This window comes from Bombina bombina, chromosome 2, assembly GCF_027579735.1.
Source record: "Bombina bombina isolate aBomBom1 chromosome 2, aBomBom1.pri, whole genome shotgun sequence".
NCBI classification, from domain to species: Eukaryota; Metazoa; Chordata; class Amphibia; order Anura; family Bombinatoridae; genus Bombina; species Bombina bombina.
Window position 1 is genome coordinate 1,271,150,136 of NC_069500.1, and position 288,358 is coordinate 1,271,438,493.

The following is a 288,358-nucleotide window of genomic DNA, read 5'->3' on the forward strand; positions in this document are numbered from 1 at the left end:
CATCGCCAGGGAACTCCTTGTTTCCCCCTGATGGTTGATATATGTAACAGTCGTCATGATGTCTGATTGAAACCTTATGAATTTGGCCTTTGCTAGTCAAGGCCAAGCCTTGAGAGCATTGAATATCGCTCTCAGTTCCATTATGTTTATCGGGAGAAGAGATTCTTCCCGAGACCATAGACCCTGAGCTTTCAGGGGTTCCCAGACCGCGCCCCAGCCCACCAGACTGGCGTCGGTCGTGACAATGACCTACTCTGGTCTGCGGAAGCTCATTCCCTGTGACAGGTTGTCCAGGGTCAGCCATCAACGGAGTGAATCTCTGGTTATTTGATCTACTTGTATCGTCGGAGACAAGTCTGTATAATCCCCATTCCACTGTCTGAGCATGCACAGGTGTAATGGTCTTAGATGAATTCGTGCAAAAGGAACTATGTCCCTTGCCGCAACCATCAAACCTATTACTTCCATGCACTGCGCTATGGAAGGAAGAAGAACAGAATGAAGTACCTGACAAGAGCTTAGAAGTTTTGATTTTCTGGCCTCTGTCAGAAAAACCTTCATTTCTAAGGAAACTATTATTGTTCCCAAGAAGGGAACTCTTGTTGATGGGGACAGAGAACTTTTTTCTATGTTCACTTTCCACCTGTGAGATCTGAGAAAAGCTAGGACAATGTCCGTATGAGCCCTTGCTTTTGACAGAGACGACACTTGAATCAGGATGTTGTCCAAGTAAGGTACTACTGCAATGCCCCTTGGTCTTAGCACCGCTAGAAGGGACCCTAGTACCTTTGTGAAAATCCTTGGAGCAGTGGCTAATCCGAATGGAAGTGCCACAAACTGGTAATGCTTGTCCAGAAAGGCGAACCTCAGGAACCGAAAATGTTCCTTGTGGATAGGAATACGTAGGTACGCATCCTTTAAATCCACCGTGGTCATGAATTGACCTTCCTGGATGGTAGGAAGGATCGTTCGAATGGTTTCCATTTTGAACGATGAAACCCTTAGAAACTTGTTTAGAATCTTGAGATCTAAAATTGGTCTGAATGTTCCCTCTTTTTTGGGAATTATGAACAGGTTGGAGTAAAAACCCATCCCTTGTTCTCCTAATGGAACAGGATGAATCACTCCCATGCTTAACAGGTCTTCTACACAGTGTAAGAATGCCTGTTCGAAGATAATTGAGACCTGTGGAACCTTCCCCTTGGGGGTAGTTCCCTGAATTCCAGGAGATAACCTTGAGAAACTATTTCTAGCGCCCAAGGATCCTGAACATCTCTTGCCCAAGCCTGAGCAAAGAGAGAAAGTCTGCCCCCCACCAGATCCTTCCCAGATCGGGGGCCAACACTTCATGCTGTTTTGGAAGCAGTGGCAGGTGACTTGGCCTGCTTACCCTTGTTCCAGCCTTGCATCGGCCTCCAGGCTGGCTTGGTTTGAGAAGTATTACCCTCTTGCTTAGAGGGTGTAGAATTTGAGGCTGGTCCGTTTCTGCGAAAGGGACGAAAATTTGGTTTATTTTTAGCCTTAAAAGACCTATCCAGAGGAAGGGCGTGGCCCTTTCCCCCAGTGATGTCTGAAATAATCTCTTTCAAGTCAGGGCCAAACAGTGTTTTACCCTTGAAAGGGATGTTAAGCAAAAGCGCTCTGCGCGCCACGATAGCAAACCCTGAATTATTCGCCGCTAATCTAGCTAATTGCAAAGCGGCATCTAAAATAAAAGAGTTAGCCAATTTAAAAGCTTGAACTCTGTCCAAAACCTCCTCGTACGAAGATTCTTTATTGAGCGACTTTTCTAGTTCTTCGAACCAGAAACACGCAGCTGTAGTGACAGGAACAATGCATTAAATTGGTTGTAGAAGGTAACCTTGCTGAACAAACATCTTTTTAAGCAAACCCTCTAACCTTAAATCCATAGGATCTTGAAAGCACAACTATCTTCTATAGGAATAGAAGTGCGTTTGTTTAGAGTAGAAACCGCCCCCTCGACCTTGGGGACTGTATGCCATAAGTCCTTTCTGGGGTCGACTATAGGAAATAATTTCTTAAATATAGGGGGAGGACAAAAGGTATGCCGGGCCTTTCCCACTCCTTATTTACTATGTCCGCCACCCGCTTGGGTATAGGAAAAACATCGGGGGGCACCGGAACCTCTAGGAACTTGTCCATCTTACCTAATTTCTCTGGAATGACCAAATTGTCACAATCATCCAGAGTAGATAATACCTCCTTAAGTAGTGCGTGGAGATGTTCTAATTTAAATTTAAAAGTTACAATATCAGGTTCTGCTTGTTGAGAAATTTTCCCTGAATCTGAAATTTCTCCCTCAGACAAAACCTCCCTCCTGGCCCCTTCAGATAGGTGTGAGGGTATGTCAGAACAGATATCATCAGCGTCCTCTTGCTCTTCAGTGTTTAAAACAGAGCAATCACGCTTTCTCTGATAAGTAGGCATTTTGGAAAAAATGCATGCAATAGAATTATCCATTACAGCCATTAAGTGTTGTATGGTAATAAGTATTGGCGCACTAGATGTACTAGGGGCCTCTTGTGTGGGCAAAACTGGTGTAGACACAGAAGGGGATGATGCAGTACCATGCTTACTCCCCTCATTAGAGGAATCATCTTGGGCAATATCATATCTATGGCATTATTATCCCTACTTTGTTTGGACATTATGACACAAATATATCACATATATTTAAAAGGGGAGACACATTGGCTTTCATACATATAGAACATCGTTATCTGATGGTTCAGACATGTTAAACAGGCTTAAACTTGTCAACAAAGCACAAAAAACGTTTTACAATAAAACCGTTACTGTCCCTTTAAATTTTAAACTGAACACACTTTATTACTGAATATGTGAAAAAGTATGAAGGAATTGTTCAAAATTCACCAAAAACAGAATTTATGTTTACCTGATAAATTACTTTCTCCAACGGTGTGTCCGGTCCACGGCGTCATCCTTACTTGTGGGATATTCTCCTCCCCAACAGGAAATGGCAAAGAGCCCAGCAAAGCTGGTCACATGATCCCTCCTAGGCTCCGCCTACCCCAGTCATTCGACCGACGTAAAGGAGGAATATTTGCATAGGAGAAACCATATGATACCGTGGTGACTGTAGTTAAAGAAAATAAATTATCAGACCTGATTAAAAAACCAGGGCGGGCCGTGGACCGGACACACCGTTGGAGAAAGTAATTTATCAGGTAAACATAAATTCTGTTTTCTCCAACATAGGTGTGTCCGGTCCACGGCGTCATCCTTACTTGTGGGAACCAATACCAAAGCTTTAGGACACGGATGAAGGGAGGGAGCAAATCAGGTCACCTAAATGGAAGGCACCACGGCTTGCAAAACCTTTCTCCCAAAAATAGCCTCAGAAGAAGCAAAAGTATCAAACTTGTAAAATTTTGTAAAAGTGTGCAGTGAAGACCAAGTCGCTGCCCGACATATCTGATCAACAGAAGCCTCGTTCTTGAAGGCCCATGTGGAAGCCACAGCCCTAGTGGAATGAGCTGTGATTCTTTCAGGAGGCTGCCGTCCGGCAGTCTCATAAGCCAATCTGATGATGCTTTTAATCCAAAAAGAGAGAGAGGTAGAAGTTGCTTTTTGACCTCTCCTTTTACCAGAATAAACAACAAACAAGGAAGATGTTTGTCTAAAATCCTTTGTAGCATCTAAATAGAATTTTAGAGCGCGAACAACATCCAAATTGTGCAACAAACGTTCCTTCTTTGAAACTGGATTCGGACACAAAGAAGGCACGACTATCTCCTGGTTAATGTTTTTGTTAGAAACAACTTTCGGAAGAAAACCAGGTTTAGTACGTAAAACCACCTTATCTGCATGGAACACCAGATAAGGAGGAGAACACTGCAGAGCAGATAATTCTGAAACTCTTCTAGCAGAAGAAATTGCAACCAAAAACAAAACTTTCCAAGATAATAACTTAATATCAACGGAATGTAAGGGTTCAAACGGAACCCCCTGAAGAACTGAAAGAACTAAGTTGAGACTCCAAGGAGGAGTCAAAGGTTTGTAAACAGGCTTGATTCTAACCAGAGCCTGAACAAAGGCTTGAACATCTGGCACAGCTGCCAACTTTTTGTGAAGTAACACAGACAAGGCAGAAATCTGTCCCTTCAAGGAACTTGCAGATAATCCTTTCTCCAATCCTTCTTGAAGAAAGGATAGAATCTTAGGAATTTTTACCTTGTCCCAAGGGAATCCTTTAGATTCACACCAACAGATATATTTTTTCCATATTTTGTGGTAAATTTTTCTAGTTACAGGCTTTCTGGCCTGAACAAGAGTATCAATAACAGAATCTGAGAACCCTCGCTTTGATAAGATCAAGCGTTCAATCTCCAAGCAGTCAGTTGGAGTGAGACCAGATTCGGATGTTCGAACGGACCTTGAACAAGAAGGTCTCGTCTCAAAGGTAGCTTCCATGGTGGAGCCGATGACATATTCACCAGATCTGCATACCAAGTCCTGCGTGGCCACGCAGGAGCTATCAAGATCACCGATGCCCTCTCCTGATTGATCCTGGCTACCAGCCTGGGGATGAGAGGAAACGGCGGGAATACATAAGCTAGTTTGAAGGTCCAAGGTGCTACTAGTGCATCTACTAGAGTCGCCTTGGGATCCCTGGATCTGGACCCGTAGCAAGGAACCTTGAAGTTCTGACGAGAGGCCATCAGATCCATGTCTGGAATGCCCCACAGTTGAGTAATTTGGGCAAAGATTTCCGGATGGAGTTCCCACTCCCCCGGATGTAATGTCTGACGACTCAGAAAATCCGCTTCCCAATTTTCCACTCCTGGGATGTGGATTGCAGACAGGTGGCAGGAGTGAGTCTCCGCCCATTGAATGATTTTGGTCACTTCTTCCATCGCCAGGGAACTCCTTGTTCCCCCCTGATGGTTGATGTACGCAACAGTCGTCATGTTGTCTGATTGAAACCGTATGAACTTGGCCTTTGCTAGCTGAGGCCAAGCCTTGAGAGCATTGAGTATCGCTCTCAGTTCCAGAATATTTATCGGTAGAAGAGATTCTTCCCGAGACCAAAGACCCTGAGCTTTCAGGGGTCCCCAGACCGCGCCCCAGCCCATCAGACTGGCGTCGGTCGTGACAATGACCCACTCTGGCCTGCGGAAGTTCATCCCTTGTGACAGGTTGTCCAGGGACAGCCACCAACGGAGTGAATCTCTGGTCCTCTGATTTACTTGTATCGTCGGAGACAAGTCTGTATAGTCCCCATTCCACTGACTGAGCATGCACAGTTGTAATGGTCTTAGATGAATGCGCGCAAAAGGAACTATGTCCATTGCCGCTACCATCAAACCTATTACTTCCATGCACTGCGCTATGGAAGGAAGAGGAACGGAATGAAGTATTTGACAAGAGTTTAGAAGTTTTGTTTTTCTGGCCTCTGTCAGAAAAATCCTCATTTCTAAGGAGTCTATTATTGTTCCCAAGAAGGGAACCCTTGTTGACGGAGATAGAGAACTCTTTTCTACGTTCACTTTCCATCCGTGAGATCTGAGAAAGGCCAGGACTATGTCCGTGTGAGCCTTTGCTTGAGGAAGGGACGACGCTTGAATCAGAATGTCGTCCAAGTAAGGTACTACTGCAATGCCCCTTGGTCTTAGAAGGGACCCTAGTACCTTTGTGAAAATCCTTGGAGCAGTGGCTAATCCGAAAGGAAGTGCCACGAACTGGTAATGCTTGTCCAGGAATGCGAACCTTAGGAACCGATGATGTTCCTTGTGGATAGGAATATGTAGGTACGCATCCTTTAAATCCACCGTGGACATGAATTGACCTTCCTGGATGGAAGGAAGAATTGTTCGAATGGTTTCCATTTTGAACGATGGAACCTTGAGAAACTTGTTTAGGATCTTGAGATCTAAGATTGGTCTGAACGTTCCCTCTTTTTTGGGAACTACGAACAGATTGGAGTAGAACCCCATCCCTTGTTCCCCTAATGGAACAGGATGAATCACTCCCATTTTTAACAGGTCTTCTACACAATGTAAGAATGCCTGTTTTTTTATGTGGTCTGAAGACAATTGAGACCTGTGGAACCTCCCCCTTGGGGGAAGCCCCTTGAATTCCAGAAGATAACCTTGGGAGACTATTTCTAGTGCCCAAGGATCCAGAACATCTCTTGCCCAAGCCTGAGCGAAGAGAGAGAGTCTGCCCCCCACCAGATCCGGTCCCGGATCGGGGGCCAACATTTCATGCTGTCTTGGTAGCAGTGGCAGGTTTCTTGGCCTGCTTTCCCTTGTTCCAGCCTTGCATTGGTCTCCAGGCTGGCTTGGCTTGAGAAGTATTACCCTCTTGCTTAGAGGACGTAGCACTTGGGGCTGGTCCGTTTCTACGAAAGGGACGAAAATTAGGTTTATTTTTGGCCTTGAAAGACCTATCCTGAGGAAGGGCGTGGCCCTTACCCCCAGTGATATCAGAGATAATCTCTTTCAAGTCAGGGCCAAACAGCGTTTTCCCCTTGAAAGGAATGTTAAGCAATTTGTTCTTGGAAGACGCATCCGCTGACCAAGATTTCAACCAAAGCGCTCTGCGCGCCACAATAGCAAACCCAGAATTTTTCGCCGCTAACCTAGCCAATTGCAAAGTGGCGTCTAGGGTGAAAGAATTAGCCAATTTGAGAGCACGGATTCTGTCCATAATCTCCTCATAAGGAGGAGAATCACTAGTGATCGCCTTTTCTAGCTCATCGAACCAGAAACACGCGGCTGTAGTGACAGGGACAATGCATGAAATTGGTTGTAGAAGGTAACCTTGCTGAACAAACATCTTTTTAAGCAAACCTTCTAATTTTTTATCCATAGGATCTTTGAAAGCACAACTATCTTCTATGGGTATAGTGGTGCGTTTGTTTAAAGTAGAAACCGCCCCCTCGACCTTGGGGACTGTCTGCCATAAGTCCTTTCTGGGGTCGACCATAGGAAACAATTTTTTAAATATGGGGGGAGGGACGAAAGGTATACCGGGCCTTTCCCATTCTTTATTTACAATGTCCGCCACCCGCTTGGGTATAGGAAAAGCTTCTGGGGGCCCCGGGACCTCTAGGAACTTGTCCATTTTACATAGTTTCTCTGGGATGATCAAATTCTCACAATCATCCAGAGTGGATAACACCTCCTTAAGCAGAGCGCGGAGATGTTCCAACTTAAATTTAAATGTAATCACATCAGGTTCATCTTGTTGAGAAATTTTCCCTGAATCTGAAATTTCTCCCTCAGACAAAACCTCCCTGGCCCCCTCAGACTGGTGTAGGGGCCCTTCAGAAACAATATCATCAGCGTCCTCATGCTCTTCAGTATTATCTAAAACAGAGCAGTCGCGCTTACGCTGATAAGTGGGCATTTTGGCTAAAATGTTTTTGATAGAATTATCCATTACAGCCGTTAATTGTTGCATAGTAAGGAGTATTGGCGCGCTAGATGTACTAGGGGCCTCCTGAGTGGGCAAGACTGGTGTAGACGAAGGAGGGGATGATGCAGTACCATGCTTACTCCCCTCACTTGAGGAATCATCTTGGGCATCATTTTCTCTAAATTTTGTGTCACATAAATCACATCTATTTAAATGAGAAGGAACCTTGGCTTCCCCACATTCAGAACACAGTCTATCTGGTAGTTCAGACATGTTAAACAGGCATAAACTTGATAACAAAGTACAAAAAACGTTTTAAAATAAAACCGTTACTGTCACTTTAAATTTTAAACTGAACACACTTTATTACTGCAATTGCGAAAAAGTATGAAGGAATTGTTCAAAATTCACCAAAATTTCACCACAGTGTCTTAAAGCCTTAAAAGTATTGCACACCAAATTTGGAAGCTTAAACCCTTAAAATAACGGAACCGGAGCCGTTTTTATCTTTAACCCCTTTACAGTCCCTGGTATCTGCTTTGCTGAGACCCAACCAAGCCCAAAGGGGAATACGATACCAAATGACGCCTTCAGAAAGTCTTTTCTATGTATCAGAGCTCCTCACACATGCGACTGCATGTCATGCTTCTCAAAAACAAGTGCGCAATACCGGCGCGAAAATGAGACTCTGCCTATGATTAGGGAAAGCCCCTAGAGAATAAGGTGTCCAAAACAGTGCCTGCCGATATTATTTTACAAAATACCCAGATTAAAATGATTCCTCAAGGCTAAATATGTTTATATATGAATCGATTTAGCCCAGAAAATGTCTACAGTCTTAAAAAGCCCTTGTGAAGCCCTTATTTATTGTCTGTAATAAAAATGGCTTACCGGATCCCATAGGGAAAATGACAGCTTCCAGCATTACATCGTCTTGTTAGAATGTGTCATACCTCAAGCAGTAAAATTCTGCTCACTGTTCCCTCAACTGAAGTTAATTCCTCTCAACAGTCCTGTGTGGAACAGCCATCGATTTTAGTAACGGTTGCTAAAATCATTTTCCTCTTACAAACAGAAATCTTCATCTCTTTTCTGTTTCAGAGTAAATAGTACATACCAGCACTATTTTAAAATAACAAACTCTTGATTGAATAATAAAAACTACAGTTAAACACTAAAAAACTCTAAGCCATCTCCGTGGAGATGTTGCCTGTACAACGGCAAAGAGAATGACTGGGGTAGGCGGAGCCTAGGAGGGATCATGTGACCAGCTTTGCTGGGCTCTTTGCCATTTCCTGTTGGGGAGGAGAATATCCCACAAGTAAGGATGACGCCGTGGACCGGACACACCTATGTTGGAGAAATTTCACCACAGTAACTTAAAGCCTTAAAAGTATTGCACACCAAATTTGAAAGCTTTAACCCTTAAAATAACGGAACCGGAGCCGTTTTTACATTTAACCCCTATACAGTCCCAGGTATCTGCTTTGCTGAGACCCAACCAAGCCCAGAGGGGAATACGATACCAAATGATGCCTTCTATAAGCTTTTTCAGTGGTTCTTAGCTCCTCACACATGCATCTGCATGCCATGCTTTCCAAAAACAACTGCGCATTAGAGGCGCGAAAATGAGGCTCTGTCTATGACTAGAAAAGGCCCCCAGTGAAAAAGGTGTCCAATACAGTGCCTGCCGTTTTTATTAAAACAATCCCCAAGATTTAACAACTATTAAAAGTAATAATCTGCCAAATATACTTAGTAAAGTAATCGTTTTAGCCCAGAAAAATGTCTACCAGTTTTTTAAGCCCTAATGAAGCCCTTTATTCTTTTACTTAAACTAAGAAAATGGCTTACCGGTTCCCATAGGGAAAATGACAGCTTCCAGCATTACCAAGTCTTGTTAGAAATGTGTCATACCTCAAGCAGCAAAGTCTGCCCACTGTTTCCCCCAACTGAAGTTACTTCATCTCAACAGTCCTGTGTGGAAACAGCCATCGATTTTAGTAACGGTTGCTAAAATCATTTTCCTCTTACAAACAGAAATCTTCATCTCTTTTCTGTTCCAGAGTAAATAGTACATACCAGCACTATTTTAAAATAACAAACTCTTGATTGAAGAACAAAAACTACATTTAAACACCAAAAAACTCTAAGCCATCTCCGTGGAGATGTTGCCTGTGCAACGGCAAAGAGAATGACTGGGGTAGGCGGAGCCTGGGAGGGACTATATGGCCAGCTTTGCTGGGCTCTTTGCCATTTCCTGTTGGGGAGGAGAATATCCCACAAGTAAGGATGACGCCGTGGACCGGACACACCTATGTTGGAGAAAAAAATCTTGATTGAAGTATCTTCTTTCAGACACCTAAACTTTACCACCTCCTTGCTTTTAACGTAGGCAAAGAGAATGACTGGGGTTGGAGGGAAGGGAGGTGATACTTAACAGCTTTGCTGTGGTGCTCTTTGCCTCCCCCTGCTGGCCAGGAGTGATATTCCCAATAGTAATTAGAGATGAACCGTGGACACACAATGTCATTAGAAAGAAAAGGTATTATCTATCTTTTAAAAAAATAAAAATTCTGGGGTAGACTGTCCCTCTAAATACTTTTCACATTCTGATTTACTACATACAAAGCAGGAGGGGGTTCATTACAATTGGCTTAAAGGGACATAAAACCCAATTTTTTTCTTTCATGATTCAGATGGAGAATACCATTTTAAACAACTTTCTAATGTACTTATATTATCTAATTAGCTTCATTCTCTTGATATTCTTTTCTGAAAAGCATATCTAGATAGGCTCAGTAGCTTCGAATTGGTGGCTGCACATAGATGGCTCATGTGATTGGCTCACCCATGTGAACTGCTATTTCTGTGACAAAAGATATCTAAAGAATGAAGCAAATTAGATAATAGAAGTAAATTGGAATGTTGTTTACAATTGTATTTTCTATCTGAATCATGAAATAATTTTGGGGGTTTAATGTCCCTTTAATAGTAAAACAATAAAACACCCTGTTTAGAAACTCACATCCCTCTCCATCCAGTTTTAAAAATTATTTTAGCAAACAGAAAATGCAGGAAATAAAAAATTAGCTTGTGCTTTCACTCAGAACATAAAGTGATTTAATCCTATTCTCAGGATTAAATCACTGAGGCAGGAAGCGATTTGTTAAAAATGTGGAGCTGGTAAGACAGCAAAAAACATAATTTAGGTAAGAACTTACCTGATAAATTAATTTCTTTCATATTAGCAAGAGTCCATGAGCTAGTGACGTATAGGATATACATTCCTACCAGGAGGGGCAAAGTTTCCCAAACCTCAAAATGCCTATAAATACACCCCTCACCACACCCACAAATCAGTTTAACGAATAGCCAAGAAGTGGGGTGATAAGAAAAAAGTGCAAAGCATAAATAAAAGGAATTGGAATAATTGTGCTTTATACAAAAAAATCATAACCACCACAAAAAAGGGTGGGCCTCATGGACTCTTGCTAATATGAAAGAAATGAATTTATCAGGTAAGTTCTTACATAAATTATGTTTTCTTTCATGTAATTAGCAAGAGTCCATGAGCTAGTGACGTATGGGATAATGACTACCCAAGATGTGGATCTTCCACGCAAGAGTCACTAGAGAGGGAGGGATAAAATAAAGACAGCCAATTCCGCTGAAAAAAATCCACACCCAAAAATAAAGTTTAAATCTTATAAAGAAAAAAACTGAAAATATAAGCAGAAGATTCAAACTGAAACAGCTGCCTGAAGTACTTTTCTACCAAAAACAGCTTCAGAAGAAGAAAACACATCAAAATGGTAGAATTTAGTAAAAGTATGCAAAGAAGACCAAGTTGCTGCTTTGCAAATCTGATCAACCGAAGCTTCATTCCTAAACGCCCAGGAAGTAGAAACTGACCTAGTAGAATGATCTGTAATCCTTTGAGGCGGAGTTCTACCCGACTCGACATAAGCATGATGAATTAAAGATTTCAACCAAGATGCCAAAGAAATGGCAGAGGCCTTCTGACCTTTCCTAGAACCGGAAAAGATAACAAATAGACTAGAAGTCTTTCGGAAATTCTTAGTAGCTTCAACATAATATTTCAAAGCTCTAACTACATCCAAAGAATGCAATGATTTCTCCTTAGATTTCTTAGGATTAGGACATAATGAAGGAACCACAATTTCTCTACCAATGTTGTTAGAATTCACAACCTTAGGTAAAAATTTAAAAGAAGTTTGCAACACCGTCTTATCCTGGTGAAAAATCAGAAAAGGAGACTCACAAGAAAGAGCAGATAATTCAGAAACTCTTCTGGCAGAAGAGATGGCCAAAAGGAACAAAACTTTCCAAGAAAGTAATTTAATGTCCAATGAATGCATAGGTTCAAACGGAGGAGCTTGAAGAGCCCCCAGAACCAAATTCAAACTCCAAGGAGGAGAAATTGACTTAATGACAGGTTTTATACGAACCAAAGAAAGTTTTGTGAAACAATCACTAGAGGGCGCTGTTAAATAAAATACATGATTAATACTTAAAACACCTATTACAAAAATTAGTAATATACAAGCACCATATGATATGGTATGTATCCTTGTGGGGACAATATATGGTTATTTGCTCCTTTTAACAATGATTTGTTAGATCCTTCCTAGATATTACATGTGTATATAAACAAGTAAAATATCCCTAAAAATATTAAAGCAGCACCTCTTAACACAAATATCATAAGCGCAAATGTGTATCAAACTAAGAACAAACCAATGTGTAAAAACACATAAGAGGGCGCTAGTATGTCTGGTGACACCGTGAAAAAACAAAAAACAACAAATATAATATACCTAGGTGTGGATGAATACTACAAACTGAATGCAATCAAAATATAATTATATAAGAATTGCTAATAATAATGATAATAATAGAAAGTGGCACCTCATTAAATTTGCATAGTGAAATAGTCCAAATTTTATCATAAATAGTCTAATGGATCACCAGAAGTCCACAACAAATTCCAACAAGTGGATTCGGTTTCCAAATGGCTGTAAGAATGATCCTCTCCTCCGATGTGAAATCAGTGATCTGTATAAATTACAAATAGAAAAGGACGACCATTGTGTGTATCGATAGTTCAAAAGACCCCACACATGCAGCCCACTCTAATCCAGGGTACTCACACTTTGGCTGAGCACACCAGTGTGCTTGTGGATACGATCTGGTTATCTGAGCCAACCAGCTTGCTCTTTCACAGGCAGCGTTCTCCTCGCAGCAGCTGTACACCAGCTGTACACCAGCAGACTTTTTGTAACTTCACGGCAGTATGGTAATGAGCACCTTGCTTGATAAGGAATGGCGGACAATGATTTAAAAACACAAAACTTCTTTAATCATTGGTATTATAAAAATCCTTCATATACAAGCAGGTGGAAAGTGTACACAGATTAAAAATTGCTACGCGTTTCTCAGCACTATCGGCTGTTTCCTCAGGCATAAAACAATACACATTTAAACCGGCTTTATAGTGCCGCTCATTACCATACCTCTAATCACTTTAAGGTGTGTGTATAAACGGACCAATGAGATCCTGTCTCATATGTGTCCACACCCAGCGATCATTCTACCTGTTCGTTAACCTTAATATATTAGTGCATATAAATATCAAAAATAAAATATCTCATAAATGCTAAAAAATCACATGTAGAACCCCATATTTATATATCTATTGGGATCGTTGTTATTTAATAGTTTTTCTAACCCATAGATTTATTTAGTTATATTATAACTGACTATGTAGTATTTTAGAATGACATGAATGGTTAATGCAGTCTGACAAATCCAATGGAGACTTCGCGGTCTTCCTTTAAATTGCATACAGTTCTCCAATGTGTCAAAAACAATTGTATATATATACTAAAAATTACCGTCATTATATTACTACCTACAGAGAGAATTTGCTCCTACTAGCCTTTTTGTGGGAACATATTCGCATATTCACTGACTAATTATGTTAAAGGGGCATATTTACTTAGAAGGTGCACAAACCTCTATATCTAACCCATATGTACTTGCTTTTATAGACCATTAGAGGGTGTTCTAATATAGTAATATATACAATAGAGAAGCAGTTGATGACCTATTAGATCTTAGATGTATACCTAATATAAAACAAACAAAACCAAACGGCATTATTTAAATGACTACCAAATTATTAGATTATTTGTTCTAAGCCACTATTATCTGTTAACCTATGTATGATGGATAAATACATGGTATCTTAGATTTTTCAAATTGCATCTATGATCCAATGAGACATATTTACAAAAACGTTTCCAATATGGTCTAATAAATTATATTTTAAACTTGTGACTATAATGAAAAGGTGTTATAGTGTCACTAATGATTATTTAAAAGTATGTTGAACAATTATTTGAATATACAATGTGACAGTTCAAAAACAGAATTTATGTTTACCTGATAAATTTCTTTCTCCAACGGTGTGTCCGGTCCACGGCGTCATCCTTACTTGTGGGATATTCTCTTCCCCAACAGGAAATGGCAAAGAGCCCAGCAAAGCTGGTCACATGATCCCTCCTAGGCTCCGCCTACCCCAGTCATTCGACCGACGTTAAGGAGGAATATTTGCATAGGAGAAACCATATGGTACCGTGGTGACTGTAGTTAAAGAAAATAAAATATCAGACCTGATTAAAAAAACCAGGGCGGGCCGTGGACCGGACACACCGTTGGAGAAAGAAATTTATCAGGTAAACATAAATTCTGTTTTCTCCAACATAGGTGTGTCCGGTCCACGGCGTCATCCTTACTTGTGGGAACCAATACCAAAGCTTTAGGACACGGATGAAGGGAGGGAGCAAATCAGGTCACCTAAATGGAAGGCACCACGGCTTGCAAAACCTTTCTCCCAAAAATAGCCTCAGAAGAAGCAAAAGTATCAAACTTGTAAAATTTGGTAAAAGTGTGCAGTGAAGACCAAGTCGCTGCCCTACATATCTGATCAACAGAAGCCTCGTTCTTGAAGGCCCATGTGGAAGCCACAGCCCTAGTGGAATGAGCTGTGATTCTTTCGGGAGGCTGCCGTCCGGCAGTCTCGTAAGCCAATCTGATGATGCTTTTAATCCAAAAAGAGAGAGAGGTAGAAGTTGCTTTTTGACCTCTCCTTTTACCTGAATAAACAACAAACAAGGAAGATGTTTGTCTAAAATCCTTTGTAGCATCTAAATAGAATTTTAGAGCGCGAACAACATCCAAATTGTGCAACAAACGTTCCTTCTTTGAAACTGGTTTTGGACACAGAGAAGGTACGATAATCTCCTGGTTAATGTTTTTGTTAGAAACAACTTTTGGAAGAAAACCAGGTTTAGTACGTAAAACCACCTTATCTGCATGGAACACCAGATAAGGAGGAGAACACTGCAGAGCAGATAATTCTGAGACTCTTCTAGCAGAAGAAATCGCAACTAAAAACAAAACTTTCCAAGATAATAACTTAATATCAACGGAATGTAAGGGTTCAAACGGAACCCCCTGAAGAACTGAAAGAACTAAATTGAGACTCCAAGGAGGAGTCAAAGGTTTGTAAACAGGCTTGATTCTAACCAGAGCCTGAACAAAGGCTTGAACATCTGGCACAGCTGCCAGCTTTTTGTGAAGTAATACCGACAAGGCAGAAATCTGTCCCTTCAGGGAACTTGCAGATAATCCTTTTTCCAATCCTTCTTGAAGGAAGGATAGAATCCTAGGAATCTTAACCTTGTCCCAAGGGAATCCTTTAGATTCACACCAACAGATATATTTTTTCCAAATTTTGTGGTAAATCTTTCTAGTCACAGGCTTTCTGGCCTGAACAAGAGTATCGATCACAGAATCTGAGAATCCTCGCTTCGATAAAATCAAGCGTTCAATCTCCAAGCAGTCAGCTGGAGTGAAACCAGATTCGGATGTTCGAACGGACCCTGAACAAGAAGGTCTCGTCTCAAAGGTAGCTTCCAAGGTGGAGCCGATGACATATTCACCAGATCTGCATACCAAGTCCTGCGTGGCCACGCAGGAGCTATCAAGATCACCGACGCCCTCTCCTGCTTGATCCTGGCTATCAGCCTGGGGATGAGAGGAAATGGCGGGAACACATAAGCTAGTTTGAAGGTCCAAGGTGCTACTAGTGCATCCACTAGAGCCGCCTTGGGATCCCTGGATCTGGCCCCGTAGCAAGGAACTTTGAAGTTCTGACGAGAGGCCATCAGATCCATGTCTGGAATGCCCCACAGGTGAGTGACTTGGGCAAAGATTTCCGGATGGAGTTCCCACTCCCCCGGATGCAATGTCTGACGACTCAGAAAATCCGCTTCCCAATTTTCCACTCCTGGGATGTGGATAGCAGACAGGTGGCAGGAGTGAGACTCCGCCCAAAGAATAATTTTGGTTACTTCTTCCATCGCTAGGGAACTCCTTGTTCCCCCCTGATGGTTGATGTACGCAACAGTCGTCATGTTGTCTGATTGAAACCGTATGAACCTGGTCCTCGCAAGCTGGGGCCAGGCCTGGAGCGCATTGAATATCGCTCTCAGTTCCAGAATATTTATCGGTAGAAGAGATTCTTCCCGAGACCAAAGACCCTGAGCTTTCAGGGATCCCCAGACCGCGCCCCAGCCTATCAGACTGGCGTCGGTCGTGACAATGACCCACTCTGGTCTGTGGAACATCATCCCTTGAGACAGATTGTCCAGGGACAGCCACCAACGGAGTGAGTCTCTGGTCCTCTGATTTACTTGTATCTTCGGAGACAAGTCTGTATAGTCCCCATTCCACTGACTGAGCATGCACAGTTGTAATGGTCTTAGATGAATGCGCGCAAAAGGAACTATGTCCATCGCCGCCACCATCAACCCGATCACTTCCATGCACTGAGCTATGGAAGGAAGAGGAACGGAATGAAGTATCCGACAAGAGTCCAGAAGCTTTGTTTTTCTGGCCTCTGTTAGAAAGATCCTCATTTCTAAGGAGTCTATAATTGTTCCCAAGAAGGGAACCCTTGTTGACGGGGATAGAGAACTCTTTTCCACGTTCACTTTCCAGCCGTGAGATCTGAGAAAGGCCAGGACAATGTCTGTGTGAGCCTTTGCTTGAGGAAGGGACGACGCTTGAATCAGAATGTCGTCCAGGTAAGGTACTACTGCAATGCCCCTTGGTCTTAGCACCGCTAGAAGGGACCCTAGTACCTTTGTGAAAATCCTTGGAGCAGTGGCTAATCCGAAAGGAAGCGCCACGAACTGGTAATGTTTGTCCAGGAATGCAAACCTTAGGAACCGATGATGTTCCTTGTGGATAGGAATATGTAGATACGCATCCTTTAAATCCACCGTGGTCATAAATTGACCTTCCTGGATGGAAGGAAGGATAGTTCGAATGGTTTCCATCTTGAACGATGGGACCTTGAGAAATTTGTTTAAGATCTTGAGATCTAGGATTGGTCTGAACGTTCCCTCTTTTTTGGGAACTATGAACAGATTGGAGTAGAACCCCATCCCTTGTTCTCTTAATGGAACAGGATGAATTACTCCCATTTTTAACAGGTCTTCTACACAATGTAAGAACGCCTGTCTTTTTATGTGGTCTGAAGACAACTGCGACTTGTGGAACCTCCCCCTTGGGGGAAGTCCCTTGAATTCCAGAAGATAACCCTGGGAGACTATTTCTAGCGCCCAAGGATCCAGAACATCTCTTGCCCAAGCCTGAGCGAAGAGAGAGAGTCTGCCCCCCACCAGATCCGGTCCCGGATCGGGGGCCAATATTTCATGCTGTCTTGGTAGCAGTGGCAGGTTTCTTGGCCTGCTTTCCCTTGTTCCAGCCTTGCATTGGTCTCCAAGCTGGCTTGGCCTGAGAAGTATTACCGCTCTTGCTTAGAGGACGTAGCACTTGGGGCTGGTCCGTTTCTACGAAAGGGACGAAAATTAGGTTTATTTTTGGCCTTGAAAGACCTATCCTGAGGAAGGGCGTGGCCCTTACCCCCAGTGATATCAGAGATAATCTCTTTCAAGTCAGGGCCAAACAGCGTTTTCCCCTTGAAAGGAATGTTAAGCAATTTGTTCTTGGAAGACGCATCCGCTGACCAAGATTTCAACCAAAGCGCTCTGCGCGCCACAATAGCAAACCCAGAATTTTTCGCCGCTAACCTAGCCAATTGCAAAGTGGCGTCTAGGGTGAAAGAATTAGCCAATTTGAGAGCACGGATTCTGTCCATAATCTCCTCATAAGGAGGAGAATCACTAGTGATCGCCTTTTCTAGCTCATCGAACCAGAAGCACGCGGCTGTAGTGACAGGGACAATGCATGAAATTGGTTGTAGAAGGTAACCTTGCTGAACAAACATCTTTTTAAGCAAACCTTCTAATTTTTTATCCATAGGATCTTTGAAAGCACAACTATCTTCTATGGGTATAGTGGTGCGTTTGTTTAAAGTAGAAACCGCCCCCTCGACCTTGGGGACTGTCTGCCATAAGTCCTTTCTGGGGTCGACCATAGGAAACAATTTTTTAAATATGGGGGGAGGGACGAAAGATATACCGGGCCTTTCCCATTCTTTATTTACAATGTCCGCCACCCGCTTGGGTATAGGAAAAGCTTCTGGGGGCCCCGGGACCTCTAGGAACTTGTCCATTTTACATAGTTTCTCTGGGATGATCAAATTCTCACAATCATCCAGAGTGGATAACACCTCCTTAAGCAGAGCGCGGAGATGTTCCAACTTAAATTTAAATGTAATCACATCAGGTTCAGCTTGTTGAGAAATTTTCCCTGAATCTGAAATTTCTCCCTCAGACAAAACCTCCCTGGCCCCCTCAGACTGGTGTAGGGGCCCTTCAGAAACAATATCATCAGCGTCCTCATGCTCTTCAGTATTATCTAAAACAGAGCAGTCGCGCTTACGCTGATAAGTGGGCATTTTGGCTAAAATGTTTTTGATAGAATTATCCATTACAGCCGTTAATTGTTGCATAGTAAGGAGTATTGGCGCGCTAGATGTACTAGGGGCCTCCTGAGTGGGCAAGACTGGCGTAGACGAAGGAGGGGATGATGCAGTACCATGCTTACTCCCCTCACTTGAGGAATCATCTTGGACATCATTTTCTCTAAATTTTGTGTCACATAAATCACATCTATTTAAATGAGAAGGAACCTTGGCTTCCCCACATTCAGAACACAGTCTATCTGGTAGTTCAGACATGTTAAACAGGCATAAACTTGATAACAAAGTACAAAAAACGTTTTAAAATAAAACCGTTACTGTCACTTTAAATTTTAAACTGAACACACTTTATTACTGCAATTGCGAAAAAGTATGAAGGAATTGTTCAAAATTCACCAAAATTTCACCACAGTGTCTTAAAGCCTTAAAAGTATTGCACACCAAATTTGGAAGCTTTAACCCTTAAAATAACGGAACCGGAGCCGTTTTTATCTTTAACCCCTTTACAGTCCCTGGTATCTGCTTTGCTGAGACCCAACCAAGCCCAAAGGGAAATACGATACCAAATGACGCCTTCAGAAAGTCTTTTCTATGTATCAGAGCTCCTCACACATGCGACTGCATGTCATGCTTCTCAAAAACAAGTGCGCAATACCGGCGCGAAAATGAGACTCTGCCTATGATTAGGGAAAGCCCCTAGAGAATAAGGTGTCCAAAACAGTGCCTGCCGATATTATTTTACAAAATACCCAGATTAAAATGATTCCTCAAGGCTAAATATGTTTATATATGAATCGATTTAGCCCAGAAAATGTCTACAGTCTTAAAAAGCCCTTGTGAAGCCCTTATTTACTGTCTGTAATAAAAATGGCTTACCGGATCCCATAGGGAAAATGACAGCTTCCAGCATTACATCGTCTTGTTAGAATGTGTCATACCTCAAGCAGCAAAATTCTGCTCACTGTTCCCTCAACTGAAGTTAATTCCTCTCAACAGTCCTGTGTGGAACAGCCATCGATTTTAGTAACGGTTGCTAAAATCATTTTCCTCTTACAAACAGAAATCTTCATCTCTTTTCTGTTTCAGAGTAAATAGTACATACCAGCACTATTTTAAAATAACAAACTCTTGATTGAATAATAAAAACTACAGTTAAACACTAAAAAACTCTAAGCCATCTCCGTGGAGATGTTGCCTGTACAACGGCAAAGAGAATGACTGGGGTAGGCGGAGCCTAGGAGGGATCATGTGACCAGCTTTGCTGGGCTCTTTGCCATTTCCTGTTGGGGAAGAGAATATCCCACAAGTAAGGATGACGCCGTGGACCGGACACACCTATGTTGGAGAAAGAAAGTCCGCCTCCCAGTTCTCTACTCCTGGGATATGGATAGCTGAGAGATGGCAAGAGTGAACCTCTGCCCATTGAATTATCTTGGAAACCTCCATCATTGCCAGGGGACTCCTTGTTCCCCCCCCTGATGGTTGATATAGGCTACAGTCGTGATATTGTCCGACTGAAATCTGATTAATCTGACCGCAACTAGTTGAGGCCAAGCCTGAAGAGCATTGAATATCGCTCTTAGCTCCAGAATGTTTATCGGTAGGAGGGCCTCCTCCTGAGTCCACGAACCCTGAGCCTTCAGGGAATTCCAGACTGTGCGCCCCAGCCCAGAAGGCTGGCATCTGTCGTCACTATAGTCCACTCTGGCCTGCGGAAACTCATTCCCCTGGACAGATGGACCCAAGATAACCATCAGAGAAGAGAATCCCTGATCTCTTGATCCAGATTTAGCAGAGGAGACAAATCTGTGTAGTCCCCATCCCACTGATTGAGCATGCAAAGTTGCAGTGGTCTGAGATGTAGGCGGGCAAACGGAACTATGTCCATTGCCGCTACCATTAGGCCGATAATTTCCATACACCGAGCTACTGACGGCCGAGAAGTGGAATGAAGAGCCCGGCAAGAAGTTAGAAGTTTTGATATCCTGACCTCAGTCAGAAAAATTTTAAAATCTACCGAATCTATCAGAGTTCCTAGGAAGGAAACTCTTGTGAGAGGAGAGAGTGAACTCTTTTCTCTATTCACCTTCCACCCGTGAGACCTCAGAAAAGCCAGAACAATGTCCATATGGGACTTGGCGATTTGAAAAGTCGACGCCTGGATCAGGATGTCGTCTAGGTAAGGAGACACCGCTATGCCCCGTGGCCTTAGAACCGCCAGTAGAGACCCTAGAACCTTCGTAAAGATTCTTGGCGCCGTGGCTAATCTGAAGGGAAGAGCCACAAATTGGTAATGCCTGTTTAGGAAGGCGAACCTGAGGAACGGATGATGATCTCTGTGAATCGGAATGTGGAGATAAGCATCCTTTAAGTCCACGGTAGTCATATATTGACCCTCCTGGATCATAGGGAGGATGGTTCGGATTGTCTATCTTGAAAGATGGGACCCTGAGAAATTTGTTTAGGATTTTGAGATCCAAGATTGGTCTGAACGTTCCCTCTTTTTTTGGGAACTATAAACAGGTTTGAATAGAAACCCTGCCCCTGTTCCTCCCTTGGAACTGGGTGGATCACTCCCATAACCAGTAGGTCTTGAACGCAACGTAAGAATGCCTCTCTCTTTATCTGGTTTGCAGATAGTTGTGAGAGGTGAAATCTCCCCTTTGGAGATGAACCTTTGAATTCCAGAAGATATCCCTGGGAAACAATCTCCAGTGCCCAGAGATCCTGGACGTCTCTTGCCCAAGCCTGAGCGAAGAGAGAAAGTCAGCGCCCTACTAGATCCGGTCCCGGATCGGGGGCTACTCCTTCAAGCTGTCTTAGAGGCAACAGCAGGTTTTTTGGCCTGCTTCCCCTTGTTCCAAACCTGGTTAGGTCTCCAGACTGGTTTGGACTGGGCGAAATTTCCCTCTTGTTTTGTATTAGAGGAAGCTGAAGCTGCGCCACTCTTGAAGTTTCGAAAGGAACGAAAATTATTCTGTTTGGTCCTAAACTTATTGGACCTATCCTGAGGAAGGGTGTGACCTTTTCCTCTAGTAATATCAGAAATGATCTCCTTCAGACCAAGCCCGAATAGGGTCTGTCCCTTGAAGGGGATGTTAAGAAGCTTAGACTTTGAAGTAACGTCTGCTGACCAGGACTTAAGCCATAGCGCCCTACGCGCCAGAATGGCAAAACCTGAATTCTTAGCCGTTAGCTTGGTTAAATGAAAAACGGCGTCAGAAATAAAGGAATTAGCTAACTTAAGAGCTTTAATCCTGTCTAAAATATCATCTAACGGGGTCTCCACCTGTAGAGCCTCCTCAAGAGACTCGAACCAAAAAGCTGCTGCAGCAGTAACTGGGGCAATGCATGCAAGAAGATGGAGAATAAAACCTTGATGTATAAACATTTTCTTAAGGAGACCCTCCAATTTTTTATCCATAGGATCTAGGAAAGCACAACTGTCCTCGACGGGGATAGTTGTACGCTTAGCTAGGGTAGAGACTGCTCCCTCCACCTTAGGGTCCGTCTGCCACGAGTCCTGTATGGCGGCATCTATGGGAAACATCTTTTTAAAAGCAGGAGGGGGAGAGAACGGCACACCTGGTCTATCCCATTCCTTAGTAATAATTTCCGAAAACCTCTTAGGGACTGGAAAAAATATCAGTGTAAACAGGCACTGCAAAGTATTTGTCCATCTTACACAATTTCTCTGGAACTACAATGGGTTCACAGTCGTCCAGAGTCGCTAAAACCTCCCTAAGCAATAAGCGGAGGTGTTCGAGCTTAAATTTAAACTCTGTCATTTCAGAATCAGACTGAAGCAACGCATTCCCTGAGCCTGAAATGTCACCCACAGATAGAAGCTCACCTGCCTCGGCTTCTGAGTATTGTGAGGGTATATCGGACACGGGCATTAAAGCGTCAGAAAGCTCTGTATTAGTTCTAGCCCCAGAGCTGTCTCACTTTCCTTGTAACCCTGGCAATTTGCACAATACCTCTGAGAGGGTAGCATTCACAACTGCCGCCATGTCCTGTAAGGTAAAAGAATTAGACGCGCTAGATGTACTTGGCGTCACTTGAGCGGGAGTTATAGGTTCTGACACATGGGGAGAGCTAGATGGCATAATCTCCCTTTTTTCAGTCAGAAAAACCTCTGGAGATAAATCTTTAAGCGCCATAATATGGTCTTTATAGTTTATAGAAATTTCAGTACATTTGGTACACATTCTAAGAGAGGGTTCCACAATGGCTTCCAAACATATTGAACAAGGAGTTTCCTCTATGTCAGACATGTTTAACAGACTAGTAATGAGACAAGCAAGCTTGGAAAACACTTTAATAAAGGTGAAACAGCAATTAAACAAATAAGTTACTGTGCCTTTAAGAGAAAAAAACTAGCACTTAAACTGCAAAACAGTGAAAAAATATAGTAAAGTCTTCGAAATTTTTACAGTGTGTGTAAGGGACTAAAGCAACATTGCACCCACTTGCAAATGGATGATTAACCCCTTAGCCCCCAAACCGGATTTAAAAAACGTCAACCACCGGTAAAAGACAGTTAAGCACCTTGCCACAGCCTGACAAAACGCCTGAACGTCTGGAACATCTGCCAGACGTTTGTGCAAAAGAATAGACAGAGCAGAGATCTGTCCCTTTAAGGAACTAGCTGATAATCCCTTTTCCAATCCTTCTTGGAGAAAAGATAAAATCCTAGGAATCCTGACCTTACTCCATGAGTAACCCTTGGATTCACACCAATGAAGATATTTACACCATATCTTATGATAGATTTTCCTGGTGAAAGGCTTTCGAGCCTGAATCAAGGTATCAATGACCGACTCGGAGAAACCACGTTTTGATAAAATCAAGCGTTCAATCTCCAAGCAGTCAGAAGCAGAGAAATTAGATTTGGATGTTTGAATGGACCTTGGAGTAGAAGGTCCTGCCTCAGCGGCAGAGTCCATGGTGGAAAGGATGACATGTCCACCAGATCTACATACCAAGTAATGCGTGGCCACGCAGGTGCTATCAAAATCACCAAAGCTCTCTCCTGCTTGATCTTGGTAATCAGACGAGGGAGGAGAGGAAATGGTGGAAACACATAAGCCAGGCTGAAGGACCAGGGCACTGCTAGAGCATCTATCAGTGCTGCCTGGGGATCCCTTGACCTGGACCCGTAACAAGGAAGCTTGGCGTTCTCACGAGACGCCATCAGATCCAGTTCTGGTTTGCCCCAAAGTTGAATCAGCTGGGCAAATACCTCCGGATGGAGTTCCCACTCCCCCGGATGAAAAGTCTGCCGACTTAGAAAATCCGCCTCCCAGTTCTCTACTCCTGGGATATGGATAGCTGAAAGATGGCAAGAGTGAGCCTCTGCCCATAGAATTATCTTGGAAACCTCCATCATTGCCAGGGGACTCCTTGTTCCCCCCTGATGGTTGATATAGGCTACAGTCGTGATGTTGTCCGACTGAAATCTGATGAACCTGACCGCAGCCAGCTGAGGCCATGCCTGAAGAGAATTGAATATTGCTCTCAATTCCAGAATGTTTATCGGGAGGAAGGCTTCCTCATGAGTCCACGAACCCTGAGCTTTCAGGGAGTTCCAGACCGCGCCCCAGCCCAGAAGGCTGGCATCTGTTGTCACTATAGTCCACTCTGGCCTGCGGAAGCTCATTCCCCTGGACAGATGGACCTGAGATAACCACCAGAGAAGAGAATCCCTGATCTCCTTATCCAGATTTAGCAGAGGAGACAAATCTGTGTAGTTCCCATTCCACTGATTGAGCATGCAAAGTTGCAGTGGTCTGAGATGTAGTCGGGCAAACGGAACTATGTCCATTGCCGCTACCATTAGGCCGATTACTTCCATACACTGAGCCACTGACGGCCGAGAAATGGAATGAAGAGCACGGCAGGAAGTTAGCAGCTTTGATATCCTGACCTCTGTCAGAAAATTTTTTATTTCTACTGAATCTATCAGAGTCCCTAGGAAGGAAACTCTTGTGAGAGGGGAGAGAGAACTCTTTTCTACGTTCACCTTCCACCCGTGAGACCTCAGAAAGGCCAGAACGATGTCCTTATGGGACTTGGCGATTTGAAGAGTCGACGCCTGGATCAAGATGTCGTCTAGGTAAGGAGCCACTGCTATGCCCCGCGGACTTAGGACCGCCAGTAGGGACCCCAGAACCTTTGCAAAGACTCTTGGCACCGTGGCTAACTCAAAGGGAAGAGCCACAAACTGGTAATGCCTGTCTAGGAAGGCGAACCTGAGGAACTGATGATGCTCTCTGTGAATCGGAATGTGGAGATAAGCATCCTTTAAGTCCACGGTAGTCATATATTGACCCTACTGGATCATAGGGAGGATGGTTCGGAATGTCTCCATTTTGAAGGATGGGACCCTGAGAAATTTGTTTAGGATCTAGAGATCCAAGATTGGTCTGAAAGTTCCCTCTTTTTTGGGAATTATAAACAGGTTTGAATAGAAACCCTGCCCCTGTTCCTCTCTTGGAACTGGGTGAATCACTCCCATAACCAGTAGGTCTAGAAGGCAACGTAAGAATGCCTCTCTCTTTATCTGGTTTGCAGATAGTTGTGAGAGATGAAACAATCTCTAGTGCCCAGGGATCCTGGACTTTTCTTGCCCAAGCCTGGGTGAAGAGAGAGTCTGCCCCCGACTAGATCCGGTCTCGGATCGGGGGCTACCCCTTCATGCTGTCTTAGAGGCAGCAGCAGGCTTTTTGGCCTGCTTCCCTTTGTTCCAAGTCTGGTTAGGTCTCCAGACTGGTTTGGACTGGGCGAAACTTCCCTCTTGTTTTGCATTAGAGGAAGCCGAAGCTGCGCCACCCTTGAAGTTTCGATAGGAACGAAAAACATAATTTATGTAAGAACTTACCTGATAAATTCATTTCTTTCATATTAGCAAGAGTCCATGAGCTAGTGACGTATGGGATATACATTCCTACCAGGAGGGGCAAAGTTTCCCAAACCTTAAAATGCCTATAAATACACCCCTCACCACACCCACAATTCAGTTTAACGAATAGCCAAGAAGTGGGGTGATAAGAAAAAAGTGCGAAAGCATATAAAATAAGGAATTGGAATAATTGTGCTTTATACAAAAAAAATCATAACCACCACAAAAAAGGGCGGGCCTCATGGACTCTTGCTAATATGAAAGAAATGAATTTATCAGGTAAGTTCTTACATAAATTATGTTTTCTTTCATGTAATTAGCAAGAGTCCATGAGCTAGTGACGTATGGGATAATGACTACCCAAGATGTGGATCTTTCCACACAAGAGTCACTAGAGAGGGAGGGATAAAATAAAGACAGCCAATTCCTGCTGAAAATAATCCACACCCAAAATAAAGTTTAATGAAAAACATAAGCAGAAGATTCAAACTGAAACCACTGCCTGAAGTACTTTTCTACCAAAAACTGCTTCAGAAGAAGAAAACACATCAAAATGGTAGAATTTAGAAAAAGTATGCAAAGAGGACCAAGTTGCTGCTCTGATCAATCGAAGCTTCATTCCTAAACGCCCAGGAAGTAGAAACTGAACTAGTAGAATGAACTGTAATCCTTAGAGGCGGAGTTTTACCCGACTCGACATAAGCATGATGAAATAAAGATTTCAACCAAGATGCCAAAGAAATGGCAGAAGCTTTCTGGCCTTTTCTAGAACCGGAAAAGATAACAAATAAACTAGAAGTCTTACGGAAAGACTTAGTAGCTTCAACATAATATTTCAAAGCTCTAACAACATCCAAAGAATGCAACGATTTCTCCCTAGAATTCTTAGGATTAGGACATAATGAAGGAACCACAAATTCTCTACTAATGTTGTTGGAATTCACAACTTTAGGTAAAAAAATCAAAAGAAGTTCGCAACACCGCCTTATCCTGATGAAAAATCAGAAAAGGAGACTCACAAGAAAGAGCAGATAATTCAGAAACTCTTCTGCCAAAAGGAACAAAACTTTCCAAGAAAGTAATTTAATGTCCAATGAATGCATAGGTTCAAACGGAGGAGCTTGAAGAGCCCCCAGAACCAAATTCAAACTCCAAAGAGGAGAAATTAACTTAATGACAGGTTTTATACGAACCAAAGCTTGTACAAAACAATGAATATCAGGAAGAATAGCAATCTTTCTATGAAAAAGAACAGAAAGAGCAGAGATTTGACCTTTCAAGGAACTTGCGGACAAACCCTTATCTAAAACATCCTGAAGAAACTGTAAAATTCTCGGTATTCTAAAAGAATGCCAAAAAATGAGAAAGACACCAAGAAATATAAGTCTTCCAGACTCTATAATATATCTCTCTAGATACAGATTTACGCGCCTGTAACATAGTATTAATCACAGAGTCAGAGAAACCTCTTTGACCAAGAATCAAGCGTTCAATATCCATACCTTTAAATTTAAGGATTTCAGATCCTGATGGAAAAAAGGACCTTGCGACAGAAGGTCTGGTCTTAACGGAAGAGTCCACGGTTGGCAAGAAGCCATCCGGACCAGATCCGCATACCAAAACCTGTGAGGCCATGCCGGAGCTACCAGCAGAACAAACGAGCATTCCTTCAGAATCTTGGAGATTACTCTTGGAAGAAAAACTAGAGGCGGAAAGATATAGGCAGGATGATACTTCCAAGGAAGTGAAAATGCATCCACTGCCTCCGCCCGAGGATCCCGGGATCCGGACAGATACCAGGGAAGTTTCTTGTTTAGATGAGAAGCCATCAGATCTATTTCTGGGAGTTCCCACATTTGAACAATCTGAGGAAATACCTCTGGGTGAAGAGACCATTCACATAAGTGCAACGTTTGGCGACTGAGATAATCCGCTTTCCAATTGTCCATACCTGGGATATGAACCGCAGAGATTAGACAGGAGCTGGATTCTGCCCAAACCAAAATTCGAGATACTTTTTTCATAGCCAGAGGACTGTGAGTCCCTCCTTGATGATTGATGTATGCCACAGTTGTGACATTGTCTATCTGAAAACAAATGAACAACTCTCTCTTCAGAAGAGGCCAAGACTGAAGAGCTCTGAAAATTGCACGGAGTTCCAAAATATTGATCGGAAATCTCACCTCCTGAGATTCCCAAACCCCTTGTGCCGTCAGATACCCCCACACAGCTCCCCAACCTGTAAGACTTGCATCTGATGAGATTATAGTCCAGGTCGGAAGAACAAAGAAGCCCCCTGAACCAAACGATGGTGATCTGTCCACCATGTCAGAGAGTGTCGTAAAATCGGTTTAAAGATATTAATTGAGATATCTTTGAGTAATCCCTGCACCATTGGTTCAGCATACAGAGCTGAAGAGGTCGCATGTGAAAACGAGGAAAGGAGATCGCATCTGATGCGGCAGTCCTAAGACCTAACATTTCCAAGCATAAGGCTACCAAAGGGAATGATTGTGACTGAAGGTTTGACAAGCTGATATCAATGTTAAACTTCTCTTGTCTGACAAGGACAGAGTCATAGACACTGAATCTATCTAGAAACCTAAAAAGGTTACCCTTGTCTGAGGAATCAATGAACTGATTGGTAAACTGATCCTCCAACCATGAACTTGAAGAAACAACACAAGTCGATTCGTATGAGATTCTTCGAAAATGAGAAGACTGAGCAAGTACCAAGATATCGTCCAAATAAGGAAATACCAAAACCCTGTTCTCTGATTACAGAAAGAAGGGCACCGAGAACCTTTGAAAAAAATTCTTGGAACTGAGGCTAGGCCAAACGGTAGAGCCACAAAACTGGTAATGCTTGTCTAAAAAGAGAATCTCAGACACTAAAAGTGATCTGGATGAATCGGAATATGCAGATACACATCCTGTAAATCTATTGTAGACATATAATGCCCTTGCTAAACAAAAGGCAGGATAGTTCTACAGAAACCATCTTGAATGTTGGTATCCTAACATAACGATTCAATAATGATAGATCCAGAACTGGTCTGAAGGAATTGACCTTCTTTGGTACAATAAAGAGATAAAATAAAACCCCAGCCCCTGTTCCAGAACTGGAACTGGCATAATTACTCCAGCCAACTCTAGATCTGAAACACATTTCAGAAATGCTGAGCCTTTGCTGTGTTAACTGGGACACGGGAAAAAGAAAAGAATCTCTAAGCAGGAGGCCTTAACTTGAAGCCAATTCTGTACCTTTCTGAAACAATGTTCTGAAACCAGAGATTGAGAACGGAATTGATCCAAATTTCTTTGAAGAAAACGTAATCTGCCCCATACCAGCTGAGCTGGAATAAGGGCCACACCTTCATAGGTACTTAGGAGCTGGCTATAGGTTTCTATAAGGCTTGGATATATTCCAAACTGGAAATAGTTTCCAAACTGATACCGCTCCTGAGGATGAAGGATCAGGCTTTTGTTCCTTGTTGTGAGGAAAGGAACGAAAATGATTATTTACCCTGGAAAGAAAGGGAAAGCAAAGTTGACTTAGAAGACATATCAGCATTCCAAGTTTAATCCATAAAGCTTTTCTAGCTAAAATAGCTAGAGACATATACCTGACATCAACTCTAATGATATCAAAAGATGGTATCACCAATAAAATTATTAGCATGTTATAGAATAATAATAATGCTATAAAATTATGATCTGTTACTTGTTGCGCTAAAGCTTCTAACCAAAAAGTTGAAGCTGCAGCAACATCCGCTAAAAATATAGCAGGTCTAAGAAGATTACCTGAACATAAGTAAGCTTTTCTTAGAAAGGATTCAATTTTCCTATCTAAAGGATCCTTAAATGAAGTACTATCTGCCGTAGGAATAGTAGTACATTAGCAGGAGTAGAGACAGCCCCATAACCTTAGGGATTTTTGTCCCAAAAAACTCTAATCTGTCAGATGGCACAGGATATAATTGCTTAAACGTCTAGAAGGAGTAAATAAATTACCCAAATTATTCCATTCCCTGGAAATTACTTCAGAAATAGCATCAGGGAGATAAAACACTTCTGGAATAACTACAGGAGATTTAAAAACCTTATTTAAACGTTTACATTTAGTATCAAGAGGACCAGAATCCTCTATTTCTAATGCAAATAATACTTCTTTAAGTAAAGAACGAATAAATTCCATCTTGAACAAATACAAAGATTTATCAGCATCAACCTCTGAGACAGAAACCTCTGAACCAGAAGAACCATTATCAGTATCAGAATGATGATGTTCATTTAAAAATTCATCTGAAAAAAGAGAAGTTTTAAAAGACTTTTATGTATACTAGAAGGAGAAATAACAGACATAGCCTTCTTAATGGATTTAAAAAAAATAAAATCTCTTATGTTATCAGGAACACTCTGAAAATTAGATGTTGACGGAACAGCAACAGGTAATGTAACAGTACTAAAGGAAATTTTATCTGCATTAATAAGTTTGACATGACATGCAATACAAACAACAGCTGGAGAAACAGATACCAAAAGTTTAAAGCAGATACACTTAGCTTGGTAGCTCCAGCACTGGGCAGTGATTTTCCTGAAGTATCTTCTGACTCAGTTGCAACGTGGAACATCTTGCAATATGTAAAAGAAAAAAACAACATATAAAGCAAAATTGATCAAATTCCTTAAATGACAGTTTCAGGAATGGGAAAAAAATGCCAGTGAACAAGCTTCTAGCAACCAGAAGCAATAAATAATGAGACTTAAATAATGTGGAGACAAAAATGACGCCCATATTTTTTAGCGCCAAAAAAGACGCCCACATTATTTGGCGCCTAAATGCTTTTGGCGCCAAAAATGACGCCACATCCGGAACGCCAATATTTTTGACGCAAAAAAACGTCAAAAAATGACGCAACTTCCGGCGACACGTATGACGCCGGAAACAGAAAAAAAAAAAAAAATTTGCGCCAAAAAAGTCCGCGCCAAGAATGACGCAATAAAATGAAGCATTTTCTGCCCCCGCGAGCCTAACAGCCCACAGGGAAAAAGTCAAATTTTTTAAGGTAAGAAAAAATGATTGAAACAAATGCATTTATCCCAAATATGAAACTGACTGTCTGAAAAATAAGGAATGTTGAACATTCTGAGTCAAGGCAAATAAATGTTTGAATACATATATTTAGAACTTTATAAACAAAGTGCCCAACCATAGCTTAGAGTGTCACAGAAAAACAGAATTTATGTTTACCTGATAAATTACTTTCTCCAACGGTGTGTCCGGTCCACGGCGTCATCCTTACTTGTGGGATATTCTCTTCCCCAACAGGAAATGGCAAAGAGCCCAGCAAAGCTGGTCACATGATCCCTCCTAGGCTCCGCCTACCCCAGTCATTCGACCGACGTTAAGGAGGAATATTTACATAGGAGAAACCATATGGTACCGTGGTGACTGTAGTTAAAGAAAATAAATTATCAGACCTGATTAAAAAACCAGGGCGGGCCGTGGACCGGACACACCGTTGGAGAAAGTAATTTATCAGGTAAACATAAATTCTGTTTTCTCCAACATAGGTGTGTCCGGTCCACGGCGTCATCCTTACTTGTGGGAACCAATACCAAAGCTTTAGGACACGGATGAAGGGAGGGAGCAAATCAGGTCACCTAAACGGAAGGCACCACGGCTTGCAAAACCTTTCTCCCAAAAATAGCCTCAGAAGAAGCAAAAGTATCAAACTTGTAAAATTTGGTAAAAGTGTGCAGTGAAGACCAAGTCGCTGCCCTACATATCTGATCAACAGAAGCCTCGTTCTTGAAGGCCCATGTGGAAGCCACAGCCCTAGTGGAATGAGCTGTGATTCTTTCGGGAGGCTGCCGTCCGGCAGTCTCGTAAGCCAATCTGATGATGCTTTTAATCCAAAAAGAGAGAGAGGTAGAAGTTGCTTTTTGACCTCTCCTTTTACCGGAATAAACAACAAACAAGGAAGATGTTTGTCTAAAATCCTTTGTAGCATCTAAATAGAATTTTAGAGCGCGAACAACATCCAAATTGTGCAACAAACGTTCCTTCTTTGAAACTGGTTTCGGACACAGAGAAGGTACGATAATCTCCTGGTTAATGTTTTTGTTAGAAACAACTTTTGGAAGAAAACCAGGTTTAGTACGTAAAACCACCTTATCTGCATGGAACACCAGATAAGGAGGAGAACACTGCAGAGCAGATAATTCTGAAACTCTTCTGGCAGAAGAAATTGCAACTAAAAACAAAACTTTCCAAGATAATAATTTAATATCAACGGAATGCAAGGGTTCAAACGGAACCCCCTGAAGAACTGAAAGAACTAAATTGAGACTCCAAGGAGGAGTCAAAGGTTTGTAAACAGGCTTAATTCTAACCAGAGCCTGAACAAAGGCTTGAACATCTGGCACAGCAGCCAGTTTTTTGTGAAGTAACACCGACAAGGCAGAAATCTGTCCCTTCAGGGAACTTGCAGATAATCCTTTTTCCAATCCTTCTTGAAGGAAGGATAGAATCCTAGGAATCTTAACCTTGTCCCAAGGGAATCCTTTAGATTCACACCAACAGATATATTTTTTCCAAATTTTGTGGTAAATCTTTCTAGTTACAGGCTTTCTGGCCTGAACAAGAGTATCGATAACAGAATCTGAGAATCCTCGCTTCGATAAAATCAAGCGTTCAATCTCCAAGCAGTCAGCTGGAGTGAAACCAGATTCGGATGTTCGAACGGACCCTGAACAAGAAGGTCTCGTCTCAAAGGTAGCTTCCAAGGTGGAGCCGATGACATATTCACCAGATCTGCATACCAAGTCCTGCGTGGCCACGCAGGAGCTATCAAGATCACCGACGCCCTCTCCTGATTGATCCTGGCTACCAGCCTGGGGATGAGAGGAAATGGCGGGAACACATAAGCTAGTTTGAAGGTCCAAGGTGCTACTAGTGCATCCACTAGAGCCGCCTTGGGATCCCTGGATCTGGACCCGTAGCAAGGAACTTTGAAGTTCTGACGAGAGGCCATCAGATCCATGTCTGGAATGCCCCACAGCTGAGTGACTTGGGCAAAGATTTCCGGATGAAGTTCCCACTCCCCCGGATGCAATGTCTGACGACTCAGAAAATCCGCTTCCCAATTTTCCACTCCTGGGATGTGGATAGCAGACAGGTGGCAGGAGTGAGACTCCGCCCATAGAATGATTTTGGTCACTTCTTCCATCGCTAGGGAACTCCTTGTTCCCCCCTGATGGTTGATGTACGCAACAGTTGTCATGTTGTCTGATTGAAACCGTATGAACTTGGCCCTCGCTAGCTGAGGCCAAGCCTTGAGAGCATTGAATATCGCTCTCAGTTCCAGAATATTTATCGGTAGAAGAGACTCTTCCCGAGACCAAAGACCCTGAGCTTTCAGGGATCCCCAGACCGCGCCCCAGCCCATCAGACTGGCGTCGGTCGTGACAATGACCCACTCTGGTCTGCGGAATGTCATCCCTTGTGACAGGTTGTCCAGGGACAGCCACCAACGGAGTGAGTCTCTGGTCCTCTGATTTACTTGTATCTTCGGAGACAAGTCTGTATAGTCCCCATTCCACTGACTGAGCATGCACAGTTGTAATGGTCTTAGATGAATGCGCGCAAAAGGAACTATGTCCATTGCCGCTACCATCAACCCGATCACTTCCATGCACTGAGCTATGGAAGGAAGAGGAACGGAATGAAGTATCCGACAAGAGTCTAGAAGTTTTGTTTTTCTGGCCTCTGTTAGAAAAATCCTCATTTCTAAGGAGTCTATAATTGTTCCCAAGAAGGGAACCCTTGTTGACGGGGATAGAGAACTCTTTTCCACGTTCACTTTCCATCCGTGAGATCTGAGAAAGGCCAGGACGATGTCCGTGTGAGCCTTTGCTTGAGGAAGGGACGACGCTTGAATCAGAATGTCGTCCAAGTAAGGTACTACAGCAATGCCCCTTGGTCTTAGCACAGCTAGAAGGGACCCTAGTACCTTTGTGAAAATCCTTGGAGCAGTGGCTAATCCGAAAGGAAGCGCCACGAACTGGTAATGTTTGTCCAGGAATGCGAACCTTAGGAACCGATGATGTTCCTTGTGGATAGGAATATGTAGATACGCATCCTTTAAATCCACCGTGGTCATGAATTGACCTTCCTGGATGGAAGGAAGAATAGTTCGAATGGTTTCCATCTTGAACGATGGAACCTTGAGAAACTTGTTTAAGATCTTGAGATCTAAGATTGGTCTGAACGTTCCCTCTTTTTTGGGAACTATGAACAGATTGGAGTAGAACCCCATCCCTTGTTCTCTTAATGGAACAGGATGAATCACTCCCATTTTTAACAGGTCTTCTACACAATGTAAGAATGCCTGTCTTTTTATGTGGTCTGAAGACAACTGAGACCTGTGGAACCTCCCCCTTGGGGGAAGTCCCTTGAATTCCAGAAGATAACCTTGGGAGACTATTTCTAGCGCCCAAGGATCCAGAACATCTCTTGCCCAAGCCTGAGCGAAGAGAGAGAGTCTGCCCCCCACCAGATCCGGTCCCGGATCGGGGGCCAACATTTCATGCAGTCTTGGTAGCAGTGGCAGGTTTCTTGGCCTGCTTTCCCTTGTTCCAGCCTTGCATTGGTCTCCAAGCTGGCTTGGCTTGAGAAGTATTACCCTCTTGCTTAGAGGACGTAGCACCTTGGGCTGGTCCGTTTCTACGAAAGGGACGAAAATTAGGTTTATTTTTTGCCTTGAAAGGCCGATCCTGAGGAAGGGCGTGGCCCTTACCCCCAGTGATATCAGAGATAATCTCTTTCAAGTCAGGGCCAAACAGCGTTTTCCCCTTGAAAGGAATGTTAAGTAGCTTGTTCTTGGAAGACGCATCAGCCGACCAAGATTTCAACCAAAGCGCTCTGCGCGCCACAACAGCAAACCCAGAATTCTTAGCCGCTAACCTAGCCAATTGCAAAGTGGCGTCTAGGGTGAAAGAATTAGCCAATTTGAGAGCATTGATTCTGTCCATAATCTCCTCATAAGGAGGAGAATCACTATCGCCTTTATCAGCTCATCGAACCAGAAACATGCGGCTGTAGCGACAGGGACAATGCATGAAATTGGTTGTAGAAGGTAACCCTGCTGAACAAACATCTTTTTAAGCAAACCTTCTAATTTTTTATCCATAGGATCTTTGAAAGCACAACTATCCTCTATGGGTATAGTGGTGCGTTTGTTTAAAGTGGAAACCGCTCCCTCGACCTTGGGGACTGTCTGCCATAAGTCCTTTCTGGGGTCGACCATAGGAAACAATTTTTTAAATATGGGGGGAGGGACGAAAGGAATACCGGGCCTTTCCCATTCTTTATTAACAATGTCCGCCACCCGCTTGGGTATAGGAAAAGCTTCTGGGAGCCCCGGCACCTCTAGGAACTTGTCCATTTTACATAGTTTCTCTGGGATGACCAACTTGTCACAATCATCCAGAGTGGATAATACCTCCTTAAGCAGAATGCGGAGATGTTCCAACTTAAATTTAAATGCAATCACATCAGGTTCAGCCTGTTGAGAAATGTTCCCTGAATCAGTAATTTCTCCCTCAGACAAAACCTCCCTGGCCCCATCAGACTGGGTTAGGGGCCCTTCAGAGATATTAATATCAGCGTCGTCATGCTCTTCAGTATCTAAAACAGAGCAGCCGCGCTTACGCTGACAAGTGTTCATTTTGGCTAAAATGTTTTTGACAGAATTATCCATTACAGCCGTTAATTGTTGCATAGTAAGGAGTATTGGCGCGCTAGATGTACTAGGGGCCTCCTGAGTGGGCAAGACTCGTGTAGACGAAGGAGGGAATGATGCAGTACCATGCTTACTCCCCTCACTTGAGGAATCATCTTGGGCATCATTGTCATTATCACATAAATCACATTTATTTAAATGAATAGGAATTCTGGCTTCCCCACATTCAGAACACAGTCTATCTGGTAGTTCAGACATGTTAAACAGGCATAAACTTGATAACAAAGTACAAAAACAGAATTTATGTTTACCTGATAAATTACTTTCTCCAACGGTGTGTCCGGTCCACGGCGTCATCCTTACTTGTGGGATATTCTCTTCCCCAACAGGAAATGGCAAAGAGCCCAGCAAAGCTGGTCACATGATCCCTCCTAGGCTCCGCCTACCCCAGTCATTCGACCGACGTTAAGGAGGAATATTTGCATAGGAGAAACCATATGGTACCGTGGTGACTGTATTTAAAGAAAATAAAATATCAGACCTGATTAAAAAAACCAGGGCGGGCCGTGGACCGGACACACCGTTGGAGAAAGTAATTTATCAGGTAAACATAAATTCTGTTTTCTCCAACATAGGTGTGTCCGGTCCACGGCGTCATCCTTACTTGTGGGAACCAATACCAAAGCTTTAGGACACGGATGAAGGGAGGGAGCAAATCAGGTCACCTAAATGGAAGGCACCACGGCTTGCAAAACCTTTCTCCCAAAAATAGCCTCAGAAGAAGCAAAAGTATCAAACTTGTAAAATTTGGTAAAAGTGTGCAGTGAAGACCAAGTCGCTGCCCTACATATCTGATCAACAGAAGCCTCGTTCTTGAAGGCCCATGTGGAAGCCACAGCCCTAGTGGAATGAGCTGTGATTCTTTCGGGAGGCTGCCGTCCTGCAGTCTCGTAAGCCAATCTGATGATGCTTTTAATCCAAAAGGAGAGAGAGGTAGAAGTTGCTTTTTTACCTCTCCTTTTACCGGAGTAAACAACAAACAAGGAAGATGTTTGTCTAAAATCCTTTGTAGCATCTAAATAGAATTTTAGAGCGCGAACAACATCCAAATTGTGCAACAAACGTTCCTTCTTTGAAACTGGTTTCGGACACAGAGAAGGTACGATAATCTCCTGGTTAATGTTTTTGTTAGAAACAACTTTTGGAAGAAAACCAGGTTTAGTACGTAAAACCACCTTATCTGCATGGAACACCAGATAAGGAGGAGAACACTGCAGAGCAGATAATTCTGAAACTCTTCTAGCAGAAGAAATTGCAACTAAAAACAAAACTTTCCAAGATAATAACTTAATATCAACGGAATGTAAGGGTTCAAACGGAACCCCCTGAAGAACTGAAAGAACTAAATTGAGACTCCAAGGAGGAGTCAAAGGTTTGTAAACAGGCTTAATTCTAACCAGAGCCTGAACAAAAGCTTGAACATCTGGCACAGCTGCCAGCTTTTTGTGAAGTAACACAGACAAGGCAGAAATCTGTCCCTTCAGGGAACTTGCAGATAATCCTTTTTCTAATCCGTCTTGAAGGAAGGATAAAATCTTAGGAATCTTAACCTTGTCCCAAGGGAATCCTTTAGATTCACACCAACAGATATATTTTTTCCAAATCTTGTGGTAAATCTTTCTAGTTACAGGCTTTCTGGCCTGAACAAGAGTATCAATAACAGAATCTGAGAATCCTCGCTTCGATAGAATCAAGCAGTCAGCTGGAGTGAAACCAGATTCGGATGTTCGAACGGACCCTGAACAAGAAGGTCTCGTCTCAAAGGTAGCTTCCAAGGTGGAGCCGATGACATATTCACCAGATCTGCATACCAAGTCCTGCGTGGCCACGCAGGAGCTATCAAGATCACCGACGCCCTCTCCTGATTGATCCTGGCTACCAGCCTGGGGATGAGAGGAAACGGCGGGAACACATAAGCTAGTTTGAAGGTCCAAGGTGCTACTAGTGCATCCACTAGAGCCGCCTTGGGATCCCTGGATCTGGACCCGTAGCAAGGAACTTTGCAGTTCTGACGAGAGGCCATTAGATCCATGTCTGGAATGCCCCACCGCTGGGTGACTTGGGCAAAGATTTCCGGATGGAGTTCCCACTCCCCCGGATGCAATGTCTGACGACTCAGAAAATCCGCTTCCCAATTTTCCACTCCTGGGATGTGGATAGCAGACAGGTGGCAGGAGTGAGACTCCGCCCATAGAATGATTTTGGTCACTTCTTCCATCGCTAGGGAACTCCTTGTTCCCCCCTGATGGTTGATGTACGCAACAGTCGTCATGTTGTCTGATTGAAACCGTATGAACTTGGTCCTCGCTAGCTGAGGCCAAGCCTTGAGAGCATTGAATATCGCTCTCAGCTCCAGAATATTTATCGGTAGAAGAGATTCTTCCCGAGACCAAAGACCCTGAGCTTTCAGGGATCCCCAGACCGCGCCCCAGCCCATCAGACTGGCGTCGGTCGTGACAATGACCCACTCTGGTCTGCGGAACGTCATCCCTTGTGACAGATTGTCCAGGGACAGCCACCAACGGAGTGAGTCTCTGGTCCTCTGATTTACTTGTATCTTCGGAGACAAGTCTGTATAGTCCCCATTCCACTGACTGAGCATGCACAGTTGTAATGGTCTTAGATGAATGCGCGCAAAAGGAACTATGTCCATTGCCGCTACCATCAACCCGATCACTTCCATGCACTGAGCTATGGAAGGAAGAGGAACGGAATGAAGTATCCGACAAGAGTCTAGAAGTTTTGTTTTTCTGGCCTCTGTTAGAAAGATCCTCATTTCTAAGGAGTCTATAATTGTTCCCAAGAAGGGAACCCTTGTTGACGGGGATAGAGAACTCTTTTCCACGTTCACTTTCCAGCCGTGAGATCTGAGAAAGGCCAGGACGATGTCCGTGTGAGCCTTTGCTTGAGGAAGGGACGACGCTTGAATCAGAATGTCGTCCAGGTAAGGTACTACTGCAATGCCCCTTGGTCTTAGCACCGCTAGAAGGGACCCTAGTACCTTTGTGAAAATCCTCGGAGCAGTGGCTAATCCGAAAGGAAGCGCCACGAACTGGTAATGTTTGTCCAGGAATGCGAACCTTAGGAACCGATGATGTTCCTTGTGGATAGGAATATGTAGATACGCATCCTTTAAATCCACCGTGGTCATGAATTGACCTTCCTGGATGGAAGGAAGAATAGTTCGAATGGTTTCCATCTTGAACGATGGAACCTTGAGAAACTTGTTTAAGATCTTGAGATCTAAGATTGGTCTGAACGTTCCCTCTTTTTTGGGAACTATGAACAGATTGGAGTAGAACCCCATCCCTTGTTCTCTTAGTGGAACAGGATGAATCACTCCCATTTTTAACAGGTCTTCTACACAATGTAAGAACGCCTGTCTTTTTATGTGGTCTGAAGACAACTGAGACCTGTGGAACCTCCCCCTTGGGGGAAGTCCCTTGAATTCCAGAAGATAACCCTGGGAGACTATTTCTAGCGCCCAAGGATCCAGAACACCTCTTGCCCAAGCGAAGAGAGAGAGTCTGCCCCCCACCAGATCCGGTCCCGGATCGGGGGCCAATATTTCATGCTGTCTTGGTAGCAGTGGCAGGTTTCTTGGCCTGCTTTCCCTTGTTCCAGCCTTGCATTGGTCTCCAAGCTGGCTTGGCTTGAGAAGTATTACCCTCTTGCTTAGAGGACGTAGCACTTTGGGCTGGTCCGTTTTTACGAAAGGGACGAAAATTAGGTCTATTTTTCGCCTTGAAAGGCCGATCCTGAGGAAGGGCGTGGCCCTTACCCCCAGTGATATCAGAGATAATCTCTTTCAAGTCAGGGCCAAACAGCGTTTTCCCCTTGAAAGGAATGTTTAGTAGCTTGTTCTTGGAAGACGCATCAGCCGACCAAGATTTCAACCAAAGCGCTCTGCGCGCCACAATAGCAAACCCAGAATTCTTAGCCGCTAACCTAGCCAATTGCAAAGTGGCGTCTAGGGTGAAAGAATTAGCCAATTTGAGAGCATTGATTCTGTCCATAATCTCCTCATAAGGAGGAGAATCACTATCGAGCGCCTTTATCAGCTCATCAAACCAGAAACATGCGGCTGTAGTGACAGGGACAATGCATGAAATTGGTTGTAGAAGGTAACCCTGCTGAACAAACATCTTTTTAAGCAAACCTTCTAATTTTTTATCCATAGGATCTTTGAAAGCACAACTATCCTCTATGGGTATAGTGGTGCGTTTGTTTAAAGTAGAAACCGCTCCCTCGACCTTGGGGACTGTCTGCCATAAGTCCTTTCTGGGGTCGACCATAGGAAACAATTTTTTAAATATGGGGGGAGGGACGAAAGGAATACCGGGCCTTTCCCATTCTTTATTAACAATGTCCGCCACCCGCTTGGGTATAGGAAAAGCTTCTGGGAGCCCCGGCACCTCTAGGAACTTGTCCATTTTACATAGTTTCTCTGGGATGACCAACTTTTCACAATCATCCAGAGTGGATAATACCTCCTTAAGCAGAATGCGGAGATGTTCCAACTTAAATTTAAATGCAATTACATCAGGTTCAGCCTGTTGAGAAATGTTCCCTGAATCAGTAATTTCTCCCTCAGACAAAACCTCCCTGGCCCCCTCAGATTGGGTTAGGGGCCCTTCAGAGATATTAATATCAGCGTCGTCATGCTCTTCAGTAACTAAAACAGAGCAGCCACGCTTACGCTGACAAGGGTTCATTTTGGCTAAAATGTTTTTGACAGAATTATCCATTACAGCCGTTAATTGTTGCATAGTAAGGAGTATTGGCGCGCTAGATGTACTAGGGGCCTCCTGAGTGGGCAAGACTCGTGTAGACGAAGGAGGGAATGATGCAGTACCATGCTTACTCCCCTCACTTGAGGAATCATCTTGGGCATCATTGTCATTATCACATAAATCACATTTATTTAAATGAACAGGAATTCTGGCTTCCCCACATTCAGAACACAGTCTATCTGGTAGTTCAGACATGTTAAACAGGCATAAACTTGATAATAAAGTACAAAAAACGTTTTAAAATAAAACCGTTACTGTCACTTTAATTTTTAAACTGAACACACTTTATTACTGCAATTGCGAAAAAACATGAAGGAATTGTACAAAATTCACCAAATTTTCACCACAGTGTCTTAAAGCCTTAAAAGTATTGCACACCAAATTTGGAAGCTTTAACCCTTAAAATAACGGAACCGGAGCCGTTTTAACACTTTAACCCCTTTACAGTCCCTGGTATCTGCTTTGCTGAGACCCAACCAAACCCAAAGGGGAATACGATACCAAATGACGCCTTCAAAGTCTTTTCTAAGTATCAGAGCTCCTCTCACATGCGACTGCATGCCATGCCTCTCAAAAACAAGTGCGCCACACCGGCGCGAAAATGAGGCTCTGCTTATGCTTTGGGAAAGCCCCTAAGAAATAAGGTGTCTAATACAGTGCCTGCCGATATTATAATATCAATATACCCAGATAAAATGATTCCTCAAGGCTAAATATGTGTTAATAATGAATCGATTTAGCCCAGAAAAGTCTACAGTCTTAATAAGCCCTTGTGAAGCCCTTATTTACCATCGTAATAAACATGGCTTACCGGATCCCATAGGGAAAATGACAGCTTCCAGCATTACATCGTCTTGTTAGAATGTGTCATACCTCAAGCAGCAAGAGACTGCACACTGTTCCCCCAACTGAAGTTAATTGCTCTCAACAGTCCTGTGTGGAACAGCCATGGATTTTAGTTACGGTTGCTAAAATCATTTTCCTCATACAAACAGAAATCTTCATCTCTTTTCTGTTTCTGAGTAAATAGTACATACCAGCACTATTTCAAAATAACAAACTCTTGATTGAATAATAAAAACTACAGTTAAACACTAAAAAACTCTAAGCCATCTCCGTGGAGATGTTGCCTGTACAACGGCAAAGAGAATGACTGGGGTAGGCGGAGCCTAGGAGGGATCATGTGACCAGCTTTGCTGGGCTCTTTGCCATTTCCTGTTGGGGAAGAGAATATCCCACAAGTAAGGATGACGCCGTGGACCGGACACACCTATGTTGGAGAAAACGTTTTAAAATAAAACCGTTACTGTCACTTTAAATTTTAAACTGAACACACTTTATTACTGCAATTGCGAAAAAACATGAAGGAATTGTGCAAAATTCACCAAATTTTCACCACAGTGTCTTAAAGCCTTAAAAGTATTGCACACCAAATTTGGAAGCTTTAACCCTTAAAATAACGGAACCGGAGCCGTTTTAAACTTTAACCCCTTTACAGTCCCTGGTATCTGCTTTGCTGAGACCCAACCAAGCCCAAAGGGGAATACGATACCAAATGACGCCTTCAGAAAGTCTTTTCTAAGTATCAGAGCTCCTCTCACATGCGACTGCATGCCATGCCTCTCAAAAACAAGTGCGCCACACCGGCGCGAAAATGAGGCTCTGCTTATGCTTTGGGAAAGCCCCTAAGGAATAAGGTGTCTAATACAGTGCCTGCCGATATTATTATATCAAAATACCCAGATAAAATGATTCCTCAAGGCTAAATATGTGTTAATAATGAATCGATTTAGCCCAGAAAAAGTCTACAGTCTTAATAAGCCCTTGTGAAGCCCTTATTTACGATCGTAATAAACATGGCTTACCGGATCCCATAGGGAAAATGACAGCTTCCAGCATTACATCGTCTTGTTAGAATGTGTCATACCTCAAGCAGCAAGAGACTGCACACTGTTCCCCCAACTGAAGTTAATTGCTCTCAACAGTCCTGTGTGGAACAGCCATGGATTTTAGTTACGGTTGCTAAAATCATTTTCCTCATACAAACAGAAATCTTCATCTCTTTTCTGTTTCTGAGTAAATAGTACATACCAGCACTATTTCAAAATAACAAACTCTTGATTGAATAATAAAAACTACAGTTAAACACTAAAAAACTCTAAGCCATCTCCGTGGAGATGTTGCCTGTACAACGGCAAAGAGAATGACTGGGGTAGGCGGAGCCTAGGAGGGATCATGTGACCAGCTTTGCTGGGCTCTTTGCCATTTCCTGTTGGGGAAGAGAATATCCCACAAGTAAGGATGATGCCGTGGACCGGACACACCTATGTTGGAGAAATAAGATTTACTTACCCCAGGACACTCATCTACATGTTTGTAGAAAGCCAAACCAGTACTGAAACGAGAATCAGCAGAGGTAATGGTATATATAAGAGTATATCGTCGATCTGAAAAGGGAGGTAAGAGATGAATCTCTACGACCGATAACAGAGAACCTATGAAATAGACCCCGTAGAAGGAGATCACTGCATTCAAATAGGCAATACTCTCCTCACATCCCTCTGACATTCACTGCACGCTGAGAGGAAAACCGGGCTCCAACTTGCTGCGGAGCGCATATCAACGTAGAATCTAGCACAAACTTACTTCATCACCTCCATCGGAGGCAAAGTTTGTAAAACTGAATTGTGGGTGTGGTGAGGGGTGTATTTATAGGCATTTTAAGGTTTGGGAAACTTTGCCCCTCCTGGTAGGAATGTATATCCCATACGTCACTAGCTCATGGACTCTTGCTAATTACATGAAAGAAATTATTCTGTTTGCTCCTTAATTTATTGGACCTGTCCTGAGGAAGGGCATGACCTTTTCCTACGGTAATGTCAGAGATGATCTCCTTCAGAATCGGAAAGAACAGAAAAGCATGCCAGGCACCAAAAAATAAGTAAAAATCGCACTTTATTAGTATTCCATTAAAAATATATAGTATTACAAAAAGAGAAATGTGGGGGGACCCCCAAACAAAACAGACTAACGCGTTTCGGCTAGGAGAGCCGTACTCATAGTCCATAAAACCACTAAGAATACACTGATTTAAATACCCAGTGTTCTATTTCTATTGGTTGGCCATCTAATTGAAATTTAAAATTTAAAATCTCCTTCAGCCCAGGCCCGAATAGGGTCTGTCCTTTGAAGGGGATGTTAAGAAGCTTAGACTTTGAAGTAACGTCTGCTGACCAGGACTTAAGCCATAGCGCCCTACGCGCCAGAATGGCAAAACCTGAATTCTTAGCCATTAGCTTGTTTAAATGAAAAACGGCGTCAGAAATAAAGGAATTAGCTAACTTAAGAGCTTTAATCCTGTCTAAGATATCATCTAACGGGGTCTCCACCTGTAGAGCCTCCTCAAGAGACTCGAACCAAAAAGCCGCTGCAGCAGTAACTGGAGCAATGCATGCAAGTGGCTGGAGAATAAAACCTTGATGAATAAAAATTTTCTTAAGGAGACCCTCCAATTTTTTATCCATAGGATCTAGGAAAGCACAACTGTCCTCGACAGGGATAGTTGTACGCTTAGCTAGGGTAGAAACAGCTCCCTCCACCTTAGGGACCGTCTGCCACGAGTCCTGTATGGCGACATCTATGGGAAACATCTTTTTAAAAGCAGGAGGGGGAGAGAACGGCACACCTGGTCTATCCCATTCCTTAGTAATAATTTCCGAAAACCTGTTAGGGACTGGAAAAACATCAGTGTAAACAGGCACTGCAAAGTATTTGTCCATTTTACACAATTTCTCTGGAACCACAATGGGGTCACAGTCATCCAGAGTCGCTAAAACCTCCCTGAGCAATAAGCGGAGGTGTTCAAGCTTAAATTTAAACGCTGTCATTTCAGAATCGGACTGAAGTAAAGCCTTCCCTGAATCTGAAATGTCACCCTCAGATAGAGACTCCCTTGCACCGGCTTCGGAGCCTAGTGAGGGTATATCGGAAACAGCTATTAAAGCGTCTGAAAGCTCTGTATTTGTTCTAGCCCCAGAGCTGTCTCGCTTTCCTTGTAACCCTGGCAGTTTGGACAATACCTCTGTGAGGGTAGAATTCATAACTGTCGCCATGTCCTGTAAGGTAAAAGAATTAGACGCGCTAGATGTACTTGGCGTCACTCGGCCGGGAGTTAAAGGTTCTGACACATGGGGAGAGCTAGATGGCATAACCTCCCTTTTTTTAGTCTGAGAATTCTCTGGTGATAAATCTTTAAAAGCCATAATATGGTCTTTATAGTTTATAGATACTTCAGTACATTTGGTACACATTCTAAGAGGGGGTTCCACAATGGCTTCTAAACATATTGAACAAGGAGTTTCCTCTATGTCAGAAATGTTTAACAGACTAGTAATGACACCAGCAAGCTTGGAAAACACTTTAATAAATGTGAAACGGCAATTAAACAAAAACGGTACTGTGCCTTTAAGAGAAAAAAACTAACACTTAAACTGCAAAACAGTGTTAAAATGTAGTAAGGACTTCGAAATTTTTACAGTGTGAGTAAGGGACTAAAGCAAAATTGCACCCACTTGCAAATGGATGATTAACCGCTTAGCCCCCAAACCGGATTTAAAAAACGTCAACCACCGGTAAAAGACAGTTAAGCACCTTGCCACAGCTCTACTGTGGCTCCTACCTGCCCTCAAACACGATTAGTGAAGAAATAAGCCCTCTATAGTGGCCCTCAGATGCAAGAGGACTCCTCTAGGGAAGCTGGATGTCTCAGTCTGAAAGAAACTGCGCCATTAAAGCGCGGAATTGGGCCCCTCCCACCCTGTACTCGATGTCAGAGAGGCCTTAAGGAAATACTCCTAGGAGTATCTGACTATGCCATGTGGAAAACTAGGCCCCAAATAAAGACTTATCACCCTCAGAGAAAAAAACGTCCCATTTATGAAACATGTAAACGTTTTGTCACTAATTTATATGAGTATTAACATGAGTATTACCCCACTTTGTAAGCATGATCCCAGTCGTTGCAAATCACTGCATCTAGCTTACCTCAATATACGCAAGGTCCTGTCAGCATTTTCTAGAACTTATCCTTTCTCTAGAAATAAAAGTACTGAACATACCTCAAAGCAGGTAATCTGCAGACCGTTTCCCCAACTGAAGTTATCCCATACTCTTCAGTTATGTGTGAGAACAGCAATGGACCTTAGTTACAAACCGCTAAGATCATCAACCTCCAGGCAGAACTCTTCTTCTAATTTCTGCCTGAGAGTAAAACAGTACAACGCCAGCACCATTTAAAAATAACAAACTCTTGATTGAAGGCAAAACTACACTAAATCACCACATATCTCTTTATACTTCCTATCTTGTCGAGAGTTGCAAAGAGAATGACTGGGGGTGGGGGTTAGGGGAGGAGCTATATAGACAGCTCTGCTGTGGGTGTCCTCTTTGCAAATTCCTGTTGGGAAGGAGAATATCCCACAAGTAATGGATGAACCCGTGTACTGGATACACCTTACAAGAGAAAATGGCACCCTTATACCCAAATGGCTGGGGCACTCACCACCTCCTATGACCCAGACAGTACAGAGATTTATGACTTCTCTCTGATAGACACCCGGTCAGGAAAAAGGGAATTAAAGTGAATGTCAATTTTTACCTTTTGTGTTATCTAGTTTTGTAGTCATTACTGATATTAAGTGTACCGCCGCTATAAATTTATAATAAAAAGTGTATTTTATTGTTTATTTTATATCTTGCATCTCGCTCATTCGCTTACCCGCTCCTCCCACTCATTGCTTCCTCATTTTCAACCAAATTACGTAAACAGCGGTCCCACCCGCTGTTTACGTATAGGCACGGCGCGCTCCCGTGACAATTTTACATTGTCAATTATAGGCACCAAAGACGAACGCATGCGCAATAAGGACATATTACGTAATGAGAAGAGGGTGGGTCCCCCTGTGGTTAGAGCCGTTATTGGCTATTGAGACATCAATCAAAAAGATGAGCAACAGAGCGCGAATGCCGGGCGGAGGACGGTTTAGCCGCAAATTGGTATAAATTTAGGGAAAATAAAGGTATACATTTAGAAAATTTAAAATTGATGAATGAAACTCAGGTTTTTAATTGGTATTTGACAGACTGCTGTTTAGAACGAAGGCTGAGTTTACATTCACTTTAATCACATGGTGCACAATGCAGGACCGTCCCTGCTATGAGAAAGTGTGCCAAGCTTAAAAGCTACATGGCTCTCAAAGTAAAAATGAAATCTGTATATTCCATAACAGCCTATGAGCTCATAACATCTCACACATAAAAGCAGCATAAAATCAAATAAACATATAACATTATTCCCCTGTTTAATAATCCCCCTAAGGAGATATTAACCCTTGATTCTATACAGATAAAAGGAGTCACACTGTGACCCTTTATTCTTGCGTTATCATACATGTATAAAATATGAAACGATTATTATTATTATTATTATTATTATTGGTTATTTGTAGAGCGCCAACAGATTCTGCAGCGCTATAAACAAAGGGGGAGTACAAAACAAAACAATTATAGGGTAGAGGGCCCTGCCAAGAGTTGCACTGTTGTAGTCAGCTCTTAAGAAGGTGATCTACAAACAGCTGGACTTTTAGGCTTACATGCTAAGGGGGTTCAGGGGATTGCAGTGGAGGAGAGGAACTGGTATTAGGAAAGGTTAGCGTAGGTTGTATGCGTCCCTGAACAGTAGAGTCTTTAGGGAGCACTTGAAGCTTTTAAAACTAGAAGAGAGTCTTGTGGAGCGAGGCAGCGAGTTCCACAAGATGGGAGCCAGTCTGGAGAAGTCCTGTAAACGGGAGTGTGATGAGGTGACAAGAGAGGAGGAGAGTAGGAGGTCATGAGCAGAGCGAAGGGGATGGGAGGGAGAGTATCTGGAGACAAGGTCTGAGATGTAGGGGGAAGCAGTGCAGTTGAGGGCTTTGTATGTAAGAGTGAGAGTTTTGTGTTTGATCCTAGAGGCAAGAGGAAGCCAGTGAAGGGATTGGCAGAGAGGCGCAGCAGATGAAGAGCGACGTGTAAGGAAGATGAGTCTGGCAGAGGCATTCATTATGGATTGTAAAGGAGCTAGGCGGCAGGTGGGGAGACCAGAGAGGACAGAGTTGCAGTAATCAAGGCGGGAAAGAATGAGAGAGTGGATTAAAATCTTAGTTGTGTCTTGTGTAAGGAAGTGTCTACGCCGTGGAACAGGAACACGGCCCTTCAAGTGTGACAGATGGTAGCATCGCTTCTGACATGGACTTGACAAGTAAGGAATGCAGCTGTGGACTCATTCCATATTAAGATGGAAAAGTACATGTTTTGTTATCAACTTACACCTTTAATTATGCTACCAATGTGACATTTGACACAAACGTCACAAACTTTTTAGGTGACCTAATAAACGCATGTTTTAATGTTCTTATAATATGGCGAGTGCTTATGTTATTTGGTTCTCTATAGATTGTGGATTACATAGCAACCGATGGCCGCAGATCTAAAGTGAGTGCACTGTGACTGCTTTGAAATAAATACATAGAGATATACATTTGGTTATAAAAATATTGAACGCTAAATGGTGCTAAGTCAAGATACAGATAGTCATTGTGCATGATTTATAAATATAAACCAAAATGAGATCAGTTTAACTCAATGATGGGACACCGGAAGCTGAAACAAACCTCTTTAGGAAAATGCAGACTAAAGAAATTATTTAGTTTCTGTATGTTCCTACACACAAATATACACCAAATATTGAGGAGTCAGGCAAGGTACAATTAAAATGATATATACAATAAATCAATTACTTGGTAGGTTAAGTAAAATTCAGAAACAAATTGGGTTTATTGCCTCGGAGTAGGTAAAATCATCACAGATGTCTACCATTTCCTCTTTGCATTCCTCTCCAGTTCCTGTGGCATCCCTTTATTACATACCCAAGGGAGGAACAACCACCGTGTGACTAAAACAGGCCAGAGAGAAAAAGTGGATCTTTGCAAACTAACTATCAAAAGGGACACTAAACCCTGTGAGATTGTTACTTGATGAATATGAAGGGGATGAGACAGAAGGCGCATAGAAATGTATCCAAGTAGTATCTACTAAAATCAAGGAGGAAATTAAAAAAAACAACAGCACAGAGGTCACACCTTACCTTTTTTCATTGCCATACGATTTCTGGGCAACTTTAGCATGGAGGATAAGTACAGTCTGATCTCCTCTTTCTTTTAAATAATTTCTCATTGCTTCCCTAAAATAAATGAAAAGGTAACCAGTTAAATTGCAGACATTGGATTTTTAGAGATCATAGCACTATTATCTGTATTTCCGTCAACAATAAGTCAAATAATTTAAGCGACAGTAAAGTCAAATTTTCAACAACAACAGAAAAAAACACTTTCCAATTTACTTCTATTATCAAATTTCCTTTGTTGAAGAGTAAAACTAGGTAGATATATGAGCTTGGGAAAGTATATGTATTTAGCATTGTATGGCAGCAGTGTTTGCAGAAATGTTTGTAGCAATTGTATATTGTTGCAAACTGCTGCTGTAGAGTGCTAAAGACACATTCTTGTGAAGTATTATAAGTGTACCCTTCAACAAGAGATAACAAAAGAACAAATCAAATTTTATAATATAAGTAAATTGCTAAATGTTATTTAAATGTATTGCTCTTTGAATCATTAAAGTTTAATTTTGACTTTACCTACTATCTTAGCATTATGTAATTCTTTATTTTAAAAAAAAAAAAAAAAAAAAAAAACTCATTGGAATTGTGGAATCTTTCGTAAAATGAGATTGCAGTGAGCTTTACAACATCTATCACATATACAAAAGCTTTGACACCCAAGCAAATCAAAAAATCGTATACAAGAAAGAGCTGAAATAACTTTATTCCAATATTCACTTCTCTTTATGCTGATGAGAAATTTCCTTAGCATGCAAGACATATTCAACGGGAGCTGCATCTGTATCAAGTTATTTTTTTAGATTTAACTTTTTAATGCATGTATTACATTCATAAATCACAAGGTGCTGCCATGATTAATTAAGAGAGAGCGAAGGTACCTTCTTGTACAAGTGTGACCACATGTATCTAAATTTAGAAGCCAGCAAGTCTGTGTATAGTTTAGCTAAGTTCCGCCATAATAGTTAAAATTTTAACTTTTGGATAGCAACTAATATGAATTGGGTGTGAAAAACATACAAACCAGAGATGTTGTATTTTACAGGTTTGTAAGATATATGAATATTTCACAAATAGTCTTTCATAAGACTATGGCACTAAATGTTGAAAAACCTCTAATGATAAAAATATTTAGACAGTTGTACGCACATACCTCAGTCTTATATAACTGTAGCTATACTGTGGGGAGGTGTTCTATACCTGAAAATATGTGATTGATTTTAGTAAAAGTAATGAAAAGAAGAGGAATAATTTATAGCACTCTATCAAATAAACTATAAGAGGGCTCTGTTAAAGAGAGATAGAGCAACTTTCCAATTTACAATTATCAAATTTTCTTTATTCTCTTGGTATCCTTTGTTAAGAGTAGCATTGCACTTCTGGGAGCTAGCTGAGCACATTGAGTGAACCAAGAGGCATATATTTGTGTAGTCACCAATAAGCAGCTAGCTCCCAGTAGTGCATTCCTTTTTCTGAGCCTACCTAGGTATTCTTTTTATTAAAAGATACTAGGAGAACAAAGCAGATTAGATAATAGAAGTATATTGGAAAGTTTTTTTAAAATTGCATGCTGAGTCATAAAAGTTTAAGCTTAACTTTACTGTACCTTTAAATTAAAGGGACATAACACCCAAATGTTTTCTAAATTTGCACAGACCTCTTGGTACTCTTTGTTGATAAAAGAAATCCATTGGAAAGTGGTTTAAAATTCAATGCTCTATCAGAATTTTGTTTCATACCTGTATCGCCTTGCCCAGCATACCCTGTTGACGTTGTACCTACGTTCAACCTTCTGACTCATGCTGAGGTCCCCACTGTCAGCTTTGACAGCAAAGAATGCAGCCAGAGGCACTAAGGAAGATCTGATTTTTTACTTTACCAAATGAAGGCTGATTGCAGATATATATCTAAACAAAAATAAATGCCCTAAAACTGCATACTGTCTGCCATTACCTAAGATGGTGAAAAGTGGTAGGGGTGAGGGAGGGAAGAGAGCTGTTTGGGAGAGATCAGGAATTAAAAACAAAATGTATGCTTACCTGATAAATTTATTTCTCTTGTGGTGTATCCAGTCCATGGATTCATCCATTACTTGTGGGATATTCTCCTTCCGAACAGGAAGCTCCAAAAGGATCACCCACAGCAGAGCTGTCTATATAGCTCCTCCCCTAACTGCCACCTCCCAGTCATTCGACCGAAGACAAGCAAGAGAAAGGAGAAACTATAGGGTGCAGTGGTGACTGCAGTTTAAAAATTAAAAAACACCTGCCTTAAAATGACAAGGCGGGCCGTGGACTGGATACACCACAAGAGAAATAAATTTATCAGGTAAACATACGTTTTGTTTTCTCTTGTAAGGTGTATCCAGTCCACGGATTCATCCATTACAGGTGGGATACCAATACCAAAGCTATAGGACACGGATGAAGGGAGGGACAAGGCAGGCGCTTAAACGGAAGGCACCACTGCCTGTAAGACCTTTCTCCCAAAAATAGCCTCCGAAGAAGCAAAAGTATCAAATTTGTAGAATTTAGAAAAAGTATGAAGCGAAGACCAAGTCGCCGCCTTACAAATCTGTTCAACAGAAGCCTCATTTTTAAAGGTCCATGTGGAAGCCACCGCTGTAGTGGAATGAGCTGTAATTCTTACAGGAGGCTGCTGGCCATCAGTCTCATAAGCTAAGCGGATTATACTTCTTAACCAAAAAGAAAGAGAAGTTGCTGAAGCCTTTTGGCCTCTCCTCTGTCCAGAGTAGACAACAAACAATGCAGATGTTTGACGAAAATCTTTAGTAGCTTGTAAATAAAACTTTAAAGCACGAACCACGTCAAGATTGTGTAATAGACGTTCCTTCTTTGAAGAAGGATTAGGACACAGTGACGGAACAACAATCTCTTGATTGATATTCTTATTGGATACCAACTTAGGAAGAAACCCAGGTTTGGTACGCAAAACTACCTTATCTGCATGGAAGATCAGATAAGGGGAATCACACTGCAAGGCAGATAACTCAAACTCTTCGAGCCAAAGAGATAGCTACCAAGAACAGAACTTTCCAAGATAAAAGCTTGATATCTATGGAATGCAGAGGTTCAAACGGAACCCCTTGAAGAACTTTAAGAACTAAATTTAAACTCCATGGCGGAGCAACAGGTTTAAACACAGGCTTGATTCTAACTAAAGCCTGACAAAACGCCTGAACGTCTGGAACATTCGCCAGACGTTTGTGCAAAAGAATAGACAGAGCAGAAATCTGTCCCTTTAAGGAACTAGCTGACAATCCCTTCTCCAATCCTTCTTGGAGAAAAGACAATATCCTGGGAATCCTGACTTTACTCCATGAGTAACCCTTGGATTCACACCAATGAAGATATTTACACCATATCTTATGATAGATTTTCCTGGTGACAGGCTTTTGAGCCTGAATTAAGGTATCAATGACCGACACGGAAAAACCACGTTTTGACAAAATCAAGCGTTCAATCTCCAAGCAGTCAGACGCAGAGAAATTAGATTTGGATGTTTGAAGGGACCTTGAAGTAGAAGGTCCTGTCTCAGCGGCAGAGTCCAAGGTGGAAAGGATGACATGTCGACCAGATCTGCGTACCAAGTCCTGCGTGGCCACGCAGGAGCTATCAAAATCACCAAAGCTCTCTCCTGCTTGATCTTGGCAATCAGACGAGGGAGCAGAGGAAACGGTGGAAACACATAAGCCAGGTTGAAAGACCAAGGTGCTGATAGAGCATCTATCAGCGCTGCCTTGGGATCCCTGGACCTGGATCTGTAACAAGGAAGCTTGGCGTTCTGACGAGACGCCATGAGATCCAGTTCTGGTTTGCCCCAAAGTTGAATCAACTGTGCAAACACCTCCGGATGGAGTTCCCACTCCCCCGGATGAAAAGTCTGTCGACTTAGAAAATCCGCCTCCCAGTTCTCTACTCCTGGGATATGGATAGCTGATAGATGGCAAGAGTGAACCTCTGCCCATAGAATTATTTTTGAAACCTCCAACATTGCTAGGGAACTCCTTGTTCCCCCTTGATGGTTGATGTAGGCTACAGTCATGATGTTGTACGACTGAAATCTGATGAACTTGACTGCAGCTAGCTGAGGCCAAGCCTGAAGAGCATTGAATATCGCTCTTAGTTCCAGAATGTTTATCGGAAGAAGTGTCTCCTTTTGAGTCCACAAGCCATGAGCCTTCAGGGAGTTCCAGACTGCACCCCAGAAGGCTGGCATCTGTCGTTACTATTGTCCAATCTGGCCTGCGGAAGTTCATACCCTTGGACAGATGGACCCGAGATAACCACCAGAGAAGAGAATCCCTGGTCTCTTGATCCAGATTTAGTAGAGGGGACAAATCTGTGTAATCCCCATTCCACTGACTGAGCATGCAGAGTTGCAGCGGTCTGAGATGTAGGCGGGCAAACGGCACTATGTCCATTGCCGCTACCATTAAGCCGATTACTTCCATACACTGAGCCACTGAAGGGCGAGAAGTAGAATAAAGAACACGGCAGGAGTTTAGAAGTTTTGACAACCTGGCCTCTGTCAGGTAAATCTTCATTTCTACAGAATCTATCAGAGTTCCTAGGAAGGAAACTCTTGTGAGAGGGGATAGAAAACTTTTTTCTTCGTTCACTTTCCACCCATGTGACCTCAGAAATGCCAGAACAATGTCTGTATGGGACCTGGCGATTTGTAAATTCGACGCCTGTATTAGAATGTCGTCTAGGTAAGGTGCTACTGCTATACCCCGCGGCCTTAGGACCGCTAGGAGTGACCCCAGAACCTTCGTAAAGATTCTTGGTGCCGTAGCTAACCCAAAGGAAAGAGCCACAAACTGGTAATGCCTGTCTAGGAAGGCGAACCTGAGAAACCGATGATGATCTCTGTGTATCAGAATGTGCAGAGAAGCATCCTTTAAGTCCACGGTAGTCATATATTGACCCTCCTGGATCATAGGTAGGATGGTTCGAATAGTCTCCATCTTGAAGGATGGGACCCTGAGAAATTTGTTTAGGATCTTGAGATCTAAGATTGGTCTGAAGGTTCCCTCTTTCCTGGGAACCACAAACAGATTTGAATAGAAGCCTTGCCCCTGTTCCTCCTTTGGAACTGGGTGGATCACTCCCATAACTAGGTGGTCTTGAACACAATGTAAGAATGCCTCTCTCTTTATCTGGTTTGCAGATAATTGTGAGAGATGAAATCTTCCTTTTGGGGAAGAAGCTTTGAAGTCCAGAAGATATCCCTGGGACACAATTTCCAACGCCTAAGGATCCTGGACATCTCTTGCCCAAACCTGGGCGAAGAGAGAAAGTCTGCCCCCTACTAGATCCGTTACCGGATCGGGGGATGATCTTTCATGCTGTCTTAGAGGCAGCAGCAGGTTTTTTTGGCCTGCTTTCCTTTGTTCCAAGCCTGGTTAGGTCTCCAGACGGGCTTGGACTGGGCAAAATTTCCCTCATGTTTTGTATTAGAGGAAGCTGAAGCTGCGCCACTCTTGAAGTTTCGAAAGGCACGAAAATTAGGCTGTTTGGTCTTTAATTTGTTGGACCTATCCTGAGGAAGGGCGTGACCTTTTCCTCCAGTAATATCAGAAATGATCTCCTTCAGTCCAGGCCCGAATAGTGTCTGCCCTTTGAAGGGAATGTTGAATAGCTTAGACTTTGAAGTAACGTCAGCTGACCAGAATTTAAGCCATAGCGCCCTACGCGCCTGAATAGCAAAACCTGAGTTCTTAGCCGTTAGTTTGGTTAAATGAAAAACGGCGTCAGAAACAAATGAATTGGCTAGCTTAAGGGCTTTAAGCTTGTCAAGGATATCATCCAATGGGGTTTCTACCTGTAGAGCCTCTTCTAAAGACTCAAACCAGAAGGCCGCAGCAGCAGTGACAGGGGCAATGCATGCAAGGGGCTGGAGAATAAAACCTTGTTGAATAAAAGTGTTCTTAAGGTAACCCTCTAATTTTTTGTCCATTGGGTCTAGAAAAGCACAACTGTCCTCGACAGGGATAGTTGTACGCTTCGCTAGAGTAGAGACTGCACCCTCCACCTTAGGGACCGTTTGCCACAAGTCCCGTGTAGCGGCATCTATGGGAAACCTCTTTTTAAAAACAGGAGTGGGAGAGAAATGTACACCTGGTCTATCCCATTCCTTAGTAATAATTTCTGAAAACCTCTTAGGGATTGGAGAAACATCAGTGTAAACAGGCACTGCGTAGTATTTATCCAATTTACACAATTTCTCTGGGACTACAATGGCGTCACAGTCATCCAGAGTTGCTAAAACCTCCCTGAGCAACATGCGGAGGTGTTCAAGCTTAAATTTAAATGTAGACATATCAGAATCAGGTTGAAGTGTCTTCCCTGAGTCAGAAAAATCACCCACAGATAGAAGCTCTCCTTCTTCGGCTTCTGCACATTGTGAGGGTATATCGGACATAGCTACTAAAGCGTCAGAGAGCTCTGTATTTTTTCTAGTCCCAGAGCTGTCTCGCTTTCCTTGTAACCCTGGCAGTTTGGACAATACTTCTGTAAGAGTATGATTCATAACTGCCGCCATGTCTTTGTAAAGTATACGCAATGGGCGCGCTAGATGTACTTGGCGCCTCTTGAGCGGGAGTTATAGGCTCTGACACGTGGGGAGAGTTAGACGGCATAACTTCCCCCTTGTCAATTTCCTCTGGTGATAAATCTTTTAAAGCCAGAATATGGTCTTTAAAATTTATAGTAAGATCAGTGCATTTGGTACACATTCTAAGAGGGGGTTCCACAATGGCTTCTAAACATAATGAACAAGGAGTTTCCTCTATGTCAGACATGTTTAACAGACTAGTAATGAGACCAGCAAGCTTTGAAAACACTTTAATGTGAAAAAGCAGAATATAAAAAAACGGTACTGTGCCTTTAAGGGAAAAAAACAAACACAAAAACTGCAAAACAGTGAAAAAAGCAGTTAAATATGAAATTTTTACAGTGTATATAAATAGACTAAAATAGCATTGCACCCACTTGCAAATGGATGATTAACCCCTCAGGTTCAAAAACGAAGCAAAAAAAACGGTAAAAAACATTATAACAGTCAAGCAAACTGCCACAGCTCTACTGTGGCTCCTACCTTCCCATAAAACGACTTTTTTAGGCACAAAAACCCTTTACAGAGGTCCAATACGTCAGGGGACTCCTTCAGGGAAGCTGGATGTCTCAGGATGAAATAAACAACTGCGCAATTAGAGCGTGAAAATAGGCCCCTCCCACGATGCATCTCAAAGTCAGAGGGCCTTAAAAAAACTATTCCTAGAAGTAAAATAACAGCCATGTGGAAAACTAGGCCCCAAATAAAGATTTATCACCTCAGTAAAAAAACGCTCCATATATATATATATATATACACACATACTAAGCCATAATAGAAAGTAATATGAAAATTACCCTTTACTGCAAGCATGATGCCAGTTGTTATTAAATCACTGCAATCAGGCTTACCTTAACTATATCAGGCACTGTCAGCTTTTTCTAGTTCTTATCCTCTAGAAGAAAATATACTGAACATACCTCAGGGCAATTAATTCTGCAGGCCGTTCTCCCAGCTGAAGTTTCCCCATACTCTTCAGTTATGTGTGAGAACAGCAGTGGACCTTAGTTACAACCTGCTAAGATCATCAAAAACCTCAGGCAAATTCTTCTTCTAATTTCTGCCTGAGGTAAAAAAACAGTACAACGCCGGCACCGTTTAAAAATAAACTTTTGATTGAAGATAAACTACACTAATTCACCACATCTCTCTAGCTACTTCCCTTGTCGAGAGCTGCAAGAGACTAACTGGAGGTGGCAGTTAGGGGAGAAGCTATATAGACAGCTCTGCTGTGGGTGATCCTCTTGCAGCTTCCTGTTGGAAGGAGAATATCCCACAAGTAATGGATGAATCCGTGGACTGGATACACCTTACAAGAGAAATATAAAATTATACAGGCTTTTTCTCATATAAAACTGAATCAGGCATCTATTAAGAGTGATCTTTAATTTTCTGCAATAGCTGACTGGTGCACATGCACTCACTTGATAGGCAGGTGTGTATGGCGCATGAGCAACAATTGCATCTCTAAATGATCAAAGATCAGCACCAGGAGACAAAAAAAAAAAAGTACAAATCTGGACAGATATAGAAGCAGACGATATACAATTACTCTGGAAAATGTGGGTTACATTGTGGCTAAGTAATGGTAGGTTACTGTCTAGCAGAACATTGTTAGACTGCCTACCCTAAATTTTTCTCCCCTTTAATTAGTGCTCCATTATCTATTTGAACTACTGGAGTGTATTCAATTATTTAAAAATAGTTTTGTTACTTTTATAACAGCATTTGAAATAGCTGATTTTGCTTTTGGTATCTCTACCTATACTGAAAGTTTCTATATTTAAGTATAGACTATAGAAAAGTTGTGTAAACATAGCTAGCAGAAAAAAAAAATACACTCCCAACAGGAGGTATGAGAAATAACAAAAACAGAATTTATGTTTACCTGATAAATTACTTTCTCCAACGGTGTGTCCGGTCCACGGCGTCATCCTTACTTGTGGGATATTCTCTTCCCCAACAGGAAATGGCAAAGAGCCCAGCAAAGCTGGTCACATGATCCCTCCTAGGCTCCGCCTACCCCAGTCATTCGACCGACGTGAAGGAGGAATATTTGCATAGGAGAAACCATATGATACCGTGGTGACTGTAGTTAAAGAAAATAAATTATCAGACCTGATTAAAAAACCAGGGCGGGCCGTGGACCGGACACACCGTTGGAGAAAGTAATTTATCAGGTAAACATAAATTCTGTTTTCTCCAACATAGGTGTGTCCGGTCCACGGCGTCATCCTTACTTGTGGGAACCAATACCAAAGCTTTAGGACACGGATGATGGGAGGGAGCAAATCAGGTCACCTAGATGGAAGGCACCACGGCTTGCAAAACCTTTCTCCCAAAAATAGCCTCAGAAGAAGCAAAAGTATCAAACTTGTAAAATTTGGTAAAAGTGTGCAGTGAAGACCAAGTCGCTGCCCTACATATCTGATCAACAGAAGCCTCGTTCTTGAAGGCCCATGTGGAAGCCACAGCCCTAGTGGAATGAGCTGTGATTCTTTCAGGAGGCTGCCGTCCGGCAGTCTCGTAAGCCAATCTGATGATGCTTTTAATCCAAAAAGAGAGAGAGGTAGAAGTTGCTTTTTGACCTCTCCTTTTACCGGAATAAACAACAAACAAGGAAGATGTTTGTCTAAAATCCTTTGTAGCATCTAAATAGAATTTTAGAGCGCGAACAACATCCAAATTGTGCAACAAACGTTCCTTCTTCGAAACTGGTTTCGGACACAGAGAAGGTACGATAATCTCCTGGTTAATGTTTTTGTTAGAAACAACTTTTGGAAGAAAACCAGGTTTAGTACGTAAAACCACCTTATCTGCATGGAACACCAGATAAGGAGGAGAACACTGCAGAGCAGATAATTCTGAAACTCTTCTAGCAGAAGAAATTGCAACCAAAAACAAAACTTTCCAAGATAATAACTTAATATCAACGGAATGTAAGGGTTCAAACGGAACCCCCTGAAGAACTGAAAGAACTAAGTTGAGACTCCAAGGAGGAGTCAAAGGTTTGTAAACAGGCTTGATTCTAACCAGAGCCTGAACAAAGGCTTGAACATCTGGCACAGCTGCCAGCTTTTTGTGAAGTAACACAGACAAGGCAGAAATCTGTCCCTTCAGGGAACTTGCAGATAATCCTTTTTCCAATCCTTCTTGAAGGAAGGATAGAATCTTAGGAATCTTAACCTTGTCCCAAGGGAATCCTTTAGATTCACACCAACAGATATATTTTTTCCAAATTTTGTGGTAAATCTTTCTAGTTACAGGCTTTCTGGCCTGAACAAGAGTATCGATAACAGAATCTGAGAACCCTCGCTTCGATAAGATCAAGCGTTCAATCTCCAAGCAGTCAGCTGGAGTGAGACCAGATTCGGATGTTCGAACGGACCTTGAACAAGAAGGTCTCGTCTCAAAGGTAGCTTCCATGGTGGAGCCGATGACATATTCACCAGATCTGCATACCAAGTCCTGCGTGGCCACGCAGGAGCTATCAAGATCACCGACGCCCTTTCCTGATTGATCCTGGCTACCAGCCTGGGGATGAGAGGAAACGGCGGGAATACATAAGCTAGTTTGAAGGTCCAAGGTGCTACTAGTGCATCCACTAGAGCCGCCTTGGGATCCCTGGATCTGGACCCGTAGCAAGGAACTTTGAAGTTCTGACGAGAGGCCATCAGATCCATGTCTGGAATGCCCCACAGTTGAGTGACTTGGGCAAAGATTTCCGGATGGAGTTCCCACTCCCCCGGATGTAATGTCTGACGACTCAGAAAATCCGCTTCCCAATTTTCCACTCCTGGGATGTGGATAGCAGACAGGTGGCAGGAGTGAGACTCCGCCCATAGAATGATTTTGGTCACTTCTTCCATCGCCAGGGAACTCCTTGTTCCCCCCTGATGGTTGATGTACGCAACAGTTGTCATGTTGTCTGATTGAAACCGTATGAACTTGGCCCTCGCTAGCTGAGGCCAAGCCTTGAGAGCATTGAATATCGCTCTCAGTTCCAGAATATTTATCGGTAGAAGAGATTCTTCCCGAGACCAAAGACCCTGAGCTTTCAGGGATCCCCAGACCGCGCCCCAGCCCATCAGACTGGCGTCGGTCGTGACAATGACCCACTCTGGTCTGCAGAAGGTCATCCCTTGTGACAGGTTGTCCAGGGACAGCCACCAACGGAGTGAGTCTCTGGTCCTCTGATTTACTTGTATCCTCGGAGACAAGTTTGTATAGTCCCCATTCCACTGACTGAGCATGCACAGTTGTAATGGTCTTAGATGAATGCGCGCAAAAGGAACTATGTCCATTGCCGCTACCATCAAACCTATCACTTCCATGCACTGCGCTATGGAAGGAAGAGGAACGGAATGAAGTATCCGACAAGAGTCTAGAAGTTTTGTTTTTCTGGCCTCTGTCAGAAAAATCCTCATTTCTAAGGAGTCTATTATTGTCCCCAAGAAGGGAACCCTTGTTGACGGAGATAGAGAACTCTTTTCCACGTTCACTTTCCATCCGTGAGATCTGAGAAAGGCCAGGACAATGTCCGTGTGAGCCTTTGCTTGAGGAAGGGACGACGCTTGAATCAGAATGTCGTCCAAGTAAGGTACTACAGCAATGCCCCTTGGTCTTAGCACAGCTAGAAGGGACCCTAGTACCTTTGTGAAAATCCTTGGAGCAGTGGCTAATCCGAAAGGAAGCGCCACGAACTGGTAATGCTTGTCCAGGAATGCGAACCTTAGGAACCGATGATGTTCCTTGTGGATAGGAATATGTAGATACGCATCCTTTAAATCCACCGTGGTCATGAATTGACCTTCCTGGATGGAAGGAAGAATTGTTCGAATGGTTTCCATTTTGAACGATGGAACCTTGAGAAACTAGTTTAAGATCTTGAGATCTAAGATTGGTCTGAACGTTCCCTCTTTTTTGGGAACTATGAACAGATTGGAGTAGAACCCCATCCCTTGTTCTCCTAATGGAACAGGATGAATCACTCCCATTTTTAACAGGTCTTCTACACAACGTAAGAATGCCTGTCTTTTTATGTGGTCTGAAGACAACTGAGACCTGTGGAACCTCCCCCTTGGGGGAAGCCCCTTGAATTCCAGAAGATAACCTTGGGAGACTATTTCTAGCGCCCAAGGATCCAGAACATCTCTTGCCCAAGCCCGAGCGAAGAGAGAGAGTCTGCCCCCCACCAGATCCGGTCCCGGATCGGGGGCCAACATTTCATGCTGTCTTGGTAGCAGTGGCAGGTTTCTTGGCCTGCTTTCCCTTGTTCCAGCCTTGCATTGGTCTCCAAGCTGGCTTGGCTTGAGAAGTATTACCCTCTTGCTTAGAGGACGTAGCACTTTGGGCTGGTCCGTTTCTACGAAAGGGACGAAAATTAGGTTTATTTTTGGCCTTGAAAGGCCGATCCTGAGGAAGGGCGTGGCCCTTACCCCCAGTGATATCAGAGATAATCTCTTTCAAGTCAGGGCCAAACAGCGTTTTCCCCTTGAAAGGAATGTTAAGTAGCTTGTTCTTGGAAGACGCATCAGCTGACCAAGATTTCAACCAAAGCGCTCTGCGCGCCACAATAGCAAACCCAGAATGCTTAGCCGCTAACCTAGCCAATTGCAAAGTGGCGTCTAGGGTGAAAGAATTAGCCAATTTGAGAGCATTGATTCTGTCCATAATCTCCTCATAAGGAGGAGAATCACTATCGACCGCCTTTACCAGCTCATCGAACCAGAAACACACGGCTGTAGCGACAGGGACAATGCATGAAATTGGTTGTAGAAGGTAACCCTGCTGAACAAACATCTTTTTAAGTAAACCTTCTAATTTTTTATCCATAGGATCTTTGAAAGCACAACTATCTTCTATGGGTATAGTGGTGCGTTTGTTTAAAGTGGAAACCGCTCCCTCGACCTTGGGGACTGTCTGCCATAAGTCCTTTCTGGGGTCGACCATAGGAAACAATTTTTTAAATATGGGGGGAGGGACGAAAGGAATACCGGGCCTTTCCCATTCTTTATTTACAATGTCCGCCACCCGCTTGGGTATAGGAAAAGCTTCTGGGAGCCCCGGGACCTCTAGGAACTTGTCCATTTTACATAGTTTCTCTGGGATGACCAACTTGTCACAATCATCCAGAGTGGATAATACCTCCTTAAGCAGAATGCGGAGATGTTCCAACTTAAATTTAAACGTAATCACATCAGGTTCAGCTTGTCGAGAAATGTTCCCTGAATCAGTAATTTCTCCCTCAGACAAAACCTCCCTGGCCCCATCAGACTGGTTTAGGGGCCCTTCAGAACCATTATTATCAGCGTCGTCATGCTCTTCAGTATCTAAAACAGAGCAGTCGCGCTTACGCTGATAAGTGTGCATTTTGGCTAAAATGTTTTTGACAGAATTATCCATTACAGCCGTTAATTGTTGCATAGTAAGGAGTATTGGCGCGCTAGATGTACTAGGGGCCTCCTGAGTGGGCAAGACTCGTGTAGACGAAGGAGGGAATGATGCAGTAGGAACTCTGGCTTCCCCACATTCAGAACACAGTCTATCTGGTAGTTCAGACATGTTAAACAGGCATAAACTTGATAAAGTACAAAAAACGTTTTAAAATAAAACCGTTACTGTCACTTTAAATTTTAAACTGAACACACTTTATTACTGCAATTGCGAAAAAATATGAAGGAATTGTTCAAAATTCACCAAAATTTCACCACAGTGTCTTAAAGCCTTAAAAGTATTGCACACCAAATTTGGAAGCTTTAACCCTTAAAATAACGGAACCGGAGCCGTTTTTAACTTTAACCCCTTTACAGTCCCTGGTGTCTGCTTTGCTGAGACCCAACCAAGCCCAAAGGGGAATACGATACCAAATGACGCCTTCAGAAAGTCTTTTCTATGTATCAGAGCTCCTCACACATGCGACTGCATGTCATGCCTCTCAAAAACAAGTGCGCAACACCGGCGCGAAAATGAGGCTCTGCCTATGATTTGGGAAAGCCCCTAAAGAGAAAGGTGTCTAAAAAAGTGCCTGCCGATATAATCTTATCAAAATACCCAGATTAAATGATTCCTCAAGGCTAAATATGTGTTAATAATGAATCGATTTAGCCCAGAAAAAGTCTACAGTCTTAATAAGCCCTTGTGAAGCCCTTATTTACAATCTTAATAAACATGGCTTACCGGATCCCATAGGGAAAATGACAGCTTCCAGCATTACATCGTCTTGTTAGAATGTGTCATACCTCAAGCAGCAAGAGACTGCTCACTGTTCCCCCAACTGAAGTTAATTCCTCTCAACAGTCCTGTGTGGAACAGCCATGGATTTTAGTAACGGTTGCTAAAATCATTTTCCTCATACAAACAGAAATCTTCATCTCTTTTCTGTTTCTGAGTAAATAGTACATACCAGCACTATTTTAAAATAACAAACTCTTGATTGAATAATAAAAACTACAGTTAAACACTAAAAAACTCTAAGCCATCTCCGTGGAGATGTTGCCTGTACAACGGCAAAGAGAATGACTGGGGTAGGCGGAGCCTAGGAGGGATCATGTGACCAGCTTTGCTGGGCTCTTTGCCATTTCCTGTTGGGGAAGAGAATATCCCACAAGTAAGGATGACGCCGTGGACCGGACACACCTATGTTGGAGAAATGTTGATTTTCAATCATTCTCTCTAAGTATTGGGCTTTGGTTCACAGACAGAGATAATAAAAAGAAGCATGAGTGTACAGCACTGGTTTTCAAACATGCACTCAGGCCTCCCTAACAAGCCAGATTTAGAGGATATCTGAACTAGAGCTTAGGTGAAATAATCAGTTTATTAGTAAACATGGTTATTTTACCTGCTCTCAACCAAGGTAATCCTGAAACTCTGGCCTGCTGGGGAGGCCTGAGGGCAGGTTTGAAAATCAGTGGTGTACAGAAAGTGAAAAAAAAAAATTATGCTTACCTGATAATGTTCTTTTCTTCTGACAGGAAGAGTCCACAGCTGCATTCATTACTTTTGGGAAATACAGAACCTGCCACCAGGAGGAGGCAAAGACACCCCAGCTAAAGGCTTAAATACCTCCCCCACTTCCCTCATCCCCCAGTCATTCTGCCAAGGGAACAAGGAACAGTAGGAGAAATATCAGGGTGAAAAAAAGGTGCCAGAAGAGCCAAAAACTACTCCCGCCTCATAGATAAAACGCAGGCGGGAGCTGCGGACTCTTCCCGTCAGAAGAAAAGAAAATTATCAGGTAAGCATAATTTATGTTTTTCTTCTTAAACGGGAAGAGTCCACAGCTGTATTCATTACTTTTGAGAAAATAATACCCAAGCTAGAGGACACTGAATGCAAACAAAGGGTGGGTACAAAAAAGGTGGCCCCTTCGAAAGGCACCCCAGCCTAAAATTACCAGACACCCTATAAATATATTAAACGACACAGGTAAAAAACCTGAAGCCCAGGTAACTGCACATCAATTACACAACCAGCAAAGCCGAGCTAAAGACCACTCAGCCCAAGAGTCTGTCGAGCACAAACAGCCTCCGAGGAGTCAGCCCCGCGGCTCACGACTCCCATGAAGAGTACCCGGCCGAAAACAAGGACCTCTACCTGCCCCCAAGAGGACGAACAGATTCCCAGAAGAAATCCAAAGGATCATACCACATGGCTCAAACATAGAACAACCCAAGGTTGTCTTACGATAGTAGCGCCCAGGGAGACAAACTCCCTAGAAACACAAGGACCTGAAAAAATCCATACTCAGGGAAAACACGTCCCAAAAAGGATTCAAGGATCACCCTCATATCCCTGACACAGCACCATAGCATAAAGTGCTCATGAAAACCATGAGTTCCCTGTTGCCTCGCATCAAGTCAAAACCTGCAGGCCAGGCAAGCACAGACAGCAGAAACAGGATAACTATCCCAGCAGTTAGCAAAGAGCTCTCCAAGAGGACACCAAACAATCTGAACAGGAACTCTCAATGACCAACTTCCAGGTAGGAAAGCTGACTCGGCCATCGTGGAACCCAAACCACCAAGAGGAGTTTTAAAGCTTGCCAGCACACATTCAAGGTGCAAATAGTTGCAGCTGGTTTCAAACTAGAAACCGTCCAAACACTCAACAGCCCTTAGAATACCTGGCTCCAAGGAGTGTCCCCTCTCAGCACCAGGCGCCGTTAGAAAAGAGGAGGACATCAAAAGTCCTCCCACCGCAGGGGAGGACAGACTCAAGAAGAAGACAGTCAATGCAGAGAGTAACAGATCCCCGACCTTCCCTCCAGGGTAATGGTCCCAGCCCAAAGACTAGTCAAGACCGAAGACAAGAGTCCCAGACCTCCGGAGAAAAAGGATAAATCTACGAGGAGCAAAACCCCCGAGTAGAACTCTGACCGCCACAAAAAAAATGTCATGCTACCGTGAGTCAGGACAGACCTCGAGCTCGGGTACGAGAGCACTTAGACTATTGTCTTCCATAAAGAGGAAAAATTCCCAACAGAAGAAATTCTTAGACCCCCAGCATCTAAATATCAGAATCCAACAAAGACAGGAACCTTACCAGGATTGAAAACCCCCAGCCTCCTGCTGCAGGAATGGTGGAACCAGTCACTGCTCCACATCTCCCTTTTCAGGATACTGAAAACGAAAGAAGGGAAAAAACCCTACAAGGCAAGAAAAACAAGGACCCACAGGTCGTCACAGATAGTGAGGTAACTCCAAATCAGGAGAACACACAAGCACCCATCCCTCACTCTAGGAGAGAAGGGAACCAAAGCCACGGAACCACCCTACCATAGAGGCAAAACCCCTCGGCCAATATGACCAACTCAATGGAGAGGACACCTGGAGTCTATAGGATCATCAAATGTGACAGAAAAATAGTAGGGATCCGTCAGAGAGACCTAGAACCTAAGCCTCAGACAGATAGGAATCACCCAAGAAGAACCCCGCCCCCTTCAAAGTGACACGCGGAACCAGAACACCTAAGGTGAGACCAAACCGCCCACACCCGATCCAGGGAGTGACATGGTCCTAGGCCAAAGTCTTCGAAAAACGAAATTGATCGAAGGATCTAACTTTGAGAGGAACACACCATCTAAAGTACATAGACTTGGCGACCTACCAACAGTCTCAAACCCAAGAGTCTGAAAGAACTCCTGACCAGTTTAAGATGCGGCACCCAGAGCTCCTGGGTCGCAAGGAAAAATCACGAAGACAAGCTTAACCACGTGAACACACGCTGGCAAGGTAACAACTAGCATCCAAAGATGGATGAGAATCCTGGACCTTCTGCTTGACATCCCAGTGAGCTAAACGTAGCCACTAAGCCCCAACGGAGCATTGAGGAAAAATGGTCATCTACCTGACCCCAGAAGGGCGACCGCCTGTAACCGACCTCTGATAAGCCCCAAGGCTAGATTTGCAACAAGGTCGCTGATAACACCCGAGTGTCTTAGACCATGGTCAGACCAAGGGTAGATCCCATATGAGAGAAAAAAAAAAACATTAACAGGGTAGAGCTGGAAGCCTCACAGCTCCCTACAGAAGGCAGGGAAACCTTGCACTTCACCTCCTAGAGTAACGCAACTCTGAGCAAAGGAAGGACATGCTCGTAATTCCAGACCAGATGACCCCCCCAAGACGGGAAGGAAGGAGCCTCCCCCACTGCAAAACATGTTATTAGGCTAAAGAGTCAGCATCCGGAAGAACCTCAAGTGAAGACGCAAATCGTTCACCACTCAGAAAACACTAGACCACAGAGGTCAAAACACATCTCACAAAAAAAAAAAAAAAAAAACACATCTCAACTCCAAAGGAATGGAAACTACTGTTCTGAGTCCCCAGGGACTTGTAAGAACCATGATGACATCTGCAAAGTCAGACTGGTATCCAGGCGAGTAGCCAGAAAAAGCCAACCTTAGATCAGGACTCACAACCCTCCCTTCGGAAGTGTATCTACACACTAGGCCTCATACTTCGAATTAGGATCCGAGCCCGGAGTCCATATCAATAAGCCAAGTGACATTCAGAATCCGACAGGATTAAATCAGCACCACGAGGGTGACATGAACCCAAGAACAGCAGAAAAGCGTCTGGCCAGTACCTGCCTGGTATAAGTACTGTCCAAGAAAATTCGACCCGAAGGTTCGATAAATTAACTAGAAAACATAATTCTGTTATTCAAAAGTGCGCAAGTGGAAGTGCCCAAGTGACCACAAAATCGCAAGTATCGGTTCCAGAGAAGAACGTTCTCAAAAATGGAAATCTATCAGACATGAGCTTAAGAAAAACAAATTAAACACATCCATCCGGATCAAAAATAAAAGGAAGGCAGCACCCGTCGGGTGAACGTCCAAGGTGAATGACAACACCAACGGAACCAGCCGATCAGAGGCCTCATTCACCCAAGCTCAGAACTGGAACCGAAACATAAATAAAAAATAAAATGGAGACGTTGAGGAAATTGGCTTCAACCCTAAACGTTGCATCCAGTTTGACATCCAGCATCTAAGGCCTCGGATCCCTCGGCCCACTAGGACTGGGATCCTCTAACATTGCCAAAACGTGTCTTAAAAGAACACTAAGACGTGCAAGCCTACAACAGAAGGCAAAATCATCCCTCGTCGGATCAACAAAAGACCCTGACCCCGAGGTAGGGGCCCCTGAAGCCTCAGAAGCCAACGCTTCCCCAGGAGGCCAAACTGAATCAGGCGATCCCACGGGCCCTGGTTAACAGAACACGGACAGTATCTTAGAAATATTTCACTTGGGAGATATAAATGAGCCAGCGCCAAAGAAACGGCCATGCAGAACCGTGCCGTAACCTCTTGAAGAAACAAGCCACCTTCTGGAGAAGGAGTAAAGGCCATAGGGACACCTGCTTGCGTAGCCAAAAAAGGGTCTGGGGCACGCACCCCACGGGACATGGAAACCTCGGATGTGGATGGCTCAATGCACTCTAAGCTCCCTGATCCGGGAGAAGAGAGTACTTCTAGCTCATGGGCATTGATTACCCGGGCCATTTCATGTCCATCACAAGACACATGCTACGCATCTGAGACATCCGTGTCCAAGATATCCGAATCCTCCATAATCTTGGGATTACAAAAAATAACTGGCACTCTTTTTACACCCACAATGGCTGAGGCACTCACCACCTCCTTTGAACCAGACAACCCACGAGCTAGACTCTCTCTGTCGCACACAGTCAGCCTACGGAAGTGAGAAACAACGTAATCGCACCCGTCACAAAGAGCACCGTACCAGTCACAAAAAAGGCGCGCAATTTCAAGAGATCGTGTCATTAAAATAAGGCTGTTATGTTCCGTAAAAGACTTAAGCCTAGGTATTGCTACACATTAGCAGATAGAACCATATAACAAACATGATAAAAGTCCCCCCTGTTCAATAACCCCCCTCAGGAGATATTAACAGATGATTCCTTATAAAGATAAAAGGACCCTACCTTGTTTCGTTAACATTACATTCACATATCGAAATAAAATGAAATGATCTTACCGGAATCTACACCGAGGAACAGGAACACGGCCCTTCTAGTGCGACAGATAGTAGCCTCACTTCTGATATAGACTTGAGTGAATAAAGGTAGGCAGCGAAACTCGTCAGCGCTGATTACCAAGGAGATGTTAATATGAGTCGGGATGGTTTTGCAGGAAAACTCTCTCTGCATTTCCGGACTCTAACTTTCATCCATGCTCTCACTGAGAGGCTGACAGGATTACTTAAAAACTCCAGTCCCATTGTGAAGAGTACTACCCTCCATAAGAGTATCTCAAACTTCTGACACTTCTCTGCCAACCTCCTGTGACAAAAGGCAAAGAATGACTGGGGGATGAGGGAAGTGGGGGAGGTATTTAAGCCATTGGCTGGGGTGTCGTTGCCTCCTCCTGGTGGCCAGGTTCTGTATTTCCAAAAAGTAATGAATGCAGCTGTGGACTCTTCCCGTTTAAGAAAATATGTAAATCTGATTTCCCTGTAAGTTCAACAAATTGTAATAGGATGTCATTTTAAAGAACAAAAACAGCTACTTCATATACAAAAATAAACATAAATAAGACAGTTCTTACATTTTATTCTCTGCAGCTGGTGTAAAAATAGGAAACACATTAAAGGGACACTAAACCCAATTGTATTTCTTTCATGATTCAGACAGAGCATGCAATTTTAAGCAACTTTCTAATTAATTCCTATTATCAATTTTTAATTGTTCTCTTGCGATATTTATTTAAAAAGCAGGAATAGGATAGGAGCCGGCCCATTTTTGGTTGTGAACCTAGGTTATGCTTGCTTATTGGTGGGTAAATGTAAGCCTCTAATAAGAAAGCGCTATCCATGGTGCTGAACTTAAAATGGGCTGGCTGCTAAGATTTACATTCCTGCTTTTAAAATAAAGATAGCAACAGAACAAAGAAAAATTGATAAAAGGAGTAAATTAGAAAGTTGCTTAAAATTTCATGCTTTATCTGAATCAGAAAGAAAAAAAATTGGGTTCAGTTTCCCTTTAAGGGAAAAACAATCTTAAAAGCTGAGAAAATGCACTGAGAAAAGAGGTGGCCAGCAGAGTAACAGAAATTTAGAAGTTTAAGGGTTATAAAGTATTTTAATATAACAATGTTTGTTGTGCAAAACTGGGGAATGGGATATAAAGGCATTATCAATCTTTTTAAACAAGAAAAAAAAAATCAAGTAGACTGTCCTTTTAACAAGGTGTTATGAGGTTTTCACAAACACTGTAGGAAATCATTTAATAAAAACAGTTGAACTCATCTTACCTTGTGAGGTGTTTGGGTGTTGGCCGCTCCCCAGGCTTCCTGAAAACAAACAAATTAGTTTTAGCAAACTGCAAACACAAAAACACCAATTTACATTAAAAACCTTTACAGTTTGTTATTGCAGATCAATGCATGTTACTGGAGGTGAAGTCGAACGGTGTTACATTTTCATTAGGCTTACACTTTTTGAAGTCACAAATAAATCAGAAATTACAATTGAAATAACTTTCCCAGGAAGTAAGCTGCCTTCCACAAAATTATCTGAATGTATTTTAAAAACACTCGGCATAAGGTAACTATAAAAAGGGAGGTTAGTTGTAAAAAAAACATAAATTATGCTTACCTGTTAATTTCATTTCCATCGAGGAATTAAGAACCTTGCCACCAGGAGAAGGCAAAGACACTGCAGCCAAAGGAGAAATATCAGGGTATAAATGGTGCCAGAAGATAATTAAATTTAGGTTCGCCCATCGGAGATGAGGGCGGGAGCAGTGGACTCTTCTCCCCTCAATAGAAATTAAATTATCAGATAAGCATAATTTATGTTTTCCATCTAAAGGAGAGGAGAGTCCACGGCTTCATTCTTTACTGTTGGGAACATATACCCAAGCTCTAAAAGACACTTAATGAAACCGGGACAGTAAAAGGCGGAACCTAATCTGAGGGCACCACAGCTTGCAAAACCTCTCTACCAAAAACAGCTCCCGCAGAAGCAAAAACGTCATATTTGTAAAACTTTGTAAAAGTGTGTAAGAAGGACCAAGTAGCCGCCTTACAAATTTGCTCCATAGATGCCTCATTCTTGAAGGCCCAAGACGAAGCCACAGCTCTAGTTGAATGAGCCGTGATCCTCTGAGGAGGCTTATGTCCCGCTGTCTCATAGGCCAAGCGAATCAAGCTCCTCAACCAAAAGGACAAAGAAGTAGAAGAGGCCATCTGCCCCTTGCGCTTCCCTGAATACACCACAAAAAGTGATATAGACTGTCTGAAATCCTTTGTAGCCTGAAGATAGAACTTCAAAGCACGAACCACATCCAGGTTATGAAGTAACCTTTTTGGAAGAAGAAGGGTTAGGGCACAAAGAAGGAACCACTATTTCCTGATTGATGTTATGGTTAGACACCAACTTGGGAAGAAACCCCAAACCAGTGCGAAGTACCGCATTATCCGTATAAAAAAAAAAAAAACAGATAAGGAGGCTCACATTGCAAGGCAGCTAGTTCAGATACTCTGCGTGCCCATGCAATGGCCAACAGGAAGAGAACTTTCCAAAACAGAATCTTAATGTCAATGGAATGCATAGGCTCAAACGGAACCGTCTGCAATACCTTAAGGACCAAGTTTAAGCTCCATGGGGGAGCAGACTGTCTAAAGACAGGCCTGATTCTAGACATAGCCTGAACAAAAGATTGGATGTCGGGGAGCTCAGCGAGTCTCCTATGCAACAAGACTGATAATGCCGAAATCTGTCTTTTTAAGGAACTGGCGGCAAGACCCTTCTCCAAACAGTCTTGGAGAAAGAATAGAATCCTGGATACCTTCACCTTATGCCAAGGATATCCATGCTTCTCACACCAGGACAAGTAAGTCCTCCACACCTTATGGTAGATGCGACGAGTGACTGGCTTCCTTGCCTGAACTAGAGTGTCGATCACACTTTGAGAAAAGCCTCTCTTGGCCAAGACTAGGCGTTTAATCTCCACGCAGTCAGCCTCAGAGAATCTAGATTTTGATGTTGAAAAGGGCCTTGTTCCAGCAGATCCTTGCGAAAGGGTAACCTCCACGGCGGAGAGGATGACATCCCCACTAGATCTGCAAACCACGTCCTCCGTAGCCACGATGGAGCAATCAGAATGGCCAAAGCTTGCTCCTGTTTGATGCGTGCCACTACACAAGGTAGAAGTGGTAACGGCTGAATCCCCAAGGCACCGCTAAGGCATCTATCAGCTCTGCCCGAGGATCCCTGGACCTCGACACATAACGGGGTAGCTTGCAATTTATCTCTGGCGTCCCCCACCTGAGAAAAATCTCTGCAAACACTTGTGAAGAGACCATTCCCCCGGATGGAAGGTTGCCTGCTGAGAAATTCCGCTTCCCACACCTGGGATGAGAATCCTCATAACCCCCCCCCCCCCCCCCGTTGGTTGATGTAAGCCACCGAGGTTATGTTGTCTATCTGGAATCTAATGAAGCTGAACGCCCCTAGAGGAGGCCATGCCTTCAGAGCATTGTAGATTGCTCGGAGTTCCAGAAGATTTATCGGGAGGAGAGACTCCTTCCGGGACCATTTTCCTTGTGCCATTCTGGCACCCCAAACAGCTCCCCATCCTGACAGACTCGCATTCGTGGTCACTATCTCCCAAGATGGTCTCAAGGAGGATGTCCCCATGGACAGCTGCTCCAGACAGATCCACCAAGAGAGGGAATTCCGAGTCCAAGCATCCATGGATATCTGCTGTGACAGTTCTGAATGATCGCCGTTCCACTATCTCAACATGCACATTTGAAAAGGTCTGAGATGGAACCTGGCGAATGAAATGACATCTTTGCTGGAAACCATGAGTTTGATCACCTCCATTCACTGAGCCACCGAGGGGCTTGAGGAGGACTTAAGGGCAAGACAAGATGACGCAATCTTCAGGCATCGATGGTCTGTAAAAAATATCTTCATGGACATAGAGTCTATTATCGTGCCCAGGAACTCCACCCTGTTGCTGGGAAACCGGGAACTCTTTCCCGAGTTGATCTTCCAACCGTGAGATTGGAGCAAAAGAAGAAGCGTCCTCAAATGATCCTCTGCGAGACTGAGCAACGGCGCCTGTACTAGGATGTCGTCCAGATAGCGCACCAAGGCAATGCCTCTGGATCTGGCCACCGCCAGAAGTGCCCCCAGAACCTTTGCAAAGACTCTTAGAGCCGTTGCTAGACCAAAGGGAAGTGCCACAAACTGGAAGTGTTGGTCCAGAAACGCAAATCTTAGGAACTGGAAGTGGTCCCTGTGAATTGGCCCATGAAGGTAAGCGTCTTTCAAGTCTATAGTCATGAACTGTCCCTCTTGAACTAGGGGCAGAATAGATTTGATAGTTTCCATTTTGAACGATGGAACACTCAAACTTGTTTAAGCACTTTAGGTAAAGAATCGGGAGGAACCTCCTTCTTTGGAACCACAAAAAGATTTGAATAGTACTATAGACCCTTCGCAGGTTCCTCTCGAACTTCCAGGGTAGCAAGCACTTGTTTCAGCAAAAAGCGCAAATTTTCCATCCTAAACCTAAAGTCAGGCTCCTCTGCAGCCGGAGGTTTAGAAGACAGGGACCCAGAAGGGACCTCCTCCCAAGTATCCGAGTGGGCCTCGTCATTGTATAAACGCCTCAGATATTTCCACAGGCGTAGACAATCCCTGGGTCGGGCCGCCAAGATATTTTTGCGCTTAGCAGAACGTGGTAAGGCATGGATCACTTTCGATAACGCCTTTTGCACTTGATCCGCAAAATCTGACAGCCAACGAATCTCTCCCACAGGAGTAATGGTTGGACCCTGGGACGCTGAATGTGCAATTGGAGATAGATGCAGGGAACGGGGAACCCTCAGAGGTGGACGGCTCATTAGTACTAGACATCTGTTTGCAGGCTGATCTACCCGAGCCTCCTCACAAACACAGGAATGAGACCTTGTTAAAGAGGGAGAACCCTCTAACGCGTCAGAGTCCTCCATAGCTTGCGCTGTTATTACGGACTAGATTAACTTAATAAGTAGGCACCTTTATAACCTCCAATGGCTGGGGCACTCACCACCTCCTATTACCCCGACAACAGAAACCGTTTTGTCTCCTGCGCCGCTGATCAACAGAGGAAGAGAGATAGCCACATCCGGTCACATGGAATGCCCGGCAGGAACACCCCTGCCTAAGGAGAAAGCACGCCAAAAAAAAGGCTGCGCCGTACTCCTGTAAGTCACCTGAAAGTTCCACACATTGTCAGAGCCTCATCTCACACGTAACGCAGCAATGACACAATAAACAGAATCATATATAACCCTGCCTGTTCAATAATCCCCTTTCCAGGGAATATTAACTATTGATTCTTAAAAGATAAAAAGGCATCACACTGTGACCCTGTCTTCCGTGTTATCATTATGTAATAAAAAATTAAACAATCCAACCAGAATCTATGCTGTGGAACAGGAACACGGCCCTTCAAGTGTCACAGGTTAGTAACCTCGCTCCTGACATAGACTTGAGTGTAGAAAGCAGGCAGCGAAACTCGTCAACACCGATTGCTTGTGGAGCTGTTAATATGAGTCGGGATTGTTTCGCAGAAAGACTCTCCCTGCATCTCTGGACTCTAACTTTCGCCCAGGCTTTCACTGAGAGGCTGACAGGACTACTTAAAACTCCAGTCCCAATGCGAAGAGTACTACCCTCCATAAGAGACTACTCCGATCTTCAGCACTTCTCTGCCATCCTCCTGGGGGATGAGGAGAGGTATTTAAGCCTTTGGCTGGGGTGTCTTTGCCGCCTCCTGGTGGCCAGGTTCTTAATTCCCAACAGTAATGAATGAAGCCGTGGAATCTCCTCCCCTTTAGATAGAAACCCTCAATAACACGAGAATGCAAAGCTAAATTTGAATGGCTTGTAAAAACAGAATTTATACTTACCGATAAATTTCTTTCATTCGGGATGATGAGAGTCCATAGGAGTCCACAACATGTGGGATACACCTCCCACCACCAGGAGAAGGTCAAGAACACCCATAGAGTTTTTAATTCCTCCCACCTCCTCTTCCCCACTAAGCTTATAGCCTAGCAGTTGAGAGAGACATAAAAAGGTAGGAAAGATCTGAAACAGGGTTAAGGAGTAGCAAATAAGAACTGTCGCCCATATAGTAAAAACAGAGGCGGGTCCTATAGACACTAATCATCCCGAAAGAAATTTATTTTTTAAGTATAAATTCTGTTTTCTTCGTAAGATGATGAGAGTCCATAGGTGTCCATAACATGTGGGATACAATAACCAAACTGAGAACCCATGTTAAGGATGGGCGGGACGAAAAGATAGCAGTTCCTATTTACAGGATACTGTGGCCCGAAGGACTTTCCTGCCAAAAGCAGCTTTGGAAGAAGCAAAAATATAAATGATAAAATTTAGAAAAAGTATGTAGGGAAGACGAAGTTGGCGCCATGCAAATCTGTTCCAACGAGGTGTCATTTTTAAAGGCCCAAAAAGTAGACACAGAGCTAGTAGAATGAGCAGTTACACTCTTTTTGGAGGCGGTTTTCCCGCAACCAAGTAAGCATTACGAAAAGTCTGCTTCAGCCATGATGCCAAGGCCACTGCTGTAGCCTTTTGACCCTTTCTGGGACCTGAATAGTGGACAAATAGGCTAGAAGTCAGACTAAAATATTTATTAGCCTGAAGATAATATTTTTAAGGCTCTGACCACATCCAAATTGTGTAGCAGGCATTCCTTAGAAATAGAAGGATTCGGACACTGCAAAGGAATAATAATTTCCTGATTAATAGTCTCTGAATACACTACCTTCAGAAGAAAAAAAGAAAAAAAACGTATTTAGTCCAGGTGACCGCTTTATCCTGATGAAATACTAAATAAATGGGTGAATGAAGATAGCGCCGATATTTCAGAAACTCTTCTTGCGGAAGAAATGGCTAGAAGAGAGAGAACCTTCTATGACAATAATGTTAGGTCCAGAGTATGCATAGGTTCAAAAGAGGGACCTTGCAAAACAGAAAGAACAAGATTCAAATTCCAAGGGGGCCTAATAAGGCAAATTCTCCCCAAGGCTTGAACAAAAGTTTGGTCATCAGGAAACTTAGCTTCTTATGAAACTAAGGTAAAAATATTTATCCAGTCCATCCTGAAGGAACTGAAGAATTCTAGGGATTCTAAAAGATTTCCAAGAGAAACTTCTAAAAGAACACCAAAGAAAGTGAGCTTTCCAAACCTTATAATTTTTTTTGCGTGACAGGCTGACTGGAACTGAATGAATGATTCCTTGTACTCTGATAACAGCTAAGAGTGCCCCTAATACCTTCGTGTAGATGCATGGGACTGTGGCCAAACCCGAAAGGGAGGGCAACAAATTGGTAATGTTTGTTGAGAAACACAAATCTTAGAAACTGGAAGTGGTCCTTTTAAATTGGGATGGGTATGTAAACATCCTTTAAATCTATGTTTCTCATAAATTGATCTTCCTGAACCAGGAGCAAAATCGTACGGACCGTTTCCACTTTGAAAGAAGGTATATGAACAAATTTGTTCAGAGTCTTTAAGTTCAAAATATGACGGTAGATGCCCTTCTTCTTTGGGACAATGAAGTGGTTGGAGAAGAAACCCTGTCACTGTTGTGAGTTGAGAACTGATTTGATCACTCCCATGTCCACATTGAACAAAGGCAGCCACCTTTACAGGATCCTTTGCAATGTGTGACAGATAAAAAAGTGTTCCCAAGGAGGTCTGGAGCGAAAGCCTATGCGATTACCCTGAGATATGATATTAAGAACCCAGAGATCCTGAATTGATAGATACTTGGCCTTCGGAAACTGAATCAATCTACCCCCTACCAGATGTTATTCTGGACAGGGGGCCGTCCCTTCAAGCAGATTTCTGATTGGAATTGGGCTTTTTGGTCTGTTTGTTCTTAGATCAAGATGATCCAGGCTTCTAGGAAGGCTTGGAGGATTCAGACTTCTGGTTGGAGAGGAACTTTTTTATCTCTCGGGGAGGGAAAAGAACGAAAACAATTTGTATATTTATACTTCCCCTTAGACTTATTGTCCTGAAGTAGAAAAGCCCCTTTTCCCCCAGGGACGGTTTTCATAATAGAATACAATTCGGATCCAAAAAGTATCTTTCCTTCAAAAGGGATAGACAATAACCGAATAACTATGTTATTAACTTATAAACCATAAAGTTATAATTATACAGAGGTTACACAAACATTTACCCAATATATGCAAATACATTGATTGTATTGATGCACCTGTATGACATCATGCACTGCCTAAACAGATTCTACACATATAAAGTGTGTGTGTATATGAAATGATATTATACGTTTGCCAGAGTATGATACGTAATTAGCATGTTCTGTCAGAACAGAAACTATTGCGTAAGTAAAGTTACATGTAACCAAGATTGATACAAACCGCCAAATATACTGCCATATATATTTTTTTTTTGGAGGTACACCACTATAATATAGTTGGCAAACCCGACAGACCAAAACTGTAATTAGATTTTCGGGCAGAACAACATTGTAAACAATGCTTGCAGAGAAGCACATAAAATTATTAATAAGTGATATACACAGAGACAGCCGAAACCCATGCACCTAAGAGTCTGAAGAAAACTGTGCGCATTGGTGGAAATAAAATCTTTAATGTACTGACAAAGCAGTAACTATGGAAGATGTTTGCATATGAAATTAAAGCTCTTCAATATACATATTAAAAAATGGCGGGTTTTTATTACAAACTGCCCTCTTGCGCTTACTACAGGAGAACCGGCAATAGTTATGTACAAATAAAATTGTTATCAGAAAACTAAATTATATAAATAATGCATTATTAGAACTAAAATTAAAATGAGTAAGAGGACCACCTCAAGTATCAAGCATACAAAATAAGGCAAAGCAACCCCCTCAAGTATAAGTCTGTGAGCTAACTTAGATTCTCTGGATATTTTATACATACCATACCATGTATGATATTATAGGAATAAGTTAAGGGGGATTTTGCATTTGAATTCCTGAAATTTTGGTGTTAAACATAGGTAAAGCGGTATGTGTAAAGGCTGAGAACCCCAACTATGTAGTATCTATAAAAGAAGAGTACTAGAGATAGTTTTTGGGCTGTGTATAGCATCCAAGTCACTTAACTGTACCGCAGAACCCCTCCACTGTATCTTACCAGCTTGGAAAGTCCTTTCGCCCACAGAATGGTGATCCAGTAAAGAGACTATCAAGGGCAAGTAAATATACTGCAGAGGATATTTGCGGATATACCAGTAACCCCTCAAGTGGAGGCTAAGGGACGGGGTCCCGTGACGTCTGAGGGCAATTATGGCAGAGGGTACTGACATGCCATAAAAGAGGTATTTCTTTACCCCTGCTTCACTAAAAATGTTGTAGAAATTGTCCTGAAGTCTTCACTGAGCAAAGATTGAAAAGGGGTACAGGGTCTCAATTTAGGTCTGAGCTCTCAAGTGATTGAAAAGAAAATAATAAAATCTTGTTTTCAGAACACCTCTCTCAAACCACTCTCTTCGGAGGCCAAGAACAAAGGGAGTGGGGAGAGGTGGTGGGAGGAATTGAAAGCTCTTATGAGGGTTCTTGATCTCCGCTTGGTAGCAGAAGGTGTATCGCACATGTTATGTACTCATCATCTTACAAAAGAAATACAGCATATGCACATTGAATGATTGTTTTACTTTGCAGGCTCAGAGATAGATGGTCACAAAGCTTGGCCTAAGAAAACTGGTCAGCACACAGGACTAGGGAGGACTGCATTAAATACATGTCAGAGTATTTGGTATTATACACAAAGTCTGGGTAAAAAAACACCAATACAGTAGCTCAGCAGCTTTACACATGGATGTGGCTATTTAACCCCATTGGATGCCTAAAAGTTGTCAGACATCAAAGGGCTTCATTTTACACTTAAATGCAAATACAGGTATACCCCGCTCATACAGCGGGTTAGGGACCGGAGCCCCGCTGTAAAGTGAAAACCGCCTTAAAGTGAAACAAGGGAGTTTTAGCTTTCTTTTCACTTGCCAGTATGTTTAAAAAACTTGAAAACATGTTTGAACTAACATATATTAGGGGTGCAATAGTTAAATGTTTAGTTTAACACTACCACAGCACAGTATTCAATTATTATTCAATAAATACTGCACCTGTAAAATAGTGACAATTACTGTAGTAAAATGTGCCAGACTATAACACTGAGACAAAGATTGCACTGTTAGGCTGTAAAAAGAGTGAACTTAGCATAACAAATTGGTGCCAGTCACCTTTCTTGCAATATCACAATGATTACAGCACTGTTTCCAAATTTTTGGAGGTTGAACTTCAGCTCCACAGAGCGCTGTATTAGCGAAGCGCTGTAAAGTGAAGCGCTGTAAAGTGAGGTATACCTGTATTGAGATGCCAACATCATAGCCATGAGACCTTGTTGGATGCCAGATTCCTGTGTTAACATTCAGTCACTGACTTAAAGGGATAGAGAGGTCAAAACTGAAATGTGCGTGAATGCACTTCAATATTAAATAGAAGCATTTTTGCAATATACTCCTGTTAGCATAAATGCTTTTAGTAAAATGTATTACGGTTTCAGTTGTATACGTGCATATGCCAAGTGTGAATAGGGGAATCAGGATTCAAACACCATGCTCACTCAAGAAGCTGGCTGTGGTTTGTATTGTGTTACTGAAGACAAATGACCCTACAAATACAGTAGATTTGCATAGTCAACAAATGCATGATACAAAGACAATGCATTAAGCACTTAGTCTGAACTTCAAATGAGTAGCAGATTTTTTTTTTTCTGACAAATTCAAAGTTATGTCTATTTACACTCCTCCTGCATCGTGTGACAGCCATAAGCCAATCACAGGAGGAGCTGGCAACTCAAAAAGTGTAAACACAAAAAGATTGTGCACATTTTGTTAATGGAAGTAAATTTAAACATTCTAGTCTTTTTAATTTTGACTTGAGTGTCCCTTTAATTTGTGTTGCTGACTCTCTTAGAAGGTGTGAATGCTGGTGCACTAGGCCAGTGTTTTTCAAACAGTGTGCCGTGGCACACTAGTGTGCCGTGAGAGATCCTCAGGTGTGCCACGGCAGACTGACAACAGTGTGACATTTTTTAAACTTTGCTTGTTTTTTACTCCCAGTGCAGGGGTAGTTTGTAGGAGGCATGGCATAGCAGCACAATACATACAGTATGTGTGTGTTTGTGTGTATGTGTATATATATATGCTGTATTAGGCTACAATGTGTGATTTTTTTAAAATTTTGGGATGGTGGTGTGCCACAGGATTTTTTAATGTAAAAAAGTGTGCCACAGCAAAAAAAAGGTTAAAAATCACTGCACTAGGCCATCACAGCAAATGTGTGTATGTCGCTGAAAAACAGTAATATCTATTACTAGAATATTTTTTTTGCTAAAGGAAGTATATTGCAAAAATATTTATTTTAAATGTAAATGCACATTTCAATTTTGACCTTTGTATCCCTTTAAAGGCTCTCTTAAAGGGACAGTTTACTCAAAAAATTTCTCCCCTTTAATTTGTTCCCAATGATCCACTTTACCTGCTGGAGTGTATTAAATTGTTTACAAGTAGCTCCTTTACCCTTATATTGGCATTTGAAATTGTTGATTTAGCATGTAGTATCCCCACCTATTCTGAAAGTTTGTGGCCGCGCGTACCAGCTATAGATAAGCTGTGTAAATACAACCAGCAGAAGAAATTACACTCCCAGAGTGATAAAGCAGAGATAAGGTAATAAAATGTTGATTTTCCATTGTTCTCTCAAAGCATTGGTGATTGTTTTAAGGACAGATATAAGATAAAGAAGCAGGTATATGTGCACAATGTGATACAGTAATGAGATCTGATTATACCTACAAGCTCAACCTATTTTATTAGGCTGTGGCTTCAAAACACAAAATCAGAGCTTTAATATACAGAAATAAACCTTAAAAAGCTAATTTTCATACATTTTTTACTCTGCATTTGGTAAAAAAAGCAATTGTAAACACATTAAGGGAAAAACTATTTTACCGTATACTGTCCCTTTAAGTTAGAGCATTTTATTAATGCACTGGAAAGTAATATAACACAGTTAAAGGGACAGTACACACCAAAACAAAAGTATACTAATAAAATCAAGCATTACATGATGATAAATTTTGTAATATACAAAACCTGTGCTGTGTATTTAGTGTTCTATTTATACATACATAGTATTCATTTCTAGCAGAGCTAGGGGTTTTCTCACACTCCCTAAATAGCTGCATACAATCAGGGAGTCACTGGCCGTCATGGCTGTCAAATGCAGGATGTGATCTATGTAATCTGAACATATGAGCTATGATACAGAAGTTTGAATTCCAAAAATCATAAGCTGTCCACTAATACTGTACTGCTGAGCTGTTTACTTCTCTATGCACCGGTTACCACGGCACTAGTGTATACACACAGAAGGAGCTGAAAAATGTAACTCTTAGCAAGGATCATATTTCACAGAGAAGAGAGTGAAGTGTTACATTTTCAGGTGTGTGTGGGTGTGTGCAGAAGCTTGCTACATTAGTGTTGTGGTAACCAGGTGCACAGGGAAAACAACAGCTCAGCAGTATAACCGTTCTGTCGAAATTTACTACCTGGATGTGCGCGTGTGCATGCGCACAATTACCTAATCATACTCCACAATGTATTTGGGGCTAGATTTATCAAGCCCCTGCGGCAGCAAGTTCTCACAAGAACTTGCTCGCCACGATTTATCAAGCAGCGGTCACCAGACCGCTGCTTCCCTAACATCTTCGCCACATCTATTGTGGCGAAATTCAATCTCCTCGGTCGAGTCCGACCGAGGAGATTGACAGCTCCTGCCCGCGCGTGATTGGCGCGGGCAGGGGGCGGGGGCGCTCGTGTGCAATGTTAATTACCTGCGGGTAATTGCGCCCCGCCACAGGCGAGTTGAGGCGTACAAGGGCGCGTATACGCGCCCCTGTACGCCTCAGGGTTGATAAATCTAGCCCTTAAAAAGAATGTGTGGAATGCGATTACGCAATTACAAGTATGTGCACATGGAAGAAGCAAATTTCGACAGAGGACTAAATTACTTCTGGCATTTGTTAATAAAGCGGCCATGTAGATTAGCATCTGCACAGTTAAAAATACTGGTAGGAAATTTGAACAGGGTAGTTTTATCTTTAATTACACAAGGTTTTTGACTGCTCAGCTGCGCACATCTAATTAAAATGAAAGTGTGTCTCCACCTGTACAACATAATGTGCATATTAAAAATTGTTGTACAGGTGGAGACGCTTTATTTTATTTGAATTAGATGTGTGTGGCTGAGCAGTCAAAACACAAATTATGCTTACCTGATAATTTAATTTCCTCCTGTATGAGGAGAGTCTACGGCGTCATTCTTACTGTTGGGAAATACTGAACCTAGCCACCAGGAGGAGGCAAAGACAACCTAGCCAAAGGCTTAAAGGGCCACTGTAAGTAAATATTTTCTATGCCTGTTACTAACTAACTACCCAAAATACGCTTTTTATCAATAGCATTTCATTAACATATCACTACCGTATATCAGAAATCTTGTCTGCAAATTTAATTGTTTTCCAAACCCACTCCGTGGGTATCCTTTGCTCTGTACCAATCCGCTTACAATACCTAGGTTTCAAAATGGCGCTTTAAACACAAAGTTATTGGTTTAAAGGGACATTCAACACTGCCCACAACATTAATCTATGTTTCAAAACTAAATAAAAAGATCAAGCTCCAAGGTGCCCCCTTTCTCTTACTTACCGCCTTCACTGTTGAATCGTCATTGTTATCTTCCAAATTGGTGTCCTAACATGTCTTCCTAACTCCACCCACTGTGACGTCTTCGCCTTCTTTCTGAAACTAGCAGCCAATGAGAGCCCATTCCCCGGACTGAAATCCAAGCGCGTTCACGGCCGTTAGCGCATGCGCAATAAACTAGGAACACTAAAAGCGGAACCAAAATAATCCAAGTTGTTTCCGTTCCGCTTATATTACGTAATGGAGTACTATAAGTAAGATAATCGGAAAGGGAAACAACTTGGGTTATTATGGTTCCGCTTTTAATGTTCCTATTGTATCGCGCATGCGCTAACGCCCGTGTACGCGCTGGAATTGAAGTAGGAGAAATGGGATATAACTGCCGGCTAGTTTGAAGAAGACGAGCTATACGTCACAGTGGGGGGAGTTAAGCAGCCATATTAGGAGACAAATTTTGAAGTTATCGATGAGGATTGAACAGTGAAGGCAGTAAGTAAGAGAAAGGGGGAACGTTGAAGCTTGCTCTTTATACTTAGTTTAGAAACATAGATTATTGTTGTGGGCAGTGTTGAATGTCCCTTTAAGTATTTTGAACACGCAGTGCTGAAAATAGTGGGCAGGATAACGTGACATCAGCGAATAAAAGATATAACTTTTAGAACATTATGAAACTTCGTTTTGGAGAAAATATAGGTCAGTAGGTTTTAATTAATGTTTATTAACTTTAACATGTTAGTTGTTTAGCTTAAAAATTATAACAGAAAGTAATCCTTTAAGAGGGACACTGAACTCAAACTTTTTCTTTCGTGATTCAGATAGAGCTTGCAATTTTAAACAACTTTCTAATTTACTCCTATTATCAAATTTTATTCATTCTCTTGGTATCTTTGTTTGAAAAGCAAGAATGTAAGTTTAGATGCCGGCCCATTTTTGGTGAATAACTTGGGTTGTTCTTGCTGATTGGTGGATGAATTCACCCACCAATAAACAAGTGCTGTCCAGAGGTCTGAACCAAAAATTAGATGGCTCCTTATCTTAGATGCCTTCTTTTTCAAATAAAGATAGCAAGAGAACAAAGAAAAATTGATAATAGGAGTAAATTAGAAAGTTGCTTAAAATAGCATGCTCTACCTGAACCACAAAAGAAAACAAATTTGGGTTCAGTGTCCCTTTAAATACTCCCCCTACTTCCCTCATATCCCAGTCATTCTGCCAAGGGAACAAAGGAACAGTAGGAGAAATATCAGGGTATAAATGGTGCCGGAAGATAAAAACTAATTTTGGTCTGCCCATCGGAGTATACGGCAGGGGCCGGGGACTCTCCTCATACAGAAGGAAATGAAATTATCAGGTAAGCATAATTTATGTTTTCCTTCTTAATATGAGGAGAGTCCACAGCATCATTCTTTACTGTTGGAAAAACTATACCCAAGCTCTAGAGGACACTGAATGATAACGGGAGGGGTAAAAAGAGGCGGACCCTAATCTGAGGGCACCAAAGCCTGTAAAACCTTTCTCCCAAAAGCTGCTTTGGCCGAAGCAAAAACGTCAAACTTGTAGAATTTTGAAAAAGCATGTGAGGACCAGGTAGCCGCCTTACAAATCTGATCTATAGAGGCCTCGTTCTTAAAAGCCCAAGAGGAAGCCACCGCTCTAGTGGAATGAGCCGTAATCCTTTGAGGAGGTCTAGGTCCTGCTGACTTGTAAGCTAAGCATATAACACGCCTCAACCAAAAAGATAAGGAAGTCGAAGAAGCCTTCAGACCCTTACGCTTCCCAGAGTAGATAACAAACATGGAAGAAGTTTGCCTAAAATCCTTGGTAGCTTGAAGATAAAACGTCAAAGCTCGAACAACATCCAGATTATGAAATAAACGTTCCTTCGAAGGAGGAGGATTAGGACACAAGGAAGGAACCACAATCTCCTGATTGATGTTACGATCAGACACCACCTTACGTAGAAAACCAAAGCGAGTACGTAGGACAGCCTTATCAGTGTGAAACACCAGATAAGGAGGCTCACACTGCAAAGCAGCTATTTCAGAAACTCTGCGTGCCAACGCAATAGTTAAAAGAAAAAGAACCTTCCAGAACAATAATTTAATGTCAACCGAATGCATAGGCTCACACGGAGCCCGTTGCAAAAACTTAAGAAAAAGATTCAAACTCCAAGGTGGAGCATTAGATCTAAACACAGATCTGATCCTAATCAGAGCCTTAACAAAGATTGCACGTCAGGAAGCTCTGCAAGCCTCTTGTGCAGCAAAACAGAAAGGGTCGAAATCTGTCCCCTCAGGGAACTGGCAGAAAGGCCTTTCTCGAGAGCCTCCTAGAGAAAGGAAAGTATCCTGGCAGCTTTAACCTTGTACCAGGCTAAACCACGCTCTTCACACCAGAATAAGTAAGTTCTCCACACCTTATGATAGATGCGACGAGTAACAGGCTTATGAGCCTGAATGAGAGTGTCAATAACCCTCTCAGAGAAATTTCTCTTGGCTAGGACTAAGCGTTCAATCTCCACGCAGTCAGCCTCAGAGAATCTAGATTTTGATGAACAAAGGACCCTGTTCCAGCAGATCCCTACAACAAGGTAACTTCCACGGAGGAGATGAGGACATCCCCACCAGGTCTGCAAACCACATTATTCGCGGCCACGATGGAGCAATCAGTATCACTGATGCCTGCTCCTGCTTGACGTAGGCCACTACACGAGGAAGAAGTGGTAACGGCGGAAAAATGTAAATTAGGTTGAACCTACAAGGCACTGATAATACATCTACTAGCTCCACTTGAGGTTCCTTGGAGCGCGACCCATATCTGGGTAGTTTGATATTGAGCAGGAACACCATGAGATCTATCTCCAGCGTCCCCCATTTGACGCAAATCTCGCAAACATCTCGGGATAGAGATATTATACCCCCGGATGAAAGGATTATCTGCTGAGGAAATCCGCCTCCCAGTTGTCCACACCCGGAATGTGAATCGCTGACAGCGTGCAGTTTTGGGGTCTCTGCCCACTCCAGAATCCGAGATGCTTCATTTATCAGAACGAAAGGAAGGAAAATTAGGACCTTGTCCCTTAGGCTTGTTCTTAACTTGCTGTAAAAAGGCACCCTTGCCTCCAGTAACCGTGGAGATAATTGAGTTCAGGCCAGGACCAAATAAAATCTTTCCCTTAAAGGGGAGGGAAAGAAGTCTGGTCAGCCAGAGAGCCCTATGGGCTTGAACAGAAAAACCTGAAGCCTTAGCATTCAGGCGAATAATTTGCATATTAGCATTACAAATAAAAGAATTAGCCACCCTTAAGGCCTTAATTCTTTCCTGGGTCACACCGAGGGGACCCTCGACCTCGATCAACTCAGATAAGGCATCACACCAGTAGATAGCCGCACCAGCAACAACAGCCGCTGCCAGTTGAAACAAATATGCCGTATGTTGAAACATCTTTTATCTTAAGAGAGTTTCTATCTTCTTATCCATGGCCTCTTTAAACGACGAACTATCCTCAAGCGGAATAGTAGTGCGTTTAGCAAGTGTGGAGATAGCACCATCCACCTTGGGAATGGAACCCCACAACTCCAATTGAGAGTCCGGGACCGGGAACAATTTCTTAAAGGAAGAAGGGGAAAATGAAGAATTAATCCTTTCCCATTCATTCTTAATAATGTTCGCCATCTTTACGGGAACCAAGAAAACATAATGTATGTAAGAACTTACCTGATAAATTCATTTCTTTCATATTAGCAAGAGTCCATGAGCTAGTGACGTATGGGATATACATTCCTACCAGGAGGGGCAAAGTTTCCCAAACCTCAAAATGCCTATAAATACACCCCTCACCACACCCACAAATCAGTTTAACGAATAGCCAAGAAGTGGGGTGATAAGAAAAAAGTGCGAAAGCATAAAAAATAAGGAATTGGAATAATTGTGCTTTATACAAAAAAATCATAACCACCACAAAAAAGGGTGGGCCTCATGGACTCTTGCTAATATGAAAGAAATGAATTTATCAGGTAAGTTCTTACATAAATTATGTTTTCTTTCATGTAATTAGCAAGAGTCCATGAGCTAGTGACGTATGGGATAATGAATACCCAAGATGTGGATCTTCCACGCAAGAGTCACTAGAGAGGGAGGGATAAAATAAAAACAGCCAATTCCGCTGAAAAATAATCCACACCCCAAAACAAAGTTTAAAACTTATAATGAAAAAAAAACTGAAATTATAAGCAGAGGAATCAAACTGAAACAGCTGCCTGAAGTACTTTTCTACCAAAGACTGCTTCAGAAGAAGAAAATACATCAAAATGGTAGAATTTAGTAAAAGTATGCAAAGAAGACCAAGTTGCTGCTTTGCAAATCTGATCAACCGAAGCTTCATTCCTAAATGCCCAGGAAGTAGAGACTGACCTAGTCGAATGAGCTGTAATCCTTTGAGGCGGAGTTCTACCTGACTCAACATAAGCATGATGAATCAAAGACTTTAACCAAGATGCCAAAGAAATGGCAGAAGCCTTCTGACCTTTCCTAGAACCAGAAAAGATAACAAATAGACTAGAAGTCTTTCGGAAATCTTTAGTAGCTTCAACATAATATTTCAAAGCTCTAACTACATCCAAAGAATGCAACAATCTTTCCTTAGAGTTCTTAGGATTAGAACACAATGAAGGAACCACAATTTCTCTACTAATGTTGTTAGAATTCACAACCTTAGGTAAAAATTTAAATGAAGTTCGCAACACCGCCTTATCCTGATGAAAAATCAGAAAAGGAGACTCACAAGAAAGAGCAGATAATTCAGAAACTCTTCTAGTAGAATAGATGGCCAAAAGAAACAAAACTTTCCAAGAAAGTAATTTAAAATCCAGTGAATGCATAGGTTCAAACGGAGGAGCTTGAAGAGCCCCCAGAACCAAATTCAAACTCCAAGGAGGAGAAATTAACTTAATGGCAGGTTTTATACGAAGAACACCAAGAAATGTAAGCCTTCAAGACTCGATAATATATCTTCCTAGACACAGATTTACGAGCCTGTAACATAGTATTAATTACGGAGTCAGAGAAACCTCTATGACTGAGAATTAAGCGTTCAATCTCCATACCTTCAAATTTAAGGATTTGAGATCCTGCTGAAAAAAAGGACCTTGCGATAGAAGGTCTGGTATTAACGGAAGAGTCCACGGTTGGCAAGTAGCCATCCGGACAAGATCCGCATACCAAAACCTGTGAGGCCATGCTGGAGCCACCAGCAGAACAAACGAACGCTCCTTTAGAATCTTGGAAATCACTCTTGCAAGAAGAACTAGAGACGGAAAGATATAAGCAGGATGATACTTCCAAGGAAGTGACAATGCATCCACTGCTTCCGCCTGAGGATCCCTGGATCTGGACAGATACCTGGGAAGCTTCTTGTTTAGATGAGAAGCCATCAGATCTATTTCTGGAAGTCCCCACATTTGAACAATCTGACGAAATACCTCTGGGTGAACAGACCATTCGCCCGGATGTAATGTTTGGCGACTGAGATAATCCGCTTCCCAATTGTCTATACCTGGGATATGAACCGCAGAAATTAGACAGGAGCTGGATTCCGCCCATACAAGTATTCAAGATACTTCTTTCATAGCCAGAGGACTGTGAGTCCCTCCTTGATGATTGACATATGCCACGGTTGTGACATTGTCCGTCTGAAAACAAATGAACGACTCTCTCTTTAGAAGAGGCCACGACTGAAGAGCTCTGAAAATCGCACGGAGTTCCCCCCAGGACACTCATCTACATGTAGTAGAAAGCCAAACCAGTACTGAAACGAGAATCAGCAGAGGTAATGGTATATATAAGAGTATATCGTCGATCTGAAAAGGGAGGTAAGAGATGAATCTCTACGACCGATAACAGAGAACCTATGAAATAGACCCCGTAGAAGGAGATCATTGAATTCAAATAGGCAATACTCTCTTCACATCCCTCTGACATTCACTGCACTCTGAGAGGAAAACCGGGCTCCAGCCTGCTGCGAAGCGCATATCAACGTAGAATCCAGCACAAACTTACTTCACCACCTCCATGGGAGGCAAAGTTTGTAAAACTGAATTGTGGGTGTGGTGAGGGGTGTATTTATAGGCATTTTGAGGTTTGGGAAACTTTGCCCCTCCTGGTAGGAATGTATATCCCATACGTCACTAGCTCATGGACTCTTGCTAATTACATGAAAGAAAGTCTGTGGTACAACCCTGTCCTCGTAAACCTTATCTTATTTAGTAATCAAAGGTTCCTCAGGCAATTTGGGCTCTGGAACCTCTAACATAGCCAAAACTTCCTTCAACAGAAAGCGTAAATGCTCAATCCTAAATCTAAAATCTAGTTCCTCAGCAACTGGAGGTCTAGAGGCAGCAGATTCCGATCCAGAAAGAGAGCCTTCATCATCGGATAATCTCGTATCAGATAAATCCAATAAACTAGTTGATGACGCCTGGAAAGGATGGCGATATTTGACCTTTCGCTTGCGCTTAGCAGGGCGAGGTAAAGCACTAAAGTCCGCAGACACTGCCGTTTGCAACTGCTCAGTAAAGTCTGGTGGTAAAAGCCCCCTCCAGATGGAGGATTAGGAGTGCTACAGGAAGCTGCATGTGTATTAGGAGATGACTGAAGGGTGCGCACCTCACGGGACGGAGACTCCTCAGAGGTGGACGGCTCAGTGGTATCAAACATATTAACCTTCTTTGACATGATTACTTTATCAAGGCATGTGGAACATAGTTGAGCGGGCGGGTATAGCGCGGCCTCCTCACAATATAGACAGGTTTTAGACTTCGGTAAAGAGGGAGTACCCTCTAACGCATCAGAATCCTCCATAGCTTGCCCTTACAAATCAGACTATTGATTAATAAGAAAAAACAGCACCTTTATAGCCCCAATGGCTCACCCCCTCCTATGACCCAGGCCAAACAGAGAAACCGCTTCTTCTCGGGTAAACCACGCGGTCAGGAAAGAGGAAATAAGTATGACCACACCCGGTCACGTGGTGCGCAATGCAGGACCGCACCTGCTATAATAGCAAAAAGTGCGCCAAGCCTTTCAGCTTCCAAAACGAAAGTAAAAACCATGTACGTTCCAACATCTGCCTGAGCCTCATCTCACACTTGTCGCAGCATAATAAAATGAACTTATGTGATTAATCCCCACTGTTCAATAATCCCCCTCCGGAGATATTAACCCTTTATTCCATACAGATAAAAGGAGCCACACTGTGACCCTGTCTTCTTGCATTATCATATGTGTTAAAAAAAATAAAACTCTCTTACCTTAATATAGCCATGGAACAGAAACACAGCCTCTCAAGTTTGACAGTCTAGTAGTAACACTGATTGCTTAGGAGATGTTAATAGGAGTCTGGATGCATTCGCAGAAAGACTCTCCCTGCATCTCCAGACTCTAACTTTCAACAATGCTCTCACTGAGAGGCTGACAAGACCACTTAAAAATCCAGTCTCATTTCGAAGGGTAGATACCCTTCATAAGGAACTACTCCGAATCTTCTGAAACTTCTCTGCCAACCTATTGTGACGAAAGGCAAAGAATGACTGAGATATAAGGGAAGTGGGGGGGGGGGGTATTTAAGCCTTTGGCTGGGGTGTATTTCCCAACAGTAAGGAATGATGCCGTGGACTCTCCTCATATTAAGAAGGAAACCTTGTGTAATAAAAGGAAAAGGAACATGAAAGTCACGGTTAAACTTTCATGATACAGATAAAGTATACAATTTTAAGATAAATTTATTTAGTTTGGTAGTTATCCTTTGTTGAAAAGCATACCTACGGCCCGGACTGGTGCATCTGCGTGGTGGGCTGGGGCTAGTTGCTTTAGTATTGCCCAGTTGGAGGGCTTATTGTTCGAGCATGATACAGGGCCATTCCTGCCCTGCCTATCACAACCTTGTTATGTCTATGGGCCAGGTCAGAGCTGATCCTGCCCACGCCCCATTTCTGTGAGACGTCTCCCACCCTGCAGCATTGCATCAAAATGACCCTCCTCGCAATGGCTGACTTTTTAGGCTGCTAAATGTCTCCCTGCAGTACTACCTCCCCTGCCTTAAAATGCACAAACCTATTTCTCCAACATAGGTGTGTCCGGTCCACGGCGTCATCCTTACTTGTGGGATATTCTCTTCCCCAACAGGAAATGGCAAAGAGCCCAGCAAAGCTGGTCACATGATCCCTCCTAGGCTCCGCCTACCCCAGTCATTCTCTTTGCCGTTGTACAGGCAACATCTCCACGGAGATGGCTTAGAGTTTTTTAGTGTTTAACAAAATTTGGAAAAAATATATCTGTTGGTGTGAATCTAAAGGATTCCCTTGGGACAAGGTTAAGATTCCTAGGATCCTATCCTTCCTTCAAGAAGGATTGGAAAAAGGATTATCTGCAAGTTCCCTGAAGGGACAGATTTCTGCCTTGTCGGTGTTACTTCACAAAAAACTGGCTGCTGTGCCAGATGTTCAAGCTTTTGTTCAGGCTCTGGTTAGAATTAAGCCTGTTTACAAACCTTTGACTCCTCCTTGGAGTCTCAATTTAGTTCTTTCAGTTCTTCAGGGGGTTCCGTTTGAACCCTTGCATTCCGTTGATATTAAATTATTATCTTGGAAAGTTTTGTTTTTAGTTGCAATTTCTTCTGCCAGAAGAGTTTCAGAATTATCTGCTCTGCAGTGTTCTCCTCCTTATCTGGTGTTCCATGCAGATAAGGTGGTTTTACGTTCTAAACCTGGTTTTCTTCCAAAAGTTGTTTCTAACAAAAACATTAACCAGGAGATTATCGTACCTTCTCTGTGTCCGAAACCAGTTTCAAAGAAGGAACGTTTGTTGCACAATTTGGATGTTGTTCGCGCTCTAAAATTCTATTTAGATGCTACAAAGGATTTTAGACAAACATCTTCCTTGTTTGTTGTTTATTCCGGTAAAAGGAGAGGTCAAAAAGCAACTTCTACCTCTCTCTCTTTTTGGATTAAAAGCATCATCAGATTGGCTTACGAGACTGCCGGACGGCAGCCTCCCGAAAGAATCACAGCTCATTCCACTAGGGCTGTGGCTTCCACATGGGCCTTCAAGAACGAGGCTTCTGTTGATCAGATATGTAGGGCAGCGACTTGGTCTTCACTGCACACTTTTACCAAATTTTACAAGTTTGATACTTTTGCTTCTTCTGAGGCTATTTTTGGGAGAAAGGTTTTGCAAGCCGTGGTGCCTTCCATTTAGGTGACCTGATTTGCTCCCTCCCTTCATCCGTGTCCTAAAGCTTTGGTATTGGTTCCCACAAGTAAGGATGACGCCGTGGACCGGACACACCTATGTTGGAGAAAACAGAATTTATGTTTACCTGATAAATTACTTTCTCCAACGGTGTGTCCGGTCCACGGCCCGCCCTGGTTTTTTAATCAGGTCTGATAATTTATTTTCTTTAACTACAGTCACCACGGTACCATATGGTTTCTCCTATGCAAATATTCCTCCTTAACGTCGGTCGAATGACTGGGGTAGGCGGAGCCTAGGAGGGATCATGTGACCAGCTTTGCTGGGCTCTTTGTCATTTCCTGTTGGGGAAGAGAATATCCCACAAGTAAGGATGACGCCGTGGACCGGACACACCGTTGGAGAAAGTAATTTATCAGGTAAACATAAATTCTGTTTTTTGGTTTCAGTCAGGTCCTGCATACCTAGCTATGGTCATGAGCAGCAAAGAACTAATGGGACTAGCTTGTGATTGGTGGTTACACACTAATTTGCAGAGGGTTAAAGGGACAGTATACACTAATATTGTCTCCCAATCCGTTTTACCTACTGGAGTGTATCAAAAAGTTTACAAATAGCTTGTTCTTGTCTATTGTTTAAGTTGTGGTTACACAAAAATCATGTAAACAATCAGATTTAGATAAAAACATAATTTATGTAAGAACTTACCTGATAAATTCATTTCTTTCATATTAGCAAGAGTCCATGAGCTAGTGACGTATGGGATATACATTCCTACCAGGAGGGGCAAAGTTTCCCAAACCTCAAAATGCCTATAAATACACCGCTCACCACACCCACAAATCAGTTTAACGAATAGCCAAGAAGTGGGGTGATAAGAAAAAAGTGCGAAAGCATAAAAAATAAGGAATTGGAATAATCATGCTTATACAAAAAAATCATAACCACCACAAAAAGGGCGGGCCTCATGGACTCTTGCTAATATGAAATAAATGAATTTATCAGGTAAGTTCTTACATAAATTATGTTTTCTTTCATGTAATTAGCAAGAGTCCATGAGCTAGTGACGTATGGGATAATGAATACCCAAGATGTGGATCTTCCATGCAAGAGTCACTAGAGAGAGAGGGATAAAATAAAGACAGCCAATTCCGCTGAAAAATAATCCACACCCAAAACAAAGTTTAAATCTTATAATGAAAAAAACTGAAATTATAAGCAGAAGAATCAAACTGAAACAGCTGCCTGAAGTACTTTTCTACCAAAAACTGCTTCAGAAGAAGAAAACACATCAAAATGGTAGAATTTAGTAAAAGTATGCAAAGAAGACCAAGTTGCTGCTTTGCAAATCTGATCAACCGAAGCTTCATTCTTAAATGCCCAGGAAGTAGAGACTGACCTAGTCGAATGAGCTGTAATCCTTTGAGGCGGAGTTCTACCCGACTCGACATAAGCATGATGAATCAAAGACTTTAACCAAGATGCCAAAGAAATGGCAGAAGCCTTCTGACCTTTCCTAGAACCAGAAAAGATAACAAATAGACTAGAAGTCTTTCGGAAATCTTTAGTAGCTTCAACATAATATTTCAAAGCTCTAACTACATCCAAAGAATGCAACAATCTTTCCTTAGAGTTCTTAGGATTAGGACACAATGAAGGAACCACAATTTCTCTACTAATGTTGTTAGAATTCACAACCTTAGGTAAAAATTTAAATGAAGTTCGCAACACCGCCTTATCCTGATGAAAAATCAGAAAAGGAGACTCACAAGAAAGAGCAGATAATTCAGAAACTCTCCTAGCAGAAGAAATGGCCAAAAGAAACAAAACTTTCCAAGAAAGTAATTTAATATCCAGTGAATGCATAGGTTAAAACGGAGGAGCTTGGGGCGGAGCCAGCAACCTATCATGGCAGACGTACTTGTTTGAGCTCCGTATTTATCTAACTGAAAAGGCCTTCTATATGAGTCGTGTTATACTTATTTTTGCCTTTTTTTATATATAAGAGACTGTTCTTAATCTCTAAGGAGAGCTTTGACCTGACCCTGTCCCGGATCGATAACTCTAACACCAAGTCAGATGAAATACAGCTGCCTGCGCCATTGAGGCCTACTGTGTCTACTAAACCCAGATTGGTGACCCTATCAGGCTTAAGAGGGACAGCGTGTGAGCGATATATCTCGACAGAACCATGGAGCCGAACGCTATATGGGAGGAGGATCTCAAGCGAATGGTGGACTACCGGTTTGAATGCCTAACACAGAGCCTTACAACATGGGTGGCTGAGGTGACGCAGATCTCGGACTCCGACATCACTCAGAAGCCGGTGGGGGTGGATTCACCTGAGCCCCTACAAGGTGAACAGAATGGACCGCTTCTCTCTACGGCAGTAGTATGTGCTGAACGATCAGCTAACAGGGGGCTACTTGCTCTAACAGGGCACCACTTTGTACCTATCCCACCTCCTGCAGTGATCTTGGGAGGTTCCCTTCAGGCAACGATGCCAGGTGGTGCTGCAGCTGCGATGAGACATGGAAGGCTGGTGGCCACCCTCTCCAGGAAGCACTCTGTTGTAATGTTTTTCAATCTGCCCAGCACTTCATCGGCGAACAACAATAAAGTTGAAGTTGAGGAAACACAGTTAACTAAAATTCTGACACATCGGAAGCTCCATAGAGAATGGATTTTAAAACTCCTCAGACTCGGAGTTGGTTAGGTAATTCTAGTCTGAAAGAGGACTCTGCACAAAGTTCATTTCAGCTTGCTCACGCTACTAAGAAGTTCAAATAGTTCAGTTATTATTGAATGTCCAGTGATGTTTTATATATGGTCAATTGGTTCTGGGTTTTTTTTTTTTTTTCTCTATCTACTTTATCTTTAATTGTTTGCATTCTCCAATATCGTTTAAGCCTTCTTTGCTGATCTGGGACAAAGTGGACTGAATTTTTTCAAAACTCTATTAGTCCTCTATGGGCTTATGAAAGTGAATTAAACCTTTATTATTGGTATTTGGTTACCAGTGGGAACTCTTATTAAAGGGACAATGGGGTTACTCTCTAAGTGTGGGCTACGAGTGAACAAAAGCTACCTATTTTTCACAACTATATTTTGGTTTAAATAAGCAGCTCATATTCGTGTTTATGATAATTTGTTTGTCTGTTTCATTGTGTTTTCTCCAAGGATACTTAGATCTGCTATATCTATATTTGATTTGTATTACACTATACAGACCTAGATCGCTTGAGTTATATATTTAAAGACAAGTTATAAGGCAGAATTTGGCTTTAAACGAATATTCCTAGATAAAGATGCAATAGCCATTTTCCACCACCAGAGGGGAGTCATGGTTTAATTTCAACCTGTTCACCACAATGTTTTGGGTTCAATATTCTTTAGAAGACAGGAGTTGGATACAAACATTAACCCCTGGCCATGTATGGACTCACTGTACACACATATACTGAGCCTCATGTTATTGATATATGCCATACTACCTCCCATTTCTCACACTTATATCACACCCAATTAATGTCTGCTCTGATATTCTAATAGAAATACAACAGAGTTACTGGCCTCAGATATTGAGGGCTAAAACAATTTCTGTTATTCCTTTCTAACCTTTAATTAAAGAGCATGATCTGTAATATTGCCATTTGTTAAGGGTGGTCTTACACCTTACATTATATTTATCTTACCACCTCCCCCCCACACACATATAATAAACCTCCTTATTTAGGAGGGCTACTCATGCGGCTAATCTCTTTCTTGTGCCGCAACCTCACTACAGTTTTTATTAATACTAACCCTTGCAGTATGTCTTGATGTTCATTTTGTTCTATTATATCTACCGTAGCAGGACTGATTGGGTATTCAGAGCAATATATTTACTTATCTCATCATATCCTTTATACAGTAAACTGATACTTTCATTTTTGCTATCACTTCAAATGTCTATTACTCTACTATTCTAAGTTTACAGGTTCAAATGTGATAATTTGATTTCTTAATCTTGGCTTATGTGGAAAATGACAACTAAGAAAAAAGAAAAAGGGGTTCCAGTCTCTACTATTAGAATGTCCATATTGGGAATTTTTTCCTGTATCTATAGAGACTCTGTTAAAATGGAATACATTATTCATGCTTGTTATAATGATATGAAATTCCATATAAATTGTATTGTTTCAGCAAAACCTCAATAAATCAAATTTAAAAAAAAAAAAAAAAAAAAACGGAGGAGCTTGAAGAGCCCCCAGAACCAAATTCAAACTCCAAGGAGGAGAAATTGACTTAATAACAGGTTTTATACGAACCAAAGCCTGTACAAAACAATGAATATCAGGAAGACTAGCGATCTTTCTGTGAAAAAGAACCGAAACAGCAGAGATTTGTCCTTTCAAGGAACTTGCAGACAAACCTTTATCCAAACCATCCTGAAGAAACTGTAAAATTCTAGGAATTCTAAAAGAATGCCAAGAAAAATGATGAGAAGAACACCAAGAAATGTAAGTCTTCCAGACTCGATAATATATCTTCCTAGATACAGATTTACGAGCCTGTAACATAGTATTAATTACGGAGTCAGAGAAACCTCTATGACTGAGAATCAAGCGTTCAATCTCCATACCTTCAAATTTAAGGATTTGAGATCCTGATGGAAAAAAGGACCTTGCGATAGAAGGTCTGGTCTTAACGGAAGAGTCCACGGTTGGCAAGTAGCCATCCGGATAAGATCCGCATACCAAAACCTGTGAGGCCATGCTGGAGCCACCAGCAGAAACAAACGAACGCTCCTTTATAATCTTGGAAATCACTCTTGGAAGAAGAACTAGAGGCGGAAAGATATAAGCAGGATGATACTTCCAAGGAAGTGACAATGCATCCACTGCTTCCGCCTGAGGATCCCTGGATCTGGACAGATACCTGGGAAGCTTCTTGTTTAGATGAGAAGCCATCAGATCTATTTCTGGAAGTCCCCACATTTGAACAATCTGAAGAAATACCTCTGGGTGAAGAGACCATTCGCCCGGATGTAACGTTTGGGATATGAACCGCAGAAATTAGACAGGAGCTGGATTCTGCCCATACAAGTATTCGAGATACTTCTTTCATAGCCAGAGGACTGTGAGTCCCTCCTTAATGATTGACATATGCCACGGTTGTGACATTGTCCGTCTGGAAACAAATGAATGACTTTCTCTTTAGAAGAGGCCACGACTGAAGAGCTCTGAAAGAGCTCCAAAATGTTGATTGGTAATCTCGCCTCCTGAGATTCCCAAACCCCTTGTGCTGTCAGAGACTCCCATACAGCTCCCCAACCTGTCAGACTTGCATCTGTTGAGATCACAGTCCAGGTCGGAAGAACAAAAGAAGCCCCCTGAACTAAACGATGGTGGTCTGTCCACCACGTCAGAGAGTGACATACAATCGGTTTTAAAGATATTAATTGAGATATCTTTGTATAATCCCTGCACCACTAGTTCAGCATACAGAGCTGAAGAGGTCGCATGTGAAAACGAGCAAAGGGGATCGCATCCGATGCAGCAGTCATAAGACCTAGAATTTCCATGCATAAGGCTACCGAAGGGAATGATTGAGACTGAAGGTTTCGACAAGCTGAAACCAATTTCAGACGTCTCTTGTCCATCAGAGACAGAGTCATGGACACTGAATCTATCTAAAAACCTAAAAAGGTTACCCTTGTCTGAGGAATCAACGAACTCTTTGGTAAATTGATCCTCCAACCATGTTCTCGAAGAAACGATACAAGTCGATTCGTATGAGATTCTGCTAAATGTGAAGACTGAGCAAGTACCAAGATATTGTCCAAATAAGGAAATACCACAATACCCTGTTCTCTGATTACAGATAGAAGGGCACCGAGAACCTTTGTAAAAATCCTTGGAGCTGTTGCTAGGCCAAACGGCAGAGCCACAAACTGGTAATGCTTGTCTAGGAAAGAGAATCTCAGAAACTGATAGTGATCTGGATGAATCGGAATATGCAGATATGCATCTTGTAAATCTATTGTGGACATATAATGCCCTTGCTGAACAAAAGGCAGAATAGTCCTTATAGTTACCATTTTGAATGTTGGTATCCTTAAATAACGATTCAATATTTTTAGATCCAGAACTGGTCTGAAGGAATTCTCCTTCTTTGGTAAAATTAAGAGATTTGAGTAAAACCCCAGCCCCTGTTCCAGAACTGGAACTGGCATAATTACTCCAGCCAACTCTAGATCTGAAACACATTTCAGAAATGCTTGAGCCTTCACTGGATTTATTGGGACACGGGAAAGAAAAAATCTTCTTGCAGGAGGCCTTATCTTGAAGCCTATTCTGTACCCTTGTGAAACAATGTTCTGAATCCAAAGATTGTGAATCGAATTGATCCAAATTTCTTTGAAAAATCGTAATCTGCCCCCAACCAGCTGGGCTGGAATGAGGGCCGCACCTTCATGTGGACTTGGGAGCTGGCTTTGGCTTTCTAAAAGGCTTGGATTTATTCCAGACTGGAGATGGTTTCCAAACTGATACCGCTCCTGTAGGGGAAGGATCAGGCTTTTGTTCCTTATTGTGACGAAAGGAACGAAAACTATTAGCAGACCTAAATTTACCTTTAGATTTTTTATCCTGTGGTAAAAAAGTTCCTTTCCCCCCAGTAACAGTTGAAATAATAGAATCCAACTGTGAACCAAACAATTTATTACCCTGGAAAGAAAGGGAAAGCAAAGTTGACTTAGAAGACATATCAGCATTCCAAGTTTTAAGCCATAAAGCTCTTCTAGCTAAAATAGCTAAAGACATATACCTGACATCAACTCTAATGATATCAAAGATGGCATCACAAATAAAATTATTAGCATGTTGAAGAAGATTAACAATGCTATGAGTATTATGATCTGTTACTTGTTGTGCTAAAGCTTCCAACCAGAAAGTTGAAGCTGCAGCAACATCCGCCAAAGATATAGCAGGTCTAAGAAGATTACCTGAACATAAGTAAGCTTTTCTTAGAAAGGATTCAAATTTCCTATCTAAAGGATCCTTAAAGGAAGTACTATCTGCCGTAGGAATAGTAGTACGTTTAGCAAGAGTAGAGATAGCCCCATCAACCTTAGGGATTTTGTCCCAAAACTCTAATCTGTCAGATGGCACAGGATATAATTGCTTAAACTGTTTAGAAGGAGTAAATGAATTACCCAAATTATTCCATTCCCTGGAAATTACTTCAGAAATAGCATCAGGGTCGGGAAAAACTTCTGGAATAACTACAGGAGGTTTAAAAACCGTATTCAAACGTTTAGATTTAGTATCAAGAGGACCAGATTCCTCTATTTCTAATGCAATTAAGACTTCTTTAAGCAAAGAACGAATAAATTCCATTTTAAATAAATATGAAGATTTGTCAGTATCAACCTCTGAAACAGAATCCTCTGAACCAGAAGAATCATTATCAGAATCAGAATGATGATGTTCATTTAAAAATTCATCTGAAAAATTAGAAGTTTTAAAAGACCTTTTACGTTTACTAGAAGGAGGAATAACAGACATAGCCTTCTTAATAGATTTAGAAACAAAATCTCTTATGTTAACAGGAACACCCTGAATATTAGATGTTGATGGAACAGCAACAGGTAATGGAACATTACTAAAGGAAATATTATCTGCATTAACAAGTTTGTCATGACATTCATTACAAACAACAGCCGGAGGAACAGTTACCACAAGTTTACAACAAATACACTTAACTTTGGTAGATCCAGCATCAGGCAGCAATTTTCCAGAAGTATCTTCTGATTCAGGGTCAATCTGAGACATCTTGCAATATGTAATAGAAAAAACAACATATAAAGCAAAATTGATCCAATTCCTTAAAAGACAGTTTCAGGAATGGGAAAAAATGCCAATGAACAAGCTTCTAGCAACCAGAAGCAAATAAATAATGAGACTTAAATAATGTGGAGACAATAATGACGCCCATATTTTTTTAGCGTCAAAAAAGGCGCCCACATTATTTGGCGCCTAAATGCTTTAAGCACCAAAAATGACGCCACATCCGGTGACGCAGACATTTTTGGCGCAAAAACGTCAAACAAATGACACAACTTCCGGCGACAAGTATGACGCCGGAAATGACAAAGAAAATGTTTGCGCCAAAAAAGTCCGCGCCAAGAATGACGCAATAAAAAGAAGCATTTTCAGCCCCCGCGAGCCTAACAGCCCACAGGAAAAAAAGTCAAATTTTAAGGTAAGAGAAATTGATTATTCAAATGCATTATCCCAAATAATGAAACTGACTGTCTGAAATAAGGAATGTTGAACATCCTGAATCAAGGCAAATAAATGTTTAAACACATATATTTAGAACTTTATTTAAAAGTGCCCAACCATAGCTTAGAGTGTCACAAAAATAAGACTTACTTACCCCAGGACACTCATCTACATGTAGTAGAAAGCCAAACCAGTACTGAAACGAGAATCAGTAGAGGTAATGGTATATGTAAGAGTATATCGTCGATCTGAAAAGTGAGGTAAGAGATGAATCTCTACGACCGATAACAGAGAACCTATGAAATAGACCCCGTAGAAGGAGATCATTGAATTCAAATAGGCAATACTCTCTTCACATCCCTCTGACATTCACTGCACACTGAGAGGAAAACCGGGCTCCAGCCTGCTGTGAAGCGCATATCAACGAAGAATCTAGCACAAACTTACTTCACCACTTCCATGGGAGGCAAAGTTTGTAAAACTGATTTGTGGGTGTGGTGAGGGGTGTATTTATAGGCATTTTGAGGTTTGGGAAACTTTGCCCCTCCTGGTAGGAATGTATATCCCATACGTCACTAGCTCATGGACTCTTGCTAATTACATGAAAGAAATAATGCTTGCAGTTGGGGACTGTGAGAGGTTCTAAAATGTTCATTTTCCATTGTTCTCTCTAAATATCGGCCCTTGAGTAAACAGTAAAAAAAAAAAAGATGAAAAAAATAATAGATATAAAAAGTAAAGAGGTCTGTCAGCTCAACCTATTTCATTGGGTTGTGGTTTCAATTAGCAGGATGTTATTTCAGATACAAAATTATACCCAAAGGTGCAATTTAATTTTATACTATGCAGCTGGTATAACAAGTCATTGTAAACACCTTAAAGGGACATAAAACCCAAATTTTGTCTTTCATAGTTCAGATAGAGTATTCAAGTTTAAACAACTTTCCAATTTACTTTTATCTAATATTCCTCGTTTTTTGTTATCCTTTGTTGAAATGCGGAAAGGTAAGCTCAGGAGCGTGCATGTGTCTGCAGTATAATATGGCAGCAGTTGTGCAACAATGTTATTCATTATCAAGAACACTAGATGGCAGCGCTATTTATTGTCATGTAGTGCTGCAGCCATGTGCACGCTACTTATCTACATATCTCTTCAACAAAGAACATTAGAACAAAGCAAATTTGATAATGGAAGAAAATTGGAAACTTTTTTTAAAATTGTATTCGCTATATGAATCAAGAAAGAAAAATGTTGGGCTTCATCTTATATTTTATGTACCAATTATTTCCATTGCAAACATTTGACACATTTTACAGGAGATGGCAGTATGAGCCAAAAACAAAATGTCTTAAGAAAAATAAAAAGGAAAGACAGGTTTACTGGACTTAACTAAGGAAACTTCGGGGATTTATTTTATAGAACTGTAATGTTCCCAAGAAACTTTTTTAATGGCATCTTCCTGTATATGAACAGTGTATAGTAATATGTTCTCCCCTTTATGGTATCCCCAGTGATCTATAATACCTCCTGGAGTGTATTCAATTGTTAGCAAATAGCTCCTTTACCTTTCTTTTGTCATTTGAAATAACAGATTTTCCCTGCTGTATCCTCACCTATACAGAAAATGGTTCTGGTTTGTAAAGGTTTGTAAACAAGAAACTAAAACACAAAAATATGATTGACAGGTATTACAATGTTCAAATTGCTCTCTGTGTTTGTGTAAACAGAGATAAGGGTGGATGCTCTCCCTAAAAGCTCAGACCATTTGAATTGGTTGTGGTTTCAAATAGCAAAAACAGCTATTCCATGTTGAAAAATAAACCAAAAGGAACAGTTTATTATATTACATTATATACTCTGCAGCTGACATAACAAGCCACTTTAAAATCATTAAAAGGGACAGTGTACTGTAAAATAGTGTTTCCATTAAAGGACCACTAAACAGTAGAATAACACAATAAATGCATAATAAAAAGACAATGAAAAAGCACTTGGTTTGAATTTTAAATGTCAGTTACAGTTTCCTTCCTAATGTGTCATGTGACAGCCATAAGCCAAATCACAAATGCATATAAACATAGCCTTTGAATCTTGCACATGCTCAATTAGGGGCTGGTGCCTCTGAAAGTGGGCATATCTGTGCACATGTATACAAAATAATTGAATGGGAGCGTCTTTCCTGAATCAGAAATCTCTCCCTCAGATAACAAATCCCTTACCCCTACTTCAGAACATTGTGAGGGTATATCGGATACGGCTACTAAAGCGTCAGACGGCTCAGCATTTGTTCTTAACCCAGAGCTGACACGCTTTCCTTGTAAACCAGGCAGTTTAGAGAAAACCTCTGTGAGGGTTTTATTCATAACTGTGGCCATGTCTTGTAAAGTAAATGAATTAATGCACTAGAGGTACTTGGCATCACTTGTGCGGGCGTTACTGGTTGTGACACTTGGGGAGAGCTAGATGCTAAACCCTCATTTCCTTCTAACTGAGAATCATCTATTGCAATATTTTTAAGTGCTAAAATATGCTCTTTATAATTTATAGACATATCAGTGCAAGTGGGACACATTCTAAGAGGGGGTTCCACAATGGCTTCTAAACACATAGAACAAGGATTCTCCTTGGTGTCAGACATGTTAAACAGGCTAGTAATGTAACAAGCAAGCTTGGAAAACACTTTAATCAAAGTAAATAACACTTTAAACAAAAACGGTACTGTGCCTTTAAGAGAAAAAAAGCTGCACAAACTCTGCAAAACAGTGTAAAAAAGCAGTAAACACAACCAAATTTTTACAGTAGCATCATAAAGCCTTAGTAACTTTGCACAACTATGCAAATAAACAATTAACCCCTTAATGTAAAAACTGGATTGAAAAAACTTCAAAACCGGTAAAATAAAGTTCAGCACCTTGCCACAGCTCTGCTGTGACGCCTACCTGCCCTTTAGGAACGATTTGTGGGGAAAAAAACCTCTTTACAGCCCTCAAATACAGCAGGAATCTCTGGAGAAGTAGCTGGATGCTTCTGAGGTAAATAAACTGTGCAACTGAAAATAGGCCCCTCCCACCTCACTCGATGTTATGGGGCCTAAAAAACACGAGTGTTTCTTAAACTAGCCATGTGGGTTAATAACCCTTAAACAAGCCACAAAGACCCCTTAAAGTCCCTCAAAAAACGTTTTATTTGTAACTAAACCAAAACGTTTTTTCCTATTAGTGTCACCAGTAACTATGAGCCCTTTATGCAAGCTTGGATTCCTCTTTTACTGAATACAGCTTACCTTTCCCTCATGGGGATATTGCCAGCCTTTTCTAGAAACAACACAGTCTGTCTAGAAAAAAATAGACTGAACATTCCTTAATGCAGTTTAGCCTGCAAACTGTTCCCCCAACTGAAGTTTTCCTGTACTCTTCAGCCATTGTGAGAACAGCAGTGGATCTTAGTTACAAAATGCTACGATCATCATCCTCCTTGCAGAAATCTTCATCCCTTTTCTGCCAGAGAGTAAATAGCACACACCGGTACCATTTAAAATAAACTTTTGATTGAGAAAATAAAAACTAACATTTTTGTCACCACACTCACTTTACCCTTCCTAGCAGTTAAGCAGGCAGAGAGAATGACTGGGGGTGGAGCTATATAGACAGCTCTGCTGTGGGTGCTCTCTCTGCCACTTCCTGTAGGGAAGGAGAATATCCCACAAGTATGGATGAATCCGTGAACTCGATACATCTTACAAGAGAAAAAACATAATTTATGCTTACCTGATAAATTTATTTCTCTTGTGGTGTATCCAGTCCACGGATCATCCATTACTTGTGGGATATTCTCATTCCCAACAGGAAGTTGCAAGAGGACACCCACAGCAGAGCTGTCTATATAGCTCCTCCCCTAACTGTCATATCCAGTCATTCGACCGAAAACAAGCAGAGAAAGGAGAAACCATAGGGTGCAGTGGTGACTGTAGTTTAATATTAAAAAATACCTGCCTTAAAATGACAGGGTGGGTCATGGACTGGATACACCACAAGAGAAATAAATTTATCAGGTAAGCATAAATTATGTTTTCTCTTGTAAGGTGTATCCAGTCCACGGATCATCCATTACTTGTGGGATACCAATACCAAAGCTAAAGTACACGGCTGAAGGGAGGGACAAGGCAGGTACTTAAACGGAAGGTACCACTGCCTGTAAAACCTTTCTCCCAAAAATAGCTTCCGACGAAGCAAAAGTATAAAATTTGTAGAATTTTGAAAAAGTATGAAGCGAAAACCAAGTCGCCGCCTTGCAAATCTGTTCAACAGAAGCCTCATTTTTAAAGGCCCATGTGGAAGCCACAGCTCCAGTAGAATGAGCTGTAATCCTTTCTGGAGGCTGCTGGCCAGCAGTCTCATAGGCTAAGCGGATTATGCTTTTTAGAAAAAAAACAAAATTTATGTTTACCTGATAAATTTCTTTCTCCTACGGTGTGTCCGGTCCACGGCTTCATCCTTACTTGTGGGAATATTCTCTTCCCTAACAGGAAATGGCAAAGAGAGCACAGCAAAAGCTGCCCATATAGCTCCCCCTCTGGCTCCGCCCCCCAGTCATTCGACCGACGGTTAGGAGAAAAAGGAGAAACAATAGGGTGCCGTGGCGACTGTAGTGTGCAGAAACAAAAAAAAAATTAAACCTGACTAAAAGCCAGGGCGGGCCGTGGACCAGACACACCGTAGGAGAAAGAAATTTATCAGGTAAGCATAAATTCTGTTTTCTCCTACATTGGTGTGTCCGGTCCACGGCTTCATCCTTACTTGTGGGAACCAATACCAAAGCTTTAGGACACGGATGAAGGGAGGGAACAAGACAGGTTACCTAAACGGAAGGCACCACGGCTTGCAAAACCTTTCTCCCAAAAACAGCCTCCGAAGAAGCATATGTATCGAATTTGTAAAATTTGGCAAAAGAATGCAGAGAAGACCAAGTCGCTGCCTTACAGATCTGATCAACAGAAGCCTCGTTCTTGAAGGCCCATGTGGAAGCCACAGCTCTAGTAGAGTGAGCTGTAATTCGTTCAGGAGGCTGCCGTCCAGCAGTCTCATAAGCCAATCGGATGATGCTTTTCAGCCAAAAAGAAAGAGGTAGCAGTAGCTTTCTGACCTCTCCTCTTACCAGAATAAACGACAAACAAGGAAAAAGTCTGTCTGAAATCCTTTGTTGCTTCTAAATAGAATTTTAAAGCACGGACCACATCTAAGTTGTGTAACAAACGTTCCTTCTTCGAAACTGGATTCGGACACAGAGAAGGAACAACTATTTTCTGGTTAATATTCCTGTTGGAAACCACTTTTGGAAGAAAACCAGGCTTGGTACGCAAAACAACCTTATCTGTATGGAATACCAGATAGGGTAAAGTACACTGCAAAGCAGACAATCCAGAAACTCTTCTAGCAGAAGAAATAGCAACCAAAAACAGAACTTTCCAAGATAGTAACTTAATATCTATGGAATGTAAAGGTTCAAACGGAACCCCTTCAAGAACTGACAGAACTAAGTTTAGACTCCATGGAGGAGTCATGGGTCTGTAGACAGGCTTGATTCTGACTAAGGCCTGTACAAATGCCTGTACATCTGGCACTGCTGCCAGACGTTTGTGCAACAAAACAGACAGAGCAGATATCTGCCCTTTTAGAGAACTCGCTGACAATCCTTTATCCAAACCTTCTTGGAGAAAAGAAAGTATCCTAGGAATTTTAATTTTACTCCAAGAGAATCCCTTGGATTCGCACCAACAGAAATATTTTTTCCATATCTTATGATAAATTTTCCTAGTCACAGGCTTTCTGGCTTGGACCAGAGTATCTATAACTGAATCTGAAAACCCACGCTTAGATAAAATCAAGCGTTCAATTTCCAAGCAGTCAGTTGCAGAGAGACTAGATTTGGATGTTCGAATGGACCTTGTACTAGAAGATCCCGTCTCAAAGGTAGCTTCCATGGTGGAGCCGATGACATATTCACCAGGTCTGCATACCAAGTCCTGCGTGGCCACGCATGAGCTATCAGAATCACCGAGGCCTCCTCCTGTTTGATCCTGACTACAAGCCTGGGAAGGAGAGGGAACGGTGGAAACACATAAGCTAGGTTGAACGACCAAGGCGCCACCAATGCATCCACTAGTGTCGCCTTGGGATCCCTGGATCTGGACCCGTAGCGAGGAACCTTGAAATTCTGACGAGACGCCATCAGATCCATATCTGGAGTGCCCCATAGTTGAGTTAACTGGGCAAAAACCTCCGGGTGGAGTTCCCACTCCCACGGATGGAAAGTCTGACTCCTCAGATAATCCGCCTCCCAGTTGTCTACTCCTGGGATGTGAATTGCAGATAGGTGGCAGGAGTGATCCTCCGCCCATTTGATGATCTTGGATACCTCTCTCATCGCCAAGGAACTCTTTGTTCCCCCCTGATGATTGATGTACGCTACAGTCGTCATGTTGTCCGACTGAAATCTTATGAATCTGGCCTTCGCTAGGTGAGGCCAGGCCAGGAGCGCATTGAATATCGCTCTCAGTTCCAAAATGTTTATCGGGAGAAGAGACTCTTCCCGAGACCATAGACCCTGAGCTTTCAGGGAGTCCCAGACCGCGCCCCAGCCTAAGAGACTGGCGTCGGTCGTGACGATGACCCACTCTGGTCTGCGGAAACTCATTCCCTGAGACAGGTGATCCTGAGTCAACCACCAGTGGAGTGAGTCTCTGGTTACCTGGTCTACTTGAATCTGGGGAGACAAATCTGCATAATCCCCATTCCACTGTTTGAGCATGCACAGTTGTAATGGTCTTAGATGAATTTGAGCAAAAGGAACCACGTCCATTGCTGCAACCATTAATCCTATTACCTCCATGCACTGAGCTATGGAAGGCTGAGGAATAGATTGAAGAACTTGACAAGCGTTTAGAAGCTTTAATTTTCTGACCTCCATCAGGAAAATCTTCATTTCTACAGAATCTATTATTGTTCCCAGAAAGGGAACCCTTGTGGACGGGGACAGGGAACTTTTTGCTACGTTCACCTTCCACCCGTGAGACCTGAGAAAGGCTAAAACAATGTCTGTATGAGCCCTTGCTTTGGAAAGAGACGACGCTTGGATTAGGATGTCGTCTAGGTAAGGTGCTACAACAATGCCCCTCGGCCTTAGAACCGCTAGAAGGGACCCTAGCACCTTTGTGAAAATTCTGGGAGCAGTGGCTAAACCGAATGGAAGAGCCACGAACTGGTAATGTTTGTCCAGGAAGGCGAACCTCAGGAACTGATGATGATCCTTGTGGATAGGAATATGCAGGTACGCATCCTTTAGGTCCACGGGAGTCATATATTGACCCTCCTGGATTGTTGGTAAGATCGTACGAATGGTTTCCATTTTGAATGATGGAACTCTGAGGAATTTGTTTAGAATTTTTAAATCCAGAATTGGCCTGAAAGTTCCCTCTTTTTTGGGAACTACAAACAGGTTTGAGTAAAAACCCAGACCTTGTTCCACTGCTGGAACTGGGTGTATCACTCCCATCTTTAATAGGTCTCCTACGCAATGTAAGAATGCCTGTCTCTTTATCTGGTCTGAAGATAAGCGAGACATGTGGAACCTTCCCCTTGGAGGGAGTTCCTTGAACTCTAGAAGATACCCCTGAGAGACTATTTCTAGTGCCCATGGATCCGGAACATCTCTTGCCCAAGCCTGAGCAAAGAGAGAAAGTCTGCCCCCTACTAGATCCGGTCCCGGATCGGGGGCTACCCCTTCATGCAGTCTTGGTAGCAGCAGCAGGCTTCTTGGCCTGTTTGCCCTTGTTCCAGCCTTGCATTGGTTTCCACGCTGGTTTAGGCTGGGAAGCGTTACCCTCTTGTCTAGAGGCTGCAGAGTTAGGAGATGGTCCGTTCCTGAAATTGCGAAAGGAACGAAAATTAGATTTGTTTTTAGCCTTGAAAGGCCTATCCTGTGGGAGGGCATGGCCCTTTCCCCCAGTGATGTCTGAAATGATCTCCTTCAATTCTGGCCCGAAAAGGGTCTTACCTTTGAAAGGAATATTAAGCAGTTTTGTCTTGGACGACACATCTGCCGACCAAGATTTTAGCCAAAGCGCTCTGCGCGCCACTATTGCAAAACCTGAATTTTTCGCGGCTAATTTAGCCAATTGAAAAGCGGCATCTAAAATAAAGGAATTAGCCGACTTTAGTGCGTGAATTCTGTCCATGACTTCCTCATATGGAGTCTCCTTATGGAGCGAATTTTCTAGTTCCTCGAACCAAAAAGACGCCGCCGTGGTGACAGGAATAATGCACGAAATTGGTTGGAGAAGGAAACCTTGCTGAACAAATATCTTTTTAAACAATCCTTCCAATTTTTTATCCATAGGATCTTTGAAAGCACAACTGTCCTCAATTGGAATAGTTGTGCGCTTGGCCAACGTAGAAACTGCCCCCTCCACCTTAGGGACTGTTTGCCATGCGTCCCTTCTGGGGTCGACAATGGGGAACATTTTCTTAAATATAGGAGGTGGGACAAAAGGTATACCTGGCTTCTCCCACTCCTTGGTCACTATGTCCGCCACCCTCTTGGGTATCGGAAAGGCATCAGCGTGCACAGGGACCTCTAGGAATTTGTCCATTTTGCACAATTTCTCTGGAATCACCAAAGAGTCACAATCATCAAGTGTAGTTAGCACCTCCTTAAGCAGGGCGCGGAGATGTTCTAACTTAAATTTAAAAGCCACGATATCAGGTTCTGCCTGCTGAGAAACTTTTCCTGAATCAGAAATTTCTCCCTCAGACAGACCCTCCCTCACTGCCAATTCAGATTGATGTGAGGGTATAACAGATAAATTATCGTCAGCGCCAACTTGCTCATCCTCTGTATTTAAAACTGAGCAATCACGCTTTCTGGGAAATGCTGACAGTTTGGATAAAAGATTTGCTATAGAATTATCCATTACTGCAGTTAATTGCTGCATAGTAACAAGCATTGGCGCGCTAGATGTACTAGGTGTCGCCTGCGCGGGCAAAACTGGTGTTGACACAGAAGGAGAGGATGATGAACTATCCCCACTACCTTCATTTGAAGAATCATCTTGGGCAAACTTATTAAATGTGACAGTACTGTCCTTACTTTGTTTGGACGCTATGGCACAATTTGAACATACATTTAAAGGGGGAACCACCTTGGCCTCCATACACACAGAACATATGCTATCTCAGTGCTTGACAAATCTGTTTAAAAATTAGGAGTCGGTAAGAATATTTAGGAGCCAAGCATATTTTTAGGAGCCTGACAGTTGGGATTGTACACAGATATATGGAGAATAATCCAAAAAGTTAGGAGCCAGGGGTAAAATTCTAGGAGCCAGTGGCTCCCAGGCTCCTGGGTTTGTCGAGCCCTGTGCTATCTGAAGGTATAGACATGTTAGACAGACTTTGGCAGGCTATTAATGCAATAAAATCGTTTTTAAACAAAACCGTTACTGTCTCTTTAAATAATAAACAGAGCACACTTTATTTTTGAATGCTTGAAAAACTATGAAGGAAATATCCGATTTTTACAAAATTTACACCCTAGTGTCTTAATGCTTTGAACGTATTGCACACCAAATTCTCTAACCCCTTAAATGAGCAAACCGGAGCTAATTGTTTAATTTACCAGTTTGAACCCACTACAGTCCCTGCCACAGCCTTTGCTGCAGCTTTTACCTTCCTTGGGGGTTATTCACCACAGAAATAAGCCTTCTAGAAATCGTTTTTATGGCCACAGGACCCTCTCACATGAAGCTGCATGCATTGCTTCCAAAAGTAACTGCGCAACTGAGGCGCGAAAATGAGGCCTCCTCCCTCTGCATACCAGAGTGAAGGGGCCTTCCTGACTAAATTAGCTGTCTAACCAACTGCCAGGCGAAATAAAAACGTTCCCAAAAGTGTTTCATATCACAAAAACACTCCAAAAGTCAAATAAATATTATATAAATCAATCGATTTAGCCCACCATAGTGTCAACCAGTATAGAGCCCATTTATAAGCCTTCATTCTGTTATGAGTCTAAGAAAATGGCTTACCGGTCCCAAGAGGGAAAATGACAGTCTTCTAGCATTACTATGTCTTGTTAGAAAAGAGACTAGTCATACCTGGAGCAGAAAAGTCTGCAAACTGTTCCCCCCAACTGAAGTTCTCTGGTTTCAACCGTCCTGCGTGGGAACAGCAATGGATTTTAGTTACTGTTGCTAAAATCATACTCCTCTTTTAACAGAACTCTTCATCACTTTCTGTTGTAGAGTAAATAGTACAAACCGGTACTATTTTAAAATAACAAACTCTTGATAGAAGAAATAAAAACTACAACTAACACCACATACTCTTTACCATCCCCGTGGAGATGCTAATTGTTCAGAGCGGCAAAGAGAATGACTGGGGGCGGAGCCAGAGGGGGAGCTATATGGGCAGCTTTTGCTGTGCTCTTTGCCATTTCCTTCTAGGGAAGAGAATATTCCCACAAGTAAGGATGAAGCCGTGGACCGGACACACCAATGTAGGAGAAAGAGAGGTTGCCGAAGCCTTTTGACCTCTCCTCTGTCCAGAGTAGACAACAAACAAAGCAGATGTTTGACGAAAATCTTTAGTAGCTTGTAAGTAAAACTTTAAAGCACAAACCACGTCCAGATTGTGTAATAGACGTTCCTTCTTTGAAGAATAAGGATTAGGACACAAAGACGGAACAACAATCTCTTGATTGATATTCTTATAAGATACCACCTTAGGTAGAAACCCAGGTTTGGTACGCAGAACTACCTTATCTGCATGGAAGATCAGATAAGGAGAATCACATTGTAAGGCAGATAACTCTGAAACTCTACGAGCCGAGGAAATAGCTACAAAAAAAGAACTTTCCAAGATAAAAGTTTGATATCTATGGAATGAAGAGGTTCAAACTGAACCCCCTGAAGAACTTTAAGAACCAAATTTAAACTCCATGGTGGAGCAACAGGTTTAAACACAGGCTTGATTCTAACTAAAGCCTGACAAAATGCCTGAAAGTCTGGGACATCCGCCAGACGCTTGTGCAAAAGAATAGATAGCGCAGTAATCTGTCCCTTTAAGGAACTAGCTGACAATCCTTTCTCCAATCCCTCTTGGAGAAAAGATATCCTTGGAATCCTGACCTTACTCCATGAGTAACCCTTGGATTCACACCAATAAAGATATTTACGTCATATCTTATGATAGATTTTCCTGGTGACAGGCTTTCGTGCCTGAATTAAGGTATCAATGACTGACTCGGAGAAACCACGCTTTGATAAAGTCAAGCGTTCAATCTCCAGGCAGTCAGCCTCAGAGAAATTAGATTTGGATGGTTGAAAGGACCTTGAAGTAGAAGGTCCTGTCTCAGCGGCAGAGTCCATGGTGGAAAGGATGACATGTCCACCAGATCTGCATACCAAGTCCTGCGTGGCCACGCAGGCGCCATCAAGATCACTGATGCTCTCTCCTGCTTGATTTTGGCAATCAGACGAGGGAGCAGAGGAAACGGTGGGAACACATAAGCCAGGTTGAAGGACCAAGGCGCTGCTAGAGCATCTATCAGCGTTGCCTTGGGGTCCCTGGACCTGGATCTGTAACAAGGAAGCTTGGCGTTCTGGCGAGACGCCATGAGATCCAGTTCTGGTTTGCCCCAACGAAGAACCAATTGTGCAAACACCTCCGGATGGAGTTCTCACTCCCCCGGATGAAAAGTCTGTCGACTTAGAAAATCCGCCTCCCAGTTCTCTACACCTGGGATATAGATAGCTGATAGGTGGCAAGAGTGAATCTCTGCCCAGTAAATTATCTTTGAGACTTCTAACATCGCTAGGGAACTCCTTGTTCCCCCTTGATGGTTGATGTAAGCCACAGTCGTGATGTTGTCCGACTGAAATCTGATGAACCTCATTGTCGCTAGATGAGGCCAAGCCTGAAGAGCATTGAATATCGCTCTTAGTTCCAGAATGTTTATTGGAAGGAGTGACTCCTCCTGAGTCCACGATCCCTGAGCCTTCAGGGAGTTCCAGACTGCACCCCAACCTAGAAGGCTGGCATCTGTCGTTACAATTGTCCAATCTGGCCTGCGAAAGGTCATACCTTTGGACAGATGGACCCGAGATAGCTACCAGAGAAGAGAATCCCTGATCTCTTGATCCAGATTTAGTAGAGGGGACAAATCTTTGTAATCCCCATTCCACTGACAGAGCATGCAGAGTTGCAGCGGTCTGAGATGTAGGCGTGCAAACGGCACTATGTCCATTGCCGCTACCATTAAGCCGATTACTTCCATGCACTGAGCCACCGAAGGGCGAGGAATGGAATAAAGAACACGGCAGGAGTTTAGAAGTTTTGATAACCTGGACTCTGTCAGGTAAATTTTAATTTCTACAGAATCTATCAGAGTCCCTAGGAAGGAAACTCTTGTAAGGGGGGATAGAGAACTCTTTTCCTCGTTCACCTTCCACCCATGCGACCTCAGAAATGCCAACACTATGTCCGTATGAGACTTAGCAATTTGGAAGTGTGACGCCTGAATCAGGATGTCGTCTAAATAAGGGGCCACTGCTATGCCCAACGACCGCCATAAGCGACCCCAGAACCTTCGTAAAAATTCTTGGGGCTGTAGCTAACCCAAAGGGAAGAGCTACAAACTGGTAATGCCTGTCTAGAAAGGCAAACCTGAGAAACCGATGATCTTTGTGTATCGGAATGTGAAGATAAGCATCCTTTAAATCCACTGGATCATAGGTAGGATGGTACGAATAGTCTCCATCTTGAATGATGGAACTCTGAGGAATTTGTTTAAGATCTTTAGATCCAAAATTGGTCTGAAGGTTCCCTCTTTTTTGGGAACCACAAACAGATTTGAGTAAAATCCCTGTCCCTGTTCCTCCTTTGGAACTGGATGGATCACTCCCATAACTAGGAGGTCTTGTACACAATGTAAGAATGCCTCTCTCTTTATCTGGTTTGCAGATAATTGTGAAAGGTGAAATCTCTCGGCATAACTTCCCCCTCGTCAGATTCCGCTGGTGATACATTTTTTAAAGACAGAATAACATAATTTATGCTTACCTGATAAATTTATTTCTCTTGTAGTGTAGTCAGTCCACGGGTCATCCATTACTTATGGGATTATATCTCTTCCCCAACAGGAAGTTGCAAGAGGATCACCCAAGCAGAGCTGCTATATAGCTCCTCCCCTCACATGTCATATCCAGTCATTCGACCGAAACAAGACGAGAAAGGAGAAACCATAGGGTGCAGTGGTGACTGGGGTTTAATTAAAATTTAGATCTGCCTTAAAAGACAGGGCGGGCCGTGGACTGACTACACTACAAGAGAAATAAATTTATCAGGTAAGCATAAATTATGTTTTCTCTTGTTAAGTGTAGTCAGTCCACGGGTCATCCATTACTTATGGGATACCAATACCAAAGCTAAAGTACACGGATGAAGGGAGGGACAAGGCAGGAACTTTAAACGGAAGGAACCACTGCCTGAAGCACCTTTCTCCCAAAAATAGCCTCCGAAGAAGCAAAAGTGTCAAATATGTAAAATTTTGAAAAAGTGTGAAGTGAAGACCAAGTTGCAGCCTTGCAAATCTGTTCAACAGAGGCCTCATTCTTAAAGGCCCAGATGGAAGCCACAGCTCTAGTAGAATGAGCTGTAATTCTTTCAAGAGGCTGCTGTCCAGCAGTCTCATAGGCTAAACGTATTATGCTACGAAGCCAAAAAGAGAGAGAGGTAGCTGAAGCCTTTTGACCTCTCCTCTGTCCAGAGTAAACGACAAACAGGGAAGAAGTTTGACGAAAATCCTTAGTTGCCTGCAAATAGAACTTCAGGGCACGGACTACGTCCAGATTATGCAAAAGTCGTTCCTTCTTTGAAGGGTTAGGACACAATGATGGAACAACAATCTCTTGATTGAAATTCCTGTTAGAAACTACCTTAGGTAAGAACCCAGGTTTAGTACGCAGAACTACCTTGTCTGAATGAAAAATCAGATAAGGAGAATCACAATGTAAGGCAGATAACTCAGAGACTCTTCGAGCCGAGGAAATAGCCATCAAAAACAGAACTTTCCAAGATAACAGCTTGATATCAATGGAATGAAGGGGTTTAAATGGAACGCCTTGCAGAACGTTAAGAACTAAGTTTAAGCGGAGCAACAGACTTAAACACAGGCTTAATCCTAGCCAAAGCCCGACAAAAAGCCTAAACGTCTGGAACTTCTGCCAGACGTTTGTGTAGAAGAATAGACAGAGCAGAAATCTGTCCCTTTAACGAACTAGCAGATAAGCCCTTTTCTAAACCCTCTTGTAGAAAAGACAATATCCTAGGAATCCTAACCTTACTCCATGAGTAACTCTTGGATTCGCACCAATATAAATATTTACGCCATATCTTATGGTAAATTCTTCTGGTAACAGGCTTCCTAGCCTGTATTAAGGTATCAATAACCGACTCCGAGAAGCCACGCTTTGATAGAATCAAGCGTTCAATCTCCATGCAGTCAGCCTCAGAGAAATTAGATTTGGATGGTTGAAAGGACCCTGAATTAGAAGGTCCTGCCTCAGAGGCAGAGACCATGGTGGACAAGACGACATCTCCACTAGTTCTGCATACCAGGTCCTGCGCGGCCACGCAGGCGCTATCAGAATCACCGATGCTCTCTCCTGTTTGATCTTGGCAATCAGACGAGGAAGCATCGGAAATGGTGGAAACACATAAGCCATGTTGAAGACCCAAGGTGCTGTCAGAGCATCTATCAGCACCGCTCCCGGGTCCCTGGACCTGGATCCGTAACAAGGAAGCTTGGCGCTCTGGCGAGACGCCATCAGATCCAGATCTGGTTTGCCCCAACGATGAATCAGTTGAGCGAAGACCTCCGGATGAAGTTCCCACTCCCCCGGATGTAAAGTCTTGCGACTTAGAAAGTCCGCCTCCCAGTTCTCCACGCCTAGGATGTAGATCGCTGACAGGTGGCAAGAATGAGACTCTGCCCAGCGAATTATCTTTGAGACTTCTAACATCGCTAGGGAACTCCTGGTTCCCCCTTGATGGTTGATGTAAGCCACAGTCGTGATGTTGTCCGACTGAAATCTGATGAACCTCAGTGTTGCTAACTGAGGCCAAGCTAGAAGAGCATTGAATATTGCTCTCAACTCCAGAATATTTATTGGGAGGAGTTTCTCCTCCTGAGTCCATAATCCCTGAGCCTTCAGGGAGTTCCAGACTGCGCCCCAACCTAGAAGGCTGGCATCTGTTGTTACAATCGTCCAATCTGGCCTGCGAAAGGTCATCCCCTTGGACAGATGGACCCGAGAAAGCGACCAGAGAAGAGAATCTCTGGTCTCTTGATCCAGATTTAGTAGGGGGGACAAATCTGAGTAATCCCCATTCCACTGACTTGGCATGCACAATTGCAGCGGTCTGAGATGCAGGCGTGCAAATGGTACTATGTCCATTGCCGCTACCATTAAACCGATTACTTCCATGCACTGAGCTACTGACGGGTGTGGAATGGAATGAAGGGCACGGCAAGCATTTAGAAGTTTTGATAACTTGGCCTCCGTCAGGTAAATTCTCATCTCTACAGAATCTATAAGAGTCCCTAGGAAGGGAACCCTTGTAAGTGGTAATAGAGAACTCTTTTCCACGTTCACCTTCCACCCATGCGACCTCAGAAATGCCAGAACTATCTCTGTATGAGACTTGGCAGCTTGAAAACTTGACGCTTGTATCAGAATGTCGTCTAGGTACAGAGCCACCGCTATGCCTCGCGGTCTTAGTACCGCCAGAAGTGAGCCCAGAACCTTTGTAAAGATTCTTGGAGCCGTAGCTAACCCGAAGGGAAGAGCTACAAACTGGTAATGCCTGTCTAGAAAGGCAAATCTTAGGTACCGATAATGATCCTTGTGAATCGGTATGTGAAGGTAGGAATCTTTTAAGTCCACTGTGGTCATGTACTGACCCTCTTGGATCATGGGTAGGATGGTTCGAATAGTTTCCATTTTGAATGATGGAACTCTTAGGAATTTGTTTAGGATTTTTAAGTCCAAGATTGGTCTGAAGGTTCCCTCTTTCTTGGGAACCACAAATAGATTTGAATAGAATCCTTGCCCGTGTTCCGTCCGCGGAACTGGGTGGATCACCCCCATTAGTAAGAGGTCTTGTACACAGCGTAGAAACGCCTCTTCTTTATTTGGTTTGCTGATAACCTTGAAAGATTAAATCTCCCTTGTGGAGGAGAAGCTTTGAAGTCCAGAAGATATCCCTGAGATATGATCTCCAACGCCCAGGGATCCTGAACATCTCTTGCCCAAGCCTGGGCGAAAAGAGAAAGTCTGCCCCCCACTAGATCCGTTTCCGGATAGGAGGCCCTCTCTTCATGCTGTCTTAGGGGCAGCAGCAGGTTTTCTGGCCTGCTTGCCCTTGTTCCAGGACTGGTTAGTTTTCCAGCCCTGTCTGTAACGAGCAACAGCTCCTTCCTGTTTTGGAGCGGAGGAAGTTGATGCTGCTCCTGCCTTGAGGTTACGAAAGGCACGAAAATTAGACTGTTTGGCCTTTCATTTGGCCCTGTCCTGAGGCAGAGCATGGCCCTTACCTCCCGTAATGTCAGCGATAATTTCTTTCAAACCGGGCCCGAATAAGGTCTGCCCTTTGAAAGGAATATTAAGCAATTTAGATTTAGAAGTCACGTCAGCTGACCAGGATTTAAGCCATAGCGCTCTGCGCGCTTGGATGGCGAATCCGGAGTTCTTAGCCGTAAGTTTGGTTAAATGTACGACGGCATCAGAAACAAATGCGTTAGCTAGCTTAAGTGCTTTAAGCTTGCTGTGCGAATGGCCTCTTCCAGAGACTCAAACCAGAATGCCGCTGCAGCAGTGACAGGCGCAATGCATGCAAGGGGCTGTAAGATAAAATCTTGTTGAACAAACATTTTCTTAAGGTAACCCTCTAATTTCTTATCCATTGGATCTGAAAAGGCACAACTATCCTCCACCGGGATAGTGGTACGCTTAGCCAAAGTAGAAACTGCTCCCTCCACCTTAGGGACCGTCTGCCATAAGTGCCGTGTGGTGGCGTCTATTGGAAACATTTTCCTGAATATAGGAGGGGGGGGAAAAGGCACACCGGGTCTATCCCACTCCTTGCTAATAATTTCTGTAAGCCTCTTAGGTATAGGAAAAACGTCAGTACACACCGGTACCGCATAGTATCTATCCAGCCTACATAATTTCTCTGGAATTGCAACCGTGTTACAATCATTCAGAGCCGCTAATACCTCCCCTAGCAATACACGGAGGTTCTCAAGCTTAAATTTAAAATTAGAAATCTCTGAATCCAGTCTCCCTGGATCAGATCCGTCACCCACAGAATGAAGCTCTCCGTCCTCATGTTCTGCAAATTGTGACGCAGTATCGGACATGGCTCTCCCATCATCAGCGCGCTCTGTCCTTAACCCAGAGCAATCGCGCTTGCCTCTTAATTCTGGCAATTTAGATAATACTTCTGTCATAACAGTAGCCATGTCTTGCAAAGTGATTTGTATGGGCCTCTCTGATGTACTTGGCGCCACAATATCACGCACCTCCTGAGCGGGAGGCGAAGGTACTGACACGTGAGGAGAGTTAGTCGGCATAACTTCCCCCTCGTTGTCTGGTGATAATTTCTTTACATGAAAAGATTGACTTTTATATAAAGTGACATCAATGCATTTAGTACACAAATTTCTATGGGGCTCCACATTGGCCTTCAAACATAATGAACAAAGAGATTCATCTGTGTCAGACATTTTTAAACAGACTAGCAATGAGACTAGCAAGCTTGGAAAATACTTTCAAATAAATTTACAAGCAATATAAAAAACGCTACTGCGCCTTTAAGAAGCACAAAAAGCTGTCACAGTTGAAACAACAATGAACCAAATTAGTTATAGCAACCAAATTTTCACAGTAAATGTATTAATACCCAAAAACGGATAACAATCTAATAATTAACGTTTTTATCACAGTCAAACACACTGTCACAGGTCTGCTGTGACTGATTACCTCCCTCAAAATGAATTTTGAAGACCCCTGAGCTCTCTAGAGACGTCCTGGATCATGGAGGATGAAGTAGGAAGATTGTGACTGAATTTTTACTGCGCAAAAAAGCGCTAAAATAGGCCCCTCCCACTCATATTACAACAGTGGGGAAGCTCAGTTAACTGTTTCTATGCAGAAAACAAAGATAGCCATGTGGTAAAATCATGCCCCAATAAGTTTTATCACCAAGTACCTCACAAAAAACGATTAACATGCTAGTAAACGTTTTGAACATACATTTTAAAAACTATGAAGTGTTATTAATAAGCCTGCTACCAGTCACTTTTACTGCAGTTAAGGCTCATACATTACTTCAGTATTAACAGTATTTTCTGAGTCAAATTCCATTCCCTAGAAAAATACTTCAGTGTACACAAACTCATCAGCCTAATACCAGTCGCTATCACTGCATTTAAGGCTGAACTTACGTTACATTGGTATTAGCAGTATTTTCTCAGTCAATTCCATTCCTCAGAAAAATAATTTACTGCACATACCTCGTTTGCAGGGGGGCCCTGCATGCTATTCCCCTTTTCTGAAGTTACCTCACTCCTCAGAATGTATGAGAACAGCCAGTGGATCTTAGTTACGTCTGCTAAGATCATAGAAAACGCAGGCAGATTCTTCTTCTAATGCTGCCTGAGAACAAACAGCACACTCCGGTGCCATTTAAAATAGCAAACTTTTGATTGAAGAAATAAACTAAGTTTAAAAACACCACAGACCTCTCACAACGACCTATCTTTAGTTAGGTTGCAAGAGAATGACTGGATATGACATGTGAGGGGAGGAGCTATATAGCAGCTCTGCTTGGGTGATCCTCTTGCAACTTCCTGTTGGGGAAGAGATATAATCCCATAAGTAATGGATGACCCGTGGACTGACTACACTTAACAAGAGAAATTATCTTTATTGCTTAAAGTGAAATCAGTACATTTGGTACACATTCTAAGAGGGGGCTCCACAATGGATTTAAACATAATGAACAAGGAGTTTCCTCTATGTCAGACATGTTTATACAGACTAGCAATGAGACTAGCAAGCTTGGAAAACACTTTAAATCAAGTTAACAAGCAAATATAATAAACGGTACTGTGCCTTTAAGAGAAACAAATTGTCAGAATTTGAAAAACAGTGAAAAAAGGCAGTAAATCAAACAAAATTTTTACAGTGTGTATAAAAAGCTAACAGAGCATTGCACCCACTTGCAAATGGATGATTAACCCCTTAGTTCAAAAACCGGATCAAAAAAACGATAGACGTTTTTTTACCAGTCACACCGAACTGCCACAGCCTTGCTGTGGGCCTACCTTCTCTCTTACTACCTCCATGTTTGTTGAGAGTTGCAAGAGAATGACTGGATATGTCAGTTAGGGGAGGAGCTATATAGACAGCTCTGCTGTGGGTGTCCTCTTGCAACTTCCTGTTGGGAATGAGAATATCCCACAAGTAATGGATGATCCGTGGACTGGATACACCTTACAAGAGAAAGGGTTTATTTTTATGAGATGTTAGGGAAGAGATCTATCTAATGCAAACTTGCATAGTTCCAAAAACACACTCTTAAAACAAAGAGAAAGTAAATTACAAGGGGACATGGCAGTCAAAACGGCCATATATGAGTGCATTTCAGTTTTGCATTGAAGCATTTTTTTTCAATACACTTGTAGCAGCAAAAATGTCTAGAAAAAGCTATAACCGCTACTGTGCACGAGAAACATTCACATATGCTCTGCTTGTCTGTGCATAGTAAAAGCTCTCTAATTCTACATCTATACATAGTCCCACTCACTTTTAATTTTAGTATAAGACAATTACCTTGTTCTAAAAATATATATAAAAAAATACATAAAACAAGGTCTATGCTATGGATCTGAGTATATTAAAGGGATGTGATACTCCAAAACATTCTCTGTTCTGTATAAGAGAGAAGCTTTCAGAATGTTATGGTGCTTTGCTTTTTGAAAAATGGTTATTCCTGTACTGAATAAACCCCCTCTGTGGGGAGTTCTCCCAACCCTCCCATGAGCAGTCTCAGGACTTAGTTTTTTACAGTTGTGCATTATGCACATTTCACCATAAACAGCTTTTACGTAAACATGTTAAAATATTTTTTTTGCATAGAACAGGTTAACTGCTGCTCTTTCATACACACATGTAACATGCCCCATAATTATCAAAAAAAAAAAGACACGCTCCAATTCATGACATTTTAGATCATCGACCCTGCACTACACTGTTAAACCCCCGCAAAGGGGTTAAATACACAGAAGTACCGCTTGGGAACCGCAGAACCTGCCGCTGATCCCCTCAGAAGTTACACATCGGAGCCTTGCAACTAAACGCTGCTTATTGGATCAGCTGTGGTTTCCGCTCTGAACCATCCGTGTTCTGGGGGTTCCAAGCAGTACTTCTGTGTGTTTAACCCCTTTGCAGAGTTAAACTCATAGTAGTGCAGGATCCATAGTCAAATTACATGTTAAAACAAATAAGAGCATGTAATATTTTAACTATTATGGGACTTTAAAAATTATTTAATTAAATTGACACAAGGCACATATATATTTTCACTTATTTGTGTAAAGAGCATGTCATTTAGTTCCAAATTTCATATTTCAATTTATTTTTGAGAGACTAGTATTAAAATAAAAACATAAACTAAGAACACATCAGTAATACACTGTATTAACTGCTTCCTTCACTAAAAAGGTTTTTTTAATAGTGAGCTCATGATCATAGTACTGAGTATTTTGTAAATAAACGGATAGAAAGGTCAAAAACAAAATGTGGGAGGGTACATTTCAATTTGAAAGAGAAGCATGTTTGCAATATAGTTCCATTAACAAAAATGCGTCATGAATGTGTCATTTTGACTTTACTGCCCATTTAATATTTCCTTCAATTCTAGACAGGGCCAGGTGGTCACTCACACACATATACATACACACAAATCCTATAAGTGGACTGCACTCTCTATCTGGAGAGGGTGCACCTATCCCAAAGCCACTAGCAAAACTCACTGCCCTGGGTACTCACAGGCAACTGTTGCAATCAGTGGCTCAGGCAATTAACACCAGAAAAGCTTGGGTATGAGAGATCACACAAAAATATCAAACATAGAAGTCAGCACTCACTTGGATGCATACAGCTAGGCTATAAACACAGAAGTGAAGAGTTTGTTAAGTTTGTTAAAGTATTTTGTGAAATGAAGATTAGCCCAGGAAATACTACAGAGTCTTCTTACATATATATATATATATATATATATATATATATATATATATATATATATATATATATATATATATATATATATATATATATATATATTCAATGTAAATATTTGCATAGGAAATTAGCACATCTAGGCAAGTATCCCCGCTTGCTTTTCCCCAGAAATAACTCATATACAATGTTACCAATGCACAAGAGAATTCTGGGTAAGTTATGCAAATTAGATATGCAAATGTTTTTTGCTTCAAAATAATACTGTTTTAACACAGCTATCCTTTTAACAGGATTATTACAGCAAACCAGAAATCACTCACTAGACAGCCTGTTTCGTATTGTTTGGAACTCATCAGTAGAAGATAGATTTCTGGTTGCTGCATTGGTAAAGCTTTTTTCAAGGTTAAACCAAAATTCATTAAAATTATGAGGGGAGATAAAAAGCTGAAATTAAAATCCTCCATGTCTCAAAATTAAATCAATGTAAATATTTGCATAGGAAATTAGCACATCTAGGCAAGTATTCCCGCTTGCTTTTCCCCAGAAATAGCTCATATACAATGTTACCAATGCATAACTAACCCAGAATTATCTCCCCCCATAATTTTAATGAATTTGGGATATGTGTGTGTGTGTGTCTATGTATATATATATATACTGTACTATGTATATATATTGTACTCCAGCCTATTGTAATGGCCCTTCCTGGCTACATTAGAGATAGTGCCCACTTACTCCTCCAATTGGAGAAGATACATTGGCAACCCACTTTCCAATGGCTGACCATCGACGTGACAGCTCTATACTCGAGCATACCCCACAAAAAAGGCCTGGAGGCCTTGGGAAATATGCTAAGACGGTACACTGACTTCTCTGACAACTTTATAGAATTTGTAGTGTCTACAGCTAATTTTTTACTGACCCACAACTACTTTGTCTCTGGGGGGGAATTCTACTTACAAAACTGCGGCACAGCCATGGGGGCCAAATTTGCCCCGGCCTATGCTAACTTATACATGGGTTGGCTGGAAATTAACACCATTTATGCAGATGACTTCCCCCTCAGAGACAATGTAGTAGTGTACGGCCGTTTCATAGACGACCTAATAATTGTCTGGAACCCCATTAATCAAAGAGAAGCCCAATATTTAGTTGACTTACTAAACACCAACCCCTTTAACTTGAGCTTCACATATAATGTCCACCCTAGATCTATTGTCTATCTAGACTTACAGCTGACCATAGATACTAACAACAACATTGTATCCTCTATCTACAGGAAGGCACTAGCACGTAACACAATACTGAGGGCAGATTCATGCCATGTAAAACATACTATAAGAGGCATACCGAAGGGCCAATATATAAGAGCCCGGAGGAATTGCTCTAATTTTTTACAGTACCAAGAACAAGCTGATCAAATCACTGCCCGGCTTGTGGAGAGAGGATACAATAAGACCACTCTGGCAAAAACAGCAAAAGAGGTTGGAAAACTAGACAGACGTACACTATTTGCCAATACAAATAGGAAAAATAAAAATAAATGCACCAGTGATAGACAGAACACACTGACTAGAGAAATTGTCTTCTCCACCCAGTATAGCAGACAGTATGATGAAATTTGTAAAATAATACATAAATATTTGCCCATTCTACAAAGTGATCACAAACTTAAAGACATAACTAGACAGCAAATAAAATGTGTAGCCAAAAGAGCTCCCACAGTAGGAGATAAAGTAAGAAAAAGCTTTACCTCAAAACCTCAACACAACACAAACTGGTTAACTTCACATCCAGGCTTTTTCAAGTGTGGACGAATATGTAAACGCTGCAATTATACCCAGAAGAGAGATCAGTTTACATCTTCAAATACAGGCAGGATTTTCCCAATCAAACAAAGAATAGATTGTACTAGTCAATTTGTAATTTATTTAATTACATGCCAACAGTGTCTCCTACAATATGTAGGCCTTACCACACGTCCCCTTAAGGACCGCATTAGACAACATCTATTATCACTTGATGAGGAAGTCCCCAGAACACCTGTAGCCAAGCATTTTCGAACACATGGCATACACATCAAACATTTATTCTCATTCTTAGGTATTGATCACATAGGAAAGGATATTAGAGGAGGTGACAGAATCAGTAAACTGCAGAGGAAAGAAGCCTTTTGGATCTTTACCTTCCAGACAAAAAGCCCAAAAGGCATGAATATGAGGCAAGACCTGGACCTATTCATAGATTAATTTACAAGTCCTCCGCCAACTGCCACCAAAATAAAATAAAATAATATTTTCTGTACAGAGCATTTCATCCTCTCCCTACCTAGTATTGTAGGCAAATCCCATTGCCCCTTGGCACATATAAAAATAAAATAACAAACAACAACCAATGAGTGTTCATCGGTTTTATATATAAAAAAAAAATAATAAAAAAAATTAAAAAAAATATAAAGTGTTTTATTTTAAAAAGATTTTTATAGATACATAGGTTTATTCTAGGCTACATCACTCATTAAAATGATTTTATCATTTGATTATCATCAGTCCACTAAATTCTTTATAACATCATTGCACTCTTTTGTGACTCCCTCCCCCAATAGCAACTATTCTTGTATATAAATTTCAAATTATATATATTGGACCTATAGGATGTCACCACCATCATAGGCCCAACAGGTGTGCGAAACACATATTTGGGTAACCACCTGGGTACCATAAAGATAGGATCACCTAGGATTGAGTTCAACAGGCAATTTACAAGTATTCACTATATATATGCCAAACGAATGTTGTCCCCAATAAACACTTACCCACATCACACACCCCTCTACATCTATTGATGCCATCTCGCTATCACCTAGGAACTCAACTTCCAACTAGACTCTTTTGTACAGGATAGTTGAAACCTGTAGCAATTACTTTGCTACCTAGGATAGCAGGAACACTATATCTCACATTTCCCGAATTACTACACCTACCACGTCCAGCAATGTAGCCACCATGTCAAATTTTCAATTAAATTGTAATTAACAACCAGCACATATAGGTGGCAACTAAATAAATAAACAAATAAATAAACAAATAAATACTTATCATAAACCTAAAACATATAATAACAACTGCTTGACCATGGATAGTGTGAAACAACAGGCATTAGCAAGAAAAGCCCCTTTGTTCCCAAATAATAGAGTTGCTATCTTTACCCTTTTCAATCTGCATCTTTATTCTTATTTTCATTCTTATCTTTTGTGCCCAACTACAAGTTTTCTATATATAATGTGAGTTTTGATAATAGTTCTTCTTCCTACACCCCTAGAGTATAATCCTGTTAATCACTGTGGTGATTGTTGAACTCAGTTGTGCTTACATCTTTATGCACAGCATAACTACTAAAAAGTTAAACTTTAGTATTTAGTTCCTAGTAATATGTCACCATTCCCTAACCTAATTATAATACACACACAACCACGTTATTTTTTGATTACATGCACAGCCTACCAAATCACTGTTTAACAACACTTTTTTCTTTAGAGAGTTTCACATTTAAGATTTTCTTTTTTTGCACCAAACACCTGCACACTATGTTTATTCACACAATATCAATTAGGCTTTGCTTACACACTATTGGCTAACACCAGTATTTAACCTGATAGCAGGTGAACACCACTAGATCTCTGATGAAGCGCATGTGAGCATGCGGGAAACGCGTCAGATCCAGCCCTGCAAACTGTGACTGTGTCTTTCACTTGACTGTTCATTAAACTAACCACTTTGGAAATAGAGTCTGCAGTTCCTCGTCTTTCTTTCTTCTAATACTGTGTGTGTGTGTGTGTGTGTGTGTGTGTGTGTGTGTGTGTGTGTGTGTGTGTGTGTGTGTGTGTATGTATGTATGTGTGTATATATATATATATATATATATATATATATATATATATATATATCTCAAATTCATTAAAATATGCAACCATAATTTTAGTTTTTTTAGTTTTACTTCCCTCCACCTAAAAGTTTTAGTTTGTTTTTCAATCAAGTTGTACAGTTTATAGGTCACATTAAAAAGGTGGAAATAGTTCTGAAATGATTTATCTTTGGCTCATTTTTTTACATCACAGAAACCTGACATTTTAACAGGGGTGTGTAGACTTTTTATATCCACTGTATGTGTGTATATGTGTATATATATATGTATATAGATAGATAGATAGATAGATAGATAGATAGATAGATAGATAGATAGATAGATAGATAGGATACAAGGTGTTAAAAGATATCCTTCATTTAAAATACCGGTGAGTGCCTGCTTCTTTTTGTTGTGTATGCTTTGCCTGCTGCAGCACCCCAGTCAAATACTTGTGAGTGCCATACTCTGCCTGGAATTATAAATATATATATATTTATTTGATAGATATATAGACATATAGACACAAACATACACAGCAATAACAGAGCTTATTATCACTGCTTATCTACTTTCGGTCCTTTGAATTTCTGCAAGTTCAGGCATAGGCTGTGGTAAGAGTATCAGATTTATAAACACGCTACAGTAAAGTGGTTATGACTCTTTTGTAAGTGGGACACAGAGGTTAAGAAAATATATAAATGGGTTAACATATAATCATTTGAGAGGTGACAAAGATCAAGAAAAACGTTGTATGACATTTCATTAACCTACTCAGACAGCTTGTGAATATAATGTAGGGTTTTCTTTTTGCCAAAGTCAAAGCTGAATAAAGCAATTTAACCCCTTAATATCAGAGGACGTACGCCATATGTCCTCAGAAAAAATACAGTTATTATATAGACGTATGGCGAACGTCCTCGGTTTGGAAAGCAGCTGGAAGCGATCCTGATTGCTTCCAGCTGCTTTCCGGTTATTGCAGGATGCCTCGATATCGAGGCATCCTGCAATAACAATTTGTACCCCTCCGGTGCAGAGAGAGCCACTCTGTGGCCCTCTATATACCGGACATCGATGGCCGCATTCGTTGGTGGGTGGGAGCTGCAGTGGGAGGCGGATGGGCGGCCATCGATGGGTTCTAAGACACAGAGGGGGGCGGGATCGAGGGCGGGACAGTCAGGCGCGCACACGAGAGCGCTGCACGGGGGGGCGTGCACGGGGAGGGAGCGGGTGGGAATCGCTACACTACAGAAAATTATCAAGTATAAGTGGGAGGAAGGGGGGGAAGAAATGCCCCAAAAAAGTAATCTAAGGGATCTGGGAGGGGGTGGGGGTTGGTCTTGGGCTACACTACAGAAAAAAATAAAATAAATAAAAAAAAGAAACTATATATTGTAAACTGGGTACTGGCAGACAGCTGCCAGTACCCAAGATGGCTGCCAAGAAGGTAGAGGGGAAGGTTAGAGAGCTGTTGGGGGGGGGGGGGGCAGGGAGGTTTGGGGGCTAAGGGGATCCTACACAGCAGCATATGTAAATATGCAAAGGGGGAAAAAAGAAAAAAAGGATGGCTTTTATTTTAGTACTGGCAGACTTTCTGCCAGTACTTAAGATGGTGGGAACAATTGTGGGGTGGGGGAGGTAAGAGAGCTGTTTGGGAGGGATCAGGAGGGAGTGATGTGTCAGGTGGGAGGCTGAGCTCTACACTAAAGGTAAAATTAACCCTACAAGCTACCTAATTAACCCCTTCACTGCTAGCCACAATACACGTGCGATGCGCAGCGACATTTAGCGGCCTTCTAAATACCAAAAAGCAACGCCGAAGCCATATATGTCTGCTATTTCTGAACAAAGGAGATCCCAGAGAAGCATTTACAAACATTTGTGCCATAATTATACAAGCTGTTTGTAAATGATTTCAGTGAGAAACCTAAAATTTGGAAAAATTTAACGTTTTTATTTTTTATTTTATCGCATTTGGCGGAGAAATGGTGGTATGAAATATACCAAAATGGGCCTAGATCAATACTTTGGGTTGTCTACTACATTACATTAAAGCTAAAATTACCCCAAAAAGCTCCCTACATGCTCCCTAATTAACCCCTTCACTGCTGGGCATAATACACGTGTGGTGCGCAATGGCATTTTGCGGCCTTCTAATTACTAAAAAGCAACTCCAAAGCCATATATGTCTGCTATTTCTGAACAAAGGGGATCCCAGAGAAAAATTTACAACCATTTATGCCATAATTGTACAAGCTGTTTGTAAATAATTTCAGTGAGAAACCTAAAGTTTGAAAAGAAAAAAAAAAAAAAGTGAAAAAGTGAACTTTTTTTTTATTTGATCGCATTTGGCGGTGAAATGGTGGCATGAAATATACCAAAATTGGCCTAGATCAATACTTTGGGATGTCTTCTAAAAAAAAATATACACATGTCATGGGATATTCAGGGATTCCTGAAAGATAGCGCTAATTTAAAATAAAAAAGTGGTTTGGAAATAGCAAAGTGCTAATTGTATTTATAGCCCTATAACTTGCAAAAAAAAGCAAAGAACATGTAAACATTGGGTATTTCTAAACTCTGGACAAAATTTAGAAACTATTTAGCATGGGTGTTTTTTGGTGGTTGTAGATGTGCAACAGATTTTGGGGGTCAAAGTTAGAAAGTGTTTTTTCCATTTTTTCCTCATATTTTATAATTTTTTTTATAGTAAATTATAAGATATGATGAAAATAATGGTATCTTTATAAAGTCCATTTAATGGCGAGAAAAACGGTATATAAATATGTGTGGGTACAGTAAAAGAGTAAGAGGAAAATTACAGCTAAACACAAACACCGCAAAAATGTAAAAATAGCCTTGGTTTCAAACAGACAGAAAATGGAAAAGTGCTGTGGTCATTAAGGGGTTTAAAATGAACAGGCTCTCTGGCCCTCAGACTATAACAGGACTCAATCATTACCATTAGTTGTGCATCTCAAAATAATAAATACAAAAACAATGCAGATTTCTTTATTTCCAGTCTGACCCTAATGGGAAGGTAATATGTCACTGCCATAAACCAAACAATACAAATATGGATGCAGGAAAAGGATTAAAGAACCATTAAATACAGCAGAAATGCAAACTCAACATAATAAAACAATACAAAGCTCTCAAATGAGTCATTGTTCTGACAAATTTCAAAGTTAGTTCAATTTTATTTCCCTCTGCACCATGAGACAGCCATCAGCCAATCACAAAAACAAAATTTATGCTTACCTGATAAATTATTTCTCTTGTGGTGTATCCAGTCCACGGATTCATCCATTACTTGTGGGATATTCTCCTTCCCAACAGGAAGCTGCAAGAGGATCACCCACAGCAGAGCTGTCTATATAGCTCCTCCCCTAACTGCCACTACCAGTCATTCGACCAAAGACAAGCAAGAGAAAGGAGAAACTATAGGGTGCAGTGGTGACTGTAGTTTAAAAATAAAAAACACCTGCCTTAAAATGACAGGGCGGGCCGTGGACTGGATACACCACAAGAGAAATACATTCATCAGGTAAGCATAAATTTTGTTTTCTCTTGTAAGGTGTATCCAGTCCACGGATTCATCCATTACTTGTGGGATACCAATACCAAAGCTATATGACACGGATGAAGGGAGGGACAAGGCAGGCGCTTAAAGGGACAGTATACTGTAAAATAGTTTTTCCCTTAATGTGTTTACAATTGCTTTTTTTACCATCTGCAGAGTAAAAAATGTATGAAAATTAGATTTTTAAGGCTTATCTGTGTATATTAAAGCTCTGATTTTGTGTTTTGAAGCCACAGCCTAATAAAATAGGTTGAGCTTGTAGGTATAATCAGATCTCATTACTGTATCACATTGTGCACATATACCTGCTTCTTTATCTTATATCTGTCCTTAAAACAATCACCAATATTTTGAGAGAACAATGGAAAATCAACATTTTATTACCTTATCTCTGCTTTATCACACTGGGAGTGTAATTTCTTCTGCTGGCTGTGTTTACAAAGCTCATCTATAGCTGGTACGCGCGGCCACAAACTATCAGAATAGGTGGGGATACCACATCCTAAATTAACAATTTCAAATGCCAATATAAGGGTAAAGGAGCTACTTGTAAACAATTTAATACACTCCAGCAGGTAAAGTGGATCATTGGGAACAAATTAAAGGGGAGAAAATTTTTGAGTAAACTGTCCCTTTAAACGGAAGGCACCACTGCCTGTATGACCTTTCTCCCAAAAATAGTCTCCGAAGAAGCAAAAGTATCAAATTTGGAGAATTTAGAAAAAGTATGAAGCGAAGACCAAGTCGCCGCCTTACAAATCTGTTCAACAGAAGCCTCATTTTTAAAAGCCCATGTGGAAGCCACCGCTCTAGTGGAATGAGCTGTAATTCTTTCAGGAGGCTGCTGGCCAGCAGTCTCATAAGCTAAGCGGATTATACTTCTTAACCAAAAAGAAAGATAAGTTGCTGAAGCCTTTTGGCCTCTCCTCTGTCCAGAGTAGACAACAAACAATGCAGATGTTTGACGAAAATCCTTAGTAGCTTGTAAATAAAACTTTAAAGCACGAACCACGTCAAGATTGTGTAATAGACGTTCCTTCTTTGAAGAAGGATTAGGACACAGTGACGGAACAACAATCTCCTGATTGATATTCTTATTAGATACCACCTTAGGAAGAAACCCAGGTTTGGTACGCAAAACTACCTTATCTGCATGGAAGATCAGATAAGGGGAATCACACTCTAAGGCAGATAACTCTGAAACTCTTCGAGCCGAAGAGATAGCTACCAAAAACAGAACTTTCCAAGATAAAAGCTTGATATCTATGGAATGCAGAAGTTCAAACGGAACCCCTTGAAGAACTTTAAGAACTAAATTTAAACTCCATGGCGGAGCAAGAGGTTTAAACACAGGCTTGATTCTAACTAAAGCCTAACAAAACGCCTGAACGTCTGGAACATCCGCCAGACGCTTGTGCAAAAGAATAGACAGAGCAGAAATCTGTCCCTTTAAAGGAACTAGCTGACAATCCCTTCTCCAATCCTTCTTGGAGAAAAGACAATATCCTGGGAATCCTGACTTTACTCCATGAGCAACCCTTGGATTCACACCAATGAAGATATTTACACCATATCTTATGATAGATTTAGATGGTTGAAAGAACCCTGAAGTAAAAGGTCCTGCCTCAGCTGCAGAGTCCATGGTGGAAGGGATGACATGTCCACGAGATCTGCATACCAAGTCCTGCGTGGCAATGCAGGTGCTATCAAAATCACCGAAGCTCTCTCCTGCTTGATCTTGGCAATCAGACGAGGGAGCAGAGGAAACGGTGGAAACACATAAGCCAGGTTGAAGGACCAAGGCGATGCTAGAGCATCTATCAGTGCTGCCTTGGGATCCCTGGACCTGGATCCGTATCAAGGAAGCTTGGCGTTCTGACGAGACGCCATGAGATCCAGTTCTGGTTTGCCCCAAAGTTGAATCAACTGTGCAAACACCTCCGGATGGAGTTCCCACTCCCCCGGATGAAAAGTCTGCCGACTTAGAAAATCCGCCTCCCAGTTCTCTACTCCTGGGATATGGATAGCTGATAGATGGCAAGAGTGAACCTCTGCCAATAGAATTATCTTTGAAACCTCCAACATTGCTAGGGAACTCCTTGTTCCCCCTTGATGGTTGATGTAGGCTACAGTCGTGATATTGTCCGACTGAAATCTGATGAACCTGACCGCAGCAAGCTGAGGCCAAGCCTGAAGAGCATTGAATATCGCTCTTAGTTCCAGAATGTTTATCGGAAGGAGTGCCTCCTCCTGAGTCCACGAGCCCTGAGCCTTCAGGGAGTTCCAGACTGCACCCCAGCCCAGAAGGCTGGCATCTGTCGTTACTATTGTCCAATCTGGCCTGCGGAAGGTCATACCCTTGGACAGATGGACCCGAGATAGCCACCAGAGAAGAGAATCCCTGGTCTCTTGATCCAGTAGAGGGGACAAATCTGTGTAATCCCCATTCCACTGACTGAGCATGCAGAGTTGCAGCGGTCTGAGATGTAGGCGGGCAAACGGCACTATGTCCATTGCCGCTATCATTAAGCTATCATTAAGCCGATTACAAACTGGTAATGCCTGTCTAGGAAGGCGAACCTGAGAAACCGATGATCTCTGTGTCTCGGAATGTGAAGATAAGCATCCTTTAAGTCCACGGTAGTCATATTTTGACCCTCCTGGATCATAGGTAGGATGGTTTGAATAGTCTCCATCTTGAAGGATGGGACCCTGAGAAATTTGTTTAGGATCTTGAGATCTAAGATTGGTCTGAAAGTTCCCTCTTTCTTGGGAACTACAAACACATTTGAAAAGAAGCCTTGCCCCTGTTCCTCCTTTGGAACTGGGTGGATCACTCCCATAACTAGGAGGGTCTTGAACACAATGTAAGAATGCCTCTCTCTTTATCTGGTTTGCAGATAATTGTGAGAGATGAAATCTTCCTTTTGGGGAAGAAGCTTTTAAGTCCAGAAGATATCCCTGGGACACAATTTCCAACGCCCAGGGATCCTGGACATCTCTTGCCCAAGCCTGGGCGAAGAGAGAAAGTCTGCCCCCTACTAGATCTGTTTCCGGATCGGGGCTGACGCTTCATGCTGTTTTAGAGGCAGCAGCAGGTTTTTTGGCCTGCTGTCCTTTGTTCCAAGCCTGGTTAGGTCTCCAGACCGGCTTGGACTGGGCAAAAATTCCCTCTTGTTTTGTATTAGAGGAAGTTGAAGCTGCGCCACTCTTGAAGTTTCGAAAGGAACGAAAATTAGTCTGTTTGGTCCTTAATTTGTTGGACCTATCCTGAGGAAGGGCGTGACCTTTTCCTCCAGTAATATCAGAAATAATCTCCTTCAGTCCAGGCCCGAATAGGGTCTGCCCCTTGAAGTGAATGTTGAGAAGCTTAGACTTTGAAGTAACGTCAGCTGACCAGGATTTGAGCCATAGCGCCCTACGCGCCTGAATAGCAAAACCTGAGTTTTTAGCCGTTAGCTTGGTTAAATGAACAACGGCGTCAGAAACAAATGAATTGGCTAGCTTAAGAGCTTTAAGCTTGTCAAGGATATCATCCAATGGGGTTTCTACCTGTAGAGCCTCTTCTAGAGACTCAAACCAGAAGGCCGCAGCAGCAGTGACAGGGGCAATGCATGCAAGGGGCTGAAGAATAAAACCTTTTGTTGACTAAAAATTTTCTTAAGGTAACCCTCTAATTTTTTGTCCATTGGATCTAGAAAAGCACAACTGTCCTCGACAGGGATAGATGTACGCTTTGCTAGGGTAGAGACTGCTCCCTCCACCTTAGGGACCGTTTGCCACAAGGTCCGTGTAGCGGCATCTATAGGAAACATCTTTTTAAAAACAGGAGGGGAGAGAACGGCACACCTGGTCTATCCCATTCCTTAGTAATAATTTCTGAAAACCTCTTAGGTATTGGAAAAACATCAGTGTAAACAGGCACTGTATAGTATTTATCCAATTTACACAATTTCTCTGGGACTACAATGGCGTCACAGTCATCCAGAGTTGCTAAAACCTCCCTGAGCAACATGCGGAGGTGTTCAAGCTTAAATTTAAATGTAGACATATCAGAATCAGGTTGAAGTGTCTTCCCCGAGTCAGAAAAATCACCCACAGATAGCTCTCCTGGTTCGGCTTCTGCACATTGTGAGGGTATATCAGACATAGCTATTAAAGCGTCAGAGAGCTCTGTATTTGTTCTAGCCCCAGAGCTGTCTCGATTTCCTTGTAACCCTGGCAGTTTGGACAATACCTCTGTAAGGGTATGATTCATAACTGCCGCCATGTCTTGTAAAGTATACGCAATGGGCGCGCTAGATGTACTTGGCGTCCCTTCAGCGGGAGTTATAGGCTCTGACACATGGGGAGAGTTAGTCGGCATAACTTCCCCCTTGTCAATTTCCTCTGGTGATAAATCTTTTAAAGCCAGAATATGGTCTTTAAAATTTATAGTAAGATCAGTGCATTTGGTACACATTCTAAGAGGGGGTTCCACAATGGCTTCTAAACATAATGAACAAGGAGTTTCCTCTATGTCAGACATGTTTAAGAGACCAGCAAGCTTGGAAAACACTTTAATTAATGTGAAAAAGCAGAATATAAAAAACGGTACTGTGCCTTTAAGGGAAAAAAACAAACACAAAAACTGCAAAACCGTGAAAAAAACCAGTTAACTCTACGAAATTTTTACAGTGTGTATAATAGACTAAAATAGCATTGCACCCACTTGCAAATGGATGATTAACCACTCAGGCTCAAAAACGAAGCAGAAAAACGGTAAAACCGTTATAACAGTCACAAGCAAACTGTCACAGCTCTACTGTGGCTCCTACCTGCCCATAAAACGACTTTTGTAGGCACAAAAATCCTTTACAGAGGTCCAATATGTCAGGGGACTCCTTCAGGGAAGCTGGATGTCTCAGAATGTAAAAACTACTGCGCAATTAGAGCACGAAAATAGGCCCCTCCCACCATGCACTCAAAGTGAAAGGGCCATTATAACTACTCCTAGGAGAAATCTAGTCAGCCATGTGGAAAACTAGGCCCCAAATAAAGATTTATCACCCTCAGTAAAAAACGTTTTTTATATATCATGCAAACGTTTTACATACTAAGTAATAAGAGCAAGTAACATGAATATTACCCTTTACTGCAAGCATGATGCCAGTCGTTTGTTAAATCACTGTAATCAGGCTTACCTTAAATATATCAGGCACTGTCAGCATTTTCTAGACCTTATCTCTCTAAAAAAAAATATACTGAACATACCTCAGAGCAGTTAATTCTGCAGGCCGTTCCCCCAGCTGAAGTTTTCCCATACTCTTCAGTTATGTGTGAGAACAGCAGTGGACCTTAGTTACAACCTGCTAAGATCATCAAAAACCTCAGGCAAAACTCTTCTTCTAATTTCTGCCTGAGGTAAAAACAGTACTACGCCGGTACCGTTTAAAAATAACAAACTTTTGATTGAAGATAAACTACACTAATTCACCACATCTCTCTTGATACTTCCTTTCTTGTCGAGAGCTGCAAGAGAATGACTGGTAGTAGAAGTTAGGGGAGGAGCTATATAGACAGCTCTGCTGTGGGTGATCCTCTTGCAGCTTCCTGTTGGGAAGGAGAATATCCCACAAGTAATGGATGAATCCGTGGACTGGATACACCTTACAAGAGAAATGTATACACCGAGCTCTTGCACATGTTCAGGAGGAGCTAGTGCCTCAGAAAGTGTGCATATATAAAAAGATTGTGCACATTTTGATAATTGAAGCGAATCGGAAAATGGTTTTAAAACCGCATGCTCTATCCAAACCATTACAGTTTAATTTTGACTTCAGTGTTCCTTTAAGACAAAGCATATGCAATAGCCAATATAACAACACAGGTACTACCCACTTTATTAAAAACTTAATTGAATATGCAGAATCCAAAAAAAGCCAGAAACAGAATAGAGGGGCCCAGTCCTAATAGGATAAATGATAATCCACTTTCTGATGTCATTCAAGCTCTTATTACCTATGGCTGTATTCAGCAACGGAATAAAAATAAAATATAAAAAGGTGCACAAGGAAGCACATTTACTGGGGTGAATATGTGGATATGAAATAAAAAGAGATTCCCCAGTCCTCTTTGAATGGTAGTGAAAACTTCATACTTATATAATATTTCAATATTGATGAATGGAGAGGTTTAACAATAATTGCAATTAAAATCATGTGTTGTAAACACTTCAGTAGAAAATCATGCAAGCAGTCAGACAAAAAGTACAAGATGCAAACGTTCAAGATTTTTTTGCCAAAAAAAAAAGGAAGCATTTGTCAATTTTATTTTTATCTTTTTGCTTTTCTTTACAATATCATTTCCTTTCTTCTTAAGTGGCTAAAAGTCACATTGGTCTTGCATGACCCATCACAGAAACTACTTTGTATTTTTACTGACATGAAAGAATGTTTAAATCAGAAAACATTAATATTCATTTAGTTACCCACGCGTCTAAAAATCCTAGTAAAAAAGCTTTAACAGCTTATACATTTCCCCCCATTGTAACACTTTTTCTTTTGGATCTCATAAAACTATATTGTCTGTTATCTGTCACTAAGAAGGCCATTATATCTCCCCTTTTTTCCCAAAATGCACAAATGTCTAATAATCTTTTTAAAAAGTATCTTAAGTGCCCATGGAGGTAGATTTTTAAGAATTTAAAGGGACATTTAAAAGAAACATTAAACTGATTTAACTTCATAATATAGATGATGAATTCAAGTTTATTTGCATATACATAGAATGAGTTTAGAAGAAAAAAGTTAGTAAGTGCTACAATTGCAGCCCATGAAACCAAGCATTAGGGTTGTACTCCAGAGGTCAGGGGAAAGCAAATTCGCCAGCATTCCATAACATTTGAAAAGGCAAACAAACATAAGACATTGAGGTGAAGAGAGAACATTGGGAGCTTAGGAGTGTGCATTTGTCTTTAGCAGTATATGGCATCAGTCCCTGCAACTATATATAGCATTGTTATAAACAACCTAGCAAACAATGCTGCCACATGGTTAAAGACACGTGCACACTCTTTAACAAAGGTTACCAAGAGAACTAAATAAAATAATATAAGTAGATTTGGAAGTAGTTTAAAATGGCATGCCCTATCCAATCCATTTAAGTTTAATTCTGACTTTAGGCAGTGGGAAATATTGAATATTAACGTATCATTATTATTGTGGACTACACTTTTCTATATACCCTCCTCAGTTACCATAAACAGAATGCAATGGCAATTTGCTTTTCAGCATATAAAGCAGACTTCACAAGTCACCTGAGTCTGTACTAGTTTTAGCTGCAGAGAGTGGAGTTTTAATAAATGTAGAGACGTGTGGTCCAAATATATTATAAGTTGGTTTACAGCAATGGAGCTGTGGATCCACTTTATCCTACTTAGCACAGGACTGGTACATTCAAATTTCACACACCAACGCAGCACCTAAACTAATGAAGAAATGCTCTCTCTGCTACATAGACAACTGAATTTGTTAAAAACAACAAGGGAAGTGTGGTCTGTGGCCTTAGGGCCATAAAAATATCCTGATGCATGTGGTAAGAAGCTTTTTGCACCAAAATATAGAACAAATCCTGTAAAAAGTGGTGTCTCAGTATGGTGATATTTATTATATAAATACTTTACTATTATTTTGTATTAAAAAAAAAATATACACACATAAATATATTTTTTTTATTTTTTTTTATATTATATACACACACATATACATACATCTATATCTGTATTCTCCCCAGGAACTTTTTAGCGGGTGCACCACCTGACTGATTTTAAAATTGTAGCCAATATTACGCTAAAATGATGTTGTGGCAAACACTTGTGAAATGTTTACAATGACATAACCACAGCCAGACTGTTTTCTGAAGCACATAAATATGACAATTTCAATATAATTGAGTCGGGTTTAAAAGGAAACAGACTGGAGACCACGAGGAACATATTAAAACACTAATATATATGATATATTTAGTAAAAAAACGTATACAGTATATTGCACTTTACATTCTATAAAAGAAAATGAAAACCACACTGTGAGCACAAAATGTTTTACATCTAGATGGCAACACTTACTAACAACTTATAATCACTTTACTTCTAGAAACCTGAAGTTGTTACTGATTTGCAGTAAAAACAAAATGGTTAACACAGTCGAGAGATTTTCCTACCTGAAACCATTTGTCACCAAGCTATGGAGCCTCCAATCCATAACAACTATCTGACAGTCTTGCCTCCAATTCAATTGTGAAGGTCAGATTTCAAACAGTTTAGCTGCATTTGTGAAGCAAGAGCACTAACCACATATTGTAGGTGGAAGCATTTCCTCTTTACTGAGAACCAGGGCAACTACACAGAAAAAAAAAAAACGGAGACGAAAGCAGAAAGGTCAGCTACTATAGGTTTGTAGAGGGGACTATAGCCACTACACATGGTATCAGATGTCACTGGATATTTACAGGTGTGTGTGTGTATATATAGATATAGAGAGAGAGAGAAAGATAGATAGATAGAGAGATATATAAAGAGAGAGGATAGAGAGAGGATAGAGAGAGAGGATAGAGAGAGAGGATAGAGAGAGAGGATAGAGAGAGAGGATAGAGAGAGAGGATAGAGAGAAGAGAGAGAGAGAAGAGAGAGAGAGAGAAGAGAGAGAGAAGAGAGAGAGAAGAGAGAGAGAAGAGAGAGAGAAGAGAGAGAGAAGAGAGAGAGAAGAGAGAGAGAAGAGAGAGAAGAGAGAGAGAGAGAGAGAGAGAGAGAGAGAGAGAGAGAGAGAGAGAAGATAGAGAATAGAGAATAGAGAGAGGATAGAGATGAGATAGAGAGAGAGAGAGAGAGAGAGAGAGAGAGAGAGAGAGAAAGAGAAAGAGAAAGAGAAAGAGAAAGAGAAAGAGAAAGAGAAAGAGAAAGAGAAAGAGAAAGAGAAAGAGAAAGAGAAAGAGAAAGAGAAAGAGAAAGAGAAAGAGAAAGAGAAAGAGAAAGAGAAAGAGAAAGAGAAAGAGAAAGAGAAAGAGAAAGAGAGAGAGAGAGAGAGAAAGAGAGAGAGAGAGAGAGAGAGAGAAAGAGAAAGAGAAAGAGAAAGAGAAAGAGAAAGAGAAAGAGAAAGAGAAAGAGAAAGAGAAAGAGAAAGAGAAAGAGAAAGAGAAAGAGAAAGAGAAAGAGAGAGAGAGAGAGAGAGAGAGAGAGATAATAACTAATTGTTTAGTTTATTTAACAAATCTAGACAAGTCAAAAGGCTTGCTTTTCCCACAGAAAACCTCTGGATACATTGTTCACCATGCAGCAAAGGATTCTGGGTAAGATATGCAAATGAGGTTCACAATCACTCATAGTACTATAGATAGATAAAAATTAAGACCATTGCAAAATTATCGGTTTTGCTGGTTTTACTGTTTATAGGTATGCGTTTCAGTAAAATTAACATTTTTGTTTTATTCTATAAACTATTGACAACATTTCTATCAAATTTCAAATAAAAAATATTGTAATTTAGAGCATTCATTTACAGAAAATGACAACTGGTCAAAATATCAAAAAGACGTAGTGTTTTCAGACTTCAAATAATGCAAAGAAAACAAGTTCATATTCCTTTTTAAACCACATAATATTAACGTTATAACTTAGCAAGAGTTCAGTAATCAATATTTGGTGGAATAACCCTGATTTTTAATCACAGCTTTCATGCGTCTTGGCATGCTCTCCACCTGTCTTACACATTGTCTTAATCAAGTGGTCCTCCATTCACACCTTGATTGACCTGGCTGTGTGGCATAGAGCATTGTCCTGAAAAAACAATCCTCAGAGTTGTCAGAGCAGAAGGAACACATTTTCTTTCAGGATAACTTTGTAAGTGGCTCGATTCATGTGTCCCTCACAAAGATAAATGTGTCTGATTCCAGCTGTGCTGAAGCATCCCCAGATCAAGGTGTGGAAGACGGACCGCCAGATCAAGACCCTGTTATGGCCAGTCCAATCTCCAGAACCGAACCCCATTGAAAACCTCAGGAATGTGAGAAGAGAAAGATGGATGGTCACAAGCTATCAAAAAAAGCCGAGCTGCATTAATTTTTGCGCTAGGAGTGGCATAGAGTCACCCAACAACAATGTTAAAGACTGGTGAAGAGCTTGTCATGACACATGAAAGCTGTGATTGAAAATCAGGGTTATTCCACCAAATACGGATTTGTGAACTCTTGCCAAGTTAAAACATTAGATTGTGTTTTTAAAAAACTAAATATGAACTTTTTTTTTTGCAGTATTCAATGTCTGAAAACACTATGGTTTTTTTTTATTTATTTTGACCAGTTGTCATTTTCTGTAAATAAATGCTCTAAATGACAATATAAACTGAATGTAGCTTGCTCCCGCTCTGGTCTGGTAACGGGAGCACGCTACATTCAGTTTAATGGTGCGTTGGGGCCGGCTGTGACTAGACAGTGTCCCTGCGATACGCTTATGCAAATTAAGACCCGCTCAGTAGAGTCAGCAGCGGCGGTCAGTAAAATTGCATTTTGAAATATATTATCTCTGCAATCTTGTTTTATAAACTTGGCGCTAAGCTAATGTTATATAATTCTGTACTATGTGCAGAATTATATAAAATTTGTTCGTAGGTTTACTGTCCCTTTAACACTGATTTTTTTTTTACTTCATGCACACATTTATGTAAGTACCTCTATAGGTGAATGTTAGCCAATGCAGTGCTAAACTGTGATATCAGCAACCTTTAATATCCCTTTTAGATTACAGAACTAATAAGTAAAAGTTACTTAGAAAGCTATTTACTGCAGCATATCAAAAAGACAGAACAAAAATTATTTATTGAACATAAAAATATGGCTACAAAAAGACCCGTTTACCACATCTCAAAAACGGCTGTATTTCCATTAAAAAAAAATATATATATATAATAAAAAGTTTAAAATAAATATGAAAATATTTTATAATCAATAGTTTATATATTTATTTTAATTGTGAGTATTAAAAACCTCTATATCTCCGATTTCAATTAATTCTACTCTAATATCATGCAAGTGATTCATTGCATACATCCGTGTACACCATAATGTTGCCACAAAACACAGCCTTGTTACTCAGAAAATATTAAAGAAACACCAAAGGGTGATTTGTGGCGTTTGATGCAATTACATAGGAACATGGAGATGTATGTACAAAGCAAATACATTGGTTCACCTCAATATCAAGACTATTTGTCACATGCTGCTGGACGGTGGAATAGCAGTAAATCACAATATTTACCCATGTCTCAGTTTCTAATCAGCCAATCGTTTTGCTCTGACGTCAATTGACATTTTCCGGAGACAAGTGATCTTGACAACCAGATCAACAAAAGAGCCAAACTAGAGCAAGCACTGATGAACGGTGCAGGTAGTCAAACATGTTTTACTTTATTTTCATTAAAAAAAGAAGCCTGTGTAAAAACACCATTTGATAATTAAAGTGCAATATTTTCTTAATATAGTGAGACATTAAACTCCAATGTCTAATGAATAGGAAAGAGACCTAAGAAATGCTCTGTGTTCGTTATATGCAAACAAATCAGTGTTTTACCCAGGACCTTTTTATTGGTAGCACCACCCGGCTGATTTTACTGAGCACCCGGCTAAAATTTTAGCCAATATTAAGCTAAAATTAGCTAATATTAACATTTTTCGATGTTTATTGCACAAATCATCATTAAATAAATTTATGTTAAATTCTGCATTTAATTTGTGTTTTGGATAGCATAAAAAGTTCTATTAGAAAGTATTAAATTCCCCCCACCCAGTTACTTTATAATGACACTTGGCTGGAAATAAATGTTTGTGTACAACACGGATAGTGCAATAATAAAATGCTCTTTGCCTTTAACCCTTTTAGAGGGGTTAAAACACATAGTTAAATTAATCTAAAGAGTATAAATGCACAACTGGGAAGTAGTTCAACACAACTGCCAAGTCAACGTCAAATGCATAAATATGTACCCACCAATTACCAGTTAGCTCCCAGTAGTGCTTTGCTGCTCCTGATCCTAAGCATAATTTGCAAATAAGGATACCAAGAGTATAAAGTAAATTGAAAGGTCTCTTATAATTGCATGCTGTATCTGAACTATGAGCGTTTCATTTTCTTTTTTCAGGTCAGATGTGTGAAATTAGTACGGAGTGCATATTTGTGCACAACTCATTTCTAGGGACTAAGTGCACGCTAAATGTTGAGTATATCTCGTCTCCTGGCTAATATGGTAACTCTCATTAACAGCGTCCAAAAAGATTAAAGGGATACTAAACCCACATTTTTTTCTTTCATGATTCAGACAGAGCATGCAATTTTAAGCAACTTTCTAATTTACTCCGATAATCAATGTTTCTTCGTTTTCTTGCTACCTTTATTTAAAAAGCAGGAATGTAAAGCTTAGGAGCTGGCGTATTTTAGGTTCAGCACCCTGGATAGCGCTTGTTTATTGGTGACTACATTCAGCCAACCAATAAGCAAGTCTAACCCAGGTTCTGAAACAAAAACGGGCAGGTTCCCAAGCTTTACATTCCTGCTTTTTAAATAAAGATAGCAAGAGAACAAAGAAAAATTTATAATAGGAGTAAATTAGAAAGTTGCTTAAAATTGCATGCTCTATCTGAATCATGAAAGAAAAATTTGGGTTTAGAGTCCCTTTAAGCGAAGTAATATTTGCTACAATTTAAAATACAAAATATAAATAAATCTATTCAGTGTCCCATTAAAAAACATTTTATTAGGATTCCCCTTTTTCCATGGACCCAACCATTACTTGCAGCCCAGAAGCCAACCAGAGAGTGAATATGAAGTTAAGCTTTGTAAATAAAATGCCACATTCATCACACATCACAGGTGTGACTCCATACATGCAATCATGTGCACATTATAGAGACTGTAGATACATTATATACTATTACTTCCTCAGTGTTGAGTTTTTCATTGATGCCCCAAAGCAGAATTTGTAGAATATATTTTGTAATCCTGAGCAGCACTCAAAATGTCCTTCAGCCACCACTATTTTATCCTTATTAGACTGACAGGGCATGCAGCCAATCAGAAGCAAAGAGCCCATGCACCTGTAAGGCAGCTGGTAAAGAATGCAGGCTTAACTTTTCTGTTTGGCCGTACCACCTTACCAGTCAAGGATGGAAAAGGTTGTTGTGGTGGTTAGGCGACTGGTGCAGGATGTTAAATTTGATTACGATAATATATTAAACAAATTTCACAATGGAGTACTGATGAAAAAAAGCACACACATCTAGTTGTTGCTACTTTTCAGGCTTGTAAGCCAAAAAAAAAAAACGATCAAGAAATTTAAAAAAAAAAAACATAATTTGGAGAATTAGTGTCTGTTTATATGGCAAGGTTCACAAAACTAGAAGTCCCATTATCATGCTTAAATAAAGTAAATGAAGACCTTTTGCAGGCAAACTATAGTATGCCTTTCTAAATCAATGCAGTTATATATCAACTTTGCAGCAAATAATAAAAAAGCCAAAAACCTCAAATTGGTTGAACAAGCAAATCCTTTGCAGAAACAATCCACACACGTGAGCACCAGCAGTTGTTGATCAATATGCAGAAACAACAGAATAGCTTTTTTTTTTTTTTTTTTTTTTTTTTAACTGTATACCATGATCACCTTATCCACAGAATATATAAAAACTCTTGGATAGTCTGATAATGGTGGTATCAGCCATGCCATGAGAACCTGTAAAAAGCATAATGGAAATGATAACTCTGCTAAAACCGAGAGGAAAACATCTGATCTGGTTTAGCCGATTCATTGGTGAAAATGAATGTAAAAAAAATGAAACCCTATACTTAGCCATTGTAAAAAAAATAAAAAAATAAGCATAACTAAAAAATTATTCAAGCAAATATTCAGACTGGTCAACCGATCATTACGCTGAGGCTCAAAAGTGTAAGGAAAGCCATGGATCTTACCAAGGGATTCTCAAACTGAATGCCTGAGAAAATCATAGAAACTTCCACTTTTTGCCAAAACACTGCTACAAGGTATAAATACAGAATTCCTATAAGAATTGCCAAGGGAAACAGATGATCTATACACAGGGATTTTATTAATAAAGTCAGGCAGAACATTCTGAAAAGAAGCAATAACAGATTGAGAAATCAATCTTTGAAGAAATAGCCTTAAGTAAGCCAGGAAAAGAGTACCCCCGAGGGTTATCCTCAGACTCCTAAAAAAGGAAACCATCCAATTTAAATACATTCCCTTAATATAACACAAAAATTCCAAAAGAACTAAATTTTAAGCAGCTTTTTTGTTTTACATTTACGAATGCAGCCAGTACAATCCTTAGCCCTATGAGGTTTGTTTGTTATAGTGTCTTCCTCATCGACCATATATCTTCAAACCCAAAATATTGTGAAACAAATCTTAGCAATCCTAAATGTACAGTGGCTACAGGGGTGAGAAGAGATATTGTGGCAGGAAAAGAAAACATCAAAATTGATACAGTAACAGAGAGCAATACTCCTTATATGCTACTCCCAGAATGTCAGTCCAAATGCAGTAACATTTGCATTTGGTAATGCATGACTGTCACATGCAGACATATTCGCAACAAAAAAAAAAGATTAAAACTGAAAACAACCATACTACAGCAAATCATTGCTTAAGTGCAATGGTCCTTGAGGAATCCAATTCAATCTTTATTGGGAATTCCAATCAGGACCAACCTCAAAGACAACAAAAAACAGATAAAGCTATAACAAAATAGTGAAACGAGCGTCGGAGTTGTCATTGGGTGAATCACAAGGAAGGGTCTGCACTACATGACAGAAGTATCTTGGACACTGTGTGGATTACAAGTGTTTTACAATAGACTTTCCCACATTGCAGGTGTTCAGTAGCTGTTTTTGCTTGCTGTAATTTCCTAAATGATTTATATACCTTTTTTCACTTTCTGCAATGCGATTTTTCTTAGTGAAAATTTTTCTGAGAGGTCATTTTGCTAAAAGCACCAGCTCAATTGCAACGTGTTGATTAACTAGCGAATAAAGCTATTTTAAAGTTTTTGATAATATATTTCGGCAGTTGAAAATTGCATTGCAAATTAACTGCAAAGGAAAAAAAAACACAATTTATGCTTACCTGATAAATTTATTTCTCTTGTGGTGTATCCAGTCCACAGATCATCCATTATTTGTGGGATATTCTCATTCCCAACAGGAAGTTGCAAGAGGACACCCACAGCAGAGCTGTAATATAGCTCCTCCCCTAACTGTCATAGCCAGTCATTCGACCGAAAACAAGCAGAGAAAGGAGGAACCATAGGGTGTAGTGGTTACTGTAGTTTAAATTTAAAAATTACCTGCCTTAAAATGACAGGGTGGGCCGTGGACTGGATACACCACAAGAGAAATAAATTTATCAGGTAAGCATAAATTGTGTTTTCTCTTGTTAAGTGTATCCAGTCCACGGATCATCCATTATTTGTGGGATACCAATACCAAAGCTAAAGTACACGGATGAAGGGAGGGACAAGGCAGGAACTTAAATGGAAGGAACCACTGCCTGTAAAACCTCTCTCCCAAATATAGCCTCCGAAGAAGCAAAAGTATCAAATTTGTAAAATTTTGAAAAAGTATGAAGCGAAGACCAAGTCGCTGCCTTGCAAATCTGTTCAACAGAAGCCTCATTTTTAAAGGCCCAAGTGGAAGCCACAGCTCTAGTGGAATGAGCTGTAATCCTTTCAGGAGGCTGCTGTCCAGCAGTCTCATAGGCTAAGCGGATTAAGCTTCTTAGCCAAAAAGAAAAAGAGGTTGCCAAAGCCTTTTGACCTCTCCTCTGTCCAGAGTAGACAACAAACAAAGCAGATGTTTGACGAAAATCTTTAGTAGCTTGTAAGTAAAACTTTAAAGCACAGACCACGTCCAGATTGTGTAACACAAGGATGGAACCACAATCTCTTGATTGATATTCTTGTTAGATACCACCTTAGGTAAGAACCCAGGTTTGGTACGCAGGACTACCTTATCCGTATGAAAAATCAGATAAGGAGAATCACATTGTAAGGCAGATAGCTCAGAGACTCTACGAGCCGAGGAAATAGCTACCAAAAAAAAAAAGAAAAAAAAAAGAACTTTCCAAGATAAAAGCTTGATATCTATGGAATGAAGAGGTTCAAACGGAACTCCTTGAAGAACCTTAAGAACCAAGTTTAAGCTCCATGGTGGAGCAACAGGTTTAAACACAGATCAAATTGGGTGGATTAGTGCGCGCTAAAGGAAGGTATTGCTAAACACTACTCTAAAGATACAATCTCTGTATGTATCAAATACAAGTTAATAACCAAATAGTGAAGCCAAAGCTTCAAGATAGAGAAAGTGCGCTAACAAGCTGAAAGTATACACACCATATAAGGAATTGAAGTGAAAATTTAATAAACATATAGAATAAGATACACAAATATATACACTAAAAATAGGGACGTCTCCCTGTAATGTAAATACAACTAGGAAAAAATCCTAATGAAAAAACAGGTTAAAACCTATAAATGATGAATAATGCAGATACTAATTGATAATCTATGACATAAAAAAGATATAGCATAAAAATGATAATTAAAAGATATGGCATAACAGTGATATAAAATAAAATAAAACTTAAAAGACAAGCACCAAGTTCATATGTATCAACACAGTGCAGGTGGCCGTATGCAAATGAATGCCGATATTGGAACAGTGGAAAGAAAATAACGGCTTGTACCACAAATAGATACAGTTTACTGTACCGTAAGTCAAGAGAGTGTTCAGAGGGTGTTACCGAGGAGAAGAAATCCTTCGGTCAAGGCTTGGACCGCGGCTGCAGTAACTGCCGTTCCTGGAGATAGAAGTGTGCAAACCTCTGCACATGTGAGTCGGCGTCTGACGTCACAGGCTTCTCATCGGCTCCTCTCAGGGTGTTACTCGCTGCTCCAGCAGCGTAAAGGAAAAGCAGCTGATTGCTGTGTCCTGGTGGGAACTTTCTGTGAAGGCAGACTTGGCTGTAGGTAGGTATGTTTAATGATCCAATACATGACTTACGGTACAGTAAACTGTATCTATTTGTGGTACAAGCCGTTATTTTCTTTCCACTGTTCCAATATCGGCATTCATTTGCATACGGCCACCTGCACTGTGTTGATACATATGAACTTGGTGCTTGTCTTTTAAGTTTTATTTTATGATATCACTGTTATGCCATATCTTTTAATTATCATTTTTATGCTATATCTTTTTTATGTCATAGATTATCAATTAGTATCTGCATTATTCATCATTTATAGGTTTTAACCTGTTTTTTCATTAGGATTTTTTCCTAGTTGTATTTACATTACAGGGAGACGTCCCTATTTTTAGTGTATATATTTGTGTATCTTATTCTATATGTTTATTAAATTTTCACTTCAATTCCTTATATGGTGTGTATACTTTCAGCTTGTTAGCGCACTTTCTCTATCTTGAAGCTTTGGCTTCACTATTAGGTTTAAACACAGGCTTGATTCAAACTAAAGCCTGACAAAATGCCTGAACGTCTGGAACATCTGCAAGACGCTAGTGCAAAAGAATAGACAGAGCAAAAATCTGTCCCTTTAAGAAACTAGCTGACAATCCTTTTTCCAAACCTTCTTGGAGAAAAGATAAAATCCTGACCTTACTCCATGAGTAACCCTTGGATTCACACCAATAAAGATATCTACGCCATACCTTATGGTAAATTTTCCTGGTGACAGGCTTTCGTGCCTGTATTAAGGTATCAATAACTGACTCGGAGAAGCCACGCTTTGATAAAATCAAGCATTCAATCTCCAGGCAGTCAGCCTCAGAGAAATTAGATTTGTATGGTTGAAAGGACCCTGAAGTAGAAGGTCCTGTCTCAGAGGCAGAGACCATGGTGGAAAGGATGACATGTCCACTAGATCTGCATAACAGGTCCTGCGTCGCCACGCAGGTGCTATCAGAATCACTGATGCTCTCTCCTGCTTGATCTTGGCAATCAGTCGAGGGAGCAGAGGAAACGGTGGAAACACATAAGCCAGGTTGAAAGACCAGGGCGCTGCTAGAGTATCTATTAGTGTCGCCTTGGGATCCCTGGACCTGGATCCGTAACACGGAAGCTTGGCGTTCTGGCAAGACGCCATGAGATCCAGTTCTGGTTTGCCCCAACGGAGAATCAGTTGTGCAAATACCTCCGGATGGAGTTCCCACTCTCCCGGATGAAAAGTCTGATGACTTAGAAAATCCGCCTCCCAGTGCTCTACACCTGGGATATGGATAGCTGATAGGTGGCAAGAGTGAATCTCTGCCCAGTGAATTATTTTTGAAACTTCTAACATCTCTAGGGAACTTCTTGTTCCCCCTCGATGGTTGATGTAAGCTACAGTCGTGATGTTGACCGACTGAAATCTGATGTACCTCAGAGTTGCTAACTGAGGCCAAACCTGAAGAGCCTTGAATATCGCTCTTAGTTCCAGAATATTTATTGGAAGGAGAGACTCCTCCTGAGTCCACGATCCCTGAGCCTTCAGGGAGTTCCAGACTGCACCCCAACCTAGAAGGCTGGCATTTGCTGTTACAATAGTCCAATCTGGCCTGCGAAGGTCATACCTTTGGACAGATGGACCCGAGATAGCCACCAGGGAAGAGGATCCCTGGTCTCTTGGTCCAGATTCAGTTGAGGGGCCAAATCTGTGTAATCCCCGCTCCACTGACTGAGCCTGCATAGTTGCAGCGGTCTGAGATGTAAGATGTAATGCAAACGGCACTATGTCCATTGCCGCTACCATTAAGCCGATTACTTCCATACACTGAGCCAACAAAGGGCGCGGAATGGAATGAAGAACCCAACAGGAATTTAGAAGCTTTGATAACCTGGACTCCGTCAAGGTAAATTTTCATTTCTACAGAATCTATCAGAGTCCCTAGAAAGGAAACTCTTGTGAGAACACTTTCCTTGTTCACTTTCCACCCATGCGACCTCAGAAATGCCAGTACTACATCCGTATGAGACTTGGCAATTTGGAAGTTTGACGCCTGTATCAGGATGTCGTCTAAATAAGGGGCTACTGCTATGCCCCGCGGCCTTAGGACCGCCAAAAGCGACCCTAGAACCTTTGTAAAGATTCTTGGGGCTGTAGCTAATCCAAAGGGAGGAGCTACATCTGGTAATGCCTGTCTTGAAAGGCAAACCTGAGAAACCGATGATGATCTTTGCGTATCGGAATGTGAAGATAAGCATCCTTTAGATCCACTGTAGTCATATATTGACCCTCCTGGATCAGTGGTAGGATGGTATGAATAGTTTCCATCTTGAACGACGGAATTCGTTTAAGATCTTTAGATCCAAAATCGGTCTGAAGGTTCCCTCTTTTTTGGGAACCACAGATTTGAGTAAAACCCCTGTTCCTGTTCCTCCTTTGGAACTGGATGGATCACTCCCATAACTAGGAGGTCTCGTACACAGTGTAAGAATGCCTCACTCTTTATCTGGTTTGTAGATAATTGTGAAAGGTGATATCTCCCTTTTGGGGGGGAAGCTTTGAAGTCCAGAAGATATCCCTGGGATATAATTTCCAACGCCCAGGGATCCTGAACATCTCTTGCCCACGCCTGGGCGAAGAGTGAAAGTCTGCCCCCTACTAGATCCGTTACCAGATAGGGTGTCTTTGTTCCTTCATGCTGTCTTAGAGGCAGCAGCAGGCTTTTTGACCTGCTTACCTTTTTTCCAGGTCTGGTTTGGTCTCCAGACCGTCTTGGATTGAGCAAAAGTTCCCTCTTGTTTATTATTAGAGGAAGTTGATGCCGCACCTGCCTTGAAGTTTCGAAAGGCACGAAAATTAGACTGTTTGGCCCTAGATTTGGACCTGTCCTGAGGAAGGGCACAACCTTTTCCTCCCGTGATATCAGCAATAATCTCCTTCAAACCAGGCCCGAATAGGGTCTGCCCCTTGAAGGGAATGTTAAGTAGCTTAGATTTTAAAGTCACGTCAGCTGACCATGATTTAAGCCATAGCGCTCTGCGCGCCTGTATAGCAAAACCAGAATTCTTAGCCGTTAGTTTATTCAAATGAACAATGGCATCAGAAATAAAATAATTGGCTAGCTTAAGTGCTCTAAGTTTGCCAAGTATGTCATCCAATAGAGTCTCTACCTGTAAAGCCTCTTCCAGAGACTCAAACCAGTACGCCGCAGCAGCAGTGACAGGGGCAATGCATGCAATGGGCTGTAGGATAAAACCTTGTTGAATAAATATTTTCTTAAGGTAACCTAATTTTTTATCCATTGGCTCTAAAAAAGCACAACAGGGATAGTAGTACGCTTTGCTAGAGTAGAAAATGCTCCCTCCACCTTAGGGACTGTCTGCCATAAGTCCCGTGTGGTGGCGTCTATTGGAAAACATTTTTCTAAAAATAGGAGGGGAAGAGAACGGCACACCTGGTCTATCCCATTCCTTATTAATAATTTCTGTAAACCTTTTAGGTATTGGAAAAACATCAGTACACACCAGCACTGCAAAGCATTTATCCAGTCTACAAAATTTCTCTGGCACTGCAATGGTATCACAGTCATTCAGAGCAGCTAAAACCACGTGGAGGTGTTCAAGCTTAAATTTAAATGTAGAAATATTAGAATCAGGTATCTTTCCTGAGTCATTAACATCACCCACTGACTGAAGCTCTCCTTCCTCAGCTTCTGCATATTGTGAGGCAGTATCAGACATGGTTCTTAAAGCGTCAGTATGCTCTGCATTTTATCTCACCCCAGAGCTATCTCGCTAACCTCTAAGTTCAGGTAGTCTGGCTAATACCGCTGACAGTGTATTATCCATGACTGCCGCCATGTCTTGTAAAGTAAACGCTATGGGCGCCCTAGATGTACTTGGCGCCATTTGAGCGTGAGTCCCTTGGGCGGGAGTCAAAGGGTCTGACACGTGGGGAGAGTTAGTCGGCATAACTTTCCCCTCGTCAGATTCCTCTGGTGATAATTTTTTTAAAAACAGAATATGATCTTTATTGCATAAAATGAAATCAGTACATTTGGTACACATTCTAAGAGGGGGTTCCACCATGGCTTTTAAACATAATGAACAAGGAGTTTCTTCTATGTCAGACATGTTTATACAGACTAGCAATGAGACTAGCAAGCTTGGAAAACACTTTAAAACAGAATTTATGTTTACCTGATAAATTACTTTCTCCAACGGTGTGTCCGGTCCACGGCGTCATCCTTACTTGTGGGATATTCTCTTCCCCAACAGGAAATGGCAAAGAGCCCAGCAAAGCTGGTCACATGATCCCTCCTAGGCTCCGCCTACCCCAGTCATTCGACCGACGTAAAGGAGGAATATTTGCATAGGAGAAACCATATGATACCGTGGTGACTGTAGTTAAAGAAAATAAATTATCAGACCTGATTAAAAAACCAGGGCGGGCCGTGGACCGGACACACCGTTGGAGAAAGTAATTTATCAGGTAAACATAAATTCTGTTTTCTCCAACATAGGTGTGTCCGGTCCACGGCGTCATCCTTACTTGTGGGAACCAATACCAAAGCTTTAGGACACGGATGAAGGGAGGGAGCAAATCAGGTCACCTAAATGGAAGGCACCACGGTTTGCAAAACCTTTCTCCCAAAAATAGCCTCAGAAGAAGCAAAAGTATCAAACTTGTAAAATTTGGTAAAAGTGTGCAGTGAAGACCAAGTCGCTGCCCTACATAACTGATCAACAGAAGCCTCGTTCTTGAAGGCCCATGTGGAAGCCACAGCCCTAGTGGAATGAGCTGTGATTCTTTCAGGAGGCTGCCGTCCGGCAGTCTCATAAGCCAATCTGATGATGCTTTTAATCCAAAAAGAGAGAGAGGTAGAAGTTGCTTTTTGACCTCTCCTTTTACCAGAATAAACAACAAACAAGGAAGATGTTTGTCTAAAATCCTTTGTAGCATCTAAATAGAATTTTAGAGCGCGAACAACATCCAAATTGTGCAACAAACGTTCCTTCTTTGAAACTGGATTCGGACACAAAGAAGGCACGACTATCTCCTGGTTAATGTTTTTGTTAGAAACAACTTTCGGAAGAAAACCAGGTTTAGTACGTAAAACCACCTTATCTGCATGGAAAACCAGATAAGGAGGAGAACACTGCAGAGCAGATAATTCTGAAACTCTTCTAGCAGAAGAAATTGCAACCAAAAACAAAACTTTCCAAGATAATAACTTAATATCAACGGAATGCAAGGGTTCAAACGGAACCCCCTGAAGAACTGAAAGAACAAAGTTGAGACTCCCAGGAGGAGTCAAAGGTTTGTAAACAGGCTTGATTCTAACCAGAGCCTGAACAAAGGCTTGAACATCTGGCACAGCTGCCAGCTTTTTGTGAAGTAACACAGACAAGGCAGAAATCTGTCCCTTCAAGGAACTTGCCGATAATCCTTTCTCCAATCCTTCTTGAAGAAAGGATAGAATCTTAGGAATCTTTACCTTGTTCCAAGGGAATCCTTTAGATTCACACCAACAGATATATTTTCTGGCCTGAACAAGAGTATCAATAACAGAATCTGAGAACCCTCGTTTTGATAAGATCAAGCGTTCAATCTCCAAGCAGTCAGCTGGAGTGAGACCAGATTCGGATGTTCGAACGGACCTTGAACAAGAAGGTCTCGTTTCAAAGGTAGCTTCCATGGTGGAGCCGATGACATATTCACCAGATCTGCATACCAAGTCCTGCGTGGCCACGCAGGAGCTATCAAGATCACCGACGCCCTCTCCTGATTGATCCTGGCTACCAGCCTGGGGATGAGAGGAAACGGCGGGAATACATAAGCTAGTTTGAAGGTCCAAGGTGCTACTAGTGCATCTACTAGAGTCGCCTTGGGATCCCTGGATCTGGACCCGTAGCAAGGAACCTTGAAGTTCTGACGAGAGGCCATCAGATCCATGTCTGGAATGCCCCACAATTGAGTAATTTGGGCAAAGATTTCCGGATGGAGTTCCCACTCCCCCGGATGTAATGTCTGACGACTCAGAAAATCCGCTTCCCAATTTTCCACTCCTGGAATGTGGATTGCAGACAGGTGGCAGGAGTGAGTCTCCGCCCATTGAATGATTTTGGTCACTTCTTCCATCGCCAGGGAACTCCTTGTTCCCCCCTGATGGTTGATGTACGCAACAGTCGTCATGTTGTCTGATTGAAACCGTATGAACTTGGCCTTTGCTAGCTGAGGCCAAGCCTTGAGAGCATTGAATATCGCTCTCAGTTCCAGAATATTTATCGGTAGAAGAGATTCTTCCCGAGACCAAAGACCCTGAGCTTTCAGGGGTCCCCAGACCGCGCCCCAGCCCATCAGACTGGCGTCGGTCGTGACAATGACCCACTCTGGTCTGCGGAAGGTCATCCCTTGTGACAGGTTGTCCAGGGACAGCCACCAACGGAGTGAGTCTCTGGTCCTCTGATTTACTTGAATCGTCGGAGACAAGTCTGTATAGTCCCCATTCCACTGACTGAGCATGCACAGTTGTAATGGTCTTAGATGAATGCGCGCAAAAGGAACTATGTCCATTGCCGCTACCATCAAACCTATTACTTCCATGCACTGCGCTATGGAAGGAAGAGGAACGGAATGAAGTGTTTGACAAGAGTTTAGAAGTTTTGTTTTTCTGGCCTCTGTCAGAAAAATCCTCATTTCTAAGGAGTCTATTATTGTTCCCAAGAAGGGAACCCTTGTTGACGGAGATAGAGAACTCTTTTCTACGTTCACTTTCCATCCGTGAGATCTGAGAAAGGCCAGGACTATGTCCGTGTGAGCCTTTGCTTGAGGAAGGGACGACGCTTGAATCAGAATGTCGTCCAAGTAAGGTACTACTGCAATGCCCCTTGGTCTTAGTACCGCCAGAAGGGACCCTAGTACCTTTGTGAAAATCCTTGGAGCAGTGGCTAATCCGAAAGGAAGTGCCACGAACTGGTAATGCTTGTCCAGGAATGCGAACCTTAGGAACCGATGATGTTCCTTGTGGATAGGAATATGTAGATACGCATCCTTTAAATCCACCGTGGTCATGAATTGACCTTCCTGGATGGAAGGAAGAATTGTTCGAATAGTTTCCATTTTGAACGATGGAACCTTGAGAAACTTGTTTAGGATCTTGAGATCCAAGATTGGTCTGAACGTTCCCTCTTTTTTGGGAACTACGAACAGATTGGAGTAGAACCCCATCCCTTGTTCTCCTAATGGAACAGGATAAATCACTCCCATTTTTAACAGGTCTTCTACACAATGTAAGAATGCCTGTCTCTTTATGTGGTCTGAAGACAATTGAGACCTGTGGAACCTCCCCCTTGGGGGAGGCCCCTTGAATTCCAGAAGATAACCTTGGGAGACTATTTCTAGTGCCCAAGGATCCAGAACATCTCTTGCCCAAGCCTGAGCGAAGAGAGAGAGTCTGCCCCCCACCAGATCCGGTCCCGGATCGGGGGCCAACATTTCATGCTGTCTTGGTAGCAGTGGCAGGCTTCTTGGCCTGCTTTCCCTTGTTCCAGCCTTGCATTGGTCTCCAGGCTGGCTTGGCTTGAGAAGTATTACCCTCTTGCTTAGAGGACGTAGCACTTGGGGCTGGTCCGTTTCTACGAAAGGGACGAAAATTAGGTTTATTTTTGGCCTTGAAAGACCTATCCTGAGGAAGGGCGTGGCCCTTACCCCCAGTGATATCAGAGATAATCTCTTTCAAGTCAGGGCCAAACAGCGTTTTCCCCTTGAAAGGAATGTTAAGCAATTTGTTCTTGGAAGACGCATCCGCTGACCAAGATTTCAACCAAAGCGCTCTGCGCGCCACAATAGCAAACCCAGAATTTTTCGCCGCTAACCTAGCCAATTGCAAAGTGGCGTCTAGGGTGAAAGAATTAGCCAATTTGAGAGCACGGATTCTGTCCATAATCTCCTCATAAGGAGGAGAATCACTATCGATCGCCTTTTCTAGCTCATCGAACCAGAAACACGCAGCTGTAGTGACAGGGACAATGCATGAAATTGGTTGTAGAAGGTAACCTTGCTGAACAAACATCTTTTTAAGCAAACCTTCTAATTTTTTATCCATAGGATCTTTGAAAGCACAACTATCTTCTATGGGTATAGTGGTGCGTTTGTTTAAAGTAGAAACCGCCCCCTCGACCTTGGGGACTGTCTGCCATAAGTCCTTTCTGGGGTCGACCATGGGAAACAATTTTTTAAATATGGGGGGAGGGACGAAAGGTATACCGGGCCTTTCCCATTCTTTATTTACAATGTCCGCCACCCGCTTGGGTATAGGAAAAGCTTCTGGGGGCCCCGGGACCTCTAGGAACTTGTCCATTTTACATAGTTTCTCTGGGATGATCAAATTCTCACAATCATCCAGAGTGGATAACACCTCCTTAAGCAGAGCGCGGAGATGTTCCAACTTAAATTTAAATGTAATCACATCGGGTTCAGCTTGTTGAGAAATTTTCCCTGAATCTGAAATTTCTCCCTCAGACAAAACCTCCCTGGCCCCCTCAGACTGGTGTAGGGGCATATCAGAACCATTATCCTCAGCGTCCTCATGCTCTTCAGTATCTAAAACAGAGCAGTCGCGCTTACGCTGATAAGTGGGCATTTTGGCTAAAATGTTTTTGATAGAATTATCCATTACAGCCGTTAATTGTTGCATAGTAAGGAGTATTGGCGCGCTAGATGTAATAGGGGCCTCCTGAGTGGGCAAGACTGGTGTAGACGAAGGAGGGAATGATGCAGTACCATGCTTACTCCCCTCACTTGAGGAATCATCTTGGGCATCATTTTCAGTGTCACATAAATCACATCTATTTAAATGAGAAGGAACCTTGGCTTCCCCTCAGAACACAGTCTATCTGGTAGTTCAGACATGTTAAACAGGCATAAACTTGATAACAAAGTACAAAAAACGTTTTAAAATAAAACCGTTACTGTCACTTTCAATTTTAAACTGAACACACTTTATTACTGCAATTGCGAAAAAGTATGAAGGAATTGTTCAAAATTCACCAAAATTTCACCACAGTGTCTTAAAGCCTTAAAAGTATTGCACACCAAATTTGGAAGCTTTAACCCTTAAAATAACGGAACCTGAGCCGTTTTTATCTTTAACCCCTTTACAGTCCCTGGTATCTGCTTTGCTGAGACCCAACCAAGCCCAAAGGGGAATACGATACCAAATGACGCCTTCAGAAAGTCTTTTTTATGTATCAGAGCTCCTCACACATGCGACTGCATGTCATGCTTCTCAAAAACAAGTGCGCAATACCGGCGCGAAAATGAGGCTCTGCCTATGATTAGGGAAAGCCCCTAGAGAATAAGGTGTCTAAAACAGTGCCTGCCGATATTATTTTACAAAAATACCCATATTAAATGATTCCTCAAGGCTAAATATGTTATATATGAATCGATTTAGCCCAGAAAATGTCTACAGTCTTAACAAGCCCTTGTGAAGCCCTTATTTACTCTGTAATAAAAATGGCTTACCGGATCCCATAGGGAAAATGACAGCTTCCAGCATTACATCGTCTTGTTAGAATGTGTCATACCTCAAGCAGCAAAAGTCTGCTCACTGTTCCCCCAACTGAAGTTAATTCCTCTCAACAGTCCTGTGTGGAACAGCCATCGATTTTAGTAACGGTTGCTAAAATCATTTTCCTCTTACAAACAGAAATCTTCATCTCTTTTCTGTTTCAGAGTAAATAGTACATACCAGCACTATTTTAAAATAACAAACTCTTGATTGAATAATAAAAACTACAGTTAAACACTAAAAAACTCTAAGCCATCTCCGTGGAGATGTTGCCTGTACAACGGCAAAGAGAATGACTGGGGTAGGCGGAGCCTAGGAGGGATCATGTGACCAGCTTTGCTGGGCTCTTTGCCATTTCCTGTTGGGGAAGAGAATATCCCACAAGTAAGGATGACGCCGTGGACCGGACACACCTATGTTGGAGAAATCAAGTTAACAAGCAAATATAAAAAACGGTACTGTGCCTTTAAGAGAAACAAATTTTGTCAGAATTTGAAAAACAGTGAAAAAAATGCAGTAAATCAAACGAAATTTTTACAGTGTATGTAATAGGCTAGCAGAGCATTGCATCCACTTGCAAATGGATGATTAACCCCTTAGTTCAAAAAACGGATCAAAAAATGAAATAGACAGGTTTTTTTTTTTTTGGTTTTTTTTTTTTTAAACAGTCACAACCAACTGCCACAGCAAGCTGTGGTCCTACCTTCCCCAATAAACGACTTTGGAAAGCCTTTGAGCCCTTTAGAGATGTCCTATAGCATACAGGGGACTCCTGAGGGAAGCTGGATGTCACAGTTTGTAATTTTAACTGCACCAACTGTAACTTTTATACTATAACAGTGGAAAGCCTCAGTAAAACTGTTTCTAGTCAAAATTTAAGCCAGCCATGTGGAAAAAACTAGGCCCCAATAAAGTTTTATCACCAATGCATATATAAAAACGATTAAACATGCCAGCAAACGTTTATATTGCAATATCATAAGGGTATTACCCCTGGGAGTAAGCATGATACCAGTCGTTATTAAATCACTGTATTCAGGCTTAACTTACATTAATCCGGTATCAGCAGCATTTTCTAGTGTTTTCCATCTCTAGAAAAAATTATAACTGCACATACCTGATAGCAGAATAAACTGCACGCCATTCTCTCGCTGAAGTTACCTCATCTGTGTAATCCCCTCAGACATATGTGAGAATAGCAATGGATCTTATAGAAACATAGAAACATAGAAACATAGAAACATAGAATTTGACGGTAGATAAGAACCAAAAAGGCCCATCAAGTCTACCCATATTACATGTTACTTTTTCCTTAGGATAGCCTTATGCATGTCCCAGGCATTTTTAAATTCCTTTACAGTCTTTGTGTTTACCACCTCAAATGGAAGTTTATTCCATGAATCCACCACCCTTTCTGTAAAAAAATGCTTCCTCAAATTTCTCCTGAATCTACTACCCTCTAACTTTAGATTGTGACCCCTTGTTTTGGCATTTATTTTTTTGTGAAAAATGCTTTCAGCTTCTATTTTATTAAGTCCCTTCATATATTTGAAGGTTTCTATCATGTCACCTCTTTCCCTTCTATCCTCTAAACTATACATATTTAGATCATAGAGTCTTTCTTTGTATGTTTTATATTTTAGACCATGTACCATTTTAGTAGCCCTCCTTTGGACAGCTTCTAGTTTATTTATATCTGTCTTAAGATATGGTCTCCAGAACTGTACACAGTATTCCATATTTGGTCTAACTAATGATCTGTAAAGTGGCATAAGAACCTTGCTATTTCTGCTAATAAAACCTCTTCCAATGCAACCAAGCATTTGACTGGCCTTGCTGGCTGCACTGCGGCATTGTGTACCAAATTTTAAATCATCTGAAATAATAATTCCCAAATCCCTTTCTTCTTTAATTACAGTCAGTAATGTACCATTGAGACTATAATTGGCCTTTGGGTTTTTGGATCCTGTATGCATAATTTTGCTCTTGGTAATATTAAATTTCAGATCCCATTTATTTGACCAGTCCTCTAGTTTATTAATATCACAGTTCATTTGATCAACTCCTCCTGGAACATCTACCCTGTTACAAATTTTTGTATCATCAGCAAACAAGCAAACCTTCCCCTTAAGCCCACTTCCAATATCACTTATGAACATGTTAAACAAAACAGGCCCAAGAACTGACCCTTGGGGAACACCACTAGTAACTGATGCCTCATTTGAATGTACTCCATTAATTGAAACTCTCTGTCGTCTATCTTTAAGCCAGCATTCTACCCACTTAACAATCTTAGCATCTATTCCAAGGCAATACATTTTGTGAATAAGTTTGTTGTGTGGGACGGTGTCAAATGCTTTGCTAAAGTCTAGATATGCAACATCTACGGCTCCTCCCTGGTCTATTATTTTAGTTACATGGTCAAAGAAATCAATTAGATTAGTCAGGCATGATCTTCCAGCAGTGAAACCATGCTGTCCTTTGTCTTCTAAGTTGTTTGTCTGAATGAAAGATACAAGTCTTTCCTTTAAAAGAGTTTCCATTAATTTCCCTGCAATTGAGGTCAAACTGACTGGCCTATAGTTAGCAGAATCTTCCCTACTACCCTTTTTATGAAGAGGGACTACATTGGCAATTTTCCAGTCTTTTGGAACAACTCCTGTTAGAAGTGACTGATTAAATAAATCAGCTAATGGAGTAGCTATTACGGATCGAAGTTCTTTTAGAACTCTTGGATGAATATTATCTGGACCCACAGCCTTATTAACTTTTATTTTTGATAAAGCCCTTGAAACCTCTTCCTCTGTAAAAAGAAAAGTACTACTCACATTATTATTTACAGTAACATCCCTTAATAGAATCTCACTATCTTTACCATCTGTTGTAAAGACTGAACAAAAGTAATCATTTAAACAGTTTGCTATTTGTTTATCTTCTTCCAATACTCTATCCTCATTCTTGAGTCTAACTATCCCTCTGTTAGTTTTTCTCTTTTCACTAATATATCTAAAGAAGGTTTTGTCACCGTTTTTTACAGATTGTGCTATTTTCTCTTCTGCATCAGCTTTAGCCTTTCTGATTAACTGCTTTGTCATCTTTTGATGGGTTCTCCATTTTTCTTTATCCTCTTCTGAGCCAGTGAGTTTGAATTTTTTATAGACTGTCTTTTTTGTCTTAACTGCATGTGCTACTTCTCTTGAAAACCATATTGGTTTTCTTTTTCTTTTACTTTTACAAACAAGCCTAATACAGTGTTTAGTTGCATCTAGAATAGCATTTTTAAAATATCCCCACTGTTCTTGTACTCCTGTAATCTGTGCCATCCCTTTTAGGGATTCATCTAGGTACCTGCCCATGTAAGAAAAATCAGTTGATCTAAAGTCTAAGACTTTTGTTTTACTATGGTTGCTTAGTACCTTTGCCTGAATATTAAACCATACAGACTGATGATCACTAGAGCCTAAGTTCTCACCCACAGACACCTCAGATACTATATCACTGTTTGTAAGTACTAAATCTAATATAGTTCCTTTTCGTGTTGGTTCTTTTACTAGTTGCTCAAGAGATTCCCCTTGTAAAGATTCCAGGATATATTTACTTCTAGTTGATTTGGCAACAGGTACTTCCCAGTCTACATCAGGCATATTAAAGTCCCCCACTACAATAACATTGCCCTTCATTGTAATTTTGGCTATTTCATCAATTAATAAATTGTCTGATGCTTCATCCTGTAATGGTGGTCTATATACTACTCCTATTCTAAACACCTGTTTCCCTTCAGTTTCTATAGTTACCCAAACACTTTCTACATTGTCATTTTTTTCTACAATTTCAGTTACTTTAATATTGTCTTTCACGTACAAAGCAACTCCGCCCCCTTTTTTACCTACTCTATTTTTTTTAAACAAGATGTAACCAGGTATGACTGTTTCCCAGTCGTGAGAGTCATTGTACCATGTCTCTGTTATAGCTACTAAATCCAATTTATCTTGAATCATTATTGCAGTAAGTGTAGGTAATTTACTTACTAAACTGCGAGCATTTGTGCACATTGCACGTAGAATATTTTTAGAATTCTCAAATCCTTTTGCATGGTTAATACAACCCCTGCCTACATTATTCAAAGTCTTATTCCTTAAAGTAATGTTTTTTTTCTTAAATAAACAAGAATCTAAAATTTGGTTGACTGTCTTGGCATGTTCTGGGGGACAGATGGGTATATTAACTCTGTCCCCCTTCATTAGTTTAAATTGCTACTAATAAAGTTTTTAAATTCTTTACTCAATACTCCTGTCCCTTTAATATCCAGATGCAAACCGTCCTTCTTATACAAGCTGCTATCAAGCCAAACAGGGCTTTGATGGCTAACAAAACCATATCTTCTCTCCCTACACCACCTCTCTAACCAAGAGTTAAATTCTATAATACGCTGCATTCTTCCTTCTTCCTGTCCATACACAGGTAAAACAGCAGAAAAGGACACAGATGCAGCCACATGATCTAAACAACTTCCTAGTTTAAAAAACTCATTTTGCACAGCAACAACATCATTTCTAGCCAGATCATTTGTACCTAGGTGAACAATAACATCTAACTCACTGTCTTTTCTAGCTGCTTTAACAATTCTTGAAATACGATCTAAATCTCTGTGAGCAGTAGAACCTGGAAGACATCTAACCTCTCTCAAATTACCATTATCATCATCTATCTGTACATTTCTTAAAATGGAGTCACCTATTAACAAGGTCTTACAGAAATTAACCTTTGCAGATCTTACCTTGGATTTCTTGTTTGCAGATTCAGACACCAGAAACTCAGACCTCCCTGTTACACTGTCAGAAGTACTAGCAGTTGTGCTCTCTTCTTCACAGATGCCAGCAGTAATAGCAGCATAAGAGTTTTTCAAAGGCAGAGGATGAGGAGTATGCCTTTGTTCTACTGTTCTTACCCTTCCTGTGCCAACAGTTGTCCATCTCTTTTTTCTTAGTCTCTGAGGTAGAGGTGCAGCTTCCTTACGAGGCTGTTTTGAGCAAACAGACATGTTATTTATTGTATCTTTAAGATAAGCTATTTCTTTCCATAAGAGAGAAAACTGCTTACACACTGGGCAGCCTCTGAATCTCCAGAATACTGCACGATCAAACAGGGCAAGGCATCCATTGCACTGAATCTGAGACATGTTTAAATAAATATGTAGATACTCTATCAAATTACTACAATATTTAACCTCTTCACTGACTAACTCTGAATAACTCCTGAAATAACTCTTGCACTTAATGCAATCCTTATATAAATGAGATCCTTATTTCAGTGAGATCCACAGAGCTACATTAGCAGAGCTAATAGAGAACCCTTTAAATAGATCCTAGAAACTAAGGGTGGGGTTCTCTCCTAATTGCCTACCAATTGAAAACACACAATTGTTGTCCAAATACAAAAGCCCCTATTGTAGAAAATGCTAAGTGACTTTACCTTATAACTATACAGTTGCAGAATTCAAATCTAATTCACAAGATGAATGCTTGTGAATATTCTGCTCCCTGTAGATTAAGACAACAACAGTTAACAGAATGAAATAAAGTGCTTAAAAAAAAGTAGTCTATTAAATTAAACTTTTAAAACAATCAACAAAGTCAATGGAATATGCAATATACCTAATGAAATAACTCTTGCACTTAATGCAATCCTTATATAAATGAGATCCTTATTTCAGTGAGATCCACAGAGCTACATTAGCAGAGCTAATAGAGAACCCTTTAAATAGATCCTAGAAACTAAGGGTGGGGTTCTCTCCTAATTGCCTACCAATTGAAAACACACAATTGTTGTCCAAATACAAAAGCCCCTATTGTAGAAAATGCTAAGTGACTTTACCTTATAACTATACAGTTGCAGAATTCAAATCTAATTCACAAGATGAATGCTTGTGAATATTCTGCTCCCTGTAGATTAAGACAACAACAGTTAACAGAATGAAATAAAGTGCTTAAAAAAAAGTAGTCTATTAAATTAAACTTTTAAAACAATCAACAAAGTCAATGGAATATGCAATATACCTAATGAAATAACTCTTGCACTTAATGCAATCCTTATATAAATGAGATCCTTATTTCAGTGAGATCCACAGAGCTACATTAGCAGAGCTAATAGAGAACCCTTTAAATAGATCCTAGAAACTAAGGGTGGGGTTCTCTCCTAATTGCCTACCAATTGAAAACACACAATTGTTGTCCAAATACAAAAGCCCCTATTGTAGAAAATGCTAAGTGACTTTACCTTATAACTATACAGTTGCAGAATTCAAATCTAATTCACAAGATGAATGCTTGTGAATATTCTGCTCCCTGTAGATTAAGACAACAACAGTTAACAGAATGAAATAAAGTGCTTAAAAAAAAGTAGTCTATTAAATTAAACTTTTAAAACAATCAACAAAGTCAATGGAATATGCAATATACCTAATGAAATAACTCTTGCACTTAATGCAATCCTTATATAAATGAGATCCTTATTTCAGTGAGATCCACAGAGCTACATTAGCAGAGCTAATAGAGAACCCTTTAAATAGATCCTAGAAACTAAGGGTGGGGTTCTCTCCTAATTGCCTACCAATTGAAAACACACAATTGTTGTCCAAATACAAAAGCCCCTATTGTAGAAAATGCTAAGTGACTTTACCTTATAACTATACAGTTGCAGAATTCAAATCTAATTCACAAGATGAATGCTTGTGAATATTCTGCTCCCTTATAACTATACAGTTGCAGAATTCAAATCTAATTCACAAGATGAATGCTTGTGAATATTCTGCTCCCTTATAACTATACAGTTGCAGAATTCAAATCTAATTCACAAGATGAATGCTTGTGAATATTCTGCTCCCTGTAGATTAAGACAACAACAGTTAACAGAATGAAATAAAGTGCTTAATAAAAAGTAGTCTATTAAATTAAACTTTTAAAACAATCAACAAAGTCAATGGAATATGCAATATACCTAATGAAATAACTCTTGCACTTAATGCAATCCTTATATAAATGAGATCCTTATTTCAGTGAGATCCACAGAGCTACATTAGCAGAGCTAATAGAGAACCCTTTAAATAGATCCTAGAAACTAAGGGTGGGGTTCTCTCCTAATTGCCTACCAATTGAAAACACACAATTGTTGTCCAAATACAAAAGCCCCTATTGTAGAAAATGCTAAGTGACTTTACCTTATAACTATACAGTTGCAGAATTCAAATCTAATTCACAAGATGAATGCTTGTGAATATTCTGCTCCCTGTAGATTAAGACAACAACAGTTAACAGAATGAAATAAAGTGCTTAAAAAAAAGTAGTCTATTAAATTAAACTTTTAAAACAATCAACAAAGTCAATGGAATATGCAATATACCTAATGAAATAACTCTTGCACTTAATGCAATCCTTATATAAATGAGATCCTTATTTCAGTGAGATCCACAGAGCTACATTAGCAGAGCTAATAGAGAACCCTTTAAATAGATCCTAGAAACTAAGGGTGGGGTTCTCTCCTAATTGCCTTAGTTACAACCTGCTAAGATCATAGAAACCTCAGGCAGATTCTTCTTCTATTTACTGCCTGAGATAAAATAGCACAACTCCGGTACTATTTAAAAATAACAAACTTTTGATTGAAGAAAATAAACTAACTATATTTAACCACTCTCTCCTACAACATCCTAGCTCTCTTGCAACTTCCTGTTGGGAATGAGAATATCCCACAAGTAATGGATGATCCGTGGACTGGATACACCTTACAAGAGAAAGGTACATTGCTCACAAGAACGTCTAACATTCAGGAGTCAAAGCTATACAGACTGGGAAAGGCTAGGGGGCAGGGTTGAAAAAATCCCAGAGAGCCAATCATCAATCAGAAACATTGCCACTTGCAACACTGCTTTGTATTTGATTGCTTTTTTCAAACAGTACTGTGCTCTGGCTGCACTGTGTTAAGGGAAATTTACAGAATGCAGCCACAGAAAAGTTCTATTTGATGAGAACAGCCTGATGTGCAAAAGTGCTAACAGTATGCATCTTGTTCTTTCTGCAGCCATGCTGCATTTTCTGCCGATGACACTATTATTGGTTTGGTATAAACACATTTTTCATTCCTATATATCTATATACACATATACACACACCCACACACTAGTACTAAAACCCGTGTACATGGGCCATTTTTTTGCAGCACAGCGGTCCCACCCCTTGCTCTCTCTCCCCTCTTTTACTCTCTTTTGCCGTCTCTCTCCCCCCTCTCTCTCTTGCCGTCTCTCTCCCCCCTCTCTCTCTTGCCGTCTCTCTCCCCCCCTCTCTCTCTTGCCGTCTCTCTCCCCCCTCTCTCTTTTGCCGTCTCTCTCCCCCTCTCTCTTTTGCCGTCTCTCTCCCCCCTCTCTCTTTTGCCGTCTCTCTCCCCCCTCTCTCTTTTGCCGTCTCTCTCCCCCCTCTCTCTTTTGCCGTCTCTCTCCCCCTCTCTCTTCTGCCATCTCTCTCCCCCCTCTCTCTTCTGCCGTCTCTCTCCCCCCCTCTCTATCCCCTCTCTTCTGCTCTCTCTATCCGTCTCTCGGCAGCCCCAGCCCTGCCCGTGCCACGCCTGGCCCTGTCCGTGTCGCGCCCACTCCACCACACGACACCAGGTCAGTTGGAAGGCCAGGTGCGTTTGTCCTTGCGCGCAGTCTCTACTGCGCATGACAGCTTCGGACAAACACACTTGGCCTTTTATTATATAGGAGAGATATAGATATTCACTTGCGTTTTTTTGTTTGCACATTTGGTTACATTTTTAAACAACAAAAGTATGTGGTGGCAAATGCTAACTAATAAACTCAAAGTCCAGTGTCCTACACAGTGATCAGCAGAAGTGCAAGCCCATTAACATACATAAAAAGATTGAAAAAATAGCATGAACAGCTGGATTCTCCCTTAAAGGGGCAGTAAACTTAGAAAATAATGTTATATAATTCTGCACATAGTGCAGAATTATATAACATTATATTAGTGCTAGCTTTATGTAACATAATATTGCTGCTGAAAAAAAAAAAAAAGAGGGTTTTTCAGACCTGCCCTCTGTGCTCTACTGAGCGGGTCTGGATTTCCGTCTGAGCGCATCTGTGCAGATGTACAGAATTATATAACATTTTCTAGGTTTACTGTCCCTTTAAAATGCTCAATGCCAACTTTCCCTGGGAAGTGTTGAAACAGGGTGGACTCCATGAGAGGGATAATGTATGTCACCAAGGTTAGTGCATAGCAGGGGCCTCATGCTGCTAAACTGCATTTAAAGGAAAGCCGAGACATATTTAAAATTATTTTAGCACTAGTGAAACATTGCAATGTTTTTCTAAAGCCAACTGAAAAGTGGAAGTGGACTGTCTGACTTTGTACATGGTAGTCAAGGTTTTAAATTTTCCCTTCCTCCTACACATGCTGACAAATCATGTTAGGATATTCAACCAAGTTTCAGGTCCTTTAAAGTGAATGTAAATTTAGATGAACCCGTTTTTTTAATAAGGGCACTTAAATTCATCAAAATTGACATTTCAATCATTTTCTTCAAATACTTAGCTTTTAATCCCGTCGCAAGCCATCTTCGCGGGTCCAAAATGACGAATCCGGCTTTCTCCAATCAGGACGTTGCCTCAGGCCAAGATTCCCCAAGGAAGCTGTGATTGGAGGAAGCCAGATTCGTCATTTCTAACGTATGAAGAGGCTTTTGACGGCTGGTGCCATTGCTGGAGCGGCTGTGAAGATTAAAAGGTAAGTATTTGAAGAAAACTAGTGAAACGTAAATTTTGATGAATTAAATTGCCCTTGTTTTTAATAGGATTGTTAAAAACCGGGCACCGATTCATCTAAATTTACATTCACTTTAACTGTTAAGTCATCTATAGCACTGCCCACTTCTCCAGTTTAGTAGGATACATACACATTTGTATTTGCTCAGAGAAATGAAGCTCTAGGAAAGATGACAGGGGACAAAATAAAAACAAAGTTACAGTAATTATCCATGCAATAACATTACAGCTACAAAAAGAATAGAACACCTTAGTTTGCACCTTGGATTCCCTACTATCAATTTAGGGGTCTTCTGATAAGTTTTTATAGTAAGGAGATAATACCCTACAAACCAGGATCAATACTATTGTTATGATAATTACCTGTCTACACCACCAATTATTTGAAAAAAAAAAATGCCTAAAATAAGAGCTTTTAAAACCTTATATAGAGTTGAAAGCAAACGTTTCAGCACCTCTTACAAAATGTATACACATGCCAGGTTAGGTTTTATTTTCTGCTGGTTTAATTCCGCAAATAATTGTTCATTATTTATATGCAGAAATGTGTAAAGTTTAAGTTTGTTCATATTAGAGGTTGTGTTTACATCTTTAAAAACATAGAAAAATCAACATTTTATTTGGTCAGTTATGCCCAAATTTCTGCATACAACCATATATATTGCACATGGAGCAGCTAAGGGGGGCTATGATTTTGTTCAATATGTTTATAGTTTAGTCAGGTCACTTTTTACAAGGTGATCTAATACAGTGATTTTTAACCTTTTGTTTGCCATCAATCCAGATTGGAATGCATAGAAAGAACTGTTTGCAGAAAAATGCAAGTGAAGTCTGTGTTGTATGATTATTTTATTAGGTTTATAATGCTGTTTAGCAAATGTTTTGTTCATTTAACTTAGTTTAATTATATATTCTGTGTTGTGTAATTATTTTATTAGGTTTATAATGCTGTTTAGCATTTAAAGTCTTCATTTCAAAGCTTTAAAAATGATGTTTTAGGTGTTACTTATGACAATTTTGAGAGGGGCGTGGAACCTCTCCCCCTCACTTCCCATTGACTTACATTATAAACTGGGTTTCAATTTACAACGGTTTCGATTTACAACCATTCCTTCTGGAACCTAACCCCGGCGTAAACTGAGGGCTACCTATATATATATATATATATATATATATATATATATATATATATATATATATATATATATATATATATATATATATATATATATACTGTTTTAGGCTACACATAAACACACACATACTGTATGTATTGTGCTGTTATGCCATGCCTCCTACAAACTAATCCTGCACTGGGAGTAAAAAACAAGCAAAGTTTAAAAAATATGTCACACTGTTGTAAGTCTGCCGTGGCACACCTGAGGATCTCTCACGGCACACTAGTGTGCCACGGCACACTGGTTGAAAAACACTGATCTAATAGATAGTAAAGAGGAGCTTTCCCATTTGGATATTGGGGTGGTAGGGTCAGAACACGGTAAATACAGTAAATTAGCTAACTAGAGGAACATTAAAGCAGTCATGGAGAAAGCTCTCTTTTATATGATTTGTGTTGTGTGTACAGGGGCATGCTGTCTTCAGGGGGAAATAATATTCTTTGGTGTCCATAAACCCAAGTACATTGAACACATTGACAATCACCTACCAATTATATGGAGGTCTCAACCCTATATTTTTGGTTAACAGGGTAGGTAAAGGCTATAATAAAACCACCTTCGACTATAAAGAAAATCCATATATCCTTTTTTGCCCTCGGCAAGAGCCCCTTTTCACCAAAGTCCAAAGCAAAAGTCTCTCTTATAGGGCACTTTCCCATTGTTTTGTCTGCTTTACATTTGCACTTTTGTCATTTATGCATGACTTTTACCATAAGTTACTATTGAAACAGTAAGCACTGGTAAAACAATATTTTAGATAGAGTTTGCATGCAGGAAATTAAAGTTATTTGATTCCAATGAAACTTACAGCACATTACTTGCAGTCCCAGCAAAAATATTTGGTATCTTCTTAATGAGTGAAATGATTTAGTTGTTAAACCACTAATAAGTATTACAAATTACTTCTCTCTCCCTGTTGTATCTTGCTTCCTGACCCAAGAAAATTAGGTCATATTAGATGTCAGATGTCAGCACACAACAAACTGCAGAACAAAAATGACATCTGCAACAACACAATTTTGAAATATTTGCCAGTTTAATATGGAATTTGAAATGTTTTATTAACGGATTACTAAACCCAATTTTTTACTTTCATGATTCAGATACAGCATGCAATTTTAATCAACTTTCTATTTTACTCCTATTATCAATTTTTCTTTGTTCTCTGGCAATCTTTATTTTGAAAAAGCAGGAATGTAAGCTTAGCAGCCGGACCATTTTTGATTCAGCACCCTGGATAGAGCTTGCTGATTGGTAGCTACATTTAGCTACCAGTAAGCAAGCGGAACCCAGATGCTGAACCAAAAATTGGCCGGCTCCTAAGCTTACATTCTTGCTTTTCAAATAAAGATAGCAAGAAAAATTGGGTTTAGTAGCCCTTTAATCAGCTTGCAAGCAGATTATTAAAGTTAGCATGTGTGACTTATACATATAACAGCAGGTTACACACACACAAAATCCTTTTAGAATTAAAAAGTTGAAAATGTATATGATATGTTAGGCAGCCGGACACTGCCCACAGAAATTGGAAATTCTACAGCAGTCTATTGAAGCTGGCCAATAAAACCGCCCATGCAAATGAGCAGCTGGGTATGCACAGAAGCAGATCCCAGTACTAATCACTATGACACAGCAGGGAGCTGTTCATGTGACATCAAACATGTCTGGCTCCTAGACTTTAAACAAAACTTCTGCATTAACCCAACAAACACAGTTGCTTAAAAATACTACAAAAGTTTACTACTGAGTGTGTGTTTGTATATTTGTCCCCAATTAAATATATTCAAAAACCAACTTTTGTTCACTTTTTTTTGTTTTTAATCACACACACAAATGCAATAAGATTTTCAGACTTCTAGGAAAAGACAAATCCCAGGTGCCAAAAACAAATTGTTTCTGAATTGTTACTCCTGGCTCCAAACTTGAATTATTCTATACATCTATACATAAAATCTTTTACAAAGAAGCACAAAAAAGGGGTCTGGTTCCTTAAAGGGGTATGAAACCCAAAAAGGTCTGGTTCCTTAAAGGGATATGAATTGTTGTTTCACAATTCAGGTGGCACATACAATTCTTAACTTTCCAATTTACTTCCATTAGAAAATTTGCTTCATTCTCTTGGTACACATTGTTGAAAAGCATATCTAGGTAGGCTCAGGAGAAGCAGTTCACTACACTACTGGGAGCCAGCTGCCGATTGATGGAATGCAGATATGTCTCTTGTCATTGGGTCATCCAATGTGTTCAGCTAGCTCTCAGTAGTGCATTGCTGCTTCTTCAACAAGACAGAAAACAATTAGACATTAAACACTAATAAATGCTGATATTATAATGTATTCTAAGCAATGACTAACCTGAGTATGTAGACATCTTTTATTATATTAGCTGTTTAAATATTGTACATAATAGGCACTACAATAGTGTAACCTAGATTTCCCTTATCTCTTCTGTGGAGGACAATGAGGTACATATATGTGATTAAAAAGTGCAAACAATGGCTGTGTGGAATACAACAATGTTAAAGGGATTTTTAACTGTGAGATAAACTATCAGCTTCTTCTAGTATAACTAGGTTAAAACATGGCGGCACCCATGAAGCAATAAATATTAAAAATGTTCACCTATTTAATCAATATTTAAACTGCAAAAAATTACATCATCTACTTACAGAGGCAGGGATGCGCACTGGGCAGGTGGATTTTCCCCACATTTAGCCCTGCTGCGGGCTAGCAGTGCAAAGCACCCGACCAACGCGTTTAAACATAAATGTCTAACTAGGGTAGCATGAACGGAACTAACCATAAGTATCCGCAAACAAATAATGCTAAATGATTTTCATAACCTAGTGCTATCCATGACACGAGGAACTGTTTGGGGTTGTGAATCTGAGCTACGTCCATATAACGAGTTTATGTGCAGACAATAGCTGTTGCTGGTCTACAATATCTGGGCTAGGCCGAGCCTGGTATCTACATACGACAGTATGCTGTAGCCTGAGGTACTGTATTAATTAGCTGCGGGCTAGCAGTGCACCGGACCCGGCCAACGAGTTACAGACTGAGAGCCTGACAACCAGAGGTGCCGACTGCCTCCTTCATAAAGGCCAAGGATATCGGGAAATTTCCAGGTGGGCGGGGGCATCAGGGACCAGTGCTAGCGAAGCCGTCTTAGGGCGCGTGCTGGAATTTTACTTACCCAGGAGCGGCTCAGGAAGCTAACTTTTGGGAGCGCTGGAAGTTTACTTTTTGTTTAATATATTGCAGATTCTGCAATATATTAAATAAATAGTATTCCCTCCCCTGTAGTCCGAGATCATTATTTTTGTAATTAATAAATTCATTTGTAAACATTATTACACCACACCTAGATTTATTGCAGTTACCACTCCCCTTGCAAATAATTAACTATACTAATAAGTCTTATTTTTAACCAAAATATGTATAATCAAAATATGTAATTAGCCCTCAGCCCACAATAAAAAGAATTGTGGCAATAACTCTAGTCAAAACTACATGTATTAAAGGGATATTCCAGCCAAAATTTGAAACCACATGGATGCATTTCGGTATTGAACAGAAGCAATTTTGCAATATACGTGCATTAGCAAAAATGCTTCTAATAAAAGCTATAGCCGTTTCAAAAGTGTATTTAAGTATGCACCGTGCACCAGCATCTTAAACACAGCACTTGCTCAGAGAGCCTAAGGTACTTGTACCATCTGGTAAAGACTCCATTGCTGACACGATACAAGCCCCACTGATGCTCTGTGCAGCTGTATTATTTAAAATGTGGGTGCACTGACAATATCTAGCTATGCTTCACATGCACGTGCAGAGAAAAATGTCAACACTAAAACAGTGATAACTTTTAGTAGAAACATTTTTGCTAATACATGTATATTGCAAATATGTTTCTATTCAAAGATGTAATTAATCCATGTGCATTTAAATGTTGACTGGAATGTCCCTTTAAGCATTGCATGTAAGTAATGTGCATGTTCATTCTAACAATGCCAGAATGTTATACATTTTTCAGTTGACAATTAGATTTTCTGATGGCTTACAGGCTTGTTTACCTGTAATATGTTAGTCACTATAAAAGTGCATTCTGCATAAGGCTACAACAGCATTGTGAATGATAATTGATTTGGTCTGCCCCTCTGTCTGGTGCAGACCATACTAATCGCTCCCCTCCTGGATCTAGCTCTCAGTGTGAGTTGATCAGAGGTGCAGATCAATTGCTCCCCCACTAGAGTATCAGGGAGGAAATACTTTTTATTTAATATATAGCAGGTTCTGAAATATATTAAATAAAAAGTAACCTGCAAATTTCCAATAAATTAAAATTTAAAGGGATTTTTTTTCTTTTATTCCTGTTTTATACAGTTCAACTACCTTTTCCTGCAGATCCTTTAACAATTCTTTTGCTTTCCCCAATGACTCAGAATCTAGAATCGTCAGTGCAGCACTGGATGAAAGATGCAAGGGTCTGTCAGGAGTCCAGAAACTCATTGACCTTTTATATACACACATGAATCACAGGTGAGGATGGTTACCTGTAATAGCCATTCAAACCCCTTTGTGTCAACTTGTATGCATGTTATCAGGCCAAAAATCACCAGGGTATGTAAACTTTTGATCAGGGTCATTTGGGTAGTTTCTGTTGTCATTATGATTTAAAAAGAGTAAACATAGTTGATTGATAATAAATGGCTTTAGCCAAACACGAACCATGAGTGAAAGAAAAGTTTTTGTGTTATTCATATTCTCTGAAAAATGGCCCAGAAATCATATATCCTGCCAGGGTATGTAAACGTATGAGCACAACTGTGCATGTGTATGTATATATGTATATATATATATATATATATATATATATATATATATATATATATATATATATATATATATATATATCAGTTTTGCTATGTGTACAATTTATATGAGTTTTAATATGTGTGTGTCTGTATGATTTTGCGATTATCTGTGTGCAAGAATTTGATTATATGTGTTTGAATCTGCGAGTGAATGAATTTGTGATTGTGGGTATCTGTATGTGGTTTTATCTGTGAATGTGTGTATGAATCTGTGTTTGTGATTGAATCTGTAAATTTGTGAGAAACACCATTCATACTGACATTACACACAGAAAAAAGAGAAATCACATTCATTGATATAATGCTCACACACACACACACAAACACTAATATTACACATACAGTAACATTAACAAATACTAACATCTCACACACACACAAATACATATGGACAATGCAAACAAAAATAATTGTATTGTTATTACTATAAAAATTAGCTCCTTATGGTGATCCCCTAGGCAGAACATAAAGTGATCTGAGATGTCATCGCAGAAAATGCAGCATGTCGGCAGAAAGAACAGGACACATGCAGGAACTGTTACTGCTTTAACCTTGAAGCGCTGCTGCACATCAGGCTGATCTCTTCAAAAAGAGCTATGCTCTGGTAGCAGTGTGTAAATTTTCCTTAACAGCGCATCAATAGCAAAGTGCAGTTTGAAGTGAAAAGTCAAATATGCAGTATTGGCTGGCTCTCAGCCCCCTAACTTTTCCCAGTCTGCAAAGGTGAGTGAGATTCTTATGAGCAATGCACCTTTTTATTACTACATTTCTATGTTAGATCAAGAGAAAAGAAAAATGTATTCAAGATACATTTTACAATCAATTTTTTTTTTCTGCAGCTAATTTGCAATCCAATTTTAAACTGTTGCAATATATCATAAAACTTTAATATTTGCTTTATTCTCCAGTTAATTAACACATTGCAACTGAACTGGTGCTTTAGTGTTACTGCCTAATTAAAAATTGAATTTTATTTTAAAATAACCTGCAGAAAAATGTTCCATTAAAAAAAATCTCATCACAGAAAGTGAATTAAAGTTCTGCCTCTGGGTTGGTGATTATATGCAGATGAGCTGCAGATCGGTTTTGCACAGTAAGAGGTTAGTTTTTTTTGTTTAACCTCCTCATGACAGTGATTTACAAAATACATAACTGTCACTAAGGGTCTCATTCACTGCAGGCGCACATTGTATGCCGCATGTCTAACCAGAGGACCCCTTTTAGCTTTTTGTTTTAAAAAAATAAGAAATAGTGTACAATAAGTATTAGGCCCAGCCCAGAAAATATTGAAATCCTAGGCATGTGTTCCCCAGATCAGGACAAATTGATTAATTTATTCAGTATTTCTCTAAAGCACACAATTTGCAGAATTAAATAAAGCTATATTAATAAGTTTGTCTTGGGTTTTTATTACACAATAAACATTTTATATTAAAATCTAGAAGTATTTATATTTTATGTATTTCATATATAAATATTGTATATAGATTTTAAATTCAAACTTGTAATACAATCTATTTCATTGATGCTGGTGGTTTCCTTTTAAAAAAAGCTAAAAGTATTTTTCCTTTCACAACCCACTGAGAATCACCTGTCAACTAAAAGTAAAAAAAAAGTACAGTCTAGTCTGCAGTGTGGGTGAGCAGGGGACTTTTCATGTGTAGGATGGCAATCCTTCCTTATGTTTTTCAGCTGTTACTCTCTTTAGGAAGACACAAATAAAAAACGAAGAAAAAAATGTATTGAATGGTAGAAGTCTCCATTTCCATTTTAATTTGCACAACAATGAAAAAGAATGTGACACGTCCTGATCAGTGCAAGCTTAGATCACTACTGTTACAGCTACCTAGGTTTGTGCCAGGACTTCAGGACTGTGCCAGGCTGTCGGCATAGCGAAGACTCTAATTATCAAGATACAGAACAGCAGCTGCTAATGCTTTACTTGTTGGTAGACAGTGTCATTGCTTTTAAAATGATTGCCAAACATATCACCAACACTAAGCGCAGCAAGATAATATCTGCAGCAAACATATATGAGCAACAAAAGGGAACTCCAGACTTTAAATCATAAAATGAAATAGTGCTATTCCAACATATTAAAGGGGACTTTTAAGCTTAATTCCCCATGAAATGTTAAATTATGCACAGTGAAAAGTTTTGCAATGCGCTTGTTATTTGCCTGCTTTTCCTGCAATTTAACTCAAACTTGTTTTTTCCACTCCCCACAGAAAAGCTGTAGTTCCATACAATGCAGAAGCCTGACCATGAAACAAAGCAAACGTTGTTTGCAGATTTTTTTTTTTTTTTTTTTTTACAATATAGCAATTTTGGTGCATACAGAAAAAATGACTTTGAAAGGGGTGCTAAACATTCAACCTTTACTAATAAATAGCCAAGCTATCTAAATCATACAAATTCCATTAAAATGAAACCTAATGATTTTACATAGAGATGCCTGGATATGCTATGCTTTCCACCAGTGAGGCGTATTAACACCGTTGGTTCTTAGTTTTACCAAATTGGGAAAAACAACATTTCAGTAATACATTAATAACTTTATGTGAATATAAAGATATACATAGAGATTAGTGAAGTTCAAATGTTGTTTTGCAAATCATGTGATACCAATCCTATACCCCCACCCCCTACCACTATGAAAAGGCTTGTCTGCCCCTTTAACATTGTATATTTCATTAATTCTGTATAAAGAAGAACCTCTCACTGATCATCATCTAATTTGCAGCACAGTATCTGTGCATGTACAAGATGCTAAATATTACATAGTTATTTGGTGTAGTTATCTCTGACAACCTTGCCTGGGGGCGGTAAGAGGTTGGGAATGACTAGATTGCCGACACCCAGTACAACAGAAGTGAAAGGGGGCTAAGGCACAAAAACGGATTCTATTTTAGGTAGCAGCATAGATCAGCGTGTATATAACCGACCATCAAAAAGTCCCTTTGCAATCCTCATTTTTCATTGGCTTTCACATCATTGCAAGCTGTAAGGGAAGAGTTCCTTTAACTAAACCTAACAAGAGTGGAATTTTTTATTATTATTTTACATTTAAGTACTAGAATTGAAACCGAGAAAACATTTAGCATTTAAGAAATCCCTCAGTGACATGAAACTGAAAATGTTTTTGAAAACTGGCAATATAATACAGAAGCATAGAAACATAGAAACATAGATATTGACGGCAGATAAGAGCCATAGGCCCAGCAAGTCTGCCCCACCTTACCTAACAGTATAAACTTATCTAGTTCGTAGGATAGCCCTATGCTTGTCCCATGCATTTTTAAAGTCCCCCACAGTGTTTGTTGCTACTACCTCTTGAGGAAGTTTATTCCATAAATCAATCACTCTTTCTGTAAAGAAGTGCTTCCTCAAATTACTCCTGAATCTACTACCCTTTAGCTTGAGCTCATGACCCCTTGTTCTTGAATTTTCCATTTTATGTAAAATACCCACAGCCTCAGTTTTACTAAACCCTTTAATGTACTTGAAAGTTGCTATCATATCACCTCTTTCCCTTCTCTCCTCTAAGCTATACATATTTAGGTCATTGAGCCTATCCTGGTAAGTTTTATTTTTTAGACCATGTACCATTTTGGTAGCCCTCCTTTGCACAGATTCAAGTTTGTTAATATCCTTCTGAAGATATGGCCTCCAGAACTGCACACAATACTCAAGATGAGGCCTAACTAATGATCTATAAAGTGGCATAAGAACCTTACTATTTCTGCTGCAAATACCTCTACCAATACATCCAAGCATTCTGCTAGCCTTACTCGCTGCCTTACTACATTGTTTACTAAGTTTTAAATCATCTGAAATAATAATTCCCAAGTCCTCTTCCTCGTCTGTAACAGTCAGTAAAGTGTCATTGAGTCTGTAATTAACATTTGGATTTTTCTTCCCTAAATGCATTATTTTACACTTTGCTGTGTTAAACTTTAGATCCCAGTCGTTTGTCCAATCCTCCAATTGTTGTATATCACTTCTCATTTTGTCTACCCCCCCTGGAACATCCACTCTGTTGCAAATTTTTGTATCATCTGCAAAGAGACATACTTTCCCCTGTAGCCCTTTGCCGATATCGCAGATAAATATGTTAAACAAAACAGGCCCCAGAACTGACCCCTGAGGAACACCACTAGTAACAGCCCCCTCTGCTGAATGAACTCCATTTACTAAGACACTTTGTTTTCTGTCCTTAAGCCAGCATTCCACCCAGTTCACAATTTTTGAATCTAGACCAAGGAGATATAGTTTGTGAATAAGTTTATTGTGTGGGACGGTGTCAAATGCTTTGCTGAAATCTAGATATGCTACATCAACTGCTCCTCCCTTGTCTAATACTTTTGTTACATAATCAAAGAAGTCAATTAGATTAGTCTGACATGATCTCCCTGAAGTAAAACCATGCTGATTTTGGTCCTCTAAATTGTTTGTCTTTATGTAAGTCATAATTCTTTCCTTTAAGAGGCTTTCCATTAATTTCCCTACTACTGAAGTTAAACTAACTGGCCTGTAGTTGCCAGATTCTTCTCTACTGCCCTTTTTATGAAGAGGTATTACATTTGCTATTCTCCAATCATCTGGGACAGCTCCTGTTAATAGTGACTGATTAAACAGATCAGTTAATGGGACAGTTAGCACTGAACGAAGTTCTTTTAAAACCCTTGGATGAATATTATCAGGACCCACTGCCTTTGTAACATTTATTTTTGATAATGCTAACAAAACCTCATCCTCTGTAAAAAGATTACTGTTAAGCTTGTTTCTATTTTGCATAGCATCCCTTAATGTAGACATTGTATCTTCACAATCTTTAGTGAAAACAGAACAGAAGTAATCATTGAGACAGTCTGCAATCTGCTTATCTCCTTCTATTATTCTACCATCAACTGATTTCAATTTTACTATTCCTACCTTATTTTTTCTTCTTTCACAGTTTTGCTGTGTTATTATTTAACTCCAAGAGAGACTCCTCTAGTAAACCACTGGAGCCAATATGAGAGCACCGTCAAATGAAATCCAAAATGTTTTTTCAATATTCAGACAGAGCGTACCATTTAAAACAACTTTCCAATTTACTTATATTATCTAGTTTATCTGTTTAGTTCTCTTGGTATCCTTTAATGAAAAGTATACCTAGGTAGGATCAGAAGTTTGGAGCTAGCTGCCGATTGGTGGCTGCACATATGTCTATTGTGATTTGCTTACTGAAGTGTTCAAGCCAGCTCCCAGTAGCGCATAGATGCCCCTTTAATAAAAAAAATACCAAGAGAATGAAGCAAAATTGATAACAGAAGTAAATTGGAAAGTGGTTTAAAATGTTGAGTTAAATCCACCAAACAATATTCTAGCTGGCTTTTATGTTTATTGTTCTCCTCAACCAATGTAGAAAAAATAGAAGTAAACACTTTAGGGAAAACTGTGTTACTGTCTTTCAATAAACCCTCCCTGCATATGCCCAGCATAACAATGTCATCTTGTCTCTATAGCTTTAAGTCAGGTGGATGGTCACAAAAAAAAAAAAAATGCTAAATAACTTGCTTTGCCAAATTCAATAAAAATTTCAAATTAATCATTGAAAGAAAAAAGCTCAGAAAGCTGTAGAGTTAAAGTTGCATAATGCATAGCAAAATTGAGACTGATAGTTAAAGGGACAGTTCACCCAAAAACTTTCTCCCCTTTAAATTATTCCCAATGATCCTTTTTACCTGCTAGAGTGTATTAAATTGGTTGCAAGTAGCTCCTTTACTCATATTTCAGCATTTGAAATAGCTGATTTAGCTTGTGGTTTCCCAACCTATACTGAAAGTTTTGATACTGGCGTATACGCTATTGACAAGCCTAAATAAACACAACCAGCAGAAGAGATTACACCCTCAGTGGGATGCAGGATAGTTAAGTAATAAAATGATAATTTTCCATTGTTCTCTCTATTTATTGAGCTTTGGTGTTCCAGACAAATATAAGATAAGGAAGCAAGTCTGTCTACATAAAAGTGATAACATAATGAGATCTGATATTACCTGAAGCTCAACCCATTGTAATAGGCTGTGGTTTCAAAGCACAAAACCAGCTACTTCAGATACACAAATACACCTGAAAATGCAATTTCTCAAATATTTTATACTCTGCAGTTGGTATAACAAGTCATTTAAAATACATTTATGGAAAAACTATTTTACAGTGTACTGTCCCTTTAACCTCACCTCTTTTTTTTTGTCTCAAATTACACCTAAAACCAAAGCCTAGCAACATTCTATTGTGAGAATGAAGCAAATGTTAACACCGGTCAATGTCATTTATCAATCCATATCAAGAAATGCTGTTAAACTAAAACTTGCATTTACAATCACAAACCTCAGATGAACATAAGGTCTGAACTCAGCCACAACTCAAACCTGATTTTTTCTTCTCACCATTAGTTATACTAATAAAATGTACAGTCTCAGTTGGCAAGCTTACAAGAAAGATGGATGATACAAAGGACTGAAGTGGAAACAAACTGTAATTACAATTACATTTTCAAAAAGAATGGTAAGAAAAACAAGTAGCCATTTTTAGTGGTAGTAGATCTCTTTGTTATTCCACATAATTTGTTTGGAAATCCGTAAAGGGTTATAAAACCGAACATTTTCTTTTGTGATTCATACAGAGCATACAATTAAAAAAAAAAAAAAGTTTACAATTTACTTCTATCATCAAATTTGCTTTGCTCCCATAGTATTAAAGGGACAGTCTAGTCCAAAATAAACTTTCATGATTCAGATAGAGCATGTAGTTTTAAACAACTTTCCAATTTAGTTTTATCACCAATTTTGCTTTGTTCTCTTGGTATTCTTAGTTGAAAACTTAACCTAGGAGGTTCATATGCTAATTTCTTAGACCTTGAAGGCCACCTCTTTTCAGAATGCATTTTAACAGTTTTTCACCACTAGAGGGTGTTAGTTCATGTGTTTCATATAGATAACACTGTGCTCATGCACGTGAAGTTATCTGGGAGCAGGCACTGATTGGCTAAACTGCAAGTCTGTCAAAATAACCGATATAAAGGGGCAGTTTGCAGAAGCTTAGATTATAGATAATCACAGAGGTTAAAAGTACATTAATATAACTGTGTTGGTTATGCAAAACTGGGGAATGGGTAATAAAGGGATTATCTATCTTTTAAAACAATAGCAATTCTGGTGTAGACTGTCCCTTTAACTGCATGTAATAGACACTTGTATAAAGAATAATATGCACAGATACCGATTTAAAAATCTAGTATAAAACCTTTTACAAACTTACTTAGAAGCTCTCAGTTTAGCACTGTTGATGAGGTTAGGCTGGGACACCCAGTGAAAGGGACTGGGAAAACATGAAAAGCAGACACTCCCCCCTCCCCGAATATGAAAAGGCCCATTACACAACCAGGAGTCTGTAGACATCAGTATACATCTAAAACTTTGGGGCTTGGTTAGGAGTCTGAAAATCAGCAAAATATTATTAAAAAAATAAGCAAAAACTATACATTTAAAAAAAAAAAAAAAAACACTCCTAGATAGGCTATATAAATGAATCATCTACAAAACATTTATGCAAACAAAAATCTAGTGTACAATGTCCCTTTAATGTGCAGTACCCACTGTAAATTAGGTTTACAAACCTTGATATACATAACATACTTATAAAACCTTTCCTCATTATGTAATATCTATAAGATGTCTAATGCACAAGATTTGATGTGATTTAAAAAGGGACAGAATGAAAGTTACAAAACAAATAATCCAGAAACAGGTTTTAAATTTGCCAGCAATACAAAAATACAAAAGCATCCTTCTCAAAATATACTGCTAAAAATACATTTATGCTAAATTATGCAATTAACTTGTGCTTTGAATAGCAGAAAATTATATATTAGAAAATATTACACTTCCCCCACCAGGATACTTCATAATGCCATCCGGCTGGCAAAATTATTTGTGGAGAACACTGTCTGGTTCCTTAATATTCTTACTGGCTCCTAAATGTTAAAGGGACAGTAAAGTAAAATGTAATGTAAAATGTAAAATGCATGTAATTTTAAACAACTTTCCAATTTACTTTTATTACCAATTTTGCTTTGTTCTCTTGGTATTCTTAGTTGAAAGCTAAATCTAGGAGGTTCATGTACTAATTTCTTAGACCTTGAAGACTGCCTCTAATCGGAAAGCATTTTGACAGTTTTTCACCACTAGAAGGCGTTAGTTCATGTGTTTCATATAGATAACATTGAGCTCCAGCACGTGAAGCTCCTAAGAGCAAGCACTGATTGGCTAAAAATGCATGTCTGTCAAAAGAACTGAAATAAGGGGGCAGTTTGCAGAGGCATAGATACAAGGTAATCACAGAGGTAAAAAGTGTTGTTTATGCAAAATTGGGGAATGTGTAATAAAGGGATTATCTACCTTTTTAAACAACAAAAATTCTGGCGTTTACTGTCCCTTTAAACAGATTTGCTGACCCCTGTCACATGACAAAAAGCACTCCCCTAGGCAAAACAAGCAGGTGATGAGCTGATGAGTGTACATGCAGCTCATATAAAAGGTATTAGTTACTACCTGTTAATACTTCCCCCTTTAAGAGATATATATATAGATAGATAGATAGATAGATAGATAGATAGATAGATAGATAGATAGATAGATAGATAGATAGATAGATAGAGAAACACACATGCATTTGAGAATTTAAAAATCAAATGTTTGTGTGTAGTTAAAACAACGTATATAATTCCATTATTATTTGCATGTAATTTTAATCTGTGGGGTTTTCAATTTCTGAGTTTTTAGAAAGTAATGAGTACTACCACGTAACTTCATTTAAAAACCTATTCTCATATCTCCCTGCTTAGGCTGGTTATTAAGTCCATAGAGATTTGTTATATTCCACATGGCCATTGTTTGAGAATGTTCGCTAAATTAGAAAAGTAGGTTTCAACTTTGCAGCACCTATTGATTTATAGAAACTAAAACTTTAGGACTTATTTTTTCAACATTAGAACAACTATTATTAAAAAAAAAAAAAAAACGCATCTGAATATTATCCCAGGCTAATCTTTGCTTTTAATACATCATTCTATCTAGCAATTAGTGTCTAATGTCCTTGAAATTACACTGCTTATCCAGTACACTTTATACAACAAGACACTGATGGCATCACTGCGACCATTACAGTAATTACTAATACTTCAGTTATTACTAACAGCATTATGTACACACATGTACACACATTATGTACACACATTTCAAATCAAAGAGTAAACGGGTATTAGAAAGGTAGCAGACAGTTCATAGCAACTATTGTTTTACCTATGGTTGGCAACTCCAGCTACCGTATTTTGCCCAACAGGGCAAAATGATTATGCAGTGAGAGAAAAGCAAGCGGTGGGGGGCAATCGTTCCAAACAACCTATCTGGTATGTAATAACTACCAACTTAGAAAAGAAATGAATACCACAAAAGGAAATTGTTTTTTTTTTTTTTAAATTTAATAATCTTATTCTAAAAAAACTTCCATTCTGTCAAACATTACAATCATACCGTATTTCCCAATGCCTAGAGTTAAGTACAGCTAGCCCTCAGTTTACGCCGGGGTTAGGTTCCAGAAGGAATGGTTGTAAATCGAAACAGTTGTAAATTGAAACCCAGTTTATAATGTAAGTCAATGGGAAGTGAGGGAGATAGGTTCCAGGCCCCTCTCAAAATTGTCATAAGTAACACCTAATACATTATTATTAAAGCTTTGAAATGAAGACTTTAAATGCTAAACAGCATTATAAACCTAATAAAATAATCACACAACACAGAATATATAATTAAACTAAGTTAAATGAACAAAAACATTTGCTAAACAGCATTATAAACCTAATAAAATAATCACACAACACAGACTTCACTTGCATTTTTCTGCAAACAGTTCTTTCTATGCATTCCAATCTGGACTGATTTATAGACAGGAAGATCTTGTTCCTTTGAAATCTGCTCAATAGCTCAGGTCTGGTTAAACTGATTAATTTCAGCTGGCTTGGATTTGCTGCAACACAAGCGGACAGCTCCACCTACTGGCGATTTTAATCAATGCACTGCTTCTCAATGCTTTTCAATAGCAGTCACATGACTGGAAAAAAAAGGTTGTTATTCTGAAACGGTGTAAATTGAACCGTTGTAAACCGAGGGCCACCTGTACTAATCAACACCCCACAGAGCTAATATCAGTGCATTGCAAAGTGTATAGAAAGAGTATGTTGTGGCTGTATATCCCCAGTAGGGCTGGGCGATACGCGTGGGGGAAAATAATTGTGATTTTAAAAAAAAAAAAAAAAAAAAAAATGCAATTGAGATTTAATCACGATTTTATTAAAAATTACTATAACACCTTCATTTTTATTTAACACTACAGAATCTTACTGTACATGTATCTCAATGCCAATACACTCTTGGAGCATAAAAATACAAACCACAAAATAGTTAAAATAAAATTAGCTAGTGCTACCTGTGCTGTGGTTACATAGATAGTAGAAAGTCCGTTTATTTAACAGTGCATGTTCCTCAATATCCAATACACTCTTGGAGCATAAAAATACAAACCACAAAAGAAGTTAAAAAAAAAAAGTCAGTAAGGCACTATAAAGTATTTGTACAAAACTCACTTTATTGCTCACAACTTTGAGCTGTCCCACCCCCACACCACTCCCAGATGACTCCCACACACTCTTCAATCTCTTCCAAAATGGCCGTTTCACAGGCATTCTCAGGTCCGCCCACTGGTCCACCTCTCATCCTCCCTCTCCGCCTCCGTTTTTAGGACAATCTGATGATTTATTTATTTATTAAAAATTGCGTACTCTCGCAGTTTTTTAATTGCAGTTTAAAACCGCATCCGAAATTAATCGTGCAGCCATAATCCCCAGTAATCTTGACTCCAACGCCAATTTTAAAAAGACAGTCCATTCCAGAATTTGTATGGTTTAAAGATAGGTAATCTCTTTATTACCTATTCCCCAGTTTTGCATAAACAGCACGGTTATATTAATGTACTTTTCACCTCTCCGATTACCCTGTATCTAGGCCCCTGCAGACCGCCCCCTTATATCAGTTATTTTAGCCAATCAGTGCCCCCTCATAAGTAACTCCACAGGAGTGAGCACAATGGTATCTATATGCCACACATGAACTAATGCCCTCTAGCTGTGAAAAACTGTGAAAATTAATTTATACAAGAGGCAGCCTTCAAGAGCTTAGAAATTAGCATATGAGCCTAGCTAGGTTTAGCTTTCTACTAAGAATAACAAAAGAACAAAGCAAATTTATAGACAAAAGTGAATTGGAAAGTTGTTTAAAATTGCATGCCCTATCTGAATCATGAAAGTTGAATTTTAAACTAGAATGTCTCTTTAAACAACTTTCCAATTAATTTCTATTATCAAATGTATTTCATTTTCTTGATATCCTTTGTCCAAGGAGCAGGAATGCACTGAAATCAAGGTGAGCGAATAACAAGAGGCATATACGTGCAGCCACCAATCAGCAGCTAGCTCCTAGTAGTGAATTGCTGCTACCGAGCCTACATAGGTATGCTTTTAAACAAAGGATACCAAAAGAACAAAGCAAATTAGATAACAGACTGTAAATTGTAAAACTGAAAGTACATGCTCTATCTAAATCATAAAACTTTAATTTTAACTTTATTGTCCATTTAAAGTAAGTCTGACATGGATTGACTTGACCTTTGTGAAAAGTACAATTGAAAGAGGCTACTCCTAGGAGGTAACTCGCCATAGAACAAGCTACTAGACTTGAACCTTCATCTGTGCTCTCCTGCTGTCACCAGTTTACAATTAAATCATAAATGACTCAGCCACCACAAGGAGAAAATTGAGGATGCATCAGTTCTACCAGGAAATAGGAAGATCTAAGGGCTAGATTTATTAAAGCCCTACGGCTGCAAGTTCTCACAAGAACTTGCTCGCCGTCATTTATCAAGCAGCGGTCACCAGACCACCGCTTCCCTAACCTCTTCGCCACCTCTAAGGTGGCGAAATTCAATCTAGTCAGACCAAGGAGATTGACAGCTCCTGCCCGCGCGTGATTGGCTGTGCGCGGGATTGGTGAATACCTGCGGGTAATTTCGCCCCGCCACAGGCGATATAAGGCGTACAGGGGCGCGTATACGCGCCCCTGGCCGCCTCAGCTTTAATAAATCTAGCCTTAAGTTTTAAAAATGTTCCCTGAAATCCAAGCACCCCTTTCAAATAAGCATTTGTCTATGAATATTACACTGCCTACACCAAGCTGCTTTGTAATGCCTCCTGGCTGGCAAATTTGTGTGTGTACACACGATTATTTTACAATTAACTTTTTTGCAAAGTATATTGCAAAATTAATAGTAAAGCATATCAAATTGTACTAAAAAGTAATTTTTTTTTTAAAAAAAAAGGACAATACACAAAGTACCCCCCCCCCCCGTTGAAAGCAGTTAAATAAAACATTTTGCACTGACGCTCAATATACACTTACTAAAGCATTTCAAGATGTCTGGAAACTGCTCAAGTTTAAAGAATATCAGTGATTTGCCAAGTTCCCACCACTATTAGAATGCACTGTCAAAATTTCCTTTGTCTGTTATCATGTGTACAATTACAATGTGCAGATAACACAAAGAAAGTTCATCAGCTGGGTTATCCCACATATTTGGCCTAAATCTACTAGAGTCCTAAAATATATTTTTGTATAAAAAAAAAAAAATATTAAAATGTTACACCAAATATCAGCATAAAAAGGGCAAACACATTGTTTTGTGTGATTATATAATAAATAAATTGTAGATTTGCTTCATTAGTCTACTGGACAAAGACGGGTGACACAAAAGTCAAAATTAAATGTACATGGTTCAGATAGAGGGCACAATTTTAAACAACTTTCAAATGTTCTCCTATTATCTAAATGGACAATCTCTATGTGCATTTTCAGAGGCCTACTGAGCATGTGCAAGAATTCACAGATTATCCGTGTATGCATTTTGTTATTGGATGATGGCTGTCACATGATCCAGGGGGAAGTAAAATACAAACCAACTTTGAAATTTGCCAGAAAAAAAAACAAAGTGTTTCTTCATCTTTCTATTATGCATTTATTGATTATGCAATTCTGTGTTTAGTGGTCCTTTAAATAGAAAAACAAAATCACACAACAGTTAAAAGGGACAGTCTAGTCCAGAACAAACTTTCGTTATTCAGATAGGGCATGTAATTTTAACCCCTTAACGACACACGTACAGGGTACATCATACAAAAACTGGTCTTTAAAGACCAACGACGTACCCTGCACGTTGTCAGGGGTTTCAAGCGTCTGGAAGCGATCAGGATTGCTTCCAGCCGCTTTCAAGGTATTGAGGCATCACTGCAATAATTTTTTTGGTACACCGATACAGAGAGAGCCCTCTCTGCATCGGCCAGCGATTGCGTTGATTGTTGGTGGGTGGGAGTTGTTGTGGGGAGGCGGGTGGGCGGCCCAACGCTAGGGAACTTCCTTCCGGCCAGCTGTTGTTAATGTCGGGTGCGCACGCGTGCTCCCGTGATCTAGCCACACACAAAAATAAAAGTGGTGGGAGAGAGTGCAGGGAGAGGGTGGGGATACTTTTTAAAAGTGAGCTGGGAGGGGGTAGGGTATGGAGGGGGGCAGCTACACTATTGCCAGTACCCAAAATGGTGGCGAATAGTTAGTGGGGGGGAGGGGAGCCTACAAAGCAGAATATGATTTTTTTTTAAAACTTATTTTAGTACTGGCAGACTTTCTGCCAGTACTTAAGATGGCAGGGACCATTGTGGGGTGGGGGAGGGAAGAGAGCTGTTTGGGAGGGATCAGGGGGTGGGATGTGTCAGGTGGGAGTCTGATCTCTACACTAAAGCTTAAGTTAACCCTTCAAACTCCCTACAAGCTACCTAATTAACCCTGTCACTGCTGGGCATAATACAAGTGTGGTGCGCAGCAGCATTTAGCAGCCTTCTAATTACCAAAAAACAATGCCAAAGCCATATAGGTGTGCTTTTTCTGAACAAAGGTGATCCCAGAGAGGCATTTACAACCATTTGTGCCATAATTGCACAAGCTGTTTGTAAATAATTTCAGTAAGAAACCCAAAGTTATTGAAAAAGTGAACCATTTTTTTTTTTATTTGATCGCATTTGGCGGTGAAATGGTGGCCAAAATGGGCATAGATCATTACTTTGGTTTATATATATATATATATATATATATATATATATATATACACACACACATCAAGGGATATTCAGGGATTCCTGACAGATATCAGTGTTCCAATGTAACTATAGCTAAATTTGGGGGGGAAATGACCTTGTCCTTAAGGGGTTAAACAATTTTCAAATTTACATCTATCACCAATTTTCTTTGTTCTCTTGGTATTCTTAGTTGAAAGCTTAGCCTAGGAGGTTCATATGCTAATATATAAGCCATTGAAGGCTGCCTCTCACCTCAGGGCATCTTGACAGTTTTTCACCACTTGAGGGTGTTAGTTCATGTGTTTCATATAGATCACACTGTGCTCACGCACGTGGAGCTCCTAGGAGCCAGCACTGAATGGCTAAAATGCAAGTATGTAAAAAGCACTGAGATAAGGGGACAGTCTGCAGAGGCTTAGATACAAGGTAATCACAGAGGTAAAAAGTATATTAATATAATGGTGTTGGTTATGCAAAACTAGGGAATGGGTAATAAAGGGATTATCTATATTTTAAAACAAATATTCTGGTGTAGAAAGTCCCTTTAAACAGAGTATAATTATATATCAACTTTGACATTTGTTGTTTGGAAGGGGGGGGGGGAAACACAACCTTTTTGATAACCAATTTAAGGAACTTAAAGGGACAGTATTTGAGCTGCAACAACTAATCGATTATGAAGTTGTCAACTAATCTCATTATCGATTAGTTGGTTTGCACACAGCACCAGCTGCTTCACGCCAATGAACTCCTTCACATTGTATTGTGTTTTATGGTTATTTCCTTAGCCTAAAGGACATCTACAGATGTTTACTTTTCACTTTTTTAGGATAGTATAAAGTTTCTTTTTAAGTTTACAGCTAACCTTATAGCTGGTTATTTACCATTGCATATAGAATTTTAAGATACTTCTTTGTTAGAATGAAGTCCAGGCTTACTTTATTGAGAAGCCCCTTGCCAAGGAGGGCAACACTTTGCTTTGGTAGAGAGCTAACAATGATAAATATCCCACATTGGTAAAATTGGCAAAAAACCTACTTATGCATCTCAGGCACCTCAACACCATCTGAGTGCCTCTTCTCTGCAGCAGGCAATATAGCTTGTAAAAAAGAGCCAGCCTCAGTCAGAAGCATGTGGAAATGTTGATATTTTAAAACTAAGTTTATGAAAGAATGAATAACAGAAGGTTATAAACAGTGATAGTCTACCTCATTCTACCTCTTCAAAAAGTTTGTATTGTTTTACTTAATTATAAAAAATGTGCTCTGCTGCTTAAAAATTGGACAAACAGTTGTGTTAAAGTAAAGTTTTAGCCTGAAGGTTTATATTTGTAATACTCAGTATGAATTTTATTTTAAATACAGGAAAAAATTGTTTTTTTTTATCCGATTAATCAAAAAATAATCAGTCAATGAATTATGAAAATAATCGTTAGTTGCAGCTCTAGACAGTATACAGTAAAATTGTTCTCCCTTAATGTATTTCCAACGACTAATACCATTTATAGGTTTATTTGTGGATATTAAATTTCTGGTTTTGTACTTTGAAACCACAACCTATTGAAATGGGTAGAGAGCTTGCAGGTAAAATGAGATCTCATTATGTTATCACCTTGTGTACACACACTTGCTTCCTTATATTGTGTGTCTGTAAACCAAACCCCAATACTTAGAGAGAACAATGGGATATTAGTATTTTTTTAGTTATTTATTATACCCACACCAGGAGTGGTGTTCTGTTGGTTGTGTTTACATTGCCTGCCAATAACTTGGACTTAAGTCCAAAAACTTTCAGTAAAGGTGGGGATACCACAGGCTAAATCAGATATTTCAAATGCCGAAATAAGGATAAACAAGCTACTTGAAATAATTCAATACACTCCTGCAGGTAAAATAGATTATGAAAAAACTAGAGGAGAAAATTTTTGGTTAAACAGTCCCTTTAATGAAAAAGCCAGCAAAATAATTTTGATCTTGAAATGTACACCCAGTTAATTACTCTAATGTATGTTTTCCCATTACCAAACGAACACACAATTGTAACAAAATGTTTAATTGGTTGAAATAAATAAATCAGTGCACCAATATTCAAACACCATACCCACTTAATGATTCAGCTGTGGCTTGTATGACACAAATTAAAGGGACAGTCTACATGAAAATGTTTATGGTTTAAAAAAAACAGATAAAAGATCCCTTTATTACCCATTCCCCAGTTTTGCATAACCAACACTTATTTATATTAACACACTTTTTACCTGTGATTACCTTGTATCTAAGCCTCTGCAGACTGCCCCCTTATCTCAGTTCTTTTGACAGATTTACATTTTAGCCAGTGCTGACTCAAATAACTCCAAAAGCACTGTCTAGCTGTGAAAAACTGTCAAAATGCACTGATGTGACCTTCAAGGGCTTACAAATTAGCATATGCAGGTTTAGCTTTCAACAAAGAATCCCAAGAGAACAAAGAAAATCATTTACAAATAAAGATAGCAAGAGAATGAAGAAAAATTAATAGGGGTAAATTGGAAAGTTGTTTAAAATTGCATGCTCTATCTGAAACATGAAAGTTTAATTTTGACTAGATTATCCTAAGTCTTTACAGACGCAATACACACAACCGCCAGCTCTCTCAGTTGGCAAACGCTGTGTTCAAGCGGGTGCCGTCAGCTTCGGAAATTGAGCCAGAAAGAGGGGTCTATTCGCTGCATCACAGACTCCGGTGTAAGCAAAAGTGTTGACCTTTTATTGGTGCCTTTTCATTGGTTCCTTATCTCGTTCCAGCTTGACCTGAAAATCCTATTTTGACAAGATATTCCCTCTGACGACCAATTAGATTTATGCAACTTCTTATTTCTTCAGAAAGATTTATATGAGATGTTTGTTTTTCTAGTTATTGTTGCAAATTGTATACTACACTTGTAACAGCGTCTGATCAACGCATTTGCCACTTTGTATTCGCTACTTTGTAATTTAAATATTTTATTATGTTCACTTAAGATATTGTTATTAAATTTATGCAGAGTTTGCACACTTTTTAATTTGTGTCACTATCACATTTATTGGTTGCATCTTATATTTGCACATTATTTATACTTAAGTTAGCTTATTTATCACACTATTTTAAGCTTTTTTTAGCGCCTATGATACCGGAATTTTTTGGCTTCTTTTAGAGACCAAATCATTAATTTGATTCACCATCAATAACATTTAACATTACAATCTAAAGGTGTTCACTAAACCTCTAAACATAGGTAGTGCTGCATTGCAATTAAATTCTTTAATCTGACAGAAAAGCAAATAAGCATATTAAAAGCATTGCTGCATTCATTTAAAAGGGATAGTAAAGTACAAATTAAACTTTAATGATTCAGATAGGGCTTGTCATTTTAATCAACTTTATTTACTTTTATCATCAAATTTGCTTTGTTCTCTTGTTATTCTTAAATGAATGCTACACCTAGGTAGGCTCATATGCTAATTTCTAAGCCCTTTAAGGCCACCTCTTATCTGGATGCATTTGATAGGTTTTTTTCACAGCTAGAGGACGTTCGTTCATGCGTTTCATATAGATAACATTGTGATCATGCACGTGGAGTTATTTAAGAGTCAGCACTATTGCCTGAAATGCAAGTCTGCCAAAAGATCTGAGATAAGGAGGCAGTCAGCAGAAGCTTAGATACAAGGTAATTACAGAGGTAAAAAGTATATTTCTATTAACAGTGTTAGTTATACAAAACTGGGAAATAGTAATTATCTATCTTTTTTAAACAATAACATTTTTGGCGTTTACTATCCCTTAAAGTTAATGATAAACTAAACATGAACTGTAGATTTATGAATAATGGATTCTGGCAATAAACTTGCAAATCCCCACAGTTCTACTGGCGGAATGAGATACCTCCAAAAACTTCAAAAGGTTTTATGCAGGACAGGAACAATCTTTATTTAAAGTAAATACAAATATAACGCCAAATGCAACAAATTACCCTAAAGGGTCACTAAAGACCCAATTAAACTTTCATGATTTAGATAGAGCATGCAATTCTAAGCAACTTTCTAATTTACTTATATTATCAATTTTTATTCCTTCTCTTTGTATCTTTATTTGAAAAGCATGATTGTATGTTTAAAGGGACATGAAACCCAAATTTTTTCTTTCACTATTCAGATAGAGAATACAATTTAAACAACTTTCAAATATCTAATTTAATTCTCTTGGTATCATTTGTTGAAGGAGCAGCAATGCACTAATTGTTTCTAACTGAACACATGGGTGAGCCAATCACAACAGATATATATGCCACCAATCAACAGCTAGAATCTAGGTTCTCTGCTGCTCCTGAGCTTGCCACGATAAACCTTTCAGAAAAGGATAACAAGAGAAAGAAGCAAATTAAATAGAAGTAAATTGAAAACGTGTTTAAAATTGTATTCTCTATCTGAATCATGAATTAAAAATTTTGGGTTTCATGTCCCTTTAGGAACCAGCCCATGGTTTAGAACCTAGGTTGCACTTGCTTATTGTTGGCTAAATGGCAGGCTCCTTAGAATACATTCCTACTTTTTCAAATAAAGATACAAAGAACGAAGAAAATTTGATAATAGGAGTAATTTAGAAAGTTGCTTAAAATTGCATGCTCTATCTAAATCATGAAAGAAACAATTTAGGTTTACTATCCCTTTAAAGAACTATTTAGCATGGTCCGGATTAGATCAGTTTGGCCGTTGAAAAATTACTGCAACCAACAAGCACTTGAAAAATTTTTGAGGTATGCTAATTTATTGCAAGACTACTAAATGTATTGTGATTACAAGGTGCTTTATGCCACTTTAATATATGCTACCAATCCTGTCACTTTATCAATAAAAAAAATCCTTAAAATGTCAACCGTTGTATAATAATCCACAGCCCATTGAACATGGGAGTACATCAAGGCAAGTACCAGCATCATGCAACACTGCTGGTCTAAACGGGGGGGGGGGGGGGGGGACACTATACAAAGAATTAGGTACATTTTACAGGCAATGTATATTAAGAACTGGAAACTAATAAACACAGCAATACACTGAATAAATAGATCGGTGAGGGCGATACAATATACAAAGATAACACTGATTCGCAAATTGTAAGAGGCAAAATTGCTCTTGTGGGATAGTAGAGGGAAAAAAATGCACTGTAGGTCTAACTTTCTAGGCCCCAAATATCTTGTAAGCCATCTACTAAAGTCCAACATTCACAAATATATATATATATATATATATATATATATATATATATATATATATACACACACACACACAAATAGCCAAATCACAAATACACGGGACCATAACTGAAGCCCAAAAACAAGACTGAGATAATTTCTACGGAATTCTAAGATTCAGGGAATGTTCTAGGGGATATATATATATATATATAAATAAAAATCATAGAAATACGAGCGCACTCGCCGGGTCTTAATAAAATTTTATTTATTTAAAGTGACGTTTCGGGGTTGTTAGCCCCGTCCTCAGACCATTACAAAAGTTAAAGTACAAAGCAAACTTTTATACATTACCCTCCACCATCACCACATACTACCGGAAGTGCCGCCGGCGTCCTGCATCACTTCCGGTAGTATGTGGTGATGGTGGAGGGTAATGTATAAAAGTTTGCTTTGTACTTTAACTTTTGTAATGGTCTGAGGACGGGGCTAACAACCCCGAAACGTCACTTTAAATAAATAACATTTTATTAAGACCCGGCGAGTGCGCTCCTATTTCTATGATTTACATGTATTTTTGTTGAATGCACCCCGGGCAATTTATAACTTTGAAAGTGTGTGCAGTGCCCTATGGACATTGTGTATATATATAATTATAATAAAACACACACACATATATATATATATATATATATACACACACAGTGGGGGAAACATATAGCTGAAGAGATCTTTAGAAGTAAATGTGAAGAGGGTGAGATTTATGAGCATCACTTTGCTGTAGCCACAAAATTAAGTAGCAATAGTAGCCACACAAAAAAATAAGATTTCTGAAGGTCCCTACATTCAGAGTATTTTCCCCATGGGGGTGGGGGTTAAATCTGAAACTCCTACATATACCATGTAAACATCTGAAAAACACCAGTACTGTATACAGTGTGGGTGTCAGGAAGTCCCCGTATACACAGAGCAAATATCTTCATAAGTTCCATATATACACAGAGGTGATAATCTGGAGGACATCACACATAAGGAGAGATCGTCTGGAAAAATGTTTTTTTATTATATATATATATATATATATACACACACACCTACATACACATAGATACAAATCTTTAAAGAGGTGAGATATGCATGTATGTAAGTTCACAATGATGCAAAACAAATAAGTGTATTTCAGTAGATTTCACACACATGTACTGATGATCTCACGCAACGTTGACACAAACACATGGGTTATATATTATACATACAGGGGAAACCTCATACAGGTTAGGGAGGGTATGAAGTAGCAGTACCGGTAAGGGGTACACATATCCCCATTTTATAGAGCAACCAAGACAGCGCGGAGTTTACATAAAGCCTCGGGTACATGAAGAGGCTACAGAGAGCACCCACAGCCTCTCCGCTACCCGGATCAAATACTCCCATCTGAGGACGCATTACCCCCCCAACCCACAGGAGCACTAACCCAACTACCCCCTCCTTGCACCCACTCCTCCAGCTCCCCTACGAACCGCCCCGACTCCCAGACTTACCCTCTCACAACAGGCGCCATCTTCCACAAACTCTCGCCAAAACTCCAAACCTCGCGAGAACGCGCTGCTACGCTAGCCACGCCCACACTCAGAAACACGCCCATTTCACTCTAAAAACATAACCATTTGTATTTCAAACTGGCTGTTTCTAAACCAGCCACGCCCCTTAACAGTGAGCCAGTCACGTCTACTCCTTACTGTGCGAGGATAGCTACATTGTTGGTTATATACAACGTGTGACAGTGTAGGTGACACCAACGAATATACGCAGCATATCATTCGCATAGTTATGTTACATAAGTGCACAGTATGGTGATTTTATGTGAAATTCTATTATAATATTGATAATTTCTCAAATCATATACATTTGGAATTACATGATTGTGTGTATATAAACTCGTGAAAACAAACTGTGCCCAGGTTATAAACTGCTTTCAGTAATACAGTTTACACATTGCGAACGTCACATTTAACATGTTAGTTAGTTGCCAAATAGCAGACAACAAAAATGCAAGTCTGACTATAACCGTTCCTTTATTGGATTTGTGCAGGCAACACTGGAGCCCCAGAAGCAGTCAGTCAGCAGGAAACTCCCCGGTGTTGGAAGTGGGAGGAGAACTGCAGGATTTCTCACTCCCTCCCCCGTCTCAATCTCAGACACAACAGGCGTGGGAATTTTGCTACATCTCGCGAGAACAGCCTATTTAGCCTAAGTGTAAGTAAAGTCTCGCGAGGCTAGCTTTAGACAAAAAGATTTGTCCTCAGAATTGCTGGGGCTAGGATAAGGAAGGCTATAGCTTAGTGATAGTGACAGTGTGCGGAGAGAACGCAGATGTAAAGCTGAGGCGGCGTTCGGTTATGGGCTGCATCTTATTCTACGTGCAGCAGATTCTGTTTTCACAAAATCATTGTCTTCATGCATTAAATCCTTTACTTTATTTCACGGATAATTCCCAGAACCCCCTGTAGTAGCGAATGGCTTCATTTAAAGTTCGCCGAACATTGTATTTTAATAAAAAGTGTTACTAATTCGTTTTGAGGTGTATGTTACTTGAATATAGTAAAATTCCACCCACCATTTCCCTTATTTGGAGGAGGTAATCTCATCTTTAGGACCCCATATGTCCGCAAGGGCTACAGAGCAGCTTACACTGCTTTGTACATGGAGCCCTTAGTCTAAAGACAACAAGGCTAGTCACGGACATAAATCCAATTAGGCATAGATATGTAACAGAGTTAGCCTTCAGAAGCCAACAGGGTGCATTTCATGTTTTGAGAATTAGAAATTGCTCAATTTTTATAGCTAAATTACATATAAAGGGGCAAAGTAAATAATGAAAATATATTGTAAAGTTGTTTCATTATGTGTAACTAAACATGTTATATAAACATTTTAAGGTGTTTACTGTCCCTGTAACTGGTTGGCTCTGAGCTTGAGCCACAGAAATGAGGTCACACTGCTGACACGGCTAAAAGGTCATTGTTCTGAGCTGAAGTCTTATGAAGAAATAAAGCAAACAGGGGCTTCTCCTTCAGGACCATGGGACTGACATGAGGTCCTATAATGGACATGTGACTGAGAAGCAGACATTTATAAATATACCCAACAGGGATTTCAAGGGCCATATATCCCCAGACATCTCTAAAATAAACATTTCAGCTTAGGAAAAATGAGTTTTAACCATGTAAAAACATTTTATATATTACTGATGTTCTAGAACAGTGGTGGCTAACCATGAAACCCCAGATGTTTTGGAACTACATTTCCCATGATGCTTAGGAACTCTGCAGTCTAGTTGAGCATCCGAGAAAAATATATGTTTCTATATGCAGAACCTATCCACTGCATTGATTGCTTGCTAATTTTTACTATGTATAGATACAAACTTATTTTTATTTCTCCCTTAAACTTCATTTTTTTTAAAAAACTGTTTAGCTGCTATACTATTGAAAACCTCAATGACCCATTATTTAAAAAGCTGGACAAGCTAGTTTGTCAGTAGATTTCAGTTTTGAATAGATTTTTTGCAATACCCAAAAAAATGTTTTCTGTAAAAGTTATCACTGTGATGACTCAATTAGTTTGGTACAAACCACTCTGCCTCTCTGAGCTGACATGCTGTTTAGAATGCTGTGGCAGAGCATTTATAGAAATTCTCCACATAAGAGGAGGTCAAATCATCACACACACAAACATTTTTTTTTATTTAATTTGACATTCATTAAGGGGGTTGTTCAGAATTTGTTAATCAAGATCAATTTTTTCACAATTTCCTTTGGGGAACATTTTCAGGATAACAGCTTACAGAAAGGTCAAAATGGAAATGTGCATTAACGCATTTCAATTTTAAATATAAGTATTTTTGCAATATACCACATTAGCATAAACTATTCTACTAAAAGGTATTACTATTTCAGCAGCATATTCATATATGCTATGTCTGACTCAAGGATCAGGGTTCAAACACGCTGCCTGCTCAGAGGGCTGCCGTGTGCTGCATCACTGAAGACTTTACATGTGTCATACAAACTAGTGCTAATTCTCAGAGAAGGTGCAGTGTTTGAATGCCAGTGCATGGGGCACTCACAGCATGTGTACACATGCCACGGATAAACATTTTTGTTAATAGAAGTATATTGCAAAATGCTTGTTTTTCAAATTGAAGTACACCCACACACACATTTCAGTTTAGTCCATTGTATAGTTTTAAATAAAGTTAAAGTAATAGCTTGTGCTACTGTCACATGACATTTTTTAATGGGGTCAAGTTTTCAAGAACAAAAGTGAAGCTTACTTACTGGCTGACACAAGGACTGATAAGTAGATTGGCAAGTCTTTATTGAATAGTGTAAATTGGATTTTTTTTCTTCTCTAAACAGTGAATATTTAAACTTTAACGCTTTTTCTGCCAGAAAACCTTTTCCCACAAACAACTGAACTAATTTATTTTGTTGCATGCCTTTGTTCGTTCATGTTTTCATTTTTTAAACAAAAGCAACAAATATGGAACTTTTTTTTTTTTTCCTTCGAAAATAAATGCACATATCTACTGCACTTCAGTTGTGGCTGGAATGCCCCTTTAATTTTTTAAATGTGCATCGGAAAACATAAAATGCTTTTCTTTAACTGAATAAACAACTGTAATTGGTGAAAATAAGAAACAATTAAAATATATTTAATATGTTTTTGATAAATTTAAAGGTATAATAAATTAATTTTCAATAAAAGGTTTAATTATGCAAAGTTACATTTGTTATGATGCATTTTCATTATTTCCATTCATTATTATTACTTTTCCTTTAATTGAAACTGAACATTTATATTTCCCCCCTACCGCTACAAAGGCTGGAATGCATTTCATGGAATTCACAACCGTAACCACTTACATGCTACACAATTAATGCTTGATATGGGCATGACCTTATTGATATTTGTCCATAAATGGCCTTCGCAAAAGAATAGATTTAATTAACAGTATAACTGTGTTAAATATTTTTAAAATGTTTATTTTTATATTTGCATGTTTTGCTGCTTTCACATTTCCTTACAAACCTACCAACATTTCCTTAAAGGGACAGTCAAGTCCAAAAAAACTTTCATGATTTAAATCGGAAATGTAATTTTAAACAACTTTCCAATGTACTTTTATCACCAAATTTGCTTTGTTCTCTTGGTGTTCTTAGTTGAAAGCTAAACCTAGGAGGTTCATATGCTAATTTATTAGACCTTGAAGACTGCCTCTAATCTGAATGCATTTTGACCACTAGAGGGCATTAGTTCATGTGTTTCATATAGATAACATTGAGCTCATGCACGTGAAGTTACCCTGGAGTGAGCACTGATTGGCTAAAAAGCAAGTCTGTCAAAAGAACTGAAATAAGGGGGCAGTTTGCAGAGGCTTAGATACAAGGTAATCACAGAGGTAAAAAGTGTATTTATATAACTGTGTTGGTTATGCAAAACTGGGGAATTGGTAATAAAGGGATTATCTTTCTTTTTAAACTACAATTCTGGTGTTGACTGTCCCTTTAAAGGGATATAAAACAGTGCTCCTTTAGTAGAAAAAAAAAATTAAATCAAAATAAACAGATTGTGTTAAAAACAGCAAATAACTGAGGGCTTGTTTCTATTGAGCCGTAATTAGGTTTGCATGAGGTCGCAAACCGATAAATATGGTGTCGGAAGCAATTTATTTTATCGACTGCTTCTGATGGCGTTTTATACCTCAATATCATTAGTCAGGCCCAGCTGCTGAAAATATTTTTGCGTCCCATAGAAAGTATTAGAAGCTGTTAAGGATAACTTATACCAGGGTTCCAATTAAAGTGCAAACCTTTTGTACACTGTCGAAACATTGAAAAAAATTACAACCAGCTCAACTAGGAGTAAAAGAGAAAAAATGAGCTTTTTGAGACCTATTTCCCACTGAAAATTTAAAACCTGCAAATAATGCAAGTGTTTCAATGTAGAAAAAATTGAAATATGTAATATTTATTGTTGTAATAATAATAAAGGTTTTAAGAGCAGTGACAAAATGAATCCCCTGAAAATCAACTGTATGTGTTCCCTTCTGTTTGGTGCATAAGAGTTTATCCCTGGGAGTGGACTCCACAACCTTTCTGGCTCTGAGAATGTCATGATTGGGATATTTCCTGTGTCTTAATCTTTTACTGAGCTCATTAGCTTCCCTTTTGAAATCTGAGGGGTTAGAACAGTTCCTCTTTAATCTCGTAAACTGCCCCTTGGTTATGGCAATTGGCAAATCTAATCTGTTTGGGGTGGCAACTATTGCCATGTAAAAGGGTGTTCCCCGTTATCGTCTTATGGTAGACACTAGTAGTTACTTTCTCATCCTTTACTCCTTTTAACGTCAAATCCAGGAAATCAATCTCCAATGGATTAGTATCAAAGGTGAGGCTCAGGCCCACGTCATTTGAATTCAAATAATCTACAAAACTTCTGATTTCATCAGTGCCTCCCGTCCAAATGAATAGGAGGTCATCAATGTACCTGTAGTATAATTTGATGTTACTCCTGAACGGATTACTATCCCCAAAGATGCGGTCAAGCTCCCACCAGCCTAGGTATAAATTGGCATATGATGGGGCGAACTTAGCACCCATAGCTGTGCCACATCTCTGGAGATAGCAATCCCCTTCAAATTTAAAAAAGTTGTGAGTGAGGAGGAATTTTACAATTCTCACAACATAGGCCTGAAATTCATCCGAGAAATTAGAAAAATTCTGCAAAAAGAAGGAAACCACCTGGATGCCCTTCTCATGCGGAATGGACGAGTAAAGTGCCACTGCGTCAACAGTGAGCCAAGTATAACCTAAGTCCCATTCAACATTTTGGATAATATTGATGACATGTTTTGTATCTCTTATATATGAAGCCAGTTCCACAACCAAGGGCTGGAGTATAGATTCTATCCACTGTATTTATTTATTATTGTCCCATGTATAGAAATAGTTGCACTTATGTTATGGAAATATCAGTATGTATTTACATATAAAAATATATGCAAGCACAAATCTACAAAATTCAAACTAGAGCTTTTGCCTAGGGCAGCTATGCATATCACATATATTAATAAATTGGAAAAAATAATTATAATAAAAAATAGTATTTGCTTATAATAATAAAAAAATATATATACTGTATATATATATATATTTAAATTTAAATATATTTTAAATACGTGTATCTTTGTTTTTTTTTCTCTTTACAGGTGATCACAGGTAAGGAGCGCAGATGTTGGACATAAACTTGTAAGGTTGGGTTACCATAGCAACTAATTGATTTTCAAGAAATCCTATGTCGGACGGAAGCGTTAACACAACATTAACTTACACCTACACAAAAAGAGCGACTGCACGCAATGCGCAAAATATTTCAATGTAAAGATGGTACATTTTTTACGGCTCAATGGAAGCGAGACCTTACTTGTTTTCTTGTGAAATAAGCAATTAGAGATTTACAGTGTAGCCACTGCCTACAGTTAGATAAACAAGCAGACATTGCAGAACTTAGTTTTGTCATAAGAAGTATTCTACTGAACATGGGCAATAAACTGATTGCAGCTAGATTAGATATATCCTAGCAACACTTGAAAGGAAAATGGCTACTCTGCTTCCCTGTAGAGATCCCAGCCTTCTTGTGGGTCTGTAGCAGGAAGTAAAAGACCCTTTCACAAATAACGTTAATAAATAAAAGGTAAAACCCTTGTTAAATAATGAAAAATACATATTGCAAATTTATTTTTTTAAGTATAAACCACTGCTTAGAGCTTTTTTTTATTATAACAATGAAACAAACTGTTTTATATCCCTTTAATGCTTTTGGAACGGGGAGGTTAAGGAACTGATGGTGAGGCCACCGCAGGAGGGGTGAGGCCTACATATGGTTTGTGGGTATTGCTGGGCATGTTATAGGAGGTAAAGGGCTTGTCCTTATCTGACCTTGGGCAGTTTTTTACAACAAGGACATCTGCCCCACCTGAGAAGCTGCAGGGTAGAAGCAGCCCATATCTCCCAAGATGTGACAATCCTTCAGGATCGGAGATGGTTGGATGTCTGCTTTAATTTGTATAGCTTTGAGGGGTAATGTTAAGTATATTCATAATTTTAAAACACTGAGGGTGAAAGCAATTTTGACAAAAATGGACATTATACAAACAAGGGGTCATAATTTTAAGTAGGAGGTTAGCAGGTCGAGGAGTAATTAGCAGATTTTTTTTTTTTTACATAAAGTTTGGTTAATTAAGAGACTAGAATACAACATAGGTGGCAAGGACAAATACTGTTAGGGAATTTGAAAATGACTGGTATATTCATAAGGCTATCTTAATGGGATTTTAAACCCAATTGTTTTCTTTCATGATTCAGATAGAGCATGCAATTTTAAGCAACTGTCTAATTTACTCCTATTATCAATTTTTCTTTGTTCTCTTGGTATCTTTATTTGAAAAGCAGGAATATAAGCTTAGGAGCTGGCCCATTTTTGGCCAGAACCTGGGTAGCGCTTGCTTATTGGTGGCTAAATGTAGCCACCAATCAGCAAGCGTTACCCAGGGTAGCTCAGTTTATTGATCATTGGCTACAGCCTCGTGTTTGGTCACTGGAAACTGTTGTTAGCGATACACTGCAGTTTTTACAGATTTTGAAAAGCATTAAGAAATCTGTGACTGAAACAATGATTCTGGTTACACTCGATCTGTCCAGTTTGTACACAAATATTCCTATTAAGGAAGGCATAAGGATTGTGGGTGAAATTATTCAAAACAATAAGTTGTATAAGGTCCCTGATACCCAATATTTGCTTGAGCTCCTTAATTTTGTTTTGACTAGGAACTATTTTAAATTTGAGAAAGATTTCTATTTACAGAAACTTGGGATGACAATGGGGTCGAACGTGGTCCCTTCATATCCTAATATGTTTATGTATGACTATGGGATTAAATATATTTTGGGGGATGAGATGTACTCTCCCCTGATCACTGCATATTGTCGTTATATAGACAATCTGTTTTTTGTTTGTAAGGGGATGATGGAACTACTAACAATCAGCTAGATTACAAGTTTTGCGTTGTGGCTTGTAACGCTGAAAATATGGTATTTTCAGCGTTAAAACAGCACCACAGGATGGCTGCACCTCACTGACGAGGCCCAAAGGAGGCCGAAACGATCGTCTGGGGTTGTCATGTTCCTTGTTCAGAGGAGAATTGCCTGGTATTTCGGGGCTGGACTGACCATGTCGGCGGGATCAGACTGATATACTACAGGAAAGTTTTGGGCAGAAAGAAGCTACTACCAGGTGGCAACCGGGCCATAGAACAAGCTATTGATGCTGCTGTTCGTTCCTGGCAGACTGCTTCTCATTCTGTTTTGCATATGTAAATATGACCCTGGGGATAGTCTCCCTAAGGGTGATGGGGGAAACCAGACGTGGACTCCTTGCCCAATGTGCTTAAAGGGATATGGCTGCACCTCTAAGATTAAAAAAAAACAAAACAAAAAAAACAGCACCACAGCCATTTCAAGTCTTTTAGCCTGTACCGTAACGTCAGTCCCGCAAACGTAAAAATTATGTATTTTCATGGGATTCCCATAGCGTCGGTATTACAAGTTTTGCGGTGAGGCTAAAAAGTAAGCGTTACAGCCTAAAACCACAAGATCCGTAATCAGTAGTCATGAGTAGTTATGAGTAGTCATCAGTAGTTATGAGTTTTACGCTACAAAGCTGTAATATAAAAATCATAACTAAACTGCTACAAAATACACTAAACACCCATAAACTAAACCTATTAACCCCTAAACCGAGGCCCTCCCGCTTTGCAAACACTATAATAAATTTATTAACCCCTAATCTGCCGCTCCCGATATCGCCACCACAAAAAAATGTATTAACCCCTATTCCGCCACTCCCCGACATTGTCACCACTATACTAAAGTTATTAACCCCTAAACCGCCGCCCTCCTGCATCAAAAACACTATTTAAATATTATTATTAACCCCTAATCTGCCATCCGCCCACACCGCCGCTATAATAAATCTATTAAACCCTAAACGTCAAGCCCTCCACTAAGAAATATACTAAAATAAACTATTAACCCCTAAACTGAAAGCCCCCCCACAACTAAATAAACTGATTTAAACTAGTAACCCCTAAATCTAATGACCACCTAACTTTATATTAAAATTACACTTTCCCTATCTTAAATGAAATTAAAACTTACTTGTGGAGATTGAGCTAGGAGTATGGTTTCCTGTTGGGGGTGGAGCTATTCACGCTGGTTGTGATCCTCCATAGCGGATGCTCGTTTGCAGTCTCCGCGTTTTCATCTCCCCCGCTATCAGCCCCGAGGCCCTACGCATCTCCAGGGCTTGAGAGGGCATTGAGCTGATCAACGGCTCCAGCTGTGGAAACCAAAGGATTGCGGTGTAAACCACCAAAGTCGTAGGAGGGATACAGACAGCACTTGGGCCTCAAGTGGTATAGCCGATATCGGATCCCGTGGTTAAGCGAGTACAAGCTAAAGGCACAGGCACCAGTATTGGGTGCAAACTACCATACCCGCTGGTAGAGAGGGGTTGCTGACACTCGCAGGGATCCAGGCGTCACCCCCTGTCTCGTGGGGTGAGAATTTGCCTGCTGGAAGACAGACCTACACGTGAAGAGCCTGGAAATTAGCGTGAGGACCCAGACCTAATTATCTGCACGCAGTGCACATTTTGAGGCAGTGGGGCCTGTAATAGTGCCTTTTTGGAAACTTTTTTCTCTTTATGAAGTAACAATTGCTGAAATATATAGTTGCTCTGCGTCAACTATTTAATAGCTCACTTATTCATGAAACTGGTAACTATTCTGGGAACGTTTTATTAAAGGGACACTGTACCCAATTTTTTTCTTTTGTGATTCAGATAGAGCATGCAATTTTAAGCAACTTTCTAATTTACTTCTGTTATCAATTTTTCTTCGTTCTCTTGATATCTTTATTTGAAAAAGAAGGCATCTAAGCTGAGGAGCCAGCAAATTTGTGGTTCAGAACCATGGACAGCATTTGTTTATTGGTGCTGCCCAATCAGCAAGGACAACCCAGGTTGTTCACCAAAAATGGGCCGGCATCTAAACTTAAATTCTTGCTTTTCAAATAAACATACCAAGAGAATTAAGAAAATTTGATAATAGGAGTACATTAGAAAGTTGCTTAAAATTGCATGCTCTATCTGAATCACAAAAGAAAAAATTTGGGTAGAGTGTCCCTTTAAGCTCTGCATCATTGCATTTTGGTTACGTGCTGCCTTATGATTATCATTTTCACTGTTGGAGAGATATTACAGCAAAGCTAAAATAGCAAACTAAAGATTGTTGCAATAGTCTCCAGAAATGTGGATGGCTATATGTATTGGACTATGTTTTTATGTTAAATGCTTATGTTATTTCTAGTTCATAGATCCTATGTGTGATTAGTTCTGCTAAACATTGCTTCTTTTTTACTGCTTTACAGCTTGTAGAAGCGTAACCCAGTAGTAACTTAACAGTTTGTGGATTTATCAAGAGTAACAAAGTATTACTTAAGGCTCATTAGTAACGCTAAATGTGCTAAGATAAATGTATTAGGGTTTAATACCATTCAATGTTAATGTTGGTAATATATTGTCCTGAATCTAATGATAGTATATGCTATTGATTGGGGAATCTGGTTAAAAACCATTGAGCCGCTAAAATAAGGGCAGCTTAAAAATCTAAGACTAACTGGGATTATAATATCTGATTATTTATGCAGCTCTCGCATTCCTCTAAAAGATTACATCCTTTGTATTTTCATGTATTACCTATTTAGAGGGAGTTGGTATTAGTTACTTCAGGAAGGTTTATCAAGATATATGCTCCAGATATATAAGTTTTTGATTGTGCCACATAAAGTATAAGGAGGTTTTTTTTTTTTTATAAATCAAAGTTTTTTATTAAGGTATTTAGTAATACAGTGAGCATAAATACAAGATACATCAAAATAAACATGTTTGAAAATAAGAGTACAACAAAACAATTGTCAAACCTCCATCATATCATATCACATTATTGGCTCTTCACAGATAAATATAATGCAAAGTTGATCTTGATACCTTATAGTTTTATTTTTTTTTATAACTTGCTACTATGGCACCCTATCATCTAAAGTTCCTACCTATTAGTATGATACTTTAACTTGGCCAGCATAAGGAACTTATCATTAATGAAGAGTAAATTTTTCTCCTTAAGGGTGCTGTATGAGATATTAACTATGCTATTAGCAGTCATTAAACAGTTGCGAAATAAAGTTAATACCATCTAACATTAAGCAGACAAAAAACTAATTTCCACCTATGATAAAGAAGGTAGCTCTTGTACTTATTAGAACATGTAGAACAAACAGTGTAAACTAGTAATAAGTGGCGGGTTAATACCGCACCAGACTTCACCAAATTGGGTGAATATTGGGGGGGGGGGGGGGGGTATTTAATAAGGGAAACTAAATGAACACATACAGGATATGAGCTTGAAGTTATGGCTATTTTCGGTATTTAGATAATACAGTATGGTGGGATTTAGTGGACTAAGTGCTCTTTACTTCTCAAGATACTAGCGGGAAAGCACGGGCCTGGAGAATCTAAGGTCAACAAAAAGCATAGATTTGCGAGTGCTGTCATATGTGCATTACAGTTCTATACTCATGTTATTATGATCTAGTTGTCTTATCATAAAAGTACATCTAATAGAGTCCCATTGGTTCAAATAATACAAATATACAGTAAGATAAGGGAACCATTCTAAATCCAGGTAGACATATTAGCGCTCTAGTTGGCTTAATCGAGTTACAGTTCAGGAACCCCGGATGTAAGTATGCAAACCCAGGTTGTCGACCATTATGCCCTTTATGTGGGATGAAAAGCTATATGGATGAGTTGCGCCCAAATCACTATCTTAGTATACCTGGTATTCTATGCATACGAAGCTTTAAGAGAAGCCTCGAAACATCGAGAATGCCACTACAAGAATACTACGGTATGCCGCCCCGGCCGCTGGCAACACACCCCAGCATTTAATATATTAGGGCAATCCCGTCTAGTTTAGATACCCTGATTTCCAGGGTGCTAATTATAAGTGTATATCTTATAAATAGAACTCTATAACATCCACCAAGGAATTGACTGTGTGCCCCAGAAATGACAATATATGACCCCATATCTCCAACCTTCTTATCAATAGTCAGTTATCTTTAAACTAGCAGGGACTAGCAAGTCTATACAAATAATAATATGCATAATATATAACCAACAAACTATCATATTCGCACTCATATCGTATCGCCATATTTAGGAAAACTAAGATAAACTAAGAGGATAGCACCCAGATACCAAGAGACCAACACATAGTTATGCGCAGGTCTTGGGCCTGAGTGTAAGGTGAAACCCCACACTCAGTGCAACCATGCAGGCTTAACAATAGAAGTTATATGTGTATAATCTCCCATCCTTAATAAACAGGTGCTGGGTAAAATTAGGGTGTCTCACTTAACATAGACACCATCTCAACCTGTATGACATCCAAACTTGCTGCAGAATTAATAACAGGCTGTAATGTGGGTCCAAAATCATAACCTGTAGAAAAACAAAAGGTTATAGATGTCTCCACCTTATCTAGATAACCAGTAAGCCAGTTCAGATTATCTAAGCGACCATGTCCAGGCATATAATATTTCTTCAGAAAAAACTTTACCCATGTCTATGTCCACAGATAACTGCAATGCGAGTATTGTAAGCTCCATAGCTGCTTATAGGGGTTAAACATCAAAATCCTTCAGCCAAAATGTCATCTATGGCAATATAAGTTTTAGCAATGTCTTAATGGTAACAGATCAATGGAAAACATATGTATATTCCGGCTCAGTATTAGCACCAGCGGAGCATATGTCAAAATAAGACACTCATTAGCCCACTCCAACTTTTAAAGAAGGCCGTGTAAAAACCTCTGTATAATGCTGCGCCTTTATGTTAGACCCGCTGTGCTGCTCATACCCGGTGTGGATGGTGGAGGACTGTAGGGTGACATATAGCTTGCAGATATCCAATCGTACCTCTAACACAGGCTTGAGGTTCCAGAGCTCAGTCCCGCACACATCCTCTGCATCCTGGGGTGAATCTCTTCTCGAGTGTAGCGAGATTAGTTCACAGCGACTGACCGTCTCCTCAGCCTCTTCTATCAGTGGAACGGGTAATTGTGGATCCCTGGAGGCTCTCAGTACCTGAACAAGATCCTGTAGCTGGCCATCTAGGGAGAGCATTTATGTTGCGGAGCGCCGCTGTGATGTGCCCCTCCATGAAATAGCCAAAGAAGCAATTAAATGTTAGAAAGGTATCTCTCATGGGAGAGATGATGCATAAGGGTCCTCCAATATGGCGGCGTGCTCCATGCGGCAGACAAACTGGGCAGCCTGTGTACCGTTGATTTTGTCCGCTATTGTATATTATTATATTATATCCTTTATCCTGTGTTCACAGATTAATTGAGAGCCCAGTCTTATAACGAAAGGTTGTGTAAAGTGCCAAAATTATAAAATATATTAAGCAAATGACAGGAGCTCTGAAATGGCACGTCTTGCTGCATGGGCTGTTGGCTCCGCCCCCCGTATAAGGAGGTTTTATGTCAGGCTTAATATAGTCAGCCTTAATTATTCACTAGATAAGCCCGGTAATATAAATATATGCTAATGCAGTTTTGAAGTTTACACTGTGCTCGCACATGGTTTATTGCACAAATTGGCAGATTCCACAGTTATAGGCTTAAAGGGACATTATACACTCATTTTTTCTTTGCATAAATGTTTTGTAGATGATCTATTTATACAGCCCATAAAGTTTTTTTTTTTTTTTAAATGTATAGTTTTGCTTATTTTTAAATAACATTGCTCTGATTTTCAGACTCCCAACCAAGCCCCAAAGTTTTATTTGAATACCGTCAACTACCTTCTCCAGCTTGTTCCTGTTTGTGTAAAGGGTCTTTTCATATGCAAAAGAAGGGGGAGGGGGGGAGGAGTGTCTTCTTTCCCACTTGCAGTGGGCTTTCCAACTTCCTTTGTGACAGAGTGAAACTGAAAGCTTTTTTTTTTTAAACAGTTTTATACTGGATTTTTATATCAGTATCTGTGCATCTTATTCTTTATAGTAGTGTCTATTACATGAAATGGCACGTCTTGCTGCATGGGCTGTTGGCTCCGCCCCCCGTATAAGGAGGTTTTATGTCAGGCTTAATATAGTCAGCCTTAATTATTCACTAGATAAGCCCGGTAATATAAATATATGCTAATGCAGTTTTGAAGTTTACACTGTGCTCGCACATGGTTTATTGCACAAATTGGCAGATTCCACAGTTATAGGCTTAAAGGGACATTATACACTCATTTTTTCTTTGCATAAATGTTTTGTAGATGATCTATTTATACAGCCCATAAAGTTTTTTTTTTTTTTTAAATGTATAGTTTTGCTTATTTTTAAATAACATTGCTCTGATTTTCAGACTCCCAACCAAGCCCCAAAGTTTTATTTGAATACCGTCAACTACCTTCTCCAGCTTGTTCCTGTTTGTGTAAAGGGTCTTTTCATATGCAAAAGAAGGGGGAGGGGGGGAGGAGTGTCTTCTTTCCCACTTGCAGTGGGCTTTCCAACTTCCTTTGTGACAGAGTGAAACTGAAAGCTTTTTTTTTTTAAACAGTTTTATACTGGATTTTTATATCAGTATCTGTGCATCTTATTCTTTATAGTAGTGTCTATTACATGCAGTTATATGAAAATGAGTGTATACTGTCCCTTTAAATCAGTAGGCTTGAACAAAAAAGTAAATAAGGGGTTTCTCTCTACCACAGAAAGGAAAAAGAGAAAAAAAGGAGGAAAACAAAGGGAAAAAAAAAATCTAAGAGTGTGTTTTACAAAAAGGGAGGCATTACTTCTAATATAAATAACACACACACCTAAGATAAAGGAGTATTTCATTACTTCTAATATAAATAACACACACACCTAAGATAAAGGAGTATTTCATTACTTCTAATATAAATAACACACACACCTAAGATAAAGGAGTATATTTATAAATTGGCCAGGAGCAGTATGTTACTGTTCTGGTGGTGATTTTGCACTTATCTTATTAAGAAGCTATGTACTAATTAGTTTCATTAATCCTCACATGAAGTTGTAGTGGTTCACTTTAAAAAAAAAAAAAAATCTTTTCTGGCACTGGTATTTAGGTTTAATTTTCTTTTTTTTATGGAAAGATTTATCACGCAAGGAAAACACAGTTCACCCATAATGCCCCCCAAAATAAAATATCGAAAAACGAATCTGCTGGACGTCAGTTCAGATGTTAACGTAGAGCTGGTTAATCCCACCCTAGACCTCCAGCCAATAATGACTCAATTAACGGAATTTATATTGCCCCAATTTAATGAAATAATAAATACTAATATTATTGCTCTTTCTGCTGAAGTAAGACAATTCTCAAATAGGCTATCAGAAGCTGAGAATAGGATATCAGATTTAGAGGCTTTAACTAATTCTCAAGATACCCAAATTCACTCACAAGAATCTCAAATTAATATCTTACAAAGTCGGCTGGAGGATCGCTCCAGACGAAATAATATCAGAATAGTAGGACTTCCCGAAACGAGTGAATATAATGATCTGTTGAATTTTACATCTATAGTATTACCTCAGGTGCTAGGCTTCCCTGCTTCTCAACTTCCTTTAGCAGTGGAAAGAGCCCACAGGATTGGTCCTTCTAAAACAAATGTAAATGGCTCACCTAGAAATAGGACACACAAAACATGTATGCTGTGCTGCACTGTTACCCCTTTTGTCAGTGTATGCTTTCATTTTTGAGCCACGGCTCTGCTTGTTTTTAAGTGTTCCATAATAAAGCCTTTTCACTTTTAAATCTTTTTTGTACTGTCCCCTCTTTACTCATTGGATTGAGTAGGTTTGTAGCCCTGTAGCCGCTTTTCCTTTTTGCATTTTCTACCTCTATTACGCCCTGGACAGAGGCGTGTCGGCTGGGCTCCCTACTTCCGGATTCTTTACACAGACTGCACGGAGGAGCGGAACGAACGTGATACACTGTTACTTTCCAGACACGCTGAAGTGACGCTGCTCAGTGAAAGGACCGCTGACCCCGCAGGAACGGTAAGCGCCACACTAGTGGAACTTTCTAGAAATAGGATGTGTATAGTTACATTTCTTAAGTTTCAGGACAAAATTGAAATATTAAAATTATACAAGAAGCTTGATTCTTTCACAATAGCTAACAATAGATTACTATTATTTCAGGATGTTTCTAGTGAGACCTCAGCAAAGAGGAAACTGATGGCCCCGTATTGCACACAATTTATTAATAATGGCCTCAAAGCTCAATTAATTTACCCAGCTACAATTGTAGTGCATCTCCATGACAAGCGAATTACTCTCAATAATACAGCTGAAGCACTGGAATTTGCAGTAACTAAATAATATGGTGTGTAAGTAGCTTTATGTCTAACATTCCTAAAATTGATATGAGGATGCACAATTATTTGGAATCTGTGAGGCCAACTAGGTATAATCGTACTAAATGTCAATTTGCATGTTCATATAAGAGGTTTCGTAGGTAGTATCTTGTTCTACCTGCGCAGATAGGTGTTTTTAATTTTTGTTTCTTTTTTCTTTCTTTTTTCTTTTTTTTTTTTTCCTCTCTCTCTCTCGATCCCTCTCCCGCCTTGATTTACTCATCCTCCTGGCCCTCCCGCTTTTTTTAAGATTTTGAATGACCACTAATATATGTAAAAATCTCAAGGTTCTCTCCTAGAACGTAGGAGGTATCACCTCGCCAATGAAACATAAACCTATTATAAAATCTCTTGCTAATCATCATTCATAGGTGGTGTTTCTACAGGAGACACATTTAAAAGAATTAGAGATAACGAAACTAAAGATAAAATGGGTAGGAGAGGTCTTAGCCACCCCAGTAAATAATAGGAAAGCAGGTGTTGCCATATTATTGCACAAAAACTTAGAGTATAAGATTAAAAAGGTTGAATATGACTCTGAGGCCAGATTTATTATCTTGCAAATAATGATTAATAATGTTGATTTTGTTTTATGTAATATTTATGGGCGAAATGTTCATACTCCCATGTTCTGGGAGAAAATCAAAGTTAAATTATTTCCTTTTGTTTGTCAGAATCTTATTTTAGCGGGAGATTTTAATATTGCAATATGCCCTGAGATAGATAGATTTTTGGAGAAAAAAACAAGGGAGTATAATAAGCGAGCAAAATGTTTGAAACAATTCTGTCAGAAACTTAAGCTCTTAGACATATGGCGTATTGAGAATCCAGACTCTAGAGTGTTTTCCTGTGAGTCAAAAATACATAGAACGTTCTCAAGAATTGATATGTTCTTAATCTCAGAATCCCTATTTATTTTAAAAATCAAACCAGAGATTGCTGATATTTATATTTCTGATCATGCCATCATATCTCTAGCTTTTCCTTCCCTATCCAGACCTAAAGATAAAAATCTAAATTTTATATTTCCATGTTTCTGGCTTAACAATCCTATATTTAATGTTTGGTTAAAGCAAAAGTGGATAGACTTTGTCACGTTTAACATCTCTCAAATTAATAACATAGAAGTATTCTGGGTTTCAAAAAAGCTGTATTAAGAGGAGAAATTAAATCATACTTAAATGCGTGGAACAAGAAAAATAGAGCAGTTGAAATACAGCTTGCACATCACGTTAAAATGCTCTTAGAAGATTTTACAACGAAAGAATGTCAATTAATTGGAATAAATATTGTGAAGCCAGAAATAATCGGGAGGTGTTTCTTAAAAAGAAGTCACATAGGGAAGAACTTAAATTGAATTTAAAGTTTAAAGGATATCATAGCACGTCAGCAAAACATTTAGCCAACTTAATTAAAAACAGAAAAAGTAAAAACTATATTACAGCAATTAAAGCGGGCAAGGATAGATTTACTGATTCTGAAAATATTATGAAGGTATTTCATAGTTTTTATCAAAAATGTTATAACAAAACTGATGTCAATATTTAAAATCTAGATGACTTTTTGTCTAAGATCTCACTTCTTCAGATTCCTAAAGAACGCTTATCAGAGCTAAATGCTTGTATCACAGGAGAAGAAATCACTAAAGCAATAGAGAAAGTAAAATTAAACAAGGCAGCTGGGCCCGATTTATTACCAGCGGAATTTTATAAACTCTTATCCCAAGAAAGTAATTATACTCTGGAAAGGCTCTATAATGAGTATTTTTCCCAAAGCAACACAATGTCTAATTTTTTTACAGCGGCTAATATAACCTTAATCCCAAAGAAAGACAAGGAAAGAGAGGACCCAGCATCTTATAGACCAATCTCAGTTCTCAATGTAGATTATAAAATTTTGACTTCAATCATTGCAGCTAGACTGGCAAAAGGGTTAGTTGAGATTATACATCCTGATCAGACTGGGTTTATCGAGGGAAGCAATTCTGCAAAAAATATTCGTAAAGTGGTTATTCTCTTGGGGCGCGATCCGATATCGATCGCAGTTTGCGGCGCAAGCGAGGGAACCGGCGTCGCCCGCAGTTTCAGCTCGCAACTCGAGCCATCCCATATAGGTCGCCGTCAGATGCTAACGTGCCGTAAGTCTGACAAACCAGCGATGTCCAGAAATCTGCGTAAGTACAAATTTCTGGCGTCGCCAGTGACTTGCGCCACGTTAGAATCTGCCGGCGCCTATAAAACCTGACTAAAGTCTAAAACACCCGCACTGTCTAACACGCCTCCCTAACATAGCCCGCACTGTCTAACACGCCTCCCTAACATAGCCCGCACTGTCTAACACGCCTCCCTAACATAGCCCGCACTGTCTAACACGCCTCCCTAACATAGCCCGCACTGTCTAACCCTCTATCCGCTATCCCCCCTCACTAGCCTAACAATAAAAATGCTATTAACCCCTAAACCGCCGCTCCTTTACCCCGCCGCAACCTAATAAAGTTATTAACCCCTAAACCGCCGCTCCCGTACCCCGCCGCCAGCTATATTATATCTATAACCCCCTAAAGTGAGCCCCTAACACCGCCGCCATCTATATTAAAATTATTAACCCCTAATGTAAGCCCCTTACACCGCCGCCATCTCTATTAAAATGATTAACCCCTAATTTAATCTACCTACCCCGCCGCCAGCTATATTATCTATATTAACCCTAAGTATATTATAGTTAATATAGGTATTACATTATATATATTAACTATATTAACCCTAATTAATCATTTTAATAGAGATGGCGGCGGTGTAAGGGGCTTACATTAGGGGTTAATCATTTTTATATAGGTGGCGGCGGTGTAAGGGGTCAGATTAGGGGATAGATAAGGTAGATGGCGGCGGTTTTAGAGGCTCACAGTAGGGGGTTAGTTTATGTAGATGGCGGCGGGGTCCGGGAGCGGCGGTTTAGGGGGTAATAACTTTATTAGGGATTTCGGGGGGGGGGGGATCGCGGTTGACAGGTAGATAGACATTGCGCATGCGTTAGGTGTTAGGTTTATTTTAGCAGATCGCGGTTGACAGGGAGATAGACATTGCGCATGCGTTAGGTGTTAGGTTTATTTTAGCAGATCGCGGTTGACAGGGAGATAGACATTGCGCATGCGTTAGGTGTTAGGTTTATTTTAGCAGATCGCGGTTGACAGGGAGATAGACATTGCGCATGCGTTAGGTGTTAGGTTTATTTTCTAGTTAGTTTAGGGAGTTACGGGGCTCCAATAGTCAGCGTAAGGCTTCTTACGGCTGCTTTTTGTGGCGAGGTGAAAATGGAGTAAGTTTTCTCCATTTTCGCCACGTAAGTCCTTACGCTGCATATTGGATACCAAACTGCGCGGGTTTGGTATACCTGCCTATGGCCCAAAAAACTGCGGGCGACGGCAGAAATATACGCGCATAACTTCTAGGTTACGCCGTATATGTGATACCAAATCCGCGCAAATATTGGCGTCGCCGGCTTTTGCGGGCGACGCTTTATATCGGATCGACCCCCTGAATTACATGTGGAATAGAGATAAAATTACAAAAAAGGGAACATACTCAGATTTGGCTCTTCTCACGGTAGACGCAGAAAAAGTCTTCGATTCCATTATGTGGCATTATCTATTTAGGGCTCTAGAACAATTTGGATTCCAGGAGCAATTTGTACATTTTGTCCATAAAATATACCGGAATCCGACATCATATTTATTGATCAATGGTATGCTCTCCCCTTAAATAATACTTGGTAGGGGAACAAGGCAAGGATGTCCCTTGTCACCGTTGCTGTTTAATATTGCGTTAGAACCGTTGGCTATCTGTTTAAGGGATAATCTTAGTGGAATCTCAATGGGGCCACAAAAACTGAAAATTCTTCTCTATGCAGATGATCTTTTACTCTTTTTAGATAAAACCGCGTACCATATACCACTAGTTCTGCAAATATTTTCTGATTTTAGTTCTTTCTCGGGTTATAAAATTAACTATGGAAAAAGCGAACTATTGTGAATAATCAAATCGAGGATAAGTTGTTCAATTTACCCTTTTAAAGTTGTAGATCACCTTAAATATTTGGGTATAATATTACATAGAGATCCACAAAAATGGTATAACTTGAATTTTTCACCTTTATTACAGAAGATTAAGAATAACCTTGAAGTATGGGCTTCCTTTACGCTATCTATATCTTCTCGAGTGAACTTAATAAAATCTATTGTGTTTTTTCAGATATTGTATCCGCTACAAAATTTACCGTTGTTTTTTTACAAATATTGATCTGAGGAAATTTGATCAGTATCAAACCAAATTTATATGGGGTAATATGTAAGCCCGCATATCTATGGTTAGGTTGACACAAAAAAGGGCTAGCAGGCCTAGCCCTTCCTAAATTAAGATTGTATAATATCGCTACTCTAGTTAAATTTGTGCTTGACTGGATAACTTATTCTAATAACTTTGCCACTATTGAATTAGAAAGGCAATGTATTGTTCCCTTTTCTTTAAAAGCTATCTTGCATGGTGTAATTAAACATCTTCCACATAAAATTTTAATATTATCCTCTATTAAAAATGTAATAATAGCCTGGCAGAAATTTTGTGAGGTCGTGGAAGTAGATCCTCACTTTTCTAAATTTCTTCCCATAAGAGGCAATCCAGAATTTATGCCAGGAATACAATATAAGGCTTTTAAAAAATGGGAGGAGAATGGGCTGGTGTTGGTGTCCCAGGCTATGTTAGATAGTCAGCAAATATACCCGTTAGGTACTCTTTTTCAACAATTCAATTTAGCCAGGGACAATATGTTTGCCTATTTTCAACTTCGGCATTTCTTGTATAAGTGTTCCCCTGTTGGGGATTGGGCGTCTAAGTGGGATGAGATCAATATATGTATAGATAAGTTTAGAAGCGGCAATACTTCAATATCTCTTATATGTGATATAATGCTAGCTAAACAAGGTATAATAATTGTAGAGAAAATTTGTAAAAGTTGGGCTGGTGTTTTTCCTACTATAAACTCATATCTTATCAGTCAGAGTTTTCTCACACTAAATAAATGTGTGATTGCCATGACTTTAAAAGAATCCCACTTCAAACTCATTAATAAATATTATTTATCTAGGATGGCACAATTTTATCCCACACAAGTTTTTGTTTGTCCTCAATGTTCTTATATTAATGCTAATCTAATGCATATGCTGTGGACCTGTCCCAAAATAAGGCAATTCTGGTTGAAAATTCAGTATTGGGTTAACCACTTATTTAATTTATCTGTTCAATTTTCTTCTGATGCTGTATTTTTTCTCAAAATACATAATCAGATAAAAAACATTTTTTATATTCCTTTATAACTATTATACTTACAGCTAGGTTTCTTATAATTAAAAATTTGCGGATGAGCCCCGCCTTTTACTCTCTTTCTTAAGGAGATACAGGCCCAAATTATTTTTGAAGCATTCCACACTCAATTTACCTCAGAAAAACGAATCAGTAAATTTATTCATAGCTGGCTCCCAATTATTAAGTCCTATCCGCTGGTAGTTCAGAAAAACATTTTAATGCCGTTTCTAAGTTCTCAGAGCTTTGCAGATTTAGTTGTACATGGGTTGTTTCCACCGTTATGGGTATCCAATTTCAGGGAGTGGGGTTAGGGGGAGGAACCAGGTAGTCACCTGAGGTAGGGGAGGGGAGGAGACAGGAGAGGTACATTTCCTTCCCCCCTCTCATTTTTTTTTTCTTCTTCCATGTCGCTCCCTCGCAGGGTATACACTCTGTATTGTGTGATTATGTAAGAATAAACCATGTTATAAGTTATAAGCATGGTCATGACATAGATCGGATAATTATGCTAGTTAGGTAATTAAACACAATGTAAATTGTTTTCCGAAGATTTATCTATCTTAGTGTCTCTATAATGTTGTTCTTATGGCAATGTAATACATGGTAATGTATTTTATGATTTTTTTCTATTTTTTTCTTTTCGTATTAGCAAAATCAAGTAAGGGAAGATAAAGGAAAACAGTGATTTTTTCAAGATATACTAAATGAGGATGAGATGATCCACGTTGATAAGTCATGTTTAGTTACTTTGTTAATGGTAATAATCAAGGTACTTGTTTTATTTTTTGTTGGTTTTTGTGTTATTTTTATTTTGTGTCATGATGCTCGAATATATCTTATTTCTGATGTTAAAAAAATCAATAAAAGAGGATTACAAAAAAAACTTACCTGTCAAATTAAAAAAATGAATTTTAAACTAACAATTAAACTTTTATAATTATTAAACTAAAATTAAACTACCAATTAAATAAAACTAAACTACCAATAAAAAATCCTAACACTACTACTACTACTAAATTACAAAAATTATCTACCTACAAAAAATGAAAACTAACTAAGTTACAAAAAAACAAATACTAAATTATGAAAAATAACAAACAAATTATCAAAAAAAAAAAAGAATTACACCTAATCTAATAACCCTATCAAAATAAAAAGCCCACCCAAAATAAAAAAACCTAGCCTACAATAAACTACCACTGGCCCTTAAAAGGGCCCTTTTTGGGGCATTGCCCCAAAGATATCAGCTTTTACCTGTAACCCCCCCACACACAGTAAAACCCACCATCCCCACAACCAACCCCCAAAATAAAAACCCTAACTCTAAAATTGTCAGGGTTCCAGGAATCAGACTGAGACGTGAAGTGCAAAAATAATCACACCTTTATAAATAGCAAAAAATAATAAAAAGTCCACAAGTCAAAACCAGAGCTGGTACTCAGACGAGCCGAGTCAGGAGCCAAAGCGAATAGTCAGACGAGCCGGAATCAGGAACAAGGAAAACAGCAGAGTCAGAAACAAGCAAAGGATCAGGAACCAGGAAGGACGTCAGACAGCCAGGTAATACACAGGAACTCTCACAAACAGGTCTGAGACAACGCAAAGGCAAAGCATACTGAACAGAGGCCCTTAAAATAATAAGTTACCAACAAAAACTGCAGATAATTGGTTAACCCCTAAAAATGTTTTTTTCCATTGTGGTAGTAGACGATGTACATCATGTACACATGCTATTTTGGGGGATACTTTTAAGTCCACGGATGATGAAAGGTCATTTAAAATCAAGGAGTATATTAACTGCAATACTTCATATGTGATATACTTGCTTACATGCAAATCGTGTAACATAAAGTCTATAGGTCAGAAGACCAGACCCCTCAAAAAAAGATTCCTTGAACATCTCAGATCCATAGGAGATGAGAATTCAGACACCGCAGTTGCCCTACACTTCAGAAATGAGCATAATTGTAATAGCAAATTGCTGTGTTTTCAAGGTATACAACATGTGAAAAGACACACAAGAGGAGGAAATAGATTAAAACTTTTAAGCCAAAGGGAAGTTTATTGGATCTTTCAACTGAACACAAGGGTCCCTAGAGGTTTGAACTCAGATTGGGATATTAAACTTTACGTTGATTGAACCAATACATTTATGTAGGTAGTTATGCCACAAATACCATATTTGTAGATTTGGCATCTATCTATTGGAGTAGGAGGTTTTAAGATTGTAATTGGAGTCTCAATCTAACTATGCTGGATTATTATACTGATACCATTGTTAATAAGGATGTCATATAATTTTATGTTTATAGGTTCAGAAAATGCTGTTTAAGAATGAGGGACTATTCAAATTCCTAATATATGAGAATGATATTCAGTAATTTAATGAAATTGTAATTTATCCCTTCTGCTATTTTTCAGCTTTTCAGGTGACATCCGATAAATAATATGTATACAAAAGAGATATATCACTTTACAACTAATTTCAAATGTTTGAAGATTATATTTGATCTGTATCTGTATTTAATAATTGTGCATTCTTAATTCATTATAAGTTTAAGTCCAGTTATATTTTGAGTGCATGATATTTCCAATTTACTTGACTTACCTATGATACCTGTAATGGGGGGGTGTCTACTCCCTTTATTAAGGGAGTGTCATAGTGTAATGTTAAGGGTCATTTAGAAAGTAATACCTACGAAACGCGTTTGACCTACTATGCTTTGACGGCTGGTTTTGCCTTTCAGTGTTTTCAATAAAGAAGCTTTTATTTTTCAAGCAAGGAGTGGTGGCTGCTTTTTGTTCTTTACCCAGACCTACCCTTCAGTGTGCAAGGACTTGGCTGCTCCTTTAAATAATAAGTGATGACATCACAATTCTGAGACTGCATCCTGTCTCACATGGATGATGCACACCAGTCTGGCCATAAAAGGAAGTGCAGGAAATGAGCAGCATCCCACACAATGCACCATAGTCAGGAAGAGAGGTGAGTAAAATGGCTGCCAGCAGCACATGGCAAACACAACAGGGAGAAAACTCTGACAAAAATAACCAAAGCTAACCATTGCCCTAAAAAGGGCATTTGTATGGGCATTGCCCTTAAAATGATCCACTTACAGTTGTTGAAGTCCCACTTGAAGGATCCATCCAGCCGGCAAAGTCATCGTCCATGCGCCAAGAAGTCTTCATCCAGACGGCCTCTTATATCTTCATCCAGCCGGCGAAGTCCTCATCCATGCGGCAAGAAGTCTTCATCCAGGCAGCCTCTTCTATCTTCATCCAGCCGACAAAGTCCTCATCCATGCGGCAAGAAGTCTTCATCCAGGCGGCCTCTTCTATCTTCATCCAGCCGGCGCGGAGCGGGTCCATCCTGAAGACATCCTTTCTTCAATGCAAGTTCAAATTAGCCAATAGAATGAGAGCTGCTTAAATCCTATTGGCTGATTTGAATAGCCAATAGGATTTTAGCAGCCCTAATTCCTATTGGCTGATTCAAATCTTTCAGCCAATAGAAATGCAAGGGACGCCATCTTGGATGACGTCACTTGCATTAAAGATCCAGTTTACTGCGGAGACCGTATGAAGACGATGTTCCACACCGGATGTCTTTAGGATGGACCCGCTCCACGCTGGCTGGATGAAGATAGAAGAGGCCGTCTGGATTAAGACTTCTTGCCGCATGGATGAGGTCTTCGCCAGCTGGATGGATCCTTCAAGCGGGACTTCAACAACTGTAAGTGGATCGTCTTGGGGTAGTGTTAGGTTTTCTTAAGGGTTTTTTGAGTGTTTTTTTTTAGTTTAGTTTAGGGTCTGGGCAGTAAAAGAGCTAAATGCCCTTTTAAGGGCAATGCCCATACAAATGCCCTTTTCAGGGCAATGGTTAGCTTAGGTTATTTTAGAGTTAGGGCTTTTATTTTGGGGGTTGGTTGTGGGGGTGGTGGGTTTTACAGTTGGGGGGGTGTTTTTTTTTACAGGTAAAATAGCTAATATCTTTGGGGAAATGCCCCACAAAAGGCCCTTTTAAGGGCCATTGGTAGTTTATTGTAGGCTAGGTTTTTTTTATTTTGGGTGGGCTTTTTTATTTTGATAGGGCTATTAGATTAGGTGTAATTCTTTTTTATTTTTGATAATTTGTTTGCTATTTTGTGTAATGTATATTTTTAGGGGGTGTTTTTTTAAAGTAAAAGAGCTGTTTATCTCAGGGCAATGCCCTACAAAAGTCCCTTTTAAGGGCCCCCCAAAAGGCCCTTTTAAGGGCCCTTGGTAGTTTGGGGGTGGGGGTTTGTATAGTGTTAGGGGGTGTTTGTATTCTTTATAAAGTAAAAGAGCTGGTTATCTCAGGGCAATGCCCTACAAAAGGACCTTTTAAGGGCCCTTGGTAGTTTATTCTAGAGTAGGGTTTTTTATTTTGTGGTGTTTTTTTTTTTACGGGTATTAGAATAGGATTATTTTTTTTATATAATTTCATTTTTTTTTTTTTTTTTTTTTTTTTTTATTGAGGTCATACAGCTTTAAACATAAACAAGCTTATAGGACAATAACCGACATACGCATATGTCTCGACAATAATATGAGAATTAAACAAAGCCCATAATTTACATCTGACATACAGAGGAGAAAAACATTTTCAAAGACAGACTCATGTAGTTGGAAATATATAAACAGGTCCTGTGTATTGGAATACTAACCTCTTTTATAACTATGACATCATTTCCCAAACCAATAGGTTGTAACTCGCGGACAACTAGAAAGAAATATGGGGAACATAGAAAACTTAAGAATAGCATTGTCTAGTTCAGTTATGTCATAGAAAGTGGTAAAGGATGGGAAATATCCTTAGCCGCTATATTGTAACAGATATATAAAGAATAATAGGGAAAATTTCTAGGGAATCTACGTTCCTTTGTGTACTTGGTAAACTAACCCCGAGGGGGGAGGGGGGAGCCAGAACTTCCATACCTCTGAACCTATGACTAGCGGGTAGACAATGTGTCTGGGGCGGTGTTTGTGGTATGGAGTTAAGAAAATTCTAGGATGCAGAAAAGTGAAGTGAATACATAGAGCTTATTATGTCTCAGGAGGAGTACATTGTACCTAAATATGGACTAGTACAAACTATATTCTATAATATCATGTAGCTGTGAAACTGACTGTCATGTGAGACTGTATTAGAGCCCTATGGTGAGATAGTCAGGTATCTAGCGGAGCATAACAGTAATATATATATAAGCGTTATGGTATAAGGAGCTAGAAGTATCTAGTTGCATAAATACATTTGCTTTCTTATTTATATTGTAGGAGTACCAGTGGGCTTCATCAATATATTTCAACCCCCACCATGTCAGCCCAAAAAGGCACCCATCGTGGCAACAATAAAATGGGGACATCACAAAAACTGTAACTTGGCAAAATATATCAATTGTGCACACTAAACTGTTCTGTAGGAAACATTGCATACGCAAACTGTGCAAAACACATATCAGTAAACTTATCGCCTAAGGGCGTCTAGATAGGCATTGGCTATCCAGAAACACAAACTGCAAAAAGGTGAAGCTACACCCCAGTATAGGTGGTATAGGAGACTGTGTTGTAGATTTACATCTAAGATAACTCTAAATATAGCTAGACCAGTACATATATAATATGTCTGCTAGGCCACCCCGGCCGCAGGCAGCCCAGCAGACAGAGTAAAAGGTATTTGTAATGAGTCCAACCTAGCTCCACTGGTAGGTAGCAATATCTACGAGACTGGTATGCACATACATAAATCCGCATTGGTCACTTAATACTGGCTAATGGGTATCTAGGGTGCATTATCACCTATAAGTGACAATAGAACTATATAAAAAATGTCAAGCAGTGTAATATATATGAACTAGTACTAAGGATACATTCATATTAAGCTAATAAGTCTTTGAGAATAGTTCCATGTAGCAAATAAGTCCCTGAGAATAGTTGCATATATATACATATGTAAACTAACTATTTATTAGTGCAGGATCAGAACCGTGAAATTTACATCTCAGAATAAATAGCAACTGCTTGAACATATAGGAAATTATATGAGAAATAGTTTAAACATTTAACCATAATTGAAACTGGGCAAGTACCCTGCAAGAAATACCACCTTATGATCTTAACTTAACTCATAGGTTTTATGTCATAAAATCTAAAACAGTAAACATAAACATGTGAAAACCAACTGGGGTTCTCATCACCCTCAAGGAGTCTGGAAGAACTAAACACACAGCCTGCAGGAAAATATATCTGCCATTAATTGAGAGCTCCGACAGTTCCTAGATTGCAGATGTCCTCCGTAATTGTAGAGGTTCTGTTCAGGTAAAGGTAAGTACTTATCCTACACCAGCTCTCTGTAGCAACCGTCCCAACAAAGACTCGCAGAGTTGTGGCTGAGCACGATGATCTGCCTCTCTAATCCCCCGGCTATGTGACTCCTGTCGGCAACCAAGAGGGACAGAACGGTCTGAGACTGTTGCGCAGGACTCCCTCAAGGACTTCAAGATGGCCACCTCACTAGAAGATTCATTTATAATGGTCAGTCAGTAAGGGCCCTTTACCTGCGACCACTGCGAGGTAGATGTACATGTTAGCGTGGCCAAAGATCCGCTGCCAGAAACCGCAGGGTCTGCTTCGTTTTCGCTAGGAAGCGAGCATTCTGAGATCTGCTCCCGGGGATCGGTCAAACTCCACAAGGTCCGGTACTCTCCAGAAGCGTGCCTTTGTCTGGCAGCTTGTGTCCCACTATCTCCCGGAATCCACATAGGTGGAGCTGCTTGCAAAGGCTCGCCCCTCTCCACAATCTCGAACTGGGGCGCATGAAACAAATTAATTATGCACCTGGTCATCTCCGTCTCAAACTCCATTAATAGGGTCTGTAGCAGCTCCTGTAAATTCTCCATTTTTTCCATGTAGGCCGCACTGTTATGCAGTCTTTTCAGCGGCAGTCCGGTTGCACTAAAAACGTGAGATAAGGAAAAGTCTGCAGAAATAGCTGCTGGGTCTCTTCAATAAAATTGTATAGTTCCCACTGCCACTAATTTCAAGAAATGGGGTAAAATTAAAGTGAAAATCTGGAGCTCATGTAAAGCACGTCTTATCCCCTCATTGTTCGGCTCCGCCCCCCAATTTCATTTTTTTTTAATGATAGGTTTTGTTTTTTTTTTGGTAATGTTAGGTTTTAATGTAAGGCAGGTTAGGTTTTATTTGACAGGTCAGTTTGTATTTATTTTAACTAGGTAGTTAGTAAATAGTTAACTAACTAGTCTACCTAGTTAAAATAAATACAAACTTACCTGTGAAATAAAAGTAAAACCTAAGCTAGCTACAATATAACTATTAGTTATATTGTAGCTAGCTTAGGTTTATTTCACAGGTAAGTATGTATTTAGTTTTAAATAGGAATTATTTAATTAATAATTGTAAATTTAATTTAGATCTAATTTAATTATGTTAAAGTTAGAGGGGTTAGGTTTAGGGTTAGGTTTAGAGGTTAATATAGTTTAATTTAGCTTGTTGTGATGTGGGGGGCTGGCGGTTTAGGGGTTAATAGGTTTATTTAGTTAATAAGTGTAAACTTAATTTAGCTATATTTGTATTATGTTAAAGTTAGGGGGTGTTAGTGTTAGGGTTACGTTAGGATAAGGGTTACGTTAGGGTTAGGTTTAGGGGTTAATATAGTTTAATTTAGCTTGTTGAGATAAGGGTTACGTTGGGGCTGGCGGTTTAGGGGTTAATAAATGTAGTATAGTGGCGGCGATATCGGGAGCGGCAGATTAGGGGTTAATAATTTTATTTAGGTAGCAGCGATATCGGGAGCGGCAGATTAGGGGTTAATAACTGTAGGCAGGCGTCAGCAGTGTTGGGGGCAGCAGATTAGGGGTGTTAAGACGTAGGGTTTATTTTAGAGTGTTAGGTTTAAACAGTATTTTAATTTCCCCATAGACATCAATGGGGCTGCGTTACGGAACTTTGGTTTCCGCGATCGCAGGTGTTAGTTGTTTTTTTTTGGCGGCCCTCCCCATTGATGTCTATGGGGAAATCGTGCACGAGCACGTCTCAGCAGCGATTTGATTGTGTGTGGTATGGAGCTCAACGCAACCATATCGCACGCAAAAGGCGTATGTTTGAGAACTTGTAATAGCAGCGCTATAGAAAATTAAATAACGTAACTCTTGTTGCGTTAGTTAATTTCTCTATAGCGCTCAAAACTCATAATCTAGCTGTTTGTTTGTTAATAAACTAAATAGTTTGGAATCTAAGATTAGATTTACCATGCATGCAGATTATTATACAAGCATTAAAGGGACACTTAACACCTGCCTGCTAAAATCCTTAAAACTAACTCCTTCTGATTAATCAAAATCAAGTAAGCATGGATGTCTATGCCATCTTGTCAGTTTACCCCAAATTGTTTAGAAAAGTGTTTTCAATTACAATGTTGTACCTGTGCTTGATGCTTGTATGCATGCCGCCATATTGTAACTTGCGTTACACATAGGCACAACTGTCAGATGATGCGCACGGCGCAGTGTTTAATTATGTATGCTGTTTAGAGAGAAATCACATCTGCAGCACGCGCTCACTGTGAGGCATGCAGAATGTGTTCTGCAGTGTGCGAAGATATTATTTTTTTATGCCTAATATACTAATAAAATATATTTTAACATTGTATTAGATAAGTGAGTGAGAGCACAGCTTTAGGCACCACAATTAAAAATAGTAAGCTCTGGGGAGGGACAAGAGGGAGATCAGTCCTGGAAATAAAGGGTAAGCCTTGGATAGGGAAATCTGAATTCCGAGGTCTGGTTATATCTAATAATTGCTGTGTACTCCTCACCCTGCAGTGCATAATATGGCACCAGAAGAGCCCGTCACCCACAAGGAAGCGTCTGGCAACTCTACAAACAGGAGAGCTTCTTCAAACTACTGTCTATGTCAAGCACTTAGCCGGTGTTCTGACAGAGTCCCGCTTTAAGCCCATGGAGTAATTTGACGTTCGGGCTGAAAGAGTAAGGTTCTCCCGGTGCAGTATTATGCACTGCAGGGTCGGAAGTGCTCAGCAACAAAACTCCCCGGTTTGTAGAGTTGCCAGACGCTTCTTTGTGGGTGACGGACTTCAGTTGCATTTGCACACACTTCCTGAGAGTGACAGGCTTGGTTGCCTTGTGTTAGGCGGCAGTGGGAGTAACCTTTGAGCAGGAAAAGTAAGGATCTTATGGTGCCATATTATGCACTGCAGGTTCAGGAGTACACCGCAATCATTAGATATAGCCAGACTTTGGAATTCGGATTTCCCTATCCAAGGCTTACCTTTTATTTCCAGGACTGGTCTCACTCTTGTCCTTCCCCAGAGCTTACTATTTCTAATTGTGGTGTCTAAAGCTGTGCTCTCATTCACTTATGTAATACAATGTTAAAAATATATTTTATTAGTATAGCAGGCACAAAAAAATAATAATATCTTCACACACTGCAGAACATGCTCTTCATGCCTCACAGTGAGCGCGTGCTGCAGATGTGATTGCTCTCTAAACAGCATACATAATTAAACACTGTGCCATGCGCATCATGTGACAGCTGTGCCTGCATGTAACGCAAGTTACAATATGGCGGCATGCATACAAGCATCAAGCACAGGTACAACATTGTAAATGAAAACACTTTTTTCAAACAATTTGGGGTAAACTGACAAGATGGCATAGACATCCATGCTTACTTGATTTTGAGTAATCAGAAGGAGTTAGATTTAAAGGGAAATTATACACTCAAAAAATATGGGCTATTTAAATAAATCATTCCAAGAAGATAAATTTTGTAATTGACATCTATTATCAATTTTGCTGCCAAAGCCCCTAAAAATGATTTTAAAGTTTCTAGTCCTCTGACTGCATTTGAATACGTTCGTAGAATCTAATAGCTACAAAGCAAGGCTTTTTCCTACACTCCCTAACTAGTGTGCTTACAGACAGCCCCCATACTGGAGCTGTCTATGTAATTGATAATGCATTTCAATTACAATCCCCTCACCTGCACTCATCCGTTTCTCCCTGACTGTTTACACTGGGCACGGATCTCACTCCCCCTCCTGTCCTCACCGTTTCTCCCTGACTGTTTACACTGGGCACGGATCTCACTACCCCTCCTGTCCTCACCATAGCATTCTGTAGTTACGAGGTGAATATTTCACTCACAGCTCTGAAATATGACCCTACAATCGTTTTGCAGAGCTGCTTGTGAAGTATTTAGAATGCTGTAGTGAGGACAGAGGGGGAGTGGGATCTCTCCAGGAAAATTTTTGTGAGATTGCCAAAGTATTCTGTAGGTGATTGGATGCAGGAAGACCTGTGAAGGGGAATGCTTTTTGAACCTGCCTTTTATGTGATAGGATGTTTTTTATAACAGCTAGTAATCACCTAGATTACAAGTTTTGCGTTAGAGGCTGTGCGGTGCTAACGAGCAGTTTATGCTCACCGCTCACTTACAGACAGCCCTGGTATAACAGATTTTTACAAACCAGACAAGAAGTGAGCGTTGAGCAAAATTTTTCTCATTACCGCACTCCAATACCAGCGCTGCTTACATTAGCGGTGAGCTGGTGTAACATGCTCGTGCACAATTTCCCTATAGGAATCAACAGGGAGAGCCGGCTGAAAAAAAGTCTAACACCTGCAAAAAAGCAGTGTAAAACTCCTTAACGCAGCCCCATTGATTCCTACGGGGGAAATAACATTTACGTTTACACCAAACACCCTAACATGAACCCCGAGTCTAAACACCCCTAATCTTATACTTATTAACCCCTAATCTGCCGCCCCCAACATCGCCGACACCTACATTATATTATTAACCCCTAATCTGCCGCTCCTGACACCGCCGCCACCTACATTATAGTTATGAGCCCCTAATCTGCTGCCCCCAACATCGCCGACACCTACCTAATATTTATTAACCCCTAATCTGCCGCCCCCAATGTCGCCGCCACCTACCTACACTTATTAACCCCTAATCTGCCGCCTCCAACGTCGCCGCCACTATATTAAATCTATTAAACCCTAAACCTAAGTCTAACCCTAACACCCCCTAACTTAAATATAATTTTAAATAATCTAAATAAAATTACTATTATTATCTAAATAATTCCTATTTAAAACTAAATACTTACCTGTAAAATAAACCCTAAGATAGATTTTACAGGCAAGTTTGTATTTATTTTAACTAGGTAGACTAGTTAGTAAATAGTTATTAACTATTTAATAACTACCTAGCTAAAATAAATACAAAAGTACCTGTAAAATAAAACCTAACCTAAGTTACAATTACACCTAACACTACACTATTATTAAATACAATTAAATAAAATTAGCTAAAGTACAAAAACCCCCCCACTAAATTACAGAAAATAATAAACAGATTACAAGATTTTTAAACTAATTACACCTAATTTGTAATTTTTTTTACAGGTAAAAGAGCTGATTACTTTGGGGCAATGCCCCACAAAAGGCCCTTTTAAGGGCTATTTGTAATTTAGTGTAGGGTAGGGCTTTTTTTTATTTTGGGGGGGCTTTTTTATTTTGTTAGGGGGATTAGATTAGGTGTAATTTGTTTATTATTTTCTGTAATTTAGTGGTTTTTTTTGTACTTTAGCTAATTTTATTTAATTGTATTTAATTGTATTTAATTTAGGGAATTAATTTAATTATAGTGTAGTGTTAGGTGTAAAATTTATTTTAGCTAGGTAGTTATTAAATAGTACCTAGTTAAAATAAATACAAACTTGCCTGTAAAATAAAAATAAACCCTAAGCTAGCTACAATGTAACTATTAGTTATATTGTAGCTAGCTTAGCGTTTATTTTATAGGTAAGTATTTAGTTTTAAATAGGAATAATTTAGTTAATGATAGGAATTTTATTTCGATTTATTGTAATTATATTCTTATTTATATACTGTATATATTACATTCTCCCAGCACACACACAGTAGTATTGTCTTGAGAAAGGCCTGGGAAAGGCCGAAACACGTCGATATACTACTGGTGAGCCCCATTCCATTATTTTAAAGGGATTTTTAACCTTATTGCACTATTGTTATTTTTTTTTTTTTACAGATTAAGGATTTCAAACTTATTCATATTTTTTGTACTTTTTTTTTTACATTTTTCTGGGTCCCATTTTAAAGATATAACATTCCAGCTTGGATACTTCTTTACACATACATCTTTTAGACCTTTCAAGAAACAAGATTCCAGCTTGGATACCTCTTCAGACATTTTTTAGAATTTGACTGTTGGACTTTTATCTTCATGTACTTCAATCACACAACACACAGAGGATTTATTCTCACAGTTATTTTTATATTTTAATTTTTGTTTTTATCCACTATTGTCCTTTCACTTCCACAATTTTTTGTCACAATTTTGATATATTTTTTGCATTTTTTGAATAGCCATTCGTACACTTGTTTTGGATTGGATTTCCTGCATCATTTGAATTTTTTGATTTTTGGATTTTTCTTGGACTTTATCCCATATGAGATACATTGGACTATTGTCTAACACTCATCATAGAATTCTCCATCACCTTATTCCACTATAGTTAATTTCACACAGATAGTCTCCACTATTGTATATCTGTGTTCACAATTACATCATTGTATTGTTATACTAAGGAGTGGCATATGTTGTGTCTTCCTTAACTAATTACATTGTACATTCTTTGTTTTTCTTTATTTTTTGCATTATTGTTTATATGTATACCATAGATCCATGAATGTTTTAAATTATATTGTACTATATTTTGTTTATATTAAAATATTTTAATGGGATTTAAACCTATACCGTCTCTATTTCAGCCCTTTATGCTTTTAGCGCTTACTTCCTCATTTTGAACAGGGGTTAGGGCTAGACTTAGATTTAGGGGTTAATAACTTTAGTATAGTGGCGGCGACGTTGGGGGCGGCAGATTAGGAGTTAATAAATGTAGGTAGGTGTCGGTGATGTTAGGGACGGCAGATTAGGGGTTAATAATATTTAACTAGTGTTTGCGAGGCGGAAGTGCGGCGGTTTAGGGGTTAATATATTTATTATAGTGGCAGCGATGTCCGGTTCGGCAGATTAGGGGTTAAAATTTTAATTTTAGTGTTTGCAATGCGGGAGGGCCTCGGTTTAGGGGTTAATAGGTAGTTTATGGGTGTTAGTGTACTTTTTAGCACTTTAGTTAAAAGTTTTATGCTACAGCGTTGTACCATAAAACTCTTAACTGCTGACTTTAAAATGCGGTACCAGTCTTGACAGGAGAGGGTGTACTGCTCACTTTTTGTCAGACTCGTAATACCGGCGCTATGCAAGTCCCATTGAAAAAAATTGGATACGCAATTTACGTAAGGGGATTTGCGGTATTTCCAAGTCTGGCCAAAAAAGTGAGCGGTACACCTGTACCTGCAAGACTTGTAATACCAGCGGGCGTTAAAAAGCAGCGTTAGGACCGGCCAACGCTGCTTTTTAAGCCTAACGCAAAACTCGTAATCTAGCCGAATGTGTGCCCTGCATAGACGCATCCACACTAAACTCACTATCCCGGCTGTAAGCGGAAGACAAGTCAGTGTATATGAGCACAAAAGCATTCCCCTTCACAGGTTTTCATATATATATGTCTCATATGGCTTTATGTCTCATATGAATATATGAAGGGGAATGCTTTTGTGCTCATATACATTGATCCCAGTCCCCCTCTGTCCTCATTACGGCATTCTAAATAGTTTACAAGCAGCTCTGCAAATTGTATGCAGATTGTAGAGTCATATTTCACAGAGCTGTGAGTGAAACATTCACCTCATGTCTACAGAATGCTACGGTGAGGACAGGAGGGGGAGTGAGATCTGTGCCCAGTGTAAACAGCCATGGAGAAACAGATTAGTGCAGGTGAGGGGATTGTAATTGAAATGCATTATCAATTACACAGACAGCTCCAGTATGGGGGCTGTCTGTAAGCACACTACTTAGGGAGTGTAGAAAAAGCATTGCTTTGTAGCTATTAGGTTCTACGAACGTATTCATATGCAGTCAGAGGACTAGAAATTTTAAAATAATTTTTAGGGGCTTTAGCAGCAAAATTGATAATAGATGTCAATTACAAACTTTATCTTCTTGGAATGCTTTATTTAAATAGCCCATATTTTTTTGAGTGTATAATGTCCCTTTAAGGCTTTTCAGCAGGTGTTAAGTGTCCCTTTAACTATCTTGATGTGATGATTATTAAAAGTGATAATGGTCTTGTTACAGACCAATATAAAAAGTCCACTAATAGGAATAACTTACTTTTGGACTCCATTTTTCATCCGAGATGTCTATTGGGTAGTTTACCTGTATGTCAATTTGTTAGGGTAAAAATAATTGTTACTCAGGACTCAGTAAAAAAAAGAATAGGGAACAGGAAGTTTTTGAAAGGTTTGCTGCTAGCAAGTTAGTTATTGAGAAAGCCTGGGTTAGGGCTACTGAGGGCAAAAAAGATTTAACCCCTTAACGAGTGGGGCACTGCAGAAATAGATTTGCAGAGTTACCAATGCAGAGAGGGCCACTCTGTATCGGACAGCAGTGGTGCCGATCATTGGTGGGTGGGAGGATAAGGAGGGAGGCTGGTGGGCAGCCAATCGCTGGAGGGGGCGGGAGGAGGGCGGGACCGCTATGCCACGCTACAGGCGATAAGGGGGGAAAAAAAGCCGGTACTTGTGTCCCAGTGAGGGGAAGGAGGGAGAAGAGGCAATGAGGGGTATAATCTATTAAAAAAAAACGTTGGGGAAAAGTGATCTGGGAGGGGGAGGGGGTAGGTTATTGAGGGGGGGCAGCTACACTGCAGAAAAAATGGGTATTTTTTTTATTTTTTTTAGATGCCTAATTTGCAGCAAACTGGGTACTGGCAGACAGCTGCCAGTACCTAAGATGGCAGCAAATTGGTAGAGGGGGGAGGGTTAGAGAGCTGTTTGGGGGGGGGATCAGGGAGGTTGGGAGGTAAGGGGGGATACTAATCTGCAGAAAATATATAATTTAAAAAAAAAGAAAGAAAAAAAATATTTTATTTTTATACTGGCAGTTTGTGCCAGTACTTAAGATGGGGTGACCTTTGGGGTGTGGGGGAGGGAAGAGAGCTGCTTGAGAGGGGTCAGGGAGAGATCAGGGGGTGGGATGTGTCAGGTGGGAGGCTTATCTCTACACTAAAGCTAAAATTTACCCTTACTCTACAAGCTAGGGAATTTGTTTCCTAATGGTTTGAATAAACAGGCAGCATTGTCCTGCTTCCTTGCTGAGATATAGTGAATCCAGAACTGGGGGGAGACCTGTGACTACGTTGTAGTCTAGTTTCTTGTTTCTTAATTGAATTGCTAATGTTAACAGTATATATAATATTACACTGGGGCGGTATGATTTGGTATATGTATTTAATAATGTAAGTAACACACGTTGATGTTCTGTTTTATAATAATGGATTATTATGTAAATAGCAACTTATTTAGGTAGTTAATATAGTTGGATGACCGGAAGTGACGTCAGGGCCTCCTGCAGAGTTGTTGTGGTGCAATACCATGCTAACGGTTTGTTATTAATTGCAAGTGATTGAGCGCAATATGGATGTTGGAACCGATGCAGTTCATCTAACCTGCTGAGTAGCAAAAAACCTATATGGTTTATTTTAAGTGGGGCAAGTATTATTTTTTTAAGGTATCTTTAATAGGTTTTTGTACATTAGGCCCAGACTAAAAATGCACCAACGTCACCGGGTGCCGTGAGGAAGTGGCTTGGCGTTCTTTTTAAAAGTGATGTGGTGAGTGTATTTCATACTGTCTTTTTGTGAAATTCTGTTTTGATACCCTTGACAAAGGTCCAGTGCCTGTACCAAAGCGTTGGGATTATGGAATATTAAATTGTGAGTTACAGTTACAAAAGTTACAATCCATGTTGCCAGGTGTGTGGCAGTGGTAACATATATATGTTATATACTAGGTTACAATATTATTTATTACTATCAAAGGAGTAACCTCCAATTATGTTGAAACGTCACATGAGTGTCCTCCAAAGTGTTACGTATTGTAATTATGAATCTTAATAATTAATAGCAGTATAAAACTATTGTCAATATCTACAATTAATATAGCAGAACTCTGTCATACACTTCAGTGAGATCTCTGTAATGTACTCCAAAATATCACTATAGAGATATCTATAAATTTGACAACAATATTATTAAAAATTAATATTTAATCCTTTGTTCTGATTAGTTATCTTTATAGATACAATGATTATATTTACGTAGTAAATACTGAAAAAATAAGCAAAGAGAAGCGCAACCAAGACTCAAGGTAAAAGTCTTAAATCATTTATTGAGCACACAATCATATGCACTTACTAGAAATTCAGTCAAATAACACCTTAAAAGCAGAGTCAGGGGGGCGGAGCTAGCCAGCAGCCTGAACAGTTGCACCCTAGCAGAGCTCTTGGTGAAAATATCTAATTATTAGCCCTGTAAAGCAAGATTTGGGGGCTGATAACTCAAAAACCTCTGGAGCAGTATTCACTCACTACAAGTGAGCCCAGACTGAATTTTGGCCGAATTTGAGGGTACTTTCGATCTACCCAGAAAGGAGTACCGGAAGATTTTCAGGAAAATCCGAGGCTTCGGCCTACCTCGGAAACCTCTGGCACAGCAAAGAGCCCAAAATTGCCAGCAACAAACTGCAATAGAACCGGGCAGACCTACCCACCCTGAAAAGTAGCTGCACATCAGTGACTATGATCTGTAGCTCCAGCCACAGGCCTGAAAACTATTAAGGAGGACAACGCCATCTTTACTCAGACGTTAGTGCGCAATATATAGTGTACACACACACACAGGGAATATAACTTGACCCAGCTCCTCTAATCCACCCTAAGCATCCACCTCAGCTATTTGTTGGGAATTTTAAAGCAGGACACTGTTGATGCTTACTAAGTTTATCACCCCTGGGGAATTTTGAAGGGATGGATTGCTGGGAACTACTGGTAGTGTGTGATTGCTGAAGCTCCCTGTCTGGAGACAACTGACCTTAAAGGTCCAGTAAACCTAAAAAATAATGTTATATAATTCTGCACATAGTGCAGAATTATATAACATTATATTAGTGTTATCGTTATAAAACTTAATATTCCCTTTGAATTTTTTAAAAATATGGCTGTTTTTCAGACCCGCTCTCTGTGCTCTTCTGAGCGGGTCTGTTTTTATTACACAGCGCATCGGGCCACCTGTATAGCCACAGCCCGGCCCGACCGCGCCATTACACTAAGTGCAGCTCGCTCCTGCTCTGTCTGACAGCAGGAGTGAGCTGCACTTAGTGTAATGGCGCGGTCGGGCCTGGCTGTGACTATACAGCTGACCCGATGTGCTGTGTAATAAAAACACGCTTACTAACTCTGTCCTGATCCTATCTCCACCATCCACTACAGGCCATCACAAGGAAGTGACAATTATTTGGGACGGTGCTTATGGTCTCCTTCAATAAGGGATAATTAAGCCCTAAGATCCCACATCGTAAGGATAGCTCTTTAATAGGAAAATTGCACCTGCAAGAACTCCAATAAAGGACACTAATATCTACAGAGGTAGCCCTTATACCTCTACCTTGCTCAAAGGTCCTTGGGAGCCCTAAGCTTACTCCTTATCTGTCTTTCCCCAATATTAACTTGGACTTCCTAAGAATCCTCCAATATAGAGGCTAGAAGTGCCTCCCAGAGCAATTATTCATCCTACACCCTTCGCTCCTACTGTGCAGTAGGCCCTGTGGATACACCCAACCTCACCCCTTCCGGCCTGGTTCTCCAGGCTGGTCGCTTCCATTTACCTTTTCCCCTTCCTGTAGTAGTACCCCCCAGATCGTATCCCCCAGTTCCCTGAGGTGTGGGTGTTTGGATTAAGCACTCGCTAGTAACCACTTCTGGCTTGCCTAGCTAATCTGATTTCTTGCATACTCCTACTCTAGGCCACCATGGAGTAACCCCAGGATGTAACGCTCTCACAGGGGTAGAACACAGTCACTCAGTAGTTATCTCTTCTGTGCTTATTTCTCAGTCTTACTATATACCCTTATGTAGAAATGTCTCAGGCATTTAAAAGGAAACAAAAAGGGACCCCCGCGCCAAAGCGCACTGTGGTTGAACATTTCCGTCATCAAACAATGTCCACCCACACCTCGTCCAAGGAAGAAGGCCTTGAGGACACTGTTACTCACCATTCTCAAAATCTTCCAGCACTGAAGGCCAGACTAGATACTTCACACCATAATGAACCTCTCACTATGGACTCTATCAAATCTCTTTTAGCGAATCATCACAAATCACTTTCTAAAAAATTTGATAAAAGTCATGCAGAACTCAAAAGGGACATTGCGAGTATTGGTGAACGAACAGACACCCTTGAACGTAAGCAAGAAGATCTAACAGTAGATCACACAAGTTTATTGAGCTACTCCCAAAACCTTGCCAACCAGATCTCTGATCTAGAATCCAAGCTTGTTAATCTGGAGGACAGATCCCGACGGAACATTGTCAGGATCAGGGGAATACCAGAAACAGTTGGCCCACCTGAATTAAAGGACTTTCTCTTAGAACTCTTTACAGCTCTGTTAGGTCCCTCAAGTGATTCTGAAATGTTGATGGATAGAGCCCACAGAGCACTACACCCTCGTAATATGGAAGGTGATAAACCAAGGGATGTCATCATACGCCTCCATTACTTCACCTTCAGAGAAAAATTATTGAGAGCAGCGGCAAAAGAAGGTGCACTCACGGATAAATTCTCGGACCTCCAGATATTCCCGGACCTCTCCCCACATACCCTCCAACTACGGCAAAACGTCCAGTTCTGCACAAAGATCCTGAGAGACAAAGGAATAAAATACAGATGGGGCTTTCCTGTCCGACTATTTATCACAAAGGATGGCCAGCAATTCATCGCCTCCTCCATACAGCAAGCCAGATCACTCCTACACAGATGGGATCTCATGCCGGATGATCCTGGAGCTTCCCGTGAGGTATCTACTCCACAAAGGCTGAGACCAACAGCACCCAAGTGGGACCCTCTCCCGCAGAGACCCCTCTCACTCAATCAGAGACGCCCCTCCAATGACAATCTACTATCTTCTGCACAGAAAAGATAAATGTGTCTTTGACTGATCTGCTCCATCTCTAGAAACACTCTTCATCTGACCCTCCTCCCCCCTTCCTGATCACCCCCCACATCCTACCCTCTCCCTTACCTACTCTCTTTCCCTATCCCTTCCCATTTAACCCTTTCCCTCAACCCCGTCCTCCTTCCCCCATGCTACAGCCTCTCGTGCCAAATACATGGGACTTGAACATTTCCCACTACTCTTGCTGAACTTAACTGTAGTGATTGCTGCAACCTCTGCCATGATATTGGTGAACTCTAACGGCTAGATTTAGAGTTTGGCGGCCAAAGGGGTGCGTTAGCTACCCGTGCTTTTTTTTCTCCCGCACCTTTTAAATACCGCTGGTATTTAGAGTTCACAGAATGGCTGGGTTTTCACTGCGTTAGGCTCCAAAAAGGGAGCGTAGAGCATAATTTAACGCCACTGCAACTCTAGATACCAGCGGTGCTTACGGACGCGGCCAGCTTCAAAAACATGCTCGTGCACGATATCCCCATAGTAAACAATGGGGCATTTTGAGCTGAAAAAAAACCTAACACCTGCAAAAAAGCAGCGTTCAGCTCTTAACGCAGCCCCATTGTTGTCTATGGGGAAACACTTCCTACGTCTGCACCTAACACTCTAACATGTACCCCGAGTCTAAACACCCCTAACCTTACACTTATTAACCCCTAATCTGCCGCCCCCGCTATTGCTGACACCTGCATATTTTTTTAACCCCTAATCTGCCGCTCCGTAAACCGCCGCTACCTACATTATCTCTGTGTACCCCTAATCTGCTGCCCCTAACACCGCCGACCCCTATATTATATTTATTAACCCCTAATCTGCTCCCCACAACGTCACCTCCACCTGCCTACACTTATTAACCCCTAATCTGCCGAGCGGACCGCACCGCTACTATAATAAAGTTATTAACCCCTAATCCGCCTCAATAACCCTATAATAAATAGTATTAACCCCTAATCTGCCCTCCCTAACATCGCCGACACCTAACTTCAATTATTAACCCCTAATCTGCCGACCGAATCTCGCCGCTACTGTAATAAATGGATTAACCCCTAAAGCTAAGTCTAACCCTAACCCTAACACCCCCTAAGTTAAATATAATTTAAATCTAACTAAATAAATTAACTCTTATTAACTAAATTATTCCTATTTAAAGCTAAATACTTACCTGTAAAATAAACCCTAATATAGCTACAATATAAATTAAAATGATATTATAGCTATTTTAGGATTTATATTTATTTTACAGGTAACTTTGTATTTATTTTAATCAGGTACAATAGCTATTAAATAGTTAAGAGCTATTTAATAGCTAAAATAGTTAAAATAATTACAAAATTACCCGTAAAATAAATCCTAACCTAAGTTACAATTAAACCTAACACTACACTACAAATAAATACAATTAAATAAACTAACTAAAGTACAAAAAATAAAAAAGAACTAAGTTACAAAAAATAAAAAAATATTTACAAACATTAGAAAAATATTACAACAATTTTAAACTAATTACACCTACTCTAAGCCCCCTAATAAAATAACAAAGCCCCCCAAAATAAAAAAATGCCCTACCCTATTCTAAATTACAAAAGTTCAAAGCTCTTTTACCTTACCAGCCCTTAAAAGGCCCTTTGCAGGGCATGCCCCAAAGAATTCAGCTCTTTTGCCTGTAAAAAAAAACATACAATACCTCCCCCCAACATTACAACCCACCACCCACATACCCCTAATCTAACCTAAACCCCCCTTAAATAAACCTAACACTAAGCCCCTGAAGATCTTCCTACCTTGTCTTCACCATGCCAGGTATCACCAATCGTTCCAGGCTCCGAAATCTTCATCCAAGCCCAAGCGGGGGCTAGACATCCATCATCCGACGGCTGAAGAAGTCCAGAAGAGGCTCAAAAGTCTTCTTCCTATCCGGGAAGAAGAGTAGATCCGGACCGGCAACCATCTTCTTCCAAGCGGCATCTTCTATCTTCATCCGATGAGGACCGGCTCCATCTTGAAGACCTCCACCGCGGACCCATCTTCTTCTTCCGACGACTTCCCGACGAATGACGGTTCCTTTAAGGGACGTCATCCAAGATGGCGTCCCTCGAATTCCGATTGGCTGATTGGATTCTATCAGCCAATCGGAATTAAGGTAGGAAAATTCTGATTGGCTGATGGAATCAGCCAATCAGAATCAAGTTCAATCCGATTGGCTGATTCAATCAGCCAATCAGATTGAACTTGAATCTGATTGGCTGATTCCATTAGCCAATCAGAATATTCCTACCTTAATTCCGATTGGCTGATAGAATCCTATCAGCCGATCGGAATTCGAGGGACGCCATCTTGGATGACGTCATTTAAAGGAACCGTCATTCGGCGAGTAGGCGTCGGTTGAAGAGGATGTTCCGCGTCGGCTTGGAAGAAGATGGCTCCACTCCGGAAGAAAGAAGATTGAAGATGCGGCTTGATAGAAGACTTCATCCCGATGATGGACTTCCGACTTCAGCCCGATGATGGAGTTCTTCAGCCCCCCGCTTGGGCTTGGATCAAGACTTCGGACCCTCTTCTGGACAGATCGGGACCCAGTGAGGTGAAGACAAGGTAGGGAGATCTTCAGGGGCTTAGTGTTAGGTTTATTTAAGGGGGGTTTGGGTTAGATTAGGGGTATGTGGGTGGTGGGTTGTAATATTGGGGGGGTATTGTATGTGTTTTTTTTACAGGCAAAAGAGCTGAATTCTTTGGGGCATGCCCCGCAAAGGGCCCTTTTCAGGGCTGGTAAGGTAAAAGAGCTTTGAACTTTTTTATTTTAGAATAGGGTAGGGCATTTTTTTATTTTGGGGGGCTTTGTTATTTTATTAGGGGGCTTAGAGTAGGTGTAATTAGTTTAAAATTGTTGTAATATTTTTCTAATGTTTGTAAATATTTTTTTATTTTTTGTAACTTAGTTCTTTTTTATTTTTTGTACTTTAGTTAGTTTATTTAATTGTATTTATTTGTAGGTATTGTATTTAATTAATTTATTGATAGTGTAGTGTTAGGTTTAATTGTAGATAATTGTAGGTATTTTATTTAATTAATTTATTGATAGTGTAGTGTTAGGTTTAATTATAGATAATTGTAGGTATTGTATTTAATTAATTTATTGATAGTGTATTGTTAGGTTTAATTGTAACTTAGGTTAGGATTTATTTTACAGGTAATTTTGTAATTATTTTAACTATTTTAGCTATTAAATAGTTATTAACTATTTAATAGCTATTGTACCTGGTTAAAATAAATACAAAGTTGCCTGTAAAATAAATATTAATCCTAAAATAGCTACAATATAATTATAATTTATATTGTAGCTATATTAGGGATTATTTTACAGGTAAGTATTTAGCTTTAAATAGGAATAATTTATTTAATAAGAGTTAATTTATTTCGTTAGAATTAAATTATATTTAACTTAGGGGGGTGTTAGGGTTAGGGTTAGACTTAGCTTTAGGGGTTAAAAAATTTATTAGAGTAGCGGTTAGCTCCGATCGGCAGATTAGGGGTTAATACTTGAAGTTAGGTGTCGGCGATGTTAGGGAGGGCAGATTAGGGGTTAATACTATTTATTATAGGGTAATTGAGGCGGGAGTGAGGCGGATTAGGGGTTAATAACTTTATTATAGTAGCGGTGCGGTCCGCTCGGCAGATTAGGGGTTAATAAGTGTAGGCAGGTGGAGGCGACGGTGAGGTGGGCAGATTAGGGGTTAATAAATATAATATAGGGGTCGGCGGTGTTATGCGCAGCAGATTAGGGGTACATAGCTATAATGTAGGTGGCAGCGGTGTACGGAGCGGAAGATTAGGGGTTAATAATAATATGCAGGGATCAGCGATAGCGGGGGCGGCAGATTAGGGGTTAATAAATATAATGTAGGTGTCAGCGATGTTAGGGGCAGCAGATTAGGTGTTCATAGGGATAATGTAAGTGGCAGTGGCGTGCGGTCGGGAGATTAGGGGTTAAAAAATTTTAATAGAGTGGCGGCGATGTGGGGGGACCTCGGTTTAGGGGTACATAGGTAGTTTATGGGTGTTAGTGTACTTTAGAGCCCAGTAGTTTAGAGCTTTATAAACCGGCGTTAGCCCAGAAAGCTCTTAACTACTGACTTTTTTCTGCGGCTGGAGTTTTGTCGTTAGATTTCTAACGCTCACTTCAGACACGACTCTAAATACCGGCGTTAGAAAGATCCCATTGAAAAGATAGGATACGCAATTGACATAAGGGGATCTGCGGTATGGAAAAGTCGCGGCTGGAAAGTGAGCGTTAGACCCTTTCCTGACTGACTCTAAATACCAGCGGTAGCCCAAAACCAGCGTTAGGAGCCTCTAACGCTGGTTTTGACGGCTACCGCCCAACTCTAAATCTAGGCCCAAGTTTACGCAGCCATGTTGCAAAGTGTACTTATATGAACTTTCTTATATATTTACTCCATTGTCCTAGATGTTTAGTTACAGGTTAGCTCTTACTCTCTGGCTGCAAATGGGGAGTTAATCCTTTCCCTGATAACCTTCCCCTCCTCCCACCTTTCCCCTCTTCTCCTCCCCTTTCCCCTTCCCTCTCCTCCCTTGTACTACCTTTCTATCTTTACCACCCCCTCTCTTTGCTACCCTCAACCTTCAATCCCCGCTCTTCCCCTCTCTCTCTCTTCCCCCTTCCCTACCTCCTTTACCCTCCCTCTCCCCTCCACCCCTCCCCCCCATTCTTACCCCACATCCTAACCTTCCCTTCTTCCATTCCTCCCCAACCTGCTTCTGTCACTATCAGGCCCTCCTATTCCTTTCCCCTTTATACTCTTTACCCCTTTCTCTGCCTCTCCCCACTACCCTCATGCAGCAACCTCTATTACCAATTCCACAGTCCTGAATACTCACCACCGTCCATACTAAACCCATTGAACAGGACAACTTAGACCTCCACCATGCAGGCGAAGAGCCCAGTGATTGCGAAAATACGCTATAAAGTATGTTTATGCTCTTCTTTATACTTACTGTTTTTGTCTGAGACATTCTCTTGCAGGTTAATGTTGGTTTTCGGTCTCCCATTGGGGACTTAGCCTCCCCCATATTTACCCTCCCTCTCCTACTCCTTACCTCTCCCTTCTCTCCCCTTACTCTTGTTCTCCTGAACTGAAGGAATTAAGCATCTAGGAGTATTCCTCTCTCATGACAAGAAAGTAATAATGACAAACAACTATTCTCCCCTATTGGTACATGTTGATTCCCTCCTAAGCTCTAAGAGATATGAGGAGATCTCTTGGCTTTTTGCCGTGTGGCTGCAATCAAGATGATGATACTCTCTAAGATCATTTACCTCTTCCGATGCTTACCTCTCCTTGTCCCTCAGAATATCCTTGCTTGATTTCAACAACTTATTTCTCATTATATCTGGGGAGGGGAAAAGCCTAGAGTCGCTGCAAATATCTTGCACAGACCGATAGAGAGGGGAGGGATAGGGCTTCCACACATCAGAACCTACCATGAAGGCGCAATGATCACTAATGCTTCTGCATGGAGCTCTGATCTCCCACAAACTAGTTGGCGAGAACTGGAACAGGCTTCCCTCCCGGCTCATGTCAAGCCTGAGGACTTACTTTGGATGGCGAGTCACGGCCTTCAGTCACTTACTCTTTCTAATTTGATTGTCAGGGAATGCAGGAGAGCATGGTTGCGCCTGCGCAACTACAAAATGATTGCTCCCCACCCGTCCCCAGTTCAACCAGTAGTAAGCCTTCTCCTTCCCTTCCCAACTTCTCCATCGGGGCCTGGAGAACCTCTCAATTACAAACAATAAGTGACTTTTACCATAATGACAACCTCATGAACCAATCGGATTTGATAGCGAGAAGGGACCTCCCCTCTAGGCTCCTCTTCGATTTGGCCAGGTTACAATCCTTGTTACGAACGTGGGGTTTCCTTCCTGAGACACTCCGAGATACAACAACCTGGGAAACCAGATGGACAACTAAACTCCAACTGCATAAGCCCTTATCCTTCTACTATCAAAGCCTTCTTGGCGACAATTCTTCCTTTGAAACACCTCATACTTTGGCGTGGGAGCGTGAGTGGGGAAGTGACACAACAATGGCAATGTGCCATATCTGACACCAGGATGGCCATACACTGTGTAACGGTGTGTGATATACCTTTAAGGTATCTCCCTGCATGCACTTCACTCCTTTAAAAGGGAGCCTCCTACTTTCATACCTTGCCTGATTATTGAGAAGACAAGCAGCCTAAAACCTGCACCTTTCGCTAATCTTCAGGTCTCATTCCTATCACTTGGATAACTCTAAGGATATTCCTCTACTAATCTCCAGATAAGCATACGTGGGACCTTCCAACCAATTCCCAGTACCTTAATCTACGTTCCAGCCGCCACAGCTTTTACGCTCTGAGAAGAATCCAGTTCAACTCTCCCTCTGCAGCTCCTGTCAGTTTTACACTGACCGCAGTACCGCTGCAGCTATCCGACTGTGGAACATCCAACCGGAAGTGAGTCACACATTCACCGCGGACCGATCAGTTCAGCAGCAGTGATCCTCTGTCTCTCTCCACAGGTAATCATTCCTGGAATTCAACTACCGCTTGTTGTTCATATTTAAATTAACCTCTACCTGATAACTTTGACCTGAGTTGCCTTGAATACCTTTTCCTCCTGCTCAGACCTACTTATATTACCAGTTGCAACTACAGCTGTGAAATTGTTTCTTATTATCCAGAGACTGATTCAACCTAACTGAGTGACTGACTTTGTACATATTTTATGGGTGAATGTGTGTGAAGGAAACTACGTTACCAAGTCATATATGCTGATTCTATTAAGCTGTGCTGTAAAGACTTTTCCATGTGATCTTTGCTCTAAATTGACTTCTGATTGAAAGGAGTTCAGTAATACCTTTATCTAATTCTACTGGCTATTAACTGCTCACTGTTTCATTTTTCTGTCAAACAGAGTCTGTGTTTGCAGAAATTGCTAAACAAAAGAGCTACATTTAAACCATTTCTGGTAACTGAGTGCTGGATTCATTACATAATAATCAGGCCTAAAAATAGATCCTGTTACATTTATTAAACATGGATCCCATAGTAAAAAATGAATTCACTAATGTGTACCAGAAACTGGAATATTTAGCCCATGCCGTACGAGAAATCCAGACAGAGAATAAAGCCATAAAAGCAATGATAAAAGACTGTTTAACCCCTAAACAAGTGGATATACCAGAACCACAAGTACATACACCAACACCTTTTTCTGGGAAACGATCTGAGTTCCGTGATTTTAAAAACGCTTGCAACTTGATGTTTTCCCTGAAACCACGCACCTACCATTCAGATAGGATTAAAGTGTGCACCACAATTTCATACTTACTAGGAGAACCTCGCACCTGGGCTATCAGATTTTTTGAGCAAAATAACCCCATTTTAGATTCATTAAATGATTTTTTTTCAGCAATGACAAGTCTCTATGAGGACTCTAACAGCCAGCTACAAGCTGAGACAAAACTCCGGTCACTTAAACAAGGGAAAAGGACTGTAGAGGAATACACTACCGATTTCCAGATGTGGGCCTCTGACTCATTATGGAATGAGGTAAGCTTACGTAACCAGTTTTGATTGGGTTTGTCTGAATCATTAAAAGATGAACTCTTTCGACTGGAACTCCCTGAAACACTTCCTGGGTTAATCAAGCTAAGCACCACACTGGATAGACGTCTGAGGGAAAGAAAAGCTGAAAAAGGCATGTATGACCCTACAATCAGGCGCACTTATTCCTCATCATTCACCCAAGACAGAAACTTGACTACAAGCACCCCAATGGAGATTGGGGCAATCAAAGGTCCTCTGACTCAAGAGGAGAAAACAAGGAGAAGATTAGGTAATTTATGCCTTTACTGCGCTCACAAGGAGCACACAGTTTCAACTTGCCCACTCCTATCCAAGCAAAAGAAGGGTAAGACAAAGAATTTAATTTCATTATTTAATCTATCTACTACTACCCAGCTCACTGTCTCTCTCTCCCTACAGTGGGACCGTCTCCACATCCAGAGTGACGCATTAATAGATTCCGGGGCTTCAGGAATATACATTGATGTTACTTTTGTTAAGAAAAATAAAATTCCCACAGTGTGTAAACAGCAACCAGTCTTTGTGAAGTTAATAGATGGTACTTTGATTCAGAAAGGCCCAATCACACACCATACTATTCCCTTACTCACAACAACTAAAGATGGTCACACAGAATATCTCACTTATGATATTATTCCTATTGATAGACACACTATTATTTTGGGATACATATGGTTAAAAACACATAATCCAAGTATTGATTGGTTAAAAGATGAGATAAGTTTAACATCTGTATATTGCACAAATACATGTTATCCACATTGTTCTATTTCTTCTATTGAGACTGGTGTTCCAGCGGCATATTCTGATTTGGTAGACGTATTCGATATGAAAGAGGCTGAATCATTGCCGCCACACCATGAGTTCGACTGCCCCATAGAGTTAATACCAGGGTCTCAAATACCCTATGGCAAAATATACCCACTGTCCCAGGATGAGCTCACTCATTTACGTACATACCTAGACGACAATCTGAAAAAGGGTTTTATTTCACACTCAACATCACCCGCTGCAGCTGGTATATTTTTCGTTAAAAATAAGGATCTAAGTCTAAGACCCATAATAGATTACAGAGCCTTAAACGCGATTACAGTTAAAAAGCGTTACCCATTGCCTTTAATACCAGAATTATTGGAAAGACTCACCAACGCCACCATATATACCAAACTAGATCTAAAGGGGGCGTACAATTTAATTCGGATCAAGAAAGGAGACGAATGGAAAACAGCTTTTCGTACGCGGTACGGATTGTTTCAGTACAACGTTATGCCTTTCGGGTTAAGTAACGCACCAGCAACTTTCCAGCAATTCATTAATGAGATATTCCGAGATTTAATTGACATATGTGTTGTAATTTATTTGGATGATATTCTTATTTATTCCACCAACTTACAAGATCATGAGAAACATGTACGCTGGGTTCTCACCCGTTTACGACAACATAGATTATTCGCCAAACTGGAAAAATGTAATTTCCATGTTAAGCAAATTAAATTTCTCGGTTATATTTTATCCCCTCAAAAGGTGCAAATGGATCCTGAAAAGATTAACACAATCCAGGAATGGACCATACCACGTACTGTTCGAGCGCTACAGAGGTTTCTGGGCTTCTCTAACTTTTACAGAAAATTCATCAAAGACTTCTCTGCTATCGTTAGACCACTAACGCAACTTACAAGAAAATCCCACAGATATCATTGGAATGACGAAGCTCAAAAGGCTTTCGACAAATTAAAACACTGTTTCTCCACCGCACCAGTATTGACTTTACCAGACTATCGATCTCAGTTCATATTAGAGGTTGATGCCTCCAACGCTGGCATAGGTGCAGTTCTTTCACAAAGAAGTAAAGAAAACCAAGAAACACACCCTGTGGCATTCTACTCCAGAACTCTGCTTCCAGCCGAATCTAACTATAGCATCGGTGATAAGGAACTTTTAGCAATTAAAAGTTCCTTAGAGCATTGGAGGCATTTATTAGAAGGGTCAAAAGAACCTTTTCTTATTTTCACTGACCACAAAAACCTCGAATATTTGAAGAAAAGTAAGACTCTCTCAGCACGACAAGTCAGGTGGTCCCTCTTTTTGGATCGTTTTAATTTTTCGATGACATACAGACCAGGACACTCTAACATCAAAGCTGATGCTCTCTCTAGAATGTCCGACTCTGTGAACAATTCTGAGAACCTCAATCCTATTATTCCAGAAGAGAAATTTATAGGCTCTCTTTCTAACTTGGAAAAAGACATACTCCTTGAAACACAAAAAGAAACTGATTATCCAACAACTTGTGAGATAGATTCCACATCTGGTTTACTATACCATAACAATAGAATATATGTACCTAAGGCTCTTAGGGAGGTTATATTAAATCATTATCATGACAATGTCTTGTCTGGCCATAAAGGTGTACAAAAAAACACCGACTTGATAAAACAATATTTCTGGTGGCCGCAGTTGAAACAAGATTTTATACACCATCTAAAGATTTGTGATACCTGCGCAAGGAATAAAGTGGCACACAAAAAACCTATAGGTTTATTAGTTACTCTACCTATACCAGATATGCCATGGTCCACCATATCAATGGATTTCATTGTAGACCTTCCAGTTTCACGAAACCACACCACCATTTTAGTCGTTATAGATCACTTAACAAAATTGGGTCACTTCATCCCACTCAGAAGTTTACCCACAGCCATTATTACTTCACTCCTTTAAAAGGGAGCCTCCTACTTTCATACCTTGCCTGATTATTGAGAAGACAAGCAGCCTAAAACCTGCACCTTTCGCTAATCTTCAGGTCTCATTCCTATCACTTGGATAACTCTAAGGATATTCCTCTACTAATCTCCAGATAAGCATACGTGGGACCTTCCAACCAATTCCCAGTACCTTAATCTACATTCCAGCCGCCACAGCTTTTACGCTCTGAGAAGAATCCAGTTCAACTCTCCCTCTGCAGCTCCTGTCAGTTTTACACTGACCGCGGTACTGCTGCAGCTATCCGACTGTGGAACATCCAACCGGAAGTGAGTCACACATTCACCGCGGACCGATCAGTTCAGCAGCAGTGATCGTCTGTCTCTCTCCACAGGTAATCGTTCCTGGAATTCAACTACCGCTTGTTGTTCATATTTAAATTAACCTCTACCTGATAACTTTGACCTGAGTTGACTTGAATACCTTTTCCTCCTGCTCAGACCTACTTATATTACCAGTTGCAACTACAGCTGTGAAATTGTTTCTTATTATCCAGAGACTGATTCAACCTAACTGAGTGACTGACTTTGTACATATTTTATGGGTGAATGTGTGTGAAGGAAACTACGTTACCAAGTCATATATACTGATTCTATTAAGCTGTGCTGTAAAGACTTTTCCATGTGATCTTTGCTCTAAATTGACTTCTGATTGAAAGGAGTTCAGTAATACCTTTATCTAATTCTACTGGCTATTAACTGCTCACTGTTTCATTTTTCTGTCAAACAGAGTCTGTGTTTGCAGAAATTGCTAAACAAAAGAGCTACATTTAAACCATTTCTGGTAACTGAGTGCTGGATTCATTACACGGTGTATGAACTCTTCTTTAAACTTCTTACCCGATTGCACATGGTGCCAACCAAATTGCAGAAATTCTATCCTACAACATCAGGCCTGTGCTGGAGGGAATGCGGAGAGAGAGGTAACCCCACGCATATATGGTGGGACTGCCCCCAACTTGAGAATTACTGGGCTAAAACGAGACAGCTGTGTGCCAAACTGGGACTACCTAGTGTCACACTCCCTTCCATGGGTATACTCCATATAGACATTCCTCCAATCCCTCCTCATAGTAAGTGTTTGCTGATCTGCATCCTTCTATCGGCCAAACTCCTGATAGCTAGAAATTGGGAAAAAAACAACCTCCGAGATGAAGTGTTTTGGAGAAAGTTGAATACCTCAAGTCCATGGAGAGTGGTGTGTATCTGGCCAATAGACAAATGGACACTCATGCCCAGATCTGGGAGCCCTGGGAGACTCTTATGACCCCCAAAACCTGTAGTGCCCTGCATGATTGAATTACTCTCTGACCTGAGAAGATCGGGATGGATAGTGATTCTCTCAATTAGTCAGTGAGCAGTAACTTCTTCCCTACAAATCCCCCTACCCTTTTGGATTACATCCTCATTGTTACCACCTTATAATACCTTCCTCCCCACCGTCAAACCTAGGGTACACTAGCATTATTGCATTGACTCACCTGACATTGACCCCTATAGATTTATGGTCTCAGGAATAGCCTCTGAAAGCTGTGTACTGACCATTTCTTTCCCCACTCACGATAGTTTTTTGGAGACTATCTACGCATAGATGATAAAAATACATTATATCTGTGACCTCCTTAGAATATTGAAGTATGCTAATCAACATTGGTGTTTATTTTAATTTGTATAAATTGGATAGGCTAGATTGATGTAAGCTAGTTGTCCTTCGAGATGTCAAAAAATGTGTGTATTCCGACCCAATAAAAAATACATTATAATTTTCACATTTAAAAAAAAAAAAAAAAAAAGCACAGTCAGACCATACACGGCTCCCAGCATAGATGCAGACTCTTAGCGTTGTTTGTGAAACCACTCTTTTAGGGTAATCACTCTTTAGGGTAATCCGTTGGCTGTAACTGCTGAAATGAACAAATTGGCTGTGTGGTAAGTGGTAGACCAGCTGTAGACCGATCCATCTATGCATTTCGTCTGACCTCTGCAGAATTTCTCAAGACTCCTGGATCAGCTGTGATGTTCCGTGAGGATCCTCTTCCGTTTTATTTGTTTATCGCTCCACACTCTCCTATTACGTAGTAAATATTGTATTACTTATGTAAAAACTAGATTATGAATCAATTATACACGCTTATTCTGTTACAATTTTCTATACAAAACAGATCATAAAATATATCTCTAAAAATTAACCTTACTCACGATAAATCACTTATTAAAATACCACAAATGAGAATACCAGAACAATCTATAATAAGCCAACAATTCTAATTTACTGCCACAACATAAACATATAAGTTACAATGCTGAACTTATAACAATCAGAGAAATTGTATATCATTAACACAATAACCAATTTATATGCAATTTCTAAAAGTTTTTCACAATAAATAAGACTGACTTATAAATATAGTATATATAGGGGCCTATCTATCAAAGTGTCAACCGCAAATACGTCGGAATTCTGCATCGTAATTGTTGCAAGATTGATCCAACCTAGTTATCAAAGCCTCAAGTCTGGCAAATATTGAAATTTGTGACATAATATACGATCCCGCAATCTCAATCCAAAGCAGATTGATGCTTACATCATTACAGATGTTCCAAATACACATTCGGCTCTATTTGACACTTTTTCTAATTTATCAAATAGTTAACAGGTATGCTTGCGGCTATTCGGACGCATCGTACCTGGTTTTCAATCCACCACCCTTGAGGCAGCGGATGCCATATAAATCAATGGGAGCCTAAAAAACAGCGAAAGCTTATGTTTGATGCTGCAAGACAATGAAATATACCCCATTGATTTCTATGGTAGAAAACAAGTTAAGTCTTATTATGAAGAGAGTCTGTTATTTTTCAATCCTCATATTTATGCTTGTTAGCTAGGCATCTTTAAACTACAATACTTCTTTAGTGCATTTGGGGATACGACACTTCATTCTCCCTCTATAACTTGTAGTTGGGATCTAGGATGGCATGCTCGCAACTGGTTAATATGGACCCATTTATCCATAATGGTATCATTTTTAGGTATCCTAATTTTATAGGCAACTGGAGATATTTTGACAATAATGACAAAAGGACCCTTCCATGATGGAAGAAACTTCTTCTCCTTATCCTGATCTCTACCAAAGTTATTAAGATAAACTTTATCATATTCATAATTTCATATTCCTTTTTGGAAGTTTTAAGATCATAATAGGTTTTAGCAGCAGTTGCAGCCTCCTCTATGTTCCTTTGAGCAAATGCAAAGGCATATTGCAGGTGTTTCCTTAAGTTCTCCACATATTGATGTGTTGTAGCAGCATTTATCAAGTTCTGGTCTGATGTACGGTACAGTAAATGTTGGGGTAGAACCATTCTTCTACCAGTCATCAATTTAAAAGGTGACATCTTAGTAGCACTACTTGGTGTTGCTCTTAATGCCATTAGGACTAGAGGTAATTTTACATCCCAGTCTTTACTTGTTTCCATCACAAACTTCTTGAGGATTTTCACAATGGACTGGTTGTAACGCTCTACACCATCACTAGAAGCAGCTCTATAAGCAATATGGAACTTACTTTTAACCCCTAGTATTTTCCACATCTTGGTCATCACTTCACTAGTGAAGTGGGTTCCCCGATCGGATTAGAGTCTCTGGGGTAAACTAAATCTGGAAAACACGTGGTTGATGAGCAATGCTGCACATGTTTCTACCCATTGGTGAACAGACATGTTACTGTCAACATGTATCTGTTACCTCTTGATGACCTCGCTACTGGAACAATAAAATCAATTTGTATAGCTGACCATGGTATTACCATCCCCCTTTTCTGCAATGGTTCTGTATGCATTGGTGCAGTGGGTTGGAACTGTGGACAGATTAAACAACCTTGACAGAAGGTTTGAACATCCTTCAACATATGTGGCCAAAAGATGTAATCATGCAATATTTAATATGTTAATTTGGCACCACGATGGCCAGATGTGGGAGCATCATGGGCATGTTGAATCATGAGACCTCTGAACTTTGTAGGTGCCACCCATTGTTGGATGCCAGTTTTGGAGGTTCTAATTAACAAACCATCCTGTAACTTGAATTGGGATCTGGACTTCATTAAGATTCTAAGATCTTCCTTACCAATACAGTCCTCTTTTGAGATGGGGTTGTTTTCAGGATCTTCTATGTGTGGTCGATATTAAGGAGTTCTCCAGTTATGGCTCCTTGTTTGGCTAATGAATCTGCAAGATTGTTGCCTTCCTTATCAGGACCTTGAATTCTGGAATGACCCTTGGTCTTTTTCCAGTGTATGGTTAAACTATTGGATTCCACTAACTTATCAATTTCGCAGAACAACTTGCCATGTTTGACTGGTTTGTTGTTAGTTTTCTGCATGCCATTTCTTTTCCAAGTTGGCAGGTATTCAACAAAATTGTCACACACATAATTTAAGTCAGTAATGATCACAAATTCCTGAATACCTTGTTCGATAGCATTTCAATGTTTTTTAGAACAGCGGTTAGTTCTGCAACTTGACTGGATCTTGGTCCAATGTTGAAACCTACAGAAATATTTGAAAATATTTGGGCATCCGTTCGCCCAAGTTATACCAATGCCAGTGACTAATTTGTGCTCATTATCAATAGTGGCATGGTAATAACAACCATCAACATATACCCAAGGTAATGTTTGACAATGGTCCTCATTGTATATTTTATATGTGGAAAGCAATTGTTCCTCCAGGAAATCATCTTCTAATAACTATTCCCAATGATCCTTAGCAGTGCAGTCATTGAGCTCAGCAAGCCCCTGTGCAACTGGATTCCTTTTGTTTTGCTTATAGCAAATTTCTAAAGGTCAGCCTTGTAAGGAAAGAGTCCAAGCTGTTATGCGGCTATTAGACAGGTTCCCATCTCTTATTCTCTTACTTAGCAGATATAGCAAAGGCTGGTGGGCCATTTCTACAATAATTTTCTCGCCCTGTATATAGCTGCAGAAATTTTGTAGAGCCCATACAGTAGATAAGAGGGCTTTTTCACAATCGCTAAATTTTATTTCTCCCGGGGATAAAGTTTTACTCACGTAAGCAATGACTTTGCTCACATTAACATGCTTTTGGTATTAAACAGCACTCATGCTTATCTCTGTGTAACCTGTCTCTAAGAAGAAAGGTTTACCCTCTTCAGGGTACGCTAAGCAAGGTGCTTGAGTGAGTTTTCTCTTCAGCTCACTTATGGCTGTCTCTTGAGCCTCACTCCAGTGCCATTTCACATTCTTCTTTAGAAGATGTAGTAGTGGTTTAGCTAATTCTGCATAATTATCAATAAATTTGAAAGAATAATTTGTCATACCCAGGAATGATCTTAATTCTTTTAAGTTAGTTGGGTTCTTATAATTTATTAAAGCTTCCACCTTTTTCTTCTGAGGGTTTAACCCTTCAGATGTAACTTCATGTCCCAAGAAGTTTACATGAGTGCAGCACCATTGAGCTTTTTGTAAGGATAATTTGACACCTGCCCTTTTAAGTTGGCTGAGGACATGTTTGAGCTCTGTGATATGTTTTTCAAAGTCTGTGCTTTTGATAAAAACATCATCAACATAGGATAACGTCCCGCTTTCCAGTGCATAAGGCATAGCCTTATGCATGAATACAGCAAATTTATGTCCTGAATTTATGTATCCAAACGGGAACCTTTGGAATGCATATTGGACCTTTTGAAAGGAGAATGCGAACTTATACTGGTCCTCCTCATGTACCTTTATGGTCCAATATCCCTGTGCACGATCAATAGCAGTGAATACTTTGGATCCCTGCATCTGCGCTAGGCACTGGTCAATGTATGGCACAGGCCAGCCAGACATGTACACTCGTTTGTTCAGCTATCTTAAGTCAGCACACAAACACCATTGTCCATTGGGCTTAAGAACACCTAGAATAGGATTATTATAAGAGCTATGCACCTGTCGGATAATACACCTTTCTTCCAAGTTCCTTATGATTTCTGCAAGAGAATCATATGAGGCTAAGGTAAGCCGGTATTGTTTAACAAATACAGGTGGTTCATTGAGATCTGTTTGGATTATTGCAATGTGCAGGTCTGTAGTCCCACAGTCATAATAATCCCTAGCAAAAATATCCTTGTACTCCGTCAGGAGTTCTCGTAGCTGTCGGCGTTCATCATCACTGGAACAGTCATTAGCTAAGGAGATTTGCTCTTTGACTATTTGCTGAAATCCTGGAAAGATTTCAGCCTGTCCTATCTCATAAGCTTCTTCCAACCTAGAGGTGAGATCCCCTGGATTATAGTTTACATTGCCCCCAAGATTCTGGGTATTGGGGTATTCTTTCTCTTTGATCGGCTGATCAAATACTGTACTAGGGAGGCTTCTTCAATTTTACAGATGCCTTCCTCTGAGCTGAAGGGATAAATAGACTGAATTGTAAATAATCCCTCTGGCATAGATGCAAAGGATTGTTCTATTAACTGTTCTTCAGTTAAGTATCCTTCAGGTATTAGCCCAATTAAATTATTCTGGAATCCAAAAGTGTAGTAACTGGATTCTAGAGCATATCATATGGTAGTTCCCTTGGACATTATGATATCCTGTGTGGTCATGTTATGCACAATAACATGTATTGGAATAGTTCCAATAGTTACCATAGGAGTATGGGTCATCGTTATACCCAGATTTTGCATTCTATGGGAGATGCATATTAGTGTTTCAGAACTTTTTAATTGTAAGGATAAGAGGAATTTATGAGCCCCAGCAGGGATTATGATATCACTAGACACCTGCATGTTCACAGCATATGGCATTTGCTGGTTTGATTCCAGGGCTGCGTTTTCATCCTGAAATATTTCAGGGTCCCCTTTTAACCTGCTCCAGAGGCAAACGTTAATCAAATCTATTTGTATGACAAATCTATGTAAGAGATCATTGCTAATGTACATTTGATTATGGGGATTATTTTAAACTAAAAAACGGTGCTTCGCTGATTTATTACCTATGGAGATAGATAATAAACATTTAGCTGTGATGTTATAGCTTTCAGAGTTGTCATCCAGGCCATTGACCCAGAGATCTTGGGGAGAAAGATATTTATTCAACTTAGGTTCAGTTATCTGCACCAATAAGCCTTTGCTTATATAGCTAGTTTCCTGTTTAAAGTTAAATTTGGCATACTTGGTTTTTCCAAGGTCATGCACTTGCATAGAGATAAATAGATCATCTTTAACTTTCTCAATTTCTGCGAGGAATTGAGAGTGATCTCCCCCTTTAGGGGACTTAGGGTTCCCCTTGTGGAGAGATATGGTTAATACATCGCCGTCTAGGGAAATATTGGCTATCTTTCCAGGCAAATGTTTAAACGTATTACCATCAGAGCCACTTAGGGGAGTCTGATCATCTATTTGTAGGATTGTTATCTCAGGGAAAGAGCTATTCCTGAAATGAATCTCCACAGCATCTGGCTTCTCTTCCACCACGTGACAGTTATGTTTGGTGGGAGGTATGCTGGACCACTCATAATTAATAGGTCTTTTCACTTGTGACCAAATTACATTATTTATGCAATCAATTATGGTACTTAGTCGCTTAAGCAGGTCAATACCAATTATTAAACGATCAGTCGGCAGATCCACTATAATGACAGGGTGCCTTATTACCCTTTTCCCCAGTTTAGCTTTAACCATGCAGTGCCCCAAACTTTTAGAGAGTCACCCTCAACACCTATTAGTGAACCATCAAATTCCTTTAGTTTAGGTTTGTGGGATGTTAGCTTATTTAGCTATGTGTAGTACCTGTGGGATAAAATAGTTGCCTGAGATCCGGTATCAATTAATCCCATGATAGGGTTAGTAACTGAATCCTGGAGCTCAGCTAAAACATAAAATCTCCCTGCAGTTTCTACCATTTCACACTTTTTACCTGTATCAACCACTTTACCTGATGCAGCAGAATATTCACTCTTACCGGTCACTTCCTCTATAATTGGGATGACTGGGTTCCTGTGTACTGCATTTGTGGGAATAAGGTTTTGGGACAACTGCAAAAGAAGAGATTTGTTAGAGCTTCCAGGCTGAGGCTGCCTGTCATCACAGCTAGGCCGTCCGTTTCTGGGCTGTAGGGAGAGAACATGATTAGTACCATTATTGACATTTATTATTTAATTTGGTATTTCTCTCCCCTCTCTCTCAGGTAATACCTGAGTATTTATGATTGTGCCTGTGGCACACTGCTGGTCACTTGCTGTACCCCATAAAAATGATTATTAGGGTGTAGAGCCATTAAAGCTTGATTTATATTAGTAAATAGTGTACATAATTAATTTAACTGCGTACTGAGTTGGCCCACTTGATTGTACAAGCTACTTTTACCCGTGGACCGATTTTTTTATATCCCTGGGTATTGATTCCTGGATCCGTGGGATCCCTCTGAATCATAGCTATTGTTTCTTTTCTAACATGGTTGTCTTTGGGGTTCAACTTGTTCAGCGTTAATATCTTGGGGAGTGCTATTTATTTGGGGTCTCTGGTTACCCTGAGAGTATTTTTGCCACTTTTGGTATTTATTTTTACGGGTATACCGATTACCTTATGGGTGTTCATCTCTTTGGGGATATCTATTTGTCTGGGTATGCCCCCCGTTTTGAGTATATTCTCTCTGCACCTCAGCCCTTGGTCAAAACTTTGTGGGGAAGGCCTGTTTTCACTGGCCACCTCCGCATAAGTTTTCTTTTAAGACGCAAAATTGAGGGGACTAGGTGACACCCTAGTTTCTGCCACAATTTTAGGGCTGGGCTTTGGTTCTCTTTTAACCACCTGTTCACCGGACTGCTGAATAGAGTATTACTTTGTACTCTCTTTGATCAGCCAGTCCAATGAGCAGTTCTCATCAAAATCTCTAGCCAAATTCATTTTGATGTACGCGGGCAATGCTTCATAAAATAGATTCACAAATTCTGAGCTCTCAAATTTGGGGTAGTCTTCGGCCATACTTACGCACTTTTTAGTGTAGTGCAGAAAGGAATTTAATTGGGCTTTGACTCGCGCCACATTTCAAACCGCTTTAGCACCAGCGGTGGTGCGATAAAAACCAAACTACTTTTTGCACTGTTGCTTTGTTTCACTCCAGGAATGGATAGTGAAGCAAAGATTTTTTTTTTTTATATATATATATATATATTTTTATTGAAAAAGGAAATCCTTGAGGGGTACAGAAAAAAGAAACAAAGGAGAAGGACATTGGGGGTATATTACATCTCAAGTTCACATATTTAGAAGTTGTAGATATACATTTTACACTCCAGAAAAAAAAGAAAAAAAAAGAGAAAAAAAAAGTTTCCTTCTGTATTATGTACCAGCCAGTTAACCACGGGCTTACACAAAGAAATTAAATGAAATATCGATCCTCCAAACCCCATACCTTCCTTAGTAACACCAAAAAGCGATTAAATCCTCCCTACATGAATAACATTTTATTATATGGTATGGAAACAGCCAACCCAGCAAAACAGGGTGAAAAAAAGGAAAAAGAAAAGAAAAATAAAGAAAGAGGGAAAAAAAATATAGTGTCCTCAGCCTTCTCTTATTCTTAGCTCAGTAAACCAAGGGTAGCTCATTTCTAAGTATGGCATTCATTACATATGAAGCAAAGAATTTGTGATGCTTACCTTCAAATACCCAGGGCAGAAATAAAATTTTTGACTGCTCACTATTAACATTCATTATGGATAAAATATTTTCATAGGCCAAGTGGTCAATTATAGAAGTGGTTCCCTTTTTGTAAAATGTAAGTACTACACCACTTAAGAAAGTAATTATTTTAGGGGTGTCAGATACCTTATTAGATGCATCTTGGGTTTTCCTAGGGACCTTATCTTTGGGGCTGGAGCTTTCCCTATCTGCCCTACTTTTACTATGGGGATATCCCTTACGTATATTAGTATCATATGGGCTATCTGGGTAGCTGGCTCCGCCCTCTGACTCACTATCATAGCTGTTCTCCCCCTCTGAGGTGGAGGAATTTTACTGAATTTAAATATAAATTCTTCCCTAATGTTCTGCAGTTCATTTTTCATAAATTCTTTTAGGGTTTTTAAAATGCCTTAACTATCCTCATTATTTTCACTATGAATGGAGGGGTTTTTATTATTTCTATACCACATTTTTGTTCACTTTACTCTTTCTTTTGCTGGTTTTTAACCTGATGATATTTCTCTCTTAATAAGAAATTTTCTCCCTGGCTCTCTGCAAGTTGTTTGTTTAAACTTTCTATTTGGGATACTAGATTTAGGTTATATCTTTGTAAGGTGGCCATGTTTTGGGCAAACTCATAAATTTTATCCTGGCCTCATTCTGCCTCTTCCTCATCTAGTCTTAAGGAATAATTTTTCCCCTCAGTTGCTCCAATTGTGAGTTCTGTCCTTCAATCTTATTGGACATTTCATCGTTCACATAGAGGAGCAGACCCCAATTTTTGAAAATTATTTCATCGCGCTTTTTTGGTTTGCCAAATTTTAACAACCCTTGAAATATTTGACTTTCGCCACACCATATATTATTTGCAATATTTTTGGCCTTAGTCTTAAGCATCTTAATATAAGCGTCTTTTTCCCTTAATACTTAATCTATTTTTAAGGTGAGTAATAGCTTCTTTTTTAAGCGTTTCTGCCTGACTGATGGGTGATTTTGGGGAACATATTTAAATATTATGTCTAGATTCACTTCTAGTAACAGACATTATTATTTTGGCTTAGTATTTGGTTAAATTAAAATGCTAATACAATTTTGAACAACGAAAAGAAAATTATTATTTTTTAATTTTAAAATATTACAATTTTTTTTTCTAGATAATAATTTTTTAATTTACTATAAAATATGTTATATCAATGTGATAAAGATAATTTCTAGTGGTGCCTTGTTGTTATATACTAGGTTACAATATTATTTATTATTATCTCAGCAGTAACCTCCAATTATGTTGATACGTCTCAGGAGTGTCCTCTAACGTGTTACGTATTGTAATTATGAATATTAATAATTAATAGCAGTATAAAACTATTGTCAGCTATATCTACAATTAATATAGCAGAACTCTGTCATACACTTCAGTGAGATCTCTGTAGTGTACTCCAAAATATCACTATAGAGATATCTATAAATTTGACAACAATAGTATTATTAAAAATTAATATTTAATCCTTTGTTCTGATTAGTTATATTTATAGACACAATGATTATATTTAGGTAGTAAATATCGTATTACTTTTGTAAAAACTAGATTATGAATCAACTTTACACGCTAATTCTGTTACAATTTTCTATACAAAGCAGATCATATAATATATCTCTAAACATTAACCTTACTCATGATAATTCGCTTATTAAAATACCACAAATGAGAATACCAGAACAATCTATAATTAGCCAACAATTCTAATTTACTGCAACTACATCCTATACTATAAAAGGCCAAGTGTGTTTGTCCGAAGCTGTCATGCGCAGTAGAGACAGCACGAGGAAAAACACACCTGGTCTTACAGTCCCTACCTGATCTGCGGTGCAAGCAGAAGTGGGCGTGGCTGAGCGTGAAGGGGGCATGGCCGAGCGTGAAGGTCCGTGAATGGGGCATGGCCGAGCATGAAGGTCCGTGAAGGGGGTGGGGCCGGACGGGCCCGTGAAAGGCCGTGCAGACTGAGAGCTCAAAACAGCTCAAAAGAGGGGAGAGAGGGGGTAGGGAAAACATAAGAAAGGTGAGAGAGAGATCAAGAGGGGAGAGAGAGATCAAGAGGGGAGATAAAGAGAGCAAAAGAGAGGGAGAGAAACATCAAAAGAGAGGGGGAGGGAGAACAAAAGAAAGGGGAGAGAGAGATCAAAAGAGGGGAGAAAGAGAGAGGGGGAAGAGAGAGAGAGGGGGGGGAGAGAGAGAGAGAGAGGGGGGAGAAAGAGGGAGGGGGGAGGATAGAGAGAGAGGGGGGATAGAGAGGGGGGAGGGGGAGAGAGAGGGGGGAAGGAGAGAGAGAGAGAGAGAAGGGGGAGAGAGAGAGAGAGAGAGAGAGGGGAGAGAGAGAGAAAGGGAGAGAGAGGGGGAAGAGAGAGAGGGGGGAGAGAGAGAGAGAGAGAGAGAGAGAGAGAGAGGGGGGAGAGAAAGAGGGGGGAGAGAGAGAGAGAGAGAGAGAGAGAGAGAGGGGAGAGAGAGAGAGGTGGGGGAGAGGGGGGGAGAGAGAGAGAGCAAAAGAGAGGGGAGAGAGAGCAATAGAGAGGGAGGGAGAGAGAGAGAGCAAAAGAGAGGGATGGAGAGAGAGAGCAAAAGAGAGGGGAGAGAGAGAGAAAGAGAGAAAGAGAGAGAGCAAAATAGAGGGGGAGAGAGAGAGAGCAAAAGAGAGGGGAGAGAGAGAGAGCAAAAGAGAAGGGGAGAGAAAGAGAGAGAGCAAAAGAGAGGGGAGCGCAAAAGAGAGGGGGGAGAGGGAGCGCAAAAGAGAGGGGTGAGAGAGAGAGCACAAAAGAGAGGGGGAGAGTGCAAAAGATAGGGGGAGAGAGAGAGCGCAAAAGAGGGGGGAGAGAGAGAGCGTAAAAGAGGGGGGAGAGAGAGCGCAAAAGAGAGGGGGAGAGAGCTCAAAAGAGAGGGGGAGAGAGAGAGCTCAAAAGAGAGGGGGAGAGAGCGCAAAAGAGAGGGGGGAGAGAGAGAGAGCAAAAGAGAGGGGGAGGGAGAGAGCGCAAGGGGTGGGACCGCTGTACCCTGCAAAAAATGGCCCGTGTGAACGGGCTTTAGGACTAGTAAACCTATGAGTTACAATGCTGAACTTATAACAATCAGAGAAATTGTATATTATTAACACAATAACCAATTTATATGCAATTTTTAAGAGATTTCACAATAAATAAGACTGACTTAAAAATATAGTATATATAAAGTCTTTCCAGCAATAAAAATATTTAACACCAATATAATTCATTTAGACTATACAGACCAATGGAACATAAGTTTAAAATACAAAATATTCCTGCCTGTACCTACAATTTATACTTACAAACCACAACTGCAGCTTTAGTTATAGAATACCTTTGATAAAATCTAATAAAATATAAGATCACCATAATACATTGCCAGAACCATGTGAGAGGTCAGCATTTTCCAAAACATTATTTTTCACTGTCATATATAAGGTTATACACATCTAGAAGTGAATATCAGGTCCACATTTGCTTTATAGTGACTAGAATCCAAGGCAGCAGTTCAATTCAGCAGTCAGTGTAAACAGCATCAGCCAGCATGTTCACTTGTTGTGTAAAGGTTTATATCAGGTGATTAAAACCCACCTCCATTCTATAATCATTGGTGAAAACTGGGAACGCCCTTATCGGAGCTGAACATCTCATTAGCCCAGGGAAATGTATGTCTTTTAACAGCCAAATATCTTTTGGTTGTAATACCATTTCTGAACCATCGGTGGCAGCAGACATTGTTAAAGTTTCATTATCAAATTTAAGTACAGAAAGTATATATATTTTTTATCAAATGCCTTTTTTATACACTTATAATCTCCTAGTTTTAATAAACTATATGTTCCATACATGGCCCATTTAGTCTGACCGAGCACGTAATTATAAGTCCAAACATGAGTATTCTACCTATAATATTTTAGAAGATGCATATTGTCATCTTTTCCAGTTATTACAAATATTGTATACTTATGGATATCATTTTAATATTCAGTGTCTGGACTTATGTTTATGACCAATATTCATAGGACATCTTGTTGGTTTATTACATGTGTGAAAAATAAAGAAACAGATGTTGTTATTTTGAAATAAGTCAAACATTTATAAATACCAATGCAGTTATTTATTTTTAATTCATTATATCCAATACAGTATGTAACATGTGATGTATCTCTTAGATCATTATATATATTATTCAGGCAGTCTGCGGTACACATTAATTTATCTAAGAACTATATAGATATGTTTAAACTTTAAATCTTCAAGACTCTTATGCTTCCAAAAATACATAGGATAAGATCAGTGTTCCCTCTAAGGCAGGTTTTGTGAGCCGCCCAGCAGTGAAATAGTTAATAAGGGAACCACACCTTGCAGTCTGCAATGTGTAGTGTTTTCTAATTGCTCTAATTAACTGTTTCATTGCTGGGCCACTCACAAAACTTGGCTTAGAGGGAACACTGGTTAAGATATTTTAAAAATCTTAACTCTTAGGCTTTCAACTTCTCATATTATCATTCTTAGGCATAGACAATCTTTTAGGTTCATATATATATATATATATATATGTTATTTGAGTATTTTAAATAGATTTGAAAATTATAACAATTCATTTTTTTTTTTTTTTTTAAATAAATTTTTTATTGAGGTTATAAGAGTGACATAGCCAATATGAAATAACATGAAATATATATAACATATGATATGACAAACAGTTATGTTCAAAATAAAGTAACAATCTTACATTGAGTCAGTGTGGGTAATCATCTTGAACCTCATTTTATATTTATATTGGTTTCTATAGTGGGTTCCTCAATTGATAAGGAAGGCTGCTCTTGAACCTTACATAACTTATGAACATTTAAGAAGGAACTTGGAATTTGAAGTGGTCACTTTTGGACCTAGTATGGGGATAGAAAGATGAGGAAAATCAGCAGACAAAAGCTGCTTTTAGAAAATGAGAAGAAAAGAGAAAGAGAAAGAATGAGAGCGAAAACGGGGGGGAGTAGGTTGGAACCCTGTTACAAATGTGCTCCATCTTAGGGTAAGAACATAAAGGGAAGATAGCAAGCTGATGGAATACAGCTATGTAGGTGAATAAGAGAGTAGGGCAGTATGAACAAGAGCCACTTAAGTGGGGTTAGTATATTATGGGTCCAGGAGAACTGCGTGAAACTAGCACTTTGACATTGTAATTACCTGGCTAGAGGAGTGTTATAAGAGCTATTATAGTGCGCACCAAGTCTAGAGGTGGGGTGTGTTAGTAAAATGGGGGGTGTAATTCAAATAAGGTTAGAATGTAAATCTTTTCCATAAGAGGTTTTTAGGTGAGTCTGCATAGGTTAAACAGGACATTTTAAATATTTTAAACATTTGGGCTGAGAAGAGGATCACTTTATATGACTGTATATGGGATTCTCAGGGTCTCCAGGATGTACCCCCCTTGTATTGTGAACTGGGTATTTAACCTGCAATCTTTATATATCATATGTATATCTGAAGGGAGTTTAGAGGGGGGAGTTATGTAATTGTATGCCAGTCCTATAGTAACCCTGGAGATCAAGGACTAAATTTGCTCAGTCAGTAGAGAGCACTCTATATCTGTTTTAGAGAAGTACAAACCATTAAAATATGACATATTAAACGTTATAGATCTTTATAAGACTAAGATAATATAGGAGCTTTGATGGAAATTAGATAAAACACTTTCCCATTTAACTAACTTTAAACAGTAGAATTAAAACCACATACATGTAATAGATACTAATCAAGGATTAGAGGGGAAGAGAACAAGTTCTGGGCTGCACAGATGCCTAAGTAACTAATAAGGAGAAGTAATAAAACTGATAGTCACTTCTCCTGAAATAAAAGATATTTTAGCCAATTTTGTACTTATGCAAACATTGCAGAAAATTATTGAGTTCCTACTGCCTCTGTACAGAGCCCTTAACCCACCTCCTGATCTATTTAACTGAAAGCTGTAGAGTACATATTGTGGAGTATCTGAAGATTAATTAGTAATTAACATCATGCCCTAAGCTAAACTAGAGTCCAGGCAGAGCAAACAAACAACGGTGCACTCCTACAATAACAAACACACTATACGCAAGGAGCGTCCGCAACAAAAAGAGGACATCAGTCGAGACCTTCAGCCCACTCCCATTACTGGTACGCCAGGATGTATAAGCAAAATAAAGTTTGGGCTTTGCAGGATTAACAAAGTAGGTAAGCATACCGCAGCTCCATCTCTCAATTCTGCCTCTGCTGTAAGCGGTACCTGCAAACCTCTTAGACATGTAACGTTGTTAGTATTAGCCCCAGACCTTGAAGAAGCTGAGTCTTTTGTTTGTTGTGGAGTTGTGTCCCGGGTCAGGCTTAGAGCAGGAAGTGCCGCTCCCCTTGCAGAATGGTGAGGCATCAGATCAGAGGGCCAAAGTACCTTCCAGGTCAGCGGTTTGCTGGATAATATCGATTGCTGCATAATTATGTCCCAAACTAAGTCCTGGACAGAAAACACTGCTCCCTCTGTGAGATGATGGGGTACTGGGTCACCAATCCAAAGTACCTTGCGGATCAGTGTGGGGGGTAAAAATGAAGAGCTAACCTTTCTTGGCACTTCTGTGATCACATGAGGGTTCTCAAGCGAAGGGACGCTGTACTGATCTTCAGTTCCATGAGGAGCTTGTGAAGTTGCGTTCTTGATGTGCTCGGTCCCATCGGATGATTGCTGAGTGACATCTGGGTTATGTGAGTTATCTCCCATAGTCTCTGGGCCATCTCTGAGAATATCTTGTGTGGGGCAACAGATAAACCTGATCTCCCTGATCAAAATATCATGATGAGCATCCAGTCTATGGATCAGATTGTACAGCGCATTAGCCATCTGGTCTCCCATGTCGATCTATGTAGGCTAATAGATTTCTGAACTGAAGAATATCTCAGAATGGGGTTTAATAGCTATTCTGGAGTCGGCTTTCATAGGACTTCATCTGAGATTCTCCCCAACTCAGTCTGGCTCAATTAAGCTCCGAGGAGCTGCATGGGCTCAGTCTCACTGCGTTCAGCTCTGCTTAGCTCTAGATATTCATACCGCTTCACATTAGCTATAAAATGGCCGCTCCAGGAAGCCAGTTGAGGCTGTAGATGAAACTGTAACGCTCCAAGTTGCCACCTCAGTTCGTCACTGTCTCTGTAAATCCCCAGATACTGATCTACGAGTCATAAGCAATCTTTTTATATATTATTTGGTATAACTGAGCGGTCTAGTAGACAATAAAGTATGTTGTAGGAGCAGAGCTCTCTCTATATGCGACCGCTCAGTTTCCCGGCTTGCTCCGCCCCCCATAACAATTCATTTTAAATTACTCTTTTAAAGTTTCAACCTTATGCTTTCAAGTTACACAGGTTAGGATATTTCTTTGTTTTCTCCTGTTGTTTTCCATAGAGACGTGAGTCTGAACTTCGTGTATTGAACTCAGTATGGGGTAGTTAACACTTAGATGATAAGGGCCACAATCCCTGAGAATCTTGGTATATTCAAATATCAGTTCAGACTGAGCGACTATTGTCTACAGGGGGTCTGTGTCATTCTAGGGGTTAAAACTTCTGTAACTTTATTACACATCTTGGGCAGGAAACTCCATATATGGGCGTTCAAACTTGAGAGTGCCATATGCTAAGATTACTTTGAAGGCAATTCCTTTGAGGAATTGGGAAAAAGGTTTTCAATGCGTCCTTGACAACAAGAAGGGGGTTGGTCTGTTGTAGCTATGGCCCACTCAACTCATATCAGGGGAGATATTAGCTTTGATACATGTGTAGTTTATTCAATGTTACTTCACAGGTGCCGAGAGAGAGAGAGAGAGAGAGTAGAAATAAGAGCGCACTCCTATGGGAATCCTTTTAACAATACCTCACTTTGGCCTAGATTTAGAGTTCGGCGGTAGATGGCCTGCTAACGCCACGCGTGTTTTAGGTCTAACGCACGGCATTGTTTTACTCCAGTATTTAGAGTTCAAATAAGACCATCTAACGATGCTTTTAACGCGTGTATGTCACACGCGTAATCCTGCCCGCGTTAGACAGTCTCCCATAGAGATCAATGGGAAAGGCAAAAAATTGCTTTTTTCACCTAACGCTCGATCTCGTGAGAATACGCACAGCTCGGTCATATGACGCATACCACATCATGCACAACAATAACACGCCGCAAATGTCACAACAACAATAAATCAACAAAGCACACAAGCATTACACATTCACAAGCGGGGGGATTAGAAATAAAATTTAATACGGGGAATACGCATATACTTTAAGATGCGGAAAATCGCAAAATAACAACAAGGAATAAAAAATATATACATACACTAGAAAAAGAATCGCATTCAATATCACTATATATTAGGACAAACATACATATACAACACTTCACTAATAACACACCATCGCAAATTCACATTTAAACAGAATACTATTGGACAATGTTAGAGAAAACGACCACTATGACATCATCGCATTCTACACATTCCACAAATAACTCAAAATGAGCATGCGCAAATTCACACACCTAATACACATTGCAATAATATTATTTGCTAATAAAGCACACCTGAACACTAATTACAAGGGAAATTGGTACATCATTAAACATTTACACAGGGTATATAAGCACCACACAAGCAGGGCTTCTTTGACTGTGTTGCTGTTGGGTCTTTGGAGATTGGAGGTTTAATATTAGAGAGTTGGTGAATTTTTGAGAGTGAGTTAGTGTTAGCGTGAGAGAGTCAGTTGTTAGTGTTATCGTGAGTGAGTTAGTGGGAGTTAGTGGGAGTGGGAGAGAGTCTGTTAGTGGGAGCGTGAGTGAGTTCGTGAGAGTTATTGGGAGTGGGAGAGAGTCTGTTAGTGGGAGCGTGAGTGAGTTAGTGGGAGTTATTAGTGAGAGTTGTTAGTGGGAGCGTAAGTTACTGGTAGTTAATGAGAGTTAGTGGGAGTGTTTGTTAGTGAGAATTAGTAGTAGTGTGAGTTAGCGAGCGAGTGATTTTTCTGTACACTTAACACATTTACACGCAAACACATTCAATACATACATACACTTATCAATAACACTACATACACTCCATACCCCCTACCCCCTCATACTACACTCCATACCCCATTCCCTGTAGTCCCATTCCCTGTAATCCCATTTACTCTTATCCCATACCCCATACCCATCCCATACCCATCCCCTAGTTACATTTAGTTTACATATCCTCCTTTTAGTCTTCTTCTTCTTTTGGTTTATTTAAATACTCCTTACCCTCTTTGTTTTTTTACATCCCTCTCACACTTTAAGCACCTTTTTTGTCTTTTTACTTCTTTATTTTGACCCCCTTTCATTTCATCACACTCACTTTTTGTTTGATTATTTGGGGTTTAGTTTAGGGAAGAGATGGAGGGCAGGCAGGGGACAGGTAGAGGGGGGAGGAGAGGGAGGGGGAGAGGAACAGGGCAGGAAGGGGAGCAGGAAGGGGGGCAGGAAGCGGGGGTGGAAGCGGTGGGTGGACCCAGCCACTTGGTTCAAGATGACCAAGTGCCTGGGCCCAGTGGCGGTCAGAGTAGGGCTTCACAGTCCGGGAAACAGAGGGCATCATCACAGGGGAAGGCCAAGGCGACTAGGGAGGCGAGGTTTTCGATGGAGGAGAAGGAGGCCCTCGTAGAGGCCTATATGGCCAGGCATAGGAGGCTGCAGCACCAAAAGACAACCCCGACTGACAAGAGGAGGCTCTGGAATGAGATCAGAAATGCAGTCAATGCAGTGGGTGGCCGGAACCGAGATATGGATTCGATCAAACATCGCTACCGGGACTGTAAACTGGAACTCAAAAAAAAGTTAGGTCTGGAGGCACGACATGCCGCAGGAACCGGTGGTGGACCTGCCCTTGAAATCGAGTACTGCCGATGGGAGGAAATGTTGCGGCCCAGCATCTCCGAGGTGGAAGTAGTCGGTATCGGAGGAATTGATACCGGGAACCTGCCACTCTCATCTGACGGTAAGCTCATTGAACAATAATTTCACATACGAATGTATTTCAAGGGACACTATACGCAAACCTTTACTTTCATGATTGAGGTAGCGAATACAATTTGACAAAACATTCAAATGTACTTAAATTACCTAATTTGAATCCTTCTTGAGATATATTTTAATGAAGAAATAGCCATGCACACGGTGAAACAATCACAGGAGGCAGCTATATTCAGCTAACAATCAGCATCTTCTAAGCATATTTAGATATGCTTTTCACCAAAGAATATCCAGAGAATTAAGCTAATTAGATAAGAAAAGTACATTCGAAAGTTGATAAAAAATGTATGCTTCGAAATCATGAAAGATAAAACATTGGGTTTCATGTTTTAAGGATCCGATTAATGCTATAACGTTGTTTACACGCATTCAATTACTTTGCGGTTACATCAGTATCTAGGCTATAGGTTAGGTGTGCATTTAAACAGACTGAAAACAAACGCAAAAACATTCACATTGACCAGAGATATCACAAACACGGTTTAGAAAAAGCTGAAATCGTATTGATTGTTTGTTAGATTTCAAAGTGGATTAATGATTCTGCATTTGTAATTGTATCGTAAGCTAAGTCATTTAAAGCTTGATTTGCAAATATGCTAATATATACTTTTTTTTTTTAAATATACAGAGTCTGGGGAGGAGGCAGCACAGGAACCACAGCCTCATGCATCTCCCCGGGATGAGAGTGGTGGGGAGGAATTTCCACTTCGGAGGGAAGAGGCCCCCCGTGACGAAGAGCGCACGGGAGATGATGAAGAGGCCCCGGAAGCAGAGGAGGATCCCGCGGAACCCGAGGACCCTCAAGGACCCGCACCCCCCCGTGCACGGGCACCCCGCCGTGCACGGGTACAACAACAAGCACAACAAGAGGAAATAGCGGAGGTGCAGGTTCTACTGGACTACATAGACCAGATGCGTACCTCCCGGATACAAAATATCGGACGCAATAGAATACTTGATGGCCAAAATCAAATTATTCAAGGACAAAACCAAATTATCACCATACTCCATCGAATCGAAGAAGGACAAAACAGAATATTTCAGCTTCACCAAGAAATGTTCAATTTTTTCCGGGAGGCGCATGCTGGTCTACCTCCTGGTCCGCCTCTTGCTGCTGGGCCTCTTGCTGCTGGGCCTCTTGCTGCTGGGCCATCTCCTCCTGCCGGCCCATCTCCTCCTGCCGGCCCATCTCCTCCTGCCGGCCCATCTCCTCCTGCCGGGCCATCTCCTCCTGCCGGGCCATCTTCTCCTCTTCTGCCATCTTCTCCTCTTCAGCCATCTTCTCCTCCTCAGCCATCTTCTCCTCCTCAGCCATCTTCTCCTCCTCAGCCATCTTCTCCTCCTCACCTTGGTCGTCCCAGTACTCTTCCTTCCACTCTTCCCACAACATCTCCAAGGAGAACTCTTCGGAGTCGGCAGTTGCCTCTCCCAGAGCCTCAGCCCCGTGGGAAGAGGGGAAGGAAGAGGAAGTAAGTATTTGTTTTCATCTTTAATGTTTTTTTTAATTTAATGTGTAATGGATAGGTATGTGATGATGTGGTTTCCTACACTTGTGGACCACACTCTGTATATAATCGACTTCTATGGGACCGGGTCCATGGAGGCAGATTGTTTGCAGAGTGTGGGTTATAAGTGTGTGAAAACCACATCATCACATACCTATCCTTGTTCATGATATTGATTGGTTTCTGTGATGTGATGTCCAAACTGTTTCCCAAATCACAAACAAAATTACCATTACAATTATCCATGATGGCATATTACTGTTTGAATGCCAATAACACAGCTTAAAGGGACAGTCATAAAATTATTGATTACAAAGAAAACACTGTATTACGCATTATCAAGTTGGAAACAACAAAACATGGAGAAATACGTGTGACTTATGTGCTTAACCTTGTATCTATGACTATGAAAAATGTCCACTTATTTGTTGTTCAGACATAACAACATTTTAGATATCAATGATCAATACATGGTCAATAATATGCTGTATGAGCACAATGTTTTACATATACAAATGCTATCCAAATGCCCTCTAGTGGTCAAATTGTATAATGATTACATGCACTCTTCAAGCTCGAAGAAATGAGCACACGAACCTCATAGGTTTAGCTAGCAAATTTAAATAAACACAGACAAATGATCAATTGGTGAGAAACATTTGAGATCATTGATATTACATAATTGACTTTTAGAATAATGAAAAACATTATTTGTTTTCTAAACTGTCCCTTTAACAAAATTACATATGCTAACACATATTTGAAGCTTGTTGGTATATCTACATGTACTTTGTGAAAAAATAAATATTGAAATCACATTTATATTGACGTGTTAAATAAAGTCTATTTTCTTAAAGAGACATTATTGTGTTAATATTTTATTGGAAAGACATTTGTTTGAACAATGAATATGGTTTAAAGTCCTTTTAGGAGTGGGGGGGGGGTTTAAAATATGATAACAATAATATATTTGAAGATTAAACAATGTGTAACTCATACATGATACAAAAAACATTTGCATTCAAGGGACAGTATACTATATTTTTAACAGAACTGTATGTAATAGACACTACTACAAACAACAAGATTAACATATACTGATATCAATATTACAAAGCTTCAAACACTTTCAAATAAAATCGGGTTAGCTCTATTGAAAATATAGATGAACCCCCATTACAAACGTAAAACAAGACAATACCACATCATTAACATATGAAAAGACCCTTTACACAAACAGGAGAAAGCTGGATATGGTACTCACATGAAACTCAGAGGCTTTGCGAGGAGTCTGAAAATTACTTAAATTTTCGTAGAACAGAAGCAAAAATAAACGTATTGGTTAAACAATGGACTATCTAACTAGAGACAAAATAAAAGCTTTTGATTTATAATGTGAGTGTCTAATGAACCTTTAATAAAATATACAACGAAATTACATTTAGAAGAAGTCGGCATCATATATTTAGCATATGATAAATATAAATGCATATTGATTACTTTATTCAAACACAATAGCGCATATTTATTAATTAGATATGTTTAACATTAAACACAACAGTCATTTTTCATAAAAAGGAACATTGTTGACAAACATATTAAACATGGACTATAGAGATTTGCACTTGCCTCGAAATATCATATGCATGAAAACATTTTGCTTTCGTTCGTTTATTCAACCAGACATCCAGCAAAAGAGAATGTGTTGGTCTTCATCAGCTACGGGTCAACAATGTAACATGATGCAAATAATACATATTCGCAAGGTTTTTAAAATTGGCTGCAGTTACGAACGTTTTTAACGTGCACAAATATTGCGGGACTACGTAATACAATCAGACGTTTTTTTAACTTTGCATGTGACGTCTTAACATGGCGCTTCCTTGATCACGTAAGAACGCCATCCAATGAAAGGCACATTCTTGATCACGTAAGAACGCCCAAAAAAAAAAGGCGCATCCTTGATCGCGTCAAAACGCAATCCAATAAAAGGCACATTCTTGATCACGTAAGAACGTCAGTCAATACAAGGAATCATTGGACAGCCTGGCAGGTGACGTCTTAAGCAACATGGCGCATCCGAGATCGCTGAAAAACCGCAGCCAATACAAGGACTCAGTGACATCTTGGCATATCACTAAGAAACGTATTTATATTTTAGGAACTAGTATGTGTCTAGATTGCTATCTAGGAATGTCACCAAATCATGAATCATCTTTTCGGACTTGACTGTCCCTTGAACTATAGCTATGGTGTATATCTTTAACATTTAAAATATACACATGAGAAATACATATGCCATTGATGTTTTAAGATATGTTTGGATTGTTGTGGAATAACAATAGTTATACATGGATTGATTAAACGTGTCATTAATTCAAGTTTAATTATTGTCAGCCTACCTATAGCCATATATGGGAGGAGATGTATTTTGTTAACATATTTGTTAACAAATATTCATCATCTAAATTATTTGCATTACACACAGAGATTTATTTGGTTACACTTTTACAATAATATAGAATTGAAAATGAAATACATGTGCTGTCAACATTACAATAAGATTGTTTATTAATAAGATTATATGTCCTTGTTCATGTAAAAAGGACAAAAAAGCTTTAGAAATGGAAATACATTCATTAACAATTGTGCTCACCATCACTTAAAGGGACATGATTTTGATTTTAAAAAGAACATACACATAGACAATACTATTTCAATAAAATGAACACTTTACAGGGATTATATCATTGTATCAATACTCAGATCATTTGGTAAAGGTGCATCAATTCATGCAGAGTTTCTAAATACACACATGGATCTGAACATTGAAATATACATATATACACAAATAACAATCTATATATACATATATAAAACAATTACTATGCTAATCATAATCATGCAATGATAAATCTAAGAGAAAAATATATAAAGACAAATAATAAGATTACATTGGAGATGTTAATCTTAAAGTCATTTACAATTGTCTTACATATATGATTTTATTATTAAAACATTTTTGGTAGGTCCCTTTAAGGATCAACAACATAAACTAGAGCTTTAAAAAAATAACATGAATAATCAGGACAAAGATTCGTGCAATAAAATGTCTTTTATTAGTATGTAAGAAAACATCCACAACGTTTATAAATAATCTTGTAAAAATAAGGAATATATGAGCCATATGACAAGGTAACACAGTGCATCACAGTCCATGAAGAGAGTTGCCAAGGGCCACCATAGCCCCATTGGAGACATATGACAAGGTAACACAGTGCATCACAGTCCATGAAGAGAGTTGCCAAGGGCCACCATAGCCCCATTGGAGACATATGACAAGGTAACACAGTGCATCACAGTCCATGAAGAGAGTTGCCAAGGGCCACCATAGCCCCATTGGAGACATATGACAAGGTAACACAGTGCATCACAGTCCATGAAGAGAGTTGCCAAGGGCCACCATAGCCCCATTGGAGACATATGACAAGGTAACACAGTGCATCACAGTCCATGAAGAGAGTTGCCAAGGGCCACCATAGCCCCATTGGAGACATATGACAAGGTAAAAGAGGGCATCACAGTCCATGAAGAGAGTTGCCAAGGGCCACCATAGCCCCATTGGAGACATATGACAAGGTAACACAGTGCATCACAGTCCATGAAGAGAGTTGCCAAGGGCCAGCATAGCCCCATTGGAGACATATGACAAGGTAACACAGTGCATCACAGTCCATGAAGAGAGTTGCCAAGGGCCACCATAGCCCCATTGGAGACATATGACAAGGTAACACAGTGCATCACAGTCCATGAAGAGAGTTGCCAAGGGCCACCATAGCCCCATTGGAGACATATGACAAGGTAACACAGTGCATCACAGTCCATGAAGAGAGTTGCCAAGGGCCACCATAGCCCCATTGGAGACATATGACAAGGTAAAAGAGGGCATCACAGTCCATGAAGAGAGTTGCCAAGGGCCACCATAGCCCCATTGGAGACATATGACAAGGTAACACAGTGCATCACAGTCCATGAAGAGAGTTGCCAAGGGCCACCATAGCCCCATTGGAGACATATGACAAGGTAACACAGTGCATCACAGTCCATGAAGAGAGTTGCCAAGGGCCACCATAGCCCCATTGGAGACATATGACAAGGTAACACAGTGCATCACAGTCCATGAAGAGAGTTGCCAAGGGCCACCATAGCCCCATTGGAGACATATGACAAGGTAAAAGAGTGCATCACAGTCCATGAAGAGAGTTGCCAAGGGCCACCATAGCCCCATTGGAGACATATGACAAGGTAACACAGTGCATCACAGTCCATGAAGAGAGTTGCCAAGGGCCAGCATAGCCCCATTGGAGACATATGACAAGGTAACACAGTGCATCACAGTCCATGAAGAGAGTTGCCAAGGGCCACCATAGCCCCATTGGAGACATATGACAAGGTAACACAGTGCATCACAGTCCATGAAGAGAGTTGCCAAGGGCCACCATAGCCCCATTGGAGACATATGACAAGGTAACACAGTGCATCACAGTCCATGAAGAGAGTTGCCAAGGGCCACCATAGCCCCATTGGAGACATATGACAAGGTAACACAGTGCATCACAGTCCATGAAGAGAGTTGCCAAGGGCCACCATAGCCCCATTGGAGACATATGACAATGTAAAAGAGGGCATCACAGTCCATGAAGAGAGTTGCCAAGGGCCACCATAGCCCCATTGGAGACATATGACAAGGTAACACAGTGCATCACAGTCCATGAAGAGAGTTGCCAAGGGCCAGCATAGCCCCATTGGAGACATATGACAAGGTAACACAGTGCATCACAGTCCATGAAGAGAGTTGCCAAGGGCCACCATAGCCCCATTGGAGACATATGACAAGGTAACACAGTGCATCACAGTCCATGAAGAGAGTTGCCAAGGGCCACCATAGCCCCATTGGAGACATATGACAAGGTAACACAGTGCATCACAGTCCATGAAGAGAGTTGCCAAGGGCCACCATAGCCCCATTGGAGACATATGACAAGGTAAAAGAGGGCATCACAGTCCATGAAGAGAGTTGCCAAGAGCCAGCATAGCCCCATTGGAGACATATGACAAGGTAACACAGTGCATCACAGTCCATGAAGAGAGTTGCCAAGGGCCAGCATAGCCCCATTGGAGACATATGACAAGGTAAAAGAGTGCAACAGGCACAACAATAAACTTTTAAAAAGGCCAAATGGCAACAATAAAACTAAAAAATCAACATGTGGACGGAGGATTCTTATCTGCCACCATGGAGCATCTCCAGATCCTCCACTTACTGGTCATCCTCTTCATCGTCCTGTGCATGTCCAGCTCCAGATTCAGGCCTTGAACTTAATCTCATAATTTCACGCAGAGTCAAGTCCTGAACCCGGAGCTGGGCCTGCATGGTGTCGTTCATCCCTCTCAGGACAGCTGCGTTCCTCAACACGGCCTGCTCTACTCTTGCTATACCTTCTAGCATGAGCCATGCTGAGTCATAGCCTAAAATAAAGAATAAATTAAATATTAAGGATAATTACACAACAGACGAAAAAATTATAAAACATACATTGTCATCATAAAGACAAATAATTATTTACATCAATTAGTTTACATTTATTCTTTACACATGAATTAGGTTATTCAGACAGACAGAAATCATTAAAGGGACATTTTAATCAAACATGTTGTCCCCTTTAATTGGTTTTAGATGATCCACTTATACAGCTTGAGTGTATCAAATCTTGTTAAAGGATTTACATTGTACTTACATTAGCAATTTAAATATTTCAATTATACTGTGGTAGGCACACCTATCCTTAAACATTTTGGCATTGAGGACAAGCTGTGTAAACATAGCAACCTGAAGAAATTACATTCCCACTGGGTTAGACAAGAGATAATGTATCAACATTTGTACATTAATTGTTGGATCCAAGTAGTGGTGATTGGTATATGTAGTGATATCCAATTAAAGGGACACTGAACCTAAATATTTAATGGACTGATTCAGATAGAGCATGACATTACAAATCTTTAAAACTTACACATATTAATTAAATGTTTGAAATCTATAGCTAGATTTTGAATGCAAGAATGTTGCTTTTTAGGGAAGCCAATATTTGTTTATCAACTTTGTTTGTCCCTGCTGGTTGATGGATACATTCATCCAACAATAAAGAAATGATGGCCAGAATTTTTTTATTGTTTAAACTAATTATAGGCATTTCTTTGTTTCAATAAAGATATCAAGAGAATGAAGAATAATTCATAAGAGTATTAAATTATAAATTTGATTAACATTGCATGCTGGATTTGAATCACAATTGAAAATATTAACCTTCACTGTACCTTTAAGTATCTTATAACATGTATTTTGAATGATACTTACAGCTGTGCCTGGGAAGGACAATCCGACACCCAGGACAATGAAGGTTGAGACAGGGGGGAGGGATGGGATTGGCTTGGGGAGGGGTGAGCTGCCGCTCCAGGGTAGGCCGTACAGCTGGGGAGTGGGGAGTTTGGGTCTGGGCAGCTGTACGGGCCATAATACGGGGAGAGCGGCGAAGGGGGGTGTAGGGGCGTTTTTTGGGAGGGACAGGAAATGATAAATGGGAAGGGCCGGCAGGGGTCTGGGCATGGGCAGGAGTCTGGTCATGGGCAGGGGTCTGGGTCTGTGCAGGGGTCTGGGCATGGTCAGGGGTCTGTGCATGAGGAGGGGTCTGTGACTGTGCAGGGGACTGGGCAGGGGCGGAAACCAGATGACCAGAAGTGGTGGATCCATCTGAAAATTTAAAAAAAAAATATTAACATCTCATACATCCTGACATCAAATCAACGCATTTCAAATTGATTATGTTTTCAATATACTTCGAAGTGTGTTTGAATTTTTTAAAAATTCAGAAATGAGGATATGGTATGTATATAGGCACTCAGATGAATATCAATGACTGTCTGTACAATTATAACATTCTTATTGTGTTTTGGCCTGGAATATGCATGTGACATAATGATGGCATGATTTTTCAATATTTTATATTCAAAATTTTTCATGCTGCCTGATATAGAAAGGGGGCAGTAGTGTATTTGAACAGACAAATAATATTCCTTTTTAAAGTGCAAAAGCTGTAGAATTTGAATGTCTTCAATGAAATTATTTCAAATAAACAAACATGTTGGAAACATGATAGATATATTTCACATACCATTACACTCCAAGGCAGCCTCTTCCTCCTCCGTCACATATGTTAAATCAATCTCTGTAAAACATAACATGTTGTGTACACGTTAACAACAGATATTATAACATATGTTACTGTTGTTCAAAGACACACATCAATGTTGCATTAAAGATATACACACCCAAAGTTATGATTTACATCATTTTGATGGAGCATACAAATTACATTATATTTGTTATTCTCAATGATTCATATTTTCGATGTATTGTTTGGATTAATGTAAAAATCATAAAAGCATAGTACATAGAACATTTAAGATTTCTCATGTGTGTATCACTTGATGACTGTTGTCAAAAAAGAACATGGAAACAAACATATGTTATACATCTTCTGAATAACAAATGTGTAGACTAATAAAGTTTAAATTATTAATCGTTAAATATTAAAAGAAAATTAATATATAATCAGAAGAGAAAATGATATGTTTGTTTCAAATGTTATGCTTCATCAGAATCATGCTCATAATATTGATTACCAATACACCTTCAATTACATATAACGGAGTCAATGGACTTACCAGGAGACCGCAAAGGCGGCTCTATGTCACTGCTGGATTCCTGTGGGCTCACCACACCAACTCTCTCTATGAATGATATAGATATATATTAGGAAACACATTTGGGATATCACTAAATCACATCTGTCTCGAATTTTACCATTAATCAACTTGAAAATGTGAAGAATAGAGCAGTCATTACAACAGAAAATGCTTGATTGAATCAAGGGGATTCTGTTCAAAATTCTGTATTGAACATATGTTTAATTTCAGACTATATTAGACATCAAAATCATCTCATACGATGCTATTGCATATCTAAATATACCCATTGATCAATGTTCTTAAAAGAATACACACAAACCACATTTTGAAGAGCATCTGTTGACAAATCTAAACAAACACATGTGGCACATCGAGCCATTTGTGCAATGTACAGTAATCTTGTTTAGGACACAACACATATTTATCACAATACAAAACAAAATTGATTATTACAAATATGTAATCATGGTGCTGTTAGAGTATGCATACATCTATAAAGTAACTCCAACAGTGAATATGTGAATTATATATCAATATTGTTTAATCCAAAGAATGTAAAGATGAATGAATCTATTTTGTCTTAAAGGGACACTGACATGATTAATTTAAATCATTGATTTCTATGTTCAAACTGTTCAAAATGATTTAACATTGACTCCTATTATAATTAGAATGTTGCTAAATTTTAATCTTAAAGGCAGATAAGCAATATTGGATTCAATAAATATTGTTTATTGAAGGTATCCACCAATCATCAATAAAAACCCAGGTTGGTCAACCAAAATTGAGATGCAGATAAACGTACATTCTTGATTTTAAAATACATTTAGCAATAGAATATGTCACATATGATGATAGTATTATATTTTAATGTTTATTAATATTGCATACTCTATCTGAATGACAACATTAATAATTGTAGCTCAGTATCCCTTTAATATAAAATTAAATTGATTTGACAATGTTGTTGTTAATGAATTCTCTACTCCATATGTTGATGTAATGAATGGTATTGAGCATGCAATTCAAATCGAATATGTTATTTAAGTATATCCGAAGAATTATTTAAATTTACATCTATTAAAGGGACATTACATATAAATATTGAACAATGTGGATTTAGTATGTAATGTTCTGTCCATGTTTCTAAGACAAATGTCAATTAAAATGAGACATACCATACTGTGACAAGCCCTGGCTTGAGGATCCAGCAGCAACATCCATATCTGTAATATATTAAATGAGGATTGCATATCATTAATACAAATCATGCCATGTTTAAAAACTTTACATTATTAACAAATCAATTTAAAAATATTAATCCTTTGGTAGTCCCATGAGTTAATTGTTTCCTCAATTAAATTCATGAAAAATATATCCTGGACTCTTATTTTCAATCAGTTGTGTTGTTTACTGTATCTTTAATATTTTTTTGTTGTTATTTCATAATCATCAATTGATGGCCATATGTTATAATTTATTTGTATTCTTCGTTTTTTCTTAGCTATAATATTGAAAATAAGAATACTGTATTCTTCACTAATATAATAATTCACATTTAATTTTGACCAACATGTGTAAAGCAATGCCACTTACAGCAAAGCCATGTTAACGTTGATGAGAAATTCCATTTTCGCGATCATTGCGCAATGATTCCAAGCGGAATTACGCATCCGTCATTTGACCAACATGTATAAAGCAATGCCACTTACAGCAAAGCCATGTTAACGTTGATGAGAAATTCCATTTTCGCGATCATTGCGCAATGATTCCAAGCGGAATTACGCATCCGTCATTTGACCAACATGTATAAAGCAATGCCACTTACAGCAAAGCCATGTTAACGTGTATGAGAAATTCAATTTTCGCGATCATTGCGCAATGATTCCAAGCGGAATTACGCATCCGTCATTTGACCAACATGTATAAAGCAATGCCACTTACAGCAAAGCCATGTTAACGTGGATGAGAAATTACATTTCCCCTCTGTGACGCATATTCTGCAGAGCGCAAGAAACATCATTCCTATTTCATGTGTCACTAATCTAAAATCAGATATCTAAACATCATATGTAGTGTATGTGGTGAGATCTGTATAGGTTTAGTATCTGACTATATACACATATTTGGATAAAAATAACAAATATTAAGATATTATATGAAGTTGGATAATTACCTTGTTCAGATTCTCTATCTCCTCCCAGGCCACCGGACGGAGAAGCATCTGCCCTGGCCCCCGCGTCAGGACTTTCAGATCCCTCAGCTGGGAGGGAAGAAGAGGAGGCCGAGGATGGCGAGGATCGAAATCTTTTGGGGACCCGGAGATTGAGGAGCTTGCATAAAGTCACCTCATAAGGGAGTAGGTACAGTTTCCGCGGGGCCTCTCTTTTGCCACCTCTTTTACGGGCTTGTACCCAGTCCCTTATGAGGTTGACTTTTTTGGATAAACGCAACCTCATATCTCCGAATCTCCTCATGATCTGATCCTGGGTCCTCTGGACGTCACACACCAATCTAACTGCATTGGTGATAGACTCCCAGAGGGCCTTCTTAACATGCGCATCTGTCAACCTCCTCTTGTTCCCAAACAGCTGGGGATAAAAGTCCTTGACGGCGTGGACCAGTGCAGCGCTCTCCTCCTTGGTGAACCTGGGAACTGACATGCCTGCTGGGTTGTATAATAAATCCCGGTATATTATAATTAGAATATATACTGCCTGCAGGCATTAGAGAACTGACAAAGATGGCAACGTGTAATGGACTTTTATATGGTGAAGTAAACATGAGATGCACCATGGGACAAGTTATCTGTACATCTGATTGGATAAAAGTTTGAAATATTGTTATAATGTCTGTGAGACCATCCTGACTCAAGTTGTGTTTGTGTGATGAACTCGGATTGGCCGTTCATTAATGTTTCATATCTTATTAACTTCCTTACACATACCGCTTGGTGGTGCTGTTACTTCATTTTTCATGTAGACTTATTAGTAACTCATGGGCCTGTCATGCGGATATGTGTGACGCAGATTTAATATCCGTGATCCGTTAAATATTAATGATTAAATCCTCTTTAAAATCTAATACTGTCACATTATTAAATGTTGTAGACATTTATCGGTTTAATAACGGTCTGTTTCTTTAATACAAATACACATTTAATATTGTATGTCTTTATTGTTCTTAAAATAAATTTGTTGACTTATTGAGAATTATTGACATTGCTCTATTAAATGTCTTTATAATGCACATTGATTGTGTGCTATTGCGTGACATTAGACTAATGTTTAAAGATGCTAATCTGGTGTTTCAAGATGCATTTCCCACGCAATATTTCTTAATGTTCAAAATCAGGTTAGAATGTCAGTAACTTTGATAATCTGTTTATAAATGTTAAACTACATGTTTGTTTGTTATTAGCAAATAAACCTCGAGCTTGTATTTCTCTGAAGTGCTCATATATGTTATTGTGCAATGGCGTCTTTAGTTTTAAATAGACATTACAAACAAACAATTGTATCAAATGATCTGTAGAGATAGAAGATTGTTTAGACTTTAAAATGTAAATCAATTTCTCTTAGTATTTATATATCCTCAACAGAAGAAATTTCAATGCACATGGTTGAGCCAATCACATAAGGCATCTCTGTGCATCCACCAATCTTCATCTACTGAGCCGATCTCGATATGCTTTTCCAGCAAAGTATGTCAAGATAGGAAGAGAAGTAAATACACTATTTAAAGCTCTTAAACGGACACTGTCCTAAAAAATTTAGCATTGGTGATTCAGATTGAGCATGAAATGTTAATCAACTTTATAATTTAATCCGATTATCAAATGTTAACAGTTATCTTGTTATCTTTCTTTGCAAATCAATAATGATATTTTATATTACGGACAATTGTTTCCAAAAAACCTGGGTTGTCCTTGACGATTGTTGGATCAATTATTCCAAACAAAATAAGCAAGTTCTGTCCAGAGTACTGAAGCAAATAAATTATCTTTTTAATGCCTTTATTTTAAAGTAATGATAGCAACATCACAAGGAGCATTCATAATATGAGACAATTTTTAAAGTTGCTTAAAATAGAATACTCATTCAGAATGTATAAATCATTAATTTTTTAACTGTCTACCTTTAAGTATATTTTTAGTTAATGTCCCTTTAAATAAACATTTCACAATAATGCTTAAAATATCAGAAACCTAGGCACCTTCCTTTTGCTAAATTAGTCTAACATATGAGTAAAGCAAATTTAGATTAACTTCTAGATTGTTTTACACACTGACTGAAATATATTTATTAAAGGAGGTATTTTTGAGCCTTCAGCTTAGAGGGACATTAAGCTATATGTTATGTATGCATTTTGTATAATATTCTAATATTTGACCAACTTAATATGTTTTGTTATTCAATCATTATATTGTAATTATATATATTCTTGTATTAAATACATCTCTACATAGGCTATTTTGATGCTGATTGTTGGTTGCATAGAGATGCCTTATGTAATTGACTAAGATATGTGCATTGATGTATTTTTTTAAAAGTATATTTAAAGACTGAATGTAACTCTATATTACTTTATAAATATGTTTAAATTCTTGTATGATATTTTTAACAATCTATACACAATATGCTTTGTGAATGTCCCTTTAAGGACCCAAACATTTGGAATGTTGATTTAAACTAAAGGGGACTTAAAATTCTATATAGATATTTGATGTCTAACCCAAGAGGTAAGATTTTTAAAAATACATAATATTACTAAGTATAGTTAAATGACTCCACTAGAAAATTACATAGATTAACCTGGCATCCAATAACTAGCTTGTGAAAATTATCAAGTTAAATGACCTACCATTTATACAAGTAAATTTTTTTAAATTTTTTTATAAAAATGTTTAGAGATACCTAAGGAAGATACAAGATCTTATAAAATTAAATTTACATTCAACAACACTGTCACTTTAATGTAATTGAACCACTTCCCCTTCTTAAAAGTTAAAATAATTTTTTTTTTAATACATATCCAAAATTAATTTAATATCTACATTTTCAAAATAAAAGCATCGAAGGATCTCACTCCCCAATTAATGTTATAAAAGATAGTTTAATGTAATATTCTCGGAATCAGTTGATTTTCGAATATTAATGCATTATTTGATCTTATGCATGTGCTTGTCAAATAGCCAACTACCAGTCATGGGAGTCAAACTTTTTTTTATTGACAGATTATATTCATATTTAGTATAATCTGTTCAAAAGAATGTATTTAATAATAAAAAGTTTATTATTAACATGTAAAAATTAAAAAAAAAAAAAAGTTTATAGAAAAAAAAAAAATATTCCTGGAAGTCATCAGATGCCAATCTGAAATGACAAATAAAAAAATGGAACAAAGTTAATACACACATTGTCAAATATTCATAAAATACATTTACAATCATCTTGTGTCTATGCTCTAACTTTGTTCAACATTTTTGAAAGATATTTATTAAATTGATTTAAAAAAAAAAAAAACATACACCATTATATTGTTGAATCAAAATTCTATTTAAATATCCAAATTTCTAATTATACATAATAATGTATATCACATTTCAACAATATATGTATGCTGAACATAAATGTAATATTTCATGTCCATTCAAATACCTCTATATCAACTATAATATGTATTCCTTTTTTGGATTGTGATCCCTAAATATCTAATGATGAAATAAGTATGACTAATGTATGTAAGCTAACAATAATCAACATTCTTCATGTGATTCTTAACTAGCATGCACCAACCTGGATAATGCATGGTCTTTGAAAGTCAATTCAGGGGTAAACAGTTGATCTTCAATAGGTGTCTTATTCATCATTTCATTAAATAGAGGACTGTGAAATACCATCTAAAAAAGTAAAATTATCTAAGTGTCTGATTGTGATCCCTAAATATCTACTAAAGAACTAAATATGACTAATGTATGTAAGCTACTAATATTCAACAGTCTTCACTAGCATGCATTGGTACACCAACCTGGACAATGCATGGTCTTGGAAAGTCAATTCAGGGGTAAATAGTTGATCTTCAATAGGTGTCTTATTCATCAGTTCATTAAATAGAGGACTGTGAAATACCATCTAAAAAAGTAAAATCATCTAAGTGTCTGATTGTGATCCCTAAATATCTACTAAAGAACTAAATATGACTAATGTATGTAAGCTACTAATATTCAACAGTCTTCACTAGCATGCATTGGTACACCAACCTGGACAATGCATGGTCTTTGAAAGTCAATTCAGGGGTAAACAGTTGATCTTCAATAGGTGTCTTATTCATCAGTTCATTAAATAGAGGACTGGGAAATACCATCTAAAAATTAGAAAATCATATAAGTGTCTCCAATAGGATGTCTACACAGCCTTATTCTATCAAATAGTTTGCACTTACCATGTGAACATGTCTTTGTATGGTTTTCAAGGTCAGCAGAATTGAAAGATAATGCCAGACATGATCCCATTGGTATACTTCAATTTCAATCTTGGCTTTTCCCACTGTCAGTCTGGGCAATCTTCACTGTCAGGCTTCTAATTGTTCCCTTTCAGTCTTTAGATTAAGTCATCTCCCTAATGGAAGAAATATTTTAAATAAAATTCATACAAGTGTGTGAATCAGTTCTGTACCCCTCTCCCACCCCCCATTTCATAATAAATTTCTGTCACTAGCTTACTAAGCGTGTGTAGCAACTTGTGTTATTTTCTATCAAGTGTGAAGATGAGTCATATTGAGCAGAACAAACCTCTAATGTGTGACATTGAACCATAGTCATTCTAGAGGATCCCTTTCTGAGTATGTACATTTTAAGTAATGTGTAAACTAAATACTATTTTTGAAAATGTATGCCATATGATGTATTTGTGTACAATTCATGCCAGCAACAGTCCAGACATTTATACTTACCAGCTGATGTCCTCTTTAAAAACCAGGTGGCAAAGACTCGCTACAGGACCCAATGGCCAGGGCATCACCTATATTAATAAATGATACAAATTTTTAGCATTTGATGAACAATCCTAACATGTTTGCATAATTCTCTACTTGTCATTTCCCTAGAGTTCACATCTATTGAAAATACTACAGTCTAACTTATATTCTTTACCGTCTAAAGTGGCGGTTGATGACGTCTGCTCTGACATCGAGTCCCTCGTCCTGGAATTCCCCCTCTAGAACAGGATCATCCTCCTCATCTCTGAGGAGGTCTCTGTCCACCGTGACGGCCTGCAGCATCCCAGCCTGCTGTGCAATATTATGCAGGACGCTACAGGCTACAACAATCTTAGCCACCTTCTTTGGGTTGTACTGGAGTGCTCCTCCAGAACGGTCCAGGCACCTGAATCTCATCTTCAGGAGCCCGAACATCCTTTCAACCACCGCCCTGGTTCTCTTATGAGCCCTATTGTAGCGCTCCTCAGACACATCAGTCGGGCTACGCAAGGGGGTAATGAGCCAAGGCCGGCTCATGTACCCAGAATCACCTATAAATTATGAACAGAACATAATTCAAACAGAATCCTTAAAATAGTATATTGTTTTATAAATAAATTTGTGTACACGATAATCCATATTAAAAATTTGTTAAGAAAAATCCAAAAATAAAGTTCTATATTATTCTGTATCTTGCCATTTCAGCTAAGACATGCTACATATGCGTATTTCTCCAAAAAAAAACCTTGTGTAAAATGCTAACTACATGGTTACATTGCATTCTCTATCTGAGCATTTAAGGTAAGACATGCTACATATCTGCATTGAACTAAAAGTACACATTAGTGGAAAGAGACAATGACATGGTTAAATTGCATGAGCTAATATCTTCCCATTTCAGCTAAGACATGCTACATATGCGTATTTCTCCAAAAAAAAACCTTGTGTAAAATGCTAACTACATGGTTACATTGCATTCTCTATCTGAGCATTTAAGGTAAGACATGCTACATATCTGCATTGAACTAAAAGTACACATTAGCGGAAAGAGACAATGACATGGTTAAATTGCATGAGCTAATATCTTCCCATTTCAGCTAAGACATGCTACATATGCGTATTTCTCCAAAAAAAAAACCTTGTGTAAAATGCTAACTACATGGTTACATTGCATTCGCTATCTGAGCATTTAAGGTAAGACATGCTACATATCTGCATTGAACTAAAAGTACACATTAGCGGAAAGAGACAATGACATGGTTAAATTGCATGAGCTAATATCTTCCCATTTCAGCTAAGACATGCTACATATGCGTATTTCTCCAAAAAAAAAACCTTGTGTAAAATGCTAAATACATGGTTACATTGCATTCTCTGAGCATTTAAGGTATGACATGCTACATATCTGCATTTAAATAAAAGTAGACAGCGTCGGTAAATAACAAATGGTTAAATTGCATCCTATAGCTGAACATGACGCTAACATTTTAAAACTACAGTGGCAATTGTCACAATAATTAACCATGTTGTGCACAAATACTCACCAACGAGATAACCAGGGGGCATTTGTCTTTCCTCAAACTGTCTCCACAGGGACGACAGAGAGAGGATGCGGGCATCATGACAAGCACCTGCAAAATTCGCACACACATGCATAATCCTCATCCGTGCGTCACAAACATACTGCACGTTGAGGCTATGAAAATGTTTGCGATTTCTGAAGGGCAAGTCATCAATTGGAGCACGCAGCGCAATGTGGGTACAATCTATGGCTCCCAAGACATTGGGCAATTGAGCAATATCAAAGAATTCCCGCTTCAGGCGCCTCCAATCACCATCACTCTGTGGGAATCCTATGTATTGATTACTGATACGTACCATGGCGTCCAGAAAGTTATCAAACACCACAGAGAATGTACCTTGAGCCAGGCCATGCATGTACAGTTGTCCGGATTGAAAACTCCCGGAGGCCAGGACGTAAAGACAGCTTAGCATCTTACTCATGCCGGGAACAGCAGTCCTTATTTGTATACGTGGCTCCAAATGAGGTTTAAGAAGCTCGTAAAGGCCAATGAGCTGTTCGCCATCGAGCCGATACTTATCAAAAACCTCAAAGTCGCTCATGTTTTCCAAGGTGGGTCTCACCCTGTAGACACGAGGACCTCGAACCAGACGACCCCTTCGTCTCGGTCTGAGCCGCCGAGGCTGCCTGATTCGACCAACAGCTAGTTCGCCAATAGCAGCACCAGCAGTGTCTACCATGTCATCGTCATCCATCTTTCAAAACAGCGTAACAAGGTAAGCACTTGATCTGATGTGGATCACAAGTGATGCATTGGCTATGTTGTTTGGGGGATTTATAGTACAATTAGTCCAATGGTAGTGAGTTTGTAATGATTGCTGATTGTATTCACTTGTTTGTATGTGAGCGGCACGAATGCTTTCACAGTGGGCGTTTTTTGTTGTTTGCTGAAATGTTGTTTTCCAACAATGAATCTCAATGTGAAAGTGTCAAATATCACACATACAGTGCATGTTTGTAATGTTTGTTCATATACGTAATCAATATTTCTTAAACGCGATCTTATAGTAACAAGCACACGTCCAGGCTAACATGAATGAAAGTGCATAGTTGTGTATAATGTGCATCGAATGTGATCGATCAATGTTGCTGCAATATTGTTTGTAAACGATAAAGTAACATCTGCCATCTGTAGTATTGTATATATAAGTGATTGCCGAGCTGTCAATATTGTACGCGTCCCTTTAAAATCGCAATAATAATTCAGAACTTCCCGTTTGCCATCTGTAGTATTGTATATATAAGTGATTGCCGAGATGTGAATATTGTATGCGTCCCTTTAAAATCGCAATAATAATTCCGAACTGCCCGTCTGCCATCTGTAGTATTGTATATATAAGTGATTGCCGAGATGTGAATATTGTATGCGTCCCTTTAAAATCGCAATAATAATTCCGAAATTCCCGTCTGCCATCTGTAGTATTATATATAAGTGATTGCCGAGCTGTCAATATTGTATGCGTCCCTTTAAAATCGCAATAATAAGTCCGAAATTCCCGTCTGCCATCTGTAGTATTGTATATATAATTGATTGCCGAGCTGTCAATATTGTATGCGTCCCTTTAAAATCGCAATAATAAGTCCGAAATTCCCGTCTGCCATCTGTAGTATTATATATATAAGTGATTGCCGAGCTGTCAATATTGTATGCGTCCCTTTCAAATCGCACTAATACAGAATAACTTCCGGCTGTCATCTGTAGTATTATATATATATAAGTGATTTGCGATCTGACAATATTTCTTAATTGTCCCATTGAAATTTCAATAATAATGCTGTTCCAAACTGTTGTTTACGTATATGTTGTATTGTAGTATTGAGTGTTAAAGTTCCTAAAGGGGCGGTACAGTGGTGAATCTGTGATGTGTATGGTTGAATCTTCTAATGACGTCATGATATTATTACCCTGCCTATGTAGTTCATAAATCCTCATTGTGTTGTTGTATTTGACTACATTGTTATTGTGTGCTGAATAAAATATAAATGTGTGCTTTGTGGTTGCGTGATGGGTGATGCGTGTTATGTACATATACGTATATATTGTGATTGTGTCCCACATATGCTGACTTCTATATAGCGGTCTGACATTGTTGTTCCTTCCCATAAAGTGACATCTGTAATCTGGTGTAATGATGTTCTTGTTGTACGTAATTCCTAATGGTTTCTTGTGATGGAATCATGATGTTAAAAGTACAGTAAAATCCATATGTTGTGTTTTGTGATTCCTCTCGAGAATGTAATGTGTTTTTCCCCCATCATTTGAATGCACATGTATGAGTGAATGTTAAAAGTAATATATGTGCATCCATGAGTGATCATGTGTTAAGCCTATGTAGATATGCAGTTGCTGAAAGCATATGAGTTGAATAACTGAAATGCAATAATAAAGGTAAATGAGAGGCGTTTCCCATTGTGTACTGTTTGTGAATCCAGAAATGTTTAATGAATTTTTTTTAAAGTTTAAATGTAATTTTATTTAAATAATAATGTGTTACTAGTGATGTTGATTTGTAGTTGATGTAATCTAAAAGTGTGAAACAATTTAATGGTGTTGTGAATATTCAATAATTAAAATCCATAAATCCACCATAGGGAAATAGTCATTTCTTGATCTATTTATCATAGCTGGGTCTAACGCATGAAATCATGTCTTATCTAGCGCTGGTATTTGGAGTTTTTCTGTCTACGCTATTTGCGTGCGTTAGGGAAATGAGGGTTTCGCGTGCACGAGCACGTCTTCCCAATAGAAGTCAATGGAGCCTCTAAATTTTTTTTTATTTTTTTCCTAAGACTGGTTTTCCTCGTAAAATGAGTGACGTCATGAGCTTGTGTGAAAAAGTAACTAAATCGTGTTATTTTTGTAATAAATAAATATTTTGGGTATGTCATGTGGTGTATATTGTTTGTATGCATCGATGAGTGTATGTTTGTGATAATGTTATTAGTTAGATGTAGGTATATGAGGGTCTTTTCCCGTGTGTCAATGTAAGTCAATGGGAAAATGGATTTGTGTTGTTTTTTTTCAAACACCCAAGATCTCGCAACTTTAATCCTTTGTATTTTGATTAAAAATTATTAAATATGAAAAATAAACATAGTGTAGTGTTTGTATGAGTGTAAGTGTACTTTGTGTAATATTTTTAATTTGATTCGTGGATCTTTTTTTTGTCGGTATATGTTTACTACTGGGTCTGAGGTGTCGGTAGAAATTTCAGCGTTAGGTGATTTTGGAGTGTCGGTAAATAAACTCTAAATACCGGAGTACGTAAGAAACCCGCGTTAGGGGCCTCTAACGCTGGTTTTCACGGCTAACGCCGAACTCTAAATCTAGGCCCTAATTAGTGAAAGCTTTCGGGCCAAAAAGGTCCGTCATCACACGCTTTTTTTGTCTGAGGACGGACCTTTTTGGTCCGAAAACGTTCACTAATATACGGCTAGATTTAGAGTTCTGCAGCCAAAAGGGTGCGTTAGCTACGCGTGCTTTTTTCCCCCCGCACCTTTTAAATACCACTGGTATTTAGAGTTCACAGAATGGCTGCGTTAGGCTCCAAAAAAGCAGCGTAGAGCATAATTTACCGCCACTGCAACTCTAAATACCAGCGTTGCTTACGGACACGGCCAGCTTCAAAAACGTGCTCGTGCACGATTCCCCCATAGGAAACAATGGGGCTGTTTGAGCTGAAAAAAACCTAACACCTGCAAAAAAGCAGCGTTCAGCTCCTAACGCAGCTACATTGTTTCCTATGGGGAAACACTTCCTAAGTCTGCACCTAACACCCTAACATGTACCCCGAGTCTAAACACCCCTAACCTTACACTTATTAACCCCTAATCTGCCGCCCCTGCTATCGCTGACCCCTGCATATTATTATTAACCCCTAATCTGCCGCTCCGTACACCGCCGCAAGCTACATTATAGCTATGTACCCCTAATCTGCTGCCCCTAACACCGCCAACCCCTATATTATATTTATTAACCCCTAATATGCTGCCCCCGCTATCGCTGACCCCTGCATTTTATTATTAACCCCTAATCTGCCGACCGCACACCGCTGCCACCTACGTTATTCCTATGAACCCCTAATCTGCTGCCCCTAACACCGCCGACACCTATAGTATATTTATTAACCCCTAATATGCCGCCCCCAACGTCGCCACTACCTACCTACACTTATTAACCCCTAATCTGCCGACCGGACCGCGCCGCTATTATAATAAAGTTATTAACCCCTAATCCGCCTCACTCCCGCCTCAATAACCCTATAATAAATAGTAATAACCCCTAATCTGCCCTCCCTAACATCGCCGCCACCTAACTTCAAGTATTAACCCCTAATCTGCCGATCGGAGCTCACCGCTACTCTAATAAATTTTTTAACCCCTAAAGCTAATTCTAACCCTAACCCTAAAACCCCCCTAAATTAAATATAATTTTATTCTAACGAAATAAATTTACTCTTATTAAATAAATTATTCCTATTTAAATCTAAATACCTGTAAAATAAACCCTTATATAGCTACAATATAAATTATAATTATATTGTAGCTATTTTAGGATTAATATTTATTTTACAGTCAACTTTGTATTTATTTTAACCAGGTACAATAGCTATTAAATAGTTAATAACTATTTAATAGTTACCTAGTTAAAATAATTACAAAATTACCTGTAAAATAAATCCTAACCTAAGTTACAATTAAACCTAACACTACACTATCAATAAATTAATTAAATACAATACCTACAAATAAATACAATTAAATAAACTAACTAAAGTACAAAAAATAAAAAAGAACTAAGTTACAAAAATAAAAAAATATTTACAAACATTAGAAAAATATTACAACAATTTTAAACTAATTACACCTACTCTAAGCCCCCTAATAAAATAACAATGCCCCCCAAAATAAAAAAATGCCCTACCCTATTCTAAAATTAAAATAGAAAAGCTCTTTTACCTTACCAGCCCTGAAAAGGGCCCTTTGCGGGGCATGCCCCAAAGAATTCAGCTCTTTTGCCTGTAAAAAAAAAACATACAATACCCCCCCAACATTACAACCCACCACCCACATACCCCTAATATAACCCAAACCCCCCTTAAATAAACCTAACACTAAGCCCCTGAAGATCTCCCTACCTTGTCTTCACCACACCGGGTCCCGATCTGTCCAGAAGAGCCTCCGAAGCCTAGAATGCGAGCTCAATCTGATTGGCTGATTGGATCAGCCAATCGGATTGAACTTGATTCTGATTGGCTGATTCCATCAGCCAATCAGAATTTTCCTACCTTAATTCCGATTGGCTGATAGAATCCTATCAGCCAATCGGAATTCGATGGACGCCATCTTGGATGATGTAATTTAAAGGAACCGTCATTCGGCAAGTAGGCGTCGGTAGAAGAGGATGTTTCGCGTTGGCTAGAAGATGATGGCTCCAGAAGAAAGAAGATTGAAGATGCTGCTTCATAAAAGACTTCATCCCGATGATGGACTTCTTCAGCGCCCGCTTGGATCAAGACTTCAGCCCGATGATGGATTACTTCATCCGCCGCTTGGATCCAGACTTCAGCCCGAGGATGGACGTCACTCTTCAGCCCCCCGCTTGGGCTGGGATCAAGACATCAGAGGCTCTTCTGGACAGATCGGGACCCGGTGTGGTGAAGACAAGGTAGGGAGATCTTCAGGGGCTTAGTGTTAGGTTTATTTAAGGGGGGTTTGGGTTAGATTAGGCGTATGTGGGTGGTGGGTTGTAATGTTGGGGGGGGTATTGTATGTTTTTTTTTTTACAGGCAAAAGAGCTGAATTCTTTGGGGCATGCCCCGCAAAGGGCCCTTTTCAGGGCTGGTAAGGTAAAAGAGCTTTTCTATTTTAATTTTAGAATAGGGTAGGGCATTTTTTTATTTGGGGGGGCTTTGTTATTTTATTAGGGGGCTTAGAGTAGGTGTAATTAGTTTAAAATTGTTGTAATATTTTTCTAATGTTTGTAAATATTTTTTTATTTTTTGTAACTTAGTTCTTTTTTATTTTTTGTACTTTAGTTAGTTTATTTAATTGTATTTATTTGTAGGTATTGTATTTAATTAATTTATTGATAGTGTAGTGTTAGGTTTAATTGTAGATTGAATCTGATTGGCTGATTCCATCAGCCAATCAGAATATTCATACCTTAATTCCGATTGGCTGATAGAATCCTATCAGCCAATCGGAATTCGAGGGACTTCCGACTTCAGCCCGATGATGGAGTTCTTCAGCCGCCGCTTGGATCAAGACTTCGGACCCTCTTCTGGACCGATCGCTGAACCCGGTGAGGTGAAGACAAGGTAGGGAGATCTTCAGGGGCTTAGTGTTAGGTTTATTTAAGGGGGGTTTGGGTTAGATTAGGGGTATGTGGGTGGTGGGCTGTAATGTTTGGGGGGGGGTATTGTATGTTTTTTTTTACAGGCAAAAGAGCTGAATTCTTTGGGGCATGCCCCGCAAAGGGCCCTTTTCAGGGCTGGTAAGGTAAAAGAGCTTTTCTATTTTAATTTTAGAATAGGGTAGGGCATTTTTTTATTTTGGGGGGCTTTGTTATTTTATTAGGGGGCTTAGAGTAGGTGTAATTAGTTTAAAATTGTTGTAATATTTTTCTAATGTTTGTAAATATTTTTTTATTTTTTGTAACTTAGTTCTTTTTTATTTTTGTACTTTAGTTAGTTTATTTCATTGTATTTATTTGTAGGTATTGTATTTAATTAATTTATTGATAGTGTAGTGTTAGGTTTAATTGTAGATAATTGTAGGTATTTTAGTTAATTTATTTATTGATAGTGTAGTGTTAGGTTTAATTGTAACTTAGGTTAGGATTTATTTTACAGGTAATTTTGTAATTATTTTAACTAGGTAACTATTAAATAGTTATTAACTATTTAATAGCTATTGTACCTGGTTAAAATAAATACAAAGTTGACTGTAAAATAAATATTAATCCTAAAATAGCTACAATATAATTATAATTTATATTGTAGCTATATTAGGGTTTATTTTACAGGTAAGTATTTAGCTTTAAATAGGAATAATTTATTTAATAATATTTAATTTATTTAGTTAGATTTAAATTATATTTAAGTTAGGGGGGTGTTAGGGTTAGAGTTAGACTTAGCTTTAGGGGTTAATACATTTATTATAGTAGCGGTGAGATCCGGTCGGCAGATTAGGGGTTAATTATTGTAGGTAGGTGGAGGCGACGTTGTGGGGGGCAGATTAGGGGTTAATAAATATAATATAGGGGTCGGCGGTGTTAGGGGCAGCAGATTAGGGGTACATAGGTATAATGTAGCTGGTGGCGGTGTACGGAGAGGCAGATTAGGGGTTAATAATAATATGCAGGTGTCAGCGATAGCGGGGGCGGCAGATTAGGGGTTAATAAATATAACAGTGGTCGGCGATGTTAGGGGCAGCAGATTAGGGGTACATAGGGATAACGTAGCTGCCGGCGGTATACGGAGCGGCAGATTAGGGGTTAAAACATTTTAATAGAGTGGCGGCGATGTGGGGGGACCTCGGTTTAGGGGTACATAGGTAGTTTATGGGTGTTAGTGTACTTTAGAGCACAGTAGTTAAGAGCTTTATAAACTGGCTTTAGCCCAGAAAGGTCTTAACTACTGACTTTTTTTTGCGGCTGGAGTTTTGTCGTTAGATTTCTAACGCTCACTTCAGCCACGACCCTAAATACCGGCGTTAGAAAGATCCCATTGAAAAGATAGGATACGCAAATGGCGTAGGGGGATCTGCGGTATGGAAAAGTCGCGGCTGGAAAGTGAGCGTTAGACCCTTTCCTGACTGACTCCAAATACCAGAGGGCGGTAAAAACCAGCGTTAGGACCCTCTAACGCTGGTTTTGACGGCTACCGCCCAACTCTAAATCTAGCCGTATATCTAGCCGAAAGTGAGGTATTGTTAAAAGGATTCCCATAGGAGTGCACTCTTATTTCTACTCTTTATACTTTGTTCTGCTGCACCCTGGGTTGCTGACTTCGGACGTCTGGAGTGCAATCTGTTTTGGATATATATATATATATATATATATATATATATATATATATATATATATATATATATATATATATATATATATATATATATATATATATATATAAATAAAGACAAGTGTACATATATAGTTTACCAAACAAACATCATATATATATATATATATATATATATATATATATATATATATATATATATATATATATATATATATATATAAAACACGGGGGTGGGGTCAGCACTCTCAGGCCGGACCGGGTACACATCCTATGACCCTGCAACATGCACAGCCCTGGGTGCAAACCAGCACTCTCAGGAAGCTGCACTGTTACCAGAGCCACAGGCAGTTAACCCCAGTCAGGCCTGGGTGCAAGGCCCAAACAGGGAAAATTACAAAAAAATATTTTAATATAAACACACAGAAAAAGTCCAGCACTCACTCACAAGCTCTCAACTAAGATAAAAAGCAGCAATGGAAGAATTAGTTACCGCATCTGGCCAAATGGGAAAAGCCCAGGTACCTCGTCAAGGTTTCTTCCAATAAACCTGGGTCCCTAACCAGCCACACAATGCAGGCTCACAATCAAACAACTGTGAAAAAAAGCAACTGTGAAAAAATGGAGGGTGCACAGGCTTATGTAATTTCCCCAAACATAT

At 39.9% G+C, this 288,358-nt stretch overlaps 1 long non-coding RNA gene across 2 annotated transcripts; it reads right to left on the reverse strand.

Moving 5' to 3' along the window:
* Positions 1-47,984: 47,984 nt before the first annotated feature.
* LOC128650260 (uncharacterized) lies at positions 47,985-190,992 on the reverse strand. Of its 2 annotated transcripts, XR_008400735.1 has the most exons (4): positions 190,957-190,992; positions 135,649-135,826; positions 68,523-68,561; positions 47,985-48,166 (listed from the first exon to the last, which is right to left on the reverse strand). It is a non-coding gene; the product is annotated as an uncharacterized LOC128650260 (long non-coding RNA). The 2 variants fall into 2 exon arrangements; XR_008400734.1 differs by lacking the exon at positions 190,957-190,992 and having other exon boundaries at positions 135,649-136,002.
* Positions 190,993-288,358: the final 97,366 nt, after the last annotated feature.